This window comes from Homo sapiens, chromosome 19, assembly GCF_000001405.40.
Source record: "Homo sapiens chromosome 19, GRCh38.p14 Primary Assembly".
In the NCBI taxonomy this organism is placed as follows: Eukaryota; Metazoa; Chordata; class Mammalia; order Primates; family Hominidae; genus Homo; species Homo sapiens.
This window is the reverse complement of record NC_000019.10, coordinates 23,627,967-23,906,129: the sequence shown is the minus strand read 5'-3', so window position 1 is coordinate 23,906,129 and position 278,163 is coordinate 23,627,967. Positions and strand designations below refer to the sequence as shown.

The following is a 278,163-nucleotide window of genomic DNA, read 5'->3' as shown; positions in this document are numbered from 1 at the left end:
CAATGTCACCTGTGTGCTGGACCATATAAGGGCATTCAATATATTACCTGAGGGCTTTATCGCTGGGTCTGTCCCACAGACCCTGGCTGATGGATGAAATGAGTACTCAGACACAGGTATGCAGTGTAAGAGCAGCTAGGCGACTGCCTGGCTATATTGGACAGAGTGCAGCCCTGAGAAGCTGGGCTGCTTTCTTTTATTCAGTGCAGGCACAATGCCGAAAACCTGGAGCCAATACAACCTGCAGGTAATTAACATTTATTGTTCCCCTTTCAAGAAACATCACATGTGCAAATGATCAAAGGTCAGTTTCTGGTCAACATAAGTAAACAAGCCTCTTTAAGATAAAGTTCCCCCACACTCCCTTGTATTTACTCCTCACCCCCTGACTCAAGGTTATAGAACAGGTGCCTTCAGCTATTATCCCCTGGGGCTCTGCAGGACCTTCCAAACTTTCAGGAGGTTTGCATTCTTTCCCTATAGATTTTTCACCACTCTGACCGACACCCCCCCAAGCCCAACATTTCCCCTCTTTTTTTTTTGCATCAAGTTTTGATGATTGAAGCATACAGATGTGAGCAGTGACTGGCATAGTGGTTACAGCTTGTGTTCCAGCTTTGCATCTTAGAACCAGTAAATAATATAAAACAAACATGAGTATAATCAATATTATTCTTTTACAATCAAGGAGTGATATGTAATGGTACTTGCCACCTCAGTCCAATGTATGCCATTACTGAGGGACCCCCACTAGAGGTATGTCAATCCCTTCCAGCCAATCAGTCGCATTTTTAGAGGCTAGGAAGAGGGTCTCTGCCGAAGTAGCAGTGCGGAAGAAAGGTGGATCTAGAAGATGGGCCCAATAGAGTATAGCAGGTATGGGTTGCAGGCAAAGTGAGAGAATAAGAAGAATCAATACCCTGCAAGAGTTACAATGTACAACAGAAAGCATAGAAAGGAACACATTATCTGAGGGAATGGTTTCTTTTTCTGCAGCAGAATTCACTCAGCCTCCTGAGTTGTCTTCTTCAGCATCCCCCAGGTAATGTCTGGGGCCTGTGATGTCTGAGAAAGTGGCATTGTCTGGGGTTGCAGGTTCTGCAGGATAATTTCCTTCATTTTTGGTACGGGGTTGGGTCCTAGCCATGCTGTGGTAAGGTTTGGTGTGTCACGCTGGAATCCAAAGAGGCTGAGGGGTTGTGAACCCAAGCATATCCTCTTCCCAACATTAACAAATAATTTGGACCACACTATACATTACTATTTGCCGAGACCAGCTCAGTCATGGAGACCCTAACCCAGTGGCACTAGAGGAATTAAAGACACACGCACAGAAATATAGCATGTGGACTGGGAAATCAGGGGTCTCACAGACTTCAGAACTGACAGCCCCAAACAGAGATTTACCCACATATTTATTGGCAGCAAGCCAGTGATAAGCATTGTTTCTATAGATTATAGATTAACTAAAAATATTCCTTGTGAGAAATAAAGAGATGTGCTCTGGCTAGTTATCTGCAGCAGGAATCAGTCCTTAAGGCACAGATTGCTCATGCTATTGTTTGTGGTTCAGGAATGCCTTTAAATGGTTTTCCCACCCTAGGTGGGCCAAGTGTTCCTTGCCCTCGTTCCAGTAAACCCACAACTTTCAGCATGGGCATCATGGCCATCACGAGCATGTCACAGTGCTTCAAAGATTTTGTTTATGGCCAGTTTTGGGGCCAGTTTATGGCCAGATTTGGGGGCTTGTTCCCAACAACTATTTACATCTTTCCATAAAACTTGAGGCTTTATATTTTGAGAGGTTTTTGCAAAGTGCTTTTCTATGGCTGACTGAAATTTATTATCTAAATTTAAGAAATTTAGGGTAAATAAGGCTCGTGCTAATAGTGTTGTAGGGTTCCTACTCATATTCCCGTTTTTGGTTTTTTAAGCATACTCTTAAGGGTGGAATGGGTACATTCCACTGTTATCTGGGTTAAATAATTGATAAATTCAACAAATGGCTCCTGGGGCCCTTGTCATACATTTACAAAAGATCTCTGTTGGACTCTGCCTTTGGGAATTCGTTCCCAGGCCCTGTGAGTGCACAAAGACACATGTGCATAGGCTTGGAGGAAAAATTTAATTGTTGTTATACATTAACATAGGGACCCCTCCCCTGGAGCATAGTAGCTGTTATGTTTTGCCTGGCCCAACTGATTCTGGTTAACTTGTTGTTCACATAACTCATCATATTCTGCCCTCCAGAGGAGGTATTGACTGGCCTCTAAAGTTGTTTTAGCTAATATTGACCAGTCCCATGGGGTCATATGGTAGTTTTCTGCTATGGCCTCAAGTAATCCTCTCCTAAATGGGCTAGTGGCTCCATTTTCTCTAATGCTTTTTCTTTATAAGTCTTCAAAGTAATGGGTTCATGTACCTGACTGCCTTGTTGATCTTCCATCATTGGGCAGGCCAAGAGCTCCCCTTCTAATGCTGCTTACCTAACACAGGGTCCCATAACTGTAATGTATCCCTTGTCTTTTCCCCAATTTATTGGGAGAGGGGGCTCAGGAAAAATCTCTGCCTCCTCTGTGGCACCTTTACTGGTAACAACCAGGCTGAGGGAGGAGGAGGAGGAGGAAGATGAGGAGGCAGTAAGGTAGATGATGATTCTTCCTCCCTTCCCTTTTTAGGCTGTTCTGTATAGAGCAGGGCCAAAGCAGCCCTAACTAAGGCCCATAATATTAAAGAACATTAAAGATGTTACTGGGACTCGTTGCCCATGTGCATAATGTTTAAGATTCCTTCTCACTTGTTCCCAGAGTTCTAGGTCTAGTATGCCTTCTTCTGGGAACCATGGGCTATGGAAAACAACAGTTTGCATTAGGTCCCTTAATTGAGCCTTTGAAACTGAGGCTCCACTAGCTTTTAGCAGTTGTTTCAATTTTTTATATACTGTTGCTGTTGAGCTGATAATTGTTGTCACATGATAAAGCCCTAGCTTGAGTCTGGGCACAATGGTTCATGTCTGTGATCCCAGCACTTTGGGAGAATGAGGTGAGTGAATCACCTGAGGTCAGGAGTTCAAGATCAGCCAGACCAACATGGAGAAACCCCATCTCTACAAAAAAAATACAAAATTAGCCAGGCATGGTGGTGCATGTCTGCAATCCCAGCTACTCAGGAGGCTGAGGCAGGAGAATCACTTAAACCTGGGAGGTGGAGGTTGCCATGAGCCAAGATTGAGCCATTGCACTCCAGCCTGGGAAACAAAAGCAAAACTCCATCTCAAAATAATAATAATAATAATAATAAATAAAACCCTGGCTTGAAAAAATTCCTTTGAACTTGGAAATCCCCAGTGGACACAAATTACTTACTGTGCAGTCACTTCCCTTTCATTTTTGAGGGTTCCGTCATGATCCATTTTGTTGCTTCCCACATGGGGCACCACCTGCTGGTTCTGTCCCACACATCCTGGCTGACAGATGAAATAAGTACTCAGACATAGGTATGCAGTCTTAAAGCAGCTAGGGAACTGCCCAGCTCTTGTGGCCAGATTTCAGCACCGAGAAGCTGGAGCTGCTTGCTTTTATTCAGTGCAGGCACAATGTCAAATACCTGGAGCCAACACAACCTGTAGGTAATTAACATTTATAGTTCCCTTTTCACCACTCTGACTGATCCCCCACACTTTATGCAATACGCATGTGAGTCGCAATCTACTCTAAGACATTTGTGATGATATGGACCCATGATACTACATGTGACTCTAAGCCCAGGAATGAGAGTCAATATCTTTCCAACTGGCTGATCCATTTAGGAAAGTCCTCACCTGCCTATGAGCTACATTTAGAAGAGAGTCATCATTTGTAGCTTTAGAAATGAGCCATTCCTGGCTGGATGTTTGTATATCACAGTCACAATTCCAACTGCAGTCTGCATCTGCATATGAGATTTAGGACCTCACCAGTGGGCTCTGTCCATGTTGAGGTTACAATTATAACAGGCGGCAGGAAGTTCTTTTAAGAAACACAAACTTTGGCTGGGTGCAGTGTCTCACACCTGTAATCCCATCACTTTGGGAGGCAGAGGCGGGCAGATCACCTAAGGTGAGGAGTTCAAGACCAGCCTGGCCAACATGGTAAAACCCCTACAAAAATTAGCTCGGCTTCGTGGCATGCGCCTGTAGTCCCAGATACTCAGGAGGATAGGCAGGAGAATCATTTGAACTCAGGAGGTGGAGGTTGCAGTGAGCCAAGATCGTGCCACTGCACTCCAGCCTGAATAACAGAGTGAGACTCCCATCTCCAAAGAAAAAAAAGAAAATAAAAGAAACACAATATCATCTGTGTTTTTGTCCCTTGATGACACTCTCTGTGCCACCCAAGGGCTTTATACAGTATTTGAGGGCGTGGTAATTCTCTATGACCTTGGCAAAACGAAAAGACTAAGGATCGTGTTTGTTTTCCTAAGCCTAACTAGGAGAGAGTGCAACTCTTTTATTGCCTGGTTCAAGGTGTGAGAATCAACATAGCAATTGCAAGCTGGGGCAAGATATATGTCACAATTATGCTGCTGAGTAGGAAGTGAGCAGAAGAGTCACGTCATCTGGGGCTGGTCTAAAGGCATGTCACAATCTTTTCTGAGGGCAAGAACCAGAGAGTAGAGTCATATCACATCACCTAGGTGCTTGGCCAGGGATGCATTAGAATTTATTCCTGTAAGATGGCCACAGGCAGACTGGGTGCATTGGCTTATACCCAGACAAGAGGGAAGGCTCTTGCATTGGGAGATCAAGACAAGTGGTTCACATGACATCAGGAGTTTGAGGCCAGCCTGGCCAATGTGGTGACACCCCACCTCTACTAAAAATACAAAAATTAGCCCAGTGTGGCAATGCATACCTGTAATCCCAGCTACATGGGAGGCTAAGGCAGGAGAACAGCTTGAACCCAGGAGGCAGAGGTTGCAGTGAGCCAAGATCATATCACTGCACTCCAACCTGGGTGACAAGAGTGAGACTCTGTCTCAAAAAAAAAAAAAAAGGAAAGAGAGAAAGAAAAGATGTGCACAGGCCACAAGTCACATTACCTAGGTGCTGGGCCCAGTGATACACTACAATGCTGTCTTTGAGAAACACCCTGAGTGGTTATACACACACCTGGTGGCTGATCCCAGTGATATGTTACCATCTTCTCTTTGTGCATGGTGCATGTAGGTGAGGAGAGCCCTATTTCATAGGTGATGGATGCCAAAATATGTCACAAGGCCACCTGTTGGCAGGGCCCAGGCAGGAGCCTCTCATCCCATAATGTCAGACCCAGTAAAAGTAACAATATGCAAAATATGCAAGGTCCAGTCAAAAGATGTCTTACATCATCTAGGTGCTGGGTCCAGTGATACATCACAATTCCCTTGTGGCAGTGTAGAGGCTGAAGAAGAGTCACATCACTACCTAGGTGATGAATGAAAAGATGTTTCATAATACTCTTGTGGTCAGGGCTTATGTAGAAGTCTCACATCACCTGGGTGGCAGACCCAGCTATATGTCACAATGCAAAATGTTTGTAGGGCCTAGACAAGAGAAAAGAGTCCCATCACATAAGTTCTGGGCCCAGTGATACATCACAATCCCCTTTTGGTCAGACCAAGCAGTAGAGGAAGTCACATCACCTAAATGCTGCACCCAGCAACATGTCACAATAACCCCTCAGAGGACATACCAGACAGAAAAGTCAAATCACCTAGATAAAAGGCCCAGAAATATCTTATAATGCTATTGTTTTGTAGGGCTCAGGAAAAAAATGAGGTCAGCTAATGTAGCAGCTGGGCCCAGCTATATGGCACAATTACATCAGGCAAGGGCTTGGTTTGAGAGGAGAGTCATATCACATAGGTGCTTGGCCCAGTGATATGTCACATTTCCTACTGTGGACAGGTCCAGAAAGATAAGAAGAGACCTATCATTTAGGTGATTGGCTCAGAGATATGTCACAATGACCAATTGGGCAGGAACCAAGTGGAAGAATCACATCCCCTGTGTGCTGGGCCCAGCAATAAGTCACTCTCACTTCTCTTAGCGTGACCCAGGCCCAAAGATATATTACAATCTAACCTATGGACAAGGTGAAGGTAAGAGAGGAGAGTCACATAAAATAGTTGATGGACAGAAAACTCACATCATCTTCGTGTAGGGCCCAGGAACATGACACAATGTCTTACATGGGCAGGACTAAGAAAAATAAAATAATATCTTTCTGGTGCCTAGTTGAGTAACAGTGCCCAATCTTTCCTGCAGGAACAACAACAACAACAAAAATCAGCTACATGCTGTAAAATGTCTCAGTTCTTCCTGTGAGCAGAGACATGGTAACACAAGAGAGTCACATCATCTGTGGGATTGGTGCAAAGACATTTCGTTCTTTCTTTTTTTTTTTTTTTTTTTTTTGAGATGGAGCCTCACTCTGTTACCCAGGCTGGGGTGCAGTTGTGTGATCTTTACAAACTCTGCCTCCTGAATTCAAGTGATTCTCCTGCCTCGGCCCCCCGAGTAGCTGGGACTACAGATGCCCATCACCACACCCAGCTGCTTTTTGTAATTATTATTAATTTTTTTAGTAAAGACAGTGTTTCACCATATTAACCAGGCTGGTCTTGAATCCTGACCTTTTGATCCACCTGCCTCATCCTCCCAAAGTGCTGGGATTACAAGTTTGAGCCACAACGCCCAGCCACAGAGACATTTCAAAATGACCCTGTAGGCAAGGCCCAGACATAAAAGTTACATCACCTGAGTGTTGAATCCAGCAACATGTCACAATGGCCCAAATGGGCAAATCACAGGCAGAAGAGTCACAAATTGTCAGGGCAGGGACCAGCATTATGACACAATGTCACCTGAAGGCAAAACCTAAATGAATAAAAGAGTCACATAAGCTAGGAGCTGAGTGTAGCAATATGCTGCAATTTCTCTGTAAGCAGGGACCAGAAGAAGAAGAGAGTCACATCACCTGGATGCTGGGCTCAGTAATATGTCAATCATCTTTCCTGTAATAAAGACCCAGGCAGGAGAATTACATCATCTGGTTGCTGACAACAGCAATGTGCCACAACTTTCCATGTAGGCAGGGTGCAGGCAGAAGAGGAGAGTCACATCTGCTAGGTGAGGAATGCAGAGACATGCCACAATGTCCCCTGTAGGAAGGTCCCAAGTAGGAGACTCCCATCCCTTAGGAGTTGAGTTCAGCAATATGTCACAATACCCAAATGTGTAGAGCCTGAGAAAAAGAGGAGAGTCACATCACCTAGATGCTAGGCCAGTAATCTGTCACAATTTCTCTGTGAGCAGAGACCAGGCAGGAGAAGAGAGTAACGTCAGTATGGTGATGGACATTGAGTTATGTCACAAGGTCCCCTGCAGGCAGTCCCAGAAAAAAAAGTTACATCACCTGGGTGTTGAACCCAGCAATATGTAACAATGTCTAATGTGATATATTGAGCCCCAATACGGCACAACATGTAAGGCACATTTGGGAGAGTCATATAACATGGGTGCAGGATTCAGCCAAAATTGACAATACTTAAAATTTGTGGGGTCCCCAAAAAAAGAAGAGTCAAATCACCGAGGTGCTGGATCCAGTGATGAATCACAATCTTACCTTCAGACTGGGACCATGCAGCAAAATCAAATCACTCAGGGCTGAACATAGGCATATGTAATAATCACTCGTGCAGGAAAGTCCAGTAGTGAATTAACAATCCTGCACAGGTCTCAGTTCTAGGTATGAGAGTCACCACATTTTCTATGTTGGGTCTAAGTAAGGTAGTGATAACCTCACCAATGAACTGGATTGGAGCTTGAGACCCTTCATTCCTCCTGTAAACTGTGTTCACTCTAGCCCTAAGCCCAGGTAGAATTTTCATGGGTTCAGATAGAATTCTCACCTTCCAATGTACTGGGTTCATAAATCAGTCATCATTTCAACCCTGACTGGATGTTCACATATGAGAGTTCACAGTTTCTACTGTGGACTGTGTCTGTGTGAAATTCAGGGCCTCACCAGTGTGCTCTATCCAAGTGTGAGGGTGACAATCCCAACAGCTGGTGGGCTGTGCACATTGCACATAAGAACTACAATCTCCCTGTGTGCTGAACCCTGGGAAGACACTCTCTGTACCACAAGAGATTTATATAGTATGCAAGAAATTGGTAATTTCCTATGACTTTGTACAAAAGGGAGACTCAGGATTATAATCATTACCATAGGCCTAGCTACAAAAGACAGCATCTCTCCTGTTAGGTGGGTAGAGGTATGAAAGTCACCATTGCACCTGTGAGCTAGGCCAAACTATATTTTACAATCCCACCTGTGAATAGGCAGAGAGAAGGAGAGTCACATCACCTGGGTTTTTGGCCAGGAATACATCACAATCTTTACTGAGGGCAGGGATCAGACAGGAGTGTCACATAACTTTAATACTCAGCCAGGAATATGTTACAACCTTCTCCTGAAAGCAAAACACAGGCAGCAGAGTCACATCACCTGGGTGCTGAGCCCAGCAATAGCTAATAACGCTTTCTATAGTCAAGACCCATGCAAGAGAGACACATCACCTGGTAGCTGGGCCTAGTGATAATTCGTAATTTTTCTTGTGAGCAGAGTAAAGGCAATAACAGAAAGTCACAGCTCCTAGGTGATTGATGCAGAGATATGTCACAAGGCCCTCTGTTGAAAGGCCCAGGCAGAAGCCTCCCATTTTATAGGTGTTGGGCCTGGTAATATGTTATACTATGCAAAATACTCAGGGCTTAGGCAAAAAAAAAAAAAAAAAATGGAGTCATGTAACCTAAGTGCAGAATTTAGGAATATATCACAATGCACCCTGTGGGCAGTGACAAAGCAAGAAAAGACTCACATTACCTGGGTGGAAGGCCCAGCCATATGTCACCATGACACCTGTGGGCAACACCAAGCCTGGAAAAGCGAGTCACTTCTTTGAGGTGCAGAGTCCAGAGATATGTCACAGTCTCATCTGAGGGCTGAGCCAAGGCAGGAGAGTCAAATCACTAAAATGCTTACCAGGCACAATCACACCTGCAGGAAAGTCCAGGAATGAGATTAGATATTCCATACAGGTCCATGTTCTAGATATGAGAGTCAACACCTCCTGTATGATGGGTCTAAGTTCATGAGTAACAATCTCAATAGCTGACAGAATTTTTGCAAAAGAGCTACCATTTCTTCTGCAGACTGTGTTCTGTTAGTGCAGTCACAGCCTCATATGTGTGCTGAATTCTTGGTCTGAAGTTCACCAGCCCACCTGTGGCCCAGGCCATATAGGAGAGTCAATTCTCCAACTTTCACAGCCTCCATGTCTGAGATTCAGAACCTCAACAGTGGGATATGTTTATGTGGGAGAATGACAATCTTTACTGTCACTTGGGCATGCATTCAAGACACATTATCTCACCTGTGTGCTGTGAACTCCTATGACACTCACCATGTCACCTGAGGGCTTTATACAATATGCAAGAGTGGTGATCCTCTGTGACCTTCGTACAAGAAGGGAATCCAGAATCTTTTCTATGGTTCTAAGCCCAGAGTCAACATCTCTCTAATTGGCTGAGTCTAGATGAGAGAGTCCTCACCTTCCTATGAGGAGGGTTTAGAAATGAGTCACCATCTGGAGGAGCCAAGATGGCCAAATAGGAACAGCTCCAGTCTACAGCTCCCAGCCTGAGTGACGCAGAAGATGGGTGATTTCTGCATTTCCATCTGAGGTACCGGGTTCATCTCACTAGGGAGTGACAGACAGCGGGCGCAGGTCAGTGGGTGCACGCACCGTGCGCGAGCTGAAGCAGGGTGAGGCATTGCCTCACTCGGGAAGTGCAAGGGGTCAGGGAGTTCCCTTTCCTAATCAAACAAAGGGGTGACGGATGGCACCTGGAAAATCGGGTCACTCCCACCCAAATACTGTGCTTTTCCGACGGGCTTAAAAAACAGCACACCATGAGATTATATCCCGTGCCTGGCTCGGAGGGTCCTACCCCACGGAGTCTCGCTGATTGCTAGCACAGCAGTCTGAGATCAAACTGCAAGGCAGCAGCGAGGCTGGGGGAGGGGCACCCACCTTTGCCCAGGCTTGCTTAGGTAAACAAAGCAGCCGGGAAGCTCGAACTGGGTGAAGCCCACCACAGCTCAAGGAGGCCTGTGTGCCTCTGTAGGCTCCACCTCTGGGGGCAGGGCACAGACAAACAAAAAGACAGCAGTAACCTCTGCAGACTTAAATGTCCCTGTCTGACAGCTTTGAAGAGAGCAGGGGTTCTCCCAGTACGCAGCTGGAGATCTGAGAACGGGCAGACTGCCTCCTCAAGTGGGTCCCTGACCCCTGACGCCCGAGCAGCCTAACTGGGGGGCACCCTCCAGCAGGAGCACACTGACACCTCACACTGCAGGGTACTCCAACAGACCTGCAGCTGAGGGTCCTGTCTGTTAGAAGGAAAACTAACAAACAGAAAGGACATCCACACCAAAAACCCATCTGTACATCACCATCATCAAAGACCAAAAGTAGATAAAACCACAAAGATGGGGAAAAAACAGAACAGAAAAAATTGGAAACTCTAAAAATCAGAGTGCCTCTCCTCCTCCAAAGGAACGCAGCTCCTCACCAGCAACAGAACAAAGCTGGACGGAGAATGACTTTGACAAGCTGAGAGAAGAAGCCTTCAGACGATCAAATTACTCTGAGCTACGGGAGGATATTCAAACCAAAGGCAAAGAAGTTGAAAACTTTGAAAAAAATTCAGAAGAATGTATAACTCCAATAACCAACACAGAGAAGTGCTTAAAGGAGCTGATGGAGCTGAAAACCAAGGCTCGAGAACTACATGAAGAATGCAGAAGCCTCAGGAGCCGATGCGATCAACTGGAAGAAAGGGTATCAGCAATGGAAGATGAAATGAATGAAATGAAGCGAGAAGGAAAGTTTAGAGAAAAAAGAATAAAAAGAAATGAGCAAAGCCTCCAAGAAATATGGGACTATGTGAAAAGACCAAATCTACATCTGATTGGTGTACCTGAAAGTGATGGGGAGAATGGAACCAAGTTGGAAAACACTCTGCAGGATATTATCCAGGAGTATTTCCCCAATCTAGCAAGGCAGGCCAATGTTCAGATTCAGGAAATACAGAGAACACCACAAAGATATTCCTCGAGAAGAGCAACTCCAAGACACATAATTGTCAGATTCACCAAAGTTGAAATGAAGGAAAAAATGTTAAGGGCAGCCAGAGAGAAAGGTCAGGTTACCCTCAAAGGGAAGCCCATCAGACTAACAGCGGATCTCTCGGCAGAAACCCTACAAGCCAGAAGAGAGTGGGGACCAATATTCAACATTCTTAAAGAAAAGAATTTTCAACCCAGAATTTCATATCCAGCCAAACTAAGCTTCATAAGTGAAGGAGAAATAAAACACTTTACAGACAAGCAAATGCTGAGAGATTTTGTCACCACCAGGCCTGCCCTAAAAGAGCTCCTGAAGGAAGCGCTAAACATGGAAAGGAAAAACCGGTACCAGCCACTGCAAAATCATGCCAAAATATAAAGACCATCGAGACTAGGAAGAAACTGCAACAACTAACAAGCAAAATAACCAGCTAACATCATAATGACAGGATCAAATTCACACATAACACTATTAACTTTAAATGTAAATGGACTAAATGCTCCAATTAAAAGACACAGACTGGCAAATTGGATAAAGAGTCAAGACCCATCAGTGTGCTGTATTCAGGAAACCCATTTCACATGGAGAGACACACATAGGCTCAAAATAAAGGGATGGAGGAAGATCTACCAAGCAAATGGAAAACTAAAAAAGGCAGGGGTTGCAATCCTAGTCTCTGATAAAACAGACTTTAAACCAACAAAGATCAAAAGAGACAAAGAAGGCAATTACATAATGGTAAAGGGATCAGTTCAACAAGAAGAGCTAACTATCCTAAATATATATGCACCCAATACAGGAGCACCCAGATTCATAAAGCAAGTCCTGAGTGACCTACAAAGAGACTTAGACTCCCACACATTAAAAATGGGAGACTTTAACAGCCCACTGTCAACATCAGACAGATCAATGAGATAGAAAGTCAACAAGGATACCCAGGAATTGAACTCAGCTCTGCTCCAAACGGACCTAATAGACATCTACAGAACTCTCCACCCCAAATCAACAGAATATACATTTTTTTCAGCACCACACCACACCTATTCCAAAATTGACCACATACTTGGAAGTAAAGCTCTCCTCAGCAAATGTAAAAGAACAGAAATTATAACAAACTGTCTCTCAGACTACAGTGCAATCAAACTAGAACTCAGGATTAAGAATCTCACTCAAAACCGCTCAACTACATGGAAACTGAACAACCTGCTCCTGAATGACTACTGGGTACATAACGAAATAAAGGCAGAAATAAAGATGTTCTTTGAAACCAACGAGAACAAAGACACAACATACCAGAATCTCTGGGACACATTCAAAGCAGTGTGTAGAGGGAAATTTATAGCACTAAATGCCCACAAGAGAAAGCAGGAAAGATCAAAAATTGACACCCTAACATCACAATTAAAACAACTAGAAAAGCAAGAGCAAACACATTCAAAAGCTAGCAGAAGGCAAGAAATAACTAAAATCAGAGCAGAACTGAAGGAAATAGAGACACAAAAAACCCTTCATAAAATTAATGAATCCAGAAGTTGGTTTTTTGAAAGGATCAACAAAATTGATAGACCGCTAGCAAGACTAATAAAGAAAAAAAGAGAGAAGAATCAAATAGACACAATAAAAAATGATAAAGGGGATATCACCACTGATCCCACAGAAATACAAACTACCATCAGAGAATACTACAAACACCTCTACACAAATAAACTAGAAAATCTAGAAGAAATGGATAAATTCCTGGACACATACACTCTCCCAAGACTAAACCAGGAAGAAGTTGAATCTCTGAATAGACCAATAAGATGATCTGAAATTGTGGCAATAATCAATAGCTTACCAACCAAAAAGAGTCCAGGACCAGATGGATTCACAGCCGAATTCTACCAGAGGTACAAGGAGGAGCTGGTACCATTCCTTCTGAAACTATTCCAATCAATAGAAAAAGAGGGAATCCTCCCTAACTCATTTTATGAGGCCAGCATCATTCTGATACCAAAGCCAGGCAGAGACACAACCAAAAAAGAGAATTTTAGACCCATATCCTTCATGAACATTGATGCAAAAATCCTCAATAAAATACTGGCAAACTGAATCCAGCAGCATATCAAAAAGCTTATCCACCATGATCAAGTGGGCTTCATCCCTGGGATGCAAGGCTGGTTCACTATACGCAAATCAATAAATGTAATCCAGCATATAAACAGAACCAAAGACAAAAACCACATGATTATCTCAATAGATGCAGAAAAGACCTTTGACAAAATTCAACAACCCTTCATGCTAAAAACTCTCAATAAATTAGGTATTGATGGGACATATTTCAAAATAATAAGAGCTATCTAGAACAAACCCACAGCCAATATCATACTGAATGGGCAAAAACTGGAAGCATTCCCTTTGAAAATGGGCACAAGACAGGGATGCCCTCTCTCACCACTCCTATTCAACATAGTGTTGGAAGTTCTGGCCAGGGCAATTAGGCAGGAGAAGGAAATAAAGGGTATTCAATTAGGAAAAGAGGAAGTCAAATTGTCCCTCTTTGCAGATGACATGATTGTATATCTAGAAAACCCCATTGTCTCAGCCCAAAATCTCCTTAAGCTGATAAGCAACTTCAGCAAAGTCTCAGGATACAAAATCAATGTGCAAAAATCACAAGCATTCCTATACACCAACAACAGACAAACAGAGAGCCAAATCATAAGTGAACTCCCATTCACAATTGCTTCAAAGAGAATAAAATACCTAGGAATCCAACTTACAAGGGACGTGAAGGACCTCTTCAAGGAAAACTACAAACTGCTGCTCAAGGAAATAAAAGAGGATACAAAGAAATGGAAGAACATACCATGCTCATGGGTAGGAAGAATCAATATCGTGAAAATGGCCATACTGCCCAAGGTAATTTACAGATTCAATGCCATCCTCATCAAGCTATCAATGCCTTTCTTCACAGAATTGGAAAAAACTACTTTAAAGTTCATATGGAACCAAAAAAGAGCCCGCATCGCCAAGTCAATCCTGAGCCAAAAGAACAAAGCTGGAGGCATCACACTATACTACAAGGCTACAGTAACCAAAACAGCATGGTACTGGTACAAAAACAGAGATATAAATCAATGGAACAGAACAGAGCCCTCAGAAATAATGCCGCATATCTACAACTATCTGATCTTTGACAAACCTGAGAAAAACAAGCAATGGGGAAAGGATTCCCTATTTAATAAATGGTGCTGGGAAAACTGGCTAGCCATAGTAGAAAGCTGAAACTGGATCCCTTCCTTACACCTTATACAAAAATCAATTCAACATGGATTAAAAACTTAAACGTTAGACCTAAAACCATAAAAACCCTAGAAGAAAACCTAGGCGATACCATTCAGGACATAGGCATGGGCAAGGACTTCATGTCTAAAACACCAAAAGCAATGGCAACAAAAGCCAAAATTGACAAATGAGATCTAATTAAACTAAAGAGCTTCTGCACAGCAAAAGAAACTACCATCAGAGTGAACAGGCAACCTACAAAATGGGAGAAAATTTTCGCAACCTACTCATCTGACAAAGGGCTAATATCCAGAATCTACAATGAACTCAAACAAATTTACAAGAAAAAAACAACCCCATCAAAAAAAGTGGGCGAAGGACATGAACAGACACTTCTCAAAAGAAGACATTTATGCAGCCAAAAAACACATGAAAAAATGCTCACCATCACTGGCCATCAGAGAAATGCAAATCAAAACAACAGTGAGATACCATCTCACACCAGTTAGAATGGCAATCATTAAAAAGTCAGGAAACAACAGGTGCTGGAGAGGATGTGGAGAAATAGGAACACTTTTACACTGTTGGTGGGACTGTAAACTAGTTCAACCATTGTGGAAGTCAGTGTGGCGATTCCTCAGGGATCTAGAACTAGAAATACCATTTGACCCAGCCATCCCATTACTGGGTATATACCCAAAAGACTATAAATCTTGCTGCTATAAAGACACATGCACACGTATGTTTATTGCGGCATTATTCACAATAGCAAAGACTTGGAACCAACCCAAATGTCCAACAATGATAGACTGGATTAAGAAAATGTGGCACATATACACCATGGAATACTATGCAGCCATCAAAAATGATGAGTTCATGTCCTTTGTAGGGACATGGATGAAATTGGAAATCATCATTCTCAGTAAACTATCACAAGAACAAAAAACCAAACACCGCATATTATCACTCATAGGTGGGAATTGAAAAATGAGATCATATGGACACAGGAAGGGGAACATCACACTCTGGGGACTGTTGTGGGGTGGGGGGAGGGGGGGAGGGATAGCACTGGGAGATATACCTAATGCTAGATGATGAGTTAGTGGGTGCAGCACACCAGCATGGCACATGTATACGTATGTAACTAACCTGCACAATGTGCACATGTACCCTAAAACTTAAAGTATAATAAAAAAAAAATTTAAAAAAAAAGAATAACTTGGCACTTAAAAAAAAAAAAGAAAAGAAATGAGTCACCATCTCAACTGTGGCCAGATGTTCACATATGACAAAGTTCCAACTGTGGAGTGCATTCATGTGAGATTCAGGGCCCCACCAGTGGGCTCTGTCCATGTGTGATGGTGACAATTCTAAAGGTTGCTGGGCTGTGCATAGGACAAACACAATCTCATCTGTATGGTGAACTCTGTTATGACATTGTCTGTGACACACTGGGGCCTTATATATGTGAGAGAGTGGTAATTCTCTATGACATTTTTACAGAAGGAAAACCCAGGATTTTTTGTTTTCCTAAAAGTAGCTATGAGCAACGTTATCTCTCCTACTGGCTCTTCGAGGTTGAAAGTCATCATTACATCTGTGTGCTTGACCAAGTTATATGTCACAATTCCACCTGTGAGTAGAGAACAAGCACGAGGGTCACACCAACTGTGTGTTGGGCCAGGGTTATGTCACAATCTTTCCTGAGAGTATGCACCAGGCAGGAGAGTCACATCACAGGGTCTTCAACCAGAGATGTTACAATCCTCTCCTGAAAGCAGGGCACAGGAAGAAGAGTACGATCACCTGGGTGCTGGGCTCAGCTAAATATATCACAAGGCTCACTGTAGGCAAAGCCCAGAAAAGATAGACAAAACACCTGGTTGCTGGGCCCAGCAATATATCACCATCTTCTCTATGGGAAGAATGCAGGTAGAAGTAGAGGGTTTCATCTCCCAGCGATGGATAAAAAAAATATATTCCAAGGCCCTCTGTGGAAGGGGCTCAGGCAGAAGCCTTCCAACCCCTACGTGTTTGTTTCAGTGATATGTCACAATAACCAAAATATGCACCTCTCAGGCAAGTGAAGAGATTCACATCACCTAGGTGCTGGGTCCAGCGATTTGTCACAATCTTTTCTTTTGGCAGTGCTCAAGCAGAAAAGAAAAGTCACATCACCAAGATAATAAATAAAAACTTGTGTTAGAATATTTCTGTGTGAGAGCCCATGCAGGAAAGTCACATCACCATGTTGTTAGACCCACAGATATGTTGAAATACATGATGCATGCAGGTCTCATGAAGGACAGGAGAGTAACATCACTCAGGTGCTGGATGCACATAAATGTGCATCACAATTTCTTCTTTTTTTTTTATTTGTTCTGTTTTGTTTTTTTTGAGATGGAGTCTCGCTCTGTCGCCCAGGCTGGAGTGCAGTGGTGCAATATTGGCTCACTGCAAGCTCTGCCTCCCGAGTTCATGCCATTCTCCTGCCTCAGCCTCCTGAGTAGCTGGGATTACAGGTGCACGCCACCACACCTGGCTAATTTTTTGTATATTTAGTAGAGACAGGGTTTCACCGTGTTAGCCAGGATGGTCTCAATCTCCTGACCTCATGATCCGCCTGCCTTGGCCTCCGAAAGTGATGGGATTACAGGTGTGAGCCACTGCACCCAGCCCACAATTTCTTCTTAAGCACACTCCAAGCAGTAACAGAGAGTCACATCACCTAGGTTCTTGGTCCAGCAGTATTTCACAGTACCCCTGAGGGGAGGGCCTAGGCACAAAGTCACATTACCAAGGTGAGAAGCCTAGAGCTATGTCACAATGTCCCTTGTGGGTAGGGCTCCTAAATAAGAGGAGAGACATAGCCTAGGTGCTTGGCTTAGCTTTATGTTCCTATCACCCCAGTGAGAAGAAGCTAAAAATGAGGAAGAGTCACATCTCATAGGAGCTATGTCGTGTCATATCAGAATTCCCACTGAGGACAAACCCCAGAAGAAAAGAGTCACATCATCTAGGTGGGAGGCCTAAACATATACCACAGTGACTCCTGTGTGCAGGGACCAGGCAGAATAATTACATCACTGTTTTTCTTGCTTCAGCAGTAAGTCACTCTCTAATCTGTGGGCATGGCCCAGGCAGAAGAGAAATGTCACGTCACATAGGTAAAAAGGGCATTTACCTGAGCTTTGCTCATAGGAGAGATTGTAATGGGTCAAGAAATATGTCACAATGCTTCCTGTGGTCAGGGGTAGGCAGAGAACTCACATCATGTTAGTGGTGGGCTCAGCAGTATGTCTCAATGCCTTCTAAGGGCACAGCCCAAGCAAAAAAGGCAATATTACCCACTGAGCATGGTGGCTCATGCCTGTAATCCCAGGAATTTGGGAGGCTGAGGTGGGTGAATCACAATGTCCGGATTTCGAGACCAGCCTGGTCAACATGGTGAAACCCTGTATCCACTAAAAATACCAACAATTAGCTGGGTGTGGTGGTGCATGCCTGCAATCCCAGCTACTCCAGAGGCTAAGGCAGGAGAATCACTTGAACCCAGGAGGTGGAGGTTGCAGTGTGCCGAGATCATGTTATTGCACTTGAGCCTGGGTGACAGGGCGAGTGCGGGTCTGCCCCACAGACCCTTGCCGATGGATAAAATGAGTACTCAGACACAGATATGCATTGTAAGAGCAGCTAGGGGACTATCTGGCTCAAGTGGCCAGAGTTCAGTCATGAGAAGTTCAAGCTGCTTGCTTTTAGTCAGTGCAGGCACAATGCCAAAAGCCTGGAGCAAACACAATCCGGTAATTAACGTTTATTGTTCCCCTTTCAGGAAACATCACCAGTGTGGATGATCAAAGGTCAGTTCCTGGACAACTTCAAACAAGCCTGATCAAGATAACTTCCCCTTCACTCCCTTGCATATACTCCTCACCCTCTGCCTCAGGGTTAGAGAACAACTGCCTTTAGATATTGTACCCCAAAGCTATGCAGAGCCTTCCAACTTTTCAGAAGGCCTGTTCTTTTCCCTATAGTTTCTTGCATCACTGTGATCGATCTCCCACATTTCCCCCTTTTTTGCCTCAGGTTTTCTGATTGAAGAGTACAGAGATGTGCAGGCACAGGTTTGACAGGTGCAGCAGTTATAGCTTGTGTTCAGGCTTTGCATCCTAGAATTACTAAATAACATAAGACAAATATGAATATAATCAGTATTATTCTTTTCCAATCAAGGAGTGGAGGGTCCCCCAGGAGAGGGGGTCTATTAGGAGAGATGTTCTTGCACATCCTTCCATATGGCTGCTTGTTGGGTGTGTAGATTTATAGTGTTTAGGGATTCTAGAACTGTTGTTTTAAGTTGCTTTACGTCTGCTGTTACATTATCATGTAAGGTTCCACAGAGTTGTTGTTTCACCTCATCCCAACTTTGTATTGATCGATTCCATGGTAGAGAGGTGACACAAATATGCTTATGTTCCCAATATTATTGCTGTCAGAATGCCAGTACATCTTGTTATTTTCCTACATACTCCAAGGCAGCCTTGGGGGCTTGCCAATGTGCAACAATTTTTTGATCTATTCCCTGCTGTAGGAGAAATTCGTTAGACACATATCTGGCCAGGCTATCCACAAAGGTAGCTGTTTGTACTGATTCAGTAATAGATGCAACAGCAACACTAGCAGTGGCTAGGATGACTATGGCTGAGACTATAAAGGCTATTGGTGGTGCCCTGTGTGAGGAACAGAGCAATGGATCATGACAAAACCCTCAAAAATGAACAACAGTTATTCACTCAACAGCAACAGTATATAAAGATATTGAAACAGCTTCTTAAAGCTAGCAGAGCCTTGGTCTTGGAGCCCCAATTAAGGGACCTAATGCAAACTATTGTTTTCCATAACCCATGGTTCCCAGAAGATGGTACACTAGACCTAGAGCTCTGGGAACAAGTGAGAAGAAATCTTAAATGACATTCTTGTCATTTAATCTTAAATTGCACAAGGACAACAGGTCCCAGTAGCATCTTTAATGTTATGGGCCTTAGATAGGGCTGCTCTGGCCCCACTCTACACAGAAGAGCCTTAAAAGGGAAGGGAGGAAGAACCATCATCTACCTTAATATCTCCTCTTGCTCCCTCAGCCCCACTGTTACCAGGTAAAGGTGCCACAGATGAGACACAGATTTTCTCTGAGCCCCCTTCTCCAATAAATTGGGTAGAATGAAAGGGAAACACTAAAGTTATGGGGCCACGCCTTAGGCAAACAGCATTAGAAGGGGAGCTCTGGGCCTGCTTGGTGATGGGAGATCAATAAGGCAATTGGGTACATGAACTCATTGCTTTCAACACTTATGAAGAAATAAGAAAAAGTATTAGAGAAAATGGAGCCACTAGCCCATTTATGAGAGGATTAATTGAGGTAATATCAGACCCCTTTCTGGTAATGGCCACTGTTTTGATTTTTCCCCTACCCTGACATGGCTCTCTCAAAATCCTATGTGGCTAGAACAGTGGCCTTTAAAGGGAGAGAAATTACAAGGAGCCCATGAATTAGTTGAGGAACAATTTAAAAGCTGGCCATATAGAACCATCAAACAGCTATTGGAATTCACCTGTTTCCATCATTGACAAGAAGTCTAATAATTGGAGACTTTTTCATGACTTACTTGCTATCAATGTTAATTTGCAACCTATGGGGCCCATTCAACAGGGGCTCCCTTCCCCCATAGCAGTTCCTTGAGATTGGCCTATAGTTATTATTGACTTAAAAGACTCCTTTTCTACTATTCCCCTTGCAGAATAAGACAAAGAAAAATTTGCATTTACAATACCAGTTATAAATAATGAAAGGCCAGCTTGCTGAATCATTGGAAAGTACTTCCTCAAAGAATGCTGAACAGTCCTACCATGTGTCAGTATCATGTAAATCAGGATTTTCTCCCCAGTAGAAAAGAATTTCCTAATTGCAAGATCATGGATGACATCTTACTGGCAGCCCCAACGGAGCCAATACTTTTGAGTTTATATGCCTCTGTCAAAAGGAATACACAGTTTAGATGTTTAATCATAGTACCTGAGAAGGTACTGATGTCCTTCCCTTGGAAACATCTTGAATACATACTAACTTTCCGGTCAGTAAGACCTCAAAAGGTTGAATGAATACTAACAACTTACACACCTTAAATGATTATCAAACATTACTGGGTGATATTAACTGGCTTTGCCCCACCTCGGGCATAACTACTGATAAGTTACAGAACCTACTTTCTATCCTAAAGGGCAATGCAGACTTGGACTCACCCAGGTATTTGACCCCCCACTGCAAAAAGGAAAATTGAGGAAATAGAGCAAGCTATTACTCAGAGGCTACTAGATTGCATAGACCCATGATATTAAGTCCAATTATTTGTATTTCCTACTAAATATTCCCCAACAGGATTAATAAGACAGATGGCCCCAAGGCTGCACCTCCTAGAATGGGTTCTTTGCTCACATACCAGGACTAAAATACCATCTCCCTGTGTCTATCTAGTAGTAAAGTCAATCAATTGCAATCAATTGCAAGGTTATGACCTGGATTTCGTAAGAATACCCTTAAGTAAAAAGCAATTCAAAGCAGTCATCCCCCTACCTCTATACCTTCAGATAGAACTCTCTGATTATGTGGGCCATATAGAACATGTCCTTCTCAGCTGGGTGCGGTGGCTAACACCTGTAATCCCAGCACTTTGGGAGTCCGAGGCCGGTGGATCATGAGGTCAGAAGATCGAGACTATCCTGGCTAACACAGTGAAACCCCATTTCTGTTAAAAATACAAAAAACAGCCAGGTGTGGTAGCACACACCTATATTCCCAGCTACGCGGACAGCTGAGGCAGGAGAATTTGTTGAACCCTGGAGGCGGAGGTTGCAGTCAGCCAAGATGTGCCACTGCACTCCAGCCTGGGCTACAGAGCAAGACTCTGTCTCAAAAAGAAAAAGAAAAAGAAAGAGAACATGCACCTTTCCCACTGATAAACTACTTTGTTTATTTATTGCAAAACCTTGAAACAGCCTTCATTAAGTCCACTGTTGAGCTCACCCTGTGTGTCCTTTTTTTCCAACTTCAGCAATTGCTGGTTCAACAAACACATCCTATTTTTATTACAAAGATTCGGGCCCACAGCTCACTGTCCAGTCCACTAGTTCACACCTAAGATCAAGCAGACCTGTAGGTTATGATGTCACTGCTTGACCAAGCCACCCAATCACATCAATTTTTTCAGCAAAATTGGAGAAACTTAACAATTTTAACTTACCCAAAAACTAGCTATACAAATTATTTTACAAAGCCCAGATTGCCCTCTCACAGGCACATCCCCTCCTTCAACAGATGTTAACCCTAGAAGACTAGAACCTAATCAGATATGGAAAACAGATGTTATGCACGTCCCTGAATTTGAAAAACTAACATATGTACATGTATCCGTTGATACCAATTCCCATCTAATTGGCACTCCTGCTCTTCCCGGAGAGTCTGCCCGATATGTCGTTAAACCTCTTCTTTTAACTTTTGCATTCATGGGGTGGCCCAAAAAATTAAAACTGATAATGGTCCAGCTTACACCAGCTCACAATTTCAACAATTTTGTCACAAATGGAACATCCAACATTCCATGGGTGTCTTGTATATCTCCCAAGGAGAAGCCATAGTAGAACGTGCCCACTCCACCCTTAAAAATATGCTCAGAAAACAAAAAAGGTGGGATATGAGTAACAACCCTGCAATACTATTGGCACAAGCCTTATTTACCCTTAATTTCTTAAATTTAGATGATAAATTTCAATCAGCTATAATAAAGCACTTTGCAAAAATCATTCAAGATATAAAACCTTCAATTTTATGGAAAGATGTAAATAGTAATGTATGGTGTGGTCCAAATGATTTGTTAACAGGGGAAGATGATATGCTTGTGTTCACTTTCCCTCAGGTCCTCTTTGGATTCTAGTGTGATGCATCAAGTCATACTACGATGTGGCTGAAACCAAACCTGGTACCAAAAATAAAATAACCCTGCTGGACCCACAGCCCCAGATGATGTGGCTTCCTCAGACAATACAGGCCCTGGACATTATGCTGAAAAAGACAACTCAGGAGACTGAGCAAATTCTGCTCCAGACAAAAACACCATTCACTCCAGATAATCTTCCTTGCTATGCTGTCTGTTGTACATTGCAACTCTTGTAGGGTATTAGTTTTTCTTATTCTCTCACTCTGCCTGCAACCCATACCTGCTACACTCTATTAGGCCCACCTTCTAGATCCACCTTTCTTCCACCCTATTACCTGGGCAGACACCCCTTTCCCAGCTTTTAACAATGTGACTACCTGGCTAGAAGAGATTAACATACCCATGGTGGGGTTTCTCATTAACAGCCCTATATAACAATGTGCAAAAACATCTCTCCTGGATAGATCCCCATTCCTGCGGGTCACTCTTTGATTGGGAAAGAATATTACTGATTATACTCATGTTTATCTTATGTTATTTACTAATTCTAGCATGCAAAGCCAAAACACAAGCTGTAACAGCTGCGCCTGTCAAACCTGTTGCTGCACACATCTGTACTCTTCAATCAACAAAACCTGATGAAAAAAAAAAACAGAAAATGGGGAGATGTGAGAGGTCAGTCAGAGTGGTGGGAAAAACTGTAGAAGAAGGGAGCAGGCCTTCTGAAAGGTCAAAAGACTTTGAGTAGCTTTGGGAGAGAATAGCTGAAGACTGCTGTTCTCTAACCCTGAAGAATAGGGTGAGAAGTATGTTCAAAAGAGTGAGGAATAAGTTGTCTTGATCAGGCTTGTTTGTCTGAAGTTGTCCCTGAACTGACCTCTGAACATCCTCGCGTGTGACGTTCCCTGAAATGGAAACAATAATTGTTAATTATCTACAGACTGTGTTTGCTCAAGGCTTTTGGCATTGTGCCTGCACTGAACAAAAGCAAGCAGCTCAAGCTTCTTGGGGCTGCACTTTGGCCACTAGAGCCAGGCAGACCCCTAGTTGCTCTAACACTGTGTACCTGTGTCTGAGTACTCCTTTCATCCGTTGCTCAGCCAGGGTCCGTGGGACAGACCAGGCACTCCCTCTCTTTTCCTCCTCCTCTCCTCCTCTTCCTCCTCTTCTCCTCCTCCTACTCTCCTCCTCCTTCTCCTCTCCTCTCCTCTTCCTCCTTTTCCTTCCTTTTTTCTCCTCTTTTCCTCCTTCTACTTCTCCTTCTTTCCTCCTCCATATTCTCCTCTGCTCCTCCTCCTTCTCTTCTCCTCCTCCTTCTCTTCTCCTCTTTCTCTTCTCCTCCTTCTCTTCTCCTCCTCTTCCTCCTGTTCTATTACTCCTTTTCCTTCCCTCCTTTTCCTACTCCGCCTGTCCTCTTCCTCCTATTTCTCTTCTCTTCCTCTCTTACTCATCCTTCTCCTCTCCGCCTCCTCCTATCCTCTTCCTCCTCTTTTTCTCTTCCTCTCCTCCTTTTCTCATCCATCTTCTCTTATCCTCCTTCTCTCCTCCTCTTCCTCCTCCTACTTCTCTCTTCCTCCTCCTCTTCTCCTCCTACCCCTCCACTCCTCCTCCTCTCTTCCTCCTTCTGCTCTCCTCTTCCTCCTTTTCCTCCTTTTCTCCTTCTCCTTTCTTCCTCCTCTTCCTCCTTTTCTCCTTCTCCTTTCTTCCTCCTCTTCCTCCGCTCCTCCTCTCCACCTCCTTTCCCTTTTTCTCCTCTCCTCCACCTCCTTCTTTCTCTCTCCTCCTGTTCCCCCTCTTCCTCCTCCTTCTCCTCCCCTCCTCTTCCTCCTTCTCTTATCCTTTTTCTCCTCCTCTCCTTCACCTTTTCTTTCTCTCCTCCTAACCTTCTCTTCTCTTCCTCCTTTCCTTTTTCTCCTCCTCTCCTTCTCCTTTTCTCCTCCTCCTCACCTCTCCCCCTTTTCTTCTCTCTTCCTCTTTCTTTTTTCTTCCTTCTCCTCTTCACCTCCTCCTTCTCTTCATCCTACTTTTTCTTCTCTCCTCTTCCTCCCTTTCTTTCTTCCTTCATCCTCCTCCCCTTCTTCTCCTCTTCTCCTTCTTCTCGCTGCCTTTTTCTTTTTTCTCCTCTCCTCCATCTCCTTTTTCTTCTCTTCTTCTCTTCCCCTTCCCTCCTCCCCCTTCTCCTCCCCTCCTCTTCTTCCTCCTCCTATTCTTTTTTCCTCTCCTACTCCTCCTTCTCTCTTCCTCCTTTTCTCTTTTTTCTTCTCCTCTCTTCCTTCTTCTCTCCTTTTACTTCTCTTCTCCTACTCCTCCCTCACTCCTTCTCTTCTTATCTCCTCCTCTTTCTCCTCATTCTCCTCTCCTCTTTTTCTCCTCCTTCTATCCTCCTACTCCTTCTCCTCCTTTACTTTTCCTCTCCTCCTCTCCTTCCTTTCTTCTTTCTTCTCTCATCCACCTCCTCCTCCCCTCTTTCTCCTCCTCTCCCCCTACTCCTCCTTTCCTCCTCTCTTCCTCCTTTTTCTTCTTCTCCTTTCCTTCTCCTCTCCTCCTTCTCTTTTTTCTCTTCCTTCTTCTCCTCTCCTTTTCCAACTCTTTCTCCTTTTCTCCTACTCCTCCTTTTATTCCTCCTCCACCTCCTCTTCCTGCTCCTCATCTTCTCCATCTCTTACTTTTCTCTCTCCTCTGCTTCTGCTCCTCCTCCTTATTCTCTGCTTTTCTCCTTTTTCTCCTCTTCTCCTCCTCTACTCCTCCTGCTCCATTCCTCCTCTCATCCTCCTCCTCTCCTCTTACTTCTCCTCTCCTTCTTTTCCTCTTTCTTCTCCTATGTATTTTCTTCTCCCCCTTCTCCTTGTTTTCTCCTCTTCCTCCTTTTCCTTCTCCTTTCATCCTCTTTCTCCTCTCCTTCTCCTTCTTCTCTAATTCTCTTCCTTCTCTCCTTCTCCTCTTCCTTTCTCTTTTCTGCTCCTCCTTGTCCTCCTTCTCTACTCCTCCTCTTCCTTCTCTCCTTTTCCTTCTCCTCACCTCCTTTTCCTCCTCCTCTTTTCCTCCACCTTCTTTTTATCCTCTCCTCCACTCCTCTTCCTCCTCCTTTCCTGTCCTCCTTCTCCTCCTGTCCTCCTCCTCTCCTTTTTCTCCTCCTCTCCCCCTGTCCTTCTTCTCCTGTCTCCTTCCCTTTTCCTTCTCCTCCTCTCCCCCTTCTCTCCTCCTTTCCTCCTCCTCTCCTCCTCCTCTACTTCTTTTTTCCTCCTCCACCTCTCCTCCTCCTCTCCTTCTCTCCTCTGCTTCTTCTTCTTTCTCTTCTCCTGCTTGTCTACTCCTCCTTCTCCTCTTTTCCTCCTCCTCTGCTCCTCCTCCTCTTCTCCTTCTTCCCCCTCCTCTGCCTCCTCTTCTCCTCCTCCTTCTCCTCTATTCTTTCTTCTCTCCACCCCCTCCTCCTTTCTTTCTCCTTTTTCTCTTCCTTCTGCTATCCTCCTCCACCTTTTCCTCCTCTCTAAGTACTCCTTCTATCCTCCGCTTCTTCTTTCCCTCCTCCTTCTTCTCTTTCCCTCCTGTCCTCCTTATTCTCCTTTCTCCATTTTCTTTTCTCCTACTTTTCTTCTTCTCTCCTTCTCTTTGTTACCTACTCCTTTCCTTCTCCTCGCCCTCCTCCTTTCCCTTCTTCTCTTCCTCCTCTCCTTCTTCTCTTTTTCCTTTCCTCCTCTTCTCCAAGTCCTTCTCTCCTACGTCTTCTCTAGTCCTCCTCCTTCTTCTCCTCTCCTCCCCCTTCTCTTCCTCTTCTCCTGCTCTCCTTCTTCTCTTCCTCCTCCTTCTCCACCTATTTTCCTTCCCCTCCTTCTTCTTCCTCCTCGTTTTTTCTCCTCCCCCACCTCCTCTCCTCCTTTTTTCTTTCCACTCCCCTTCTCTTATCCACTTTCTCCTCCTTTTCCTCTCCTCCTTCTTGTTCTTTCCTCCTTCTTCTTCTAATTTTTTCTTTTTTCTTTTTCTCCTTTCTCTCTTCCTTCTCCTTTCCTTTTCTTCTTCTCCTCCTTCTATCCTTCTCCTTCTCCTTTTCTCCTCCTTTTCCCCACCTCCCTCTCCTTTTTCTCCTGGCCTCCTTCTCTTTCTCCTTCCTCTCCTCCTTTTTCTCTCCCCCTCCTTCTCCTCACCTTTTGCTTTTTTGTCCTCCTCCACCTCCTCTCCTCCTCCTCCTCCTATGCTCCTTCTTCTCTTCTCCTTCTTTTCCTCTCCTTCTCTTTTTACTCCTCTCCTCCTCCTCCATCTCCTCTCCTTCTCTCCTCCTTTTTCTCTCCTCCTACTATTCCTTCTTTATCTCTCCTCTTTTCCTCCTTTTTCTCTCCTCCTACTATTCCTTCTTTATCTCTCCTCCTCCTCTCCTCCTTCTCCTCTCCTCCACGTCCTAGTCCACCGCATCCTCCTCCCTGCTTTCTCTTTCTCTCCACCTCTTCCTCCTTTCCTCCTCTTTTTCCTTCTCCTCCTTCTCCTCTTCTAATCCTTCTTTTCCACCTCCTTTTTTTGTCTTCCTTCTTCTCCACTCCTACTCCTCCTTTTTATCCTCTACCTTCTCCTCCTTCATTTTTCCTCCTCTTCCTCCTTTTTCTTCTTCTCTCATCCCCTTCACCTTCTTCTTCTCTCCTCCTCCTTTCTCCATTCCTCCTCTCTTCTTCCTTCTCCTCCTCTCCTCTTCCTTCTCCTCCTCTCCTCTTTTTTCTCTTCTCTTCCTCCTCCTCCTTCTCCTCTGTCCCCTCTTCTCCTCCTTTTTTCTTTTTCCTCCTTTTCCTTCTATCCTCCTTTTTCTCCTCTCCTCCTCCTTTTGCTTTTCCTTTTCTGCCTCTACTCTTCCTCATTTTCTTTTCCTCCTTTTCCTCCTCTCTTCCTTCTTTTTCTCTTTGCTTTCTCTTACTCCTTTTCCTCTCCTCCTCTTCTCCTTTTTTCTTCTACTTTTCCTTACTCCTCCTCCTCCTTCTCTCCTCATTCATCTCTTCTCCTCCCCCTTTTCTCCTCTTATACTCTACTTTGCTTCCTCCTCCTTCTCCTCTCCTCCTCCTCTCCTGCTCTTTCTCGCCTCTCCTCCTCCTATTTTCTTCTCCTCTTCTCCTCGTCCTCCTTCTTCTCCTCACCTTTCTCCTTTTCCTCTCCTCCTCCTCCTTCTCTTTTTCTCCTGCTCTACTCCTTCTTCCAGGTTTTTTCTCCTCTTCTCTTCTAGTCCCATTGTTCCCTTCCGGTTTTTTCACCACTTTCTCTCTTCTATCTTCTTCGCATTTTTTCTTCTCTTCTTCTCTCACTTCCTCCTCCCTTTATCTCTCCTCCTTTCCCACCTCTCCTTCTCTTCTACTCTTCTCTTTTTCTCCTCCTTTTTCTCCACTCCTACATTCTTACTCCGCCTCTTACCTAGCCACTGGCAACAACAAGCAGCACCCAGCACACTTTGTGGCAGTCTCTGCAGCGCTGTGCTAGCAAGACCTGAAGTGCGTCAATATTAGCTTTTGGAAGCTAAGAATCCGGCCCAACCCAGGCGGCCGAGTTTATTTATATGTTTATTTATTTATTTATTTATTTATTTATTTATTTATTCTATGAGAAAGGGTCTTACTCTGTCACCCAGCCTGGAGTGCAGTGGCACAAGCTTATGACTAACTGTAGCCTCAAGAGATTCTCTCACCTCAGCCTCCCGAGTAGCTGGGAATACAGGCGTGGCCCACCACACCTGATTAACTATTTTTGTAGTGATTGGATCTCACCATGCTGCCCAGGCTGGTCTGAAACTTCCGCGCACATGTGTTCTGCCCTCCTTGGCCTCCCGGAATACTGGGATGAATTTATCTGTTATAACACTGCCGGGAATCGGATGGTGCAAGCCACATAGGCCAGAAACATTTCGATGCTGCTCTCCAACTTCTGCGCTGTCTCCCTGTATCCTTCCCCCTGTGAAAGGAGAAACTTTCCTTCTATGGTCTTTCCAGTCTCTCTCTGGCAGGGAAGCCTGGAAACTAGGGATCCTGCTTTCCTCTGCAGCCAGAAAGCATCGTGGGTGCCGGCCAGGAGTTGGCCTCCTGGGGTGTTCTCACCAGGGTGTTCTCACCAGGGTGCTTTCCGCACCCTGCTCTGCCGATTTGACCTTTCTGGGCAGAGGACACTGGCACTGAGGGGGCAGCAGGCAGCCCTACGCCCTTACCCTTTCCTGGCTGGCAGTTGTGGTGTGGCTGACTACCACCTAAGGCGCCCAGGAAAGAAGGGGGCCACGGCCTGGCCATGGGGCGCCTATCATTCCTCACCCTTCCATCAGTGGGGTGCGTGTTTCACAAGGACCGTCGGTGTGGAGAGCACTTCCTTGCAGAAGTGAGGGGCTCAGTGCCGGGTGCCGTCGTTAGTCCAGGAAAAAGGCAGGGGGCCTACTCCTGCTGGAACAATTTGTGGCTTGTTCTGGGGCTTCCCTTCCTGCTCCCACACCAGCCAGACACCTAGTGTAGCTTTCTCTAACCCCAGCACCAGCCTCTGCCTGGGCCCCCTCCCCTGCTGGGAAAAAGGCTTATGGAGTGCCTGTATAAACTGGCCATAAAAATATGGGACTATAAGTTGTGGAAAGCCACAGGAGGCCTCTGAGGAGGAAAGCCTCTTTATTACCATCATGTTCCCATGACAAGAGCGTGACCTGCTCTCTTATCTATAAACACTGTGCTCAAGGAGAAAGACACTCCTTTGAAGCATTGGAATGTGGCCATACTTGCTAGTTCCTAGTTAGGCCCACCCCCCACAGCTGCTCTCCGATAAGTTAAAGAATAAATCAGTAGTTAAGTTTATGCTGCTTCAGCACAAAGAAAATTTACCTAAACCGCCACTGCTATAGATTAGGTGTGTGACACACCACCTCCCTTTCACCATTTCACCCCTGAACATCTGCTTCTTAGATCTAAGTGATTGTACTCAATAAATAGTGTGGAGGCCAGAGATCAGCGCCTTTGCAGCCTCTGAATTGCACTGGCCCCCTGGCCCCCATCCTTTTGCACTCTTGTCTCTTCTCATTACTTCGTCACCACCGGACTTCAGGTACCCCACAGGTGGTGTTGAGGCTGGTCTCCAATACTCCCCCATTTCCCACTCGTGTCTCTTAGGAAACTGCGACCCTAATGTTTGCTAAGGAGCAGGGGAGGTCCTTCCCATAGCCGACGCTTTCCCTGGGAAGCAGCGCATTTTCTGGGCAGAGGCGCATCGAGCATGTGATTCACGAGCCCAGATCCAGGCCAGCGGTTCACACTCAATTACAAAACTCTACACAACTTCTGAGCTAGCAGCAGCACACGTTTGGGGAACATTGGAGGGATTGTCTTCTTCTTTTGTGGGTGGTGATGTTAGTGGTTGTGAAGAGAGAGAGAAGGGTGAATAAAAACTATAATGATTTGGTAGGTTGAAAAACCTGTCTGGGAATTTCATTAACAGAAAATTGAACCCTGGTTCTTGTTTAAGAGTTTAGATTTAAGCTTACCCCTTTCAAAGTCAATAAAAACAAAATTTGCCTGTTAGATGAGAATGCTGAAAATAGTGAGACGCTTCTGTCTGGTGGAAACAAAATGATTTCTGCAAAGGCAAAGTTGCCAGTGCATCCCCATATATTTGAGGGTTTTTTCCTTTTTTAGATATGTAATGGTCCCTGCACCTATGCACAATGATGCTGAAGTATATTTAATAGAAGTGGAAGGTGGGGGAAAGGGAATTGCAAAGAGAAGAATGTGATTTTGTTTTCATTTTTTCACACCCGTGAAAAGCATTCTCCAGATTTGATGCTTTTTCAAGTAGGCAGGTAGAGTTTCTAAGCCATATTTTAATCAGAGAGTCTGTTAGAGGCCAAAGGCTAGGCTAAAACCTTTTGGAAACACACAAAAAATGCTTAGTTCTGTGCTACCTTCAAGAGTCCACAGAACTTTTGCAGGAATGGATATGAATTCCTTCAAAAGGGTCTTGTGCTCCATTTCAGGTGTTTGAAGTTGCACTGTTTATCATTTTTAGAAATTCCGCTAAACTGGATGCATGTTAGCATATCTTGTTTTTAAAGGATTTGTTGGATGTGGGACAATTTTTGGAAATGCTACTGATGCTTATGGATATATGGAGTATCATTTCTGGGGTTTTCTAGGTACCACTTTATTTCTCATTAGAAATTCAGACTCTAAGCCCTGAGCATGGCAGACATGTGTTTGTTATGTGATGGTAAACATGCATGTCACTAAGCTGTTACAGGTGACACATTCATATGTAACTTGTTACACCATCCAAGTGACTGCTTGATGAAAGAGTTTTATTTTAAGTCTCTTCAGGCAGACTCCTGAGGTCTTATTTGCATCTGACACAGGCACAGCATGTAGAAGGAGAAAAAATACACCTTACCTTATTAGTCCTGCATTAGATCAATAGCTGTTTATTAAGTACCTGGTGTATGCCAGGCACTGCACAACATAGGTGTCCTGGTAATAAATGGCTGGTAATAAATGTAGTTGTCAGAAGAACACAGTGGCTCATGCCTGTAATCCCAGCACTTTAGGAGGCTGAGGTGGGTGAATAACCTGAGATCCTGAGTTTGAGACCAGCCTGACCAACATGGTGAAACTCCACCTCTGCTAAAAATACAAAATTAACAGGACGTGGTGTCATGTGTCTGTAATTCCAGCTATTTTGGAAGGTTGAGGCTGGACAATTGCTTGAAACCAGGAGGTGAAGTTTGCAGTGAGCTGAGATTGCACCATTGCACTAAATAAATAAATAAATAAATAAATGTAGTTGCCCTGCGTCAGGGGTCCTCAACACCAGAGCACAGACTGATACCAGTCTGTCCTGTTACAAACCAGGCTGTACAGCAGGAGGTGAATGGTGGGTTAGCAAAGCTTCATCAGTATTCATGGCCACTCCCCATCACTTGCATTACCGATCAGCAGCAGCATTAGATTATCATAGGAGTGCAACTGCTATTGTGAACTGTGCATGTGAGGGATGTAGGCTGTACACTATTTATGAGAATCTAATGCCTTAGGATCTGTCACTGCCTCTCATCACCCCCAGATGGGAACATTTAGTTGCAGGAAATCAATCCCAGTGCTCTCACTGATTCTACAATATGGTGAGTTATATAATTATTTCATTATCTATTACAATGTAATCATAAGAGAAACAAAGTGCACAGTAAGTGTAATGTGCTTGAATCATCCCAAATGAAAACTATCCCACCACATCTGTGGGAAGATTGTCTTCCACAAAACCAGACACTGGTGCCAAAAAGGTTGGGGACCACTGTCCCACATTGTGCAGAGCCTGCATATACTAGGTAGCCAAAAAAATTTTTGGTGGGGTTAATTAGATAGAGCTTTTAAAAGCTGTATTTGTCTTTGGATAGCTTGCTTTGTATTTTCTTTTTCCCTTTTCTCAGAGACAATGGGGTAGGATTATAGAAAATGTCTGATATTTCTGGTGGTTTAATTACTTTAAAATATTCCTTGTTTATTTTGGTGTACCTTTTTGGACTAAGTTATTTTCACCCTGTTTTTTGAAAGCACTCAGCAAAGATTTCACATTTCTACTCAGAGCAAAACTATTAGGGTTGGGTGGGCATATTGACTACTGTTATAGATGCTTTATGATCTACCCAGGGGCTGGCAATACATTAAGCTCAGGATCCACAGTTCCTATTGCTTAGCCCCATGGAACAGCTGCTTTATACAGTCAGCTTGATCTCAAAACAATGTAGTTTTAAATGTATACTGCTTATTTACCTCTGTATATGTGTGCTGTTATTTTTAATAAAGAAGACCATTATTTTTTTTCAAAATAAATTCAGTTGATTTGAAGGTATAAGGGAATTTAAAATGAAACTTTAGCTTTTGGTGGCATTGCCATTGATGAATATGATGACAGGCATCTTGTCAGTAGCTTTTCTACCTCATGGGATTGTTGTAAGCATAAAGCAAATGTTTCAGAAACTCAAAACCTACATATGGAATAAAGTGGTATATTTTGAGATCAGGAAGCTTTGTGGGTGTCTACTGTGGATTTCCTTTCCAGAATTTTGAAATTTTTAGTGTCTTGCTTTGGGAAAGGGTGCTACTGGCCTTTAGTGTACAGACACTAGAAATGCTGCTCCACATATTACAATGCATAGGACAGCCCCAAATGTCAGGAGAGCTGAAGTCAACAAAGCCTGCTTGAGAGGTGTAGTAGTGGTCATTATTGCATCCACAAGCACACTGGGTGCATTCCCTGTATTGCATGTGCTATATTTAGAAATCTGAAATTCCATAAAATAGGTAAGCTTTCATCTGCCTCTAAGGTGCCATGGTTGGCAAGGTCAAAGTTTTACAAGAAGCTTGGGATTGAGGAAAACATTAAGTGATGTTCAATGTATTTGAAAACTCCATAGTAAATAAGAGTTCTAGAACTCATCTTCTTTTACAACAATTGAGATGCATTGGCTCTGTAAAGCTGTTTTGGTAGGTGGCTCAGTTTTCCCAGTCACCTCCTCAGTTATTTAGGAAATTCGCTCTGATGCAGTCATCTGCCAGTCTTCCGCATGTTTCAAGTTATGTGGACTATATCTTTTAAAAAAGTTCTTTAAATTAGCTCTTACTTGCTTGACAGTTAGTGTTTTTGCATTCATAGTCTCCGTAATTTTAATTTCTCAAGTTCTTCCAAAATTCTTACTTAACTACCTGCCCTTTTCAAACAGCAGTTTTTCTGAGCCTGGTCTTCTGTCCTACATGTCCTCTTGAGAGGGTGGATGTCAGCCAGATGCTCTGGCTGAGGGAAATGGGGATAATACAGGGATGCAATAAAGGACAGAGTAATAATTTTATGTTCTGGGATCCCAGGCCTCAGACCAGAACTGTCTAGTAGAATGAAAGGAGTGATCTTTTAGCTAACCAGTGCTATTGGTCTGACCTTTGTCCTGCCCTCCCACTTTCCACCCTATTACACAAGCAGGAGATATGCAAGGGAGAAGGCAGGAAGATGAGGAGACTGAATTCCAGATAAGAAAGGGCTGCCTGCAGTAAGCAGACAGTTGCCCCCAAAGTGCTCTGGGCCCCCACTTACCTTAGAGACATTTGCAACACTTGAGAATAGTTGTTTTAAAAATCTTAAATCTGTGGACAGACTGTAAGCATTCCATTGGTGTCAGTTGCCAGTTACCCAATGCCTGTTCTCTGCAGCGACCTTTGCAGTCCCATACCTGGGAGTGAGTTTTGTTCTTGCAGAATGACCTGTGCATTCTTGTGCTTTTCTTACCTCTCCTCTAACCTATAAACTGGCAACTCTAACACTATATTTTCACTTACAACTTATCTGAAGCTGTACTCTTTGTCATCCTGATCATACTACAAATCCCTCATCCTGTAGGTACTTGTAATAATGAAAGTAATCTCCATCCCTTCTGGAAGATGATTGCAATGTACACAACCTACTAGGCCAGGAACATTACTGATGGCTGTCCTGATGCATGTCTCTCTCACCCCCATGTCCAATCAGTCACCAGGCTCTCCCCCAAAACCATGCTCCAGTCACTGACTTTGGCTGTTTAATCACTTCTGACCTAAGGCCATCATTGAGTCATAAACACCTCTTAAGTTAATTTTCTGCCACTAATTTCTCCCTGCTGCTGTTAATTTTCCACCCTGCTGTCAGAGTCATCATCCTCAAAAACTAAAGCTTCTCTAGTTGTTTGCCTGCCTAATAATATTTCTTGGCTCCCTGTTGTCTACAAAAAGAAAAATCCAAACTCCTTAACTTGTTTTACAAAGACCGTCATCTGCTTCCAAACCAAATTTCTTTTCTCTTTTTTTTTTTTTTTTTTTTGAGACGGAGTCTTTCTCTGTCACCCAGGCTGAAGTGCAATGGCACAATCTCGTCTCACTGCAACCTCCACCTTTTGGGTTTAAGCAATTCTCCTGCCTCAGCCTCTGGAGTAGCTGGGATTACAGACACATGCAACCACGCCCAGCTAATTTTTGTATTTTTAGTAGAGATGTGGTTTTGCCATGTTGGCCAGGAGGGTCTCGGACTCCTGACCTCATGATCTGCCCACATCAGCCTCCCGAAGTGCTGAGACAAGCCAAATTTCTAGTGTTGGCTCTTGTCTCTACCTTCCACATCAGTGCCACACTGAATAATTATTTACTCCCTGTGCTGTTGCATGGGTTGTTCTTTTTGTTGTGTGTCCATCCCCTTACCCCAGCAAAGAACATTTACTCCTCTGGTAAGACCCATCTCAGATACTACCTTTTCTAGGGAGAATTCAGTCTTTTGTTCCTAATAACTGTTACCCCCATCTGTCAAGTCTGTCTGCTGTAATTTATCTGTTAGGATGTTTCTCCCACCTCAAAAATATTTTTTCCATCTCCTTACCTAGCACAATTGCATGGTTGGTGCTCACTGACTACTGTATTTTGATTACTTTGCCATGTACACTGGTGGCCTGAATAAAGGAAGATGAATGTGGGAATAAAGACAAAGACAAAAAAGTTTATTTGGAAGAAGGGGTCAGGGGGCTCCTTGCTTCTAGTGAACAAGGGCCCTGAGTTCTAGAGCCCTTTATATTTATTGAGTAAAGGAGATAGGGAGAAGGGGCTGATTGTCAGTCAGCTGCTTGACTTAGTGTAGGCCTGCATGACAGCATTCTTTAAACAGTAGGCTCCAGATGTCCCAGTAGATAATCTCAAGGAGCACAGCACCAGGGAGTGGCTCCCCTTAGCATACCTTCCAGTGTCAGGTGCAGATGTGAGTTTGCCCACATTCTGCATTCATGATAAACAGTTTGCTCTTTGATCATATAGCTTCCAGTGGAATGCTGTGTTGGTCACAATCCTCAGGCTTCTGGATCCCAACATCTCTCCCTTTCTGTTTTTGCATTAATTGAATGAATGTAAGGCCAGGTTGGGCAGCTTTATTTTCTGATTGGCAATCCATCTGATTTTACAGGCTATGAGCAGGAAACAGAGACAGAACAACATTATTCCCAGAACTATATATGAGATGTTAATGTGGTACTTTAGATAGTTCCAAGGATTGAGGCTCTCCAGGCCTTGCTGGAATTCAGTCCAGGCTTCTAAAGAAGGCTGAAACTCTTGAGTTTGCTTATTTAAATCAAGAACTTTTTTTTGTAATTCACCAATGTCAAAGGTGATGTTGGATGTGAAAGCTCCCTGCAAATGGGCTTTTACAAGGTCCCATGGATACTCTTTGGTTATATTCTAAGTTGGTTACACAAATATGAGTGTGAATGACAGTGCAATTTCTGTTGCAACTGTAAGCTTTGTACTTGTTCCCCTAACCACAGAACCATGGATTTTAATATTACCACTTCAGTTTGTAACTCAGTGTTAATTTTACTCTGAAGTAGCCATGCTTAGTTGGCTGCATGCCTCCAGTCCTCTACATACTGAGCCATTTGAACAGAACTATGCAAAGCTACAGAGGACATTACAGCAGAAGTGATTAGTGTGACCAAAGAAACAATAGCAAAAATTATGATGCCTGAGGCTCTACAGGCATGATGAGTAAGTTTAGTTAGAAGAAGTTTCACAAAGTGCCAAACAGGGGTGGCATCACAAGGCTCAGACAGATTAATGAGAATCCATAGCCCAGGAATGTGACCCAAATATCAAAGTAGAGATATTACATGTTTGCAATGTGCTATGATTAATGCAGTGATATAACCAGCAAGATTTAAGGTCAATTGAGTATTGCTTACCTGGAGCTGGTCCGCCTTAGCTGCCAAAAAGACATAAGGATTAAAACCACAAACCATAAGTTGAGTGGTGATATTCTTTACAAATGTGACATTAAGACTGTGTTGAGTAGCAGTACTGGTATTAGAGAGTGTTCCTACCCGGATACTACCGTTTGTGAACAGCAGTGCTGCTTTCCATATTGTTTCTTGAATTGGACCTTTCCTCCCTAGATAATGCCACTGAGGAAGAGGTGTGCTAAAGCCTGCTCCATGCCAAGCAATCCAGGTGGCAGACTGGGATTGGATCCCGGTGTGGTATAAAGAAGGAGTATTCAAAGCTTGCCACCAATGGCAGTGAAGTTTGTGTCATGATTTCTGATTTTCCTCTTTTCCATCTAGTTGACCTTTAGTTCCCCAATCCACAATGTCTCCAGTTAACACAGATTCTTTTCTACCCAGTGGGCCAAGACACTGGGTCAATGGAGAGAGGTCAGAACTATTGAAGGGAATCCATTCCATATAGTCAGCACAGTTGGGGCAATTGGGCCGGGCATGGTTGGTTAGCACACCAGTTACATAAATAGAACCAAGAACTATTAAGTACATAACTTTTCCAAGGTGACTCAACCATGCTTGAGCTTCAGTTGTAAGACAGCTATGGTTGAGCGACATCTTTGTAGTGATACACAAGGGGAGTCCTTCCAGTGGGGTAGTATAATTGACGACATTGTTCTGAGAGTCTAACTGTTCTATGTCCGGGGGAGCCAGACATAGGGGTCCTGGAGCCCATGCTCCCTGATCACGATAGATCTCAGGAGGAGTGTCACTCCAAAGTACAGGTTGTACTGCTGGAGGATTGGGAACCTATGCCCAATATGTTTTTGACTCTGCAAGGGAAAACCTACCACACAGGGCATTATAGCTAACATGGCCAAGAACATGGAATCAGGGGTTTTTTCTGGCCTTGACGCTCCAGTAGTTTCTCAGCTTCCTGCATGGTTTTCTTGAGTGTCCCCCAGGTTATAGGGGTTGATGTCACCATGACTCCAGTTGGCCTTCTGTCCATTTTTGCACTCAGGCTCAGCTGGCTCATGGCCCATACCAGAGGGACCGGGCCCATGGTTGGCCACCATGGGTTCCTCCAGTCTTCCATTCCATGGTTGCACGCACCTTGAGGGCACCCACATGGTTTATCCATCTGCTGTAAAAACATAAGCATACCCTTGTCCCCACAGCAGTAAATCCACCATACCTTTCCATTGTCCTTCTTCCAGGGATTTCCATAATAATTTCAGATAAACTTTCCTAATTTCCTCTAACACTTGCCAATGTCTTTCTGCTGCAGTCTTACCATTCATACAAGGAGTCAAAAAATTTAAAGTAAATAAAGATAAACTTAGTTTTGTTTGAGGTGGTGGCTGGTGTCCAATCACCCTTTTTTTTTGTTTTCTCAACATGCGTTGTAACGTTTGATGTGCCTGGTCTATAATGTAAGGAATTCCTGTTTTATGGGTCATAGCCCAAAGCTGTAGGAAAGTTTGAAAAGCATGACTAGTATAAGCAGGTCTATTGTCAGTTTTTAATTGTTTAGAAATCTCCATATGAGCAAACGGCGACAGACAGTGTCACCATACATGACCGGATGTCTCACCCATTTGGCTTGTAGCATGTCTCTGATTAATAGAAGGCACAGAGAAGGCAAATCGAGGCTTATCCTTCTCATGTAATGGTATAGTAAAGAAAAAATCTTTAAGATCTATTACTACAAGAGGCCAGTTTTTAGGAATGGCTGCTGGGGATGGCAAGCCCTGCTGTAATGCACCCATTGGTTTAATTTGTGCACTAATAGCTCTCAAGTCATGCAGCAGTCGCCATCTTCTGGACTATTTTTAGGATAACAAACATCGGTGAATTCCGGGAACTGACTCCTCTAAATGTCCTGCATCCAATTATTCTTTCACCAACAGATGAAGTTGAGCTAGCTTCTCCTGTGTTAGGGGCCATTGATCCACCCACACAGGTTTGTCACTAAGCCATTCTAAAGGTAAGGCAGTGGGTGGTGGAAAAGTATCAATGACCCCAATAATAAATCCTGATGTCCCAATCCTTTTTTTTTTTTTTTTTTTGAGACGGAGTCTCGCTCTGTCGCCCAGGCTGGAGTGCAGTGGCGCAATCTCTGCTCACTGCAAGCTCTGCCTCCCGGGTTCACGCCATTCTCCTGCCTCAGCCTTCCGAGTAGCTGGGACTACAGGCGCCCGCCACCACGCCCGGCTAATTTTTTGTATTTTTAGTAGAGGTGGGGTTTCACTGTGTTAGCCAGGATGGTCTCGATCTCCTGACCTCATGATCCACCCGCCTCTGCCTCCCAAAGTGCTGGGATTACAGGCGTGAGCCACCGCACCCGGCCCCAGTCTTTTTTGTCTGTCTTTCCAGTTATTGATATTGGGTTAGGGTTTCCTTGTAGGAATTTTCCTAAACCTTTCCCACTCTGATATTCCATGTCCTTTGACATTTTAAATCCTAGGTTATTAAAGTTTTCATTTGTAAGTCTCATATCCAATGCTATAAGTAAGTCTCGACCCCATAAATTGATAGCTATATTTGCAACATAAGGCTGGAAAGTACATGATTGTCCATCCGGACCAAGACAAGGTAAAATCTCAGCACTCCGTTGAACACTTTGAGCTGCTCCTACTCCCACTAGGGATGTGGAGATTAGTCTGAGGGGCCAGGATGGGGGTCAATCCTTACTGGATATTACTGACACATCAGCTCCTGTGTCCATAAGCCCATACATTTTTTTTTAATTTGTACCAAACAGGTGGGTCTATTAGAGGCTAAGGGTTGGAATAGATAGATTTTGCATGTAGTTGTGCTCCCAAACCCTTTATTTCCTCATTTCTCCTTTCATGCAGAAGGGTGTAATTTGCAGGGGATAAGCAATAATTGTGCTATATATTCCCCTGGTTCAAAAACACAAAGATCTTTTGACATTAAAACTATTTGAATTTCTCCTTAACCAGAGTCAACTACTCTGGGGACTACAGTGATGCCTTGCAAGTTAAGGCAGCTTTTGCCTAAAATTAGTCCCATGTATTCTGCTGGCAAATGTCCCCAAATGCCAGTGGGAACTTTGGAAGGTTTGTCTTCTCCAACTAATGTAATTCTATCTCTGGTGGGGATATCTAATCCTGCACTTCCTGGTGTTCCTGGGGAGAGGGAATCAATCAATATTCCTCCTGGGACCCACCCCTGAAGTGGGGTTGTGGTCTGAACTGGGAATGCCCTCATGGCTTGAGGGGCCTGGGTCCAGGCCTCCTTCTCATTTCCTGACAGGGGGTGCTATTGTGATGAAATTTTGAGTGGCATCGGTGAGCCCAATGATTTCCTTTGTTACAGAGAGGACAGAGTCCTGGCATTATTTCCACTGGGCGGGGGGGGGCACCACATTGTAAGATCCTTTTTGTCCTGAGGTCTGGGGTGGCATTCCTTTTTAAAATGTCCAGTTTTTCCATAATTATAACATTCTCCCACTTTAGGGTTTGATCCTTGGCTCCTTTTAGATTTGTCAACTATTAAACTAGCCATTGCTTGAGCATGCTTGCAATCTGCATTTGCATTTCATAGGCTAGAGCTATGGTAAGCATTTCTGCAGCAGAGGCATGAGTGATCTGATGCTGCACTGCATCTTGCAGCCATGCGATAAATTGTGCATAAGGCTCCTGTGATCCCTGTGTGACATGTAGAAAAGACTGCACTGTAACTCCCTCTTCAGGAATTGTGCTCCAAACATGCTTGGTGGCTAAGGAAGACTGGTGGTAAGTGGCCTCTCTGATGGGAGTGTTAATTGTTGTACCAGATCTGAAAAGGGGCCACAGCTCATCAACATTTCCTCTGTAGTGTTTCCTTGAAGAGCGGTGCGATTCTGCCTAGCCTGGTCTGCACACATTTCTTGCCAATTTAAACTCCATGTCAGATATGCACTGGTGGATAAGCAAGTGCAAGCCAAAGGTTTTTCATCAAAAGGTGGAAGGCACATGGCTCTGAACACCGATTCTAACAGCCCTATAGTGAATGGGCTTTGCACTCCATTATTAACCACACCAGTTTTTAATTCTTTTAGTAATTTAAACTCTACAAGAGTGTGTTCATGTCAAAAATGTGGTGGATCATTCAGATCAAGCCTTATGGTAATAGGAAAAGCATAAGGTCCCAAAAGTTCCCTTGCCATAGCAGCAGCATGCAAAATTTGTTGTGTGGGGGTTTCTACTTCTGTTATTGGAGGGGGTGGCAGAGGCCAATTCTCCTCTCTTTTTTTCTGCTTAGCAAATGGCCAATTCTCCCCCTTTCTCCTGCTCATTATTTTCAATATGCACTGTTGGAGGAACAAATGAGTTTTTTAATTCTTGAGACTCAGAAACTGACTTCTGTTGCCTGGCAGAATAAAGAGACAGCAGCAGTAGGACCATGCGAACCAAACCCCAAGCAGAAAAAACAGAAGGGTCTACTTTGAGACTTTTTGATGAGCCCATTTCAATCCCTCTCCTACTGTGTCCCAATTTTCCACATCAAGAGGGCCTGCCTGTGGAAACAATGGGTTATGTGTAATAACCTCCTGCAGAAGTTTAGCTAATGTCTGTGAATTAACTTGAGATCCAGACTGTTTCAACACAACTTTAGGCAACTGCACATAATGTTTTTCTTCAACAGACAAATGCTGCCCCATGGTACCGTCATTCAGAAACTTCCCATTCCCAGTACTTTTTTAGAGCACTGACCTTATATCCACTGCCAGCATATTTGTCCTGGGGTCCCCATTCATCTTGTCTATTTCACTTCCTGTGCTCCAGCAGATCTTCCTCGTTCACTTCCTCGAAGTCCCTATTCATGACACCACTTTGCCACTGACCCTGGTGGACTGAACAAAGGAGGATAAATGCAGGAATAAAGACAAAGACAAAAGAGTATGTTTGGAAGAATAGGTCAGAGGGCTCCTTGCTTCTGGTGAAGAAGGGCCTGAGCTTCTAGAGCCCTTCACATTTATTGTGTAAAGGAGACAGGGAGAAGAGGGTGGTTGTCAGTCATCTGCTTGACTTAGTGCAGGCCTGCATGACAGCATTCTTTGAAAATTTAAAAATTAATTAATATTTAAAAATTTAAATCTTAATTTACTCTACAAATAACTCAGATTTTTGCCTCACTGTGACCTAAGCATATGCGTGCATTTAGTAGTCTAATTACAAATTAGTTATAAATATATTTTACCAGATAATTACCTTGTGAATATCCAAAATTAAAATCAGTATGTTCAGAACTAATTTGTGGTGATGAATATATATAAGCCAACTTTAGAATAAGCAATTCATAGCTACTTATTATGGAGAGTCCTGGATAGTGGTGACCATGTATGCTGTCTGTTGGGTGATGTATTCTTCCTTAAATATTTGTGTATTTGCACTGTTATAGTGTTGCTTCCTCAAGGCCTTTGTGTGTTACATTTTCTATGCTTTGGGGTATGGGTATGTGTTACATATGGCTGTCTTCTGGATATTTTAGACCATCTATTATGGTGAGATTAAGTGAATGAAAGTAGAATATATTTCCTGTGAAGCCCATGAGGAAATTAATGGAATGTTAATAAAGAAATACATGTTTGAAATTTGAGTTTACTTAAGAAGTAATTTGAGTTTACTTCAGAGAAATTAAAAATTGTATCAGGTAAGGCAGGCCATGCGTTGTGTCTTAAGGGTGTCTGTAATATGCCCATTCTTTGCATGCCCAAAGCCAGTGTCATCTTGCTCAGAATGTGAGATAGGGATCTATGCTGTCAAATTACTTTTTCGACAGGAAAATGGATGCTCTGCCTTGGAATGAGAGAGTGTGTGTGCATGTTCGGTCTTCTTGTGACAATAAGTGCTGAAAACAGGGTAGTCACACATCTTCTCAGTTTCTCATTGATTTTGCTCCTTTTCTTAAGCAGCCCCAGATGTAGATGTGGTGAACATGGTGGTCTGTGTGTTCTGAAGCTTGCTTTGTGCCTCTGTTATTCTGTTCTGCACTGGAGAGCAGATGGTGTGTGGTCATGTGTTTGTTTTGTATTATGATAAGAAAGAGATATAAACATCAGTGTATTGGGGAAGTGGAGTGGTTAACACTAGTCAAATTCTTATGTTTAGAGATTATTTCATTATTATCTTTACAGTAAATGGAATTTTGTAAGGGCTCATATGTCCAGCTTGTCTCTAGGAAGTTTTGTAGTAGCTAGGGGCTGTCTCTTGTGTTTCTTCAGAAAACTAAATAAACAGAAATCAAGTCCTATACACCAGAAACTATGACATGCTTATATTACAAATGAATCTGTCTAGAGTGCCTTTTTTTTTTTTTTTTTTTTGAGTTGGAATCTCACTCTTGTCTCCCAGACTGGAGTACAGTGGTGTGATCTTAGCTCACTGCAACACCCACCTCCTGAGTTCAAGCGATTCTCTTGCCTCAGCCTCCCCACTAGCTGGGATTATAGGTGCCTATCACGATGCCTGGCTAATTGTTGTATTTGTAGCAGAGATAGGGTTTCACCATGTTGGCCAGGCTGGTCTTGAACTCTTGACCTTAGGTGATCCACCCTCCTTAGCCTCCCAATGTGCTGAGATTACAGGTGGGTGCCACTGCTGTTGGCCTGTCTAGAATACTTTTAAATACTCTTCTAAGTTTAATCTAAAGCATTCAAATTGCAGACAAACTTTGGTGAAAAGCATTTCTTAGCCAAGTTTGCTTGTATTTGCATTAAATCAGATAAACCAGGGGTTAAGTGTTTCTATTTCTCTTCTACCTGCGCTAGACCTGTTAAGCCAAACACACTCATCATGATAGCAGTAGAAGCAGAAGTCTTAAGATCTAACAGTTATTGAGCACTAGCTACCAGGATCCTAATTATTTTTTACACATTATCTTTTTTATTCATTGGGAGGTGGAGGCTGCAGTGAACCAAGTTTGTGCCATTGCACTCCAGCCTGACAACAGAGCAAAACTCCATCTCAAAAAAACAAACAAAAAAAAAAAAAAGAAAGAAAGAAAGAAAAAGAGATGTAGATGTAATTATTATCCTGAAGATTAAGATGAGGGAATAGAGACCCAGAGAGGCAGCCAGCTATTAGAACTCAAACTGTTAAGTTTGTCCCCAGGACTGTTTTTTTTTTTATTCTTATACTTTAAGTTTTAGGGTACATGTGCACCTGGGATTCAAGGCTGGTTCAATATATGCAAATCAATAAATGCAATAAATGTAACCCAGCATATAAACAGAACCAAAGACAAAAACCACATGATTATCTCAATAGATGCAGAAAAGGCCTTTGAAAAATTCAACAACCCTTCATGCTAAAAACACTCAATAAATTAGGTATTGATGGGATGTATCTCAAAATAATAAGAGCTATCTATGACAAACCCACAGCCAATATCATACTGAATGGGCAAAAACTGGAAGCATTCCCTTTGAAAACTGGCACAAGACAGGGATGCCCTCTCTCACCACTCCTATTCAACATAGTGTTGGAAGTTCTGGCCAGGGCAATTAGGCAAGAGAAGGAAATAAAGGGTATTCAATTAGGAAAAGAGGAAGTCAAATTGTCCCTGTTTGTAGATGACATGATTGTATATCTAGAAAACCCCATTGTCTCAGCCCAAAATCTCCTTAAGCTGATAAGCAACTTCAGCAATGTCTCAGGATACAAAATCAATGTACAAAAATCACAAGCATTCCTATACACCAATAACAGACAAACAGAGAGCCAAATCACGAGTGAACTCCCATTCACAATTGCTTCAAAGAGAATAAAATACCTAGGAATCCAACTTACAAGGGACGTGAAGGACCTCTTCAAGGAGAACTACAAACCACTGCTCAATGAAATAAAAGAGGATACAAAGAAATGGAAGAACATTCCATGCTCATGGGTAGGAAGAATCAATATCATGAAAAAGGACTGTGCTTCTTACCCCTGCCAGACTACCTACCATAGAGACATGATCCGCTCACCAAACAAACACTAACTGAAAACCTCCTGTGTGCAGAGTTCTCCCTATTAGGCACATCAAGGGAAAAGATGGTCAAACCAAGGGAAGAATATAAGTGTGTCAACTCAGGGTTCTGGTTTCCAGAAATAAATTACAGCCTAGCTATTCAACAGCTCATTTTAGCTAATATTTGACCACAAAAGTTAGACCTTCCCTTCTGTGATGGTCAGGAATGGAGATTGGTGTTTTGTGGAGTGAGGGGCTTGCAGAGGTCATGTTAGTACGTGAACTGACTGACGGGGATTTGTTTGCCCTTAAAAAGGGGGAGTTCAACAAGACACTAAAGCAGAACGCTGGTAGACTGAGGCCCGGTGGAAAAGTACAGTAGAACCCTGAAAAAATACTGCCAAGGATGAAATTTTTAACATGTTCTCATTGGAAAGGATAGTATGTGGAAGGGAGGTGGTCTTTCACATGGGGGGAGATATGCTAGAAGTGAAAAATGGTGGGCATGGATTCTACAATTCTGTTGGTCCTCTGTGTGGTGGGTAGTGGGGGGGCTCTCTTATCTCTTGTGGACACCCACTTTAATCTCACTGAAAGTGCTGAACCCTGTTCAAGGACTCATATGAAACCTACTTTTGAAGAGATTTGAAACTGTAAACTCATAAGTGTTTGGGAAATTTAATTTTGCTTTGGGTAGGGCCAATGCCTTGAGGACAGGTCTATTGTTATTTTACATAACATAGAAAATCAAGGTTTTGCCTCAGAATTTGCACTGGGGTGATCCGAAGTGGTTCATAACATGTGATATGAGTGAAGTAAGGGCAACAGTTGAATTGACTTGATTACTAATCTAAAAATTTGTCCAAGATCAAATGTGATAGCCTCTGGAAGGTATTATTTCTTTGTTGTATTGCTTTTTTAAGCAGGAGGAGCAACATGTACTGGAGGACAGTGAGAGGAAGATCTTCTGTCTCCTTTGAGTGTGTTTGAGATGGGGTCACCAGTGTGTCTAGTTTCTTTTATAAGTGTGCCTGAGCAAGTTATGAAATTGGCAGGTCTTGCATTGTGGTAGACACTTAAGGGTCTGTTTTCTTCTATTTGTGGATAAGGACTATTTTGAAACTAGTAATAAATAGAGAATTGAAGTCATGCATGCTACCAGCTCAATTTTCACTGACTTATCTTCTGTATTTACTACTATTATTATTATTTTCATTGTTATTTTTCTTATGACATTGGGAGAGTTTCAGCAAAATAATAGTGGAAAGCAATATGGATTAGTAGACTAGCATTCTGGCTCCTTTCTTGTCTCATCTGTTGAAGATCACTATCAGCAAGCTTGCATTGGGAACCATTTCTTGACATCTACACCTGGTACCAGGCTCTAGAACTGCAAAGATGGATATAATATGATTCCAGTTCTAAAATTCACCAGTGCCTTACAATCAGCAAGAAGAAGTGGAGAACTGGGAAGTGAGAAGCTGCAGTGGAAAGAAAAGGTGATACTCTCACATGTGCAGCTTTTCCATGTGGAGTAGAAGAATGTGGGAAAGGAGAAATATACATTTAAACCAAAAAAAGCAGTTTAAGTACAGGATTTGAAGTAGAAAAATATGAGGCTTATTTGATGACAGGGTAGGACAAGTGGAGTGTGAGAAAAGAATATAGTTTGGGAGGGTCGTGTGGAGATGAGACAATAAGAGATGTTGGAAACATGAATGATTGCTTAGAATTATGATGGGGGCTCAGCTCTGTAGGGTGTTATGAGCCATCAAATGTTTTGCAGCAGGGCTGTAATATGAGCAGCTCTGTGTTTTCAGAGAGAACACTGGTAACCTTTCAAAAAGTTTAAGCTTGAAAAAAGACAATGTGTTCAGCAAAGTGCAATGCAAACTTGGAATCTGGTACCCTCTTTGATAGAATACATTTTCCCTTTTTTAAGAGACTTTTGAGCCCAGAATGTATGGGCTGCCTTCGTAAACATGGTTAAATCATAATGGAAAAGTTAGATATTTATTTTCCACAAATCAAATTCAATTAGACAATGTTTAATCTTCCCTAACAGGGTTTTACTAATTAGTATTTAAACTCTTTAAAGAGTAGGCATATTTACAAAGCAGGGACTCCTTTTCTTTCAAAAATATTGAACCTGGACACTGGGAGCTGAATGGAGATATGTGTAAAATAATTTTGGACAAACGATTACTGTAATGGGCATGCCAAAAGCTTATATGAATCAGTAAAAAGTTAAATAATTCAATAGCAAAATAAGCAGAAGACATGACTAAGCAATTCAATTTTTTTTTTTTGAGACGGAACTTTGTTATTGTTGCCCAGGCTGGAGTGCAATGGTGTGAGCTCAGCTGACCGCAACCTCCACCTTCCAGTTTCAAGTGATTCTCCTAACTAAGCATCCTGGGTTGCTGGGATTACAGGCATGTGCCACCACGCTGGCTAATTTTGTATTTTTAGTAGAGACGGGCTTTCTCCATGTTGCTCAGGCTGGTCTCGAACTCCTGACATCAGGTGATTCGCCCACCACAGCCTCCCAAACTGCTGGGATTACAGGTGTGAGGCATCGCACCCAGCCTGGGAAATATTTTTTTAAATAACATGTTCCATTAAACTATTCATAAATGGTAAGTGTAGGGAAACAAGAATTTTCTAACACTGTTACTGGAAGTATAATTTGATGTCATGTTTGTACGTAGCAGTTTTTGCACTTTGCATCAGTGGCCTTTAAAATGTGCTATATTTCTTAATATAGCAATTTTAACTAATAAATTAATTAGTTTTAACATAATGAAGCAGGGTCACTTGTCTGGGGTAAATACCTGAGATACATCATCTCATGTCAAGGAAATCGAGTAGATGGACACACAAGAAGTTGGTTTAGGATTGGAGGTTTAATAGGCAAAAGAAAGGAGAATAGCTCTCTCTCCTGAATCTCCTGAAAAAGAGTGGGGCACCCAAGTGGGACTTCCAGCCCTCAGTGAAGCACAGCGGATTTTACAGACTGGCTTCAGGAGGCAGTGTCTAATTTACATAGGGCTCAAAGATTGGTTGGATCAGGTGTGGACATTTACAGAGTGCATGAGAAACCTGGCTGCCCCACCCTAATCTTCTATTATGCAAACGGAGCATTTGCCAGCACTGTGTTGCCTGCTTCTTACTCTACATCTGGTTTACAAAGACAAGGGAAGATGGAGCTACCATTTTGAACATGCGCAGTCCACATGTAGCTCCTTTCCTATTGGCACAGCTGCTGGCATTTATTCATGCAAGCTTCCACCTTGGTTATCTATGTTTGCAGCTCGATTTTACAGGCTGCTCTTTGTCAAAAAAGAAATAATTTGTGTGTTGCTTTTTATTAGAAGGGAAACTTTACCAAGGACTTCCTTGCACTCACTATCTGCCTAAATAATTTCTAACTCCTGTATCTACAACAGTTAATGTCATGGGAAACATTTATAACATATTTGTATGTATGAATAAGCAAGACAGCAAACTCTAGTTGTTCTTTTCAATTTATCTATACAAATGTGTTGGGTACAAGTGTAATCTAGTTACATGCATAGATTGCATAGTGGTGAAGTCAGGGCTTTTAGGGTATCCATCACTCTAACAATGTACATTAAAACTATTAAGTAATTTCTCATCACCCACCCCCCACCCTACCTACCTTCTCACCCTTTCAGGTCAGGTGTGCTGGCTTTCAATGACCAACACAACAAAGAAAAAATAATTGTTTTCTGAGACTTAGAATTAAAAATCAACCTAAGAGAAAACATGATTCCTAAACCAGTAAAACATGTTTATATATATATATATTTGCTTATACTCAAGAAACTTATACAGAGTCTTTCCCATGCACAAACCCCAAAGTAAAGCCAAATGATTCTATGCAATAAACATCATGATAGTAACTTCAATTTAAAAAAAAGCTTTCTCCAGTGAATGTAAATTCTAAAATAAAATGAAGCAATTGTCTCTCCAGATGTGCAGAAATCAGTATAAAGACGCAGAAATACACAGGAAACACAGATAAGCAAGGTTTATTCCACTTTTAAAGAAATTCCATAATTCTTCAGTACTCTAAGAAAAAAAAATTATTGAAATGACTTTATAAGACTTTAAAAAAGGGCCAGGTGCAGTGGCTCACTCCTGCAATCCCAGCACTTTGGGAGGCCAAGGTGGGTGGATCATGAGGTCAGCAGTTCGAGACCAGCCTGACCAATATGGTGAAACCCTGTCTCTACTAAAAAATACAAAAAAAAAATTAGCTAGGTGTGGTGGTGGGCACCTGTAATCCCAACTACTTGGGAGGCTGAGGCAGGAGAATCTCTTCAAATTGGAAGGTGGAGGTTGCAGTGAGCCAAGATTGAACCACTGCACTCTAGCCTGGGCAATGAGAGCAAAACTCCATCTCAAAAAAAAAAAAAAAAAAAAAAGACTTTAAAAAGACTTCAAAATATAGATTTTAAAGAAGCTCAAAGATGTTGCGGGAAGTCAGGGACCCCAAATGGAGGGACCGGCTGGAGCCACGGTAGAGGAACATAAATTGTGAAGATTTCATGGATATTTACCACTTCCCAAATAATACTCTTATAATTTCTTATGCCTGTCTTACTTTAATCTCTTAATCATGTTATCTTCATAAGCTGAAGGTGTACGTCACCTCAGGACCCTGTGATAACTGTGTTAACTGTACAAATTGATTGTAAAACGTGTGTTTGAACAATATGAAATCAGTGCAGATATCGCTAAATTCTTTTCCTAGCAAGGAATATTGATATTAATACTCTAGGAAAAGAATTTCATTCCTGGGGGGAGGTCTATAAACGGCCATTCTGGGAATGTCTGTTCTATGCGATTGAGATAAGGACTGAGATAAGCCCTGGTCTCCTGCAGTACCCTCAGGCTTACTAGGATTGGGAAACTCCAGCCTGGTAAATTTTTGGTCAGACCAGTTCTCTGCTCTCAAACCTTGTTTTCTGTTAAGATGTTTAACAAGACAATACGTGCACCGCTGAACATAGACCCTTATCAGGAGTTTCTGATATTGCCCTTTGAAGCACGTGATCTTTGTGACCTACTCCCTGTTCTTACACCCCCTCCCCTTTTGAAATCCTTAATAAAAACCTGCTGGTTTTGTGGCTCAGGTGGGCATCATGGTCCTACCGATATGTGATGTCACCCCCAGCGGCCCAGCTGTAAAATTCCTACCTTTGTACTCTTTATTTCTCAGACCGGCCGACAATTATGGAAAATAGAAAGAACCTATGTTGAAATACTGGGGGCAAGTTCCCCCAATATCTGGCATGCCAACATGGTTTTATCCTAAGTGCATGTGGGAACCCGATTCCCTTTGGTAGGTGTGGAGAAATGTTTATTGGTCCAGACCACAGAAACACTTGTTCGGCTCCCTGATGATTGGTGAGTTGTCTGTGTATTGTCTGGGGTAAGTATGGGTCACACAGAGTCTAAACATTATGCTTATCTCTACTATATTAAACTCCTGTTAAAACAGGGAGGAGTTTGAGTGACCATGGAAAATATGGTCACCCTATTCAGGGTGGTGGAAGAACACTGTCCTTGCTTTCCTGAAAAGGGAACGTTAGATGTGGAACTATGGGATCGTGTTGGTGTAAGATTCCAGGAACTGGTCCCGACAGGAAATTATGTTCCTGTCACCGTTTGGGGTGATTTGGCCTTGTAAGTGCCATCCTAATGACATACCAATCCCATAACCCCCTGCAGTTACCACAATTTTCTGAATCTGGCAACCCTCTCTCTACCTCTTCCTCAGCTTTCCTCTTCTGTTCGGCCTTTGTTATCTGCTCAGCGTCTCCCTTCACCTACTCCTCCCCCACCTGATGATGTTGAGGATTCAATATCTAACTCTGGTGACTTTGGCTTAATGTCACCCCCAGATGATCTTATTTCTTTTCATGAAGAACCAATACTTGTGGCTCTCACGGCCCTGACACAGACAGCCCAGGACCATATCTATGCTAACTCTTCCCTCTCCAAACCTTTGCGGTCTTTGCCTCCGGAGCCACCTAATGGCTCTGGGACCAAACTACAATTCACCTGTACTTCTGCAGACCATCCCCCATCTACTGCAGCTCCTCACCCTCCTGTCATTTTGGTCCCTCATCCAGTCACTTTGCCATCCATTCAACCTGCTTCTCTGTACCCTTCTTCATGCATGGACGCCAATAATCACCAGTATGCTTCTGCCTCTTCTGCTCCCCCATGCCCCTTTCTCACACTCTCATACCAGTCTGACTTCCTCAACCTCAGTTTCCCTTATCTACACATGCTTTTCCTGTCATTTCTATGCTGACTCTGTCTCATGTTCCTGCTCTTGAAACTTCCACCCAACGCTTATTATGCCAAAACAAACAAACAAGTGGATTAGAGGTGTGGGCTTATCTGGTCGTGCTGGAACCTCCTGATGCTCGGATACAAGTGCATCAGTATGTGCCACTCAATCTTACGTTTTTAAAAGAATTCAAGGATGCTTGTACTCAGTATGGTCCTACTTCTCCATATGCTAAAATGGTATTACAGACTCTTTGTACTGAGGTCATTCTGCTTCCTTTAGACTGGGACATTTTGGCAAAAACTGTTCTAACTCCATCTCAGCATTTACAATTGCATACCTTGTGGTCAGAGAAGGCCCGTCTGCAGGCTCAGCTAAATCATGCTGATGGCATTCTAATTACTCAAGCTCAGTTCACAGGCTCTGATAATTAATCTGATACTACTGTTCAATCAAGTTTTGATGCTTTCACCATGGAACAAGTAACAAAGTTGTGTATGAGAGCTTGGGATAAATTACGTGCCCCAGGCCAAGCTCCTGTTTCTTTTACTACTGTTAAATAGAGTCACAATGAATTATATCCTGATTTTTTGGTTAAATTACAAGATGCTGTTCAAAAATCTGTCTCTGATGAGCACGCTCAAGGTATTCTCCTTCATATGTTGGCTTTTGAGAATGCGAACCATGAGTGTAAAATGGCCATTCGTTCCATCCAACGACAAAATTTACCTGATCACAAGGTGTTGCCTGCATATATTAAAGCTTGTGAAGGCATTAGATCAGAGACCCACAAAGCTATTCTGTGGGCATGGGCCACGAAGGATGGCAATCAAACTGGCTCAACTGATTCTTTTCTTGGAGCCTGCTATAATTGCAGTCAACTTGGTCATACTCAAAAAAATTGCATTGTTAAAAACTTAAAAGCAGCCAAGCTGGCTCAATAAACACAGCCAAATGCTGCTGCTACTGTTTGCCCACATTGCCATAAAGGTAAACACTGGGCAAGTACTTGCCATTCTAAGTCTGATATAGATGGAAATCCCTTGCCACAGAACCAGGGAAACAGAAAGCAGGGCCAGTCCCAGGCCCCAATATCAAATGGAACACCTCAGACTCAGACCAATGTGTTCCCACTTCAAGCAGTCCCAATGCAGCCCCCAGCACAAACAAATTTACCTACAGCCAACCCAGGTGGGTCCCAGCCTCTTCTGTCTCAGTACAATGCTTGTCCACCTTCACAGTAGGGGGGTGGAGCAGTAGATCTCTGTAGTACCATTCCTCTAAATTTACTACCTAATTCTTTGCCTGTAATTGTCCCCACGGGGGTCACTGGCCCTTTACCTCAAGGTTCAGTGGGCCTGGTGTTAGGTAGGGCATCCACCTCTGCTAAAGGAATCACTGTTCATACTAGTCTCATTAATTCTGATTCCTGTAATGAGATTAAACTTATGGTGTCTGCCAAGGTTCCTGTTTCCATTCCAGTCAGTGAGTCAGTTGCTCAATTACTTTTACTACCTAATATTGTTTTAAACAAAGGAGATAAGACACGGGGCCCTGGGATGGGCTCCAGCAGTGAAAAAGCCGCTTATTGGATTAATGTAATTTCTAAACAATGGTCCACCTGCACCAAACACATTCAAGGAAAAAAGTTTGATGGCCTAGTAGATACTGGGATTGATGTTTCTATTATTTCCTCTAATTTAAGGCCTTCCTCCTGGCTTAAACATCCCACTAACATGGGACTAGTAGGTGTTGGAAAAGCTGATGAAATTCCCCAGAGAACATTTATCTTGCCTTGCACTGGCCCTGATGGTCAAAAGGGTACAATTCAGCCTTATATCATGCCAATCCCCATTAATCTTTGGGGTAGAGATTTGCTGGCACAATGGGGGACTGAAATTAATATTCCACATAACTCTTATAGTGCTCCCACCCAACATATAATGAAAAACATGGGGTTTGTTCCCAGACTCGGTACCAGCCCAAAACATGAAGGAATTACTAAACCTCTTCAAGTTACTGTAAAAGAAGACAGGGATGGTTTACGTTATCCCTTTTAATGGCAGCCAATGCCATGCCTCCTAATCCTATGCCTTTATAATGGAAATTGGAAACACCTGTTTGATCAGTGGCTGCTCTCTAAAGAAAAACTGGAGGCTTTAACTCAATTGGTTTCTGAATAGTTACAACTTGGACATGTGGAATCTTCTTTCCCCCCTGGAATTCTCATGTGTTTCTAGTAAAAAAGAAATCAGGCAAGTGGCGGATGGTAACTGATTTAAGGGCCATTAATGTTGTAATTAAACCTATGGGAGCCATCCAACCTGTCATGCCTGCCCCTGCTTTAATACCTAAGAATTGGCCTCTCATAGTTATTGATCTTAAAGACTGTTTCTTTCATACTGCTTTACATAAATCGTATTGTGAAAAATTTGCCTTAACCATCTATCAATAATCAGGAGCCTGCAGTTCATTATCAATGGAAAGTACTTCCTCAGGGAATGCTGAATAGCCCTACCATCTGCCAGCTTTATATTGGACAGATGCTTTCACCAGTTGGAGCTCAATTTCCCCAGGCCTATATTCTTCATTATATTGATATTAATTGCTGACCCCACTGACAAAGAATTGACTGTTATCAATTTTTGAGCCGCTGAGTTACAGAAGCTGGATTACACATTGCTCAGGATAAAATTCAACAGACACCTCCTGTTCCATATTTAGGAATGGCAGTTGATAAAGAATGTATTCAACCTCAAAATGTTCAGATTAGGAGAGATTCTTTGAAAACCTTAAGTGATTTCCAAAAACTTTTGGGTAACTATTGGGAGCAAGCCCCCCAAAATCTGGCCATAAACTGGCCCCAAGACTGGCCATAAACAAAATCTCTGCAGCAATATAACATGTCCATAATGGCCCTAACGCCCAAGCTGAAAGGATGTGGGTTTATGGGAATGAGGGCAAGGAACACCTGGCCCACCCAGGCGGAAAATCGCTCAAAGGCATTCTTAAGCCGCAAACAAAAACATGAGTGATCTGTGTCTTAAGGGCATCTTCCTGCTGCAATTAATTTGGCCCATCCTTTCGTTTTCCTTAAGGGATACTTTTAGTTAGTTTAACATCTATAGAAACAATGTTAATGACTGGTTTGCTGTTAGTAAATACGTAGGTAAATCTCTGTCCAGGGCTGTCAGCTCTGAAGGCTGTGAGACCCCTGATTTCCCACTTCACAGCTCTATATTTGTGTGTGTGTGTGTGTGTGTCTTTAATTCCTCTAGCGCCGCTGGGTTAGGGTCTCCCCAACCGAGCTGGTCTCAGCAGGTAACATTAATTATTTAAGACCTACTTTAGGCATTCCAACATATGTGCTAACTTGTTTTCTATGCTGCATGAAGATTCCCATCTCCACAGTCCCAGAACTTTGACCCCTGAGGCTTCATTGGAACTGCAATTCATAGAAGAATCCAAACTGCCCAGTTGTCTAGGGTACAGCTGTCTCAGCCTTTTCAGCTTCTAGTTTTCGCTTCATTCCACTCCCCTACTGGGCTAATAGTTCAACATAATGATTTAGTAGAGTGGTGTTTTCTTCCTCATTCTAAAATAGCCACCCTAATTGGACAAGCTCGGTGTAGAATAGTTCAAATTTCCGGATTTGATCCAAATTTAATTGTGGTTCATTTAAATCGGCTCAAAGTTCAGGCCGCTTCTCAACATTCCATACTGTGGAAAATTCACTTGGCTGATTTTATCAGCGTTATTGACAATCATTTTCCAAAAAACAAATTGTTTGATTTTATAAAAATGACTTATTGGGTGGTCCTTCGACTGACCAAAGATCAGCCCATTCCTGAGGCCGTTACAGCGTTCACTGATGGCTCCAGTAACGGAAATGCTGGTTATGTGGGTCCTACAGACAAGCTTATTTCTACCCCTTATACAACTGCTCAAAAGGCAGAGTTAATTGCTGTAATTACTGCCTTACAGGGTTTCCCCAAACCTTTAAATATTGTCTCTGATTCTGCTTATGTTATGCATGCCACTAAAAATATAGAAACTGCTACTATTAAACATATTGATAATTCTGAATTGGCTTATCTTCAAGGTTACAACAGGTGGTTCACCAATGTAGACACCCTTTCTATATTTCACATATTAGATCTCATACCACTTTACCAGGACCCATGGCTGCTGGTAACCAAAAGGTAGACTTTTGGTCTCTTTTGCAACCCAAGAAGCTCAGAAGTTCCAATCTCACTCATGTCAATGCTGCTGGATTAAAAGATAAATTTGCTCTCACCTGGAAAGAGGCTAAGCTTACTGTCCACTGCTGCTCTCAGTGCCAAGTTTTTATACTTCCAAATCAGGAACCTGGTATTAATCCCAGAGGGCCTAACTCCTAAAGATTTATGGCAAATGGATGTGACTCACATTAGCTCCTTTGCAAGATTTTCATATGTACATGTTTCTGTAGACACCTTTTCAGGCTTTATTTGGGCTACTTGCCAAACAGGAGAAGGCAAGGCCCATGTTAAAAGAAGTATTCTTGCTTTGCAGTTATGGGGCTTCCATATCAGATAAAAACAGACAATGCCCCTGGATATGTAAGGCTTTTGATTTATTTATGCAACAATGGGGAATTTCCCATATTACCAGAATCCCTTACAATCCTCAGGGACAGGCTGTTGTGGAACGGGCCAATCACACCTTAAAAACTCAATTGTCCAAACAGTCTAAACAACAAAAGAATAATTTAACCACTCCCCATTCCCAATTACATTTAGCATTGTTTACTTCAAACTTTCTGAATGTTCCTAAAGACAATACTCTGACTGCAGCTGAAAGCCATTATACAGGCAAAAAAAATTCTCCCTAAATGAAGGCAAGCCAGTGTTATGGAAAAATTCCCAGACCAATACCTGGGAACCTGGAGCGATTATAACGTGGGGAAGAGGGTATGCTTGTGTTTCACCAGGAGATCATCAATCCCCTGTCTGGGTGCCCACTAGGAGACTTAAACTTCGTGTGAATACTGACAATGAACACCACAGAGAAAAGACGTCTGTGTCAGAGACCACCCTCATACCTGGTGAGATCTGTGCCACCTCCTTAGAAACTGGCACACAAATCAAAATGGGTCTGGTTCAATCCTCCCTAATGGCAATGGAGACCCCTCTAACTAATCCCACTTCTCCTAAACCAAAAAATCTCACCATTTCTATTAGCCTTAAAAATAACATCCCTCTGTTCTTCTCTTCCTCCTTCAGCACTGGATCTTGCTTACAATAGGTTTTATTTAATATTTCTCCTCCTTATACTTTCTGTCTCACCAATTTCCCCTCATACTGACTTACCTGCTACACATACTTATTCTTATTAGGCTTATGTGCCTTTTCCTCCACTTATTTGACCTCTCATCTGGATGGATGCTCCTGCAGAAATCTATACTAACAATAGTGTGTGGATGCCTGGAGCTAGAGATGACCATTGCCCCACTCAACCAGGAGAAGGCGGCACTGCATTTAATGTTACTAGGGGTTATAAATACCCTCCTCTGTGCCTCAGACATGCACCTGGTTGTATCCATCTACAAACTCAAGTCTGGGCTGCTTATCTTCCGGAGAGATTAACTACAAGAGAACCGGGACATTTGGTCTCTGGCCTCTCCCTTTCTCCTTTAAGACAAATGAAAAGGGGAGCAATAGGAGATACCCCATACTTTCAATATAAACCTGTAGGAAAACTATGTCCTAAAAATGTTGAGGGCCCATCTGAAACTTTAATTTGGGAAGATTGTGTTAACTGACATGCAGTAGTATTAAAAAAAATGACTCATATGGTTTAGTAATAGACTGGGCACCAAAGGGCTATTTAAAAAACAATTGCTCCGCTGGCAGGAGGGAATGCCTGGAGGCTACTTATTTTATTTCTTATTGGAAGGATGAGGATCATCATTCTACTTTGGATAGGAGGTTCAGCTCATTCTTTCCCTTGAAATGGGAAGATAAGGGCATTACCCACCTGAGGCCTCGTATGATATTCCCCATTCTGTGCCCAGAACACCCAGAACTTTGGAAATTGGCTATTGCCATGTCCGGGCTGTGAGTATGGAAAGCGGAAACTTTTCTGTCTGTTGTCACCACTGCTGCCCCTCGCATCCATGATTCTGAACCCCATGATAAATCCCCTTTAAACCCTTTTCCTCTTTTTGATGCCAATCTTCCTTTATGGGACCCTAATTGGCATTATAATTCTTCTCAATCCAGGTATGCCCCTCTACCTCTTTGGCATCCCTGGGCACCTCAGATTGCTTCATTATGGTGGAGAACATCGGGCATTGCCACTGCTGCTCCCCTCCCTCAGTATCAAGGTAGATTCAAGCATTCTGCTTTGTTTACCTCCAATCTGACTATTCCTATACAGAGTTGTGTTAAGCCTCCTTACATGCTGTTAGTGGGAAATATCAAAATTTGGACAAACTGCCCAATGTATTAATTGTCATTTATACACTTGTATTAACTCCCATTTTGACTCCAGGAAAAGTGAAATGTTGGTTCGAGCTCAAGAAGGAATCTGGATACTGGTAACTTTACCCAGACCTTGGGAATCTTCCCCCTCAGTATATTTAATTAATGAATGTTACAATGAATTCTCAAAAGAGCTAAGAGATTTGTTTTCACTTTAGTTGCTGTGATCATGGGTGTAATTACAGTCACTGCACTGGTCACCACTGCTGGAGTGGCATTACACCAATCTATTCAAATGGCTCATTTTGTCAATGATTGGCAAGCCAATTCCACCCAAATGTGGAATTCTCAACAAGGCATCAATCAAAAATTAGTTCACCAAATGAATGATTTAAGACAGTCTGTTATTTGGCTTGGGGATCAGCTAATGAGTCTCGATCATCACATGCAAATGCAGTACAATTGGAATACTTCTGATTTCTGTATCACACCATATTCCTACAACAAGACTGATCATTCATGGGAAATGGTCAAAGGACACCTTCTCAGTAGGGAAGATAATTTATCCTTGGACATAACTAAATTAAAGAAACAAATTTTTGAAGTCTCTCAAGCTGGTTTATACATTGTGCCTGGAGTTATACATTAGATCAGGTGGCAGAAAGTCTTTCTGGACTAAACCCCATGACTTGGATTAAGTCTACCAGGGGCTCCATTGTAGTAATGTTTGGTATTATGATTATCTGTTTAATCGGCTTGTTTTTAGTGTGCTGGACCAGTCAAAGAATCATGTGTAAAAATTGAGAGAATGAACAAGCCTTCATCGCCATGGCACGTTTATATAAAAAGAAAGGGAGAGATGTTGTGGGAAGTCAGGGACCCCAAACGGAGGGACCGGCTGGAGCCACGGCAGAGGAACATAAATTGTGAAGATTTCATGGATATTTATCACTTCCCAAATAATACTCTTATAATTTCTTATGCCTATCTTACTTTAATCTCTTAATCCTGTTATCTTCATAAGCTGAGGATGTACGTCACCTCAGAACCTTGTGATAATTGTGTTAACTGTACAAATTGATTGTAAAACATGCGTGTTTGAACAATACGAAATCAGTGCACCTTGAAAAAGAACAGAATAGCAGCGATTTTAGGGAACAAGGGAAGACAACCATAAGGTCTGACTGCCTGCGGGGTCAGGCAAAAAGAGCCACATTTTTCTTCTTGCAGAGAGCCTATAAATGGATGTGCAAGTAGGGAAGATGTCCCTAAATTCTTCTCTTAGCAAGGAATATTGACATTAATACTCTGGGAAAAGAATTGCATTCCTGGGGGGAGGTCTATAAATGGCCGCTCTGGGAATTTCTGTCCTATGTGTTTGAGATAAGTACTGAGATACGCCCTGGTCTCCTGCAGTACCCTCAGGCTTACTAGGATTGGGAAACTCCAGCCTGGTAAATTTTTGGTCAGACCAGTTATCTGCTCTCAAACCCTGTTTTCTGTTAAGATGTTTATCAAGACAATACGTGCACCACTGAACATAGGCTCTTATCAGGAGTTTCTGATATTGCCCTTTGAAGCACGTGATCTTTGTGACCTACTCCCTGTTCTTACACCCCCTCCCCTTTTGAAATCCTTAATAAAAACCTGCTGGTTTTGTGGCTCAGGTGGGCATCATGGTCCTACCGATATGTGATGTCACCCCCGGCAGCCCAGCTGTAAAATTCCTCTCTTTGTACTCTTTCTCTTTATTTCTCAGACTGGCTGACATTTATGGAAAACAGAAAGAACCTATGTTGAAATATTGGGGGTGGGTTTCCCCAATACAAAGAGATGCAAGAGAAATCTGAAAACCAATATAAAAATAAATAAATAAATTTAGAGTATGAGTAAGAAATGTGCCAAGGAGATAGACATCCTTAAAGAAAAAAAAAAAGAAACAAAAATTGTAGAACTTAAAGATTTAATGAAGGAAAAAGAAAATACATTCAAAAATTCAATAATAGACTGAAACAGGCATAAAAAGAATTTTCAGACCTTTAAACAGGTCTTTTAAAATAATTTACTGAGACAAAAATAAGGAGAGAAATGAAAAAGAATGAACAAAGATTTGGAGATATTTGCAACTACATAAAGTGACTAAACAAAAATTATCAGTTTCTGAGGAATAAAAAACATCAAAAAGTTTAGAAAACCTATTTAAGAAAATAATTGATGAAAACTTCCCAACTCTAGCAATAGAATTAGACATACATATACAGGAAGCTCAGCAATCACCACCAGAATACAATGCAAAACAGACCTCAATATGGCACATAATAATCATAGTATCTAAACTCAAAGTGAAAGAAGTAATTCTAAAATCAGCCAAAGAAAAGCATCTAGTCATTTATAAATAGAACCACATCAGACTAAAAGCAGACTTCTCAGCAGAAACTTTACTGGCCAGAAGAGAACAGGATGGTACTTTTAGAGTGTTGAAAGAAAAATGCCAGCCAAAAATTTTACATCAAGCTAGATTAACCTTCACAAGTGAAGAAGAAATAAAGTCTTATCCTGACAAATAAAGGCTGGGGAAACTAACTACCAATAGACTGGGCCTACAAAAGATGTTCCAGGGATTTCCAATATAAAAACAAAAGATTGATATTCACCATCATTAAAACATATAAAAGTATAAAACAGGCCTTATAAAACAAAGAGAGAAATAAATAAATCACAATAGGACATAATTTTATTAAACCACAAATATAAATAGATAAAAAGAAAAAATAAAACAAGGCAATAATTAACATTATGACAGTAACAAAGCCTTAATATTAATATAATCTTGAATATAAATCAATTAAAACCTTCATTGAAATGTATAGATTTATGAAATGAATAAGAAAAAATGATCCAACTGTGTGTTGCCTACAAGAATCTCACCTTACTTGTAAGATACATATAAACTAAAAGTAAAGGGGGTAGATATTAACACAAACAGAAACCAAAAACAGACAGCAGTATCTGTCTTATATCAAATAAAACAGACTTTAAAAAGAAATATTATTAAACCTATAGAAAGAGATGGACACATCTCTTTAGGTAACACAATATCTCTATAGGTAACACAATAATAGTGGAGAAATTCAGCATTCTACTCACAGCATTAGAGAGACCATTGAGATAGGAAAGCTGGCAAATCAACAAAGTACTCCCAAAAATCAAAATTATATCAACTACCTACTTAGACCATAGTAGAATAAAATTATGAATTGATATCAAGAGAAATTTCAGAAACTATAAATTTACAAACAATTAAAACAACATGATCCCAAACAGTCACTGTAAATGAAGTAATTAGGATGGCCAGCCAGAGGTGGTGGCTCACACCTGTAATCCCAGCACTTTGTGAGGCTGAGGCAGGTGGATCGCCTGAGGTCAGCAGTTTGAGACGGCCTGAGCAACATGCAAAAACCGCATTGCTACAAAAAAAATTTAAAAATAGCTAGGTGTGGTGCTGCGCACCTATGATACTAGCTACTCAGGAGGCTGAGATAAAAAGATCACTTGAGCATGGAAGGCAGAGGTTGCAGTGAGCCAAGATTGTTCCACTGCACTCCAGCCCAGGTGACAGAGTAAAACTCATCTCAAAAAGAAAATTAAGATGAAAATTAAAAATGTGTGGGGAAAAAAGATGGAAATAGAAACACAATATAATAAAACCTGTGAGATACATCAAATATAGTACTAAGAGGGCAGTTTATAGCCTAAATGTCTGCATCAAAAAAGTAGAAAGCTTACATGTTAAGGACCTGACATCATATTTCAAGGAACTAGAAAATTAGTAACAAACAAAATTCCAAGTTAGAAGAAGAAAAAAAAAACATAAATCAGAACAGAACCAAATGAAATAAAAACCAAAAACTATAAGAATGACCAATAGAATAAAAAGTTGCTTTTTCAAAAAGACAAAATTTATAAATTGCCAGCTAGATTAACCACAAACAGAATAGAAATCTAAATAAACAAAATCAGAAATGAAAGAATAGACATTACAATGGATACAACAGCAATACAAAAAATCACTAGCAATGATTATAAACAACTAGACACTCATAAACCTGAAAACCTACAAAGAATGAATAAATTCATGGAAACATACAACCTCCCAAGATAGAGCCAGGAAGAAACTGAGTACCTGAACAAACCAATAATGAGTAGCATGATTGAGTCAGTAATAAAAAAAAGTCTTGAAAAAGAAAAGCTCAGAACTAGATAAATGCACAGCCAAATTCTACCAAATGTATAAAAATTCTACCAAATCCTCCTGAAACTCTTCCAAAAAATTGAGGATAATAAAATTCTTCCTAAGTCACTCTCAGGTCAGTACCACCCTGCTACCAAAACTAGCCATGAACACAACAAAGAAAATTGTTATTATATTATTATTATATTATAAAAAAATGGACAAATTAGATTCAAACTAAAAAGTTTTTGCACAGCAAATAAAATAACAGGGTAAATAGGCAACCTAAAGAATAAAAGAACATATTTGCAAACTATGTGACAACATGAAACTTATATTTGGAATTTACAAATAACTCAAACTAAAAGCATAGTAAGAAATCCCATTGAAAAATGGACCAATAACATTACTAAGCACTTTTCAATAAAGACATACAAATAGCCAACATGAGTATGCTTAATCTCAGATAACTAAAAATAGAACTACAATTTGATTCAGAAATTTCACCATTGGGTATCTACCCAAAAAAATAGTTTATTATGTGAAAATGATACCTATACTTGCATGTTTATCACAGCATGCTCACAATAGCAAACCATACATACAAGAAAAGTTTAAAATTCAAAATATATAGAAAATTCAAAGCAAAGACAAGTATAATAACAATGATAAACCAACTGAAAAATAGTCAAAACACTGAAGAAATATTTTGCCAATGAATTATATACAAATGACCAATAGATATATTTAAAAAGTGCTAAATAGCCCCCACAAACAGGCAATTACAAACAAAAACAACGATGAGCTATCACTTCAAATCTGTTAAGATTCCTAATATCAAAAAGAAAAAATAGAGGCCAGGTGCGGTGGTTCACACCTGTAATTCCAGCACTTTGGGAGGCCAAGGCAGGCAGATCACCTGAGGTCAGGAGTTGGAGACCAGGCTGGACAACATGAAGAAACCCCATCTCTACTAAAAATACAAAATTAGCCAGGTGTGGTGGTGCATGCCTGTAATCCCAGCTACTCAGAAGGCTGCGGCGGGAGAATCGCTTGAACCCAGGAGGCAAAGATTGCGGTAAGCTGAGACCATGCCATTGCACTCCAGCCTCGGCAACAAGAGTGAAACTTCATCTCAAAAAAAAGAAAACAGAAGAAAAAAGAAAAGACAAGACAATATAGATAAATAACAAGTAACATGTCATTGATGTTCCTGAGATTTCTGAAACAAATCTTAATATCACCACTGCTCTCACACATTTCAGATATGATGGGAAAAGAAAACCTAACAAATGATCTAACATGCAGTTTCTCAAAAATAGTTAGAGATATTCTCATATTGCCCCAAAGCAATGGAAGAGCAGGTATATCATGCAGTACCTTATAAGCCATAAAGAGGACTTTAGCTCTCATGGTACCCTCAAAGGAAAATCACTAAATAGGAAGTAGAGTCCATAAAGAATTTAATGGTATGGGACAAAAGATGCTCCTATATAAGAACTAGGGAAAAAAACAAAATGGCTTTTTAGGAACCTTTCCATTGAAGCAGAGCATCCCATACCACATTTTAAGGTCTGGAATTCTTTTTGACCTTTGTACCTCTTGTCTGTGTTATCTGCTTCATTCATGCTTACGTGCCAGAGTATTTGACCACTGTCTCATGTCTCTTTACATACCAGGGTTCTTTTATTTGCTCAAGGCAGGAGATCAGATCAGGTACAGAGACACCACAGCCTGATTTGTTAGAAAAAAGTTAACATGATTTGTTGGGATTCTCCAGTTACCATCCTAGTACCATGTTTAGTACAGAGGAGAGAATATTATGAAAGATTTTAGAAATTTAATTCCAAAATACTGTTTTCTGACAGAACCTTTAGAATACTTAGAACATATTTTACATTTCTGGGTCCTTAGCTCTACTATCCAATACTATTGAATTTAAAATTGGTGCTGGATATTGGATTTTATTATTTGGGCAATAATATTTAATGCCACTGAATTTCTAGAATTATCATTAATCTAGAGTGAAGGATACAGATTACCTCAAAAAAAAGGGGATGGTTCCTGTTAAGATAAAACATCTTGAAGATTTTCTTTTCTATTTCAATAAACCGTCAAGTTTTCCTTAAAAGGGTTGATCTAAAAATAATTTATGTGGAGCAAAAACTCCCAAAATCATTCTACAAAGGGAGAAAATAGAAGCCTTAGGGTATATTAGGAAATCTGGTGAAAATTTATTCTGAGAGACCAGGTTTCTGTTGTTCTCTAACATTACATCTCTATACAAATTTCACTGAGCAGGATTCAGACATTCCCACTCCTCCTGAGAAAATTCTATGGCCACAGCCTTGAAAGTTAACATTTCCTAAAAAAAAAAAAAACACACATATTTAGCAAGTGGTCATGGGCAGAATTGTTAATTTTACTCTAGGTGTTTCAGAGTTAAGAGAGTTGGCTCTGTTTTACATAAGAGACTGGAATTATCCAATAAAATATTGCTTAACAGAGAAAGATTCTCTAATGCATTCCTTCATTCTGAACAAAGAGGATAAAATAAGATCCAAAAAACCAGTGTAATTACTATAGTTTTCTGAATAACACGGCATAGAACTTATGGCATAAACACAAGTATATACAGTTCTGAATGCCATATTTAGATTATACAGAGTAAGCTGTGTACAGTTCTCACATGGAGAAGTCACAGTAACTTAGGAGATACCTCTCAAATTTTAATGCATACATCAATAACCTGGAGATTTTGTTAAAATACGTATTCTAATTCAAGGGATGTGGGATGAGACCTGAGTTACTATATTGCAAACAAACTCACCAGTGATGTCAATCATTCTAGCTTAAGGAAAATACTTTGTAAAACATCTAGTAACTGATAGAACCTGGGTTTTATCCCAGTGTATATGACCAGTAAACAAAAATGACAGCCTTCATTTTCCAAAGCAAAGTATAAACAAAGAGAAACTATTCAGAAAAAGGGTGTAAGATAAATGGATGTGCAGTGGTCAAGAATAGGCCGTGGTAAACATCTGGTTCAGCCTGACTCAGTAAGTTTGGAGTACAAGTGCTCATCTCTGCTAATATGTAACCTGGTTGTATAAGCTCATACTTAGCTCTCAGCCGCTACTGAGTGTAAGGAGTACACAGACAGGTGAACAGGAGGAGGAGAGAGAGTAAGCTGCTCACCCTGTACACAGGGCTCATGCCCAGGCTTATGCCTAGAGAATAAAGCCATCTCAAAACTGCCCACAATTCCATGAGTGTTTTTCCAGTAACCCACAAATCACCCACCCACTCCTGTCAGACCTCCGATTGGGTTGGAACCTGACACTTGGCGTGACAGGGGAGCTTTCAGATTAAATGTGATTGTTTATGCACATTAGTCAGAAAGTTTCTCCAAAGTACCTGTTAATAATACAGGTTTTTGTTTTGTTTTTTGAGACGGAGTCTGGCTCTGTCGCCCAGGCTGGAGTGCAGTGGCGTGATCTTGGCTCACTGCAAGCTCCGCCCCTCAGGTTCACGCCATTCTCCTGCCTTAGCCTCCCGAGTAGCTGGGACTACAGGTGCCCACCACCACGCCCAGCTGATTTTTTGTAATTTTAGTAGAGACGGGGTTTCACCATGTTAGCCAGGATGGTCTCGATCTCCTGACCTCGTGATCTGCCTGCCTCGGCCTCCCAAATAATACAGTTTTTTAAAAGAAACATTATAGGGAAGAAATCCTTGAGAAAACACGTTAACCAAGTAAATAAAATTAATGAGACAGATTGGTATCAGGTGCTGATACATATTGGAGGATGCAACATGACTTCTGTGAGATTACTGGCCAAAAAAACATAAATCATAATCTGAATCTAATCATAAAAAACATGTTTTATGTAAAGTTCAAGGCACATACGATGTCCATGTTTTGTCTTTTTTTTTTTTTTTTTTTTTTTTGAGACGGAGTTTTGTTGTTTTCACCCAGGCTGGAGTGCAATGGTGCAATCTTGGCTCACCGCAACCTCTGCCTCCTGTGTTCAAGAGATTCTCCTGCCTCAGCCTCCCAAGTAGCTGGGATTACAGGCACGTGCCACAGTGTCCGGCTAATTTTTTTTTTGTATTTTAGTAGAGATGGGGTTTCACCGTGTTGGTCAGGCTGGTCTCAAACTCCTGACCTCAGGTGATCTGCCCACCTCAGCTTCCCAGAGTGCTGGGATTACAGGTGTCAGCCACCGTGCCCAGCGCATGTTTTGTAATTTCTAATAGTGTATCTAAATACTCTCTCTTTAAGCATTCTAGAAGGCACATTTCTTTGAATTCATTCCTTTACATATCTTTCTAAATTATTCCAGGCCATTAATTCCATCTTTTTTAAGTGTGCATTTAAAAATTGTGTTATTCATAGAGCTGATGGAGCATTCAGATAGAACCTAAATGGTGCAGTTTTCTCCCTCACTGATATCTGAGGACCCAGCACCATCCCCAATAAGAATGTTTTATATCTTCACCTGCTCAGGCTGATCTGTCAACAAAGGGAATACTTTCAATATTTCACGGTATAAATTCAAGGTACTATTTGTGATATGTAAGAAGCCTGGATGGAGAGAATAAAGATAAGGCTCTGAAACATAGGGGAGAATTATTTTAATGAGGTCATTTCACTGTCATGAGAAGAAAAAAGGTACTTCAAATAATCTTGTTAGGCAAAAGCATCAGAAGTAGAAATGAAAATGATTGCAACTGTAAATACATGACCTTCTAGAAGAAAATGTGGACACAGTTTTGACCTGGGACACATTCATTTGAGAATCAACCATTTTTTCTCTCTTCTCTGATTCCTTCTCAGGAGAGAGTATCTGAAAAAATCACCACCTTTATCTTCAGAATATGTCCTTAAAGGCATCAGGACAACCCTCTGAAGGAAGCAGACTGCTCCTGCAGGACCTGACAGACACCCCAAATACAGTGAGTGCCACCACTGCAGAAGTGGGAAAGGGAGACTCTCTTCTCCTGAACACAACGACCCCACTGGAGAAACTGAAAGTCTGTTTGTGGGAGAAGCTCCTTACTACCTGGAGGTGAGTCAAGTTAGAGAGCCAAGCTGAGTGAAATACAGGGGTTCAGGAGGCAACAGGGAGGCCCTGGGAGCTCGCTGAATCCCCAAGGAGCCCATTCCTGCCTGGCACCACAGGAATCCATGGGAGAGGGAGGAGGACAGAGAAGCAAGGGGTAAAACTCCAAGGGGAGAAGGATTTCCCTAGCTGAACTTCATAACAATTTGAATGGGGCAAGAAGCCTCCTGGCAAGAACTCAGGGAAGGCGTGACTCTGGCTTGAACACTTCACAGGTGGGGAAGAACTAAAGCCTTTTTATTTTACCACACTGAGAAACAGAAAGCCTGGGGTAATTTTCAAACCCAACTTGCCCTCCACATGGAAACAGATTTGGGGCTGTTGTGAGGGGTGCAGTGGGTGTGAGACCAGCCTTTTGGTTTCCACTGGAGCTGAGTGAGGCCTGTGACTGCCAGCTTTCCCCCACGTCCCTGACACCCTGAATGAATCAGCAGAGACAATCATAACGCGCCTCAATAAATTTAAGAAAATTGACATTATACCAAGAACTCTCTCAGATCACAGTGGAATAAAACTGGAAATCAACTCCCAAAGGAACCTTCAAAACCATGCAAATACATGGAAATTAAATAATCTGCTCCTTAATGAGCATTGCGTTAAAAACAAAATCAATATGGAAATTAAAAAATTCTTCAACTTAATGACAATAATGATACAACCTATCAAAACCTCTGGGATACAGCTAAGGTGGTACTAACAGGAAAGTTCATAGCCCTAAATGCCTACATCAAAAAGTTTGAAAGAGCACAGACAGACAAGGAACTAGAGAAACAAGAACAAATGAAACCCAAACCCAGCAGAAAAAAAAGGAAATAATCAAGATCAGAGCAGAACTAAATGAAATTGAAACAAACAAATAAACAAAAAATACAGAAGGTAAATGAAACAAAGAGCTGCTTCTCAGAAAAGATAAATAAAATTGATACATCATTAGCAAAATTGATCAAGAAGAGAGAAAATCCAAATAACCTCACTGAGAAATGAAACTAAAGAATATTATAACTGACACCACTGAAATACAAAAAATCATTCAAGGCTCCTAAGAACACCTTTACACACATACACATAAGCTAGAAAACATAGAAGAGATGGATAAATTCCTGGAAAATGTAGAAGAGATGGATAAATTCCTGGAAAAATACAACCCTACTAGCTTAAAACAGGAAGAATTAGATACCCTGAACAGATCAATAACAAGCAGTGAGATTAAAATGGTAATTTAAAACTTACCACCAACAAAAAAAAATCCAACAGATTCACAGCAAAATTCTACCAGAAATTCAAAGAAGTGGTACCAAACCTTTTGACACTAGATAAAGAACTCTCCCTAATTCATTCTATGAAGCCAGCATCACTCTAATACCAAAACCAGGAAAAGACACAACCAAAAAGAAAACTACAGACCCATATCCTTGATAAACATTAATGCTAAAATCCTTAACAAAATATTAGCTTACCAAATCCAACATGTCAAAAAGATAATCCATGATCAAGTGGGTTTCACACCACAGATGCAGGGATGGTTTAACACACACAGGTCAACAAATGATACACCACATAAACAGAATTGAAAACAAAAATCACATGATCATCTCAATAGATGCAGAAAAAACATTCAACAAAATCCAACATCGCTTTATAATTAAAACTCTCAGCAAAGTTGGCATAAAAAGGACACAGCTTAATGTAATAAAAGCTATCTATGGCAAACCCACAACCAACATAATAGTGAATGGGGAAAAGTTAAAAGCGTTCCCTCTGAAAATGGGAACAAGACAAGGGTGCCCACTCTCACCACTCCTCTTCAACATAGTCCTGGAAATCATAGCCAGAGCAATAAGACAAGAAATAAAGGCATCCAAATCAGTAAACAGGAAGTCAAACTGTCCCTGTTTGCTGATGACATGATTATTTACCTTGAAAACCCTAAGGACTCCTCCAGAAAGCTCCTAGAACTGACAAAATTCAGAAAAGTTTCTGGATACAAGATTAATGTACACAAATCAGTAGCTCTTCTATTCACCAACAGCAACCAAATGGAGAATTAAATCAAGAACTCATCCCCTTTTACAATAGCTGAAAAAAATAAAATACTTAGGAAATATACCTAATGAAGGAGCCAAAAGAAGGAAAACTACAAAACACCGCTGAAAGAAATCATAGACGACACAAACAAATGGAAACACATCCCATGCTCATGGATGGGTAGAATCAATATTGTGATAATGACCATACTGCCAAAAGCAATCAATAAATTCAACACAATCCCCATCAAAATACCACCAACATTCTTCACAGAGTTAGAAAAAACAATTCAAAAAATCATACGAAGCCCATATAGCCAAAGTAAGACTAAGAAAAAAGAACAAATCTGGAGGAAACACACTACCTGATTTCAAAGTATACTATAAGTCACCAAAACAGCATGGTCCTGGTATAAAAATAGGCACATACACCAATGGAACAGAGAACCCAGAAATAAACCCAAATACTTACAGCCAACTGATTTTCAACAAAGCAAACAAAAACATAAAGTGGGGAAAGGACACCCTTTTCAACAAACGGTACTGGGATAATAGGCTAGCCACATGTGGGAGAATAAAACTGGATCCTCATGTCCCATCTTATTAAAAAAAAATCAACACAAGATGGATTAAGGACTTAAACCTAAGACCTGAAACTATAAAAACTCTGGAAGCTAACATTGAAAAAACTCTTCTAGGCATTGGTTGGCCAAAATTTCATGACCAAAAACCTAAAAGCAAATGCAGTAAAAACAAAGATAAACAGCTGGGACCTAATTAAACTAAAAAGCTTTGGCATGGCAAAAGGAACAGTCAGCAGAATAGACAGATAACTCAGAGAGTGGGAGAAAATCTTTACAATCTATACATCTGACAAAGGACTAATATACAGAATCTGTAATGAACTCAAATCAGTAAGAAAAAAATCAAAAAATAGAAAAATCTCAAAAGATACACAAATGGCCAACAAACATATTAAAAAAAATGCTCAACATCACTAATGATCAGGGAAATGCAAATCAAACCACAATGCGATACCACTCTATTCCTGCAGGAATGGCCGTAATCAAAAGATCAAAAAACTGTAGATGTTGGCATGGATGCAGCAATCAAAGAACACTTCCACACTGCCGGTGGGAATGTCAACCAGTACAGTCACTATAGGAAACTGTGGAAATTCCTTAAAGAACTAAAAGCAGAATTATCATTTGATCCAGCAATCCCACTACTGGGTATCTACCCAGAGAAAAATAAGTCATTATTTGAAAGAGATACTTGCACATGCATATTTCTAGCAGCACAATTCACAATTGCAAAATTCTGGAACCAACCAAAATGCCCATCAATCAACGAGTGGATAAAGAAACTGTGGGGTGTGTGTGTGTGTGTGTCTGTGTGTGTGTGTGTTGGAATACTACTCAGCCATAACAAGTAATTAATTAAAAGCATTTGCAATAACCTGGATGAGACTGGAGACTATTATTCTACGTGAAGTAACTCAGGAATGGAAAACCAACCATCATATGTTCTCACTGATATGTGGGAGGTAAGCTATGAGAATGGAAAGGTATAAGAATAATACAATGGACTTTGGGGACATGGGGAGAAGAGTGGGAAGGGAGAGGAATAAAAGACAACATATATGATGCAGTGTATACTGCTTGGGTGATGGGTGCACCAAGATCTCACAAATCACCACTAAAGAACTTACTTATCTAACCAAATACCACCTATACCCCAATAACTTATGGAACAATAAAATTAAAAAAATATATATTCTTATAATTACAGACCAGTTCACATAATGAATACTTCATAAACTATTACACAGGCTGGGTGCAGTGGCTCACACCTGTAATCCCAGCACTCTGGGAGGCTGAGGTGGATGGATCACCTGAGGTCAGGAGTTTGAGACCAGCGTGACCAACCTGGTGAAACACTGTCTGTAGTGAAAATACAAAAATTAGCTGGGCATGGTGGCGGGCACATGTAATCCCAGCTACTTGGGAGGCTGAGGCAGAACTGCTTGAACCTGAGAGGCAGAGGCTACAGTGAGCCAAGATCTCACCATTGCACTCCAGCCTGGGAGACAGAGCAAGACTCTATCTCAAAAGAAAAAAACAAGAACAACAACAACAAAAAAAAAAACTATTAAACAAACAAAAAAAGAATATTACGGGACTAGCATGAGTACCAGTCAAATTAAAACAGAGAATTTGCATGGGGAGATTCTGAACCCTGAGCCAAAAGATTGCACGGTAATAAATTCAATACAAAGCAGAGAGCATAGATTTGCTTTCACCATTTTTGAGAATTTTTGTTTTCTAGTGAATTAGGCCCCTGATTAAAATGATTTATTTTGTTCTAATATTTTTTTCTGCTAAAAATAGTTTCAAATTTATACTCACACAAACAGACTTACTCCATAATTTATTTAGACCTAAAGTTTATCTTTAGACTAATAGATGTGAATATTTAACTCTATGTAAATCAATACTAACAGTCCATATGTGCTTGCAGGCAAAGGCCACATGTTCAAAGAAAAATATATTAAAATTTATAAAAATATTTATTAAGGACTCAGAAATGTATGGATTTTACATGTTTGTATATAATTTGTATTATGATGATAAAAATGACCCTGTAGTCAATAACAATTTAATTGTACATTAAAAATAACTTAAACTGTAGAATTGAATTGCTTGTAATACAAAGAATAAATGCTAGAGGTAATGGACATCTCATTTCCTCTAATGTGATTATCATATTTTGTATTCCTGTATTAAAATATGCCATATATGGCATAAACATATAAACATATATCCACAGAAATTAAGAAAAATACATTTAAATGTGAAAATAAGAATAAAAATATAACCTATAGGAACAATATTTTTTAACTTATTGGCCATTTAAAGTTACTGGCAATAAAGATTACTAGTGATGTCAGTCCATTATCTTACCAAATAATGTATTGTTACCTACACCCTTGTGTAAGATGGAATAGGTTAAAGTTAGTGGCACAATAACATTTCAATGGATTCATGATAGTATTTAACATGTTAAAAATGTGGAATTGAAAAGTTAATTTCACAAATAATTTATAATTTAAAAATATGCTGTATAGTATTCCATAAAAGTGCAATTAATAAAATAACATTACTAACCTAATTTTAACTAAAATTAAGAATATTTTTCTTTCATAATAATGTAGAAGAGTATTACTCTGAACACCTACCTCATGTATCACAAAATATTATAAGTTAACCACAAAGAGCCTCTCTACTTAAATTTTCATTATGCATCTTACATTTTAATGTCCTTACCTTTCCATAGAAAAGGTCATAAGTAATGCTTACCTAATAAACAAGAATCTCTCATATATTTTGTCCAGCAACAATTAGTCACATGCTTTCACATTTGAATAAACCAGGAATATGGAAGAGCATGAAGTAATTTAAGAGTTTAACTTCATTATTATTCACTTCGAAAAAAACCTGTATGTTCATAAAAAGTATAATTTGAATGTAATTATAACTCTCCAAAAAATATTCTACTTCTTTTAAAGTTATATACAAATAATGTTTATGCTATCTATAGTTTTGTATTATTTTTTATACGCAGCACTCTGATTTACAGTAGTGTCTAAACATTGAGTGGCCCTAGATATTTCTACTGTGGATTATTCTGATATTTACATAGACAATTTTGGATTAAATATCTTTCATCTTTACTGCACCTGCAAAAATATATTTTAGTATAAACTCTTTGGTGTTTTATAATTTGTAGTTTTTGAAAAAATGTTTTTCCAAATTTATTATATTTGCAGGGTTTTCTTCAATATAAACTCACTGATGTTGGACAAAATTTTAACAACTGCCTCAGGGTTTTCCTCTAGCACAAAATGTGTACAATAAGATTTCTGATACAAGTAAAGGTATTACAACCCTATTTATATTTGTAGTGCTTTTTTAAAGTAAATACTCTTCTGCACTTTAAAGACATATTTTCTAATAGATCTTTGGACAGTAATTACACTTTTATGCTTTTATTTCATATGAACTATCTGATTTTGAGTAAGATGTGAGCAGGTATTAATGGCTTTTTTACTTTATATTTGCACATTTGTTCTCAAGTATAAATGCTTATAAATGCTTTCCTGTGCAATAACGTGTGAGCATTAGTTAGAAGCTTGGCCACATTGTACACACTGATAGTTATCTCCAGTATGAATTACCTTACCTACAATCAAGTGTGACAATCATTTAAAGGCTTTGTCACATTCTTCACACTTCTAGGATTCTCAGCAGCATGATTTTCTTTATGTTTAGAAAAGCTTAAGTTGTTGTCAAAAGCATTGGCACATCTTTCAGGTTTGCAAAGTTTCTCTCCAGTATAAATAACCTTATGTCTGTAAAGAATTGAGGACTTTTTATAGGCTTTGACACATTATTCACACTTGTAATATTTCTCTTCAATATAAGTTATCTTATGTGCATTAAGTTGTAAGGATTAAAGGTTTGCCAAATTTTTCCCATTTGTAGGGTTGCTTTCAAGTATAAATTTTCTTATGTTTAGTTAGGGCTGAGGACCAGGAAAAGGCATTGGCACATTCTTCCCATTTGTAGGGTTTTAAACCAGTAAGAATTACCTTATGTTTAGTAAAGCTTGAAGACAGGTTAAAAGATTTGCCACATTCTTCACACTTGTAGGGTTTCTTTCCAGTATGAATTCTCTTATGGTTAGCAAAAATTGAAGACTGCCTAAAGGCTTTGCCACATTCTTCACACTTGTAGGGTTTTACTCCACTGTGAATTACCTTATGTTTAGTAAAGCTTGAAGACAGGTTAAAAGATTTGCCACGTTCCTCACATTTGTAGGGTTTCTCTCCAGTATGAATTCTCTTATGTGTAGTAAGGGTTGAGGACTGGCTGAAAGCTTTGCCACATTCTTCACATTTGTAGGGTTTCTCTCCAGTATGAATTATCTTATGTCGAGTAAGGATTGATGACTGGCTAAAAGCTTTTTCATATTCTTCACATTTGTAGGGTTTCTCTCCAGTGTGCATCCTCTTATGACCAGTTAGGGTAATGAACCATAGAAATGCTTTGCCACCTTCTTCACATTTGTAGGGTCTCTCCCAGTATGAATTACCTTATGTGTAGTAAGGTATGGGGACTGGCTAAAAGCATTGCCACATTCTTGACATTTGTAGGGTTTCTTTTCAGTATGAATTATCTTATATATAGTAAGGTTTGAGTTTTGGCTAAAAGGTTTGCCACATAGATTTGTTGGGTTTCTCTCCAGTGTGTATCCTCTTATGTCTAGTTAGGGTTGAGAATTGAATTAATGCTTTGCCACATTCTTCACATTTGTAGGGTTTCTGTCTAGTATGGACTCTCCTATGTTCAGTAAGGCCTGAGGACCAGATAAATGCTTTGCCACTTTCTTCACACTTGTAATGTTTCCCTCTAGTATGAATTCTCTTATGTTTCGTAAGGGTTGAGAACTGGGTAAACGCTTTGCCACATTCTTCACATTTGTAGAGTTTCTTTCTTCTGTGCATCCTCTTATATCTAGTTAGGGTTGAGGGCTGGCAAAATGCTTTGCCACATTCTTCACATCTGTAAAGTTTTTCTTCAGCACAAATTATTTTATGTGTAGTAAGGGTTGAGTGTTGCTTAAAAGCTTTGCCACATTCTTCACATTTGTAAGGTTTCTGTTCAGTATGAATTTTCTTATTATTAGTAAGGATTGAGGACCAATTAAAGGTTTTTCCACATTTTTTACATTTGTAGGACTTCTCTCTAGTATAAATGCTTTTATGTTGGGTTTTGTGTGAAAGCATGCAAAATGATTTGACACATTTTTGACATTTGAAAGGTTTTCTTCCAGTATATCTTATTTTTTGTTTGAATTTAAAAATTTATAAAGGACTTTCAAACATTTACCACATTGAAATACTTTGCTCTGAGTAGTTGTGAAACACTTGTTAAGTCCATTATAACCTTCTTTGTGCACCTGACACTCATCCACACTTTTACAGCCATTTCTCAACAGTAAATTATCATGTCCACATTTTTCATGTCTTCTCAGTATTACTTTTTAAAAGGAATCTTCCATGCCCTGCTCTGGCCAGAGGTCTTAAGCAAAATGAGGGCATATACCTAAAAAAATAAAAATAAAAATAATAAATTACTCCACCTACTAGACTCACATGGATATAGTTTTAAAATCTTACCTTTAAAATTATACCAAATACATAAACAAGAGGGCATTGCAAAATACCACAGGCTCTAATTCATTTATAGATATATAAATGTAACTAAAATATACAGACCCAAATACATCTGTAAAAAATTTATAAATAAGTGTGTGCAGTGTTCCAGGTGAGCACAAAGAAAAAAAGGAAGTGTTAAATTCACCCAACACAGCTTTTCCTGCTTTCCACTATAACGTAGTACCTTCAGAAGTAAATTCCTAACTCTTGGTTTCTGTTTTAAAAGAAAGCTAAAATACTGGCACATTCGTTGTTATTTCTGACTTTTAGGGACCTTTTCTGACACTTGTTTCAGTCTCTCATGACATAAAGTGCTGAAAGAAATGGTGGCATATTTTGAAATGAGAGTTTGAGTCAGCTGAGACCAAAAAAAAAAGTGGTAGAGCAGCAGACTGACAGCAGTACCACAGAAAAGGAACAGGTGTAGCAAGTGATTTCTGACTCCTACAAAATAACAAGAGTAAACTCTGTTAATTAAAAATTAAACACAAAATTTCAGACAGCACATATCCTAAGAATATGTGTGAGAAACTCCCATAATCACCAGCCAAAACAATTGTTTTCAGACTATGCCAGGACAGAACAACATTATAAAGATTTTGACAGGTAGCTTTTTTTAATGTCCAAATCACAATCAAAGATAAAATATACAAAATAGGGCAATATGATCCCAGCAAAAATATTATAAATTTTTCTGAAAGAAAGCATAAAAAAAATCAGAGGTATAAATTACTTTTAATAATTGGTAATAAATTGAATAGTTCTCATTGATTAAAATAGGAACAGAGACAACTATGGAAATTCAGAAAAATGAGGACAAGAACAAAAATATTTAAGATTTCAAAAAAACAAAAATTGTGGAGGTAAAAAAATTTAAAAAAAACTAATAGATCCTAAAAGAAAATATGATGTAAAAATAAAGAAGTACAACAAACTAGTATCACAGAAAGATATTTATAACAAACATGTATATAACCACAATTTCTAGTCAAAGACAAAAAGATTATCTTTGAAGCTGCAAGATAAAAGTGATGTGCCAGGCCAGGCATGGTGGCTCCTGCCTGTAATCCAGGCACTTTGGGAGGCAGAGGTGGACGGATCACCTGAGGTCAGGAGTTCAAGGCCAGCCTGGACAAGATGGTGAAACCCTGTCTCTACCAAAACGACAAAAATTAGCTGGGTGTGGTGGCACATGCCTGTAATACCAGCTACTCAGGAGGCTGAGGCTGGAGAACCACTTGAACCTGGGAAGTGGAGGTTGCAGTGAGTTGAAGTCATACCACTATGCTCCAGCCTGGCTGGGGGATAGAGAGACGTTTAGTCTCAAAAAAAGAACTATGTTATGGAGTCATGAAAAAGTTGTTAAAAAAAATACCTATTAAGTGAGAATTATACCATCAGTGAATCTATCCTGCCAAATAAAAAAAAAAAACCTTCCAAAGTAATGAAATTCTAAAAAAGTATATTGGAACTGCATATGCCCTACATATAAAAGGTGCTAACAACAGTTCCTTTTACTGAAAATAACATGATTCAAAAAGCTACACATAATTATATAAAAATACATTATTTTCTAGAAAAAATATGCAAATTCACTTTGTAGAATTTATTAGCATTATCCTAGTGACGCAGAAAACATTTTTAATTATTCTCTGAAATTTGAACAATAAAAGAATAGAAATCATTATAAACATCAGTTAATGAACATACAACATAAGATATAATTAGCAACATCAATGACAAATTTGAGGGAAGATGTAATAAAGAAGAATTTTTGTATGCAACCTGTTTTTCTACCAGATTAAAATGTATTGTTGTATCTTTTAGACATTATATGTAGTCCCCAAGGTACCACAAAAATATTTGTATAAATACACAAAAGAGGTTGGGCATGGTGGCTTATGCCTGTAATTCCAGCACTTTGGGAGGCCGAGGCGGGTGGATCACCTGAAGTCAGGAGTTCAAGACTAGCCTGACCAACATGGAGAAACCTCATATCTACTAAAAATACAAAATTAGCCAGGCATGGTGGCACCTGCCTGTAATCTCAGCTACTCAGGAGGTTGAGGCAGGTAAATTGCTTGAACCCAGGAGGCGGAGATTGCGGTGAGCCAAGATCAATGCCATTGCACTCCAGCATGGACAACAAGAGTAAAACTCAGTCTCAAACAAATAAATAAATAAATAAGCGAAAGCATATCAATGCAAACATCAAAAAGACACAAAGATGGAAAGAGAATAAGACACAAAGATGCAATAATCAAATAAAATGCATAATAAAATAACAGTAAGTCTAATAATTAAAAAAGACTGTAAGTGGCAGGATGGAAGTAGACATTCCATGCAAACATTAATCAAATAAGAGCAGAAAGAGTCAAAATAATATCACACAAGCTACATCTTAAGTCAGAAAGTATAATATTTTATAAAATGTGCTTGAAATTGAAACTCCAAAGAAACAAAGAAGGACATCAAAAAATAATAGATTCATTCACAGGGAATCTATGACAAATTTGTGTGTGTGTGTGTGTGTGTGTGTGTGTGTGTCTCACATTAGGGTTCCAAGTATATAAAGCAAATATTGACAGAATGGAAGAAACACACAGAAAGCAATATAATTAGAACAATATATTTTAATACCACACTTTTTGTAATAAAACTAAAACAAGAAAGAATGTTAATAAAAGAACAGACTACTTAAAGGCAGTATAAAACAATTATTCCAAACAGAGTTATGGAGAACACTCCTCAACAACATCAGAATACACACCCTTCTCAATAGCTCATACAACATTTCCCTTGAAAGACCACATCTTAGGACAAAAAGGAAGTCTTATCAAATTTTTTAAAAGTAAATTTCTATGAACTACATTCTATGACCAAAATGGAATGAGAATATACAACGATAAAAGCAAAAAAAAAAAACTGAAAAATTTACAAATATATAGAAACTAAACAACACACTCTTGAGTGTGCTCTTACACAAAGGTTGAAATACTTAATATTGCAGAGTCCATCCTGCTCAATGCAATCTACAGATTTAATGCAATATTTTTCAAATTTCTCATTGCATTTTTGAAGAAATAGAAACACCAACCTCAAAAGTATACAGAGACTCAAAAGAAAAACAAACTACCCAACAATATTAAAAAAAAAAAAAGAAAGAAAGAATGCTGCAGGCATTAAAGTGCCTGATTCAAAACACATTACAAAGCTACCAAATTAAACAATTTGATATGAGTATAAAGGTGAAAAAGTAGACTAATAAAATAGAATGCAGCACATATATAAACTTTCACATATATGGTCATATAAGTAGTCATTTATAGACTCATAATTATTGCAGCATTTTTTTTTTTTTTTTTTTTAGAAACTGATGTTTATTTTCCATCAACCATTTTTCCATGCTGCTTAAGAGCCTATGCAAGAACAGCTTAAGACCAGTCAGTGGTTGCTCCTACCCATTCAGTGGCCTGAGCAGTGGGAGCTGCAGACCAGTCTTCCGTGGCAGGCTGAGCGCTCCAGTCTTCAGTAGGGAATTGCTGAATAGGCACAGAGGGCACCTGTACACCTTCAGACCAGTCTGCAACCTCAGGCTGAGTAGCAGTGAACTCAGGAGAGGGAGCAGTCCATTCACCCTGAAATTCCTCCTTGGTCACTGCCTTCTCAGCAGCAGCCTGCTCTTCTTTTTCAATCTCTTCAGGATCTCTGTAGAAGTACAGATCAGGCATGACCTCCCATGGGTGTTCACGGGAAATGGTGCCACGCATGCGCAGAACTTCCCGAGCCAGCATCCACCACATCAAACCCACTGAGTGAGCTCCCTTGTTGTTGCATGGGATGGCAATGTCCACATAGCGCAGAGGAGAATCTGTGTTACACAGCGCAATGGTAGGTAGGTTAACATAAGATGCCTCCGTGAGAGGCTGGTGGTCAGCCCTGGGGTCAGTAACCACAAGAAGCCGTGGCTCCCAGAAGGCTGCCTGGATCTGGTTAGTGAAGGTTCCAGGAGTGAAGCGGCCAGCAATTGGAGTGGCTCCAGTGGCAGCAGCAAACTTCAGCACAGCCCTCTGGCCAGTATTCCTGGAGGATATAACACTGACATCAGCAGGGTTTTCAATGGCAACAATAGCACGAGCTGCCAGCAGAAGCTTCTCCCAGGTCCTCTTGAGATTTATGATATAGATGCCATCACTTTTCCTTTTATAGATGTAGTGTTCCATCTGGAAGTCAAGATTGGTGCCACCTAAGTGGGTTCCTGCTGCAAGGAACTTAAGGACATCCTCCTCCTTCATTTGCAGGACATCAAGGGCTCCGGACATTGTGAAAGTTTCCCTTTAAGTTACGACGGGAATCCAGAACAACGCCGTATGGACCCCTCTGCAGGTAGCGCGGAAAAGCTGCAGCATTGTTACTGTAAGCAAATAGGTAAAAGCAATGCAAATATCTTTCAATAAATCATTCAGTAGATATAATTTGAAATATAAAAATTCTTCCCAGGCACGGTGGTTCACACCTGTAATCCCAGCACTTTGGGAGGCCAAGGCAGGCAGATCACAAGGTAAGGAGTTCGAGATCAACCAGACCAACAATGGTGAACCCTGTCCTTACTGAAAAAAAAAATACAAAAATTAGCCAAACGTGTTGGCACGTGCCTGTAATCCCAGCTACTCGGGAGGCTGAGGCAAAAGAATTGCTTGAACCCAGGAGGCAGAGGTTGCAGTGAGCCAAGATCGCCCCACTGCACTCCAGCCTAGGTGACAGGGCAAGACTGTCTCAAAAAATATATATATATATTCTGGAATATACTCAGTATTCAAAAGCAGGAAATATTCTACCAACTATAAATATAAATCTTGATGGCATTATGCAAAATGAAATGAGCCAATCACAAAAAGACACAGATTTTATGACATACATGAAGTAGTTATACTGTTAAAAACAAAAAACAGAGTGGTGTTTGCAAAACGCTATAAAACAGAAAAAATTGTGGCCAGGCATGGTGGCCCATACCTGTAATCCCAGCACTTTGAAAGGCTGAGGCAGATAGATTACCTAAGGTCAGGAGTTTGAAACCACGCTGGCCAACATGGTGAAACTGCATCTTTACTAAAAATGCAAAAATTAGCCAGGCATGGTGATGGGCACCTGTAATTCCAGCTATTCAGGAGGCTGAGGCGTGAGAATTGCTTGAACCCGGGAGGTGGAAGTTGCAGTGAGGTGAATCATGCCACAGCACTCCAGCCTGAGTAGCAGAGTAAGACTCCAGCTCAAAAAAAAAAAGAAAAAAGAAAAAAAGAAAAAATTAAAAATTAGTACTTGTTGTTTAATATGTGTTAAGATTTAGCTTTGCAAGATAAAAACATTCTAGCAATATGTTGCATGACAATGTCAAGATAATTGATATGACTAAATATTTAAAAATATTTTGTGGTAAATTTTGTTTTTTTTTGACAAGAAATAAACAATAATAACTAAAAGAGATACAGAGTTATGATAGTTTTAAATTATATTCAAATCCAAAAGTGTTTCTCCCACACAGAAATCATATAGATTTACAAATAAATAGGTTGTTGAAATTATAAAAATTTTATGGGCTGAGCATGGTGGCTCACACCTGTAATCTCAGTACATTGGGAAGCTGAGGCGGGCAGATCACCTGAGGTTGGGAGTTCAAGACCAGCCTGACCAACATGGAGAAACCCTGTCTCTACTAAAAATACAAAAATATTAGCCAGGCATGTTGGCACATGCCTGTAATCTCAGCTACATAGGAGGCTGAGGCACTAGAATCATTTCAACCCAGGAGGCAGAAGTTGCAGTGAGCTGAGATCGCGCCATTACACTCCAGCCTGGGCAAGAAGAGCAAGAGTCCATCTCAAAAAAAAAGAGTATTTTATGATGACTCATCTACGCAGAATTAGAAAACCATTCACAACAAACCTACACAACAAATATACAAGTTAGAAAAAAAATACAAGGATAACATTTATTTTTGTATACAGGAAAACAAACACAGAGATAATTCTATTGGAAAAAGACGTATAGCTCATTCATATTTGACTTTCTTCCACACTGCCTTAAATTATAAGATGTTAAAAATTAGCATGCATAATTATAATAAATACTAAAAAATCAAAACACAATTAATGAATGTGTGGTGGCATACCCTAAAATATATAACACAAAAATCTATAATTGCAAAACAAAGTTAAAACATGGAATGTAAAACTTATTAGATACCTTGGGAGGCCAAGGCAGGCAGATCATGAGGTCAGGAGATCAAGCCCATCCTGGCTAACATGGTGAAACCCAGTCTCTACAAAAATATAAAAAAATAGCTGGGCGTGGTGGCGGGCACCTGTACTCCCAGCTACTCAGGATGCTGAGGCAAGAGAATGGCATGAACCCAGGAGACAGAGTTTGCCATGAGCTGAGATTGTGCCACTGCACTCCAGCCTGGGAAACAGAGCGAGACTCCATCTCAAAAAAAACAAAAACAAAAACAAAAACAAAACAAAACAAACAACTTATTAGATAACCATCAACTAGATTTAGGAAATCTTAGAAGAAGAAAATGAAGAAAAAAAATACAGAGGTTATTTGAAGATAAAAAAGGGTGAAAACTTCCCAAATTTTGATGTAATAAAAAAAAATTTCTAACCAATAATACTTGATTTAAATTTACTTCCCTTTAAAAAGAAGATGAAAATAAAGAATTTCCAAAATAAAAGGTGAAGATGTTCATCACCACTAGCACAGTTCTACAAAAAAAGGTACATGGTGACCAGGCACCATGGCTCATGCCTGTAATCTTAGTTTTAGGAGGTCAAGGCTGTCAGAACACTAGAGACTAAGAGTTTAAGAGCATTCTGAGACTCTGCAAAAAAAAAAAAAAAAAAAGAAATGCTATAATGAGTCAATTTTGCTTAAAAATAAAATAATAATGAACACCATCATAAAACTGAAGTAGAGGATGTAGAGAAAACTAGTCCTTAGCCCCTCTTCTCCCAAAGAGCAAGGATGTGAAAAACAAGTTTTCCTCCTCTCCCAGCTTCCCTGTCTCTTTAGTAATTTTTCCTTAGTGAAACTCAAGGTTACTTCACAACAACTCCAGTTTCTCTGTTCTGGGCAACATGACAAGGTCACAAGACGAGCTTGAGTAAGACGTATACCAGCTGCAAGGCCTGCTTTAGTTTGTTAACTTCCTGTTTTCCTCCCAATGCAGCTGCAAGGTCAGCTTTAGTTTGTTAACTTCCTGTTTTCCTCCCAATGCAGCTGCAAGGTCAGCATAACCTGTCACTGTTTAATTAACTGCCTTTGTTCTGCTTCTGTGAGCCTGCTTGCTTGCACCAGGAGCCTTGTGCCACTAGATGGCCACCATGCACATATAAAAGACAAGCCCTGTACTTGTCCAGGGCTCAGCTTTTTGTGTGTGAATCCACTGAGCCAGTGTGCACCTTAATAAAATCCTCTAGTTTCACCCACTGGCCTCTCCTGCCTCCTGTTTTCTGCAACACTTTGGTGAGCCAGCCAGGAGATGGAGATGACAGGTTTGCTGTCTACTTTGCCTTTAGGTGTGAGACCCCAAGCCAGGAGAGACCCATGACCTCAGGTGCCATCAGGAGAACTTAAACCTGAAGAAGGGATCAGCTATCCCACAACCCAGTGCCCCTCCCAGACAGCACAACAGAATCTAAGGGGCTACAGGATGATTCCAGGAACAGTGCACTACAGGACCACGGTAAGGTTTTGGGGCCCAAGGCAGGAACCGTCCCATAAGGATGGAAGGGGAGCCTGATCACCTTCCAAGGTGTAACTAGTAGACTGACACAGGATGCAAGAATGGTTTGCAAACTCAGGGAAACTTACACCCCAAGTGACTAGGGCATAAGAGTGGCTCGCGAAGTCAGTTAGGAGAGAAAACTGGGAGTAGGACGGTGTGTGACTGTGTGTGAAAGAGATGGTTTTGGGAGGAACCAATGCAGACAGTGACATGTGGGGGCTACAGCTCTCTTAGTATAGACTGTGCGCTCTGAGAGAATTGTGGGACCAACCGGGACTAGTGGCAATCCACATACGGCTTATGGAGGTGCCCCACAATTTAGTAATTGTGAGGGGATTAACAAACTCCAAAGCTAAGCAGTGTCTGAAAACTCCTGCAAGGGGGATGGTTTAATTGGTCTGAATCAAAAGGAAGAATGAATGTGTTGTGCTGTATTGGGGAGGAAATGGGAGGGAAGTCACCAAAACCCACCCGATTAGCATGTATGTTAAGGAACTTTAAGAAAGGTTATTCGGGGACTATGGAATTAAGTTGACCCCCAGAGGCTGAGAACTCTCTGTGAAATACAATGGCCCTCTTTTGATGTTAGATGGCCAGCTGAAGGAAATGTAGATAAGGAAACAATTGGCTATGTATTTAAGGTGGTAACTGGGGTCAGAGGACAGTCAGGGCACCTAGACCAGTTCCCTTGTATTGACTCATGGTTAAATATAGTACAGACTCCACCTGCATGGTTGCAGACTTGCCTGGCAGCTTTTTGCTCAAGCTGAGCCTAAGCCACCAAAAAAAAATCAGCTTTGCTGGAAGCTACAGAGACAAAGGGAAAGCCACAGGAAAGACAGGAGAAACCAGTTTTGGAGGAACCACCGGAGGAGATAGAAACCCCTCCTCCCTATGCACCAATCTACCCACCTTTACCAAGGCTGGCCACTGAGCAGCCCAACTCAGATGGTATCATGCCCCAGGCTACACCCTAAAGGGGCAAATCTGAGCCCCTGTCCCAGGAGGTGAAGAAGGAAGTCAAGATGATCAAGCAGGCCACCTTCAATTTACCCACACCAGAGCTTTGCAGATGCCCCTCCAGAAAACACAGGGACCTATTTATTATGATGAACAGGGCCAGGTCCAAGGGGGGCAACAGACTTTTATTTACCAGCCTTTTTCTACCACTAATCTCCTAAACTGGAAACATCATACCCCCTCCTACACGGAGAACCCCCAGGACCTCATAGATCTAATGCAGTCTATCTTCCTAATGCACAATCCAACCTGGCCAGATTGCAGGAATCTCCTCCTAACGCTGTTTAACACGAAGGAGTGTCAAAGGATAGCCCAGGCAGCTCTCTGCTGGCTAGAAGCCAGTGTGCCTGAAGGCACCCTTAATGTCCAGGCATATGCTCAGGGCCAATTCCCAGAAACAGATCCCAACTGGGACCCAAATGACGCAACCCAGCTTCAGCGCCTGCAAAGGTACTAAGAAGCACAGCTGCAATGATTGAGGGAAGGTGGAAAAAAGGCAATCAATATAAGGAAGGTCTCTGAAGTACTCCAGCGAATTGATGGGAGCCCTAGCCAGTTTTATGAGAGACTCTGTGAGGCATTTTAGTTTTACACTCCATTTGACCCTGAGGCTGCTGAAAATCAGTGCATGGTGAATGCAGCATTTGTAAGGCAAGCCCAGGGTGACATCAGAGAGAAGCTGCAAAAGCTAGAGGGTTTTGCAGGCATGAATGCCACCCAGCTTATAGAAGTGGCCACCGAGGTGTACATTAACTGTGACCAAGAGGCAAAAAAGGAAACAGAGCAGAGGCTTAGGAAAAAGGCCAACCTGTTAGCGGCAGCCCTCACAAAAAGGAAAATTAACATTGTAAAGGGACGCGAATGTTCACATGGGTGTGGGCATGGAAGAGGCCAAGTTGAACAGCGAGCCAAGAGATGGCTGAGGCTAAGGGGAGGTCAATGTGTGCAGTGCAAAAAGAAGGGACACTAGAAAAATGAATGTCCAGAGGACAATGAAGAGAATGGCAAAGGCTATGAAACAAAGAGGCCCCCAGCCAAGGGCTGCCACACCCTGAGGGAGCCAGATGCCGACCTGATCGGGCTGGCAGAGAATTAAGAATATGAGGACTAGGACCAACCGGGTTCCTTCTCCCTAGGCCCCCAGGAGCCCATGGTCACATTAGAAGTGGGGGAGGCAGGGAAGAAGTCCCTCCTCTGGGAGGCAGACCAGGAAAAGGCATTTAAACAAATCAAAGAAGCCTTAACTAGGGCTCCAGCCTTAGGACTGCCAGGTCTAACTAAGCCTTTCTTTCTATAGGCCCATGAGTGAAAGGGAATGGCTATAGGAGTCCTAACTCAGGTCACGGGATCATGGCATCGCCTGGTGGCATACTTATCCAGGCAGTTGGACTCCATGGCGCTGGGATGGCCCCCATGCTTCAAAGCATTAGCTGCCACAGCCCTACTGGCATGGGAAGCTGACAAACTAACTCTAGGACAGCAACTAACCACCTGAGTATCGCACTGAGTTATAACATTAATCGATCAGAGAGGGCACCATTGGTTATCAAATCCAATAATGAGTTGGTATCAAGGGCTTCTATGTAAAAATCCTCACGTAACTCTAGAGACTGTGAACACTCTAAACCCAGCTATTTTGCTCCCAATTCAATCAGAACCAGGAGGCCCTCTTCATTGCTGTATAGACACAGTTGATGAGGTATTCTCAAGCTGGAGAGATCTTACAGACCAACCCCTCAGGGACCCAGATATCGAGTACTTTACAGATAGAAGCAGTTTTGTACTGGAAGGAGTCCAATGGGCCGGGTATGCAGTAGTAACATTGCACTTGGTGGTGGAAGCTCAGTCTCTGCCCACAGAAACTTCAGCCCAAAAAGCAGAGCTGATAGCTCTAACAAGAGCCCTTTTGCTAGCAAAGGACAAAAAGATCAATATTTATACTGATTCCAAATATGCTTTTGCCACATTGCTATATATAAGGAGGAGTTTTAACTGCCAGGGGCAAAGAAATAAATACAAAGAAGAAATTATACAGCTCTTAGATGCTGTATGAGCCCCAGAGAAGGTAGCTGTTATGCACTATAAAGGACACCAGAAGTCAGGGACACAGGAGGCCAAGGGAAATGGAAAAGCAGACAGAGAAGCAAGACAGACAGCATTGACTGCTCCACACTCTAGAAAAGAAGCCCTGACCATGCCTCTCCTCCCGCAATCTCCCCTCCAGGAGACCCGGAGTTACTCTCTAAGTGACAGGGCCTGGTTTGCCCAAGAATCTGGAGAACATATTGAAGGAGGATGGTGGAAATTATCTAATGTGAGACTAGCCATCCCTGAAATGGTGGCCTCCAAATTTGTGAGGCAATTCCACCAAGGAACTCACATGGGAAAAACGGCACTAGAGACGCTATTAGGACACCACTTCTATGTGCCACGGCTCACTGCCATCACATGAGCCATTTGTGAACAATGCCTAACTTGTGCCCAGAACAACCTAATACAGGGGCCCACCAGGACCCTGGGAATGCAGGAAATAGGGGCCACACCTTGTGAAAATCTGCTTATGGGTTGCCCCAAGCAGGGGGATATTGAAACATGTTAGTACTTGTCTGCACCTTTTCAGGATGGGTCAAGGCTTTCCCCATCAGGACTGAGAAAGCACGAGAAGTAACTAAAGTACTGTTAAGAGACATTATCCCTGGATTTCGACTGCCCCTGACTCTAGCGTCAGACAATGGACCAGCATTCATAGCCAAGATAGTTCAAGAACTAACACAGTTATTGAAAATAAAGTGGAAGTTACACATAGCCTACTGGCCACAGAGCTCAGAAAAAGTGGAACACATGAACCAGACACTCAAACAGCTACTAAAAAAATTTTGCCAAGAAACTCATCTAAGGTGGGATCAGGTCCTGCCCATGGTCCTCCTCCAAGTGAGGTACACCCCCACCAAACAAACTGGGTATTCACCTATGAGATCTTGTTCGGCCAATTTAAAGGTGATCTCTGTGAACTAGAGGAATTAGCCTTAAGGAGAGAGATGCAGGCTTTAAGAATAGCCATGCAAAAAATTCATGGCTGGGTATGGGAAAGAATGCCCATAAGCCTCACAGACCCAATTTATCCCTTTAGACCCGGGGACTCTGTTTAGTTTAAAAAATGGAATCCAACAACACTGGGACCCATATGGGATGGGCCCCATATTGTAATCTTGTCTACTCACTGCTGCTAAAGTTGCAGGAATCGTGCCTTGGATTCACCACAGTTGGCTGAAACTGGTAGCCCAAGACAAGTGGACCAGCCAGAAGGACCCAGGCCATCCAACCCAGCTGATCCTATGATGGGACCGAGGTGCCAATGAAGACTACAACAGCCCTGCTCTGGTCACTTCAGAAGCTGACCAGTCTACACACGGTGGAAGCTTGAGGAAACAACAGCCCTGTTCTAGTCACCCCAGAAGCTGACTCGTCTATGTACGGCCAAAGCTCGAGGCATCATCAGGAAAGTAAAAGTGGTTAGAAATCTTACGTCTGGAAACTTTCCTTGTAATATTAATTGTTTTACTATTGTCCTGTTGCTTTGCTCAACCTCCTCCTCTAGGAAAGGACCTCTTCTCTCCATGCTAGGTATAAACATGTTATTCATTACTTTTGCTATTCCCTTTAACCACGTTAAAGGGAGAATCCTTAGAAGGATGCCCCCACTGCACTGACAATACGTAGACAGGAAGCACCATGACTAGAACCCTGTTCTACCACTTATTATAGGTATGCAGGGACCCATTGAGGAACTTGTACACACAACCAGATAACCTACTCAATCTGCAACCCAGGAAGTGGCCAGCCTTATATATGTTATGACCCAAAGTCCTTACCTAGAACCTAGTTGGAGGTTCATGTCAGGTCAAAAGAAATAAAAGGGGAATAACCATAAAGAATTAAAGATAATGAATGGCCACCTGAAAGAATAATGCAATACTATGGCCCAGCCACATGGGCAGATGGATCATGGAGATACCGCACCCCTATTTACATGCTAAATCACATCATATGGTTGCAGGCAGTACTGGAGATCATTACGAATGATACTGCAAGAGCCTTAAATTTGCTGGCTCGGAAATCTACAGAAATGAGAAATGCCGTTTATCAAAATAGACTGGCTTTAGACTACCTCCTAGCCCAAGAGGGAGGAGTATGTAGAAAGTTCAGCCTAACTAATTGCTGTCTAAAAATCGATGACAACGGAAAGGTCGTCAAACAAAAAGCTGCAAGAATCCAAAAATTAGCCCATATTCCAGTCAAGACTTAGAAAGGATGGTCTCCAGATTCCCTCTTCAGGGGTTAGTTCTCATCCCTTGCAGAATTTAAAACCTTAGTAAGAATAGTTCTAGCCATATTAGGAGTCTGCCTCATACTCCCTTGTCTCTTACCCCTCCTTGTCAAAAACATCTAAATGGCCACAGAGGCTCTTGTAACCAGGCAAACTACTACACAACTAATGACCCTAACTAAATATCAGCCTTTGCCAAATGAAGAAAACTTGCCTTTTCATGAAAAATTAAGTCATAGTGATGCTATTAAACGTCATTTATAAAAAGCGTCAAAGGGGGAAATGAAGTAGAGGATGTAAAGAAAACTAGTCCTTATCCCCTCTCCTCCCATAGAGCAATGATGGGAAAAACAATTTTTCCTCCTCTCCTAGCTTCCTCCTCCCCTTAGTAATCCTTCCTTAGTGAAACTCAAGGTTACTTCACAACAACTCCAGTTTCTCTGTTCTGGATAACATGACAAGGTTACAAGACGAGCTTGAGTAAGACATGTACCAGCTGCAAGGCCTGCTTTAGTTTGATAAATTCATGTTTCCCTTCCAGTGAAGCTGCAAGGTCAGCATAACCTGTCACTGTTTGATTAACTGCCTCTGTTCTGCTTCTGTGAGCCTGCTTACTTGCACCACGAGCTTTGCGCCACTAGATGGCCCATGCATGTATAAAAGACAAGCCCTGTCTTAGTCCAAGGCTCAGCTTTTTGGATGCGAATCCATTGTGCCAGGGTGCACCTTAATAAAATCCTCCAGTTTCACCTACTGGGTGTCTCCTGCCTCCTATTTTCTCTAACAAAACCACATATAAAATAAAAGTCTATATTAAATGTAAATATACAAATATAGAAGTCTTTACTATCATAATAATGATGCATAAAACCCTTAAAGCTCCTCTGTAAAATATTTAAAACAGAATACAATCTGCATAAATATGTTAATAAATACACAAAATAATTTATATTTATTTATTTTATTTTGAGATGGAGTATCGCACTTGTTGCCCAGGCTGGAGTGCAATGGCACAATCTTGGCTCACTGCAACCTCTCCCTCCCGGGTTCAGGCAATTCTCCTGCCTCAGCCTCCCGAGTAGCTGGGATTACAGGCATGCACCACCATGCCTGGCTAATTTTGTATTATTTAGTAGAGACAGGGTTTCTCCATGTTGGTCAGGCTGGTTTCAAACTCCTGACCTCAGGTTATCCGCCCACCTCGGCCTCCCAAAGTGTTGGGATTACAGGCGTGAGCCACTGCACCCAGTCTAAAAATTTTTAATGTTAATAACAAACTGAAAAACATAGAGGTATAATTTTATATTCAATTGAAGTTGTCATTAAAGTATATTGTTTGAATTTTAAGATATTTAATGTAAACTCCATTTTTTAAAATAATATGGTTTGGCTGTGTCCCAACCCAAGTCTCATCTTTAATTCCCACATGTTGTGGGAGGGATGTGGTGGAAGGTAATTGAATCATGGGGGCAGGTCTCTTCTGTACTAGTCTCATGATAGTGAATAAGTCTCATGAAATCTGATGGCTTTATAAGGCAGAGTTTTTCTGCACAAGCTCTCTGTCTGCCACCATGTGAGACATGCCTTTCACCTTCCACCATGATTGTGAGGTCTCTTCAATCACATGAAACTGTAAGTCCAATAAACTTCTTTCTTCTGTAATTTGCCCAGGGTAAGGTACGTTTTTATCAGCAGCATGAAAACACATGAATAGACAACATGATTATAAAGATAATAATTAAAGAAACTGTGCAAAACAAAATTAGAAAAATAATTGAAGCACATCACTACACAATTAAAATAAAATTTAAGGCAATAAAACAGTGAATAAGAAAAAACGTACCACTCAGGAACACATAAAACAGTTACAATAAAACCAGTAACTTCATTTTTAAGAAGCAGTTTTAAATATAAATTAAATTACTTAATAAAAAGAAATGTAATCTCAGGACTTTGGGAGGTTAAGGCGGGCTGATCACTGGATCTCAGAAGATTGAGAACAGCCTTGACAGTGTGGCAAAACTCTGTCTCAACCAAAAATACACAAAAAACTGGCTAGGCGTGATGCTACACACTTGTAACCCAGCTACCTAAGAGGCTGAAATGAGAGAATCTTCTGAGTTTGTAAGTTGAGGCTGCAGTGAGCCATGATCACAACACTGCAAACTAGCCTGGTTGACAGAGTGAGACCCTATCTCAAAAATAAATGAATAAACAAGTAAATAAATGAAATTATAAAAAGAAAAAATAAAATGCTTTACTAGCTTAAGAAAAAAGCAAACAGTATGTTGCCTACAAGGGAATCATTTCAGCACTAAGTCAAATAGGCTGAAAACCACAGAGCGAAAAAAAAAACAACTACATTTTATGAAAATAGTAACTACAATTGTGTATTAGATATGTTTTAAGTCAAGTGCTAACATGAGACAAACACTGATATTACATACTCATAAAATAGGTTGATTTACCACAAATCTATAATGATTATATCCATCTACCTATCTGTATGTATATGTATATATAACATAAGGTCTCCAAAATATATAAAGCAAATATTGACAAAAGTAAAGCAAGAAATACATAGAATATAATTGTAGACATCAATACCCCATTTTTAATAATAAATAGAAAATTCAGATTAAAAAATCAACAAGAAAACAAAGCCTAGACGACATTGCAGACCGTATTAATCATTTTGCATATAGAGGAATACCTGAGTGGATAATTTATAAAGAAATAAAGATTATATGGCTCACAATCCAGCAGACTGTACAAAAAGTGTGTGCCAGCATCTGCTTCTGGTGAGTGTCTCAGCAAGCTTACAATCATGGTTGAAGGCGAAGAGTAACTGTACATGTCACATAATAACAGACAGAGCAAGTATGAGGTGAAGGAGCCAGGTTCTTCTAATAAACCTGCTTACATTTGAATTAATGGAGTGTAAACATTTTGATTACCAGCTATTTATGAAGACTTTGCTCCCATGACCCAAACACCTCCCACCAGGTCTCACATCCAACATTAAGGATTACACTGCAGAATAAGGTTTGGAGAACATGAACATCAAAACCATGTTACAGACCAACTAGGTTTAACACATGAGTACAAAACTTTCCAGTCAAAAGCAAGAGAATATACAATATTCTTATTTGCATCTGGTGTATTCTGTTAGGACACATACTAAGTTTTATTAAATTTAAGAATGCCAGCTGGGTGGTGTAGCTCACGCCTATAATCCCAACACTTAGAGATCAAGGTAGGAGGATCACTTGGAGTTAAAAGTTTGAGGCCAGCCTGGGCAACATAGTGAGACTCTATCCCTACAAATAATCAAAGAATTATTCAGACATGGTACTTTATGTTTGTAGTCCCAACTACATGAGACACTGAGGAGGAAAGATCACTTGAACCTGGTAGGTTGAGGCTGCAGTGAGGCAAAATCATGGCAGTACACTCCAGCCTGGTTGACAGAGTAAGATCCTGTCTCCAAACAAAAACAACAAACACAACAACAACAACAAATATATTTAAGAAGACCAAAATTATACACTGTGTTTTCTGACCAAAACTGAATTAAGCTATAAATTAAAACTAAAAAAAATCCAAAAATATAAGAAAATAAAACACACTCTTCAACATATGTTTGCTCAGGAATCAAAAAATAATAGTTTTTCAAAGATGTCAATACAACTTACAGTGGTAGACAAATTCAATATAATCTTCATAAAAATCCCAACAGCAGTTTTTTAAAGAAATATTGTTTAAAATGTTAAAATTTTATTATGACCTCTAGCCAAACACCCATGAAAAAGAACAAAGGTGCATTATAATTTCTGATTTTGAAACATATTAAAAGCAGCAATAACAAACACAATGTGGTACTGACAAAAAGACAGATAAACAGATGAAAGAACAGAGAGCCCAGAAATAACCCTTCTGAATATGGCCAAATAATCTCCCACAAAATTGACATGAGCACACAATAGAAAAAAGATAATTTTAAAACTGAATATCCATACTGAATTATCCATACTGAATATCAATACTGATAAAATTAAGTTCGATTATTTCCTGAAACTATAAGTGAAAAATCTTTTAATTAGACATAGAAGATAACTTCTTTTTTTTTTTTTTATTTTGAAATGGAGTCTTGCTCTGTTGCCCAGGCTGGAATGCAGTGGCATGGTCTCAGCTTGCTGCAACCTCCGCCTTCCAGGTTCAACCAATTCTCCTGCCTCATCTTCCCAAGAAGCTGGGATTACAGGCGCCTGCCACAATGCCTGGCCAATTTTTATATTTTTAGTAGAGATGGGGTTTCATCATGTTGGACTGGCTGGCACGGTGGCTCACGCCTGTAATCCCAGCATGTTGGGAGGCCGAGGTGAGCAGATCACAAGGTCAGGAGTTCCAGACCAGATTGACTAACATGGTGAAACCCCATCTCTACTAAAAATACAAAAATTAGCCGGGTGTGGTGGCACGTGCCTGTAATCCCAGCTACTCAGGAGGCTGAGGCAGGAGAATCGCTTGAACCTGGGAGGCAGAGGTTGCAGTGAGCTGAGATCATGCCACTGCACTCCAGCCTGGGCAACAGAGTGAGACTCTGTCTCAAAAAAAAAAGAAACCCGTGTTGATTGTCAGTAGAAAACAAGCAGGCATCCATTATTTTATGTTATAAATGTACTTCTTATAATTAAAAATAAAATTATTATCAAATACAGCAATTCCATTTATTAATCTATATCTAAAATATGCAATATAGGACCTTCAAGACATATTTGATACAATGGAATATTATTCAGCCTTAAAAAAAATCTTAAAAATCTTGACACATTTAAAGATACACTTTGAAAATATTATGTCAACTGAAATCAGCCAGTAGTAAAATCATAGATATTATGATTTCACTTACGTAAGATATATAAAATAGTCACACTCATAAAAACAGAAAGTGGAAGGGTGTTTGTTAAGGGATGGAGAGAGCATAAAATGAGTAAATGTTATTTAATGGATATTGAGTCTTAGTTTTACAAGATATAAAATTTCTAGAAGTCTTTTGCATAACAATGTGAATATAGTTAACATACCTGAAATACACAACTTTTTTTTTTTTTTTTTGAGACAGGGTCTCAATCTGTCACCCAAGCTTGAGTGCGTGGCACAATTATGGCTCACTGCAGCCTCACAGTCCCAGGCTCAAGTAACCCTGCCCCTCATTCTCTCAAGTAGCTGAGACCACAGGTACACACAACCCTGCCTGGCTATTTCTTAGAAAAAAAATGTTTGTAGAGAGGGTGTCTCCACATTTTGCCCAGGCTGGTCTCAATCTTTTGGGCTCAAGCAATCCTTCTGTCCTGGCCTCTCAAAATCCTGGTTTTACAGATGTGAGCCACCACTATGCCTGGCTGTGACATGTATATTTAAATAGATTTAAGAAACTAAATTACATGTTACATGTTTTTACAGTTACTTTTTAAAAAACTGAAAAAAATACCAAATTATAAATCTTTTTAAAAATTACCTCCAAATCACAAAGTGTTTGTCTCACACAAAGGAAATACATATTCATCATTAAACACATGACGAAAATGAGACTATTTCCAAGGCTACTCACTTAGACAAGATAAAACCAACATTGAAAATGAGCTAAGAGGTCGGGCCCAGTGGCTAATGCCTGCAATCCCAGCACTTTGAGATGCTGAGGTGGGCAGATCACCTGAGGTCAGGAATCCGAGACCAGCCTAACCAACATGGAGAAACCCCGTCTCTAATAAAGAAAAATACAAAATTTGCCAGGCCTGGTGGCACATGCCTGTAATCCCAGCTACTTGGGAGGCTGAGGCAGGAGAATTGCTTGAACCCTGGAGGCAGAGGTTGCAGTGAGCCGAGATACTGCATTACACTCCAGCCTCAGCAACAAGAGCAAAACCCCGTCTCAAAAACATAAACAAAAAAAAAAAAAGAGAAAAAGAGAATGAGCTAAGAAAGAATATATACAAGATAAGCTACAACAAAAATTGGGGTCACATTTGCAGATATAAACACACACATATCTGATTGTGATAGACATATGGCCCATTTATCTTTTAATTAAACCCCACATTAACTTAAAGTATACAAACAGAATTGCCAATTATCTAAAATTATAATACATAAGTAAAACCAAAAACACAATAAACTGATATTAAGAAATTTATAGTAAAAAACCACAATATAGAACTACAAGACAATAATAAATGTTTACTCATAAAATCTAGTTGGCAACATCAATGTACATTAACAAATAATTTGTCTAGATAACTGCAATGTTTGACTGTAACTGTGCATTCCCGGAAGGCAGGCATTTTAAATTACTGATATCTATTGTATGGCAATAAAATTTCAGAGAAAAGGAAATACAATCATAAACAGGAGATGCTAATGAGAAACCTTTAATGGATAAGCTTTTAAAAGAAACTACTGACAATTTTTTGTTTTAAATGTTTGCTATTTTTGAACAAAATAAAACTAATCCAAATATAGAAGCAAATAATACCTTACATTGCTAAATTATACATATATTTAGCAGAATATGGTTAGAGCCTCATATATAAAACAAATATTTGGGAAATAAACTATGTTATTATTTAGATATAGGCTGACAAAAGTGGTTGAAAATTTTATAATTCCTTTTTGCCTGCCTGCATACTAATTACCTAATTTAATTCAGGCACAACACGTAAATTCTAGTATATTGCCCTAAATGTCTGAATCTAAAATTGCAGACAAATTTAAAGTAGAAAATAAAGTAAAAATTTATATGGAGAGTGACATTAACAAGATAAAAAAAAAAAAGGCATCCTATTTGCTTATCCCCTGACAGCAAGAAAATTTGTCAGTCATTCCTGATGAAAATGCCTTTTTAAGAGAATCACGCATCATGGTTTACACCAGTAATGACAGCTACATGATACATTAAAGAATTGCTTACAGTCAAAATACTAAAACTTGCCTGGGTTATGTAACAAGACCCCATCTCAAAAATAAGTGCCTTTGGCCAGGCACATTGGCTTACACCTGTAATCCCAACAATTTGGGAGTCTGAGGTGGGTGGATCACCTGAGGTCAAAAGTTCAAGACCAGCCTAGCCAACCTGGTGAAACCCAATCTCTACTAAAAACACAAAATTTAGCTGGGTGGTGGCGGGCACCTGTAATCCCAGCTACTCGGGAGGCTGAGGCAGGAGAATCACTTGAACCTGGGAGCCGGAGGTTGCAGTGAGTCAAGATCGTGCCACTGCATTCGCCACTGCACTCCAGTCTGTGTGACAGAGCAAGACTCCGTCTCAAAAAAAAAAAAAAAAAAGTGCCTTTAAGAGAGTTCTGAGATCCAGGAAGGGAGTTGTGAAACTCTGCTAAAGCCCAATATTGAAGATAATTCTGTTTAGAAGGCAGGCCCTCATTCAGGTGGCAAACTACAGGACTACTGTTGTTGGCTACAGACAAGAAAACGTTCCACCTAACTTGGTTCCAGTGAGAATTCTGAACTTACTCTGTAACCATCCCAAACTCTTCCCAGTCACAGTCTGGGGGAGGTCCTGCTCTTCCAGAGGCCTAGAGGAAGACACCCATTTATAGCTATGCTGAGAGGCCTGCAGACCTTGGCCTTTACTGTGGTCCCTGAGGCAGTTCCATGACTCATTTCCAGCTCCCTGAGCCACAGTTCATGGCCGGTTCTGCCTATGTAGAAACCCAAAGTGACCTGGGAAAATTCTCTCTTGTACTCAGTGAAAGCCACTCTCATCACATCCTGATATAAAGAACACCATATGCAGACCCGACTGCAGAAACCTGCCCCTGGGTCTGCAATACACAGCAAAGTCCTGAAAGATATTCACTCTGTCCAAAAATTAAATGAAAATGAAAACTACAACTATCCAAGCCCTTTTCCCTTTTTTTTTTTTTTTTTTTTTTTTTTGGAGAGGGAGTCTCGCTCTGTCACCCAGGCTGGAGTGCAGTGGCACGATCTCGGTTCACTGCAAGCTCTGCCTCCCAGGTTCACGCCATTCTCCTGCCTCAGCCTCCCGAGTAGCTGGGACTACAGGCGCCTGCCACCACGCCCGGCTAATTTTTTTGTATTTTTAGTAGAGACGGGGTTTCACCGAGTTAGCCAGGATGGTCTTGATCTCCTGACCTCGTGATCCACCCGCCTCGGCCTCCCACAGTGCTGGGATTACAGGCATGAGCCACCGCACCCAGCCTATCCAAGCCCCTTTTAACAAGACAACTAAAGGTGAACCCTTGTGCAAACCCAGCAGCCTTAAGACCAAGCTACAACCCTTCTTCACCACAAACCCAGAGGGCATTCTATCACATTGGGGGGGCCAAACAAAAATTTATTTTTGCTCTCTGAAACCAGTTTATAAAATCTTGAAGAGGTGTTTGCTCCTTTAAATTTACAGACCCCATTGCAAAACAATTGTTTCTTATTGTCAATGCTTCTATTTTAACATAGCACTGAAAGTATGTGGATGAAGAAATAGTCAAAAGAAAAATTTAAAGTCATTGAAATTGAAGACCAAAAGTAAAACATTGCTGTTGGTAGACCATGTAATCTTATATATAAAAAAAAAACATAAACAGTACATTAAAACTTGTTTAAACTAAAAATATAAAATTAACATACAAGTATAAGTTATGGTTCCATACACTTAAAACAAACGGTCTGATAAAAGAGAGAAAAAAAATCTTATTTACAATAGCAATGAAATAATTAATTTTAGAACAAATTTAAACAAGGAGCTTGTAAATCTTTTAAGTGAAAGATATATCAATGAAAAAAATTAGAGGACACAAATAAATTTAAAAATATTTTATTTCTACTGAAAGAATAAGTATTGTGAAACTGCCATATTATCCAAAGTGATCTCTAGATTCAATAAACTCCCTGTCAAAATTCCAGTGTTTTTTTTTCACAGTAATGAAAAACACAACCCTAAAACATAGATGAAACTACAATAAACTTTGAATAGCCAAAGCAATCTTAAGAAAAAAGAACAAAGCAGAAGGACATCATACTTTATAATTTCAAACTATATTTCAAAACTATGGTAATGAAAACAGGATGAAATGTGCAGAAAAAATGAACAAGAAAACCAGTGAAACAGAAACCGTCACTCTCGTGCATTTCAGACGTGATGTAAAAAGAGAACTTAAAAAATAGTTTAACATAGAGTATCTCAAAATTATGGAGATATCTCTCTGTCCACAAAAACAAGAAAAAAGTCAGATTGTGCACTCTTTTTGTATGTCATGAATAGTACTTTAGCTGTCACTGTAAATTTGAAGGAAGAACACTGAAGGGAAATTAGAATTCTTAGAAATTTTATAAACATAAGACATAAGATGCCCCTACGTGAGAGTATAATTTTTAAAAATTTCAGGCTTTCCAGAAACTATTTCCTTTTGAACACAGCTTCCCAAATCACTTTAAAGACTTGCTTTCTTCTTGATTTGGGCCTCTCATCCATGTTGTCTGTTGTATTCACTCTAACCTACCTGGGGGTTCATCCACCATCTCATGTCACTTCATATTCCAGGGCTCTTTTTCTCGCTCCAGATAGGTGATCAGGTCTGGCTTAGAGACAGTAATACCTGTTTTATTAAAAATAACTAACATGAATCTTGCTCATATTCTCCAATTACCAACTTAGTAATGTGTTCAGTAAAGAGGATATAATAGAATATTCTAATAAATTTATCCCAATATACTAATTTATAACAGAAATGTTTAACTATTTAGAAAATACTTTTATTGGTCAGGCGCAGTGGCTCACGCCTGTAATCTCAGCAATTTGGGAGGCTGGGATCACGAGGTCGGGAGTTTGAGACCAGCCTGCCCAAGATGGTGAAACCCTGTCTCTACTAAAAATACAAAAATTAGCTGGGCATGGTGGCGGGTGCCTGTAATCCCAGCTACTTAGTAGGCTGAGGCAGAATCGCTTGAACCTGGGAGGCGGAAGTTGCAGTGAGCCGAGATCATGCCACTGTACTCTAGCCTGGGTGACAGAGCAAGACTCCATCTCCAAAAAAAAAAAAAATTAATTTTGTAGGTTCTTAATTTCACTGCCTGGTACTACTGAATCAAAAACTGGTGATGATAATTAGATTTTAAGGTGTGAGTAACAATATTTTATGCAACTAAACTTCTGAAATTACCAATAATCTAAAGTGAAGGACACAGATCCGCTCAGGAATGTGGAAAGTTCAGGTCAAGATGAAATATCTTGAAGAAATTCTTTTCTAAACAGACAAATCCCCAGGATTTTCTTGAAAACAGAAATTTGAAAGCATAAATTACCAGAAAACATTCTACAAAAGAGAAATGAAACCTTTAGTTTATATAAGGAATTTTGTATTAAAGTTATCCTCACCCAGGAAGGCCAGGTTTTCATAACATTCCTCTATAAATTCTGCTGTGCAGTGTCCAGGCACTGCTACTCCTCCAGAGAGAATTCTATGGCCACATACCTAAACGTCAAGAGTCCCTGGAAAAGACACACAAACACACATATGTACAAAGTGGCCATTGGCAGAATTTTCCATTTGACTCAAGGCAAAATGAGAGAGTAAAAAAAACTGGTTCTGACTTATAAGAGTGACTGAAATTATCCAATAAAATAATTGTCAACACACAAACCTTTTCTAATGTATTCTCTAACTCTGAGAAAAGAGAGTGGCATAATATCCACAACATCAGTGTATATATGATACTTGTCTGGATGATAAAGTATAAAATTGAGGGCATAGACACTAACATGCACATTTTTGAGTACTATATTTACATAATACAGAATGAGTTATATATGTTTTTCAGATGAAAAAGACATAGTTCTTTACATTTTTCAGACAAAATAGACATGTTGACTTAGAAGGTACCACTCAAATTTTAATGTGTACAATAAACTGGACATCATGTTAATGCAGATTATTTTTTCAGGAGATCTGAAATAAAGTCTGAGTTACTGAATCTCTACCAAGTTTACCAGTAATGCCAATGTTTTGGCCCCAAAATATCATTTTGTCAAACATCCAGTAAGTGGAAGAGCCTGTGTCTTTTTCAGTTTTTCTGGCCTGTAAACAAAGATGAGAGCTTTCATTTACCAAAGAAAGATAAATACAAAGAAAACCTCAAAAACAGGGCAGCTGCCAGATTAAATGTGATGGTGTATGGACATCAGCTGCATAAAGATACTTAATGATGAAGAGGAAAAAAAACCTCTATAGTGCAAAAATCTGTAAGAGAGTTTATTAAGCAAGTGAGTTATTAACATCAAATGCACTCGAACAAGTTTTCATAGTGTGCTGATGCACCCAGAAGGACACAGCATCACTACTGAGATATGGCCCCCCACTAAAGTAAATTACAGTCTCAATTTAACCATAAGAAAACATCGGTTATATGGAAAGTCCAAGATAGAGATATTTTCCATGTTCTACAATTTTTAATAGTGACTTTAAGTAGTCTCTCTTTAGCACCCAAATAAGCAGGTATCTCCTGGTAATTTTTTTTTTTTTTTTTTTTTTTTGAGACTCAGTCTCGCTCTGTCACCCAGGTTGGAGTGCAATGGTGCGATCTTGGCTCACTGCAACCTCTGCCTTCAAGGTTCAAGTGATTTTCCTGCCTCAGCTTCCCTAGTAGCTGGGACTACTAGCACGTGCCACCATGCCTGGCTAATTTTTTGTATTTTTTGTAGGGATGGGGTTTCACCGTGGTAGCCAGGATGGTCTCAATCTCCTGTCTTCATGATCCATCCACCTCAGTCTCCCAAAGTTTTGGGATTACAGGCATAAGCCACATCACCCAGCCACTTTTCTCAGAACTTTTTGGGTAATAAATGCCATTCTGTTTAAATGAGCATTTTCTTAATGGTGTAATGCCATTAAGAACACAGAAGGAACCTCAACATTACATGTTCTCCATCTTTACTAAGAATCCCAGGTTTTCCCCATAGAAATCTAGAGTATCATTGCTGGATGCTGTGGCTCATGCCTATAATCCCAGCACTTTGGGAGGCTGAGGCGGGTGGATCATGTGGTCAGGAGTTTGAGACCAGCCTGACCAACATGGTAAAACCCCGTCTCTACTAAAAATACAAAAATTAGCTGAGTGTGATGATGCATGCTTGTAATCCCAGCTACTCAGGAAGCTGAGGCAGGAGAATTGCTTGAACCCGGGATGTGGAGGCTGCAGTGAGCCGAGATCATGCCACTTCACTCCAGCGGGGACGACAGAGTGAGGTTCCGTCTCAAAAAAAAAAAAAAAGAAAGAAAGAAGGATAGATAGATAGATAGATAGATAGATAGATAGACAGACAGATAGATAATCCACACCTATCCATGTTCAACAGCCAAAGACAACATTTTTAATATTGCAGATCACGAATTCATGGTGAGAATTCTGCACGGCATATAAGAAGTCGTGATGTAGAGAAGTCTGTGATATATAGAAACGAAATATTTTTCAGAGACCCTTGACTATCACAAGCATTTATAAAAGTAGTTAAGAAAAACTCATTAGGGAGAAAAAACACAAGTTTAGAAGTAAAGATTTGCACATACTAAGCACATGGCAATCCAGGAGGCACAGCGGACACAGCTCTTGATGTCAGAAATGTTTAGCTGAAAAAAAGTCATTTTTTCTCTTTCTCCTCCTCCTCTAGAATTATTTCTCAGATGACATTTTCTGGACTAATTATACCTGCATCTTGAGAATATGCCTTAAAAACTTTGAGCACCACATGTTCATCTCTTACCACCACACCTAAAGGCAGAAAGCCCAAGACAGAAAAACTCTACCCATTTCTGTCCTTTATAACAGAAATGATTTAGGAACTATAAGTTTCTCTGCAGCTGGGCAAGGTGGCTCATGCCTGTAATCCTGCACTTTGGGAGGCTGAGGTGGGTGGATCACTTGAGGTAGGGAGTTCGAGACCAGCCTGACCAACATGAAGAAACCCCATCTCTACTAAAAATAGAAAATTAGCAGGGCGTGGTGGCACATGCCTGTAATCCCAGCTACTCAGGAGGCTGGGGGAGGAGAATCGCTTGAACGCGGGAGGTGGAGGTTGCAGTGAGCCGAGATTGCACCATTGCACTCCAGCCTGGGCAACAAGAGTGAAACTCCATCTTAAAAAAAAAGAAAAAAAGTGTGTGTGTGTGTGTGTGTGTGTGTGTGTGTGTGTGTGTGTGCTTTTTATTTTTTTGGTCCTCAGGTTCTCTCCTCTGCTACAGACACTAGCAATTTCTGCTACAGTAATAGAAATATTGGCCACACTGTCCTGTCCTTAACAAACCCAAACAGAACAGGTTCCTGGACCCCTCTTTAGTGCAAAGGCGGCACTTAACTCTCATAAATGTATCTTGAACTCGTCATACTTGATTCTGGCAAATTAGAGTCACATGAGACACTTAATTAAAACAAATAGATGCTTTCACCCAGAACATTAAGCAAACTGTGAAAAGGGCACAAGAGAGTTCTGCAAATTGGCCATGTGATTCTAATTAGAAGTCTGGGCTTATAACCACTTACCTAAGCATTGCTACTCAAGCTTTAATGAGCTTATAAATCACTTCGTAAATTTGGCCCCACTCTATGTAATACGATTCTGTGGGTTTGGAAAGGGTCCATAAATGGGTGTTTTAAAGAAGTCCCCTGTCAGTGCTGATGTCGCTCTCTCTGGGCTCATTATTAGCACTGTTTAGAAAAATGAGGCACAGGCCGGACGCGGTGGCTCACGCCTGTAATCACAGCACTTTGGGAGGCCGAGACAGGTGGATCACGAGGTCAGGAGATCGAGACCATCCTGGCTAACACGGTGAAACCCCATCTCTACTAAAAATACAAAAATTAGCCGGGTGTGGTGGCGGTTGCCTGTAGTCCCAGCTACTCAGGAGGCTGAGGCAGGAGAATGCCGTGAACCCAGGAGGCGGAGCTTGCAGTGAGCCGAAATGGCGCCACCGCACTCCAGCCTGGGCGACAGAGCAAGACTCGTCTCCAAAAAGAAAAAAAAGAAAAAGAAAAATGAGGCACAGGACAGAGTCCCTTATATTCAGCAGTCTTGTCACAACACAAATACTTTTGATACAAATGAAGACAACCATTCTTTATCTTAAAGTATCATATTATTTCCTGGCTCTTTAAAGTTTACAGAGAAAACAGAAAGCAGCAATTTCTGAGTAAGTCTGCATTTAGAAAACAACATGTACACATGTACTAATGCAATGTTTATTAAGCAGGTACTGTGTTCTCAATAAGACGTTACAGAGCACTGTGATGACCCATTATTTAATTCTGATAAAACCCTGTGAGTTTATACTGTGTTCAATAATTCCAAGGATTTAGAATAAGAACCCAGCATTTTTATTTCTTCTTCTGTTTATCTGTCACTGATTTTTTTTTTTTTTTTTTTTTTTTTTTTTTTGAGACGGAGTCTCGCTCTGTTGCCCAGGCTGGAGTGCAGTGGCGCGATCTCGGCTCACTGCAAGCTCCGCCTCCCGGGTTCACGCCATTCTCCTGCCTCAGCCTCCCGAGTAGCTGGGACTACAGGCGCCCGCCACCACGCCCGGCTAATTTTTTTGTATTTTTAGTAGAGACGGGGTTTCACCGTGTTAGCCAGGATGGTCTCGATCTCCTGACCTCGTGATCCGCCCGCCTCGGCCTCCCAAAGTGCTGGGATTACAGGCGTGAGCCACCGCGCCCGGCTGTCACTGATTTTTTTTAAAAAATGTATAGAATATAAATATAGACAGATGAGAGGGATACAGATAGAGTTTCATATAATTTAGATGAATTTTTGTTGTGTTTATATTTACTATTTTGTGATTTGTGAATCAACAACTATATCTGCAGGGAGAGAAAACAAGTTGCTAAATGTAATGTCTCTGCAAACAATGGTTTTAAAAAAAATTTTTTTAATTAAGACCCTATAAATCATATTTTATATTTTCCATTTATCTGCTTTTGGGTTTCAGAAAATCATGAGCACCAACCCTAAAAAAGCAACAGGATGCATCACCCAAAACTCTGATCTCTTCTAGTTAGTTCTGTGAGACAAGACTCCAGAGTATGGCCACACCTAAATAAGGTCTTCAAAAAGGGTGAATCTGATCAGGGTTGGGACAGGGTGTAGAGCTAATGTAAAATTCTGTTTTTTGTGCCACTGGGGAGTATTTTCAGTTCTGTTTCATTTTTTAAGTGTACCAAAAAAAAAAAAAATTAAATCTCAGAGTTTGTATAATTTTTAATCTTTTTAAACCCCACTCCCCTCTCAAGGTTATATCACATACTAATAAGCAATTTAACAAATCTCTTAAGGTTTTCTAAAATAGTTTTTTAGAAGATAAATAAGTGTTCTTAGCAAGCTAAAAAATGCAAATAATAACTCTTGTTTATAAATATATGTTCAGGTGTAGACATCAGAAGTCTTAACAATATAAAGAAAATGGTGCAAATATATCCCATATTTTTGCACATGTCTATTTATTGTACCCACCATATGATGCATAATTAAATCATTTATCCAGTTGATAGTCAAGACTAAAAGTTCTTGCATGGTAGGGACCATGACTGCTTCATCTATTTTTCTAATGACTATATGAAATGGAATCAATTTATCTGTTTGAGTCTCCAGACCTCCTCCTTGTTTTTCACTCAAGTACCAGGGAACCAGAGAAACTCTCATCTGGGTACCAACCAAAGACATCTCTTGTATGATGGGAGGAACACACACCAGATGATTCATTTCTTTTACAGTAAGACAGAAGCAAAATTAACCACTCTTGTCAGCCTGACACAATTGTTCTGGAGATTCTCAAATGTCTCAGATGCCTGGGTGATTGTGAGAGCATTTCCAGTGACCCTGGGCTGATGGACCAATAATAAGCCAGCAGGAGAGACTCAGGCTGATTCTAAAAAGAAAATGAAACTATCCTGGTGGAGCTCCAGAACCTGGATCTCCTGTCCTGATTAGCTAGCTTTTGGACAATAACACTCTAGTATCACATTTTCCAGGTAGCTATAGTTGTGCTCAGGGCTCTGGCTACTTTGTGGCCTTGATCTCTCACTCCTAAGATGCTTGTTTACACTTAGAGATTCTGCCATCAGATTCTATTTAAACCTGTAGCCTCTCACAGAAAGGTAGCAATGTGAAAAGGTCAAAGAGTCACACTCTCAAAGGAGGGATCTGAAGTGTCTATGTGGACATCTCACAATGCAGAAAATGCCTCCTGTTGGTTTTCTGTACATTCTCAATCTAAAGTCTGGCCCTGTCTTGTAAATTCCAGGCAGAGACCAGACCTTATGTGCAGATTCTAGATAAAATCAACATCACTTTGCATTTTTGGCTGTTACAGCGAGTACAATCAAAGGAGAAATCTACTCACAGAGACTGCTCTAGAAAATTCTAAATAATATTTTACCTAAAAAAAAGCTGACACAACATGAATATAAGTACACAGTTTATTGGGGCCAAGCTTAAGCATTGTAACTTGAGAAGAAATATTCAAGATGCCTGGAATCTATACTGATTAGCAGCAATTACAAGTGGATTTGTGAAGGGAAAAAAAGAAGAGAGATAGAGAGTGGGGTGATACAAACTAGTTTGTGAGAAATTCTTATTTGTTTAAATAAATAACTTATTATTGGTTTAACTTATACCTACTTTTGGCAATAGTGAACAGCTTCAAGAGATCAATATATAGTTGAAAGTAGGGAGAAAGACATAATTGTGCTCTTATTTTAATGTCTGAGTTTTATAAGTAAAAAGACTGGCAGACAGCCACAGTGGCTCACGCCTGTAATCCCAACATTTTGGGAGGCCGACGCAAGTGGATCACGAAGTCAAGAGATCGAGACCATACTGGCCAACATGGTGAAGCCCATGTCTGCTGAAAAAAGTAATACAAAATTAGCCAGGTGTGATGGCACATGCCTGTAATCCAAGCTACTCGGGAGGCTGAGGCAGGAGAATAGCTTGACCTGGGAGGAAGAGGTTGCAGTGAGCCGAGATCACGCCACTGCACTCCAGCCTGGTGACAGAGCAAGACTCCATCCCCCCCAACCCTCCCCTAAAAAAAAAAAGACTTGCATTTCTCAAATGAAACTTTTGTTTTGTTTTGTTTTTTAATTTCTAGACCTAGATTTAGAATTTGGAGCTGCAGATTTAGGTCCTGGATGGGTGGAGTAGCAGCAGGTGTTACCTGCAATTGTGAGCATTTTAGCAAGAGGAGAAAAAGAGAAGTGGAGATTCTCATGTCTCCATGTCTACTCAATGCACACTTGTTACACTGATTGGGTTTCTGGGCTCCATGGTCTCTGAATCAGTTTCAGGTCTGAAGATACAAGAGTCATTGAAAGAAGTAAAATGGTTAATATCTGCCCTATTAAGTTTGTAGAAATCTAGGCCAGGTGAGGTGCCTCACACCTGTAATCCCAGCACTTTGGGGGCTAAGGTGGGTGGATCACCTGAGGTCAGGAGTTCAAGACCAGCCTGACCAATATGGAAAAACCCTGTCTCTACTGAAAATACAAAATTAGCCAGGCTTGGTGGTGCATGCCTGTAATCCCAGCTACTCGGGACACTGAGGCAGGAGAATCACTTAAACCCAGGAGGTGGAGGCTGCAGTGAGCTGAGATTGTGCCACTGTACTCCAGCCTGGGCAACAAGAGTGAAATTCCATCTAAGAAAAAAAAAAAAAGTTTGTAGAAATCTGCTCTAGCCCCTCTAGAAGTGACTGTGGAGGACTATAGATACCAAATAGGCAGAGACACAATTCTGCCTGCATATTTAGGTGACAGTATGCACTTTACAGCATAACTGTGAGTTGGCTAGAAGCCTGAGAGGGAAAGTCCCCTCTAGAGTAAAGCTTGGTTGGCACCTTATTTGTTTATATTATGTCCGGTAATTCTAGGAAATATAATTTTAAAAAAATTCTCTTCAGCCCCAGAGAAACCACAATAATAGAAAAGAAAGAGGTTGGGCATGCTGGCTTACACCAGTAATCCCAGCTTTGGGAGGCCAAGGCGGGTCGATCATGAAATCAGGAGATAGAGACCATCCTGGCTAACACGGTGAAACCCCATCTCTACTAAAATAAAAAAAAATAAAATAAAATAAAAAAGACGGGCATAGTGGCATGTGCCTGTAATCCCAGCTACTTGGGAGGCTGAGGCAGGAGAATCACTTGAACCTGACAGGCAGAGGTTGCAAAGAGCTGAGATCACACCACTGCACTCCAGCCTGGGAAATACAGCGAGACTCTGTCTCAAAAAAAAAAAAAAAAAAAGAAAAAGAAAACTCTTTCATTACACAATTAAATCTGAATGTCAAATGTATTACAGTCAGTCTGCTTAAGAGATCGAAAAGACATAAAGATGGTTACCATAAATAGTTCACAAGTAGAAGAATTCACAGCACCATGTCATACATAGTTCATCCTAAATTCACCTGGACATTGGGGAGGTCATCCATATATGCTAATTGGTTATATTCAATGACAAAATAACCTTTTCACATCTTCCTGACAAGATAGTTCTGCAACTTGAAGCCAGCTGCCTGCTGAAGGCAGACTTTCACTCTTCTACAAAAGTGGTTGAATAGGGTGCTATCTTTTTGGCTACTTGCATTTTAAAGCAGTACCTCTCTCCTCCCTGAGGACGGGGTTACAGTACTCCGGCTTCCCCTCTTCTGGTGGCCAGTGTCCTCTTTTGTTTCCTACCATCTGCCACTGCGGTATGGACCACAGCACAGGGCTCACAGCTGGCAGCTCACATCATAGGTGAACGCCAATTGCCATAGCAGCACTTTAGTGTCACATCAAAGAGTGAAGCCTGAGCTGCAGGAAGAGAGCCTCCCTGGGTAGAACTGCACCTTCACAATAACGGAAATGAGAGCATTATTTAAGCCACAGTTTCTATTTATAATGGTGACATGGAAAATATACTGCTAGATTTCCAGCATGCATCCAGATAGAGATAGCTCCAAGAGTTCTCACTGTGACAGCCACGTCTTTCACAGACATTATGGGATACTAATAGGGCTTCTAAAACAGATACACAAAGCATTCTACAGAAAAACAGCTCTCACTCTGAGAAAGATTATATTGAGAGAAAAAAAAGAAGTTAAAAGCATCTTAAGAAAAAACTGAAATTAGATATAAGATTGATCAAGTCAGCCAGAAAATATTCCTGCAAAAACAATTTCTCTCTAAATACCCAAAGTGCATAGCTACTCTCAGCATGAGAAACATGAGTATTATGAAGAAAAGAGGTATATTATCAGCAGAATCATAAAATATTTTTTCTATCTCTGCTGCTCTCTAATTTTCTAGCCTTTGAATGCAGAATCTATATTCAAATATATCTGACAACTTCCACCAGCACTTTGATAAAAAATTAAAATCTGACTGTGTTAATATAGTGGAATATACATGAACCTGCAAGGTAGCTAACTGGAGAGCTACTACAGTTTTTGGGTGGCCACATCATCTGTCTTTATTTGTCCTACAATAGCAGCATTCCAATTTGTGAAATGAAAGACATTGAAATTATGCTTACTTATAATTATCTCTATTGGTTAAATTAATAAGCATAGCAGACTAATATCTACTGTAACAATGTGGTAGTAAAATTTCTTTGGATATTAGATATAAATATGTAAGTAGGAATAATTTTAACATACTAGTCATAATGTATGTAGGATTTTTTAAAAAATTTCTGTAACTGTATTTCAATTGAAAAACTTTACATTTCAAAAGTATGAATCACAATAATAAAAGAATTAAGGAATTCATTCAAAGTAGACATTGTGGCTTTATATTCATACTATTGTAGAAAATACTATTAAATGTATATGAATGCAGGTTGTCTAACAACACCACACATAACTATGCTAATTGTACTGAAGTAATAAATAGAAACCAAGGTATGACAATATACTCCACTGTTCAGTTTATAAACTGTACTATTTTTGCTTTTGTAGTGTAAGTACTTCAGCCTGTAAATAATCATGTTGGATAAACAGGTTTCTGTCAATCAAATTACCAATATCTTTTAGTCCTTATAATTCTGTTTTGCTAAATTTAATCCTATTTTTATGCTAAACTTTTGTGTGCTCTTGGAATGAGTTTTACTGTGAACAAATCTGTGTCAACTTTAAAAGACTAAAAATAATAAGAATAACCTTTTGCCAAAGCAGAAACAAAGCAATTAATCTCAGGTCCCAGATAAAGACAATCGTGAGTAAAAAAAAAATAAATACATAACAAAGATTTATTTAGCTGTTAATGATTTACATATATTTCAAAAAAAGGAGATAAAAATCTACACATAATCTAAGTGTTTTAAGAAAAGAGATTTTAGTAAGATATTTTCTCTTATTTTTATGTGGACTAATTAAGCCTCTTATTTCTAATTTATATTTTCTTTTACAACAGCTAGGTCTCTAAACATGTTCTTGAACTCATGGACATCTACATTTTGCACATTGTGCACACAGGAAAGAATGTTTACGGAAGAAAAAGCAGAAAAGAGAAAGGTGTTATATAAAATTCATGGGTTCATATGAATAAAGCAAGTTCTTAGAGACCTATGAAGAGATTTAGATTCTGACACAACAATAGTGGGAGACTACAACATCCCACAGGCACTAATAGACAGATAACTGAAGAAGAAAATTAACAAAACATTAGAACCTAAACTCAACACTTGACCAAATAGTCCTAATAGACATCTACAGAACTCTTCAGCTTGACAAAAATATAATTCAACAAAAAGAAAACAACTTGAAACCATACAATTACATAAAAATTAAACAACCGGCACTTGAATAACTTCTTGATAAATAATGAAATTAAGGCAAAAACCAAGAAGTTCTTTTAAACAAATAAGAACAAAAAAACAGGCCAGGGCTGGGCATGGTGGCTCATGCCTGTAATCCCAGCACTTTGGGAGGCCGAGGCAGGCAGATCATGAGGTCAGGAGTTTGAGACCAGCCTGGCCAAGATGGTGAAACCCCATCTCTACTAAAAATACAAAAATTAGCCCATCATGGTGGCACATGCCTATAATCCTAGCTACTTGGGAGGCTGAGGCCAGAGAGTCGCTTGAACCTGGAAGGCAGTGGTTGCAGTGAGTTGAGATCGTGCCATTGCACTTGGCCTGGGCAGCAAGAGCGAAAATCCATCTCAAAATAAATAAATAAATAAATATAAATAAAAATAAAAAACCAACACATCAGAATATCTGCAATACTGCTAAAGTAGTGTTAAAAGGGAAATTTATAGCATTTAATGCTAAAAAAGTTTGAAAGATCTTCATTTGACAACCTGACATCATAAATAAAAGAATGAAAGAAGCAAGAGCAAATCAATCCCTAAGCTAGCAGCAGACAAGAAATAACCAAAATCAGTATCAAGAAATCCAGGAATTAAGTCTATGAAAAAAAAAATAAGATAAATAAACCACTAGCTAGATTAATGAAGGAAGAAGGGATGATCCAAATAAACACAATTAGAAATAACAGGAGACATTACTATTGACCCCACAAAAATATATTTAAGTCTACTATTAATACCTCTGTGCACACAAACAAGAAAATCTAAAAAAAATGAAAATATTATTGAACAAATACATCCTTCCAAGAATGAACAAAAAAGAAATCAAAGCCCTAAATAGATGAGTAAGAAGCTCAAAAATTGAATTAGTAATAAAGAGCCAACCAACCAAATAAAGCCAAGGACCAGACAGATTCACAGCTGTGTACAAAAAAGTGCTGGTATTATTTCTACTGAAACTATTTTAAGAAATTAAGAAAAAGTAACTTTTCTCCAACTTATTATATAAGAACAGCATTATTCTGATACTGAAACCTGGCTGAGATTAAAAAAAAAAAAATCAGGCCAATATCTTTCAACATTCATGCAAAAATCCTCAACAAAATACTGACAAACCAAATTTAGCAGCATATCAAAAAAGCTAACCCACGATGATCAAGTAGAATTTATTTTGGGAATGCAAGGTTGGTTCAACATACACAAATCAAATCAATAAATGTGATTCATCACATAAACAGAACTAAAGACAGAAACCACAAGATTACCTCAATAGATGCTGAAAAGGCTTTTGATAAAATATAACATCTTTTATGTTAAAAACTCAAAAACCTAGGCATTAAAAGTACATACTTTACAATAATAAGTTATTTATGACAAACTCTCAGCCAACATACTGAATGGACAAAACCTGGAAGCAGATGGGTGCAGTGGCTCATGCCTGTAATTCCAGCACTTTGGGAGGCCAAGGCAGGCGGATCACCCGAGGTCAGGAGTTTGAGATCAACCTGGCTGACATGGCAAAATCCCATCTCTACTAAAAATGCAAAAATTAGCCAGGGGTGCCTGTAATCCCAATTACTTTACAGGCTGTGGAAAGAGAATTGCATAAACCAGAAGGCAGAGTCTGCAGTGAGCCAAGATTGTGCCACTGCAATCCAGCCTGGGAGACAAAGGGAGACTCTATCTCAAAAATAAAGGAAAAAAACAAGCTTGAAGCATTCATCCTCAAAAATTGGCACAAGGCAAAGATGCCTTCTCTCAACACTTCTATTCAACATAAAATAGGAAGTCCTGGTCAGAGCAATCAGGCAAAAGACAACAAAAAAAGGAACTTAAACAGAGAGGAAGTCAAGCTATCCCTTTTTGCAGACAACATAACTCTATGTCTGGAAAACTGTATAGTCTTGGTGGAAAAACTCTTTAAACTTACAGACAACTTCAGTATCATTAAGGATACAAAATAAATGTACAAAAATTAGTATCATCCCTGTAAATCAGCAACATCCATGCCAAATACAAATTATAAACACAATACCATTAACAATTGCTGCAAAAAGAACAAAATATCTAGGAATACAGCTAATCAGGAAGGTGAAAGATCTCTATGATAAGAATTACAAAACAACGCTTAAAGAAGTAAGAAATGGCACAAACAAATGGAAAACAACTTTACACTCATAAGTAGAAAATATCAATATCCTAAAAATGGTCATACTAACCCCAATATTTACAGATTTAATGCTATTCTAATCAGATGACCAAAATATCTTTAACTAAAAAAAAAAAAAAAACTATTGTAAAATTCATATAAAACCAAAAGAGTCCGAATAGCCAAGGTAATCATAAGCAAAAACAACAAAGCTGAAGGCATTAGATTACCTAACTTCAAATTATACTACAGAGCTACAGTAAACAAAGCAACATGGAACTGGTACAGAAACAAACTCATAGACCAATGCAACAGAATAGGGAGCCCAGAAATAATGCCACATACCTACTACCATCTGATCTTCAACAAAGATGACAATAGAAATGTGGAAAGAATTCCCTATTTAATAAATGGTGGTGGAATAACTAGCTAGCAGTATGTAGAAGACTGAAACTTTATTACACCATATACAAAAATCAACTCAACATTAATTAAAGGCTGAAATATTTATTTGAAAATTATAAAAGACCCTGGAAGATAATTTAGGAAATACCATTCTAGACATAGAAACTGGCAGAGATTTCATGATGAAGATACCAAAAGCCATTGCAACAAAAGCAAAAATTGACAAATTGGACCTAATTAAACTAAAGAGCTTCTTCACAGCAAAGGAAACTATCAACACAGTAAACAGACAACCACAGAATAATAGGAAATATTTGCAAACTATGCTTCTGACAAAGGTGTAATATCCAGAATCTATAACAAACTTAAACAAGTTTACAAGAAAAAAAAGACCTCACTAACAAGTAGACAAAAAACATGAAAAAGATGCTTTTCAAAAGAAGACAAACGTGGCTAACAAGCATGTAATAAAATGCTCATCAATAATCATTAGAGAAATGCAAAGAAAAACCACAAGATGCCATCTCACATCAGTGAGAAGGGCTATTAAAAAGTTAAAAAATAGATGCTGTCAGGGTTGCAGAGAAAAGGGAATACTTATACACTGCTGTTAAAGAGTGTACATTAATTCAACCATTGTAAAAAGCAGTGTGGTAATTCCTCACAGAACTAAAAACAGAATTACCATTTCACCAAGCAACCTCATAATTGGGTATATACCCAAAGAAATACAAATTATTCTATCATAAAGATGCATGCACAAGCGTGTTCACTGCAGCACTAGTCACAATAACAAAGACATGGAATCAACTTGAATGCCTATCAATGGTAGACTGAATAAAGAAAATACGGTATGATCAGGCACAATGGCTCATGCCTGTAATCCCAGCACTTTGAGAGGCCAAGGCAGGTGGATTGCCTGAGCTCAGGAGTTTAAGACCACCCTGAGCAATATGGAAAAATCCCATCTCTAAAAAAATACGAAAAGAAAAATTAGCTAGGTTTAGTGGTGCATGCCTGTAGTCCCAGCTACTTGGAAGTCTGAGGTACAAGAGGATTGCTTGGCCTGGCGGGATGGCTCACACCTGTAACCCCAGCACTTTGGGAGGCCGAGGCAGGCAGATCACCACGTCAGGAATTCAAGACCATCCTGGCCAACATGGTGAAATCCTGTCCCTACTAAAAATACAAAAATTAGCTGGGCATGATGGTGGTGGGCACCTGTAATAGCAGCTATTCAGGAAGCTGAGACAGAAGAATCACCTGAGCTCCGGAGGAGGAAGTTGCACTGAACCAAAATCACGCCATTGCACTCCAGTCTGGGCAACAAAAGTGAGACTGTCTCAAAAGAAAAAAAAAAAGAAGATTGCTTGAGCCTGGAAGGTTGAGGCTGCAGTGAGCCAAGATCATGCCACTGCACTTCAGCCTAGGCAACAGACTGAGACCCTGTCTCCAAACAAAATACATAACATAATATAAAATACAAAGAAAATAAAATACAAATACAATACAATAAAATACAAATAAAACAAGAGCAAAACTCAGTCTCAAAAAAAAAAAAAGATATAACCCCAAAAAAGTGAAATAAATGTATTGAACCAAGAAAAAAGGTGGGAAAAGATGAAGCACAAAGGTGAGAAACAGCTGTGATCAATAAAATTCTCATCCTTTGTGTTCTCCAGGAAGACTTTAAGGGAAAAAAAAAAAAAAAAAAAAGAAAGCCACCTCTTTCCATTATGACTGAAATGGTGCTGTTTTCTTACCTATCACACAGCCAGAAAAACGCTTTGTACTTTTTCTTTTTACTCACTGAAAAACAAGCTGACTTTGTCTTCAGTAGTCAACATAAAATACTTCTTAATCAAGCTTAGGTTTATTCTCTTCCCACAGGATATGAACTTTGAGCTTACCCTCAGTCTGAGCCACCATACAACCCCATTTTATGTCCCTCCTAAGAACATACTGACGTCCGGGTAAAACATTCTCTAATCTAAAATCTGATTTTATTACACTCAATTTAAACATTCCCCTCCAACCTCCTTTCTAATCTTGTTTGCTTTTCTCTGGAAGGCAAAGCCCTTTTCTGCCTAATCTTTGCAATCTTTAAAACTCTTGGCCTGGCGCGGTGGCTCACACCTGTAATTCCAGCACTTTGGGAGGCCGAGGCGGGCAGATCACGAGGTCAGGAGTCTGAGACTAGCCTGATCAACATGGTGAAAGCCCGTCTCTACTAAAAATACAAAAATTAGCCGGGCTTGGTGGTGCGCGCCTGTAATTCCAGCTACTCAGGAGGCTGCCTGGGTGACAGAGCTAGACTCTGTCACAAAAAAAAAAACAAAAACAAAAACAAAAAAACTTAGTTGCTACTTTCTCCTGTTGCAATACTCCTTCGAAATTCAATTTTTTATATACATCTGTTTTATTTTTAAAAGTCTAGAAACTGCCTCAAAACAATAACAACTCCATCTTCAGTAAGACCCTCCCAATCTCCTTTATATTAACCTTATCTGCATCTGCCTGTGGATCCCCAGCATTCCAAGGCTCTGTAGTTTCTCTCAGTATAGAGGCTTCTTCCATGTCTTGGATAATCAGGTTGGGAAATTTGCAGGGGAGGTTCCCCAAAAGGAACTGGGCCTTAATAACCTCCTTTTGCAGGCTCAATATTAGCCTCAGCTTGGAGTCACTGGGCTTAAGCTTTAATTTCCATGTCAGAGTTATTAACTTGGTTTGTGAAACTAAGTGTTAGAAAAATTCAGCAATATTACTCAAACACAGTGTTCACATAAGGGAAGAAACTTTTAAGGTGCTTACATTTTATATCTCAGTAAGAAAAGCAAAATCATTTATTCCTTTCAGACAATTATTTTATTATTTGTATGAAAAATCATGTAGTAAACAATCAGTCGGCAGGGCGCAGTGGCTCATGCCTGTAATCCCAGCATTTTGGAAGGCCAAGGTGGGTGGATCACCTGAGGCCAGGAGCTCGAGACCAGCCTGACAAACATGGTGAAACCCAAAAATTAGCCAGGTGTGGTGGCAGGCACCTATAATCTCAGCTACTCAGGAGACTGAGGCAGGATAATTGCTTGAACCCAGAAGGTGGAGGTTGCAGTGAGCCAAGATCATGCCACTGCACTCCAGTCTCAGAGATAGAGCAAGTCTCCCTTCATCTCAATAAGAAAAAAAAAAAAGAAAAGATTAAAATAATATAAAAATGTACACTCAAGGACAAATAGTTGATAAAGTGAATTAGGGAGGGGAAATTGGCATTTGGGAATATCAGACGAAACTGGAAATTTAGTATTTTGCTGTAAGCCAGAGTTAGGCTGGAGGAATATGGGATGAGGGGTGGACTTGAGGTCCTGCTTGGCACACATGTGAAAAATTCAGGGAAAAATCCGTCACCATTGGAGTGTGAAAATAATTAAGTGGCAGGCAATTAGACTGAGGTGGCTCTAGTCCCCGGATTTGTACTTCTAAAAAATAATCTAAACTCAAGAGCATTTTTTGGTAAATTACTACATTGCCGGAAACAAGCTTCAGGCTTAACCAACTATAAACTGCCAATTAAACTCTGATTACATAACCAAGATATTTCCACCCTGATGTGTAAAAATTAAGAAACTAGGGCTGGCGCAGTGACTCATGCCTGTAATCCCAGCACTTACGGGGCCGAGATGGGTGGATCACCTGAGGTCAGGAGTTCGAGAAGCCCCTTCCACAGACCATAAATTAAAACCATAGCTGGGTGCTCTACAATTTTTGAATCACCCTTTGATTAAATTATTTAATACTTTCATTGTGACACCCATACATTTTTAATAACCCTGAGTCAGGATTCTGCCCTGATGATTCTCCCGTGGTCCCTGCACAATCTGGGAGAGATGTGGCGCTACTGGTGCAGAGCTGCCCAGAGAGGGCTCCAGGACATGGCACAGCCAATGCACTGGGAAGACAGGACGCCCGGGGGCCCGGCTGTCAGCCTAGCTGCCATCTTATGGCTGCAGGGGACGGATGCCAACCTGGGCAAGGAGAACTCAGGGTGCAGATTGTGGAGCTGACTGCGGGGAGGCCTGAGTCCCACCACAGCTGCTTCCCACCAGTTCCAACCAGCCCTTGCCCCTCTCCAGATGTCGGAACTGGCAATCTCACCATTTCTAGGCTTTCAGCGGGTCCTGGCGTCTTTGCTGTGGATCTCCAGTACCTGCAGGTCACAGGGCCACACAGGCTGGGACTCTAAGTCAGAGGACACAGAGCAGTGAAGACGACACCTGGAGCTCCATCTGCAGCTAGAGACACAGTCCCCCCAACTACAACCTGGAAGTCGCTCTGTCTGCTCCAGTTGTGTGTGTGATTGGACAGTTTCCAGTCCAATGTCGCTGACTGGATATCGTTCAAGACCCCACCTTCTCAAGGCCCTGAGTGACAGAAGATGTGATCAGCCTAACACAAGAGAGACAGCCTAAGTTGCAGCCTTTTCAGGGAGGACTTCCTCCCTGAACTGAGCCAGGCCCACCCCAGAACATGGGAAAATTCTCTTTTTTCTTTCTTTTTCAATGTATTCAAAATGTGAACCAAAATATTTTATGTATATTAACAATACATAAAATTATTGTTCAAGAGAAAATCAGGCCGGGTCCAGCGGCTCACGTCTGTAATCCCACCACTTTGGGAAGCCTAGGCGGGTGGATCACGAGGTCAGAAGTGCCAAGCCAGCCTGACAAAGGTGGTGAAACACCGTCTGTACTAAAAATACAAAAAGTAGCCGGGCACAGTGGCGGGCGCCTGTAATCCCAGCTACTCAGGAGACTGAGACAGAGAATTGCTTCAACCCGGGAGGTAGAGGTTGCAGTGGGCCCAGATCATGCCACTGCACTCCAGCCTGGGCAACAGAGCAATACTTCATCTCAAAAAATAAATAAATATATACATACAAAAAAGAAGCTGGGGGGCAGGCGCAGTGGCTCATGCCTGTAATACCAGCACTTTCCAAGCCTGAGGCCAGCAGATCACCTGAGGTCAGGAGTTCTAGACCAGCCTGGACAACATAGTGAAACCCTATCTGTACTAAAAATACAAAAAATAGTTTGGCTTCCTGGTACATGCCTGTAGTCCCAGCTACTCAGGAGACTGAGACTGCAGTTAGCCGAGAGTGTGCCACTGCAGTCCAGCCTGGGTGACAGAGCGAGACTCTGTCTCCAAAAAAAAAAAAAAGTAACACAATATCATCTGTGATTTTGTTCCTTGATGACACTGTCTGTGCCACCCGAGAGCTTTATACAATATGTGAGAGAGTGGTAATTCTCTAGGACCTTGGCAAAAAGAGGAGACTAAGGATTGTGCTTGTTTTCCTAAGCCTAGCTAGGAGAGAGAGTAACTCTTTTATTGCCTGGTTCAAGGTGTGAGAATCATCATAGCAACTACAAGCTGGGGCAAGATATATGTCACAATTACATCAGTGAGTAGAGAGTAAGCAGAAGAGTCACATCACCTGGGGCTTGTCTAAAGATGTTACAATCTTTTTTGAAGGAAAGAACCAGACAGGAGAGTCATATCACATCACCTAGGTACCTGGTCAGGGATGCATTAAAATCTATTTCTATAAGATGGCTGCTGGTGGCAGGCAGACTGGATGCAGTGGCTCATGCCAGTTATCTCAGCCCTTTGGGAGACCAAGGCAAGTGGATCAACTGAGGTCAGGAGTTCGAGACCACACTGGCCAGCATGGTGAAGCCCCACCTCTACTAAAAATACAAAAATAAGCCCAGTGTGGTGATGCATGCCTGTAATCCCAGCTACTTGGGAGGCTAAGGCAGGAGAACCACTAGAACCCAAGAGGCGGAGGTTGCAGTAAGCCAAGATCACATCACTGCACTCCAACCTGGCTGTCAAAAAAAAAAAAAGAAAGAAAGAAAAAAAAGAAAAGATGAGCACAGGCCACAAGTCACATCTTCTGGGTGCTGGGCCCAGTGATATGTTACAAAGCTCTCAGTGAGCAACACCCTGAGAGGTGAGACACACACCTGGTGGCTGATCCCAGTGATATGTTACAATCTTTTCTTTGTGCATGAAGCATGTAGGCGAGGACAGTCATATTTCATAGGATATGGATCCAAAACATGTCACAAGGCCACCTGTGGGCAGGGCCCAGGGAGGAGCTTCCCATCCCGTAATGTCAGACCCAATAATATGTAACAATATGCAAAATATGCAAGGTCCAGTCAAAATACGAGTTACATCATCTAGGTGCTGGGTCCAGTGATACATCACAATTCCCTTATGGCAGGGTAGAGGCTGACGAAGAGTCACATCACTACCTAGGTGATGAATGAAAAGGTATTTCATAATACTCTTGTGGTCAGGGCTTACGTAGAAGACACATCATCTGGGTGGCAGACCCAGCTATATGTCACAATGCAAAATGTTTGTAGGGCCCAGACAAGAGAAAAGAGTCCCATCACATAGGTGCTGGGCCAAGTGATACATCACAATCCCTTTTTGGTCAGAGTCCAAGCAGTAGAGGAAGTCACATCACCTAAATGCTGCATCCAGCAACATGTCACAATGCCCTGAGAGGACAACCCAGGAAGAAAAGTCACATCACCTTGGTAAAATGCTCAGAAAGATGTTATAATGCTATCTTTTCATAGGGCTCAGGAAGAAAATGAGAGTCAGATACATAGGAGCTGGGCCCAGCTATATGGCACAATCACTACAGTAGGCAAGGCCTTGGCATGACAGGAAGGTCACATCACATAGGTGCTGGGCCCAGAGATATGTCACATTTCCTACTGTGGACAGGTACAGAAAGATAAGGAGAGACCTATCATTTAGGCGACTGGCCAAGAGATATGTCAAAATGACCACTTGGGCAGGAGTCAAGCAGGAATATCACAACCCTGTGGGCTGTGCCCAGTAATAAATCACTGTCGCTTCTGTTAGCATGACCCAGGCCCAAAGATATATTGCAATCTAACCTACGGACAAAACGAAGATAAAAGAGGAGAGTCACATAAAATAGTTGATGGGCAGAAAACTCATATCATCTATGGGCAGGGCGCAGCAATATGTCACAACGTATTATGTAGGCAGGTCCAAGAAAAAAAAGTAATATCGCTTTGGTACTTAGTTCATTAATATTTCACCATCTTTCCTGCAGGAAAAAGTAAGAAATAAAAGAAAAAAATCAACCATATGCTGTGAAAGGTCACGATTCTTCCTGTGAGCAGAGACCAGGTAACACAAGAGAGTCACATCACCTTTGGGATTGGTGCAAAGACATTCATTCATTCTTTTTTTTGTTTTGTTTTTGTTTTTTGAGATGGAATCTCACTCTATCACCCAGGCTGGAGTGCAGTGGCACGATTTTGGCTCACTGCAACCTCCACCTCCCGAATTCAACCAATTCTCCTGCCTCAGCCTCTTGAGTAGCTGGGACTACAGGCACCAGTCACCATGGCTGGCTGCTTTTCGTATTTTTCTTTTTTTAGTAGAGACAGGGTTTCACAATATTAAGCAGGCTGGTCTTGTACTCCTGACCTTGTGATCCACTTCCCTCAGCCTCCCAAAGTACTGGGATTACAGGCATGAGTCACCACACCCAGCCACAAAGACATTTCAAAATGCCGCCTATAGGCAAGGCCCAGGCATAAAAATTACATCCCCTGAGTGTCACACCCAGTAATATGTCACAATGGCCCAAGTGTGCAAATCACAGGCAGAAGAGTCACAAATTGTCAATGCAGGGCCCAGCGATGTCACAATGTCATCTGAAGGCAAAACCTAAAAGAAGAGAAGAGTCACATAAGCTAGGTGCTGGGTGTAGCAATATGCTACAATTTCTCTGTAAGCAGGGACCAGGCAGAAGATGAGACCCACATCACCTGGATGCTGGGCCCAGTAATATGTCAACCATCTTTCCTGTCTTTATTAAGACCCAGGCAGGAGAAACACATCATCTGGTTGCTGACCACAGCAATATGCCACAGCTTTCCATGTAGGCAGGGTGCAAGCAGAAGATGAGAGTCACATCTCCTAGGTGAGGAATGCAGAGACATGTCACAATGTCCCCTATAGGAAGGGCACAGGTAGGAGACTCTCATCCCTTAGGTGTTGAGTTCAGCAATATGTCACAATACCCAAATATGCGGAGCCTGAAAAAAAGAGGAGAGTCACATCACCTAGATGCTAGGCCAGTAATCTGTCACAATTTCTCTGTGAGCAGAGACCAGGCAGGAGAAGAGAGTAACATCAGTATGGTGATGGACATTGAGTTATGTCACAAGGTCCCCTGCACGCAGTCCCAGAAAAAAAAAGTTACATCACCTGGGTGTTTAACCCAGCAATATGTAACAATGTCTAATGTGATATATTGAGCCCCAATATGGCACAACATGTAAGGCACATTTGGGAGAGTCACATAACATGGGTGCAGGATTCACCCAAAATTGACAATACTTAAAATTTGTTGGGTCCCCAAAAAAAGAAGAGTCAAATCACCGAGGTGCTGGATCCAGTGATAAATCACAATCTTATCTTCAGACTGGGACCAGGCAGCAAAATCATATCACTCAGGTGCTGAACATAGGCATATGTGATAATCACTCCCGCAGGAAGGTCCAGTAATAAATTAACAATCCCGCACAGGTCCCAGTTCTAGGTAAGAGAATCACCACATTTTCTATGTTGGGTCTAAGTACAGTACTGACAATTTCACCAATGAACTGGATTGGCACATGAGAGCCTTCATTCCTCCTGTAAACTGTGTTTACTCTGGCCCTAAGCCCAGGTAAATTTTTCATGGGTCCAGATAGAATTTTCACCCGCTAAAGTACTGGATTTAGAAATAAATCATCATTCCAACTCTGGCTGGATGTTCACATATGACAGTCACAATTTTAACTGTGGATTGTATTATGGTGACAATTCTAACAATTGGTGGGGTGTGCACATGAGAACCACAATCTCACCTGTGTGCTGAACCCTGGAATGACACTCACTGTACCACAAGAGATGTGTATAGTATACAAGAAAGTGGTAATTTCCTATGACTTTGTACAAAAAAGGAGACCGAGGATCTTAATCATTACCCTAGGCCTAGCTATAAAAGACAGCACCTCTCCTATTAGATGGTTTGAGGTATGAGAGTCACCATTGCACCTGTGAGCTAGACCAAAATATATTTTACAATCCTACCTGTGAACAGGCAGAAAGGAGGAGAGTAACATCACCTGGGTTTTTGGCCAAGAATACATCACAATCTTTCCTGAGGGCAGGGACCAGACAGGAGTGTCACATCACTTTAATACTCAGCCAGGAATATGTTACAACCTTCTCCTGAAAGCAAGACAGGCAGCAATGACATCACCTAGGTGCTGAGCCCAGCAATAGGTAACAATGCTTTCTATGGTAAAAGGCCATGCAAGAAAGACACATTGTCTGGTACCTGGGCCTAGTGATAATTTTTCTGTGGGCAGAGTGTAGGCAAAAATGGAGAGTCACATCTCCTAGGTGACTGATGCAGAGATATGTCACAAGGCCCTGTAGAAAGGGCCCAAGCAGAAGCCTCCCTTTTTATAGGTGTTGGGGCTAGTAATATGTCCTAACTTGCAAAATATTCAGGGCTTAGGGAAAAAAAGCAAATTCACATAACCTGAGTGCAGATCTTAGCAATATGTCACAATGCAACTTGTGCACAGCACCAAGGCAAGAAAAAAAGATTCCCATCACCTAAGTGGAAAGCCCAGCCATATGTCACAATGCCACCTGAGGGCAACACCAAGGCTGGAAAAAGAGTCACTTCTTTTGAGGTGCAGAGTCAAGAGATATGTCACAATCTCATCTGTGGGCTGGGCTAAGGCAGAAAAGTCAAATCACTAAAACGCTTAGCAGACACATTCAATCACATCTGAAAGAAAGTCCAGGAATGAGATTAGAAATTCCATACGTGTCCACGTTCTAGATATGGGAGTCAATACCTCCTGTATATTGGGTCTAAGTACATGAGTAACAATCTCAATAGCTGACAGAATTTTTGCAAGAGAGCCAAAATTTCTTCTGCAGACCGTCAGTGCAGTCACAGCCTCATATGTGTGCTGAAATTTGGTCTCAGAGTCACCAGTCCACCTGTTGACCAGGCCCATATATGAGACTCAATTCTGCAACTATCAACAGACTCCATATTTGAGATTCAGAACCTCAACAGTGGGATATGTTTGTGTGGGAGAATGACAGTCTTTACTGTTGTCTGAGTGTGCATGCAAGAGACAGTATCCACCTGTGTGCTGTGTACTCCTACGACATTATCTGTGTCACCTGAGGGCTTCATACAATAGGCAACAGTGGTGATCCTCTGTGACCTTCATACAAGAAGGAAATCCAGAACCTTTTCTGTGGTTCTAAGCCCAGAGTCAACATCTCTCTAATTGGCTGAGTCCAGATAATAGAGTCCTCACCTTCCTATGAGCTAGGTTTAGAAATGAGTCACCATCTCAACTGCGGCCAGATGTTCACATATGACAGTCAAAGTTCCAACTGTGGAGTGCATTCATGTGAGATTCAGGACCTCACCCAGTGGGCTCTGCCCATGTGTGAGGGTGACAATTCTAAAGGTTGGTGGGCTGTGCATAGGACAAATGCAATCTCATCTGCATGGTGGACCCTGTTATGACATTCTCTATAACACACTAGGGCTTTACAGATGTGAGAGAGTGGTAATTCTCTATGACATTTGTACAGAAAGAAGAGCCAGGATATTCTTTGTTTTCCTAAGCGTAGCTGTGAGCAACATTATCTCTCCTACTGGCTTCTTTGAGGTATGAGAGTCATCATTACATCTGTGTGCTTTGTCAAGTTATATGTCACAATTCCACCTGTGGGTAGAGAACAAACACAAGAGTCACATCAACTGTGTGCTGGGCCAGGGTTATGTCACAATCTTCCCCGAGAGCATGCACCAGGCAGAAGAGTCACATCACAGGGTTCTCAACCAGAGATGTTACAATCCTCTCCTGAAAGCAGGACACAGGAAAAAGAGTAAGATCACCTGCATGCTGGGCTCAGATATATGTCACAAGACTCACTGTGGGCAAAGTCCAGAAGGACAGACAGAACAGCTGGTTGCTTGACCCAGCAATATGTCACAATCTTCTCTATGGGCAGAATGCAGGCAGAAGTATAGGGTTTCATCTCCCAGGTGATGGATTAAAAAAATACATCCCAAGGCTCTCTGTGGGAAGGGCTCAGGCAGAAACTTTCCAACCCCTAGGTGTTTGCTTCAGTGATATGTCACAATAACCAAAATATGCAGGTTTCAGGCAAGTGAGTAAAGTCATATCACCTAGGTGCTTGGTCCAGAAATCTGTCACAATCTTTTTTTTTTTTTTTTTGGCAGTGCTCAAGCAGAATAGAAAAGTCACATCACCAAGATAATGAATGAAAAGATGTATTAGAGTATTTCTGTGGGAGGGCCCATGCAGGAAAGTTGCATCACCATGTTGTTGGACCCAGAGATATGTTGAAATAAATGATTCCAGCCAGGTGTGGTGGCACCTGCCTATAAGCTCAGCACTGTGGGAGGCTAAGACAGTCAAATCACCTGAGGTCAGGAGTTTGAGAACAGCCTGACCAACATGGAGAAGCCCCGTCTCTATCAAAAATACAAAATTAGGTGGGAGTGGTGGTGCATGCCTGTAATTCCAGCTACTCAGAAGGCTGAGCCAAGAGAATTGCTTGAACCTGAGAGGTGGAGGTTGTGGTGAGCTGACATGGTGCCATTGCACTCCAACCTAGGCAACAAGAGCAAAACTCCATCTCAAAACAATTAATTAATTAATTAAAAGAAATACATGATGCATGCAGATCTCAGGCAGGAGAGGAGAGTAACACCATGTAGGTGATGGACGCACCTAAATGCACATCACAATTTCCCCTTAAGCACACCCCAAGCAGTAGCAGAGAGTCACATCACCTAGGTTCTTGGTCCAGCAGTATTTCACAATACCCCTGAGGGGATGGCCTAGGCAAACAAGTCACATTACCTAGGTGAGAAGCCTAGAGACATGTCACAATGTCTCTTGTGGGTAGGGCTCATAGACAAGAGGAGAGACATAGCCTAGGTGCTGGGCTCAGCTTTATATTCCAATCAACCCAGTTGGAAGAAGTCAAGAATGAAGAGGAGTCACATCACACAGGAGCTATGTCACGTGGCATATCACAATTCCCACTGTGGACAAACCCCAGAAGAAAAGAGTCACATTATCTAGGTGGGAGGCCCAAACATATATCACAGTGACTCCTGTGTGCAGGGACCAGGCAAAATAATTACATCACTGTTTTGCTTGCCCCAGCAATAAGTCACTCTCTATTCTGTGGGCATGGCCCCGGCAGAAGAGGAATGTCACATCACGTAGGTATAAAGGGCATTTACCTGAGCTTGGTCTATAGGAGAGATTGTAATGGGTGAAGAAATATGTCACAATGCTCCCTGTAGTCAGGATTCAGGCAGAGGACTCACATCATCTTAGTGCTAGGCCCAGCAGTATGTCTCAATGCCTTCTAAGGGCAGAGCCAAAACAAAAGAAGTTACATCACCTTAGTGTTAGGGACAGTCATATGTCATAATCTCTTTTCTAAGCAGAACCTTAAAAAAACAAAAATGTCACATCAGCTAGGTGCTGGACCCAATAGTATGTCCCAATACCCCCTGTGATTAGGGAACAGGCAGGAAAAGTAAATCACATTTCCAGGGTGATTGGTGAAGACATACAGTACAATCCCCTCTGTAGACAGGTCCAGGATGAAGCGTTACATCACCTGGGTGTTGGACTCAGCAATGTTACAATGGCCTATATGTTTAGGGCAAAAGCAAAAGATTCTCATAACACAGACCCAGCAATATGTCACAATACACCTGTGGGTAGCACCAAGGCAGAAGAGGAGACTCAAACCACCTGGGTGCAACACCCTGTGATATGTCACAATGACCCTTGTGGGCTGTATCAAGGCAGAATAGAATCACATTACCAAGGGTCTGGGTCCAGTGATACAGCACTGTGAACTGGGCCCAGGAAAAAGAGACAAATAACTCAGATGCTGGGCCAAGGTGTATGTCACAAGACATTTGTAGAAAGGTCTTGTGATGACATTAACAATTACACACATGTCCTGAGTCAAGGGATGAGAATCAACACCTCCTGTATGTTGGGTCTAAGTACAGGGGTTACAGTCTCAATGGTGGACTGGATTTGTGCATGAGAGCCTCAATTTCCTTTGCAAATTATGTGCCTTAGGCTGGGCATGGTGGCTTACACCTGTAATCCCACCACCTTGGGAGGCCGAGGTGGGCAGATCACTTGAGGTCAGGAGTTCGAGACCAGCCTGACCAACATGGTGAAACCCCATCTCTACTAAAAATACAAAAAATTAGCCTGTGTGGTGGTGGGCATCTGTAATCCCAGCTACTCGGAAGGCTGAGGCAGGAGAATCACTTGAACCCAGGAGGCAGAAGTTGCAGTGAGCCAAGATCACACCACTGCACTCTAGTCTGGGTAAGAAGAGCGAAACTCCATCTCAAAATAAATAAATAAATTATTCTCCTTAGTGAGGTTACAGTCACAAAGGTGTGTTGAATTTTGGTTACAGAGTCACTAACCCGAGGCCACGCATGGCGGTCACACCTGTAATCCCAACACTTTGGGAGGCCGAGGTGGGCAGATCATGAGGTCAGGAGTTCGAGACCAGTCTGGCCAACATGGTGAAACCCTGTCTCTAGTAAAAATGCAAAAATTAGCCAGGCATTGTGGCATGCACCGGTAGTCCCAGCTACTCTGAAGGCTGAGGTGAAAGAATCGCTTGAACCTGGTAGGTGGAGGTTGCAGTGAGCCGAGATCATGCCACTGCACTCCAGCCTGGGTGACAGAGCGAGACTGTCTCAAAGAAAAAAGTCACTAACCCAACTGTGGACAAAATCCACAAATGAGAGTCAATTTTCCAATTCAACTATCTCCAAAAGTGAGGTTCAGAACCTCAAAAGTAGGCTGTATTTAAGTGGATGACAATCTTTGCTATTGACTGGGTGTGAATATAAGTTTCACAATCTCACCTGTGTGCTTGGCCCTGTAAGGGCACTCTCTTGAGGACTGTATATGGTGTGCATGAGAGTTGCAACCTGCTCTGAGAACGTTGTGCTGCTCTGGACCCATGATCTTATAGAGTTACCATCTCAAATGTGGCCACATGTTCACAAATGATAGTCAGTTTTGTTTTTTGTTTTGTTTTGTTTTGTTTGAGACGGAGTCTCACTGTTGCCCAGGCTGGAGTGCAGTGGCACGATCTCAGCTCACTGCAGACTCCATCCCCCAGGTTCATGCCATTCTCCTGCCTCAGCCTCCCAAGTGGCTGGGACTACAGGCGCCCACCACCTCGCCTGGCTAATTTTTTGTATTTTTAGTACAGATGGGGTTTCACCACGTTAGCCAGGATGGTCTCGATCTCCTGACCTTGTGATCCGCCCACCTCAGCCTCCCAAAGTGCTGGGATTACAGGTGTGAGCCACCGCGCCCGGCCGATAGTCACAGTTTTAACTGTGGCCTGCATCTGTGCATGAGAATTATGGCCTCATCGGTGGGCTTTTCCATGTGTGAGGATGACAATTCTAAAAATTGGCAGGGTGTGTTTACATGAAACATGATCTGTCTGCTGGGTCCTATGATGACATGCTCTGTACCATCCGAGTGCTTTATACAATATACGAGAGAGTGGTAATTCTCTATAACCTTCATACAGAGAGGAGACCTGGGATTTTACTCCTTTTTGTAAGCCTAGCTGTGAGAGACAGTATCTCTTCTATTGACCGGTAAGAGGTATTAGTTATCATCAGACCTGTGAGCTGGGCTGAGATGTAGGTTACCAACGAACTTCTTGGCAGAAATCACGCAGGAGAGCGACGTCACCTGGATGCTGGGCCACTGATATGTAATTTCTTTTCCCTGAGGACTGTGACAAGGCAGGAGAGTCACATCATCTGGGTTCTCAACCAGTGACGTGTTACAATTTTCTCCTGAAAGTTATGCACATTCAGAAGAGACACATCACTTGGTGGCTGGGGCCTGAAGTATGTCACAATCTTTCCTGTGGGCAGGGTGCAGATAGAAAAGGCATCACATCTTTTATGTAATGGATACAGATATGTGTCACAAGAAACCCTGTGGACAGGACGAGGCCAAAGTCTCCCATTCTTCTAGGTGTTTGGACATGTGAAATGTCCCAATACCCAAAATACGTGGTTGCTAGACAGAAGAGTCGCATCACCTAAGTTCTGGTTTCAGTAATAAGTCACAATCTTTCCTTCTGACAGGGTTCAGGGAGGAGTCATATCACTTAGGTGATTAGCAAAAATAAATGTCCTAATAACCCCATGCTTATGATCCATGTGAGAGAGCTGAATCACCCATGTGTTAACCCCAGCAACATATCAAAATATACAATTTATGGAGTGTCCAGGCAGGAGAAGACAGTATCTTCACCTAGGTGTTAGGCCCAGTGATACATCACAATACCTTCTCTGACAGAGTCCAAGCAATGGAGAAGAGTCTTATTACCTAGGAGCTCAGTCAAAAAATGTGTCATGGCCGGGCGCAGTGGCTCACGCCTGTAATCCCAGCACTTTGGGAGGCTGAGGCGGGTGGATCATGAGGTCAGGAGATCGAGACCATCCTGGCTAACACAGTGAAACCCCGCCTCTACTAAAAATACAAAAAATTAGCCGGGTGTGGTGGCGGGCGCCTGTAGTCCCAGCTACTTGGGAGGCTGAGGCAGGAGAATGGCATGAGCCCAGGAGGCGGAGCTTGCAGTGAGCAGAGATTGCGCCACTGCACTCCAGCCTGGGCGACAGAGCGAGACTCCGTCTCAAAAAAAAAAAAAAAAAAAAAAAGTGTCACAAAAATCACTGAGCAGAAGGCCCAGGCAGGAGAGTCAGTCAAATTACCTAAATGAGGGGCTCAGAAATATGTTGCAATGACCTCTGTGGGTAGGACTCAGGAAAAACAGGAGAGTAACCTAGGGGCTGAGTAAAGCTATATGACACAGTCGCCCAAATTGATCGGCCCAGGCAAATGAAGAGTCTTATCACATAAGTGCTAGGCCAAGTGATGTGTCACAATCCTCATTATGGACAGTTCCCAAGAAGAAGAGTCACATCATCCAGGTGATGGGTCTAGAGATGTCACAGTAAGCGGTGTGGGCTGGGATCATGCAGAAGAATCGCATCACTTGTGTGTTGAGCCTAGCGGTAAGTCACTCTCTTTTCTGTGGGCATGGACCAGGCAGGAGAGGAAAGTCATAACATCTAGGTGTTAGGCCCAGAGATAGGTCACGATCTCTACTATTGGCAAAGCCCTGGTTAAAAAACAGAGTCACCAGGCACAGTGGCTCACACCTGTAATCCCAGTACTCTGGGGGGCCGAAGTGGGCAGATAACCTGAGGTCAGGAATTCGAGACCAGTCTGACCAACATGAAGAAACCCTGTCTCTACTAAAAATACAAAAAATTAGCTGGGCGTGGTGGTGCAGGCCTGTAATCCCAGCTACTTGGGAGGCTGAGGCAGTAGAATCGCTTGAACCTGGGAGGCAGAGGTTGCGGTTAGCCGAGATTGCGCCATTGCATTCCAGCCTGGGAAACAAGAGTGAAACTCCATCAAAAACAAAACAAAAAACCCACAAAGGAAAGTCACATCAAACAGTTGATTGGCCAAGAGATCTATCACAATTCCCCCAGTAGGCAGGGTTTAGGCAAGAGACAAATTACATTGGTTCTGGTCACTGCAATATGTCACAATGTCTTTTAAGGGCAGGACCAGGCAAAATAACTTTGCTGATGGGCCTAGTGATATGTCAGTTTTTTGGGGGATAGAATCTACGAAGAAGAGACAAGTCACATCAGCTTGGTGCTGAAACCAGCAATATGTATTATTATCCCCTAGTGAACAAGGACCAGGCAGGTGAAAAGATTCACATCACCTGGGTGATTGGCACAAAGACATGTCACAATATCACTGGAAGGCAGTGGCCTGGCAGGAGAGTTACATCACCTGGGTATTGAAACCAGCTATACTTCACAATAGCCTAAGTAGACAGGGCACAGGTGGTAGAGTTCCATCACCTGGGTGCTGAGCCCAAGGATATGTCACAATGTTCTTGTGGGCAAGGCTCAGGCAGGAGAGAAACATTTTCTAATTGCTGGGTCCAGTGATGTCACAATCTTCTCTGTGGGAAGAATGCAGGCAGAAGAGGAAAGTCACATCTACATCTTTCTAGGTAATAAAACCAGAAGACAGGCCACAAAGCATCCTGTGGGCAGGGCCCAGGCAGGAGTCTCTCATCCCCTAGGTGTCAGGCCAAGAGATTTGTCACAATACTCATAATATTCCATGCCCTGGCAATAAAGGTGAGTTACATCACCTAAGTGCCAAGTCCAGGGATATGTCGCAATTTCTGTTTCATCAAGGCCCAGGCATAAGTGGAGAGTCATACCACCTGGGTGATGAATGAAAAGATACATCATCATACCCCTGTAGGCAAAGCCCATGCAGGAGAGTTACATCACCTAGGTGTTGGCCTCAACGATGTGTCAAAATACATAATGTATGCAGGGTTTAGGCAGGAGAAAAGAATAACGTCACCTAGGATCCTGGCCAAGCAATATATCAAACTTTCTTTTTGGTTGTATTTCAGGCAGTAGAGGAGAGTCACATCACCTGGGTTCCCAGTCCAGCAATATGTCACAATGCCCCTTGTGAAAATAACTGAAGGATAAGAGGAGAGTAACATAACCTAGGGGCTAGGCCAAGCTATGTGTCACAATCACACCTGTAAGCAGGGCCCAGGCATGAGAGGAGAGTCACATCAAGTAAGTACTGGGCCATGCGATATATCACAATCCCCATATGGCAGGTCCCAGGAAGATATCACCTAGGTGCTGGGCCCAGAAACTTGTGACAATGTCTCTTATAGGCAAACACAGGGTAGGAGAGGGGAGGGGATAACATCAAACATCTGATGAGCCAAGTGATATGTTACAATGCCCCCTGTGGGCAGGGTCCAGGCTGAAGACACACATCACCTCGGCATTGGGCCCATGAATGTTACAGTGCTTTCTGAGGGCAGGCCCAAGGCAAAAGAGTAATATCATTATGCTGCTGGGCCCAGCAGTTTGTTACAATCTCTGCAGCAGGTGGAGCCTAAAAGAGTCATACCAGCTAGGTATGGGGCCTAGCAATATGTCACAAGATGTTTTGTGAGAAGAAACCAGGCAGTAAAAGGGAGTCACATCACCTGGGTGATGAGCACAGAGATATGTCACAATGGCTCCTGCAGGCAGAACCCAAACAAGAGAGTTACACTACCTGAGTTTTAGACCCAGCAGTATGTCACACTGTCACAATGACCCATGTGAGCAAAGCAGAGGCAGGAGAGTAACATAAACTAGGGGGGAGGGCAGCAATATTTCACAATGTTCACTGTGGATGGCACCAAAGCAGGAGAGAAAACTCCCATCCCCTGGGTGCAAGGCACAGTGATATGTCCAAATGCCCCATGTGGAAAGCACAGAGGCAAGACAATGGGGTCACATCACCTAGTTTCTGGTCCAGCGATATGTCACGATTCATCTGTGGGTTAAATCCAGACAGGAGAGTAAAATCACTCAGGTTCTACACAGAAGCATCTGTCACAGTCACACGTGCAGGAAGGTCCAAGATGAGATTAACAATCCTGTGCATATCCTGCTTCTGTGTGCAGCAGCAAGGCATGAGAGGAGACTCACATTACCTGGGTGTAAGGCTCTGAGATATACTACAATGTCTTTTTCAAGTAGCACCAAGGCAGAACAGAGTTACATCACTTAGGCGCTGGGTCCAGCAGTGTGGCACAATCCTATTTGTAGGCTGGGCCAATTCTGAAGAATTACATTACTAAGGTGCTGGGCAGAAGTGTGTGCCAAAATCACACCTGCAGGAAAGACCAGGGATGACATTAACAATCCTGTATATACCCCAGTTCTTGGTATGAAAGTCAACACCTCCTGTATGTTGGATCTAAGCACACAAGTCACAATTTTTAGAATGAATTGAATCACTGAATGACAGACTCAATCCCTCTTACTGGCTGTGTCACCTTAGTGGAATCACAGACTAATAGGTGTGTTCAATCTTGGTCTGAAAGTCACCAACTTACCTTTGGACTGAATTCACTTATGAGAGTAAATTTTCCAACTTGTGACTGTCTCTGCATATGAGATTCAGAACCTCCAGTGGACTGTGTTCATGTGAAAAGATGAAAATCTTTACTGTTGGCTGGGTGTGCATGAGTGTGAAAACCTAAACTCTACACTGAGCCTAGTTAGAACACTCTCTGTACCACCTGAGGAATTTATAAGGTACACGTGAGAGTCGCAATCTTTTGTGGCTGGGAGACTTTTCTGCTGCTATGGACCCGTGATCGTACCTGTGGCTCTATGCCCAGATATGAGAGTTAACACCTCTGTAATGGCTGGGTCCAGATATGAGAGTTGCCATCTACCTATAAGCTAGGCTTATTAATAAGTCACCACCTCAGCTGTTGCCTGATGTTCACTTACAACAGTCACAATTTCAACTCTGCACTGCATCCACCTGTAAGATTTAAGACCACACCAGTAGGCTCTGTCCATGGATGAAGGTGATAATCTTAACAACTGGCAAAGTGTGCATACACAAAAACAATCTCATGTTTTCTGCAACCTGTTAGGACACTCTCTGTACCACCCGGGGCTTCATACAATATGTGAGAGTGTAATTCTCTCTGACCTTCCTACAAAGGGGAGAGCCAGAATCTTACTCATTTTCCCAAGCCCACATATGAAAGATAGTTTGTCTCTTATTGGCTGATTTTTGATATGAGAGTAAACATCACACCTATGATCTGAACAAAGGTATATGTCACAATCTCCCCTGTGGATAGGGAGTGAGCAGGAGAGTTACATCATCTGGGTAACAGGCCAGGGATATGTCACAATCTTCTCTGAGAGCAGACACCAGGCAGAAGAGTTAAAACCTGGGTGCTCAGTCAGGGATAAGTTCAATTTCCTCCTGAAATCAGGGCACAGACAGTAGAGTCATATCACATGGGTGCTGAGACCAGTGATATGTCACAATGCTCCCTGTAAGCAAAGCTCAGGCAGAAGAAACATGTCATCTGATTTCTGGGCCAGAAGGTATGTCACAATCTCTCATATGAGGGAAGCCTTGTGTAAAAGGAGAGTCACATCAAATAGTTGATGCTCTTAAAGATGTCACAATGCTCTGTTGTCAGGGTCCATACAGGAGACTCATGTTACCTTGTTGAGCCCAGTAATATGTCACAATGGCTTCTGAGGTCCAGGCCCAGGCAAAACAGTAATGTCACATTGGTGTAGAGCTCCATAATATGTCTCAATCTCCCTTGCCAGCAGAACTCATGATGGAAGAAGAATCACATTTGTTTGGTACGGAGCCAAGTGATATGTCACAACTCCCACTGTGAGCAGGGAACAGGCAGGAGAAGAGAGTCACATCACTTTGATGATGAGTGGAAATATATGTCACAATGCTCCTTGTTGGCAGTAGAGTTATACCAGAGAGTCGGACCCAGCAATATGTCATAATTGCTTATGTGGTCAGGGGACAGTCAGGAGAGTCACATAACCTGGGTGTGGGGCCCAGAGATACGTGACAATGCATTCTGTGGGCAGTGCCAAGGCAAAGGAGGAGACTCACATCACCTAAGTGCAAGGCCCAGCGATATGTCACAATGTCCCCTGTGAGCAGCACCAACACAGAAAAATAGAGTCACATCCTTTCAGTTCAGGGTTCAGCAATATGTCACTATTCCATCTGTGGGCTGGTCTTAGGCAAGAGTCAGATCACTCAGGTGCTGAAAATGTTACAATTAAACCTGCAGGAAGGTGCAGGGATGAAATTAACAATCCCACACATGTTCTGGTTTTAGGAATAGGAAGTTAACCCTTCCTATATATTGTGTCTAAGAACAGGAGTTACAATTTCAACGATGAACTAAATTTGTACCTGACAGCCTATACTCCTCCTGTGGACTTTGTCTAATTAGTGAAGTCACAGACTCACAGGTGTGCTGAATCTTGCTCTAAGTGTCATCAACTCACCTGCAAACTGAATCCACATATGAGAGTCAATTTTTCCACCTCTGACTACCTCTATGTGTGAGAGTCAGAACTTCAAGAGTAGGCTATGTTTATGTGAGAAAATGATGATGTATGCTATTTGATGTGTGTTCATACAACAGTAAAAATCTCCAGGCCGGCTGTGGTGGCTCACGCCTGTAATCTCAGCACTTTGGGAGACTGAGGCGGGCAGATCATGAGGTCAGGAGATCGAGACCATCCTGGTGAACATGGTGAAACTCCATCTCTACTAAAAATACAAAAGTTATCTGGGCATGGTGGTGCGTGCCTGTAATCCCAGCTACTCAGGACGCTGAGGCAGGAGAATCACTTGAACCCAGGAGGTGGAGGTTGCAGTGAGCTGAGATCACGCCACTGCACTCCAGCCTGGGTGACAGTGAGACTCTGTCTTAAAAAAAAAAAATTTGATATATATATATATATATATCAAATTAGCCAGGCGTGGTGGCAGGCACCTGTAGTACCAGCTACTGGAGTGGCTGAGGCAGAACAATGGCGTGCACCTGGGAGGTGGAGCTTGCAGTGAGCTGAGATCGTGCCACTGCACTCCAGCCTGGGCAACAGAGAGATACTCCATCCAAAATAAAAATATATATATATATATACACACACATACACACAGGAGGAGACGGAGTCTCAGACTGCCACCTGGGCTGGGGTGCAGTGGCACGATCTCAACTCAATGCAACCCGGCTAGTACACTCTCTGTACTACTCAATGGCTTTATCCAGTATAAATGAGAGTCACAATTTACTCTAAAATCATGTTTGTAAGCACCCATGACCATACTTCTGGCCCTAAGCCCAGGTATTGGGGTAAACATCTCTCCAGTTGGTTGGGTTTGGATAGTAGTCCTCATCTGCTATGTTCTGAGTTTAGAAATGTGTCACCATCTCAACTGTGGCTGGAGGCTCATATATGACAGTCACAATTCCAACTGTGGACAGTGTTTGCATTTGAGATTCAAGACCTCAGCAATGGGCTCTTTCCATGTGTGAAGGTGATAATCCTAATGGTTGGCGAGGTGTGCATATTAGAAACAAGCTCACTTTTGTGCTGTGCCCTGGGATAACACTCTTTGTAACACTCAAGGGCATTATATGATATGTGGGAGGGTGGCAATTCTTTATGACCTTCATAAAAAGAGAGACCAAGGATGTGACTCATCTAAGGCAAGCTATGAGAGACACTATTTCTTCTAATAGCTGACTTGAGTTATGAGAGTAATCATCGCACTTATAAGCTGACTATAGTATATGTCACCATTTAACCTGTAGGTAGGGAGTTAGGAGGAGAGTCACATCACCTGGGATTTCAGCCAAGGATATCTTCCCTGAGGGAAGGAACCAAGCAGCAGTGTCACATCACCTAGGTGCTCAGCCAGGGATATGTTACAATTCTCTCCTGAAAGCACAGCACAGGCAACAGAGTCACAGCACTGTCACAATGCTCCCTGGGGGCAAGACAGAGGCAGAAGAGCCAAATCACCTTGTGTCTGGTTCCAGGGATATGTCACAATCTTTCCTGTGCAGGGCAGGGTGCAGGCAAGAAATGTCACATCTTTTACTTCATGGATGCAGATATATGTCACAATGTCCCTGTGGGCAGAGCCCAGGCAGGAGCACGCAATCCCATAGGTGGTAGGTCTAGTAATATTTTACAGTACTCAAAATATGTGAGGCACAGGAAAAACAGGTGAATCATATCACCTAGGTGCTGGGCCTAGTGATATGCCACAATCCTCCCTTCCGGCAGGGCCCAGGCAGAAAAACAGAATTACATCACCTAGGTGATGAATGAAAAGATATAACACCTCTGTGGGCAGGGCCCATACAGGAGATTTACATCACCAAGGTATTAGAACCAGCCACATGTCAATAACACAATGTACAACAGAAACCAGGCAGGAGAGGAGAGTCACATCACCTAGGTTCTGGACCCAGAAATATATTACAGTCCCTTCTTGGGAAAAGCCCAGGAAGTAGAGAAAAGTCACATCACCTGGACATTACTCACAGTGATATGTCCAATGCCCTCTGTGAAAAGCACTAGGACAAAAGAATAGATTCACATCACCTAAATGCTGGGTTGAGCAATATGGCACAACCCCGTCTGTACACTGGGCCCAGGCAGGAGAGTCAAATCACTCAGTTGCTGGGCAGAATTGTATGTCACAATCACATCTGGATGAAGGTGGAGGTATGAGATTAACAATTTCACACATTTTTTTAGTTCTAGGTATGAGACATAATACCCTCTGTATGTTGGGTATAAGTACATGAATGAGTCTCAATGACGGTCTGGATTTGTGTATGAAAACCTCAATCCCTCCTGCAAATTGTGTCATTTATTGAAGTCAACAACTCACACATGTGCTGAATCTTGGTCTCAGAGACACTGACCTCTCTATGGACTGAATTAACATGACATTCAATTTTCCAACTTTTGACTGCAGCTGGGTATGAGATTCAGAACCTCAACATTGAGCTGTGTTTATGTGGAAGGATGACAGTCTTTACTGTTGGCAGGCTATGCATATGAGTGTCACAACCTCCCCTGTGTGCTGAGTTCTGTTAGGACATTCTCTGTACCTCTTGACAACTTTACACAGTATGTGAGAGAGTGTTAATTCTTTATGACCTTCATACAAAGAGGAGGCCCAGGATATTACTCATTTTCCTGACCCTGGCTATGAGAGAAACTACATCTGCTACTGGTTGTTTAGAGGTATGAGAGTCATTATTGCACCTGTAAGTTTGGATAAGATATGCATCACAATCCCACCAGTGAATAGGTATTGACCAGTAGACTCACATCACCGCATTTTGGGGCAGTGATATGTCACAATCTTCTCTGAGGGCAGGGATAAGGCAGAAGTGCCACACCCACACATGGGTGCTTGATTAGGGTTATGTTAAAATCTCCCCCTGAAAGCAGAATACAGTCAGCAGAGTCACATCACCTAGATGCTAGGCCCAGTGATATGTTACAATGATCTGTGGGCAAGGACCAGGCAGGAAAAACAGATCACCTGATTGCTGAGACCGGTGATTCGTCACAATCTTCCCAGTGGTCAGGGTGCAGGCAGAAAAGGGGGGTTAAATCTCCTAGATAATGAATGCAAAGATATTTCACAAGGCCACTTATGTGCTGGGCTCAGGCAGAAGCCTCCATTTCATGGGTGTTGAACTCAATGATACGTCACTATACCCAAAATATGCCAGAAACAAGAAAAATAAAAGGGTCACATCACCTAGGTGATGGAAAGGAGACATGTCATAATACTTCCATGGGCAGTTCCCATGTCATAAAGTTATATCACCTAAGTGCTGAATCCAGGCATATGTCACAACACACAATGCATGCAGGGCTTAGGCAGAAGAGGAGAGTCATAACACGTAGGTGGTGAGTCCAGCAACACATCACAATCCCTGCTTGGGCAAAGCCCAATCCATAGAGAACTATGAGTCACATCACCTATGTACTGGGCTCAACAATATGTCACACTACCTTTATGGGGAGGGCCCATGCAAGAGAGTCACATCATCTAAATTATGGGCCCAAAAATATGTCAAAATGCTATGAGTATGGCTCAGGAAAATGAAAGAATCACATGACCTAGGGTTTAGGCCCAACTATATGTAACAAACACCCCAGTTCGCAGAGCACATGCATGAGCAAAGAGTCACATCACCTAGGTGCTGGGCCCAGTGATATGTAATAATACTTTTTTTGCAGTTCCCAGGCAGAAGAGGAGTGTCACATCACCTAGGTGATTAATATAAAGATATTTCATAATACTTCTGTGGGCGGGGCCCTTGCAGGAGAGTTGCATTACCTAGGTGTTAGACCCAGTGATATGTCTCAACACACAATGTGTGCAGGTCCCAGACTGGAGAGGAGAGTCACCTCATCTAGGTTCTTGACCCAGTGATATGCCACAATCCCTTTTTGGGCAGAGACCAAAGAGTAGAGTCACATCACCTAGATTTTGGGCCCAGCAATATGTCACAATATCCCAAGAAGAGGGTCCAAACAAAAGAGACACATCGGCCGGGCATCGTGGCTCACGCCTGTAATCCCAGCACTTTGGGAGGTCAAGGCAGGTGGATCACTTGAGGTCAGGAATTTGAGACCAGCCTGGCCAACATGGTGAAACCTCATCTCTACTAAAAATACAAAAAGTAGCTGACTGTGGCGGTGCATGCCTATAATCCCAGCTACTCATGAGGCTGAGGCAGTTGAATCACTTGAACCCAGGAGGTGGAGGTTGCAGTGAGCCAAGATTTTGCCACTGCACTCCAGCCTGGGTGACAGAGCCAGACTCCATCTCGAAAAAAGAGAGTCACATCACCTAATTAAGTGTCTCAGAGTTAAGACACAGTGCCCCTCATGGGTAGGGCCCAGGAAGAAGTGTGAAGTCACATATAACCTTTGAGCTAGGCCCAGCAATGTGTCAAAATCACTCCAGTGGGTAGGGCCCAGGCCTAAGAAAAGAGTCATATCACGTAGGTGCTTGGCCAAGCAATACGTCACAATCCCCACTGTGGACAGGTCCCAGGGAGAAGAGAGTCACACAGTCTCAGCGATGGACCCAGATATATGTTACAGTGACTTCTGGGAGTCAGCAGAAGAATCAAATCACCTGTATGCTAAACTCAGGAATAAGTCATTCTCTCTTCTGTGGGCAAGGCCCGGCTGAAGAGGAGAGTTACATCACCTTGGTGCTGGGCCCAAATATATGTCACAATCTCTTTTTGGGCAACGTTCAGGTAAGAGAGAAGAGTCACATAAAATAGTTAAAGGGGGCCAAGCACAATGGCTCACACCTGTAATCCCATCACTTTAAGAGGTTGAGGCGGGCGGATTGGCTGAGGTCAGGAGTTTGAGAACAGCCTGGCCAACATGGTGAAACCCTGTCTCTACTAAATATAGAAAAATTAGATGGGCCTGGTGGTGTGTACCTGTAATCCCAGCTACTAGGGAGGCTGAGGCAGGAGAATCGCTTGAACCTGCGAGGTGAAGGTTGTAGTGAGCCAAGATTGTACCACTGCACTCCAGCCTGGGCAAAAGAACGAGACTCTTTCTCAAAAAAAAAGAAAAAAAAAAAAAAAAAGCTTAAATATCTGTCCTTTTCAGACAATAAACATGTCATTTAAATATTTCCATGAGAGATAATTTAATAAACAACCATATGTGAACATTTCTAGAAAGTGTCAAGTTCCATGTCATAAAATTTTGCATTAAACTTGGATATCTAGACAACAGAATACAGAACAGAGATATCCACCATTACAAATTCTAGACTTTGAAAAAAAGAGGAGCTGATGGTTTGAGAAATATATACAATGCACCAATTAATCTATCATATTTGCTTGTGGAAATGTATTCACTTTGTATAGCCATAATGGAAAAAAGATTTTTCCTATTTCTCTTCTCTGGTAGCATTCTCAAAGCAAACCCCTGGGGTTCTATTTAAAATTACACAACCAGAAAAAAACATAAATTTAACAAATAAAACATATCACTAGATTTTTCTGAAATATACCTTTCATAGTCGTTGACTTTTTAAACATCTTTTAAGCTCTTCTGATGAAATGTAATTTACAGTTATTAAAAAACTGAAATTGGGCCGGGCGTGGTGGCTCACGCTTGTAATCCCAGCACTTTGGGAAGCTGAGGTGGGCAGATCATAAGGTCAGGAGTTCCAGACCAGCCTGGCCAACACAGTGAAACCCCGTCTCTACTAAAAATAGAAAAATTAGCTGGGCATGCTGGTGGGCGCCTGTAATCCCAGCTACTCAGGAGGCTGAGGCAGGAGAACAGCTTGAACCCGGGAGGCGGAGGTTGTGGTGAGCCAAGATTGTACCACTGCACTCCAGCCTGGGCGACAGAGCTAGACTCTGTCTCAAAAAAAAAAAAAAAAAAAAAAACTGAAATTGAAATAAGTGAAAAAATCTTTCCAAGGTGACAAACTCAGGAAGTGGCAGTGCTGATTGGGACACAAACATGTCTGACTCCACTGTCAAGTCAGACCATAATATCACTCAAAATATTCTGTCATCCCCATCCTGCCTATTAAATTACTCAGTGACCACCTTCCCAGGAGACACTTTGTACCCCACTGTGAGTCTCAGGTACATTTTGCTTGCAGGTTCTTGCATTGCCTTACTGGGATGGGATCTTCTTGTCCTTTGGAAAAAATTTTATTTCAAGAATCCAGAGAACAAAAATCATTTCTGCCTTTTCTCATCAATGCGAACATTTGATTGTCTCATCACCAATGTGTCTACTAAAAATAAAAATCAGGTTGAGAGGCCAGGCGTGGTGGCTCACACCTGTAATCCCTGCACTTTGAGAGCCCCAGGCAGATGGACCACCTGAGGTCATGAGTTAGAGACCAGCCTGGCAAACATAATGAAACCCCGTATGTACTAAAAATACAAAAAATTAGGCCGGGCACCGTGGTTCACGCCTGTAACCCCAAATCTTTGGGAGGGCGAGGCAGGTGGATAATCTGAGGTCAGGAGTTCGAGAACAGCCTGGGCAACATGGCGAAACCCCGTCTCTACTAAAAATACAATTAGCTGGGCGTGGTGGCACGCACCTGTCTACTCAGGAGGCTGAGGCAGGAGAATGGTTTGAAACCGGGAGGCAGAGGTTTCAGTGAGCCGAGATCATGCCACCGCACTCCAGCCTGGATGACAGAGCAAGACTCTGTCTCCCAAAAACACAAAACAAACAAGCAAACAAACAAAAATTCAAAAAATTAGCCGGCCTTGATAGCAGGCGCTTGTAATCCCAGCTACTCAGGACGCTGAGGTAGGAGAATTGGTTGAACCCAGGAGGTGAAGATTGTAGTGAGCCAAGATAACGACACTGCACTCCAGCCTGGGTAACAAGAGCGAAACTCCGTCTCAAAAAAAAAAAAAAAAACATTTGGCCCGGCACGGTGGCTCAGGCCTGTAATCCCAGCACTTTGGGAGGCCGAGGCGGGCGGATCACGAGGTCAGGAGATCAAGACCATCCTGGCTAACACGGTGAAACCCTGTCTCTACTAAATATACAAAAAATTAGCCGGGCAAGGTGGTGGGCGCCTGTAGTCCCAGCTACTCGGAAGGCTGAGGCAGGAGAATGGCGTGAACCCGGGAGGCGGAGCTTGCAGTGAGCCGGGGAGATCGCGCCACTGCCCTCCAGCCTGGGTGACAGAGCAAGACTCTGTCTCAAAAAAAAAAAAAAAAAATTAGCTTGAGAAAAAACTTCTTAACTGTTTACACACTTGTTCATTTTTATCTCATTGGGGGAAGACCTCTCAATATATTTCAGAGTCAAGAGGTAAAATTTTTTTAAAATAATTTTTTAAAGGGTACACTCTGAGGCTGGGCACAGTGGCTCATGCCTATAATCCCAGCTACTCGGGAGGCTGCGGTGGGAGAATCACTCGAACCTGGGAAGTGGAGGTTGTAGTGAGCCGAGACTGCACCACTGCACTCTAGCCTGGGAAAGAGAGTGAGACTCCATCTCAAAAAAAAAAAAAAAAAAAAAAAAAAAGGAAATGAAATATCCGCACCAGCAACATTAATACAAAAAGTTCTATTAAACAATGACACCCACTCAAATGTCACCTCTTCTATAAAGCCCTCCTTGATATTCCCACTGCTATGTTAGTGGCAGAATTGATCACTATTACCTTACAGCTCAATACCTTATGTCTTTTTATGTACAAGTATTATTCTCCAGAATAAATTAATTTTTTACACACCTATCCATGCTAATGAACTATAAACTCCTACACGGCAGGTATGTTGAACCCTGTTCATCTGTGTAATCCAAATTTCTGATACATAATAGGTGTCATACACACATAAAATCAAAACGCTATCAGGGAATTATTGGAAAAGCTAACAAATTATTTTTTTAACTTTTAAGTTCAAGGGTACATTGCAAATTTTTTACATAGGTAAATTTGTGTCATGGGGGTTTGTTGTGCAGATTACTTCATCGCCCAGGTATTAAGCCTACTACCCATAAGTTATTTTTCCTGATCCTCTCCCTCCTCCAATAGGCTCTAGTATGTGTTGTTCCCCTCTACGGGTCTATGTGTTCCCATTATTTAACTCCCACTTATAATGAGAACATGTGGTATTTAGTTTTCTATTCCTGTGTTAGTTTGCTAAGAATAATGGCTTACAGTTCCATCCACATTCCTGCAATGGACATAATCTCATTTTTTTTTTATAGATGCACAGTACTCCATGTTTTATATGTACATTTTCTTTATCCAGTCTATCACTGATAGGCATTTAGGTTGATTCCATGTCTTTGCTATCGTGAAGTGTGCTGCGGTGCACATACGCATGCATGTGCCTTTATAATAGAATAATTCATATTGCTTTGGGTAAATACCCAATAATGGATTGCTGGGTCAAATGGTATTCCTGTCTTGAGGTCTTCAGGGAGTTCCCACCATGTCTTCCATAATGGTTGAACTAATTTACACTCCCACCAACAGTGTAGAAGCATTCCTTTGTGAAAAAATAATTTTAATTTTCTAAGAGGTTAGCTTTTTAGACAAATAGTATACAAGGAAATTTTCCACAGGCCTAGGCCATCCAGTTGCTCTTCTGAGAGGCTACACTCTTACTCCTCAGACTGTCCTCTAAGAGACGACTCAGGGGATGATACTCATTAGACACTCCAAGATATATGGCCACTGTGGGTATGTTGAGTTACCCCAGACAGTTCTGAAACTCATTACCAAGAATAGACTAAAGGGCTGCTGTAAAGGCCCTGTAATTTCTCCAAAGCAAAACTTCAACCCAAAGACGTACTAGTAGGGTGTGTGTGCCTAGGGAAGATAAAAGAAGGAGAGGCGCAGACTTTTTTTTTTTTTTAAAGTGGAGTTCCAGAGGATTATTTTCTACTTTTTTTCTCACATAAAATGTTTACAGACTTGGGAGGCTGAGGCAGATAAATCATCTGAGGTCAGGAGTTCAAGACCAGCCTGGCCAACAAGACAAAACCCACTCTCTACTCAAAATATAAAAATTAGCAGGGCACAGTGGTGGCAGCCTATAATCCCAGCTACTTGGGAGGCTGAGGCAGGAGAATCACTTGAACCTGGGAGGCAGAGGCTTCAGTGAGCTGAGATCATGCCATTGCACTCCAGCATGGGCAACAAGAATGAAACTCTGTCTCCAATAAAAAAGTGTTTACAAACAGAAAACAAATCTTTAAAAACCTGCCATCCACTGCAGTGTAAAAACATGATTAACAATTAAAACACTGTGTCTGAAATGCACAATAAAGGACAAATAGTTGATAGTGTTGTAAATTGGAGAGAGGAAGTTGTTTGTCCTCATTTCCTACATTTGAGAATGTAGGAAAGAAAGTGGAAATTTATAATTTTACTGCAAGCCTTAGTTAAGCTAGGGGAAGAGGGTAGTGGATTAGAAGAAGTCCTGCTTGCCATACATTAGGAAGTCACAGAGGAAAACCAGTCCTCCTCCTGTGGAGTGTTAAAGTAATTAAAAAGCAGGAAATTAGACTGAAGTGGCCCTAGTGCCCTGTGTTCATAAGTAAAAAATGTAAAACCTAACTCGAGTTTATATCTTATAGATTACTATTTTAGGCGGAAACAAAATTCAATCATAATTGAATTTTATTAACCAATCATAAACCTGCAATTAACCTCTGATTACATAACCAGGAAATTTCCACCTGTATCATACAAATAAGGTGACTACATAACTAACCAATTCTTGCATTTGGTTTGCCTTCTCACACGCCCTTTATAAAACCCTTTGCTTTATGTCTCTCAGGTGGGCCACATACTATGGCTGGGGTGCTTTCCATTTCACCAATCACGGCTCAAATAACCTCTTTAAGGTTTTAACCCTGACTCCCTTTAATTTTTAAGAGAAGAGGCTTGGCGCAGTGCCTCATGCTCCTCCTAATCTTAGCACTTTGGGGGGCCAAGGCTGGCGGATCACTTGAGGCCAGGAGTTCCAGACCACCTTCCGCCATGGCGAAACCACTTCTCTACTAGAAATACAAAAATTAGCCAGGCGGGGTGGCGCAGGTCTGTAATCCCAGCTTCTCGGGAGGCGGAGGCACGAGAATCACCAGAGCCTGAGAGGCGGAGGTTGCCGTGAACACGCACTGCACTTCAGCCTGGGCGACAGAGCAAGACTCCGTCTCAAACAAAATGTTTAACAAAAGACACTGGGAGCCCCATAGGCTGCAGTTCTTCCCACGCAAACACCGGGTCGGGATTCTGCTCTTATGACCCGCCTGGCATCCCTGAACAACCTGGGAAATACTCGAGGCTGCGTGAAGAGCTTGCTCAGGGGGCTCCAGACATGGCCCCGCACGGACGGGGCTGGACGCTGGGGTCCCGGCTGTGGGCCCAGCCGCCATCTTGCGGCCAGAGGGGCCTGGGACGGAGCTGCGCCAGCGGGGACTCAGGTCGGCGACCTGGGAGCGGACTGTGGAGAGGCCGGTTCTGCTGGTTTCACAGCCTGGTCTCCCTTCTCGGGTTGCCCAACCCCGCACACTCACCCTTTCCCAGGTTCCAGGATGTCCTGGCTGTGCGTCTCCCTGCAGATCATAGGTCAACAGAGGCTGTAACAGAGTCACCAGGGGCTACCGAGGTGGAGGACGCGGAACAGAAGAGACCGATCCCAAACTCTGGCGGGAGCAAGAGGTAAAGACCCCGCGGAATGTCGGAAGCCACGCCCTCCTCTCCGGCTGCGCCCCTGATTGGGCGGTTCCCGCGCCAGCGCCACTGATTGGATAAAGCAACAGCATTCTCTCCATACCACCACCCGCCCCGCTCGGCAGTAGGGCATTTTACGGACAGTAAAGGTAAGGTAACATGCACAGGGAATTACAGCTAATTAAGAAGTAAGCTGAGACATGAAATGCACTTGCTCTTTTCCTTACCTGGGTCTTGTATAATGCATCTTATTTGCTACTTAAGGGTAAGAAAGAACATTTGGACTTTTTTTTTTTTTTTTGAGACCGAGTTTCCGCCTCATTGCCCTGGCTCAAGTGCAGTGGTGCGATCTTGGCTCACTGCAACCTCCTCCTCCCAGGTTCAAATGATTTTCTTGCCTCAGCCTCCCGAGTAGCTGGGATTACAGGCGCATGCCACCACGCCCTGGTACTTTTTGTATTTTTAGTAGAGATGAGGTTTCACCATGTTGGCCAGGCTGCTCTCGAACTCCAGATCCCAGGTGTTCCGCCCGCCTCAGCCTCCCAAAGTGCTGGGATTACGGGCATGAGCCACCGCGCCCTGCCCATTTGGACATTTTTTAATCATTTTCATAATGCGGGAAAGACCTTCATCCCATCCCTGAGCGCCTCTCTCACCATGCCGTACCACACTGCTGACCACATCGTGGGATGGCCATTAGAAATAAGGCGGGGGTGGGAGGCAGCCCAGGCTGAGAATGGTTTAGAAAGAATTATGTTACCGGGCCGGGCACGGTGGCTCACGCCTGTAATCCCGGCACTTTGGGAGGCTGAGGTGGGCTGATCACGAGGTCAGGAGTTCGAGACCAGCCTGACCAACATGGTGAAACCCCGTCTCTACTAAAAATACAAAAATTAACCGGGCGTGGTGGCGCACGCCTATAATCCCAGCTACTCAGGAGGCTGAGGCAGGAGAACTGCTTGCACCCGGGAGGCAGAGGTTGCAGTGAGCCCAAATTATGCCACTGCACTCCAGCCTGGGCGATAGAGCAAGACTCCATCTCAAAAAAAAAAAAAAAGAAAGAAAGAAAGAAAGAATTACGTTACCCAAATTTGTTCATCTTAGAAAGGCTCCTCAGTCATTCCATGTGAAGTGGCTATTCCAGGGTAATTGTGCCGTGACTACGCTGCATTTCAGTTTGACTTCTCTTTTTTAAAATCACTGGATTACTCTCACTAACGGGGATATTTAATTTTCTAATTGAACATGGCCAACTGTCCTTTGTGGATGTCCTGATTTGATTTGCTAGTTTAGACCCTGGAGGTAGGGGTGAGGAAATATTGGGTCACATTAGAATACCTTATCTCACTTAGAAGATATATAGGAATTTCTTAATAATATCTAACAGTTTTCTCAATACGCATTATATTTAACAGTGATAGTTTACAGGGCAAGAAGGGGACACAGAGGACACAACCTTAGAATTTTAATTTGGTCATAAGTGTTTCTGTTTTGTTTTGTTTTTGGAGACAAGGTCTCACTCTGGTGCTCTGGCTGGAATGCAGTGGCACAACCATAGCTCATAATTTGGTTGTAACAGTTCTTTAAAAAATATTGTTGGCTGGGTTTGATGGCTAACACCTGTAATCCAAACACTTTGGAAAGCCATGGTGGAATGATTGCTTAAGCCCAGGGGTTCAAGACCAGTCTGGGCAATGTAGTGAGACTCAGTCTCTACAAAAATTTAGAAAATTGGCCTTGTGTGGAGTTGCCTGCCTATAGTCTCACCTACTCAAGAGGCTGAGGTAGAAGGATCACTGGAGGTTGAGGCTGCAGTGACCCATCATTCAGCCACTACACTTCAGCCTGGATGACAGAGTGAGACCTCTATGTGTACACACACACACACATATATATATACACACACACAAACATATATATATATACACATATATACCCTATATATATGTGTATATATATATACACACATATATTTATACACCCTATATATATAATCAAAATAATATGTATGTTTGCCAGGCATGGTAGCTTACACCTGTAATCCCTGCATTTTGGGAGGCCGAGGTGGGCAGATCACCTGAGGTCAGGAGTTCGAGACCAGCCTGCCCAAAATGGTAAAACCCCAACTCTGCTAAACATACAAAAATTAGCCCAGTGTGGTGGCACGCATCTGTAATCCCAATTATTCAGGAGGCTGAGGCAGGAGGATTGCTTGAACCTGGGAGGCAGAGGTTGCAGTGAGCCGAGACTGCACCATTGCACTCCAGCCTGGGCAACACAGCAAGACTCTGTCTTAAAAAAAAAAAAATATATATATATATATATATATGTTGAAAGAAATTTAAGCACAGAAGAAAAGTGAAAGACTATGGTGGGGAATGTGATAAAAGGTGAGTGTGGCTGCTACAGCTCGGTGAGATTTGGTTTCCATCTTAAGGAACTGCCCTCCCACACTGAAACCACAACCCAGCACATGCCAATTCTCACACTATTTATACTTTGCACAAAGACAGCAGAAGGAGGTCAACATCATCGTTCATGACATGGAAGTCTATTCCCCACTGAGACATTTTAAAAATGTTATTGTCTTAAGCCCTCTTCCTTCTAATAAAGCCTATACAAATACACCCATACAAGCCTGAAACTACTCAAAATTAAAAATCAGGCTTTTGAAATCCCATAAATAAGAAAACACAAAAACAGCCACTTTGAGGAGAGAGTGGAATGGAGGGGGTTAGGGGGCTCGCTTCACCTCCTGGCCCCATGTGGAGATAGGGATGGAGTCAAGGGAGACCCTGGGAAGTCATTTGTTCTGACTGGGTTTTCCCCCAGCTCCACACTTTGTTAACCATTTCCTGGGAAGAGCTTAGGAACCTCCTGTGCTCTAGTGAGTTAGGGCCTCCCCTCACAGGGTATTGGCAAGGAGAAATTCTGAGACTCTGTGACTGAGAAGCTAGCACAGTGCTTGACAAGTACCTATGGGAACTGTCGTCCTCTGTAACTATCATGTAGCCTTGGAGTGTTGAGATGGCCTGGCCTGGCCTGAGGCTTGGCAAAGCTGTTTGAGGGTCAGCTGCTTTAGGCTCCCACTTTCTCCTCAATCAAAGTGGCTGCTTTTGTGTCTGTTTATTTATGGTTTTAAAAACCTGATATATAGGCCGGGCGCGGTGGCTCACACCTGTAACCCCAGCACTTTGGGAGGCTGAGGCGGGCCAATCACGAGGTCAGGAGTTCAAGACCAGCCTGGCCAACATAGTGAAACCCCGTCTCTACTAAAAATGCAAAAATTAGCCGGGCATGGTGGCACGCACCTGTAGTCCCAGCTCCTCGGGAGGCTGAGGCAAGAGAATCACTTGAACCCAGGAGGCAGAGGTTGTTGTGATCTGAGATTGTGCCACTGCACTCCATCCTGGGCAACAGAGCGAGACTCCGTCTCAAAAAAAAAAAAAAAAAAACCTGATATATAAATAGAAAGTGCAGCTGGAGGTGCCGAGGCTCAGTGTCTAGGGCTGTGCTTCATGGGCTTCCTTGCTGGCATGTGGCCAGGTGAACTCTGGGTGTAAGGTGGCTCCTACCCTGGATCTACAATCCCCACCACCTCTCCCAGGCCTGAGTAACCAACACAACGCAGTGCTAAAGAGCGCGTGAGTGACGGGCATCAAGCCCATCCAGGAAGATTTGAATGCCATCTGGGCTGGGGGCTGTCGGGGTAGGGACTATGGCTGCCAGAAACCAGGACGGTCATAAAAGATGAAATATTAAAATAATTGTTATTATATATATTTTTATTTTTGAATAGCTATCTAGTATATTATTTGAAATGCATGTGACCTTACACAGAAGGTTAAAGGCAAATACCCTGTTGGGTGGGCCTGGCTTAGCTCAGGGAGGGAGCCCTGTCTGAAAACGCTGCAACTTACGTTGTTAGTCTTCATTCAGCAGAGCATCTGATCACATCTTCTGTCACTCAGGACCTGAGGGGTGGGGTTTTAATCATTATCCAGTCAGGGACGCTGGGCTGGGAACTGTCCAATCAGGCATGCAGCTGGAGCAGACAGGGCGGCTTCCGGGATTGGCGGGGCCTTTGTCTCTCCCTTCAGCCCGAGCTCCGGGTCTCGTCTTCACTGCTCTGTGTCCTCTTCTTCTAGAGGCCCAGCCTCTATGGCCCTCTGACCTGCAGGTATTGGCGATCCATAGCTAAGACGCCAGGTCCCCCGGAAACCTAGAAATGGTGAGAATGTCGGGTCCGACATCCCGAGAGAGGGGAAGGGGCTGTGGCGGGACTCAGACCTCGCCGCAGTCAGCTCCACAATTTGCGCCCTGAGTTCTCCTCGCCCAGGCGGCCTCAGTCCACTTGGACCATAAGATGGCGGCTGCGCTGACAGCCAGCCCCCCGGGCGTCCTTTCTCCTCCCTGCTCAGTGACTGTGTCCTGGCCTGCAGCTCTCTCTGGGTGGCTCTGCATCCGCAGCGCCGGGTCTCTCCCAGATTGTGCAGGGACCACGGGAGGGTCGTCAGGGGCGAATCCTGACGGGTGCCGGGTTCATGAATGGGAAGAGCTTTGGTCCGTGGCGTTCCTAGTCTCTCTTTCCTTTCATTAAAAATGTATGAGAGTCAAAAGGCCTGGCGCGGTGGCTCGCGCGTGTAATTCCAGCACTTTGGGAGGCCGAGACAGCCTCCCGAGTAGGTGTAATTACAGACATTTGCCACCACGCCCGGCTAAATTGTTTTCTTTTCATATGGCCATTAGAAAAATAGATGAAGCAGTCATGGTCCCTACAATCCAGGAGCTTTTAGTCTAGCAACTGGATAAATGGTTAAATTAAGCATCATATAATTGGTACAATAAATAGATGTGTGCAGAAAATTTGGGCTCTATTTGTGCCACTTTATATAATTGTGACTTGCGATGTCATCACCTGAAGGGATATTTATAGACAGAAGAATTATTTCTATTTCCATTTCTTTTACCTTGTTAATACATATTTATCTTTTAATAAAATTACCCTAGAAAACCTTTATAAATGTGTTCAAATTGCTTATTAGTATATGTCATATAATTGATAGGGCAGGGTCTAAGAAAGATTAAAATTATACAAACTCTGAGATTTAAGGATTTTTTTTTTAAGGTAAGTTTAGGAAAAACAGAACTGGAAATACCCCAGTGGCATAGAGAACAGAATTCTATATAGAGTCCACTCCCTGCCCCAGTTCTGCTCAGGTTCACCTTTTTGGAGGCCTTATTTAGGTCTGGCCCTACCCTTAAGTCTTGCCTCATAGAACTGATTTTTGGAGATCGGAGTTTTGGCTGGTGAATTCTGCTGCTAGGGCTGGTGCTTACAATTCCTGAAACACAAAAGCAGATAAATTAAAAAAATAAAGTATATATTTTATGGTTATAATTTTTTATTAAAACTAGTGCTTGCATTCTATCTAGCAACTTGTTTTCTATTCTTACAGATCTAGTAGTTGCTCTACAAGTCACAAACAAGTAAACAGACACAATATAAATTTCTCTAAAATACATTAAATTCTTTCCGCATTCCTCTCTGTCTATATTTAGCTTTTATTGTGTATACTTTTTAAAAAAAATCAATGACAGAGAAACAGAAGAAATAAAAATGCCGGGCTTTTCATCTAAATCCTGGGAATTATTAAACAGTACCAGCTCCCAGGGTGTTATAAAAATTAAATTACATAATGTGTTATCCCAGGCACAGTGCCCTGTAACATAATTTTTTTTCTTTTTCTTTTTGTTGTATCTCAGCACTTTTAGCTTGTATAACTTTTATAAGCCAGGTGAGGTGGCTCACACCTGTAATCCCAGCATTTTGGGAGGCTCAGGTAAGTGGATCACGAGGTGAGGAGTTTGAGACCAGCCTGGCAAAGAGACCAGCCTGGCCAACATGGTGAAAGCCCATCTCTACTAAAAATACAAACATTAGCCAGGCATGGTGGCGGACATCTGTAATCCCAGCTACTCTGGAGGCTGAGGTCGGAGAATTGCGTGAACCCACGAGACAGAGGTTGCAGTGACCCGAGATCACGCCATGGCACTCCAGCTTGGGTGACAGAGCGAGACTCCAACTCAAAAAAAAAATAAATTTTTGTATAATTTTTATTATCATTTATTTCTAAGTATAGTCTTTTATAATATATTTTTTTTCTATTTTACTTTAAGTTTCGGGATACAAGTGCAGAACGTGTAGGTTTGTGACATATGTGTACATGTGTCATGGTGGTTTGCTGCACCTATCAACCCATCACCTAGGTTTTAAACCTGGCATGCATTAGCTATTTATCCTAATGCTCTTTCTCTCCTTGTCCCTCCACCCCCCGACTGGCCCTGGTGTGTATGGTTTGTCTCCTTGTGTTTATGTGTGCTCATTGTTCAACTCTTACTAATGAGTGACAACATGCAGTGTTTGGTTTTCTCTTCCTGTGTTAGTTTTCTGAGGATAATAGCTTTCAGCTGCATCCATGGTCCCTGCAAAATACATGATCTCATTCTTTTTTATGGCTGCATAGTATTCCATGGTTGTGTATGTACCACATTTTCTTTATCCATTCTATCATTGATGGGTATTTAGGTTGGTTCCATATCTTTGCTATTGTAAATAGTGATTCAATAACATATGTGTCTTTTTTTGGGGGGGGACAGAGTGTCGCTCTGTCGCCCAGGCTGGAGTGCAGTGGCATCATCTCAGCTCACTGCAAGCTCCGCCTCCTGGGTTCACGCCATTCTCCTGCCTCAGCCTCCCGAGTAGTTGGGACTACAGGTGCCCACCACTATGCCCGGCTAATTTTTTGTATTTTTAGTAGAGACGGGGTTTCACCAGGTTAGCCAGGATGGTCTCGATCTCCTGACCTCATGATCCACCCGCCTCAGCCTCCCAAAGTGCTGGGATTACAGGTTGAGCCACTGCGCCCAGCCACATATGTGTCTTTATAGTAGAATTATTTATATTCTTGTGAGTATATACTCAGAAATGGTATCACTGGGTCAAATGGTATTTCTGTTCCTAGATCCTTGAGGAATCACCACACTGTCTTCCACAATGGTTGAACTAATTTACATTCCCACCAACAGTGTAAAAGCATTCATATTTCTCCTCAGCCTCACCAGCATGTATTGTTTCTTGAATTTTTGATAATCGCCATTCTGACTGGCGATTTATTTAGGTCTGGTGTTATAGATCTAATGCCGCTTTCTTTTCTCATGGTTGGAGAACAAATTAGAGAATGTTCCTGTGTAAAAAAAAATTATTTTATTGGATAATTTCAGTCATTTCTGTAAGTCAGAACCAGTTCTCTTCACTTTCTTATTTTACCTTGAATCAAATTATAAATTCTTTCCATGGCCACTTTCTAAATGTGTATGTGTGTGTGTGTGTGTGTGTGTGTGTGTGTGTGTGTGTGTTTTTCAGGAACCATTGAAATTTAGGGATGTGGCCATAGAATTCTCTCTGGAGGAGTGGCAATGCCTGGACACTATACAGCAGAATTTATATAGGAATGTGATGTTAGAGAACTACAGAAACCTGGTCTTCTTGGGTGAGGATAACTTCAATATACAATTCCTATTATACCCTAAAGGTTTCATTTTTCTTTTTTGTATAATGTTTTTAGGTAATTTATGCTTTGCATAAGTGAGTTTCAGATCCCTGTTTTTATAAAAATCTTAGGGATTCATCTCTGTAGAAAAGAATTTCTTCAAGATATTTCATCTTGACCTGAACTTTCTGCATTCCTGAGCTAATCTGTATTCTTCACTCTAGATTAGAGTGGTAATTCCAGAAGTTTAGTGGCATAAAATATTATTGCTCACACTTTAAAATCTAATTGCCAACACCAGTTTTTGATTTGTTGTACTGGACAGTGAAATTAAGAACTAACAAATTTAAAATATTTTCTAAATATTTAGAAATTTCTTTTATAAATCAGTATTTTGGGATTGATTTACAAGAATATTCTATTTCACCCTCTTTACTGACTACATTGCCATGTTGGTGATTAGACAATATAAGCAAGATTTATGTTATTTACTTTCAATAAAACAGGTATTGTTGTCTCTAAGCCAGACCTGATCACCTGTCTGGAACAAGAAAAAGAGCCTTGGACTAGAAAGAGACATAGGATGGTGGCCGAACCCCCAGGTAGGTGAGAGTGAAAGTGAATACAACAGATAACATAGATGAGCGGTTCAAAGGTCAAAGAAAAAGCTAGTGCTTATAATGTGATTTGGGAAGCTGTATTCCAAAGGAAATAGTTTCTGGAAAGCCAGAGTTTTTCTTTTCTTTTCTTTTTCTTTTGAGAGATGGAGTCTCGCTCTGTCACCCAAGCTGGAGTGCAGTGGAACAGTCTGGGCTCACTGCAACCTCCATCTCCAGGTTCAAGCGATTCTCCTGTCTCACCTTCCCAAGTAACTGGGACTACAGGTGTGTGCCACCACGCCCAGCTAATTTTTGTATTTTTTTAGTAGAGACGGTTTCACTATGTGTTGGCCAGGCTGGTCTCGAACTCCTAACCTCAGGTGATCTGCCCGCCTTGGCCTCTGAAAGTGCTGCGATTACAGGCATGAGCCACGCCACCCTGCCGAGTTTTTCTATTTTGCTCTCACATAAGGGAGTCTTCTGTCTTACGCTTTTAAGTTCTCTCAGGACTCTGCTTTCCCTTCAGTGATCTGCCTTCTAGTTTAGAGTGAGAGCCAAAGTCTCCTTAATGGCATGTAAGAGACTGCACAATCTGACTGCTTTTCCATTGTTTTGGGGGACACACAAATATCTGCATAATTTTGAGAAACTCTGTTAAGTTCTTTTTTTGCATCATCTCTGAAATGTGTGAGAGTAGTAGGTTTTTGTTCATTTTTCTGCATATTCCGTCCTGTTTGTATTACTATAGTCTTCAAATATAGTTTGAAATTATAAAGTATGATGTCGTTCAGCTTTGTTTTTTTTTTCTCAAGATTGCTTTCACTATTCAAAGTTTATTGTAGTTTCATATATAAATTTTAGACTTGTATTTTTCATTACTGTAAAACGCCACTGGAATTTTGATAGGGAGTTTATTGAATCTATAGATCATTTTGAATAACATGGCACTTTTTTTTTTTTTTTTTGAGACAAAGTCTCGCTCTTTCTCCAGGCTGAAGTGCAGTGGCACAATCTCGGCTCACTGCAACCTCTCCCTTCCAGGTTCAAGCTATTATCCTGCCTCAGTCCCTCCGAGTAGCTGGAACTACAGGTGCTCACCACCAGGCCCAGCTAATTTTTGTATTTTTAGTAGAGACAGAGTTTCACCATGTTGGCCAGGATGGTCTCCATCTCTTGACCTCATGATCTGCCTGCCTCAGCCTCCCAAAGTGCTGGGATTACAGGTGTGAGCCACCGTGCCTGGCCAACATGGCACTTTAACAGTATTTATTCTTTCAATCTATAGACATGAAATATTTTTAAATTTATTTGTGTCTTTTCTAATTTCTCTCATTGATATATCTTTCATTGTAAAGATTTTCTACCTCTTTGATTAAATTTCTTCTCAGAAATTTATTTTAATGCTATTGTAAATAAGATTTTTTTTTGAGACAGAGTCTTGCTCTGTTGCCCAGGCTGGAGTGCACTGGTGCGATCTCAGCTCACTGCAACCTCTGCCTCCCGGGTTCAAGCAATTATCCTGCCTCAGCCTCCCAAGTAGCTGGGACTATAGGCACATGCCACCATGCCTGGCTAATTTTTGTATTTTTAGTATAGATGGGGTTTCAGTATGTTGGCCAGGCTGGTCTTGAACTTTTGACCTCAGATGATCCACCTGCCTCAGCCTCCCAAAGTGCTGGGATTACAGGCATGAGCCACCATGCCTGGCTGTAAATAAGATTTTTTAAATATTTTATCCGATAGCTTAAGTGTATGGAACCATAACTTGTACGTTAATTTAATATTTTGCTAATTTACTGAGTGTATTTATTAGTTTAGACAGGATTTAATGTACTCTATATATATACACATATACTATCATATGATCTGCAACCAGCAACTTTTTACTTACTTGTCTTCAATTTCAATGGCTCTTTTTCATTTTTTTGACTAATTCTTTTGCCACGTACTAACAGTTCTTTGTTAAAAGAGAAGCATTGACGATAGGCAAAATATAGTTTTGTATTAGTGTCTTTAAACTTGAAAAAGCAAAAGCCTCTTCAAGTTTTTATAACCTGTTTTCAGAAGGTAAAGGTCTTTTGTTGGGCCCCCAGGGTAATGAGATGCCCTCTGGGTTTGTAGTGGAGAGGGCATGTAGCTTGGTCATAAGGCTGCTGGGTCTGCACTAGGGTCCACCTTTAGTTGGCTTGTTACAAGGGGCTTGGGTAGTTGTAATTAACACTTTATTTTTTAGACAGACTGAATTTCTCTCAAGACTTTGACCTGTAGGGCAGTCACTAGGGCAGGTTTCTGCAGTCAGGTCTGTGTATATGGTTGAGTCTTATTTAAGAATGTGGATGAGTATGGCATTCACTGTGTATCAGAGAGGATTTTTCCAGGTCACTCAGTGGGCTTTAACATAGGCAGAACTGGCTGTGAACTGTGGCTTGGATGTGAAACTGAGTCATTGAACTGCTTTAAGGACCACAGTAAAGGCCAAGGTCTGCAGGCCTGCTGCATGGCTATAAGTGGGTGTCTTTCTCAAGGCCTCTGAAAGGGTATGTGACCTCTTACAGACTGTGGCTGGGAAAAGTCTGAGATGATTACAGAGTAACTTCAGAATGATCAGTAAGACCAAGTTGGGTAGTCCATTTCCTGGTCTATACTGAAAAATAGGAGTTCTGTAGTTTGCCACCTGCCTTCTGAAAAATAGCACTCCTCAGAATTGGGCATTAGCAGTTTCACAACTCCCTCCCTGGATCTCAAAGCTCTCCTAAAGGCACTTAATTTGGAGATTGGGTCTTGCTACATAACCCAGGCTGGTTTTGAAATCCTGGCCTGAAGCAATTTTCCAACCTCAGGCCGGGCGCAGTGGCTCACGCCTGTAATCCCAGCACTCTGGGAGGCCAAGGTGGGCGGATCACGAGGTCAGGAGATCGAGACCATCCTGGCTAATATGGTGGAACCCCGTCTCTACTAAAAATACAAAAAAAATTAGCCAGGCATGGTGGCAGGCGCCTGTAGTCCCAGCTATTCAGGAGACTGAGGCAAGAGAATGGTATAAACCCGGGAGGCAGAGGTTGCAGTGAGCCGAGATTGTGCCACTGCACTCCAGCCTGGGTGACAGAGCAAGACTCCATCTCAAAAAAATAAATAAATAAATAAAATTGTCTCTAGTTTCTTTTAAATGCTTATTGATTAAAAGTTTCTCATTAGAATCTTCTGTTTATGATTACACTCCATTTCCTTTGAAATTTTACTGCCATGGAGCACATGCCAGTTATTCAAAATACTTGCCTTCTGTGAACACAGTCACATATTACGGTTATCTAGAGAATAGAATTTTTTTTGTTTTCTTTTTTTTTTTTTTTTGAGACGGAGTCTCACTCTGTCGCCAGACTAAAGTACAATGGCGCAATCTCGGCTCACTGCAACCTCCGCCTCCAGAGTTCAAGCAATTCTGCTGCCTCAGCCTCCCGAGTAGCTGGGATTACAGCCATGTGCCAAAACGCCCAGCTAATTTTGTATTTTTAGTAGAGACGGGGTTTCACCATGTTGGTCAGGCTGGCCTTGAACTCCCAACTTCAGGTGATCCGCCTGCCTCAGCCACCCAAAGTGCTGGGATTACATGTGTGAGCTACCGCACCCAGCCTATTTAGATAAATTCTTAATGGTACATCGTTTTGCAAACCAGATCTTTTTTTTTTTTTTTTTTTTGAGATGGAGTTTTGCTCTTATTGCACAGGCTGGAGTGCAATGGCGCAGTCTTGGCTCACTGCAACCTCCACCTCCCAGGTTCAAGCAATTCTCCTGCCTCAGCCTCCCGAGTAGCAGAGATTACAGGCATGTGCCACCATGCCTGGTTAATTTTGTACTTCTTTTATTAGTAGAGATAGGGTTTCTCCATTTTGGTCAGGCTGGTCTCGAACCTTCAACCTCAGATGATCCACCTACCTCAGCCTCCCAAAGTGCTGGGATTACAGGTGTGAGCCACTGCGCCTGGGTGTTTTTTTTTTTTTTTAGAGATGCGGTCTCACTTTGCTGCCCAGGCTGAAGTGCAGTGGAGTGATTTCAGCTCCCATGTTCAAGGGAACCTACCACTTCAGCCTCCCGAGTAGCTGGGACTACAGGCACATGCCACCAGGCCTGGCTAATTTTAGTACTTTTAGTAGAGATGGGGTTTCCCCATGTTGGCCAGGCTGGTCTCGTACTTCTGACCTCAGGTGATTTGTCCACCTCAGTCTCCCTAAGTGCTGGGATTACAGGTGTGAGCCACCGTGCCTGGCCTACTAGTGTGTTTTTTTTAGTGTAGGTTTCTTAATATTAGTTTCTTGTGCTTTTTAGTTTTACATATGTATTATAATTTTAGACAATTTGCAATTCTGTTTGTACACTTTAAGTCAATGTGGGGTTTACTTAAGAGGTACATCAGCCATATGTCTATCACAATGAGAGTATATATGTTTGTGTGTTTATCTGTAAATATAACCACAGCTTTGGTTATGACTTATCTTGTATATATTCTTTCTTAGTTGTTTTTTGGTTTTTTTTTTTTTTTTTTTTGAGTTGGAGTCTCACTCTGTCGCCCAGGCTGGAGTGCAATGGCGCAATCTTGGCTAACTGCAACCTCTGCCTCCCGGGTTCAAGCAGTTCTCCAGCCTCAGCCACCGAGTAGCTGGGATTACAGGCTCATGTCACCACACCCAGATATTTTTTGTATTTTTAGTAGAGATGGGGTTTCACAATGTTGACCAGGCTGGTCTAGAACTTCCGACCTCAGGTGATCCGCTCACCTCGGCCTCCCAAAGTGCTGAGATTACAGGCGTGAGCCACGGTGCCCGGCCCTTTTTTTTTTTTCTTAGTTGATTTTCAGTGATTGTTTTATCTTGTCTAATTGAGTAGTCATGGAAATAGTTTTATTTTCACCATGTGTTTAATGATGAATATGTATTTGCTCTGTGTGAGACAAACACTTTTGTGATTTGAAGGTAATTTATGAAAAGATTTATGATTCTGAATTTTTTCAGATTTTTTTTGAGAAAAATTAATTGTAAAAACACATAACATAAAATGTATTGTCTTAAATCTATTGAAGTGTACATTCCAGGTTGTGGCTTACATGTGTAATCCCAGAATTTGAGGATCTTAAGGCAGGAGGATTGCTTGATCCCAAAAGTTTGAGACCAGCCTGGGCAACATATGGAGATTCCCACTCTACAAATTTTTTTTTTTTTTTTTTAACCCAGGCATGGTTGTGTGCACCTGTGGTCCCAGCTCTTTGAAAGATTGAGGGAGGAGGATTACTTGAGTCTGGGAATTTGAGGCTACACTTAGCCATAATTGTGCCACTGCACTCCACCTTACGTGATAGAATGAGACCCTGTCTCAGAAAAAAGCTGTACTTTTCAGACATGTTAAGTGTATTCACATTGTTATACAAAAGACTTTTAAAAATTTTACATCTAATAAAACTAAAACTCAATATCCATTAAGTAACAGCTGAACATTTTACCCTCTCTCCAGCCCTTGACAAATATCCTTCTACTTTCTGTTTTTATGAGCGTGACTACTTAAGATATCTCCTATAAATGGGATCATATAGTAGCCATCATTTTGTTAATGGCTTATTTCAGGTGACATAATAATTCTCGAAGTTTGTCTTAAAGTGTGACAAGATTTTTTTTAAGGCTGAATAATATTCCATTGTATTTATATGTTACATTTTTTGATGTATTTGTAAGTCAAGAAAGGGTTGCTTCAGTCTTTTGGCTTTTGTGAATACTGGTACAGTAAACATCAATATTCAAATATGCCTTCTAGCTCCTGCATTGCAGAGTTTGCATATAGATTTACAAATTGAATTATTGTATTTAATGATTCCATTTTTAATTATTTGGGTAACATAACATTTTAAAACAGTGGCTGCATCCTTGTTTTACACCAACAAATAACGGATTTTCAGTTCATCATCAACAGATTTAATGTTTTAAAAAAATTGATAGTGGCCATTCTAATTGGTTTGAGTTTTTTTCACGTGATTTTTATGCATTTCTCTACAAATGTAATTTCCTGTGTCTTTTCAAATGCTTTTTCCAATTTTTGTATTTTTTTGATTAAAATTTATTTCAATTATTAGTCCATTTAAGACTTGTTTATGTATTCTCAATATTAACTGCCATGGACCTTGCTGGACTGAACAAAGGAGGATGAACGTGGGAATAAAGACAAAGACAAAAGAGTGTATTTGGAAGAAGGGGTCAGGGGGCTCCTTGCTTCTAGTGAATAAGGGCCGTGAACTTCTATACCCCTTTGTATTTATTGAGTAAAGGAGATAGGGAGAAGGGGGTGGTTGTCTGTCAGCTGCTTTACTTAGTGCAGGCTTGCACAACTGCATTCTTTGAACAGTAGTCTCCAGATGTTCCAGTAGATAACCTCAAGGAGCATGGCACCAGGGAGTGACTGCCCTCAGCAAACCTTCTGGTGGCAGGCACAGATGTGAGTTTGCCCACATCCTGCATTCATGATAAACAGTTTGCTGTTTGATCATATAGCCTTCAGTGGAATGCTGAGTTGGTCATGACCCTCGGGCCTTTAGCTCCCTGCAATTAACTCTTATCACATATAATTTGCAAATATTTTTACTTATTTTCTACAAGGCATTGTCACTCTAATGTTTTTTTGATGTGTGGAAATTTTGTAGTGTAGTTACTTTTTTCTTTGATGCTCATGCATTTAATATCATATCAAAAAAAATGGTGCCAAGAACAACGTCATGTCATTTCTCTTTTTTTCTAAGAGATTTATTAGTTATTTTTATATGTTTAAGTATTTTATTTAAAATATTTTTTGTATATGATTCAAAGAATCCAGCTTTATCAGTGTTGGTGTCCAGTTTTCAACATGATTTTTTGAAGAGATTGTCTTTTCTCTATTGTGTGCTCATGGCAAAGTTGTAAAAGATTATTTAATCATATACTGAGGAGTTTATTTCTGGGCTCTCTATTCTGTTTTTTAATCTGTTTATCTGTCTTTGTGTCAGTACCACCTTGTTTTTGTAGCTATTAATATTTTTTAAAATCCAGAAGTATAACACCTCTTTGTTCTTTTTCATGAATGTTTGGCTATAGTTTATAATCAAATTTTAAAATTTTAAACAATATTCTTGTAAAACTTGTGCTTTGGGGATTTTTTTTTTTTTTTTTTTTTTGAGACGGAGTCTTGCTCTCTCGCCCAGGCTGGACTGCAGTGGCACGATCTCGGCTCAGTGCAAGCTCCGCCTCCCAGGTTCATGCCATTCTCCTGCCTCAGCCTCCCGAGTAGCTGGGACTACAGGTGCCCGCCACCACGCCCGGCTAATTTTTTTGTATTTTTAGTAGAGACGGGGTTTCCCTGTGTTAGCCAGGATGGTCTTGATCTCCTGACCTCGTGATACGCCCGCCTCGGCCTCCCAAAGTGCTGGGATTACAGGCTTGAGCCACCGCGCCCGGCCACTTTGGGGATTTTTATAGAAATTATATTGAATATATTCATCACTGTAAGTTATACAGACATCTTTGAAAAATTAAATTTTTTGACCCTTGAGTAAAACTATGTTGAAGAGTATGTGTTATTTTCATGTATATTTGGATGTGCCAGTTTTACTTGTGTTCTCAATTTCCAGTTTCATTCAGTCTTAGTCAGAAAACATTTAGTGTACAATTTTTATTTTCTTACATTTATTTGTTGTTGTTGTTGTTTTGAGACAGGATCTCTTTCTGTTACCCAGGCTGGAGTGCAGTGACTGCAGCTTCAACCTTCAGGGCTCAAGTGCTCCTTTCACCTCAGCCTCCTGACTAGCTGGAACTACAGAGATGCACTACCATGCCTGGCTAATTTTTTGATTATTTGTAGGGATGGAGTCTTACTGTGTTGCCTAGGCTGGTCTCAAACTTCTGGCCCCAAGAGATCCTCCCATCTTGGTCTCCCAAAGTGTTGAAATTATAGGCATGAGCCACAGCACCCACCTGGTATTCCTAAATTTAATAAGACTTGTTGTGTATCCTAACAGAATACACCAGGTGCAAATAAGAATATTGTGTGTTTTCTTGCTTTTAACTGGAAAGTAGTTTACATGTCTGTTAAGCCTAGTTTATCTATGGTACAACCTGAATGTTCACGTTCCCCAAACATCATGCTGCAACGCAGTCCTCAATGTTGGATGCAGAACCTGGTGGGAGGTGTTCTAGTCATGGGGGCAAATTTCTCATGAATAGCTTGGCATCACCCTCTTGGTAATCAAAAACTTTACCCTCTGTTAATTTAAATGAGAGCTGGCTCATTAAAATTACCTGGCTTCTTTATTTCACACTTGCTCTGTCCCTTACCATGTGATATGTTCACATAGTACTCACATAATTACTCTTTGTGTTTCACCATGATTGTAAGCTTTGTGAGACCCTCACCAGAAGTCGATGCTGGCATGCACTTCTTGTACAGTCTGCCAAACTGTGTACCAAATAAACTTTCTCCTTTTTCTTTTTTTTTTTTTGTTTTTGAGACATAGTCTCACTCTGTCACCTAGGCTGGACTGCAGTGGCACAATCTTGGCTCACTGCAACCTCCGTCTCCCAGATTCAAGTGATTCTCCTGCCTCAGCCTCCCGAGTAGCTGGGATTACAGGCATGCACCACCATGCCTGGCTAATTTTGTATTTTAAGTAGAGACAGGGTTTCACCATGTTGGCCAGGCTGGTCTCAAACTCCTGACCTCAGTTGATTTGCCTGCCTTGGCCTCCCAAAGTGCTGTGATTACAGGCATGAGCCACCGCACCCTGCCAACCTTTTTTCTTTATAAATTATCCACTCTCAGGTGTGCTGCTGTATGCAAAACAATTGAAGTTGGCAATTTACTTTTAAAGGCATTATGTTATATTGGGGAGCAGAAAGATCTATGTTGGGTAAATGTAACAGGCTTTTATTTTCTTTCTATGTGGCTCTTTGCATTCTGCTCACCTGGGTCATTGCACACACTTAACTAATTTATAAATTTTCCACAAATGTATTTTGGTCAATATGTTTTTGTTACATTTATATTTCTATTAAGAAATTAGGGCCTTTGGGCCGAGCACGGTGGCTCATGCCTGTAATCCCAGCATTTTGGGAGGCTGAGGTGGGCAGATCACGAGGTCAGGAATTTGAGACCAGCCTGGCCAATATGGTGAAACCCCGTTTCTACTAAAAATACAAATATTAGCTGGGCATGGTGGCACATGCCTGTAATCCTAGCTACTCAGGAGCCTGAGGCAGGAGAGTTGCTTGAACCTGGGAGGTAGCAGTTGCAGTGAGCTGAGATCACACTACCGCAGTCCAGCCCAAGTGACAGATTGAAACTCCGTCTCAGGAAAAAAAAAAAAAAAAAATTAGGGCCTTTGGTATTTTGCTATACCATCTTGCTTATGTAATTTGTATAATTGTATAGGTTGGATTTGTAAAGTATATTTAGAGTCTTATCAAGTGGAGTCATTTGTTATTTTTATTTCTTTCAGTTATTTGTTCTCATTTTGCCCAAGACTTTTCACCAGAGCAGAACATAAAAGATTCTTTCCAAAAAGTGACACCAAGAAGATATGGAAAATGTGAACATGAGAATTTACAGTTAAGTAAAAGTGTGGATGAGTGCAAAGTGCAAAAAGGAGGTTATAATGGACTTAACCAATGTTTGCCAACTACCCAGAGCAAAATATTTCAATGTGATAAATATATGAAAATCTTTCATAAATTTTCAAATTTAAATGGACATAAGGTAAGACACACCAGAAAAAAACCTTTTAAATATAAAGAATTTGGCAAATCATTTTGCATATTTTCAAACCTAACTCAACATAAAATAATTTGTACTAGAGTAAATTTCTACAAATGTGAAGACTGTGGAAAAGCCTTTAATGGATCCTCAATCTTTACTAAACATAAAAGAATTCATATTGGAGAGAAATCGTACATATGTGAAGAATGTGGCAAAGCCTGTAACCAGTTCACAAACCTTACTACACATAAGATAATTTATACTAGAGACAAACTCTACAAACGTGAAGAATGTAGCAAAGCCTTTAACCTGTCGTCACACATTACAACACATACAATAATTCATACTGGAGAGAATCCCTACAAACGTGAAGAATGTGACAAAGCCTTTAATCAGTCCTTAACCCTTACTACACATAAGATAATTCATACCAGAGAGAAACTCAATGAATATAAGGAATGTGGCAAAGCTTTCAACCAGTCCTCACACCTTACCAGACATAAGATAATTCATACTGGAGAGAAACCCTACAAATGTGAAGAATGTGGCAAAGCCTTTAACCAGTCCTCACACCTTACCAGACATAAGATAATTCATACTGGAGAGAAGCCCTACAGATGTGAAGAATGTGGCAAAGCCTTTAGGCAGTCCTCACACCTTACTACACATAAGATAATTCATACTGGAGAGAAACCCTACAAATGTGAAGAATGTGGCAAAGCTTTTAACAAGTCCTCACACCTTACTAGACATAAGAGCATTCATACTGGAGAAAAACCCTACCAGTGTGAAAAATGTGGCAAAGCTTCTAACCAATCCTCAAACCTTACTGAACATAAGAATATTCATACTGAAGAGAAACCATACAAATGTGAAGAATGTGGGAAAGCCTTTAACCAGTTCTCAAACCTTACTACACATAAAAGAATTCATACTGGAGAGAAACCCTACAAATGTGAAGAATGTGGCAAAGCTTTTAACCAGTCCTCAATCCTTACTACACATAAGAGAATTCATACTGGAGAGAAATCCTACAAATGTGAAGAATGTGGCAAAGCTTTCTATCGATCCTCAAAACTTACTGAACATAAGAAAATTCATACTGGAGAGAAACCCTACACATGTGAAGAATGTGGCAAAGCCTTTAACCATTCCTCACATCTTGCTACACATAAGGTAATTCATACTGGAGAGAAACCCTACCAATGTGAAGAATGTGGTAAAGCCTTTAACCAGTCCTCACACCTTACTAGACATAAGAGAATTCATACTGGAGAGAAACCCTACCAATGTGAAAAATGTGGCAAAGCTTTTAACCAGTCCTCAAACCTTACTGGACATAAGAAAATTCATACTGGTGAGAAACTCTACAAACCTAAAAGATGTAACAGTGATTTTGAAAACACTTCAAAGTTTTCTAAACATAAAAGAAATTATGCTGGTGAGAAATCTTAGAAATGTGAAGAATGTAACAAAACCTTTAAAAGTTGTCACACTTGATTGTGCATAAGATAATTCATACTAAAAAAAAACCTACAAGTGTGAAGAATGTGGCAAAACTTTTAACCAATGCTCACACCTTATTGCACAGGAAAGCATTTGTACTAGAAAAAAATTTCAAATATACAGAATGTGAAAAAGCCATTAATATCTGTTCACATCTTACTCAACATCAGAGATTTCATACTTAATAAAAGCATTATACATGCAATTACTGTCAAAAATCTTTCAGAAAATATAAGCCTCTAAAGTGAAGAGTATTCATTTTGAAGACACACATTATGAACATAAGGAGGGTTGTGGTACCTTTACTTGTATCACAGATCTCATTGTACACATTTTGTGCTAGAGGAAAACCATGGAGCAGTTGCTTAAACTTTGTGCAACATAAGGAAATTTATATTGGAGAAAAACCCTGCAAATGTAATAAATTTGGGAAAACATTTTTTCAAAAACGACAGCTTAGAAAACACTAGAGGGTTCATACTAAAATCTATTTTTGCAGATGCAGTAAATATGAAAAAATATTTAATCCAAAATTCTATGTAAATATCAGATAATTCACAGTAGAAATAGTTAAGGCACTGACACTTCAGGCATTACACTAAATCAGATTGCTGAGTATAGAAAAGAATCTAAAACTAAAGTTGGTAAATGAATTATTTGTATATAACATTATAAGAAGTAGAAAATTTTTGCAGAGTTGTAACTACATTCAAACTATCCTTTGAAAAAAATTAGGTTTTATGAAAAGTGAATAATGTCATTTAACTCAAGTTATGCTCTTCATTCCTATTGTATTCACATGTGAAAGCATGTGACTTAATTGTTGCTGCATCAAAGATGAGAGATTCTTTGTTATTAGGTGTGCATTATTTACGACCTTTTTTAGTGAAAGAGTTAAGGACATTAAAATGTAAGATGCAAGATGAAAATGTAAGTGGAGAGGCTCTTTCTGGTTAATTTATAATATTGACTGATGCATGAGGTAGGAGTTCAGATAAATATCCTGTGTTATATTGAGAAAAAAAATTTTCTGGTATATCATTTTACTAATTGTACTTTTTTTTTTTTTGAGACAGAGTTTTGCTCTTGTTGCCCAGGCTGGAGTGCAATGGTGTGATCTTGGCTCACCAAAACCTCCACCTCCCAGGTTCAAGGGATTCTCCTGCCTCAGCCTCCCGAGTAGCTGGGATTACAGGCATGTGCCACCATGCCCGGCTAATTTTGTATTTTTAATAGAGATGGGGTTTCTCTATGTTGGTCAGGCTGGTCTCAAACTCCCGACCTCGGGTGATCCACCCACCTCGGCCTCCCAAAGTGCTGGGATTACAGGCGCGAGTCACCATGCCTGGCCAATTGTACTTTTATGTAATAAAATGTAGTACATTTTAAAATTTTTAGATAATGTGTGAACTTATTAATCAGGCTTTTTAAAAAACATGTTAAGACCATCGTGCATTCAATGAAGCATTATTATGCCATTAAATTTAACTTATCCCATCTTACTCAAGGGTATAGGTAAATGATGGTAACTATACACTATTTAATAAGATAATGGACTAACATTTCTAGTAATCTGTTTTGCCAGTGGCTTTAAATTGCAAATAAGTCAGAGAATATTATTCCTGTAGGTTGAATTATTACTCATTTTTTCTTATTTAAACTTATTTTTCTTAATTTTTGTGGGTACATAGTATGTGTAAATATGGCATATATGGCATATTTTGATACAGGTATATAATATGTAATAATTACATATGGGTAAATGAAATATTCATTACCTGCAGCATTTATTGTTTGTATTTGTTTGTATTATAAACTAATTCTGCACTTTTCGGTTTTTTTTTGAGACGAGTCTCACTATGTCACCCAGGCTGTGCACGCCTGGGTGCATTGGCGTGGTCTCAGCTCACTGCAACCTCCGCCTACTGGGTTCAAGTGATTCTTCCGCCTCAGCCTCCTGAGTAGTTGGGACTACAGGCGCATGCCACCACACTCAGCTAATTTTTGTATTTTTAGTAGAAACAGTTTCACTACGTTGGCCAGGTTTGTCTTGAACTCCTGACCCCATGATTAGCCCCCTCGGCCTCCCAAAGTGCTGGGATTACAGGTGGGAGCCACCACACCCAGCCACTTTTAGTTGTTTTCAAATGTACATTAAATTGTTGTTGGCTACAGGGTCTCTTTTATGGTCATAAGAAAACAATATAAACAAAATGCATACATTTCTGAGACCTGAATTAACATTAAAAAATTGTTATATATTTTTCTTCAAACATGTTGCCTCTCTGCCTGCAAGCACATACAGACTATTAGTTTTGATTTACACAGAGTTAAATATATACATATATTACTTTAAAGATAAAGCTTGGGTTTAAAAAAATTATGGAGTAAATAAATGCCTTCTTTGCGAGTATGAGTTTCTACCTAGTTTCAGAAGAGCAATATTGAAACAAATCAAATTATTTTAATTAGATGATGACTGCAAAACTAAAAAAACTTAAAAATGCTGAAAACAAATCCATACTCTCTGCTTTGTATTGAATTGATTACTGTAAAATTGTATGGCTTATAATTCAGAATCTCCCTATGCAAATTTTTGTTTTTACTTGCCTGATTCTTAGGCTAGACCCATAATTTTCTTGTGTCTTACATTTTTTTCTCTTATTTTATATAAGATGCTATGTGAGCTGGTCAGAGATTATAAAAATAATTTTTATAAAATTAGTGCAAAAAATTTAGATTTAATTTCAAAATTAGTGTATTGTTATATTTTATGTTGTTAGAATATTTTATTTTGTTCTTTTAATTGGAGAACGCTGTATAAGCCTACTTTTTTTAGTTTTTGTTCCTTTCAGTTTTTATAATGAAAATAAGTAAATATTGATTGAGCCCATTTATTTAGGTGAGTACTAGGGGGGCTTCCTAAATCATGAGGATGTTTTTATATATAAATATAGCAAACAAACATGACAGTGCTTTCTGTGTCACAGATGCTTTATAATAAGCCATAAATATTCCTGTTGGAGTTAGTTTGTAACTTCAAGACAGAGATGGAACATATCAATTGTGAGAAATAACATTGATTTTTTATGTGGAGAGGACATTTATTTTCAGGCTGCAAAGCTCAGTTTTGCTGAATTAAAAAATTGTGCTTCTTTTATTTCCTAATTGTCTTAGTTTTGTTTGTCTTATTATGTGTATTTCAGCTGTGTATGCATCACAGCCCTCCTTTTTGCTGTGCTGTGGCTACAGTTTTCTCACTGTTCTCTTCACACCATGTCATTTCACATGGTATATTGTAGGTTTTGATGAGAAATCGGTATTTTTAATGCACTGCAAGATTGGTTTTAACTGGAGATTTTGCATATCAATATAATTTTCTGATCAGTTAAATTAAAACAAAAAGCATACAGTGTCCACAGATGAAAGGATTAAATCATTTAGCGTTGTTTTTCTCTGTTTGTTAAAGAATAATCTTATTAAATTCTTACACAAAGTGTGGCAAATATAAAATTTGCTTGAAAATATATCTTAGAAATTAAACTTTTAATTTAATTTTCTACAGTATACTTATGCCACAATGTACGTTTCCATGCAAAATCTTCTATTTGTAAGTGTGAACATTAAACATTGCAAAATAGTAAAATGACCTCTGTGATTTTGAAACCTGGAGTAATATTTCTTTTCCATATTCATATTACAATTTGAAGAAATTTTCTCAGTTTTATATGTTTTTTTAGTGGGTGAAGTTCAGTCTACAGTTTTTACATTTAGTCACCTAACTCTAGCCAACTTCTTGGTCATATTCTCTGGAAAACATTCGAAGATCATGGCAGCTTTTAGATAAAAACATTTTCTATTATTTTGCGTGCAAACTTGTTTACTGTGTTCACAGAGTGGCCAGTCATGAGACCATAAGAAACAGCTGCCCTTTTAGTGTCTTTCATACCGTCTGTAATATATAAATTGTGCATTTATTCTGTGAAGCATGACATTTTGAAGTATATACACATTGTCAAATGCTTCATTCTAGGTAATTAATGCTTTACCTAACATAGTTAACATTTTTGTGGTAAGAGCACATGACAATGTTTTAGCATTTTTCAGAAATACAAATACATTGTTATGAACTATAGGCACCATGCAGTACAAAAGCTTTTTTGAACTTATTTCTCCTATTCAACTGTAATTATGTATTTGACTGACATCTTTCTAAACCCCTCTTTTTTCCAAATATGTTGGCATCTGGTGGTCACCATTTTATTCTCCACTTCAGTTAGATTAATTTTTCTAGAATCATGTAAGTGAAATAATTTGGTTAATCTATGTAATTGAAAATAATAAATTTTTTTATTTTAAAGATGAATAGTATTCCATTGTGTATATATACCACGTTGTCTTTATGTACTCATTAGATGTTGAAGTGTTAATTCTGTATTTTGGCAATTGTGAAGAATGTTACAAATATTTCTTCATTCTGCAAATATTTCTTGCAGATTATTTCTGCAAATATTTCTTCATTCTGATTTAATTATTTTGAGATATGTATCCATTATTGAAATTGCTATATTATATGATAGTTTGATTTTAAATTTTTATTTTTTTAATTTTTTTTTTATTTTTATTTTTTTGAAACAGAGTCTTGCTCTGTTGCCCAGGCTGGAGTGCAGTGGCACGATCTCGGCTCACTGCAACCTCCGCCTCCCGGGTTCATGCCATTCTCCTGCCTCAGCCTCCTGAGCAGCTGGGACTACAGGAACCCACCACCACACTCAACTAATTTTTTGTATTTTTAGTAGAGACAAGGTTTCACTGTGTTAGCCAGGATGGTCTCGAACTCCTGACCTCGTGATCCACCAGCCTCGGCCTCCCAAAGTCCTGGGATTACAGGCGTGAGCCACCGCACCTGGCCTGATTTTAAATTTTTAAAGAAATCTTTATTTTGTTTTTCATAATGGCTGCCCTCATTTACATTCAAACCAACAGTGTGCAAGCATTCTATTTTCTTCACACCTTTACTAATACTCATTTTCTTTTTCTTTTTAATCAGAGTCATTCTAACAGGAGTGAGTTGATATCTCATCTTTTTTTATTTTTTTGCTTTCCTTTCCCTGATAATAATTGATATTGAGCATTTTTAAATATATCTTTTGACTATGTATGTCTATTCTTGAAAATAAGCCTTTTGCTCATTTTTAATAGTACTTTTTGTATTGTAATTTGAGATTCTTATATATTTTTGATATTAACACGTTGTCACATGTATGATTTGCACATTTTTTCCATTTTTTAGTTGTCTGATCCTGTTGATTGTCTCAGATTCTTTGCAGCAATTTTTTTATTTGAAGTAATCTGATTAATCTATTTTTCTTTTGGTTCCCTGGGATTTTGAAGTTATATCAAAAAAGTCACTGCCCAAACTAATGTTATGGGTCTTTCACTCTGTTTTTTTTTGTAGTGGTTTCAGAGTGTCAGACCTTACATTGTAATATCTAATTTATTTTGAGTTAATTTTTATATATGGTATCAGATGAGGGTCTCATTTTATTGCTCTGCATGTGGCTAGAAAGTTTTCTCAGTGGACGCGTTGGCTCACATCTGTAATCCCAACACTGGGAGGCTGAGGCAGGCAAATCACCTGAGGTTGGAAGTTTGAGACCAGCCTGATCAACATGGAGAAATCCCATCTCTACTAATAATACAAAAATTAGTCGGGCATGGTGGTGCATGCCTGTAATCCCAGCTACTCGGGAGGCTGAGGCAAGCTTGAACAATGTGGAGGCAGAGGTTGCAGTGAACTGAGAGCGTGCCATGGACTCCAGCCTGGGCAACAAGAGCAAAACTCCCTCTCAAGAAAAAAAAAAAAAAGGAAAGGAAAAAAGAAAGTTTTCTCAATACCATTTATTGAAGATACTGTCCTTTCTCTAAGAAAATGTCACCTATATCTAATATCAATTAGCTGTAAATACATGGATATATTTCCACACTCCTCAGCTACATTGCCCTATGTATCCAGTTTTATTGAAGTACCACACTGTTTTGGTTACTATAGTTTTTCAGTATGTTGCAAAGTCAGGTAGGGTGATACTTTCAGCCTTTTTTACTTTTTTATTCCTTTGGCTATTCTGGGTCTTTTGTGGTACCATATGAATTTTACATATATTTTACAAAATTTATATTAAGTATTTCACTGGCTACTGAGACCAGCTCGGTTGGGGAGACCCTAACCCAGCGGCGCTAGAGGAATTAAAGACACACACACACAAATACAGAGGTGTGAAGTGAGGAATCGGGTCTCCCAGCCTTCAGAGCTGAGAGCCCTGAACAGAGATTTACCCACATATTTATTAACAGCAAACCAGTCATTAGCATTGTTTCTATAGATATTAAATTAACCAAAAGTATCTCTTATGGGAAACGAAGGGATAGGACGAATTAATTGAATAGGTTGGGCTAGTTAACTGCAGCAGGAACACTCCCTTAAGACAGATGGCTCAGGCTTCTGTTTGTGTCTTAAGAATGCCTTTAAGCGGTTTTCTACCCTGGGCAGGCCAGGTGTTCCTTGCCCTCATTCCCATAAACCCACAACCTTCCAGCTTGGGCGTTACAGCCATTATGGACACGTTACATTGCTGCAGAGATTTTATTTATGGCCAGTTTTGGGGCCAGTTTATGGCTAGACTTTGGGGGGCTTGCTCCCAACAACTGGCATTTTGATAGAGGTTGCATTATATCTGTAGATCATTTTGTGTAATACAGCTGTTTAAAAATATTAATGCTGGCCGGGCACGGTGGCTCACGCCTGTCATCTGAGCACTTTGGGAGGCTGAGGGGGGCAGATCACGAGGTCAGGTGTTTGAGACCAGCCTGGCCAATATGGTGAAACCCCATCGCTACTAAAAATACAAAAGTTAGCCAGGCGTGGTGGTGCACACTTGTAATCCCAGCTATTCAGGAGGCTGATGCAGGAGAATCTCTTGAACCCAGGAGGCAGAGGTTGCAGTGAGCCGAGATCATGCCATTGCACTCCAGCCTGGGTGACAGAGCGCTACACCGTCTCAAATACATCTATATATAGATACACACACACATACACACACGTATATACACACACATATATATACATGTATATATATATGCCAATTCATGAATGAGTAATGTATTTTTATTTGTGTATTACTTAGTTTTTTACTTAAATGTTTTTTAGATTGTAAGGTGTTGAAACTTTTTGGCTAAATTTATTTCAAAGTATAGTTAACTACAGCTATTGTAGATGGAATTTCTTTTTTCATTTCAATTTGAGATAATTGTTAGTGTATAAAACTGCTATTGACTTTTGTACATTGATTTTTTTATTCTGCAAGTTTAACAAATTTATTAGTTCTAGTAGTTCTTAGTAAATTCTTAGGCTTTTCTATACCTAAAATTATGTCATCTGCAAACAGGAATAATTTCACTTTTTCTTTTCCATCTGGATGCCTTTATGGTATTTGGCTGTGTCTCCACCCAAATCTCATCTTGAATTGTAGCTCCCATACTCCCCACAGGTCATAGAAAAGACCCAGTGGAAGGTAATTGAATCATGGCAGTGGGTTTTCCCATGCTATTCTCATGATAGTGAATAAGCCTCATGAGATCTGATGGTCTTATAAAGGGCAATTTACTTGCACATGCTCTCCATTATCACCATGTAAGACATGACTTTTCTCCTCCTTCACCTTCCATAATGATTGTGAGGCCATCCCCAGCCATGTTGAATTGTGAGTTCTTTAAACCTCTTTCCTTTATAAATTTTCCAGTTTGGCGTATGTTTTTATTAGCTGCAAGAGAACAGAATAATACACTTTGATTTATTCTCTAATTTGTTTGTCTTGGACATTTAGTACTATGTTTAGTAAGACTGGAGAAAGTGGGCATTTTTGTATTATTCTAGCTCTTAGAGTAAAAGCTTACAACATTACCTCATATAGTATGTTATTAGCTGTGAATTTTTTTAAGTTATATGTGGCATTTATTGGCTTGCAGTGCATTTTTTTATACTTATGCTTTTCAGAGATTTATTGTGAGGGACTGTGACTTTTCTAGAACTTTTATCCAGCATCAATTTAAACGTTACAGTTGTAAAACCACAATTAATACCACAGAAATACAAACATCCTCAGATACGTCTATGAACACCTCTACGCTTGCAAACTAGAAACTTCAGAGAAAATAAATAAACTACTGGATTCACATGACCCAAGATTTAACCAGAAAGAAACAAAAATCTTGAACAAAACAGAAATGTCTAAAATGTATAATAAAATTGAATTAGTAATAAAAAACTTATCAACCGAAATAGCCCTAAATCAGATGAATTCTCAGCTGAGTTTTACAACATATATTGCAAAAAGATGAGCTGGTACTAATCCTACTGAATGTATTCAAAAAAATCAAGGTGTGATTCCTCCCTAACTTATATAAAACCATTGTCAGCCAGGCCTGGTGGCCCGCTTGTAATTCCAGCACTTTGGGAGGCTGAGGCGGGCAGATCACCTGAGGTCGGGAGTTTGAGACCAGCCTGACCAACATGAAGAAACCCCATCTCTACTGAAAATACAAAATTAGCCGGGCGTGGGGGCACATGCTTGTAATCCCAGCTACTCGGGAGGCTGAGGCAGGAGAATCGCTTGAACCTGGGAGGCAGAGGTTGCAGTGAGCTGAATTCGCACCATTGCACTCCAGCCTGGGCAACAAGAGTGAAACTCTGTCTCAAAAACAAACAAACAAAAACAAAAAAAAAAACACCATTGTCATCTTGTTACCACGATTTAGTGAAGACAGAACAACAACAAAAAAACTATAGGTCAATATTCCTGATGAACATTAAAACAAAAATCCTCCACAAAATACTAGCAAACTGAGGGGCAGGGCACGGTGGCTCACCCCTATAATTCCAGCACTTTGGGAGGCCGAGGCGGGCGGATCACGAGGCCGGGAGATCCAGACCATCATGGCTAACACAGTGAAACCCCGTCTCTACTAAAAAAATACAAAAAAATTAGTTGGGCGTGGTGGGGGGCACTGTTAGTCCCAGCTACTCAGGAGGCTGAGGCAGGAGAATGGCGTGAACCCAGGAGGCGGAGCTTGCAGTGAGCCGAGATCACACCACTGCACTCCAGCCTGGGCGACAGAGGGAGACTCCATCTCAAAAAAAAAAAAAAAAAAAAACTAGCAAGCTGAGTTCATAAGCAAATCAAAAAGTTATTTTGCCACTATCATGTGAGCTTTATTTTATGAATGCAAAAATGTTCATATACAAGTCAATAAGTGTGATTCACCTTGTAAAAATATATAAGCAAAAAATCATAATTATCACAAGTGCAGAAAAAGCATTCAAGAAAATCCAGTATTCATAAAAATATTATCAACAAGGCTGAGTGCAGTGGCTCACGCCTGTAATCCCAACGCTTTGGGAGGCCGAGGCGGGTGGATCATGAGGTCAAGAGATCGAGACCATCCTGGCCAACATGGTGAAACGCCTTCTCTACAAAAAATACCAAAATTAGCTGGGCGTGGTGGTGGATGCCTGCAGTCTCAGCTACTTGGGAGGCTGAGGCAGGAGACTCGCTTGAACCTGGGAGGTTGAAGTTGCAGTGAGCCACTGCACTCCAGCCTGGTGACTGCGAGACCCCGTCTCAAAAAAAAAAAAAAAAAGACCGGGCATGGTGGCTCACACGCCTGTAATCCCAGCACTTTGGGAGGCCGAGGTGGGCTGATCACAAGGTCAGGAGTTCGAGACCAGCCTGGCCAATAAGGTGAAACCCTGTCTCTACTAAAAATACAAAAATTAGCCAGGCATGGTGGTGGGCACCTGTAGTCCCAGCTACTAGGGAGGCTGAGGCAGGAGAATCACTTGAACCTGGGAGGCGGAGGTTGCAGTGAGCCGAGATCACGCCACTGCACTCCAGCCTGGGCGACAGAGTAAGACTCCATCTCAAAAAAAAAAAAAAATCAATAAACTAGGCATAGAAGAAACATACCTCCAAATAATAAGAGTCATCTATGACAAATCTTCAGCCAAAATCATACTGAATGGGCAAAATCTGGATGCATTCTCCATAAGAATAAAAATAAGAAAAAAATATGCACCCTAAATACTCCTATTCAACATAGTTCTAAAAGTCCTAGCCAGAGCAATTCAACAAGATCAAGAAATAAAAGTCATCCAAATAGGAAAAAAAAGGAAGTCAAATTATCTTCACAGGTGAAATAATTCTCTACCTGGAAAACTTTATAGATTTCACTAAAACACCCCTAAGACTAAAAAATGACTTCAGCAAAGTCTGACCATACAAAACCAACATACACATATGAGTAGCATTTCTGTACACCAATAACATTCAAGCTGAGGACAAAATCAAGAACACAGTTCTGTTTACAATAGCCACAAACAAATAATATACCTAAGAATACATTAAATCAAGTAGATAAAATATCTCTACAAAGAAAATTACAAAACAGTGCTGAAGAAAATTAAACACAAATAAATAAAAAAGCATTTTATGCTAATGGATTGGAAGAATCAATATAATTAAATGTCCATGCTGTTTGAAGCAACCTACAGATTAAGTGCTGTTTCTATCAAACTATCAATGCCATTTTTCATAGAATTCAGATAAAATCTTCTAAAATTCATATAAGAAATTAAAAAGCCAAAAACCCAAGGCAATGTGAAAGTGAATCAACTTGGATGCCTCATATTACCTGACTTTAAACTATACTATAAGCTACAGTAGCCAATATAACATGGTTCTGGTACAAAAGTATACATAATGACCAATTGAACAGAAGAGAGAGCCCTGAAACAAAGCTACACTTCTACAAGCAACTTATTTTTGACAAAGTCAACAGAAATTAACAAAGAGAAAATAACTCCCAGTGCAATAAATGGCACTGGGAAAATTGGTTAGTCTTACGCAGAAGAAGAAAACTAGACCCCTACCTCTCACTATATATAAAAAACCAAATAGCTCAAGATAGATTAAAGACTTAACAGTGAAACTTCAAGCTATAAAAATCCTAGAGCACTTAGAAAGTACTCTTCTAGACACTGGCCTCCAGAAAGCATTTATAACTAACACCTTAGAAGTGAATACAACAAAAATAAAAATTAGCACCTAATTCAACTGCAGAGCTGCACTGTAAAAGAAACTATTGACAAAGTAAAAAAAACAACCTACAGTATAAAATGTTTGCAAACTGCATGCAACAAAGCGTTAATATATAGAATCTATCAGGAATTTAATAAGAAAAACGCAAATGATATGAATAGACACTTCTCAAAGGAAGACATAAAAGCAGCCAATAAACATGCAAAAAATTGTTCAACATCCCAAATCAATAGAGATACAAATCAAAATGGCAATGTGATACCATCTCACGCCAGTTAGAATGGCTCTTATTAAAAAGTAAAAAGTGGCTGGGCATGGTGGCTCACACCTGTAATCCCAGCACTTTGGAAGGCTGAGGTGGGCAGATCACGAGGTCAAAAGACCGAGACCAGTCTGGCTAACACAGTGAAACCCTGTCTCTGCTAAAAGTACAGAAAATTAGCCGGGCGTGGTGGCACATGCCTGTAGTCCCAGCTACTCGGGAGGCTGAGGCAGGAGAATCGCTTGAACCCGGGAGGTGGAGGTTGCAGTGAGCCGAGATCAGGCCATTGCCCTCCAGCCTGGGCAACAGAGCAATACTCTGTCTCAAAAAGAAAAAAAAAAAAAGTCAAAAAGTGGGCCATGTGCAGTGGCTCGCACCTGTAATCCCAGCACTTTGGGAGTCCAAGGCAGGCGGATCACTTGAGATCAGGAGTTTGAGACCAGCTTGGCCAACATGGCAAAACCCTGTCTCTACTAAAAATACAAAAATTAGACAGGCATGATGGCAGGTGCCTGTAATCCCAGCTACTTGGGAGGCTGCGGCAGGAGAATCACTTGTACCCGGGAGGCAGAGGTTGCAGTAAGCCAAGATCATGCCACTTCACTCCAGCCTGGGCAACAGAGCAAGACTCCATCTCAGGAAAGAAAAAAAAAAAAAAAACCAACAGAAAAATTACTCATTACTCATTAGGTAATACTGTAAACTACTTGGACAATGGGATTATTAAGTGTCCAAACCTCAACAACATGCAGTATACCTATGCTACAAATCTGTACATGTACACCTGAATCTATAATAAAAATAATAAAATGCCTTGTGGTATAATGACATGTTACATTTTTCCAATTCTTGGTTCATAGTTAGCATTGGGTTGAAAGACACAGAATTATTTTCCCTTTGGGCATAAGAGTGAATGTTTCTATGCCAGGTCTCCCCACATCCTATAAGCTAACATCTCTGAAAGCTTTTAGCCCGAAAAATGTTTTATTCTTAACTGTGTGGTTAAAATAAATGACTCCACATCTTTATTTTTAATTAATTAACTGTACACTAGACTATCGAGTTAATTTGTTACTGTACTGTTTTTAGAAAAAAATGTGGTTTTAAAACCGCATTTCTGAGGCTGGGTGTGGTGGCTCATGCCTATAATCCCAGCACTTTGGGAGGCCGAGGTGGGTGGATCACTTGTGGTCAGGAGTTCAAGAGCAGCCTGGCCAACATGGTGAAACCCCAGCTCTACTAAAAATACAAAATTAGCCAGGTGTGGTGGTGCACACTTCTCAGGAGGCTGAGGCAGAAGAATTGCTTGAACCTGGGAGGTGGAGGTTGCAGTGAACCAAGATCGTGCCACTGCACTCCAGCCTGGGTGACAGAGTAAGACTCTGTCTCAAAAAAAAAAGAAAAAAAAGAAACCGCATTTCTTTTTTAGAATAAACTATTTTTGAAAATGAGTGGGTGTGCAGATCAGGTTAAATTCCTGACTTATGAAAAGAAAATATTTTTATAAAGAAAAAAGGCATCAAAGTCTAATGTCCATAGCCCAAGAATGATGAGAGTGTTGGTTACTTAAGATCACACTGCCACAACCATTTCATCACAACTATTCTGGTGGAAAAAAAATAATTGATCAGAATTTATTTTTAGAATACTTTTCTAATTCTATTGCAGTCTTAAATTTTTATTTGTGTTTATTGTTTGTCATATACTAGTCTGTACTTCTACAAAAGATGCCGTGAATTTCAAATTAATATGCTCAGAAATATATTCTCTCTAGACGGGCACTGGTGTGTTTGCAATCAAGATGTATTATTTCTGCCCTTCCTTATGCTGCTTTGTTTCTATAAAATAAAAAGGCAGAAAGTAAACCAGAGTCAACCATCACATTTCTAGTTTCTTTTTTTTTTTGAGACGAAGTCTCACTCTTGTCCCACAGGTTGGAGTGCAATGGCGCATTCTCGACTCACTGCAACCTCTGCTTCCCGGGTTCAAGCCTCAGGGAAGCTTCCGAGTAGCTTTTAAACACATGTGTTCTGCCTCAGCCTTCCGAGTAGCTGGGATTACAGGTGCCTGCCACCACACCCGGCTAATTTTTGTATCTTTAGTAGAGACGGGGTTTCACCACATTGGCCAGGCTGGTCTCGAACTCCTGACCTCAGGTGATCCACCCACCTCAGCCTCCCAAAGTGCTGGGATTACAGGTATGAGCCACCACGCCCAGCCCACATTTCTAGTTTCTACAGCCACAGCATTTAAATTCTCTTGTTATGTCAACTAGAAATAATGACAGTATTTAGAGACTGAGAAAAAGAAATTGACATATTTTAATTTTTTATACTTAATAAAAATGTATACTTTCTGGGCTGGGCATGGTGGCTTACTTTTGTACTCCCAGCAATTTGGGAGGCCAAGGTGGTTGAATCACCTGAGGTCAAGAGTTTGAGACCATGGGAGGCTGAGGCAGGAGAACCACTTGAACCCAGGAGGCAGAGTTTGTAGTAAGCCGAGATTGTGCCATTGCACTCCTGCCTGGGCGACACAGTGAGACTCCATCTCCTAAATAAATAAATAAATCATAGTTTCTGAATCATATAAGTTAAACAACTTGAACATCCAGATACCTAAAAGTTTTCTCTAGATGATTGTATTAATATTATAATACCTTATGATAGTGAGCTTATGATTGCTCCACTGGGTTTGCTGAAAAGCAATTTTTTTATCTTCTAAGTATAAATAGAGAATAGGCTTTCTATAATTCTAAGTATACAGAACTTTTAAGATTAGCACTGTTTAGATTTGAATGAATTTTATACGTTTGTAGTCACAGACATTTTAATATTTTTTATAATAGAAGTGAAAAATCAATAGAAATAAGTTGTTAACATGTGTTTAAAAGAAACTTTACATGTGTTCATTAAATAACACTTAAAACCACATTGTGTCTGATTAGTAACTCTATTTCATTTTAGTCACTGAGAAGACTTAATATCCTTAAATTATTCAATCAGAAAAGTATTCTTATGTTAGTGTTTCTGAAATTTTCGGAAACTGTAGACCATGCAATGAATGATGATGTTCCTGCAGACCACAAATTTTCTGTATCATAATAGGCTCATCCTAGCTTCTAATATAAAATCTAATATATTTCAAAAGTAAAATTAGTGGCAATTTTAAGTCGTGAGAAGTATATCACTGTTAGAACCCATTTACCAAAGTATTTGGTTTAGGCTTAGTAATAGGTGGTTTAAACAAAACATCAAGTTCTACATACTATCTAACGGTAAAAAAGAGTGATTTTTAAATTCTTCTTTGTTTTTACTAAATTAGAAATTTCAAAGCCAAAATGTTATGTCAGGAATGGAAACAAGCATTGGGTAAAAGAGTGTTGAGTATAATGGTTAAAGTTGAAACTCGGTATCAGGTGGTTCCTAATTGCATTCCAGTTCTGCCACTTATGGACTGTTTTGACTTCTCTGTGCTTGACTCTTCAGCTGTGGAGTGAGGATAATACTGCATAACTCCTAGGGTTTTGGTAAAATTAAAGCAATTGATACAAATAAAGGTGGCCAAACAATGCCCAGCACATAGTAAGTATACAGGAAATTTATTAACTCTTATTTTTTTATTCTGTTAGATCATGATCAATGTTAAGCCTGAAAACAAACTGGCCATATCAGTGGTTTGTAACCCATGTTCATCCTCATCAGTCTGAGGCTTGAATGTTTTTAATATTATCCTTGGCAAATTCCCATATATTCACATACAGCATGGATATGAATATTATGGAAAGATTTCTCATTGAGTACTTCTCTTTAGCACTCCAGTAACTCTAGATAAGTAAGCACTTAAATACGGAGAGTTTGTCAGTTATAAAATTAGAAAAGGAGGCAAATTATTTCCTCATCTACTTGTTTAATAAATTTCTTATTACCAAGTAATTATTTATGTTCATTTGATAAATTTAAATGTAGTTTAAAAGTACATATTTAATGGCCGGATGCGGTGGCTCACGCCTGTAATCCCAGCATTTTGGGAGGCCGAAGCGGGTGGATCACAAGGTCGGGAGATCGAGACCATCCTAGCTAACATGGTGAAACCCCGCCTCTACTAAAAATACAAAAAATTAGCCGGGTGTGGTGGCGGGCACCTGTAGTCCCAGCTACTAGGGAGGCTGAGGCAGGAGAATGGCGTGAACCCGGGAGGCAGAGCTTGCAGTGAGCCGAGATTGCGCCACTGCACTCCAGCCTGGGTGACAGAGCAAGACTCCATCTCAAAAAAAAAAAAAAAAAAAATTTAAATAATGTTTTCCTTTAACAAGTGAAAGAAATCATTAAATATTTAGAGACAATTTAGAGACTCCAAACAGTTGCTTTAGAGTCTGTCTTTTAAAGTACTATATTATTTTGAACATGAAAAACCAGCTGGGCACAGTGGCTCACGCCTGTAATCCTAGCACTTTGGGAGGCCGAGGGGGGCAGATCACCTGAGGTCGGGAGTTCAAGACCAGCCTGACCAACATGGAGAAAACCCATCTCTACTAAAAATACAAAATTAGCCGGGCATGGTGGCACATTCCTGTAATCCCAGCTACTTGGGAGGCTGAGGCAGGACAATCGTTTGAACCTGGGAGGCAGAGGTTGCAGTGAGCCAAGATCGTGCCATTGCACTTCAGCCTGGGCAACAAGAGCAAAACTCCATCTCAAAAAAAGAAAAAAATAATCAAAATATTTTATCCTGAGTGTGGGGTTCAGACTATTCATGATATTAAAAGTTTACTTACCTACATCACTAAATGTGCAAGCTATCTGAAATAAAAAATACGTGTATATATTTTCTGGAAATTTAAGATAAGACACTTTATTATCTAGCCCAATTTTTTAAAGTTTCTTTTTTTTAGTAAAAATGGATTAATAGTTTGTTTTTGTTTTTTGTTTTTGTTTTTTTTTTTTTTTGAGATGGAGTCTCACTCTGTCGCCAAGCTGGAGTGCAATGGCGCAATCTTGGCTCACAGCAACCTCTGCCTCTCAGGTTCAAGCGATTCTCCTGCCTCAGCCTCCCGAGTAGTTGGGATTACAGGCATGCGCCACCACACCCAGCTAATTTTGTATTTTTAGTAGAGATGGGGTTTCACCATGTTAGTCAGGCTGGTCTTGAACTCCCAACCTCAGGTGATCCACCCGCCTCAGCCTTCCAAAGTGCTAGGGTTACAGGCATGAGCCACGGCACCCAGCCTAATAGTATTTTTTATTGGCAAATCAGAGTTCTATGCATTTATAGGGTAAATGTGATGTTTGAATATATGTATATAATATGGAGTGATTGCGAGGCATGGTGGCTCACGCCTGTAATCCCAGCTCTCAGGGAGGCAGAAGCAGGAGGATAGCTTGAGCCCAGGAGTTCGAGACCTGCCTGGGAAATATAGCGAGACCCTGTTCTCCACAAAAAGGAATAGATAGATAGATAGATAGATAGATAGATAGATAGATAGATAAATAGATGGAGTGATTAAGTTAAATAACATATCTATCAACTTGCTTACATATCATTTTTTGTGGTGAGACATTTGAAATTTACTCTTAGTTATTTTGAAATATACAATGCATTATTGTTTACTATGATCATGCTGCTGTGCAACAGATCTCAAAACCTATTTACCCTGTCTATTAGAAACTTTGTACTTTTTGATCCACAACTTTTTATTTCCTTTTCACTACCCATAGCCTCTGGTAACCATTAATCCACTTTCTACTCTTTTGAGTTAAATTTTGTTCTATATATAAATGAGATCATGCAGTATTTGTCTTTATTTGTCTAAATGTTGGAATTTACCCTTTTTAAAAGCTGAATAGCATTCCATTGTGAATCTATGCTACATTTTAAAAAGTTAATTTAAATATATTCATCTACTCTTTGAAAAACTCGTGTGTTATGGGAAGATATTTCTTTGTTAAAACATGTATTAGGCCAGGCGCAGTGGCTCACACCTGTAAATCCAGCACTTTGGGAGGCCAAGGCAGGCAGATCACCTGAGGTCAGGAGTTCGAGACCAGCCTGGCCAACATGGTAAAGCTCTGTCTTTACTAAAAATACAAAATTAGCCGGGCATGGTGGTGGGCACCTGTAATCCCAGCTACTCAGGAGGATGAGGCAGTAGAATCGGTTGACTCCAGAGGCGGAGGTTGCAGTGTGCTGAGATTGTGCCATTGCACTCCATTTGCCTGGGCAAAAAGAGTGAAACTCCATCTCAAAAAAGGAAGTCTTAATTTAATTCAGCATGTACATATTTTATTAATAACTAATCTTTACTGAGCACTAACTATAACACTATATGTGAATGAATTTAATTCTCACAGTAACTTAATAACATAGGTATTATTATTCTCATTTTACAGAGGAAGAAATAGAGGCACAGAGAGAAATTACTTGCTCACAATAGCAGAGTTAATATTAAAATACAGGCAATGTTGCCTCCAGAGATAACATTCTTGAGTACAACAATAAAAATCCTTCAAAAAAAAAATATTTTTAACACTCATTTTTACTAAAGATTAACAAAAAATTGAATATTGAATATGTTTTCACTTTTATATGTGTGTGAATGTATAAAATGGTACATAAAAAATTTAAGCCGAAAAAAGATAAGTTAGTTAATATTTGTAATAAGTACAATTATAAAGTAGCTAATTATGATTTGCAGGTGATATCTTTGTTTACTTAGATAACAACAGCAACAAAAAGACTATTTTAAAATTTTATTCTATCCGGGCATGGTGTTTTATGCCTGTAATCCCAGAACTTTGGGAGGCTGAGGTGGGGAGATCAACTGAGGTCGCAAGTTCAAGACCAGCCTAGCCAACATAGTGAAACCCTGTCTCTACTGAAAATACAAAAATTAGGTGGGCATGGTAATGGGTGCCTGTAATCTCAGCTACTTAAGAGGCTGAGGGAGTAGAATCGCTTTAACCCAGGAGATGGAGGTTGCAGTGAGCCAAGATCATGCCACTGCACTCCAGCCTGGGTGACAGAGCAAGACAGTCTCAGAAAAAACAAAACAAAACAAAACAAAAACCGAAAGGTTTATTCAAGTGTGTTAATCATTCCAGAAAGTCCCACTCTTTAGGTAGAGAAATTTTAGTTAACATGGGGTCAGCATCTTTATAATAAGCCCTGGAACAAACTCTTTGTCTTTCCCTGGTGGAAGCTAATGTTAATCCAAAAGTATGGGCACTTCAAGGAAAAATATGCCAAACTATAACTACTAGGCCAGTCCAGACCCATCTTAAGGATCCCACCTTTTTTCCTAACCAGCAACAATATCCGCTAAAGCCAGAGGCTAGGAAAGGACTAGAAGCCATTATTAATCTGAAAATGCAGGGCCTCCTCAAACCCTGTAACAGCCCCTGCACCACTCCAATATTAGGAGTGCAAAAAGCCAATGGAAAATGGAGACAATCATAAAATTAACAGGTTATTTTTCTCAGTTTTTCTTCCATAAGAAATAGCAATGTAAGAGACATCAGAAGGTGTGGGGAAAAGAAGGAGAGATCAGATTGTTACTGTGTCTGTGTAGAAAGAAGTAGACATAGGCTAAGACTCCATTTTGTTCTGTAACTAAGAAAAATTCTTCTGCCTTGATATGCTGTTAATCTGTAACCCTACCCCCAACCCTGTGCTCCCTGAAACATGTGCTGTGTCAACTCAGGGTTAAATGGATTAAGGGCTGTGCAGGTTGTGTTTCGTTAAACAAATGCTTGAAGGCAGCATGCTTGTTAAGAGTCATCACCACTCCCTAATCTCAACCACTCCCTAAGTACCCAGAGACACAAAACACTGCGGAAGGCTGCAGGGACTTCTGCCTAGGAAAGCCAGGTATTGTCCAAGGTTTCTCCCCATGTGACAGTCTGAAATATGGCCTCGTGGGAAGGGAAAGACCTGACCGTCCCCCAGCCCGACACCCGTAAAGGGTCTGTGCTGAGGAGGATTAGTAAAAGAGGAAGGAACGCCTCTTTGCAGTTGAGATAAGAGGAAGGCTTCTGTCTCCTGCTCGTTCCTGGGCAATGGAATGTCTCGGTGTAAAGCCGATTGTATATTCCATCTACTGAGATAGGGGAAAACCGCCTTAGGGCTGGAGGTGGGACATGCTGGCAGCAATACTGCTCTTTAAGGCATTGAGATGTTTATGTATATGCACATCACAAGCACAGCACTTTTTTCTTTACCTTGTTTATGATGCAGAGACATTTGTTCACGTGTTTACCTTCTGACCTTCTCTCCACTATTACCCTATTATCCTGCCACATGCCCCTCTCTGGGAAATGCCCAATAATGATCAATAAATGCTAAGGGAACTCAGAGGCCAGTGCCGGCGTGGATCCTCTGTATGCTGAACGCTGGTCCCCTGGGCCCCCTTTTTTTTCTCTATACTTTGTCTCTGTGTCTCTTTCTTTTCCAAGTAACACCCACAGGTGTGGAGGGGCAACCCACCCCTTCAGAGGGAACAGATAAAATAGTGGAAAGAAACAAGTTAGCTAATCAGGCAGCCTAGTCAGTTACAATGAAGCCTCCAGGCATCAACACACTTGAAACCCCTCTAATCTATGAAGGCTCCATAAAAGAAATTAAGCTTTAGTAGTCCTGAAAAGATAAAATGGACCATCTCTCAAGGGTACACTTTCCAGCCCTCAGGATGGCCACAGTCAGAGAATGGCAAATTCCACTTGCCAGCCTCCAGCCAATGGAAAAGTCTTTAAAATCCATCAAACATTTTACTTGGGAAAGAATAAAATTTGTCAGTGTCCTCAGAGATTGTTTTCAGGAAATACCTTTTTTTTTTTTTTTTTGAGATGAAGTCTCACTCTGTCGCCCAGGCTGGAGTGCAGTGGCACTATCTCGGCTCACTGCAACCTCCGCCTCCCAGGTTCAAGCGATTCTCCTGCCTCAGCCTCCCAAGTAGCTGGGACTACAGGCGCCCGCCACCACACCTGGCTAGTTTTTTGGTTTTTGTTGTTTTTGTTTTTGTTTTGTATTTTTAGTAGAGACGGGGTTTTGCCATGTTGGCGAGGCTGGGCTCGAATGCCTGACCTCGTGATCAGCCTGCCTTGGCCTCCCAAAGTGCTGGGATTACAGGCAAGACCCACTGCTCCCGGCCAGGAAAGAGTCTATTAAAAACAGTCAAACAGGTTAATGCTTGCAAAGTCTGTCTTAAAGATAATCTCAACAGGCCACTTCTTTCTTCTCAAATCCAAAGGATGGGAAGCTAACCAGGAAAAGACTGACAGATAGACTTTACCCACATGCCAAAGACAGAGGGCATGCAATACCTCCTGGAATTAATACTTTCACAAATTGGGTAGAAGCATTTCCATGCCATACAGAAAAGACCTCTGCGGTAATAAAAGTGTTAATTAATGAAATTACTACCGACTTTTGTCTACCTAAGTACCTCCAAAGTGACAATGGCACCTCATTTAAGGCAGCCATCACACAGTGGGTCTCAAAAGCACTAGGAATATAGTATTATCTCCATTGTGCTTAAAGATCCCAGTACTCAGGAAAGGTAGAGAAGACAAATAATATTGTTAAAAGACATCTTGTCTTTAAAGGCTGAATAGTATTCCATTGTGAATCTATGCTACATTTTAAAAAGTTAATTTAAATACATTCATCTATTCTTTGAAAAACTTGTATATTATGGGAAGATATTTCTATGTTAAAACATGTATTAGGCCGGATGGGCCTAATACCTATCTGACTGTGGCCATCCTGAGGGCTGGAAAGCATAACCTTGAGAGATAGCCCAGTCTCAGGCAGGGCGCAGTGGCTCACGCCTATAATCCCAACACATTGGGATGCCAAGGCAGGCAGATCGCCTGAGGTCGGGAGTTCGAGACCAGCCTGACCAACATGGAGAAACCCTGTCTCTACTAAAAATACAAAATTAGCCAGGTGTGGTGGCACATTCCTGCAATCCCAGCTACTCGGGAGGCTGAGGCAAGAGAATCGCTTGAACCCAGGAGGCAGAGGGAGGTTGCAGTGAGCCGAGATCATGCCATGGCACTCCAGCCTGGGCAACAAGAGTGAAACTCTGTCTCAAAAAAAAAAAAAAAAAAAACTGTCCCCAAAAAACTCACCTTTCTTGGGTTACTTTTCTTTCCATGGCTTTACTGCAAGTAAGAAATACCCCTTCAAAGTTAGGTCTGAGCCCTTTCAAGATGCTGTATGAATGGCCTTTTCTTACAATGGTTTCTATTAGACCAGGAAACCTCTGAATTGGTTAAGCATGTAACCTCTCTTGCTCACTTTCAGCAGGAATTAACACATTTAGCAGAGTCTCAACCCCAGAAAATAAGAACACCTTCATTTAGCCCAGATTTGATATTGGTGAAAGCTCTCCCCTCTCTCTCTCTCCCTCCCTAAGCGCAAACTGGGAAGGACCTTTCACTGTTCTTCTTTGAACCCTGTTTGCAATGAAAGTTACAGGAATTGACTCTTGGATACATCATACTCAGTTAAACCTGGAAAGCTGAGGGAGCAACCCTGAACAGCCTAGAGGAAAGTCCCAGATATTAATGTGAAGAAATATAAAAATTATAAAAGATGAGTACATAAGTGAGGCCTACTCCTTCTACTCAGTCCCATTCTTACCTTACCAAATACTTTCAGTCATTCCTACCTTTCCTCTCAAGATTTGCCATCAACTATTATAACTTCTTTTTGGTGCATATTTGCAGGGAAATTTTGATTATTTATGGGATTACATTTGTAACTTCATAGACCCCAAAAGGGAAATTCTATAAATTGGTGAATAAAATTTTAGATAGAAATTATCTACTACACCACCCTTGTGCGAATTGTCTTTTTTTTGTTTTTGTTTTTGTTTTTGTTTTTTGAGATGGAGTTTCCCTCTTGTTGCTCAGGCTGGAGTGCAATGGCACGATCTCAGCTCACTGCAAACTCTGCCTCCCAGGTTCAAGCAATTCTCTTGCTTTTGCCTCCCGCGTAGCTGGGATTACAGGCATGCGCCACCATGCCTAGCTAATTTTGTATTTTTAGTAGAGACGAGGTTTCTCCATGTTGGTCAGACTGGTCTCGAACTCCTGACCTCAGGTGATTTGCCTGCCTCGGCCTCCCAAAGTGCTGGGATTACAGGCGTGAACCACTGCCCTGGGCAGGGAATTGTTATACTCACTTTACTTTTTGCAGTGGGATTATATACTGTAGCACCCCCCAGAGTGGAGTATCAAACAAAGAATCTCAATTGCTGTAGTATATTGCTTAATTATTATCTTTATAGCAGGGATGATAGTCTATAATCACTGAGTCTGCTAAGACTTCATATTGGGTTTGGTAATATGTCACACCCTAGCTATGCAAAAAAGATTACATAGACAAACAGCTTGTATATAAGAAAGGATCTTGTATGGTAAATTTTTGTTCTAAAGAGAATAACTGGTTGTTTAAAAAGAGGGATGTTAGGCCGGGCACAGTGGCTCACGCATGTAATCCTAGCACTTTGGGAGGCTGAGGCGGGTGGATCTCCTGAGGTCAGGAGTTCGAGACCAGCCTGACCAACGTGGTGAAAGCCATCTTTACTAAAAAATACAATAATTAGCCAGGCATGGTGGCGGGCACCTGTAATCCCAGCTACTTGAGAGGCTGAGGCAGGAGAATTGCTTGAACCTGGGAGGTGGAGGTTGCACTGAGCCGAGATTGTGCCATTGCACTCCAGCCTGGGTGACAGAGCAAGACTACATTTCAAAAAAAAAAAAAAAAAAAGCACGCAATGGCCAGGCATGGTGTCTCACGCCTGTAATGCTAGTATTTTGGGAGGCCAAAGTGGGTAGGTGGATAACCTGAGGTCAGGAGTTTGAAGCTAGCCTGGCCAACATGGTGAAACCCTGTCTCTACTGAAAATACAAAAATTAGCCAGGCATAGTGGCACGTGCCTATAGTTCCAGCTACATGGGAGACTGAGGGAAGAGAATCGCTTGAACCTGGGAGACGAAGGCTTGAACCCCAGAGTTGAGATTATGCCACTGCACTACACCCTGGGTGACAGAGAGAACCTCCACCTCTCCAGTTCAAGCGATTATCCTGCCTCAGCCTCCCAAGTAGCTGGGACTACAGGCGCCCACCACGATGACCTAATTTTTTTTTGTATTTTTAATAGAGATGGGGTTTCGCCATGTTGGCCAGGCTGGTCTCGAACACCTGACCTCGTGATCTGCCCACCGCAGCCTCCCAAAGTGTTGGGATTACAGGTGTGAGCCACTGCGCCTGGCCTAGTCTTTATTTTAAAACTTACAACCATCACATAATCACATACACAGAGTAAGAAAGATTAGCTCATTTTCCTGAAAAGCAGTGTTTCATCTTTTATTTTATTACATCTGTTCCACATTGCTGTGATATTGCTGTCGAAGTCCACTCTCACCAGAAGATCACCTGTATGAATGTGAATAGACTGACACTGGAGAGTTCCAGTATCGGGGAACCTGCCCCGATAGTCACGTAGGTTCGTTTCAATTTTCCCTAAGCGACAGCCGGCTTGAGAAATAAAGGGACAGAGTACAAAAGAGAGAAATTTTAAAGCTGGGCATCCGGGGGAGACATCACAGGTCGGTAGGTTCCGTGATGCCCCACAAGCCGCAAAACCAGCAAGTTTCTATTAGGGACTTTCAAAAGGGGAGGGAGTGTGCGAATAGGTGTGGGTCACAGACATCAAGTACTTCCGAAGGTAATAGAATATCACAAGGCAAATGGAGACAGGGAGAGATCACAGGACCACAGGACCGAGGCGAAATTAAAATTGCTAATGAAGTTTTGGGCACCATTGTCATTGATAACATCTTATCAGGAGACAGGGTTTTGAGAGCAACCGGTCTGACCAAAATTTATTAGGCAGGAATTTCCTCTTCCTAATAAGCCTGGGAGTGCTATGGGAGACTGGGGTCTATTTCACCCCTACAGCCTCGACCATAGAAGACGGCCACGCCAAGGGGGCCAGTTCAGAGACCCACCCCCAGGCGTGTATTCCCTTTCCCAGGGATGTTCCTTGCTGAGAAAAAGAATTCAGCGATGTTTCTCCCATTTGCTTTTGAAAGAAGAGAACTACGGCTCTGTTCCACCCGGCTCCTACGGCTCTGTTCCGCCCGGCTCACTGGGGCTGTCAGAGTTTAAAGTTATGTCTCTTGTTTCCTAAACATTGCTGTTATCTTGTTCTTTTTTCAAGGTGTGTGCCCAGATTTCATATTGTTCAAACACACATACTCTACAGTTTGTTCAGTTAATGCAATTATCACAGGGTCCTGAGGCGACATACATCCGCCTTGGTTTAGGAGATGACAGGATTAAGAGATTAAAGTAAAGACAGGCATAGGAAATCACAAGGGTATTGATTGGGGAAGTGATAAGTGTCCATGAAATCTTCACAATTTATGTTTAGAGATTGCAGTAAAGACAGGCATAAGAAATTATAAAAGTATTAATTTGGGGAACTAATAAATGTCCATGAAATCTTCACAATCCACGTTCTTCTTCCATGGCTTCAGCTGGTCCCTCCGTTTGGGGTCCCTGACTTCCTGCAACATTCCAGCTCAGCACACTCACTTGAACTGTCACTTTGCTTTTCAGGCAGTTAGAATGCCTTTGAAGAGTGAAAATAAAGTGACTGCTGAATAAGCACAGAATTTTACATGAAAAAATGTTTGTCAATTGTTTAAAATTGCATTGCATGGACTACAACTTTTAAAATGTAAAATGCATAACGTAAATACTACACAACAAAATAGAATAGAAATGGTGGATTTAGCCACAAAGAACAGCCAAAGCTCTATTATAGCAATATGGAAAAATATATAGCTACTGTCAGAACAGGAGAACTTGAAGTATTTGAGAAATGTTCTCTAAGAATCTAAAATTATTTTAGATTTAGTTTCTATAAAAATGTTTCTTAAGCATTTTTAATTTTCAGAGAATTTTAAATGTATGTGTTGTTTAGTTTTGCTGAAGAATTTAAATATAATACAATAAAATAATACATATAAAAATCAACTTTTCTGTTAAAAAGCAGCTTAATTTTGGGACCAAAAAGTTAAATTTTACAATATTTTATGCTGACCAATTGGATCAGAAGCCTCTTTCTTACAACTAGGAGAGATGACACAAAGACAGCTTTTATGATGAATGGGAGAGAAAATTATTACCAGGGGCTAGATAATCATTGTTTCACTAATCAGTGTTGATTTTCATTACTGTTTTTTCTCAAATTATGTTAAATACGAAGTAATGGCCTTGTTCCAAGTAATTTTAAAAAATCTTATTTGTTCAGTCAGCCAAAATATTAACCAATAGGAGGCATAGAAATGAAGTTATTTGAGAGTTGTAATTTATATTTTAATATTAAAATACTTCTAGAAATAACAAAGGAAGGAAAGAAAAGATATACAAACAAATGAAAGAGTAGGAAGTGATTACTCACAATAGCTAAGTTATGGAATCAACCTAAGTGTCCATCAACAGATGAATGGATAAAGACAATGTGGTATATTTACACAATGGAATGCTATTCAGCCCTTAAAAAGAAGGAAGTCTTATTTGCAACATTGATGAACCTGGAGGACACTGTGCTAAGTAAAATAAGCCAGCACAGAATAAAAATATATCACATAATCTCATTTCTGTGTAGAATATTAAAAAATCAAATTCATAGAAACAGTGAGTAGAATGATAATTGCCTGTGGTTAGGGGTGGAGGAGATGTTGGTCAAAAGTAGTGGGTCTTCCCTACATCTCTAACTTTAACAAATAAGTTATTCTTCTCTCAGTTTTGATTCCCAGGTAATATGAGTAAACATATTTGAATCTGACTCGAATATGTTTTATGAAATTTGGTTGACATTTAAGTGTGTCTGACTTACCTGGAATATTGAAATTTTCCATGAATCCAAATTGAGTACTATATATAAACAATTTTTTACTAAAAGACTGTGAGGCAGAGTAAGATTCATAAAATTTTATTATAATATTAAAAAAGTGTATTAACCATGTTTCCAGTAATCCCTCTGAACACAGAATTCTCAGTTCCTAGTAGTCACTCTGAGTCACTCAGGGAAAATTGGTATATCTCTAAAGAGGCAGAAGCAGGTGCTGAGTGGATGTGCACCATGCTGCACATGTATGCTTTCCACATGCACTTATTAGGGTCTTAATTTAATTGGGCTGTTATTTGCATGGCTGGATACTTACTAAATCTAGTCATATTATTTTTTTTGGCTGATAATGGCATCTGGGCATCTGTTACCCTTTTTTTTTTTTTTGAGATGGAGTCTCACACTGTCACCTGGGCTGGAGTGAGTGCAGTGGCATGATCACGGCTCACTGCAAACTCCTCTTTCCGGATTCAAGTGATTCTCCTGCCTCAGCCTCCCGAGTAGCTGGGATTACAGATGCTGCCACACGCCCAGTTAATTTTTTGTGGTTTTAGTAGAGACAGGGTTTCACCATGTTGGCCAGAATGGTCTCGAACTCCTGATCTCGTGATTCACCCGCCTCAGCCAACCAAAGTGCTGGGATTACAGGCATGAGCCACCGCTCGACCCTACCCATTGATTTTATACAATTATTTGGCTGAAAAATAAGTCTTTTGTTAATTTACTCTAAATCAAGAGACTAGATTTGCAATCTGCAGTCTTTCAATGTTAAAGCAAGTCAGAGGGCTGGATGCGGTCTCAAATCAGGAGTTTGAGACCACCCTGGCCAATATGGTGAAACCCCATCTCTACTAAAAATACAAAAATTAGCCGGGCATGGTGGTGTGTGCCTGTAATCCCAGCTATTCGGGAGGCTGAGGCAAGAAAATTGCTTGAACCCAGGAGGCAGAGGTTGCAGCGCCACTCCACTCCAGCCTCAGGAACACAGCAAGACTCCATGTCAAAAAAAAAAAAAAAGCAAACAGGGAAGAGCAATGTGTGTATATAGTATGCATTTTCCTACCTATAAAAATTATCCTTGTATTGCCTTGAATACTTTAGTAAGCCACTTACTAAAATCAAATCCTTTAGCCAGGATTTTAAATTTCAAAAGATCAAAAACATACTGACTGAGAAAAACAAAAATCTTGTTTTTGCTTCTGGTTAGTAATATGGCCATTTCAAAAAGCATAGTAATTATGCCAAGCCTTTGAAAAAAATGTGTTTTAGATTATTTATTCCACTTCAAATCTTTTCTCTATTACTTCTCTCATGTTAATTTAAAAGAAACCATCTACATAACTCTTCATGCATTCAAGAAACATTCATATTAAGGTGCTTAAAGTTCAATATTATATTACAGTATTGTAGAATGCTCCACAATTAGCAGAAGTACATTTTTAATAAATTCATGATGTTTTCAAGGTTTTTTGTTTGTTTGTTTGTTTGTTTTGAGATGGAGTCACTCTGTCACCCAGGATGGAGTGCAGTGATGTGATCTTGGCCCACTGTAACCTCTGCCTCCCAGGTTCAAGCAATTCTCCTGCCTCAGCCTCTGGAGTAGCTGGGATTACAGGTGCCTGCCACTGTGCCTGGCTAATTTTTGTAGTTTTAGTAGAGACAGGGTTTCACCATCGTGGCCAGGCTGGTTTTGAACTCCTGACCTCTTGATCCACCTGCCTCAGCCTCCCAAAATGCTGGGATTACAGCCATGAGCCACTGCGCCTGGTCATTTTCAAGGTTTTTAAATTGTGAAAACAAATAATTAGGTATGCTTTTTCATAATAAGGCCAATTCTAGCAGGGTACCCACTCATCTCCACAGTATTTCTGTAATGAATAGTGTAAAACTGGGCCACTAGAATGCTGATTTAACCAGAATGAGTTCAGCCTTGCTGGTAGACTGTTGGTATTCCAGAGGCTGATCATTCACTAAGCCTTACTAAATGCTGCCTAAAAATGCCAGTGAGCACTTTTAACCAGGTTGCCTTTTTTCTCTCATTGATGTGGTCATGTTGTGGTCTCTTCTATTTATCATAAGCTATTCCAGATTAGAGGTGATTATTTCTCACACAAATGAGACCTCCTTTTTTTCCTCTTCCATGGGATCCTCCTGTTCTCCCTACTTGAAGCAACATGTAGGAGGCAGATACAATGACAATATACAAATATATTTCCTTCCATGTGGCCACTATGAGCAGATTACAACATGGCCCAGCTGGAAGTCACTTACTTCCAGGTCAAGGAGTGTTTTTCTATGATGTGTCTCTTTCTATTAAAAGTACCTCTGGCCGGTCACAGTGGCTCATGCCTGTAATCCCAGCACTTTGGGAGGCCGAGGCGGGCAGATCACCTGAGGTCAGGAGTTTGAGACCAGCCTGACCAGCATGGAGAAACCCTGCCTCTACTAAAAATACAAAATTAGTTGGGTGTGGGTGGCACCTGCCTGTAATCCCAGCTACTAGGGAGGCTGAGGCAGGAGAATCGCTTGAATCTGGGAGACAGAGGTTGCGGTGAGCCGAGATCACACCATTGTACTCCAGCCTGGGCAACAAGAGCAAAACTCCGTCTCTAAATAAATAAATAAAGTAAAATAAAAAAAATAAAATATATAAAAGCACCTCTGATTTAGTTTACCCAATAGTAACCTAATTTCATGGGTGATTTCCCACCACAGTCACACATTTTTTTGCAAGAAAATGAAAGATTACAGGTGTACAACAAACTGATAATCTTGAGGATAATCTTAGAATTTTTTGTTCCCACCTGAATGGACATTTTTTTTTTTTTTTGAGATGGAGTCTCACTCTGTCACCCAGGCTGGAGTGCATGCAGTGGGACCATGTTGGCTCACTGCAATCTCCATCTCCTGGGTTCAAGCAATTCTCCTGCCTCAGCCTCCTGAGTAACTGGGATTACAGGCGCCCACTACCACACCCGGCTAATTGGTTTTTTTAAAAATATTTTTAGTAGAGACGGGGTTTCACCATGTTGGCCAGGCTGGTCTCAAACTCTTGACCTCAGGTGATCCACCCACTTCCACCTCCCAAAGTGCTGGGATTATAGGCGTGAGCCACCGCGCCCGGCCCTGAATAGACTTTTAAAAGTCTTTCAGTTGCTTTTATTATCTCAGTAAACAAAGATATCATCTGCAAATGATAGTTAACTACTTTCCAGTTATATTTATTGCAAATATTAACTATTGTTTTCTGGCTTATTTTTTTATGTACCATTTTATATACTAATACACACATAGAACAATAAAAATGCATCCAATTATTTAATTTTTGTAAAATGTTTATTAAAAATGAGTGTTAAAAATAATTATGTCTTTTCTGCTTGAAGAGAGTTTTTATTGTTGTACTGAAGAGGGTTATCTCTGGATACCAAGCTGCCTGTGGTTTTTTTTTTTTTTTTTTTTTTGACGGAGTCTTGCTCTGTCACCAGGCTAGAGTGCAGTGGCATGATCTCGGCTCACTGCAACCTTCACCTCCTGGGTTCCAGCAACTCTCCTGTCTCAGCCTCCTGAGTAACTGGGACTACAGGTGCCTGCCATCATGCCCAGCTAATTTTTGTATTTTTAGTAGTGATGGGAGTTCACCATGTTGGTCAGGCTGGTCTCGAACTCCTGTCCTCGTGATTCGCCCACCTTGGCCTCTCAAAGTGCTGGATTACAGGCATGAGCCACAGCTCCCGGCCGCTGTTTGTGTTTTAATACTGGCTTTGCTAGTGTGACCAAGTCCTTTCTCTCAGTGGCTCTGTTTCTTCCTCTGTAAAATGAGAATAATAATAAGACCTATGTTATTAAGTTACTGTGAAAATTGAATTCAGTAACACATGCATAGTGTTACAATTAGTGCTCTGTATAAATTAGCTACTTTTAATAAGATATTTATAGGCTGAAAATTACACTAACATGCTTTAACATAGAAATATTATTTCATAACATGAGTTTTTCCACCAACAGATAAATATATATTAAATTAATTCTTCTAAAAATGTAGTATAAACAATGGAACACTATTCAGCCTTAAAAGTGGGTAAATCTCATCATTTGAATCAATAGAGATAAATTTAGAAGGCATTATGCTACATAAAATAAGCCAGACACAAATAGGTTAAGTACTGCATAATTTATTTATATTTTTGTTTGTTTGTTTTTTTGTTTTGTTTTGGAGACAGAGTCTTGCTCTGTCGCCCAGGCTGGAGTGCAGTGGTGTGATCTCGGCTCACTGCAACCTCCGCCTCCCGGGTTCAAGCAATTCTCCTGCCTCAGCCTCCTGAGTAGCTGAGATTACAGACGCCCGCCACCACGCCCAGCTAATTTTTTTGTATTTTTAGTAGAGACGGGGTTTCACCATGTTGGTCAGGCTGGTCTACAAACCCCTGACCTCCTGATCCACCCGCCTTGGCCTCCCAAAGTGCTGGGATTATAGGCATGAGCCACCATGCCCGGCCTATTTATATACTAAACCTAAGAAAGTTTAACTCAAAAAAGCAAAAAGTGGAATAATAGTTATCAGAGGTTGAGGGTGGTGGGAAAGAAATAGAGAACTGTGGCCGGGCGCAGCGGCTCATGCCTGTAACCCCAGCACTTTGGGAGGCTGAGGTGGGCAGATCACCTTAGGTCGGGAGTTCGAGACCAGCCTGACCAACATGGAGAAACCCCATCACTACTAAAAATACAAAATTCGCCGGGTGTGGTGGTGCATGCCTGTAATCCCAGCTACTTGGGAGGCTGAGGCAGGAGAATTGCTTGAACCCGGGAGGCAGAGGTTGCAGTGAGTCGAAATTGTACCATTGCACTCCAGCCTGTGCAACAAGAGCAAAACTCCATCTCAAAAAAAAAAAAAAAAGAAAGAAAGAAAGAAATACAGATTGTTTATCAAAGGGTACAAAGTTTCACATAGACAGGGTAAATAGGTTTTGACATACATTGAACAGCAGGGTGACTATAGTAAACAATCATGTGTTGTAAATTTCAAAATAACTAAATTTCAAATGTCTCACCACAAAAAATGATAGGTAAGCAAGTTGTTAGATATTTTATTTAACTTGACTTAATCATTTTATATTGTATACATAAAATAAAACATCACATTTTACACTATCAATGTATACGACTATAATTTGCCAATCAAAAATACTATTAATACATTATTTTTAAAAATTGAGAAGTAAATTTTAAGAAATTAGGCCAGAGATGCTGGGCATGGTGGCTCACGCCTGTAATCCCAGCACTTTGGGAGGCCGAGGTGGGAGGATCACCTGAGGCTGGGAGTTCGAGACCAGCCTGACCAACATGGAGAAACCCTGTCTCTACTAAAAATACAAAATTAGCCGGGTGTGGTGGTGCATGCCTGTAATCCCAGCTACTCGAGAAGCTGAGGCAGGAGAATAGCTTGAAGCTGGGAGGTAGAGGTTGCAGTGAGATTGAGCCATTGCACCCCAGCCTGGGCAACAAGAGCAAAACTGTGTCTCAAAAAAAAAAAAAAAAGAAAAAGAAAAGAGAAAAAAAAAGAAATTAGGCCAGAGAAAACAGTGTTTTTCAATCTTAAAATTTCAGAAAACGTAAGTATTTTTGTTCTTTGAAATGGCTTACTGAATGAGTGATGTAGATGAGAAAACTTCTAGTATTATGAATAGTCTGAACCCAGTAGTCAGGAATAAATTATCTTTATTTTTATTTATTTATTTATTTATTTTTTTGAAACAGAGTCTTGCTCATTGCCCAGGCTGGAGTGCAATGGCGCGATCTCGGCTCACCGCAACCTTTGCCTCCCGGGTTCAAGCGATTCTCCTGCCTTAGACTCCTGAGTAGCTAGGATTACAGGCATGTGCCACCACGCCCGGCTAATGTTTTGTATTTTTAGTAGAGATGGGGTTTCACCACACTGGCCAGGCTAGTCTTGAACTCCTGACCTCAGGTGATTTGCCCACCTTGGCCTCCCAAAGTGCTGGGATTATAGGCGTGAACCACTGCACCTGGCCCATTATCTTTATTTTTAATGTTCAAAATAATATAATACTTTAAAAGACACACTCTAAAGCAATTGTTTAGAGTAAAATTCTCTCTAAATAAATGATTTCTTTTATTTGTTAGGAAATAAAGGTATTTAAATATATTTTTACACTACATTTCAATTTTTCAAATAAACATAGGTACTTGGCAATTAGAAATTTATTAAATAAGTAAGGAAACAATTTGCCTACTTTCATTTTAAAACTAGCAAATGCTCAATATTTAAGTGCTTATGTTTATTTATTTATTTAACTTATTTTATTTTTTGAGACAGAGTCTCCCTCTGTCACCAGGCTGGAGTGCAGTGGTGCGATCTCTACTCACTGCAACCTCCGCCTCTCAGATTCAAGCAATTCCCCTGCCTCAGCCTCCCAAGTAGCTGGGACTATAGGTGCGTGCCACCACGCCTGGCTAAGTTTTTGTATTTTTAGTAGAGATGGGGTTTCACCATGTTGGCCAGGATGGTCTCCATCTCTTGACCTCGTGATCTGCGCTCCTCTGCCTCCCAAAGTGCTGGGATTACAGGCGTGAGCCACCATGCCCGGCCTTAACTGCTTATTTGTCTAGTGTTACTGGAGTGCTAAAGAGCAATACTCAATGAGAAATCTTTTTATAATATTTATATCCGTGATATATGTAAATATATGGGAATTTTCCAAGGGTAGCATTAAAAGCACTCAACTACTGGCCGGGTGCAGTGGCTCATGCCTGTTATCCCAGCACTTTGGGAGGCCAAGGAGGGCAGATCAACTGAGGTCGGGAGTTTGAGACCAGCCTGACCAGCATGGAGAAACCCCATCTCTACTAAAACTACAAAATTAGCCGTGCGTGGTGGCGTGCACCTGTAATCCCAGCTACTCAGGAGGCTGAGGCAGGAGAATCGCTTGAACCCGAGAGGCGGAGGTTGCGGTAAGCCAAGATAGTGCCATTGCACGCCAGCCTGATGACACAGCGAGACTCTGTCTCAAAAATAAAATAAAATAAATCTAACTACCATTATAGCCCAAGACTGGCTGATTAGTATAAACATGGGTGGCTGGGCGTGGTGGCTCATGCCTGTGATCCCAGCACTTTGGGAGGCTGAGGTGGATGGATCACAAGGTCTGGAGTTCAAGACCAGCCTGGCCAAGATGGTGAAACCCCTTCTATACTAAAACTGCGAAAATTAGCCAGTCGTGTTGGCAGGTGCCTGTAGTCCCAGCTACTTGGGAGGCTGAGGCAGGAGAATTGCTTAAACCCAGGAAGCGGAGGTTGCAGTGAGCTGAGATCATGCCACTGCACTCCAGCCTGGGCAACAGAGTGAGACTCTGTCTCAAAAAAAAAAAAAGAATAAACATGGGTTGCAAATCACTGATGTGGCCACCTGTTTTTCAGGCTTAACATTTATTATGATGTAACAATTAACAAATAAAAGTGAATAAATTTTCTGTACACTTGCTATGTGGTTGGTGTACCTATGGCATCATTATCAGCATTAGTTGCCTTAATTTTACAAAACCCTAGAATTTAGGCACTATTATCCTCACTGTGCAACTGAAGAGTCAAGCACAGAGAGGTCATGAAAATGTATTCAGGTCATACAGCCCACAAGTGGCAGACAAAATGCAATCAGGAACCACCTGATACCAAGTTTCAGTCTTAACCATTGTGCCCAGCACCGTCATATCCAATTCTTGCTTTCATTCCTGACCTAACATTTCGGCTTTGAATTTTATAATATAGTAGAAATAAATAGAAACTTAAAAACCACTTTTTTTTTAACCCTTAGATAGTATGTAGAACTTGATTTTTGGTTTAAAGTACTCATTACTAAGCCTAACACAAATACTTTGGTAAATGGATTCCAACAACAATATTTCTCTAGTGATTTAAAAGAGCTGCTAATTTTGCTTATAAAATATACTGAATTTTTACATTAAAAGCTAAAATGAGCTTATAATTATATAGACAATTTGTTGTCTACATCAACATCATTATTGATTGAATGGTCTACAGTGTCTGAAAGTTTCAGAAACAATAATATAATAATACTTTTTTCTATTGAAAATTTTAAAATATTGTTTTCTTAGTGACTAAAATGAAATAGATTGGCATTACTAATCAGTCACTTACCAGTGACCAAGGAGATACCTACAGTTAGGTGACTATCAGTAAAAACTGTAGACTGAACTTCACTCACAGAAAAAATTATATAAAATAAGAGTGAGAAATTTCTTCATATTGTTATAGCAATATGTGAAAGAAATATTATTCTAAATTTCATATCCACAGAGCTCATTTTATTATTGTGCAACATTTAACATTCACACGTAAAAACAGAAGACTCTGCATAAAGATGTAAGTTGGGTCGGGCGCAGTGGCTCACGCCTGTAATCTCAGCACTTTGGGAGACCGAGGTGGGTGGATCATGAGGTCAGGAGTTTGAGACCAGCCTGGCCAACATACTGAAACCCTGTCTTTACTAAAAATACAAGAAATTAGCCAGGCGTGGTGCCAGGCACCTGTAATCCCAGCTACTTGGGAAGCTGAGGCAGGAGAATCGCTTGAACCCGGGAGGCAGAGGTTGCAGTCAGTGGAGATCACACCTTTGCACTCCAGCCCGGGCAACAGTGCAAGACTCTGTCTCAAAAAAAAAAAAGAAAGAAAGAAAAAAAGAAAGTTGTGCTGTAAGTATATCACAGCAAAATTAAATTTAAAATTATGTATCATTGACCGGGCAGGGTGGCTCATGCCTGTAATCCCAGCACTTTGGGAGGCTGAGGTGGGTGGATCACGAGGTCAGGAATTTGAGACCAGCCTGGCCAACATAATGAAACCCCGTCTCCACTAAAAATACAAAAATTAGCCGGGCATGGTGGTGCACGCATGTTGTCCCAGCTACTTTGAAGGCTGAGGCAGAAGAATTGCTTGAACCGGGAAGCGGAGGTTGTGGTGAGCCAACGTCACATCACTGCACTCCAGCCTGGGCAACAGGGTGAGACTCCCTCTCCAAAATAAAATAAAATAAAATAAAAATTTAAAACAATTATGTATCATTAACCCTCTCAAAAGTCTAATTTCAAAGATATAGTATCTCACAAATTTTATATTTGCCAGAATTTGTGTATGAATGTAGGCTGGGTGCAGTGGCTTATGCTTGTAATCCCGGCACTTTGGGAGGCCGACATGGGTGAATCACGAGGTTAGGAGTTCAAGACCAGCCTGGCCAACATGGTGAAACCCTGTCTCTACTAAAAATACAAAAATTAGCTGGGCGTGGTGGCACGCGCCTGTAGTCCCAGCTACTCAGGAGGCTGAGGCAGGAGAACCGCTTCAACCTGGGAGGCAGAGGTTGCAGTGAGCTGAGATTTCACCCCTGCACTCCAGCCTGGGTGACAGAGTCAGACTGTCTCAAAAAAAAAAAAAAGAATTGAATAAGAGTTTTCTTTGACAAACAAAGAAAAACAATGCTAACTGATGTAATTTTCTCACCTGTGGACAGTATATGCCTCTTATTTTAATTAACTAATCTGAAAGTTACATTGCTAAATAAATTTTCTAGTTAAAATCAATTTTCTGTGCAATAAAAAGTACCAACTTTTAAATTAGAACCTACAAAGTACCATGTAAAATGTCATGGCATAAAGACAACAGTGAGAAAACTGTCACCAATACACAATAAATAAAGAAGGGCTGTGATGCATACATTCTTGGAATCCCCATAATAAGACAAACAAAACTGAGAATAATTAGGAAAGGAAAAAGGCAGAATTGATCTTTAAATTCAGCAAGAGTCAGCTTTGCAGCCTGGAAAACATGTCCTCTCCACATGAAGAATAAATGTTATTTCTTCACCATTGCTATTTTCCATCCCTGACTTGAAGTTACAAACTAACTCCAGCAGGAATATTTATGGTGTATTATAAAGCATCTGTGACACAGCAAGCCCTGTCATGTTTGTTTGCTGCATTTATGTATAGAAACATCCTCATGACTTATGAAGTCTCCCTAGTACTGACCTGAACAAATTGGCCCAATCAATCAATAAATTTACTTATGTCATTTATAAAAAGTGAAAGGAACAATAACTAAAGAAATGTAGGCTCATGTAGGGTTCTCCAATTAATAAATGAAAATGGAATGTTCTAACTAAATAAAATATAAATTAATGTATTAGTCCATTTTTATGCTGCTGCTGATAAAGACATACCCAAGACTGGGCAATTTACAAAAGAAGGAGGTTTATTGGACTTACAGTTCCACATGGCTTGGGAAGCCTCACAATCATGATGGAAGGCAAGGAGGAGCAAATCACTTCTTACATGGATGGCAGCAGACAGAGAGCTTGTGAAAAGAAACTTTCGTTTTTAAAACCATCAGATCTCATGAAACCCATTCACTGTCATGAGAACAGCACAGAAAAGATGCTGTTCAATCATCTACAATTCAATGATTCAATCCTCTCCCACTGGGTCCCTTCCACAAGAGGGAGGAATTATGTGAGCTACAAGATGAGATATGCATGTGGACATAGAGCCAAACTATATCATTCTGCCCCTGGTCTCTCCCAAATCTCATACATTCACATTTCAAAACCCGTCATGCCTTCCAAATAGTCCCCCAAAGTTGTTTTTTTTTTTTTTTTTTTTTTTTGAGAGGGAGTCTAGCACTGTCGCCCAGGCTGGAGTGCAGTGGCGTGATCTCTGCTCACTGCAAGCTCTGCCTCCCAGGTTCATGCCATTCTCCTGGCTCAGCCTCCTGAGTAGCTGGGACTACAGGCACCTGCCACCATGCCTGGCTAATTTTTTTGTATTTTAAGTAGAGACGGGGTTTCACCATGTTAGCCAGGATGGTCTCAATCTCCTGACCTCGTGATCCGCCCACCCGCCTTGGCTTCCCAGAGTGCTGGGATTACAGGCGTGAGCCACCATGCCCGGCCTGTCCCCTGAAGTTTTAATTCATTTCAGTATAAACTCAAAAGTCCACAGTTTAAATTCTCATGTGAGACCAGAGAAGTCCCTTCCACCTATGAGCCAGTAAAATCAAAGCAAGTTCGTTACTTCCTAGATACAATGGGAGTAAAGGCATTGGGTAAATGTAGCCACTCCAAATGGGAGAAATTGGTCAAAATAAAGGGACTGAAGGCCCCATGCAAGTCCGAAATCCAGTGGGGTGGTCAAATACTTAAAGTTCCAAAATGATCTCCTTTGACTTCATGTCCCACATCCAGATTATGCTGATGCAAAAGATGGTTTCCCATTGTCTTGGGCAGCTACACCCTTGTGGCTTTGCAGAGTACGGGCTTCTCTTTGCTGCTTTCATGGGCTGGCGTTGAGTGACTGTGGCTTTTCTGGGTGCACAGTGCAAGCTGTCGGTGGATCTACCATTCTGGGATCTGAAAGATGGTGGCCCTCTTCTCACAGCTCCATTAGATGGTGCTTCAGTAGGGACTCTGTGTGGAGGCTCTGACCCCACATTTTCCTTCCACACTGCCCTAGCAGAGGTTCTCCATGAGGGGCCTGCCCCTGCAGCAGTCTTTCATCTGGGCATTCAGGGGTTTCCATACATCTTCAGAAATCTACGTAGAGGTTCCTAAACCTCTGTTCTTGACTTCTGTGCACCTGCAGGCTCAACACCACATGGAATCTGCTGAGGCTTGGGGATTCCACCCTCTAAAGGCACAGCTCGAGCTGTACATTGGCCCGTTTCAGCCATGGCTGGAGCAGCTGGAACACAGGGCACCAAGTTCCTAGGCTGGAAACAGCACAGGAACCCTGGGGCCAGCCCATAAAACCATTTTTTGCTCCTGGACCTCCAGGCATCTGATGGGAAGGGCTGCCATGAAGGTCTGTGACATGGCCTGGAGACATTTTCCCCATGGTCTTGGGGATTTACATTAGGCTCCTTGCTACTTATGCAAATTTCTGCAGCCAGCTTGTATTTCTCCCCAGAAAATGGGTTTTTCTTTTCTATTGCATAGTCAGGCTGCAAATTTTCCAAACTTTTATGCTCTGCTTCCCTTGTAAAACTGAATGCCTTTAACAGCACCCAAGTCACCCCTTGAATGCTTTTCTGCTTAGAAATTTCTTCTGCCAGATACTCTAAATCATCTTTCTGAAGTTCAAAGTTTCACAAATCTCTAGGGCAGGGGCAAAATACCACCAGCCTCTTTGCTAAAACATAACAAGAGTCACCTTTACTCCAGTTCCCAACAAGTTCCTCATCCCCATCTGAGGCCACCTCAGCCTGGACCTTATTGTCCATATCACTATCAGCATTTTGGGCAAAGCCATTCAACAAGTCTCTAGGAAGTTACAAACTTTATCACACTTTCCTCTCTTCTTCTGAGCCATCCAAACTGTTTCAACCTCTGCCTGTTACCCAGTTCCAAAGCTTCTTCCACATTTTTGGGTATCCTTTTAGCAGTGCCCCACTCTACTGGTACCAATTTACTGTATTAGTTCATTGTCATGCTGCTGATAAAGGCATACCTGAAACTGGCAATAAAAAGAGTTTTAAGTGGACTTACAGTTCCACATGGCTGGGGAGACCTCAGAATCATGGTGGAAGGTGAAAGGCACTTCTTACGTGGTGGCAGCAAGAGAAAAATGAGGAAGAAGCAAACGCAGAAACCCCTGATAAACCCATCAGATATGGTGAGGTTTAATCACTACCACAAGAATAGCACAGGAAAGACTGGTCCCCATTATTTAATTACCTCTCACTGGGTCCCTCTCACAACATGTGGGAATTCTGGAAGATACAATTCAAGTTGTGATTTTGATGGGGACACAGCCAAACCATATCACTGATATTTATTCTGAATTAACAGATCCCTTCCCAACAAGGGGTGGGGCATTCAAAGTCTGAAGAGCAGCTTAAAGGATAGGTAAAACATGGTGGGTCAAAACAGAGTTAGCATTCCAGAAGGAATGTAATATTCTTACCTGCCACATCAAGGGTTACCCAAGGCTCCTCCATAGATATAGTTAGTTGTCCAACAGGAGCTGTGGCTGAAGGTCTCAGTCCCATCGCTCTTGGGCTTGCCTGGCTATTTCAGCCATCATGGGTTTGGGTGCTGATGGCTCCCTTCAGAATGCTGGGTAATCCCTTTTCCAATGGCCAGTTTTCTTACAATGTGCACACTGATTTATGCCCAAAGCATGGTGACTCAGATGCCCAGCTTTGGGCTTCCCACCTTTCAGCTTCCCTTGTTCAGGCCAAGAGCCAGGAGGCAATCCCATGTTTGATGTGAGCTTAAGGCTGCAGCCAAGAGCCGTGCTTGTGGGAGGTCCTTCTTGCACTTTCTGCTTCCTCTGCTTTGTCCCTGTTATTAAAAACTAAAAATTCTATATCCACAGCTGTTCCTTAGAAGTTTGGGGACTCACAGCTGCTTTTAATAGGTTTCTATGGATATCAGGGGCAGACTGGGTTATAAAATGTACTCCCAGAATGGTTCATCTTTCCCTTGAGGCAGGATCAATGTTAGTATATATCCCGATTTCTTCAACTAAACGCCCTTGAACAAAGTTGGATTCTCATCTTTGCCCTCAGAAACTTCCTTAACCTTTTTATAGTCAACAGACTTTTTCTTTTTCTTTTCTTTTTTTTTTTTTTTTGAGACAGAGTCTCGCTCTGTTGCCCAGGCTGGAGTGCAGTGGCACGATCTTGGCTCACTGCAAGCTCCACTTCCCGGGTTCACGCCATTCTCCTGCCTTGGCCTCCCAAGTAGCTGGGACTACAGGTGCCCACAACTACGCCCAGCTAATTTTTTGTATTTTTAGTAGAGACGGGGTGTCACCATCTTAGCCAGACTGGTCTCGATCTCCTGACCTTGTGATCTGCCTGCCTCGGCCTCCCACAACAGGCTTTTTCATACATTTCTTCATCCCTTTCAAAAAATAAGTGACCATATTCTCTCTCCACCCCAAGTCCTCACTGCCTCTTTGATAGTTCCACTGTGGATCTTGATCTTGAACTGCTGAACCTCCTGCCTGATATATATTATGGTTCAGGTTTCAAGACAATACCTCATCTGCATGCGCCCTAGCTGTCACCAAAATGCATTCTCTTTTACTGTACAACACAGAGACAACAAAATGTGCAGATCCTGTCCAGTTAAACTATAGGTCAGAGTTAATTTCTCAAACTCATCTAGGAATTTTCCTGGATCTTCAGAGAAATGACCAAACTTCTCTTTACATAGAGCCAAATCAGACATAGAAAAGGGGACATGTCCTCTCACAGTGCCTTCTTCCCCATTTGCCACCTCTGTAAGTGGACAGATTTCCCTTTGGAGGTTGATAGGCAGCTCCACTAGAGTAGTACTCGTTGGGCTCAGTTCCTCAGGGAGTGGTGGGTGTAGAGAGGGACTAGTCCGGTAAGGAAGAGGAGATGAAGGATTATCAACAGAACTTTCAGGTGGGCTAGAGGAAGAAAGGACCGACACATCTGAACCTTTAGAGGTGACAGAAGGGTCTGCTCCACTCAAAACTGCACGCTGAACCAGGGGCGGGGGCGGGGGCGGGGGGGGGGCTTGCATTAAAGGATCATCTTGCATGTCTAGCTCTTTTTCTTCTTTTTCTCTCATCAAACATGTTTCACATTATCCAACTAACATAAGTGAGCCAAGCCATGAATCTTATTTTATTTTATTTTATGTTTTTTTTTTTTGAGACGGAGTCTCGCTGTCACCCAGGCTGGAATGCAATGGTGCGATCTGGGCTCACTGCAAGCTCCGCCTCCCGGGTTTACGCCATTCTCCTGCCTCAGCCTCCCGAGTAGCTGGGACTACAGGCGCCCGCCACCACGCCCAGCTAATTTTTTGTATTTTTAGTAGAGGTGGGGTTTCACCGTGTTAGCTAGGATGGTCTCGATCTCCTGACTTCGTGATCCGCCTGCCTTGGCCTCCCAAAGTGCTGGGATTACAGGCGTGAGCCACTGCGCCTGGCCAAGCCATGAATCTTAAACCACAAATGGACTTTGACAAAAATGTCGAATAAGGCAAAGGAAATGAAGAAGATTTAGATGGGAATGACCAGAGCAAGCAGGTTCTGGGCAATAGCGACAGTGTGGATTAAACAAGCAGAGCCAGTTTGCCTGAATCCAAGAAAGGAAAGAATTGTATTTTTAGTGTGCAAAGTGAAACAAAACAGCAAGGAGAAAAGTTCCCTGATTTCCATCCTAGTGCTTCTCGATCACGCCTAGTCACTATAGCAGCAACAAAGCAAAACCACATCTATGTAATTTTATTGCTCATAGCTGTTAAATACTAAATCTCAATTAGCCATTTTGGAGACGGAGCCTTCAATGCTTTTTGTTCCCAATGTTTCACAAGCAAACGGACGGAAATCAGGAGGCACACAGAAAAAGAATAAGTTAACATCCCTAAGATCAGTTAAAGTTTCCTGAAAATGACAGTGAAGACCGGGCTCGGTGGCTCACACCTGTAATCCCAGCACTTTGGGAGGCCGAGGCCGGCGGATCATCTGAAACCAGGAGTTTGAGACCAGCCTGGCCAACATGGTGAAACCCCACCTCTACTAAAAATACAAAAATCAGCCGGGCATGGTGGCAAGCGCCTGTAGTCTCAGCTACTTGAGAGGCTGAGGCAGTAGAACTGCTTGAATCTGGAAGTGGAGGTTGCAGTGAGCCGAGATCGCGCCACTGCACTCCAGACTGGGCAGCAGAGTGAGACACATCTAAAAAATAAAATAAAATAAAATCATGACAATGAAACAGAGACAGCACCCAAGAAATTGATTCATGCAGCAAGGAGAAGGCAGATTAATACAAAGAGCATAGCCTGCAGTGCCAAGCCCGTTTTCAGCTGAGAGGGACTTTACCAAGAGGTCCCTAAACCTTAGAAGGGACTCTAACTCTCCTAAATCAGGCGTCTGACGTCGGGGTCAGTCAAGCATTCTTTCCTTTTATTAAGAGGGGCCTCTAACCCAATCCTATTCTTTAACCGGGTACCCCACCACTTACCCAAAGTCATCCAATCAGTGCTGCAGCCTATTTCCTTTGGGTTGGAGGGTTTCTTTAGTATCGTCCCTTCCGTGGTTCACCAGAAAGATGTTACAGGACCTCAACACTTAGGCAAAGGTAGCCATTGGGTCAGGGTTTCTGCACTATAGTCCCTTCTGTGGTCACCAGAAACATGTTACAGGAAAGGGGTCCCGATCCAGACCCCAACAGAGGGTTCTTGGATCTCACGCAAGAAAGAATTTAGGGCAAGTCCGCAGTGCAAAGCAAAAGCAAGTTTATTAAGAAAGTAAAGTGGTGAAAGGACAGCTAGTCCATAGACAAAACAGGACGTTCCTGAAAGTAAGAGAAGAATGCATCCCCCTAGGTACAATGCTTGTATATGTGGGGAGATGTGTTCTGCTACAAGGGTTTGTAATACATAATTAATTTTCTTACTATATTTTGTGAGAATCGATATTATTATCTTTAAAGCAAAATTAGGAATGCCTTTGTTCTCCAGATGTCAGGATATCTGGACACACCCAAGTCTGAGTCTGTTTGGTAAACATTATTAATTTGTTCCCTTAACCATAAACATTTAGAGGCTAGGAATGCCTAATTTTCTGGGCATACAGCCCAGCAAGCCTAAGCCTCTTTTTTTTTTTTTTTTTTTTTTTTGAGACGGAGTCTGGCTCTGTCGCCCAGGCTGGCGTGCAGTGGCGCAATCTCGGCTCACTGCAAGCTCCGCCTCCCGGGTCACGCCATTCCCCTGCCTCAGCCTCCCGAGTAGCTGGGACTACAGACGCCCGACACCATGCCCGGCTATTTTTTGGTATTTTTAGTAGAGACGGGGTTTCACCGTGTTAGCCAGGATGGTCTTGATCTCCAGACCTCGTGATCCGCCCGCCTCAGCCTCTTAAAGTGCTGGGATTACAGGCCTGAGCCACCGCGCCCGACGTCTCAGCCTCATTTTTGTAGCCCTCACTCAAAATGGAGTTGCTCTGTTTCGAACGCCTCTGACATAACCACTGCAGGAACATACCAAGAAAAAACAAAAGATTTCACAGACCCTTTGAAAAAAGCAGCTTGTTACTGCAAACTCTGTGACACAGCTGAAGAACTGTGAGTTCCCCAAAGTGTAAGAGAAAGAAAGTCTACCTTTGAACACACATCCCCACAGGGGGACCTGAAAAATCCAGATCAAAGGAAATGTATTTAACCTTACCTAGAGCTGAAATGAATTTAGGGAGCTGAGTGAAATATAAAAGAAGCAGCCAGGGAAAGAGCCCATAGGCATTCCCAGTCCCCAGCTCATGACCAAAAGAGTCATACCTGACTTTATCTCACAAGGGTCTTTGTGAAAGGCAGCCAGCAGAATTAGGGAGGGGCCAAAAAAATTAAAAAAGCTTTTAGTGAACTGTGCAATAATTTTGACCAAGCATAAATTTTACTGCGCAGAGTCTGCAGAAGTGAATAGGAAGTGCAGATATAAGCACAGAAGCTGTGCAGCTAAGTGTGTGGGCAGGTGGGGAGGGGTGAAGCCTGAAAGCCTTTCTGACTTTCTCAGGGATAGGCATGTAGCCTGGGGCAAGATCTCAACTCTGCACGCTGGCTGCCTTGATATAAACTCCATGCTTTTGGCAGGACAGGGTGGGAATGGAATGAGACAGGCCTTGCTGGCTGCATGGGAGCTGGGTGAGGCCTGCCACTGCCAGCTTTTTCTCGCTTTTCTTGGTGCTCTGTATGAAGCAGCAAAGGCAGCCATAACCTCCCTTAAAACATAACTCCATTGGCTTGAGAACCACCTCTCCTCCAACAGTGGCTGCAGCAAGCCACACCCCCTGAGAGTCTGAGCTCAGACCGGTCTAATCCTGCCTCTGCCTGATGATTTTTCTCTACTCAACCTGGTAGCCGAAGGCAAAATAAATTAACTTTTGGAAGATCTATGGTCCCACCCATCACCTGAGAATCCTGAACGGGTATCCTGGTTAACTAGGGCAAGTCTATACCCCCTTTCTACTACCACAGCTGGTGTTCTCCTGAAAGCACCACCTTTTGGCTGGAGGCCAACTGACACAAGCCATAACAGCGACTCGTAACAGAACAGCCCTGCTCCAAAGAAAAAAAAAAAGAAAAACTAATTCCACCACCTGTAACATCCTGGCTAACCAGAGGTCCTGAGTCTGTCCACATGACAAATTCACTGCTTGCATAACAAGCAATTGAGAAAACCAATGCACTAAATAAAACTACAACCAAGGTCTCTCACACAGTCAACTTCACTTCCCTGCCACCTCCACTGAAGCAGGTGCTGGTATTCATGGCTGAGAGACCTGAAGACAGATTACATCACAGGACACTTTGTAGACATTCCTCAATATCAGCCTGGAGCTGTAGAGCTCCACTGGTTTACTAGTCCCAGAAGAACAATAACAATCACTGTAGTCTGACTTGCAGAAAGCCCATCCCTAGGAAAAGTGAGAAAGCACCACATCAAGAAATCACTACATGGGACAGAAGAATCTGAACAGGAGCCTTTGAGTCCAAGATCTTTCCACTGAAATAGTCTAGCCAAATGAGAAGAAACCAGAGAAGTAATTCCAATATGACAAAACAAGGTTCTATAACAACCCCAGAATATTGCACTAGCTCTTCTATAATCATTCTAAACCAAGAAGAACTGTCTGAGTTGCCAGAAAATAAATTGAGAAAGTTGATTATTAAGCTACTAGAGAAACCAGAGGAACAAGAAAACCAGCTTAAAGAAATTTAAAAAATTAATACAAGATATGAATTTAAAAATTTCCAAAGGAATAAATACTATAAATTAAAAAACAATCACCACTTCTGGAAATGAAAGACACACTTACAGAAATACAAAATAAACTGGAAAGTTTAAACAATAGACTACAACAAGTTGAAGAAAGAACTTCAGAGCTTGAAGAAAAGTCTTTCAGATTAAATCAGTCTGGCAAAGACAAAGAAGAAAGAATCAACAAAATGAACAAAGCCTCTAAGAAAATTGGGATTATGTTAAATGACCAAACCTAGGAGTAATTGGTGGTCCTGAAAAAAACAAAAAGATAAATTTACATGTTTGGAAATTTTATTTGAGTGAATAATTGAGAAAAAATTCTCAGGTCTTGCTAATGATCTAGACATCCAAACACAAGAAGCTCAAAAAACACTTGGAAAATTTATCACAAAAAGATCATCACCTATTCATGTAGTCATTAGGTTATCTAAATTCATGATGAAGAAAAGAATCATAAGAGCTGTGAGGAAAAGCATTAGGTACCCTATAAACAAAACTTACCAGATTAACACAGTTTACTCAGCAGAAACCCTACAAGAAAGAAGGGACTGGAGTCCTGTCTTTAGCCTCCGTAAACAACACAATTTTTAGCCAAGAATGTTGTATCCAGTGAGGGTAAGCTTCATAAATGAAGGAGAGATAAAGTCATTTTCAGAAAAACAAGTGTTGAGAGGATTTACCAGTACCAAGCCAGCAATAGAAGAAATGCTAAAAGAACTTCTAAATCTTGAAACAAAACCTCAAAATACACCAAAATAGTACCTCCTTAATGCATAAGTCTCACAAGGCCTATAAAACAATAACAAAAAAACTCAAAGATATGCAGGCAACAGCTAACCTGATGAATACAGCAGTACCTCACATCTCAAAACTAACATTAAATGTCAATAACCTAAATGCTCTACTTAAAAGATGCAGAATGGCAGAATAAATAAAAATTTATGGCTAGGCACGGTGGCTCACGCCTGTAATCCCAGCATTTTGGGAGGCCGAGGTGGGTGGTTCACCTGAGATCAGGAGTCCGAAACCAGCCTGGCTACCACGGTGAAACCCCATCTCTACTAAAATAGAAAAATTAGCCAGGTATGGTGGCGTGCGCCTGTAATCCCAGCTACTCAGGGGGCTGAGGCAGGAGAATTGCTTGAACCTGAGAGGCAAAGGTTGCAGTGAGCCAAGATCGTGCCACTGCACTCCAGCCTGGGCAACAAGAGTGACACTCCATCTCAAAAGAAGAAAAAAAATTACCAACCAAGTATCTGCTGTCTTTAAGAGACTTGCCTAACAAATAAAAACTCAAATAAACTTAAGGCAAAGAAATGGAAAAAGATATTCTATGCAAATGGAAACAAAAAGTAAGGAGGAGTAGCTATTCTCATAGCAGACAAAACAGACTTTAAAGCAACAATGGTAAAAAACAAAACAAAACAAAAAAACAAAGAATAACATTATATAATAGTAAAAGAACTAGTCCAAACAGGAAGACATCACAATTCTAAATCCATATGCACCTAACACTGGAGCTCCCAAATTTATAAAACAATTTCTGCTAGGCATAAGAAAGGAGATAGAGAGCAACAAAATAATAATGGGGTACTTTAATACCCCACTGACAATACTAGAAAGGTCATCTAGACAGAAAGTCAACTAAGATACAGTGAATTTAAACTATACTCTAGAATAAATTGACTTAACAGATATTTACAAAACATTCTACTCAACAACTGAAGAATATACATTCTATTTATTAGCACATAAAACATTATCCAAAATAGACCATATAATTAGGCTACAAAACAAGTCTCACCAAATTTAAGAAAATCAAAATTATGTCAAGTATTCTCTCAGGCCACATTGGAATAAAATTGGAAATCAACTCCAAAATAAATCCTCAAAACCATGCAAATGCATGGAAATTACATAACCTGCTCTTGAATAATTGTTGTGTCAGCAATGAAGTCAAGATGGAAATTTAAATTTTTTTATAACTAAACAATAGTAGTGGCACAACCTATCAAAACCTCTGGAATACAGCGGAAGTGGTGCTAAGAGGAAAGTTCATAGCATTAAATGCCTACATCAAAAAGTCTGAAAGGGCACAAATTGAAAATCTAACCTCACACCTCAGGGAACTAGAGAAACAAGAACAAACCAAACCCCAACCCAGCAAAAAACAAAAACAAACAAACAAACAAAAAAACAAACAATAATCAGAGAAGAATTAACATAATTGAAATTTTAAATAGCACAAAAGACAAATGAAACAAAAATTTGTTTTTTAAAAGATAACCAAAATTAATAGACCATTAGTGAGATTAACCAAGAAAAGAAGAAAGAACATCTAAATAAGCTCAATTAGAAACAAAATGTGAGATATTACAACCAGTACCACAGAAATACAAAAGATAATTCATGGCTACTATGAATACTTTTACATGCACAAACTAGGAAACCTAGAGGAGCTGGATAAATTCCTGGAAATGTACAACCCTCTTTGATTAAACCAGAAAGAAGTAGAAACTCTGCATAGACCAATAACAAGTAGTGAGATTGAAACAGTAATAAAAAATTTCCAAAAAAAAAAAAAAAAGTCCAGGACCAGATGGATTCACAGCTGAATTCTATGAGGCATTTAAGGAAGAATTGGTACCAACCTAAATAAAACTATTTCAAAAATAGAGAAAGAGGATATCTTTCCTAAATCATTCCATGAAGCCAGTATCACCCTAATACCAAAACCAGGAAAGAACATAGCACAAAACTACACACTAATATTCCTGATGAACATAGATGCAAAAATTCTTAACAAAATACTAGCTAACCAAATACAACAGCATATCAAATAATAATACACCATGATCAGGTGCATTTTATACCAGGGATGTAGGGGTGGTTTAACATACGTAAGTCAACAAATGTGATACCTCACATAAGCAGAATTAAAAACAAAAACCATATGATCATCTCAACAGATGCAGAATAACATTTGTTTTTCCTTCAGATGAAATCTCTGTCACCTGCACTGCAGTGCAGTGACATGATCTTGGCTCACTGAAACTTCTGCCTCCCGGGTTCAAGAGATTCTCATGCCTCGGCCTCCCAAGTAGCTAAAATTAAAAGTACAGGTGTGCGCCACTACACTCAGCTAATTTTTTGTATTTTGGTAAAGAAAGAGTTTCACCATGTTGCCCAGGCTAGTCTTGAACTCCTGAGCTCGGGCAACCCACCAGTCTTGGCCTCCCAAGCTGCCAGGATTACACACATAAGCCACCACACTCAGACGAGAAAAACATATTTAAAATCCAGCATCTTTTTATGATTGAAACTCTCAGCAAAATCGGCACGGGGGTACATACCTTAAGGTAATAAAAGCCATCTGTGACAAATCCATGGCCAACATTATACTGAATGAGGAAAAATTAAAACTTTCTTCCTGACAACTGGAACAAGACAAGAATGGTCACTTACATCACTTCTATTCAACATAGTGCTGGAAATCCTAGCTGGAGCAATTAGACAATAAAAATAAATAAATAAATTGCATTCAAATCTGTAAAGAGGAAGTCAAGCTGTCACTGTTTTCTGAATTCATGATTTTATACCTAGAAAACCCTAGAGATTTATTAAAAAGCTTCTAGATCTAATGAATACATTCAGTAAACTTTCAGAATACAAAATCAATGTATACAAATCGGCACCACTGCTATACACCAACAGCTACCAAGCTGAAAATCGAATCAAGAACTCAACTCGTTGCAAAAACCTGCAAAAAAATAAAATAATTAGAAATATACCTAACCAAGGAGGTGAAATACATCTACAAAGAAAATTACAAAACACTGCTTAAAGAAACCATAGATATCACAAACAAATGGAAACATATCCCATGCTCATGGATAGGTAGTGTCAATATTGTAAAAATGACCATACTGACGAAAGCATTCTACAAGTCAGTTTTTGTCAAAATGCCACCATCGTTCTTCACAGAATTAGGAAAAGAAATCCTAAAATTCATATAGAGCCTAAAAAAAGCCCACATAGCCAAAGCAAGACTAAGCAAAAAGTAAAAAATCAGAGGCATCACATTACCTAACTTCAAACTATACTACCAGGCTATAGTTACCAAAACAACATGCTACTGGTATGAAAGTAGACACACAGACAAATAGAACAGAATAGTGAACTCAGAAATAAAGCCAAATACTTGCAGCCAACTGATCTTTGAGAAAGTAAATAAATATGTAAGGTAGGAAAAGGACACCCTATTCAACAAATGCTGCTGGGATAATTGGCAAACCACATGTGGAAGAATAAAACTGAATCTTCATCTCTTATCTTATACAAAAATTAACTCAATATGGAGAAAATATTTACATCTAAAACTTGAAACTGTAAACATTGTAGAAGCTAACATCAGAAAAACTGTTCTAGACATTGGCTTAGGCAAATAGTGCATGACCAAGAACCCAAAAGCAAATAAAACAAAAACAAAGAAAAATAAATGGGACTTAATTAAACCAGAAACCTTCTTGACCACAATAGAAATAATCAGCAAAGTAAACTTACAAGCCGCCAAGTGGGAGAAAATCTTCACAGTCTATTCATCCAACAAAAGACAAATATTCTGAATCTACAAGGAACTCAAAAGAATCAGAAAAAAAAAATCCCATGAAACAGTAAGCTAAAAACATGAATAAACAATTCTCAAAAGGAGATATACAAATGGCCAAAAAACATATAAAAACATGCTAAACATCACTAGCTATCAGGGAAATGCAAATCAAAACCACAATGTGATACCACCTTACTCCTACAATGAAGGGGTGGGTTGCCCCTCCACACCTGTGGGTGTTTCTTGTTAGGTGGAACGAGAGACTTGGAAAAGAAAAAGACACAGAGACAAAGTATAGAGAAAGAAATAAGGGGACCCAGGGAACCAGCGTTCAGCATATGGAGGATCCCGCCAGCTTCTGAGTTCCCTTAGTATTTATTGATCATTCGTGGGTGTTTCTCTGAGAGGGGGATGTGTCAGGGTCACAAGACAATAGTGGGGAGAGGGTCAGCAGACAAACACGTGAACAAAGGTCTTTGCATTCATAGACAAGGTAAAGAATCAAGTGCTGTGCTTTTAGATATGCATACACATAAACATCTCAATGCTTTACAAAGCAGTATTGCTGCCCGCCTGTCCCACCTCCAGCCCTAAGGCAGTTTTTCCCCATCTCAGTAGATGGAACGTGCAATCGGGTTTTATACCAAGACATTCCATTGCCCAGGGACGGGCAGGAGACAGATGCCTTCCTCGGGCTGGGGGACGGTCAGGTCTTTCCCTTCCCAGGAGGCCAAATTTCAGACTGTCACATGGGGAGAAACCTTGGACAATACCTGGCTTTCCTAGGCAGAGGTCCCTGCGGCCTTCCGCAGTTTTTGTGTCCCTGGGTACTTGAGATTAGGGAGTGGTGATGACTCTTAAGGAGCATGCTGCCTTCAAGCATCTGTTTAACAAAACACATCTTGCACAACGCTTAATCCATTTAACCCTGAGTTTGACACAGCACATGTTTCAGAGAGCACGGGGTTGGGAGTAAGGTCATAGATTAACAGAATCTCAAGGCAGAAGAATTTTTCTTAGTACAGAACAAAATGGAGTCTCCTATGTCTACTTCTTTCTACACAGACACAGTAACAATCTGATCTCTCTTGCTTTTCCCCACACTACAAGAATGGTCTTAATTAAAAAATTTAAAAATACTAGCTGTTGACAGAAATGTGGTGAAACAAAAGCACTTTTACACTGCTGGTGGGAATGTAAACTAGTACAACCACTAGAGAAAAACAGTATGAAGATTTTTTAAAGAACTAAAGGTAGGGCTGGGAGGGGTGGCTCACGCCTGTAATCCCAGCATTTTGGGAGGCGGAGGCAGGTGGATCAGGAGGTCAGGAGTTCAAGACCAGCCTGGCCAAGATGGTGAAACCCCGTCTCTACTAAACATACAGAAAAAATTAGCCGGGCGTGGTGGCAGGCGCCTGTAATCCCAGCTACTTGGGAGGCTGAGGCAGGAGAATCCCTTGAACCCGGGTGGCAGAGGTTGCAGTGAGCCAAGATCGTGCCACTGCACCCCAGCTGGGTGACAGAGTGAGAATCTGTCTCAAAAAAAAAAAAAAACCCAAAAAACTAAAGATAGAACTATCATTTGATCCAGCAGTCCCACTGCTGGGTATCTACACACACAAAAAGAAATCATTATATTAAAAAGACACATGCACACACGTTTGCAGCAGCATAATTTGCAATTGTAAAAATACAGAACCAGCCTAAATTCGTATCAACCAATGAGTGGATAAAGAAATGTGATATATATGTGTGCATATATATATATATATATATATATATATATATATATATTTCACATTATATATATACACGCATATATATCACTATATATATATACACACACACACACACACACACACACACACACAAACGCACACAAACAATGAAATACTACTCAGTCAAGAAAGGAACAAAATATTGGCATTTGAAGCAACCTGGATGGAGTTGGAGACAATTATTCTAAGTGAAGTAACTCAGAAATGAAAAACCAAATAGTGGGAGCTAAGCTCTTATGCAAAGGCATAAGAATTATACACAGAACTCTGGGGACTCAGGTGGAAGGGCAGGAGGTGGGTGAGAGATGAAAGACTACACATTGGATACAGTGTACACTACTCAGGAGATGGGTGCACCCAAATCTCAGAAATTACGACTAAACAACTTATCCATGTAACCAAACATAACCTGTACCCCCAAAACTATTAAAATAATAATAATAAACCAAAAAAAACCCCATAACATTAAGTTCATGTGCTTTGGCCTTTTTTAAAGAAAGGTTCTCACTCTATTACTTAGGATGGGGTGCAATAGCCTCATCATGGATCACTGCAGCCTCAACTTTCTGGACTCAGGCAGTCCTCCTACCTCAGCCTCCTGAATAGCTGGTATTACAGGTGCAGGCAACCATGCCCAGCTAATTCTTGTATTTTTTGTAGACATGGGATTTTGCCATGTTGCCCCAGCTGGACTTGAATTCTTGGGCTTAAACAGCCTTCCTGTCTTGGTCTCCCAAAGTGCTGGAATTACAAGCATGAGACACCATGCCTGATCAGAATCTTATTTTTATGTAATATAAAAAAGCTAAATATATTTAGATTTGTTATTTTAAAAAAATTTAAAAAATATTTATTTAAAATATAAAATAAATTTTGTCTACAAATACTGAAACAGTTCAAAATTGCTTCCTAGGAATTTCACTAAAAGGTTGTTAAGAGTTAATGAGGCCAGGCACTGTGGCTCATGTCTGTAATCCCAGCACTTTGGGAGGCTGAGGCGGGAGGATTATGAGATCAGGAGATTGAGACCATCCTGGCTAACACGGTGAAACCCCATCTCTACTAACAATACAAAAATTAGCCAGGCATAGTGGCATGCGCCTGTAGTCCCAGCTACTCTGGAGGCTGAGCCAGGAGAATTGCTTGAACTTAGGAGGCAGAGGTTGCAGTGAGCTGAGATCCCGCCATTGCACTCCAGCCTGGGTGACAGAGCTAGACTCCATCTTAAAAAAAAAGAGTTAATGTGATTTATATATAATTAAATCAATTAGATGTACGAAAAACAATTCTGCATAGAGTGTAGAAACGAAAGCAAAAAATGCTTTTGATGAAGGAAGTTAGAAACATTTAGTGTAGTTTGAAATTACTTAATGGTTGTGTCAAATTGAAAAAATAAAATAGTAGATAAAAATAAAATATAAAAAGTTTAAATGATTATGAGAGATTATAACATATTTATGGAAATCTAGATTGGCCAAAAATGACAAATTTGATGAATTTACTTGTAAGGTTTTATTAAAATTAGCTTTACCATTGATAATACACTAATTAAAAAGTATAACAATTTTCTCTTGAACACAAATTTTATGTATTATTAGACCCCTAACTTTTTTTTTCTTTTTTATTGAGACAGCATCTCACTCTTTCACCCAGGCTGGAGTGCAATGGCATGATCTCGGCTCACTGCAACCTTCACCTCCCAGGTTCAAGCAATTCTCCTGCCTCAGCCTCCCAAGTAGCTGGGATTACAGCGGCTTGCCACCACGCCTAGCTAATTTTTTGTATTTTTAGTAGAGACAGGGTTTCACCAAGTTGGCCAGGCTGGTCTCAAACTCCTGACCTCAGGTGATCCACCTGCCTTGGCCTCCCTAAGTGCTGGGATTACAGGTGTGAGCCACTGGGCACGGCCTAGACCCCTAACTTTTGGATGCTACAGAGGGTCTATGCAACATCCAAAAGAGTAAAAAACGTAATTATTTGATATGTTAAATTACATGAAAAGCATTGTTGAATTAAAGATAATGTTTGATCTTCTTCAACTTCTATTTTAATATATATTAACATTTATTTCATAATATTATGAAATTTCTAAAAATCTTATATATCTGAGTATAAGCTATTAGTCATAATTATGGTTATGATAAGTTATTGCAGGTCACAGACATAATAAGTTTGTTTCATTTGTTTCTTTATAATTATTTGAAGTCATTTCTACAGTTAATGGTTTAATTCTGATGTAGTTTCTACAAACTTCAAAAACATGCAAAATCCTAGAGTACTGTGTCTGTAAGGAGATTCATGAAAAGATGAAAATAGCCCAGACAAGTTGAGTACAGGTTTCTGATAATTTTAAAATTATATTGTTTGGACTGGGTAAGGATTGTGAGAATTCTAAAGAACACACTGATTCATAAAACTGCTAATTCAGGAAAAACAAAAATAGTTGAACATCAGGAAAATACTCTGCCACTTTTTTTTTTTTTTTTTGAGACAGAGTCATGCTCTGTCACCAGGCTGGAGTCTCAGTGGCGTGATCTCAGCTCACTGCAACCTCCGCCTCTCCAGTTCAAGCGATTTTCCTGCCTCAGCCTCCCGAGTAGCTGGGACTGCAGGCATGTGCCACCACACCCAACTAATTTTTGTATTTTTAATAGAGTCGGGGTTTTGCCATGTTGGCCAGGATGGTCTTGATCTCTTGACCTCGTGATCTGCCCTCCTTGGCTTCCCAATGTGCTGGGATTATAGGCATCAGCCACTGCGCCTGGCCTCTGACACATTTTTGTGTTAAATAAACCAGTACTAAAATTTTTTAGATATGCCATTTGAATAAACTTTGTGATTCAAGTCAGATTACCTATGATTACCCCTCAGTTATCAGTGTTATACACCTAAATTGAAGAAACAAACCTGATATTTAAGCAGACATAAATTCAGTAATAAATGTGAACTCATGGAGAACCTAGACAGCCAACAGCCACTTGCTCATTCCTGAGTTTGGAAGGGCCCTTCTGAATTGTGAGATGATGTACCCAAGGTTAAAGGTCCTGAAGTGTTCCCGAAGGACATGTTGACTCTCATACTTGGGCCAGGAATATGTCACAATATTTTCTGAGGGCAGGGACCAGACAGGAGTGTCACATCACCTAAATAGGAATATGTTACAACCTTCTCCTGACAGCAGGACACAGGCAGCAGAGTCACATCACCTGGGTGCTGAGCCCAGCAATAGGTAACAATGCTTTCTGTGGCTCAAGGCCCAGGCAGGAGAGACACATCACCTGCTACCTAGGCTTAATGATAAGTCACAATTTTTCCTGTGGGCAGAGTGCAGGGAAAAATGGACAGTTGCATCTCTTAGGTGATTGATGCAGAGATATGTCACAAGGCCCTCTGTAAAAAAGGCTCAGGCAAGGGCCTCCCATTTTATATATGTTGGGCCTAGTAATATGTTCTATTGTGCAAAATATTCTGGGCCTGGGTAAAAGAAGAGAGCCACATAACCTGAATGCAGAACTTAGCAATATGTCATGATGCACCCTGTGGGTAGCGCCAATGCAAGAAAAAAGACTCACATTACCTTTATTCTTGACTTAAAGTCTTATGTCTTGTAAGAGAATATTGAATAATGCAAAAATACATGTAGACATGTCTGCGTGTGATTGGTGCTTATACTCACACAGTTCACCACACCACAGGAGAAAACAGATAACCACAGGCTGACCGTTAGGGCCAAGGCCAAATAGCAAAATAAGTTTGCCTTTAATCTATTTTCTCCATATCTAAACATTGGAGGTTAAGACTGTGGACAGATCTGAAGATACAGAGTTTTCTTGTTTTGTGGCTTCATCATTCTTTGTTCACTGTCTGATGTTTGGAATTAAGGTGAGCAACAGGTGGGCAGCAGTAGTTAATAAAATAACCAGAGGTAACCACAGGTCGACCTGTGGTTATTTTATTCTATCTGTCCTCTGTTCTTTCTATGGTCACTAACTGTTTTTTCCTTGGAATTGAAGAGAGATGTTGGTAGAGAGAGGCTGTCCCCTCACCTCTGGCAAAAAAGGGATGTTCAGGCTCTTCTTCACCCCCCTGACATCAGAGCTGCATTTTAATGTGGCAGCTATTGGCCACGTGTGGCTACTGGGTGCCTGGAATGTGGCTGGTCTGAATTGCAATGTGTTAGGTAAAATAGAGTTATTTTCAAAGATTTAGTTCCATATATGTGTGTGTGTGTGTGTGTGTGTGTGTGTGTGTGTATACACATATATACATATATATGTGTATTTCATCAATAATTTCATATTGCTCTCATACTAAAATGATAGTACTTTGGATATATTGGGTTAGATTGTTACAATCAATTCCACTTGTTTTTTTCTTTTTAAAGTTTGACTACTAGAAAATTTAAAATTCACATGTGGCTCACATTTTATTTGAGGATTGCCTCTTTTTAAAATTCTCAGGCTGCCTACTCAAAGGACCAGAAGCCAGGAAGGTCATAAAGTCTGAAATTCTAAAATAATTATTATTATATTATTTTTCTTTGTGAGTAGCCATATATCATTTATAAATGTATATGACCTTATACACAAGGTTAAATACAAATACCCTATGGGATGGGCCTGGCTCAGCTAAAAGAGGAAGCCCCGGCTGAAAAGGCTGCAGCGCAGGCTATCAGTCTTCACTCAGCCCAGTGTCTGATCACATCTTCTGTCACTCAGGGCCTGAAGGGTCAGGACCTTAAACGTTGTCCAATCAGGCACGCTGGGCTGGGAACCGTCCAATCAGGCACGCAGCTGGAGCAGACAAGATGGCTTCCGGGATTTGGCGGCGCCTTTGTCTCTCGCTGCAGCCGGAGCTCCAGGTCTCGCTTTCATTGCTCTGTGTCCTCTGCTCCTAGAGGTCCAGCCTCTGTGGGCCTGTGACCTGCAGAAATTGAGAGATCCACAGCTAAGACTCCAGGACCCCCTGGAAGCCTAGAAATGGTGAGAGTTACGGGTGCGACATCCCGAGAGGGGGAAGGGGCTGGTTGGAACCCGTGGGAAATGGCTATGGCGGGACTCAGGCCTCCCCGCAGTCAGCTCCACAATCTGCACCCCGAGTTCTCCTTCCCCAGCTCGGCTCAGTCCCCTGCAGCCATAAGATGGCGGCGCGCTGACAGCCAGCCCCGGGGCATCCCGTCTCTTCTCTGCCTAGTGACTGTGCCCTGGCCTGTAGCCCTCTCTGGGCAGCTCTGTACCCGCAGCGCCGCATTTCTCTCAGATTGTGCAGGGACCACAGGAGGGCCGTCACCGGAGAATCCTGACTCAGGGTGCGGGTTCATTAATGGGAAGAGTTTTGGTCCGTGGGGTTCCCAGTTCCTGTTTTCTCCTATTAAAATTTTATGGGAGGGCCGGGCGCGGTGGCTCAGGTCAGTAATACCAGCACTTTGGGAGACCGAGGTGGGTGGATCACCTGAGGTCAGGAGTTCAAGACCAGCCTGACCAACATGGTGAAACCCCGTTTCTACTAAAAATACAAAATTAGCCGGGCGTGGTGGCACATGCCTGTAATCCCAGATACTCAGAAGGCTGAGGCAGGAGAACCGCTTGAACCCGGGAGGTGGCGGTTGCAGTGAGCCGAGATGACGCCATTGCACTCCAGCCTGGTTAACAAGACCGAAACTCCGTCTTAAAAAATATATAAATAAATAAGTTAAATAAATAAATAAATTATGGGGATCACCACAAAAATATTGGAGAATTTAATCAAAGAGTGATTCAAAAATTGTGGAGCATTCAGCTGTGGTTTGGAGCTTGTGACTTTATGAGAGCAGCTTGAAGGAAAGACTTTTAAAGGTACATGATGAAGAAAACCAAATTAAATAATTGGTTAGGTACAGTTCATAGTTACTTGACTTGTACAATTAAGGTGGACATTTCCTGGTTATGTAATCAGAGGTTAATTGGCAGTTTATGATTGGTTAAGCCTAAATTTTTGTTTCCCTCAATTCAGTAATTTGCAAAAAAATGCATTTGAGTTAGAGTTTTTAAAAAATAGGAACCCAGGGACTAGAGTAACCTCCGTCTAATTGCCTGCTACTTAGTTATTTTCACACTCCACAGGAGACTGATTTTCCCCTGCATTTTTCACAGTTCTCTCAAGCTGGGTCTCAAGCCTACCCCTCATCCCATTCCTCCAGACTAACTATGACTTGCAGTAAAATACTAAATTTCCAGTTTCTTCTCACATTCTCAAATGCCAGCTTCCCCTTTCTAATTCACATTATCAACTATTTGTCTTTTATTGTACACTTTAGATACTGTATTTTAACTAAGCATTTTTTGACATTGAATGGCACTTAAAAAAATCGTTTTCTGTTTGAAAATATTTTTTATGAGAAGAAAAAGAAGAACAATTCCCTGATACTGTATTGTAAAAAATCTTTTCGCCTCATTTTTAAAAATCTTCTCTAGGCACAGAGATAGTATCAGAATATTTTTGGGTCAAGGTTTCCCTTTGGAAACTTTATGGGTGATGTGGCCTCAGCCACCTTCAGTTTTTTCTGGTCCTGGGCTTCAGTAGTTTCTGTGAATAAACCAATATATCTACCATGGCTATGTCTGCTCGAGTGTCTAGTGAATATAATCTACTGGGTTATTTTCTTTCATAAAACAACCTGAGGTATGGAGTGTAGCCTCTCAATGGAAACAGATGAATGCCCTTGGACTGATAGGACTCTCCCCTGCGCTCTTCCTTTGAAAAACTAACCCTTGCGTGCACGGTGGTGCACACCTGTAATCCCAGCACTTTGGGAGTCTGAGGCGGTGGATCACCTGAGGTCAGGAGTTCGCGACCAGCCTGACTAACATGGTGAAACCCCATCTCTACTAAATACAAAAAAATTAGCTGGGCGTGGTGGTGGCTGCCTGTAATCCGAGCTATTTTGGAGGCTGAGAGCCGAGATCGCACCATTGGATTCCAGCCTGGGCACCAAGAGTGAAACTCCATCTCAAAAAAAGAAAAACTAAGCCTTTGAGACATGAAGATTGCCTTTACTCAACCCAGCTTCCATTTCTTGGAGACATATTGCTGGTCAGCCAATCAGATGCTGGTATTGAGGGAAAAACACAGAGATAATTTCTGTCCCCTGAATTGTCTAAGATTTGTGAAAGAAAAAATAGCATTTCAAAAGACAAAAAAAAGTGACCTCAGTGAAATGATGCAAAAACTTGCAAAGTAAAATGCACTTGGGGCAGTCACTGAGGCATAGTGCAGTGAGAGGGTGGTCATTGAGCACTTAAGTGAGCAGGATGGGGTGGGAGAATCTCTCAAGTGATTGGTGACCTGACTTGACACATGAATTAGACACACCTGTTTTCTTTTTTTTTTGAGATGGGGTTTCACTCTTGTTGCCCAGGCTGGAGTTCAATGGTGCCATCTCGGCTCATGGCAACCTCCGCCTCCCAGGTTCAAGCGATTCTCCTGCCTCAGCCTCCTGAGTAGCAGGGATTACAGGCATGCACCACCATGCCCAGCTAATTTTGTATTTTTAGTAGAAACGGGGTTTTCCCGTGTTGGCCAGGCTTGTCTCAAACTCCCGACCTCAGGTGATCCGCCCCTCTTGGCCTCCCAAAGTGCTGGAATTACAGGCATGAGCCACTGCCCTGGGCCAACACATCTGTTTTCTAATCAGCATTGCCACTCCCTAGTTTGTCACCTTGAAAAGATTAGTGCACTTATTTTGACTTTAGTTTTTTTTTTTTTTTTTTTTTGAGACGGAGTCTCGATTTGTTGCCCAGGCTGGAGTGCAGTGACATGATCTGGGGTCACTGCAAGCTCTGCCTCCCGGGTTCAAGCCATTCTCCTGCCTCAGCCTCCCGAGTAGCTGGGATTACAGGTGCCCGCCACCACGCCCAGCTAATTTTTTTGTATTTTTAGTAGAGACGGGGTTTCACCGTGTTAGCCAGGATGGTCTTGATCTCCTGACCTCGTGATCCGCCCTCCTCAGCCTCCCAAAGTGCTGGGATTACAGGCGTGAGCCACCACGCCCAGTCAGTGACTTTAGTTTTTTTAAATGTAAATTGCATTTTATTAGTAGCATTTGAAAGGGAAGAAAATATGTGCAAAGAGCATGTAAGAGTTGGGTTTCAGAAAAAAAAAATTTAATTATATATTCTATTTGTTAAAAGTTTTTATTTACCTTTTTCTTTCCCAGAGTGAGTTTAGAAAATTTGTCAGTTGTGTTTATGGCTGGGTAATTTCAAACAGAATTCCAAGGTTTAGCTGTTAGAATCCTACTAAGGAAAAGAATAAGGGCCAGGTGGGGTGGCTCACACCTATTATCCCAGCATTTTGAAAGACTGAGGTGGGCAGATCACGAGGTCACGAGTTCAGGACCAGTCTGGTCAATATGGTGAAACCTCATCTCTACTAAAAATACAAAAATCAGCCGGGCATGGTGGCACGTGCCTGTAGTCCCAGCTACTTGGGAGGCTGAGGCAGGAGAATCGCTTGAACCCAGGAGGTGGAGGTTGCAGTGAGCCGAGATCGCACCACTGCACTGCAGCCTGGGAGTCAGAGCGAGACAATCTCTCTTCCTTTTTGGCTGTAAAAATTAAATACCTTTCCACAAGAAAATGTAGTAGATAATTGGTGAGTTACATAGATTCATGAAAACATAGTTCCTCTTTTTGCACCATAAATTTGTGGCAGTGAATATCTGTTCTATATCCTATGATCTTGATTTCTGAATTTAATGCTAAGTGTTATGAGATGAAATTTGGTACCTCCTAGAAGTGTTCTCATATGACTAATTGTTTACTAGATAACTTTCTTTTTTTTTTTGAGACTGAGTCTCGCTCTGTTACCCAGGCTGGAGTGCAGTGCCATGATCTCAGCTCACTGCAACCTTCCGCCTCCCAGATTCAAGTGATTCTTCTGCCTCAGCCACCCGAGTAGCTGGGATTACAGATGCGCACCACCACGCCTGGCTAATTTTTGTATTTGTAGTAGAGATGGGGTTTCACCATGTTGGCCAGGCTAGGCTCGAACTCCTGACTTCAGGTGACCTGCTGGCCTTGGCCTCCCAAAGTGCTGGGATTACAGGTGTGAGCCACCGTGCCCGGCCTACTACATAACTTTTAAAATAAATAATAAAATAATACTTTAATTGTTTGAAAGGTGTAGATACTTTTGGTTTTCTTACAGAGGTATGAAATGGAAGCACCTTAAAATTTTCTTTTTATATACTAACACTGCGTTTCAGTAATTTTGCTGGATTTTTCAAACACATAGTTTCAGACACCAAGTGAATAACTCAGACATGAAAATTAAAGCTTGAGCCCATCTAAAGCTAATATTGAGCCTGCAAAAGGAGGTTATTAAAGGCCCAGTTAGTTCTTTCTGGGGAGCCTTTTCTGCAGATATGTCAGCCTGCTCACCCCAGCCATGGAAGAAGGCTTTATCCTGAGAGAAGCTTGAGAGCCCTGGGAAGCTGGGGATGCACAGGCAGGTGCAGTTAAGGTTAAAATGAAAAAGTGCTGTGAAGGTCTTACTGAAGATAAGTATTATTGTTTTGAGGCAGTTTCTAAATTTTGTAAAATTAAAGTTATAGATTTATGTAAAAAAAATTTTAATTCCAAAGGAGTATTGCAACAGGAGGAAGTACCAACTATTATTGCAAAGTTCAGGCAGACTTTTTTTCCACAGAGGGGAGAAAACAAGATTAGAAAGAAAATAGCAGAAGAATGGTGAATAGAGAGTGAAAAAGTCAGGTTTTAGATCAGAAAATGTTTTACCCTGAAGTTAGCATATTCTTAGGGTGAACATAAAATGGGGTTGTATGTTGGCTCAGACTGAGTGTAGCTCAAAGTTTAGTTGCTGTGGGAAAAAGAAGTTTGATTAAGAAGTATTTTATTTTGACCACTGAAGACAAATTTAGCTGATTTTTTTAAGAAAAGGAAGAAAATATGCAGAGTCTATGTCTGGCTCTACAACAGGTGAGAAAAGAGAGAGCACCATCTAAGTCATAATAAGAGGGTATTTCTTTTGAAAAACTATTTTTGGAGAATACAAAGATGGAGAATTTTATTAATCATAGCTCTTTACCAGGATTATCTATGTGCTTCATTTTTCCCCACCTTTTTTCCTGGTCCTATGTATTTCTTCCATTTGACTTTTTCTGAGTTGTATCTTTTATAATAAACTGGTAAAGATAACTACAGTGTTTCACTGAGTTCTGTGAATAGCTCTGTTATATTACTGAACTTGAGGAAAGTTCTGGGAGTCCCCAGTTATTAAACAGTGGCTCAGAAGCATAGATCAGCCCATGAAGTTTGTGACTGGCATCTGCAGTAAAGACAGTGTTGTGGATTGTGCTCTGAATCAGGGTCTATGCTGACTCTGGGTGGTGTCAGAATTCAAACGTTAGACAATGAGTGTTGGAGGATTGCTTGGTGTTCAGTAAACTCTACAGATTTGGTGCCAGAAAAAAGATATCACAGAGGCCTGGCCTGGAATGGAACTCTGGGTGCCTGGAATGGGAGGCTCTGCTCTCCTGTACACAAGCTCGTTGTCCTGTGATTTCAGGTCTCCTCCAAGGGTGAGGGAGGACTGAAAACTTAAAGGACAAGAGCTGTGATAACAAACCCCACTTTCCCACAGCTACCACCACAAGATTTCCACCCACTCACAAACACACCCACTAGACATTGACGTGCCCACACCCCTCCCAGGACTAGGTACCACCCTCAGAAAATTCACAACAGCATTGTTTATCCTAGTGCTTCTTGCGAAAAACCCAAAAAATGACTATGTCTCCTGGAATATCCCCACCTGCAGACACTGAATCTGCAGCAGTAATCTGTTTTCTCCACCATCCTAGGGTTTTGACCAACTGTTCATAATCTCTTCTGCCTTCATGGGCACAAAAATAAATCAGTGTAGCCTCACCTAAGCCACTATCTGTAGTACAAACCAGTCCTTCCACTTACATTGCACTCTCCTCCACCCATGGATTTTTTACTTTTAACTTTTATTTTTGGTTCATAAGTACATCTGCAGGTTTGTTTTATAGGTAAAATTGTGTCATGAAGGTTTGGTGTGCAGATTATTTTGTCACTGAGGTACTAAGCATGGCACCAAACAAGTATTTTTTTCTGATTCTCTTTGTCCTTCTACTCTCCACCCTCAACTAAGTCTCAGTTTTTGTTGTTCCTCTCTTTGTGTCCATGTGTTCTTATTATTTAGCTCTTATTATTATTATTTTTTTAAATTTTTCTGAGACGGAGTTTTGCTCTTGTTGCCCAGGCTGGAGTGCAGTGGCACGATCTCAGCTAACTGCCACCTCCATCTCCCAGGTTCAGGCGAATCTCCTGTCTCAGCCTCCCAAGTAGCTAGGGTTACAGGCGCCCACCACACCTGGCTAATTTTTGTATTTTCAGTAGAGACAGGGTTTCACCATGTTGGCCAGGCTGGTCTCAAACTCCTGACCTCATGATTCACCCACCTCAGCCTCCCAAAGTGCTGGGATTACAGGCCTGAGCCACTGCCCCCAGCCAGTTCTTATTTATAAATAATAACATGCATTTGATTTTCTGTTTCTGCATTAGTTTTCTAAGGATAGTGGTCTCTAGCTCTGTACATGTTGCTGCAAAAGAAATGATCTTGGTCTCTTTTTATGGCCACACAGTGTTCCATGATGTTTATGTACCTATTTTATTTTTATTTTTTTGAGACGGAGTCTGGCTTTGTCCCCAGGCTAGAGTGCAGTTGTGCAGATGTCAGCTCGCTGCAACCTCCGCCTCCTAGGTTCAAGCGAGTCACCTGCCTCAGCCTCCCTAGTAGTTGGGATTACAGGAGCCTGCTACCACACCCAGCTAATTCTATTTTTAGTAGAGACAGGGTTTCACCATGTTGGCCAGATGGTCTCGATCTCTTGACCTCGTGATCTGCCCGCCTAGGCCTCCCAAAGTGCTGGGATTACAGGCGTGAGCCACCGCGTCTGGCCATATTTTGTTTTTATTAATGTTTTTTTTTGGGGGGGGGTACGGAGTCTCGCTCTTGTTGCCCAGGCTGGAGTGCAGTGGTGCAATCTCGGCTCACCACAACCTCTGCCTCCCTGATTCAAGTGATTCTTCTGCCTCAGCCTCCCAAGTAGCTGGGATTACAGGCACCTGCCACCACGCCTGGCTAAGTTTGTATTTTTAGTAGAGATAGGGTTTCACCATGTTGGCCAGACTGGTTTCAAACTCCTGATCTCAGGTGATCCACCTGCCTCTGCATCCCAAAGTGCTGGGATTACAGGCATGAGCAAGTAGGTTGTGGTGCCTGGCCACCTACTTTTTAATGAGGTTTTTTTTTTTTTCTTGTAAACTTATTTAAGTTCATTATGGATTCTGGATATTAGACCTTTGTCAAAAGCATAGTTTGCAAATATTTTCTTTTATTCTGTAGGTTGTCTTTACTCTGTTAATAGTTTTCTATGAAGAAACTCTTCAGTTAGATCCCATTTGTCAATTTGTTGCAATTGCTTTTGGTATCTTCATTATAAAATTTGCTGGTTCCTGTGTCTGGAATGATATTTCCTAGGTTATCTTCCAGAGTTTTTTATAATTCTAAGTTTTACATTTAAGTCTTTAATTTATCTTGTTAATTTTTGTATATGTTGTAAGGAAGGGATCCAGGGTTAGCCTTGTACATAGTGCTAAATAGTTATTACTGCACCATTTATTAAATAGGAAATTATTCCCATATTTCTCTTTGTCAGTTTTGTTGAAGATCGTATGGTTGTAAGTGTGTGGCATTATTTTTAATAAGATTATTTAAATATTTACATTTAATTTTTGTTCTCTTTTTTTTTTTTTTTTTGAGACGGAGTCTCGCTCTGTCGCCCAGGCTGGAGTGCAGTGGCACGATCTTGGCTCACTGCAAGCTCCGCCTCCCGAGTTCATGCCATTCTCCTGCCTCAGCCTCCCAAGTAGCTGGGACTACAGGTGCCTGCCACCACGCCCGGCTAATTTTTTGTATTTTTTAGTAGAGATGGGGTTTCACCGTGTTAGCCAGGATGGTCTCGATCTCCTGACTTCGTGATCCACCCGCCTCGGCCTTCCAAAGTGCTGGGATTACAGGCATGAGCCACCACGCCTGGCCAGAAATTTAAATGTTTACATTAAAAATTTAAATAACATTTAAAATTAAATAGGAAATTATTCCTGTATTTCTCTTTGTCAGCTTTGTTGAAGATCAGATGGTTTTAAGTGCGTGGCATTATTTTTTGGCTCTCTATTCTGTTGCATTTGTCTGAGTCTGTTTTTGTTCCAGTACCATGCTGCTTTGGTTACTGTAGCTTTGTAAGATAAAGTTGGGTAATGTAATGCCTCCAGCTTTGTTATTTTTGCTTAGAAAAGTGCCTTGGCTATTAGAGCTCTTTTTTGGTTCCATATGTATTTAATTTTTTTTTTTTTTAAGTTAAGAATATTTTTGAGGCCAGGTGTGGTGGCTCATACCTGTAATCCCAGCACTTTGGGAGGCCGAGGTGGGTGGAGCACTCGAGGTCAGGGGTTCGAGACCAGCCTGGCCAACATGGTGAAACCCTGTCTCTAATAAAAATACAAAAAATTAGCCTGGTGTGGTGGCATATGCCTGTAATCCGGCTACTTGGGTGGCTGAGGCAGCCTTGAACCCAGGATGTGGAGGTTGCAGTGATCCAAGACCTCACCACAGTACTCCAGCCTAGGCGACAAGAACCAAACTCCGTCAAAAAAAAAAAAAAAGAATATTTTTGATAGTTTCATAGAAATAACATATCTGTAAATTTCTTTTGGTGGTATGGCCATATTAATACCGAACTTTTCTATCAATGAGCACAAAATGATTTTCCATTTGTTTGCGTCATCTCTGACTTTTTTTCCCCCCAAGACAGTTTTACTCTTGTTGCCCAGGCTGGAGTGCAATGGCACGATCTTGGTTCACTGCAGCCTCCCGCCTCTGGGGTTCAAGTGATTCATCTGCCTCAGACTCGCGAGTAGCTGGGATTGCAGGCATGCACCACCACCCCGTGCTAATTTTGTATTTTTAGGCAGAGATGGGGTTTCTCTATGTTGGTCAGGCTAGTCTCAAACTCCCGACCTCAGGTGATCCACCCGCCTCGGCCTCCCAAAGTGCTGGGATTACAGGCGTGAGCCACTGTAGCCGGCCATCTCTGACTTCTTTAAGAAGTGTTTTGTAATTCTTGTCCTAGAGATCTTTCATCTCCCTAGTTAGCTGTATTTCTAGATATTCGTTTTTGTGGCAACTGCAAATGGGATTTTTTTTTTTTTTTTTTTTTTGAGACGGAGTCTCACTCTGTTGCCCAGGCTGGAGTGCAAGTGGTGTGATTTTGGCTCACTGCAATCTCCACCTCCTGGGTTCAAGCAATTCTCCTGCCTCAGCCTCCTGAGTAGCTGGGATTACAGGCATGCACCACCACACCTGGCTAATTTTTGTATTTTTAGTAGAGATGAGGTTTCCCCATGTTGGCCAGGCTTGTCTCCAACTCCCGACCTCAGGTGATCTGCCCCTCTTGGCCTCCCAAAGTGCTGGGATTACAGGCGTGAGCCACCGTGCCCAGCTAGGATTGTATTATTAATTTGGCCTTTGCTTTGGATATGGTTGATGTACAGAGATGCTACTAATTTTGTATGTTTATTTTGTATTCTGAAACTTTGCTGAAGTTGTTTGTCAGCTTACAGAACTTTTCTGCTGAGACTATAGGTTTTTTTTAGATGTAGAGTCATGTCATCTGCACCCGGGATAGTTTGAGTTCCTCTTTCTTTTTGGGTGCTTTTATTGTTTCGGCTTGCCTGATTGCTCAGCCAGGACTTCAAAATTCCATGTTTAATAGGAGTGGTGAGAGAAGGCACCCTTGTCTTGTGCCAGTTTTCTTTTTCTTTTTTTTCTTTTCTCTTTTTTTTTTTTTTCTGAGACAGTCTTGCACTGTTGCCCAGGCTGGGATGCAGTGGCGCAATCTCGGCTCACTGCAAGCTCCACCTCCCGGGTTAACGCCGCCATTCTCTTGCCTCAGCCTCCCAAGTAGCTGGGACTACAGGCGCCCGCCACCACGCGTGGCTAATTTTTTGTATTTTTAGTAGAGACGGAGTTTCACCATGTTAGCCAGGATGGTCTCCATCTCCTGACCTCGTGATCCACCCACCTCGGCCTCCCAAAGTGCTGGGATTACAGGCGTGAGCCACCGCGCCCGGCCGTCTTGTGCCAGTTTTCAAGAAAAAAAATGTTTGCAACTTGTATCTATTCAGTATGTTGGCTGTGAATTTGTCGTAGATAACTCTTTTGAAGTATGTACCTTCAATGCCTAGTTTGTTGAGGGTTATAACATGAAGGATGTTAAATTTTACTGAAAGCTTTTTCTGCATCTATTGAGTTAATTTTGTGGTTTTTGTCTGTAGTTCTGTTTAAGTGATAAATGACATTTATTGATTTGTATATATTGAACCAACCTTGTGTTCCAGGGATAAATCCTACTTGATAATGGTGGATTAACTTTTTGATGTGCTGCTGGATTTGGTTTTTCAGTATTTTGTTGATGATTTTTTGTTAATATTTATTAAAAATATTGGCCTGAAGTTTTTTGTTTGTGTGTTTGTTTTGTCTTTGCCAGGTTTTGGTATCAGAATGATGCTGTTCTTATATAATAACTTGGGGAGAAGTCCTTTCTCAATTATTTGGAATAGTTTTAGTAAAAATAATACCAACTTTTGTTTGTACATCTGGTAGAATTCAGCTGTAAGTCCGTCTGGTCCTGGGCTTTTTTTGGTTGGTAGGCTACTTATTATTAATTTGATTTTGGAGCTTTTTATTGGTTTATTCAGGGGTTCAATTTCTTTTTTGTTCAGTCTAGGGAGGAGGTATTTGTCCAGGAATTTATTCATTTCTTCTAGATTATTTAGTTACTGTGCATAGAAGTGCTCATTGTAGACTTTCATCCTTGTTTGTATTTTTGCCAAATCAGTGATAATGTCCATTTGTCATTACTAATTGTGTTTTTTTTTTTTTTGGATCTTCTCTTTTTTTCATTAATCTAGCTAGTGGTTTATTTATCTTACTGAGTTTTTTCAAAACATTTACTTCTAATTTTTTAGTCTTTTTTGTAGTTTTTTACATCATCTAAATATTCTTCAGTTCAGATATGATTTTAGTTATTTGTTGTTTTCTTCTACCTTAGGGGTTGATTTGCTCTCACTTCTCTCATTCTTTTATTTAGGATGTCAGGTTATTAAATTGAGATATTTCTACCTTTTGATGTGAGCATTTAATGCTATAAATTTCCCTCTTAATACTGCCTTAGTTTTGTTGCAGTGATTCTGGTATGTTGTGTCTTTGTTCTCATTTATTTTAAAGAACTTGATTTCTGCCTTAATTTTATTATTTACCCAAAAGTCATTCATATTGAGGTTAATTTGCATGTAGTTGTCTGGTTTCAAGTGGTTTTCTTTGTATTGAATTATATTTTTATCAAGCTGTGGTCTGAGTATGTTGTTGATACAATTTTGAAATTTTTGAATTTGCTCAGGATTGTTTTATTTCTGATTTTGTGGTCAGTTTTAGAGTATGTGCCCTGTGGTGGTGAAAACATTGTATATTATGTTGTTTTTAGATGGAGAGTTCTATAGATATTTTATTACTATTTGGTCAAGTGTTGAGTTTAGGTCCTAATATCTTTGTTAATTTTTCTGCCTCAGTGATTTGTTTACTAGTGTCTGTGGTGTATTGTAGCCTCCCACTATTTTTGTGTAAGAATCCAACTGTCTTCATAGGTCTCTAAGAAGTTGCTTTATTTATGTGGACCCATGGATTTTTTATAGCACCTTTTTCTCTTCTGCTTTTTTCCCCATAAACATTCTTTCAAGTGAATACTGTGTGCCCAATGCTACTCCTTAGATGCCTGAATCCAGTGTCTACTAAAATTAAGATGTCGAAGAGTTCAACATATCCAGAGACCTGGCTGTTGTAAGAGAAAATTTAAGTTAGAAATAAAAGGCTCTCTCTCTCTCTTTTTTTTTTTTTTGAGATGGAGTCTTGCTCTGTCACCCAGGCTGGAGTGCACTGGCATGATCTTGGCCCACTACAACCTCTGCCTCCCGGGTTCAAGTGATTCTCGTGCCTCAGCCTCCCAAGTAGCTGGGATTACAGGCATGTGCCACCATGCCCAGCTAATAATTTTTATATTTTTAGTAGAGACAGAGTTTCACCATGTTGGTCAGGCTGGTCTTGAACTCCTGACCTCAAGTGATCCACCCACCTTGGCCTCTCAAAGTGGTGGGATTACAGGTGTGAGCCACTGCACCCAACCAAAAGGCTCTGTTTTTATACCTGAAAATAATAAAGAATATTTTGCTTATCTCTCTCCTTTTTTTTTTTTGAGACGGAGTCTCGTTCTGTCGACCAGGCTCACTGCAACCTCCGTCTCCTGGGTTCAAGTGATTCTCCTGCCTCAGCCTCCCGAGTAGCTGGGATTACAGATGCCCGCCACCATGCCCGGCTAATTTTTGTGCTTTTAGTAGAGATGTGGTTTCCCCATGTTGGCCAGGCTGGTCTTGAACTCCTGACCTCAGGTGATCCGCCTGCCTCAGCCTCCCAAAGTGCTGGGATTACAGGCGTTGAGCCCCTGTGGCCTGCCCATCTCTCACTTCTTTAAGCATTTAGGTTATATGTAGATATTTTTCTCTGCTTTTTAAAAATAAATGTGTATCATATTAACAGGTAAATAAACTTTTTGGCATTCTTTGTGACTCAGGATTTTATTTTTATTTTTGTTTTATTTTATTTTATTTGTGAGATAGAGTTTTGCTCTTTTCGCCTAGGCTGGAGTGCAATGGCTTGATCTCGGCTCACTGCAACCTCTGCCTCCCGGGTTCAAACAATTCTTCTGCCTCAGCCTCCTGAGTAGGTGGAATTACAGGTGCCCACCACCATGCCCGGCTGATTTTTGTATTTTTAGTAGAGACAGTGTTTCACCATGTTGGTCAGGCTGGTTTCGAACTCCTGACCTCAGGTGATCCACCCACCTCAACCTCCCAAAGTGTTGGGATTACAGGCGTGAGCCACTGTTCCCGGCCAACAGTTTTCTTAATGTTCTATCATTGTGGAGTTTCTCTGGGGCCGGATAAAATTTTTTCTTCTATTATTATTATTTTTTAAATTATACTTTAAGTTCTGGGATACATGTGCAGAACGTGCAGGTTTGTTACACAGGTATACATGCACCATGGTGGCTTGCTCCACCTATCAACCTGTCATCTAATTTTAAGCCCCACATGCATTAGATATATGTCCTAATGCTCTCCCTCCCCTTGCCCCCAACCAGAAAATTTTTATTTTAATGATATTTCCCAAACACTGTCTGGAATTACCAGATATGATAGAAACATATAAGGTGCCAACCAGGATCTACTCTAGAGTGGGCTTACCCTCTCAGGCTTCCAGTCACTCCCAAATTTGCTGCCAAGTGCATGCTGTCGCCTAAATATGCAGGCAGAATTGTCTCTCCTATTTGGTATTGATAGTCCTCTACAGTCACTTCTGGAGGGGCTAGGCCAGATTTCTACGAACTTCACAGGGCAGCAATCAGCCATTTTACCTCTTTCAATTACTCTTGTATCTTCAGACCTGAAACTGATTTAGAGACCATGGGGCCCACAAACCCAATTAGAGTAACAGGTGTGCATTGAGTATACACATAGACATGAGAATCTCCACTTTCCACTTCCTCCTGTTACTGAAATGCTCACAAATGTGCAGGTAACACCTGCTGATACTCTTATCCATCCAGAACCTAAATCTGCAGCTCCAAATTCTGAATCTAGGTCTTGAAATTTTGGAAATTAAAAAACTTATATCTGGGAAATGCAGGTCCTTTTAGTTGTCAAACTTGAAGAGACATTAAAATGAGAGCACAATTATGTCTTTCTCCCCACTTTCAACTATATGTATTCATACCTTGAAACTGTTTGCTATTGCCACCAGTAGCTGTGAATTAAATTAATAATGCCACACTGGACACTCTAAGCCTTAATGATGTACATCCAGTCAATAATTAATGTTATTCCTGTAAGTAAGAGTTTCTGACAAACAAGTTTGTACCAGCCCAAAGAGAGAACAGCCTCTGTCCTCTTTTTACCTTTACAAATACACTTGTAACTGGTGGTAAGCAAAATATAAATTCCAAGCAACTTGAGTCTTTGCTTTCATGTTATAATCCTCAAGCTTGGTCCTCCCAAAACTGTCTATTTATATTTATGTTGCCTCAACTTTTCCCTTTTAGGTAGAAATATCATTTAGAATGAGCTAGAGCAGCCTCTGTGAGTGGACCTCTCCTTTGATTGTACTCCACTTTCTGTGACACACAGGAATGCAGAGCCAGGTTTATCTGACGTAGAATCTGCACATAAGGTCTAACCTCTGTCTGGGATTCACAAGTCAAGGTTAGGCTTTCGATTGAGAATGTACAGAAAACATACGGGGGACATTTTCTGCATTGTGAGATGTCAACATGGAAATATTAAAACCCCTTTTTGAGGGTGCGGGTTTTTGAACTTCTCAGATCTTGTGCAGTGACTTTCTACAGTTATGTGAGGGGCTCCAGGTGTAAATAGAATCTGATTACAGAATCTGTAAGTGTAAACAAGCATCTTCAGAGTAAGAGATTAAGACTTACAAGGTATCCAGTGCCATGACCAAACTATACCTACCCATAAAATGTGATACTGGAGTAGAGTATTCTTGTCCTTTTTTTTTTTTTTTTTTAAACCCAAGAGCTAACTAACTGGAGTAGAGTATTCTTGTCCTTTTTTTTTTTTTTTTTTAAACCCAAGAGCTAACTAATCAGGACATGCAATTCAAGTTGTGGAGCTCTACCAGGACAGTTCCATTCTTCATTTAGCCTGAGTCTCTCATCCCTAGCTTATCATTGGGCCACCAGCTCAGGGGCACTGAGAACCCTCTCACAATCACCTAGGCATCCTTGAGAAATTTGAAAATGTCCAGAACAGAATTGTGTAAGGCTGACATGAGTGGTTAATTCTGCTTCTGTCTCAGTGCAAGAGAAATAAGTCATCCTGTGTTTGTTCCTACCCCCATGCAAGAGATGTCTTTGGTTGGTACTCAGATGAGAGTTTCTCCAGTTTCCTGGTACTTAGGTGAAAAACAAGGAAGAGGTCTGGAGACTCAGATAAACTAATTGCTTCCATTTCATATGACCATTAGATAAATAGATAAAGCAGTCATGGTCCCTGTCATCCGGGAACTTTTAGTCTAGACTATAGCAACTAGATAAACCGCTGAATTGGGCATGATGTGGTTGCTACGATGTTCCTAGACAGGGGCAGTGAGGAAGATCCCAGGCCCCTTCAGTCTTCATCTAATTCCTCCTTTTGCACTGCTAGAGTTTTCTGACCCAACCCCATGGTGGCACAGGGGCAGTCAGTTCTCCAGGGGTAATGACTGGTACCTTTGCATTGACAGCAGGGACCTGGCAGGGGCTTAGTATATCCCTTTGCCCAATGCCCACTTTTCTTGCATTTGAAGCAAGAGTCTCTGCTGGCTTTATCTTTATGGCCCTTCAGATTTTCCTTAGATGCTCTTCGGGCATTCAGGACATCACCAATGATGGCTGCCATAATTTTGACTTGCCGTTTTTCTTCACTCTGTTTCCTTTTTCCTTCCTTCAGGTCACAATTGTTATACACCATAAACATTGTATCAAGAAGCTGGTTTTGGTTAGTCTGTGGCCCTATCTGTAGCTTGTGGAGCTTATGTCTAATGTCAGGGGCAGATTGGCTAATAAAATGCTTTGCCATTAGTATTTTCCCTTCAGGAAGAGGAAGGGACTAGATTAGTATATTTTTTTAAAGGCTTCCTCCAACCTGCCATAAAACATGGCTAGATTTTTCTTCTTGCTTTGTGTAACCTTCTGTACTTTATCATAATTTTCTGCCTTAGTTATTCCCTTTCTCATTCCTCCAAGGAGAGCCTCAAGAAATTTAGCCTGGTTGTTTCCTACAGTGGTGTTGTAGTTTCAATGAGGATCAGTAGTGGGAACTGTTTCTGGTCCTGAGTGTTTGCCCTGAGGGTTTCAGGTGAATAATCCATCCGCTTCCTGGTGGGTGGCGTCAAAAGATTTGTTCTTTTTCTGAAGGGATGCAACAGGTTGCTAGAATAAATTGAACATCTCTCCATGAGAGATCAAAGTTTGAAACCCATCAGCAAATTTCCCAAGATTCTCAGAATAGCTTCCTAGCTTCTCCTTACATTGTTGCGTATCAGTTATATAGAGAAGGGGACCTTCACTAGGACTGGCCTCTCAGCTCCTGCTACCCTAAGAGGTAGCAGGGCTGGAGAGAGAGTTCAATACAGTGTTCCCCCTTGAGTATGAGGGGAACTTGTAGGGTCCCCGGTGTTTGCTTCTGAGTTTTAGCCTCAGAAGCACTTGGCAAGGGGTCGCTTGGCAAGGATGGTCGCTACTCACCCTGAGAACCAGGTGGCCCTGTAAAAGGTTATCTATAATATCTACTTCTGCCTTAGAACTTTCCTTTGGGGGGTAGGTTCTGGGAGTTTCACAGATTGTTAGGTTTTGATATAGGGTCATGAAGGGCTGTACATAGGAGATTTCTGACCATTTGCCCTGCCTCTTGCAAAATAGGCCTGATTGCAGGATAGCGTCATAATTAATGCTACCATTGACTGCCCAGTGTTCTGAACTGAGCAGCTCATAATAGGGCCAGACAGTATTGCAGAAAAATATTATACATTTTCTTGTTAGATTGTCAGGGTCAAATTGATTCTAATGGTGGAAGATATAGCCAAGCAGGGAATCAGAATTGGAAATAGAGTTCCCCACAGTGGAATCAGGTGAAATAGATTAAGAGTTGCTCATAGTGGTCTAGAAAAAAGAAGAGGACTTTGCAAAGTAGAGGGCTCATTAGGTGACCCAAATTTTTCCTGGGGCATCTCCCTGGAAAACTTCTTGGCCCAGACTGGGGTCTCTGGGAACATCCCCTCTTTAGGCCCCAGACTTAGTCTGTCAGATGGCTCTGACCTTAGATAGGTGCCAGCACAACTTTAGAATGGTTCCCTCCACCACTGATGACCTACTATGAGGTGTTGTTTTTTTTTTTTAATTTTTTTTTGAGACAGAGTCTTGCTCTGTTGTCCAGGCTGGAGTGCAGTGGCATGATCTTGGCTCACTGCAACCTCTGCCTCCTGGATTCAAGCGATTCTCCTGCCTCAGCCTCCTGAGTAGCTGGCATTACAGGTGCGTGCCACAATGCAAGACTAATTTTTCTGTAGTTTTAGTTGGTCAGGCAGGTCTCGAACTCCTGACCTTATGATCTGTCCGCCTCAGCATCTCAAAGTGCTGGGATTACAGGCATGAGCCACCACGCCCGGACTACTATGAGCTTTTTTAAAGGTTTATCTATCCCATTTAAAGCAACCCTTTAACTCTCTCAACTTCAGCAATAATACATTTCCTTTCATAAGCTCCCCCCACCCCCCCACCACCGTGCACCTCAGAGACCACCTGCAACATGCTTGGACCCTCTGACTTATATAACCTTTTTGCATAGCTAGGTGGGTTTTCTGTTCATAGCTAGTTGAGTGGGGGAAGGGAAGAATTTAGCATAAGAAAAGAAAAGAAGGTTTAAGTCACCTGAAACATGTGATTCACCCTGGGCGAACTGCCCGCTGCCAACGGTGTCATATGTAGGGATAAGGGACTATAACCAGAAAGGATAGAAAATCTTTCCCCCTTCTGGGCAGGACAGGCAGCCCTGTTTGCTCATTGGCCTTCAGAGAACATCAGAGTGGCTCTGGCTAGTTCCACTCAATTACCAACATCTACTAGAAAATGGCTGCTGAAAGACTGAAAAAGGAGAAAAGGAAAAGGTCTTGAGAGGTGACAGCGTGCTGGCAGTCCTCACAGCTCTCGCTTGCTCTCGGCGCCTCCTCTGCCTGGGCTCCTACTTTGGCGGCACTTGAGGAGCCCTTCAGCCCACCGCTGCACTGTGGGAGCCCCTTTCTGGGCTGGCCAAGGCCGGAGCCGACTCCCTCAGCTTGTAGGGAGTTGTGGAGGGAGAGGCGCGAGCGGGAACCGGGGCTGCGTGCGGTGCTTGCGGGCCAGCTGGAGTTCCGGGTGGGCGTGGGCTTGGCGGGCCTCGCACTCGGAGCCCCCGGCCGGCCCTGCCCGCCCCGGGCAATGAGGGACTTAGCACCCGGGCCAGCGGCTGCGGAGGGTGTACTGGGTCCCCCAGCAGTGCCAGCCCACTGGCGCTGCGCTCGATTTCTCGCCGGGCCTTAGCTGCCTTCCCGCGGGGCAGGCCTCGGGACTGCAGTCTGCCATGCCTGAGTCTTCCCTCGCCTCCGTGGGTTCCTGTGCAGCCCTATCCTCCCTGACGGATGCCGCTCCCTGCTCCACGGCGCCCAGTCCCATCGACCGCCCAAGGGCTGAGGAGTGTGAGCGCATGGCGCAGGACTGGCAGGCAGCTCCACCTGCAGCCCCGGTGCGGGATCCACTGGGTGAAGCCAGCTGGGCTCCTGAGTCTGGTGGGTACGTGGAGAGTATGTCTAGCTCAGGGATTGTAAACACACCAATCAGCACCCTGTGTCTAGCTCAGGGTTTGTGAGTGCACCAATCGACACTCTGTATCTAGCTGCTTTGGTGGGGCCTTGGAGCACCCTGTGTCTAGCTCAGGGTTTGTGAGTGCACCAATCGACACTCTGTATCTAGCTGCTTTGGTGGGGCCTTGGAGCACCCTGTGTCTATCTCAGGGATTGTAAATACACCAATCGGCACTCTGTATCTAGCTCAAGGTTTGTAAACACCAATCAGCACCCTGTGTCTAGCTCCTCAGGGTTTGTGAGTGCACCAGTTGACACTGTATCTAGCTGCTCTGGTGGGGCCTTGGAGAACCTTTATGTCTAGCTCAGGGATTGTAAACACACCAATCAGCACCCTGTGTCTAGCTCAGGGTTTATGAGTGCACCAGTCGACACTCTGTGTCTAGCTGCTCTGGTGGGGCCTTGGAGAACCTTTATGTCTAGCTCAGGGATTGTAAATACACCAGTCGGCACTCTGTATCTAGCTCAAGGTTTGTAAACACACCAATCAGCACCCTGTGTCTAGCTCAGGGTTTGTGAGTGCACCAGTTGACACTGTATCTAGCTGCTCTGGTGGGGCCTTGGAGAACCTTTATGTCTAGCTCAGGGATTGTAAACACACCAGTCGGCACTCTGTATCTAGCTCAAGGTTTGTAAACACTCCAATCAGCACCGTGTGTTTAGCTCAAGGTTTGTGAGTGCACCAATTGACACTCTGTATCTAGCTGCTCTGGTGGGGCCTTGGAGAACATTTATGTCTAGCTCAGGGTTTGTGAGTGCACCAATCGACACTCTATCTAGCTACTCTGGTGGGGCCTTGGAGAACCTTTGTGTCGATACTCTGTATGTAACTAATCTGCTGGGGACGTGGAGAACCTTTGTGTCTAGCTCAGGGATTGTAAAGGCACCAATCAGCGCCCTGTCAAAGCAGACCACTCGGCTCTACCAATCAGCAGGATGTGGGTGGGGCCAGGTAAGACAATAAAAGCAGGCTGCCGGAGCCAGCAGTGGCAACCCGCTGGGGTCCCCTTCCACAGTGTGGAAGCTTTGTTCTTTAGCTCTTTGCAATAAATCTTGCTACTGCTCACTCTTTGGGTCCACACTGCTTTTATGAGCTGTAACACTCACCATGAAGATCTGCAGCTTCACTCCTGAAGCCAGTGACACCACGAGCCCACCGGGAGGAACAAACAACTCCAGATGCACTGCCTTAAGAGCTGTAACACTCACCGCGAAGGTCTGCAGCTTCACTCCTGAGCCAGCGAGACCACGAACCCACCAGAAGGAAGAAACTCCGAACACATCTGAACATCAGAAGGAACAAACTCCAGACGCGCCACCTTAAGAGCTGTAACACTCACCACGAGGGTCCGCGGCTTCATTGTTGAAGTCAGTGAGACCAAGAACCCACCAATTCCGGACACAGTCTCAGAAAAAGGACAAAAACAATAGGACTCAGAAAAACAAACAGACGAAAGGTCTCAGGTCCCTCACCCAAACTGTGAGGTGGTAGTCAGGCACTTGCACGTGGAAACCTTTCAGTTTCATCAAAAAGTGGCCCTGGGTTGGGGGGAGGGGAGGAGAGAGAGAGAAAGAGAGAGAAAGAGAAAAAGAGAGAAAGACTTCCCTGTATGTAAAAGGAGAAAGGAAAAAATTAAATCCAATACTTTGGGCCTACCTCCTCTCCTGCCTGGCTCACCAAAATAAGTTACCAGTAGAGGGTCTTGACTGCAAGTTGTCCAGATTCTTGGCCTTTTGAACAAAGAATTGGATGAAACAGCAAAGCAAGAAAAGAATGAAGCAACAAAGGAACAAAACGGGTTTATTGAAAATGAAATTACACTCTGCAGTGTGAAAGTGGGCCCGAACAATGGCTTAAGGTCCCAGACAACAGAATTTTCTTGGGTTCAGATATCCCCTAGAGGTTTCCCATTGGCCACTTGGTGCTCACCTCATGTAAATGAAGTGGTGGCCCACAATTGCTCTGATTAGTTGCAGGAAGAAACCAATCAGATGCTGAAGCAAAGTTAAAAAGGTCACAATCCTCTGCAAATATCCAATTGATTGCAAAAGCAACCAATTAGAGGCTAAGGTGAAGTTACAAAGTGTCACTTTTATTCAAATAGAGACTCAGCCCACAATCAGTCTGAATGGTTGTGGACAGCCAATTTCCTATCTGCCTCACAGAAAAGGTGGGGATTTGCAAAGGCAGTAGCCTCTGGTCTTTTTGTTACTTAGGCATGGAAAGTTAGTTTTCCTTTCCATTTAGGTCTAGGAATTCGGTGTGAAATGGTCTTAGGTTCCCTGCCTCCAGACCCTATTCTCTTGCCTCATTAGTACATGTGTACCTCATGGTTTCCACATGCAGACTTATTTAGATGTTGCTGCCTTCTGTTTATTCTGTAAACTTTAAAGAGCCAGCAAAGAATATGAAAATTGGTAGTCTTCATTTGAGAAGTATTTGTGTTGTAACAAGAGTGCTGAGTGTAAGGGACTCCATGCTGTGCCTGCTTTCTCTAATGCTAATCATGAGCCCCAGAAAAGCAATTGATAGGGAACATTAATGGGTTTAAAATACCCATTAATGGCTGGCTGCCATGGCTCATGCCTTTAATCCCAGCACTTTGGGAGGCCAAGTTGGGCGAATCACTAGAGGTCTGGAGTTTGAGACCAGCCTGACCGACATGGTGAAACCCTGCCTCTACTTAAAATACACAAAAAATTAGCTGCTTGTGGTGGCAGGCGCCTGTGTTATCCCAGCTACTCAAGGCTGAGGCAGGAGAATCGCTTGAACCCAGGGGGCGGAGGTTGCAGTGAGTCGAGATCACGCCACTGCACTCCAGCCTGCGCTACAGAGCGACACTCCATCACACACACACACAAAAACCCAAAGAACAAAAAAACCACTCATGAACCCTAAGTCTGCAGAATTACATCACAGAGAGTGGAGCCACAGTTTCCAAGTATTTTTTAAGCCCATTAAAGCTTTAAAGGCAATGCCCAGCTAAGTGGTTTTCAGCCCAGGTTTGATTTTTTTTTTTGAGGTGGGGTCTTGCTCTGTGCCCAGGCTGGAGTGCAGTGGTGCGATTTCAGCTCACTGCAACCTCCACCTCCTGGGTTTAAGCGATTCTCCTGCCTCAGCCTCCTGAGTAGCTGGGATTATAAGCAAGTGCCACCTCGGCTGGCTAATTTTTGTATTTTTAGTAGAGATGGGGTTTCACCATGTTGGCCAGGCTGGTCAGGAACTCCTGACCTCAAGTGATCCCCCCGTCTTGGCCTCCCAAAGTGCTGAGATAACAGGTGTGAGCCACCATGCCCAGCCCAGGTTTCTAATTAAGATTACATGGCCAGTTTGCAGAAATATCTACTTGTGCCCTATCCACAGGTCTGTTTATTCTTCTGGGCGGAGGTATCATGTTTTGTTTTTTGTTTTTGAGACGGAGTCTCACTCCGTTGCTCAGGCTGGAGTACAGTGGTGCGACCTGAGGTTACTGCAACATTCGCCTGCCAGGTTTAAACGATTCTCCTGCCTCTGCCTTCCAAGTAGCTGAGATTACAGGCACGTACCATTATGCCTGGCTAATTTGTGTATTTTTAGTAGAGATGGGGTTTTGCCATGTTGGCCAGGTTGTTCTCAAATTCCTGGCCTCGAGTGATCTGCCCACTTTGGCCTCCCAAAGTGCTGCGATTACAGGTGTGAGCCACTGTTCCCGCCCATGTTGTTTTAATTAAGTGCCTCTTGTGACTCTAACATGAGGCCAAAATCAAGTATGAGGGGTTCAAGATATATTCATGAGAGTTCTACCTTTGCTCTAAAGAATGGTCAAAGGGCTGGTTCTGTTTGGTTTGGTAGTGACAGGAAAGTGTGGTCCGTATTTTCATTGCTGTAGCAGAAATTGCTGATGTCCATGGCAGGGGAGGACACCTGAGGACAGAAGAAAAGGAACTTTTACTTTTATCTCCGTGGAGCAGCTCATGGTTCCTGAATCGCTTCTGGTATGAAGGACAGAAATGGGTGGACTTTTTCTGTGAGTCTTGGTCCTTCTGCCTGTGAGTGTGGTGGTACCAGGTAAACATGTGGTGCTGATACCTTTAAAGGCATATTCTCCAGATGCAGGTGTAATTTGTCCAGAGAATCGCATGTGAAAAGAATTTTCAGAGAAAGGAAAAAATGGCTTTTTTTCAGTTAAACATGTCTCAGATCAAGAGCTGTGTCCGCTCTGCCTCCTGGAATGCCATGCGTTTAGTACTTGCAAACTTTGACTTCTCTACTTGGGTTTTTTCTCCCTAATGAATTTGTTTTAACTACTTATAAAAACTCTTATGATAGTCAAGAGTCTCTGAAAAATACTTCTTTTCCATATACCAGAGGCTTCTCTACATCATGACTTCTTATATGCCATGCAGAATTCTCACGATTATTTTATAATCTGCAATATTAAAAATGTTACCTGTGGCTATTGAACATGCAAAGGTGTAGATAACTCAACATTTCTATTGGGAAAACCTGCGGTCCTTAGTAAAAATGGAGAACATCTAATGTTGAGGCTCCATCTGTGTTCTCAATTAGCTATTATTTAAACAAGATAGCATTTATTACACAGAAGCTTGTGAAGCACTCAAAAAGCTACGTGTTTGTGTTTATGCCCTTAATTATGTATTTTTTTGAGATGGAGTCTCACTCTTGTTGCCCACGCTGGAGTGCAATGGTACGATCTCAGCTCACTGCAATCTCCACTCACCACAGCCTCCACCTCCCAGGTTCAAGCCATTCTCGTGATTCTCCTGCCTCAGCCTCCTGAGTAGCTGGGATTACATGCATGCGCCACCACGCCTGGCTAATTTTGTATTTTTAGTAGAGATTGGGTTTCTCCATGTTGGTCAGGTGGGTCTTGGAACTCCCGACCTCAGGTAATCTGCCCGCCTCGGCCTCCCAAAGTGCTGGGATTAAAGGCATGAGCCACTGTGCCTGACCTATTATATATGTTATTATTTAGAAAATTATTATATATACACTGGTGTTGTGGCTCTTGTGCCACTCTGTTTTCTCAGGGTTAGAGAACACATTAGGAAATATTTCTGTGTAAAAAATATGATTTTATTGGATAATTTCAGTCACTCCTATAAATCAGAACCTGTTCTCTTTAGTCTCTCATTTTACCTTGAGTCAAATTATAATCTCTGTTGGCTACCTGGTGAATATGTTTGTGTGTATGTGTTTTTCAGGGACTGTTGACATTTAGGGATGTGGCCATAGAATTCTCTCTGGAAGAATGGCAATGCCTGGACACTGCACAGCGGAATTTATATAAAAATGTGATTTTAGAGAACTACAGAAACCTGGTCTTCCTGGGTAAGGATAACTTAAACACACAGTTTCTTTTTTTTTTTGTTTTTCTTTTGAGACGGAGTCTGGCTCTGTCACCAGGCTAGAGTGCAGTGGTGCGATCTTGGCTCACTGCAACCTCCGCCTCCTGGGTTCAAGCAATTCTCGTGCCTCAGCCTTCCAAGTAGCTGGGACTACAGGCGTGAGCCACCATGCCTAGCTAATTTTTTTTTGTATTTTTGGTAGAGACAGGGTTTCACCATGTTGTCCAGGCTGGTCTCGAACTCGTGACCTCAGATGAGCCATTCGCCTCGGCCTCCCAAAGTGCTGGGATTACTGGTGTGAGCCACCATGCCTGTCCCAACAGACAGTTTCTAATATACCGTAAAGGTTTCATTTCTCTTCTTTGTAGAATATATTTTGGTAATGTATGCTTTGCATAAATGAGTTTCAGATCCCTGTTTTTGAGAAAATCTTAAGGATTTGTCTGTATAGAGAAGAATTTCTTTAGTATGTTTCATCTTGATCTGAACTTAACACATTCCTGAGCTGATCTGTGTCCTTCACTCTAGTGGTAATTTCAGAAGTTTAGTGGCATAAAATATTGTTGCCCACACCTTAAAATCTAATTGCCAACACCAAGTTTTGATTCAGTAGTACTGGGTAGTGAAATTAAGAACCTACAAATTTAGAATATTTTCTAAGTATTTAAAAATTTCTGTTATAAGTCAGTATTTTGGGATTAATTTACTAGACTATTCCATTACATTCTCTTTACTGAGCACATTACTAGGTTGGTAATTGGAGAATATGAGCAAAATTAATGTTATTTATTTTTTAATAAAACAGGTATTGCTGTCTCTAAGCAAGACCTGATCACCTGTCTGGAGCAAGAAAAAGAGCCTTTGACTGTGAAGAGACATGAGATGGTGAATGAACCCCCAGGTAAGTGAGAATGAAAGTGAATACAACAGGTGACACTGATGAGAGGTCCAAAGGTCAAAGAGAAAGCCAGTCCTTAAAATGTGATTTGGGAAGCCGTGTTTTAAAGGAAATAATTTCTGGAAAGCCTGAGTATTTTATGCTCTCACATTTGAGCATTTTCTGTCTTATGCTTTTAAATTCTCTAAGGTTTCTGTTTACATTTTTGGTAATTTTCCTTTAAGTTTTCGGTGAGAACCAGTGTCCGCTTCATGGCATACAAGAGACTGTGCAATCTGAATCCTTACTCATTTTTTTTGGAGGCACAGAAATACCTACATAATTTTGAGAAACTGTTAAATGATTTTTTAAGTTCTTTTTTTCCATCTTGTCTGAAACGTATGAGAAGTGGTTTCTTTTCTATTGTTTTCTTTCCTTCTTTTTTTTTGAGACAGAGTCTTGCTCTGTAGCCCAGGCTGGGGTGCAGTGCTACAGTCTGGACTCACTGTAACTTTTGCCTCTTGGGTTTAAGTAGTTCTCCTGTCTCAGCCTCCCAAATAGCTGGGATTACAAGCACGTGCCACCACACCCGGCTAATTTTGTGTTTTTAGTAGAGATGGGGTTTCACCATGTTGGCCAGGCTGGTCTCAAACTCCTGCCCTCAGGTCATTTGCTTACCTTGGCTTCTCAAAGTGCTGGGATTACAGGTGTGAGCCACTATTCCCCGCCCTTTTTTTTTTTCATTTTTCTACACATTTTACTTGTTTGTATTTCTATAGTCTTCTAATGTAGTCTTGAAATTATAAAGGGCTGGGCATCGGCTCAAGGGCCAGGCACGGTGGCTCACGCCTGTAATCCCAGCACTTTGGGAGGCTGAGGTGGGCGGATCAGGAGGTCAGATAAAAACTAGAAAGAAGCTTTCTGAGAAACTGCTTTGTGATGTGTGCATTCATCTCACAGAGATAAATCTTTCTTTTGATTCAGCAGTTTGGAAACCTGGCTAACATGGTGAAACCCGGTGTCTACTAAAAATACAAAAAATTAGCCAGGTGTGGTGGCACACATCTGTAATCCCAGCTACTCAGGAGGCTGAGGCAGGAGAATCGCTTGAACCCGGGAGGTGGAGGTTACAGTGAGCCAAGTTTGTGCCACTGCACTCCAGCCTGGCTATAGAGTGGGACTCCGTCTCAAAAAAAAAAAAAAAAGAAAATTACAAAGTATGATATTCTTCTACTTTGTTCTTTTTTCTCAAGCTTGCTTCGGCTATTTAAAGTGTATCATAGTTTCATTTAAATTTTAGAATTATATTTTTTATTACTGTGAAAAACAAATGCCACTGGAATTTTGATAGGGAGTCTTGAATCTATAGATCATTTTGGATAACATGGCACAGTATTTATTCTTTCAGTTCATAGACATAAAATATTTTCAAGTTTATTTATGTCTTTTCTAATATCTTTCACTGATATCTCTCACTGTAAAGATTTTGTACCTCCTTGGTTAAATTTGTTCTCAGAAATTTATTATTTTAATGCTATTGTAAATAAGTTTTTTTCTCTATTTTATCAGAGAGTTTAAGTTTATGGAACCCTAACTTGTATGTTAGTTTTATATTTTTCTGATTTACTGAGTGTATTTACAAGTTTTAATGTACTGTTTATGTTTATATATATGATCATATGAGCTACAGCCAGCAACTTTTTACTTATGTGTCTTCAATTTCAATTGCTCTTTTTCATTTTTCGACTAATTCTTCTGCCAATACTTTCAGTGTTATGTTAAACTAGCAGCATTGACAATGGGCACAATATAGTTTTGCATTGGCATCTGTGTACAGAAGGAGAAAACACCTCAAGTTTTTATAAACTGGTTTCAGAAGGTAAAGATCTTTTGTTGGACGCTCAGGGTGATGGGATGCCCTCTGGGTTTGTAGTGGAGAGGGGGTTGTAGCTTTGTCACAAGGCTGCTGGGTCTGCACTAGGGTCTGCCTTTAGTTGGCTTGTCCTAAAAAACTTGGGTAGTTTAAATTCCCATTTTGGACAGACTGAATTTTGGCAGAGGATTTTGCTCTGTAGGGCAGACACTAGGGCAGGTTTTTGCAGTAGGGTCTGCATATGGTGGGCCTTATATCAAAATATGAATGACTATGGCTTTCAGCGAGTACCAGAAAGGATCTTTCCAGGTCACTGTGTGGGTTTCTGTATAGGCAGAACTGACCATAAACTGTGGCTCAGCGAGCTGGAACTGAGTCATTGAACTGCTTCAAGGACCACAGTAAAGACTAAGGTCCTTTACCTTAGGCCAGTCCACATGGCTGTAAATGGGTACCTTCCTCTGGGCCTCTGGAAAAGCAGAATCTCTCCCAGACTTTGGCTGTGAGGAGTTTGGGATGGTTACATAGTAAGTTCAGAATTCTTAGTGGGACCAAGTTGGGTGGGCCATTTCCTAGTCTGTAGTTAAGAACAGGGATCCTGTAGTTTGCACCTGAATGAGGGCCTGCCTTCTGAAAAGAAGACTTTTAAATCTTGGGCTTTATCAGAGTTCCACAACTCCCTCTCTCTCTGGATCTCAAAGCTCTCAAAGGCACTTATTTTGAGATGGAGTCTTGCTACATACATAATTCAGGCTGATTTTGAAATCCTAACCTGAAGCAATTCTCTAAACTTAATATATCATGTATCTTTCATTACAGGTGTGAGCCATGATGCCTGGCAATCTCATAAAGGCATTTTTGTCAGGGATGGCTGACAAATTGTCTTGCTGTGCAGGAGATAACAAAATAGGGCACCTTTTATTCTCCCATCTTACCAATTTCACTCCTGCTATACATTTTTATTCTCCATTTTCTGTTTCAATTTTGTCTGTAATTTTAGATTTAGAAATTTAGAACAATATGCTAGAATTTACATGTAATGTCTAAAGTAAATTAGATAATTTGTAGGCACTCCATATTTACTAAAACTGTTACTTATAAATTTAGGCTTGATGTAGGAAAAAATAATTCTATGATTTGCACCCATTTTGTCCAGCCTGTATCTAAATAATATAATTTATTCGCAGATATTTGTTTTATATATCAGGCGCTCTAACCATATTCTGCAATATATATATTTTTATATATTTAACATTTTATATATATAGATCTCGATCTCTATCTCTAGATCTATATCTATCTATAGATCTCTAGAGATCTATATCTATAGATCGGTATCTATAGATCTATATCTATCTATAGATATCTATAGATCTATATCTATAGATATCTATAGATCTATTTCTATATCTATATAGATATATCTATATATCTATAGAGATATAGATCTATATCTCTATAGATATCTATAGATATATATATAGCAATGTAAGGCTATTTTTTTGCTTCTAAAGTTGGATTACAGCAGTTTTGTTTTGTGTAACAATAGCATATATTTAAGACGTAAAATTTCTGTCTTTTTTTTGAGACAGAGTCTCGCCCTGTCGTCCAGCCTGAAGTTCAGTGGTACAATCTCTGCTTACTGCAACCTCCACCTCCCAGGTTCAAGTGATTCTCCTGTCTCAGCCTCCTGAGTAGCTGGGACTATAGGCACATGCCACCATGCCTGACTAATTTTTGTACTTTTAGTAGAGATGGGGTTTCACCATGTTGGCCAAGCTGGTCTTGAACTCCTGACCTCGTGATCCATCTTCCTTGGCCTCCCAAAGTTCTGGTACAGGTGTGAGCCACAGAGCCTGGCCCAAAATTGTCTTTGTTTTTTGTTTTTTTTTTTTTTAATTTTGAGATGGAGTTTTGCTCCTGTTTCCCAGGCTGGAGTGCAATGGTGCAATCTTGACTCACTCCAACCTCTGCCTACTGGGTTAAAGCAATTCTCCTGTCTCCACCTCCTGAGTATCTAGGATTACAGGTGTGCGCCACCACACCTGGCTAATTTTTTTGCATTTTTAGTAGAGACAGGGTTTCACCGTGTTGCCGAGTCTGGTCTCAAACCCCTGAACTTGTGATCTGCCAGCCTCACCTCCTAATGTGCTGGGATTACAGACGTGAGCCACTGCATCTGGCCTAGACACATCATTTTTAATGGTACATCAGTGTTGCCTGCAAGATTTTATGAGTAAACGTTTCTCTTACTATGGTTTTGCCATTCCATATTAATGTGTTTTTTCAGTTTGACATCTGTTTATTGTTTTTTTGTTTTACCATTTTAGACAATTTGCAATTGTTTGTACACTTTGTGGGATTTAATTAAGAAATAAATCAGCCACATATCTATCCCAATCAGATTACATATGTGTGTTTATCTATGAATATGACCCCAATTTTGGTTATGGCTTATCTTGTATGTATTCTTTCTTAGCTGATTTTCAATGATTGTTTTATCTTGTCTAAGTGATTAGTCATGGAGATAGTCTTTTTTGTTCTTTTGAGATGGAGTTTTACTCTTGTTGCCCAGGCTGGAGTGCAGTGGTGTGATCTCCGCCCACTGCAACCTCTGCCTCCCAGGTTGAAGTGATTCTCCTGCTTCAGCCTCCCAAGCAGCTGGGATTACAGGCATGCGCCACCACGCCCAGCTAATTTTTTGTATTTTTAGTAGAGACGAGGTTTCTCCATGTGGTCAGGCTGGTCTCCAACTCCCGACCTCAGGTGATCCACCTGCCTTGGCCTCCCAAAGTACTGGGATTACAAGGGGTGAGCCACCACACCCGGTGAGATAGTCTTATTTTCACCATGTGTTTAATAATAAATATATATTTCTTTTGTGTGAGAGAAACACTTTTGTGATTTGAAGGTAATTCATGTAAAGATTTATAATTCTGTATTTTTTCCATTTTTTCTTTTAAAAAATTTAATTGTAAAACCACATAAATTTTACCATCTAAAATCTATTGAAGTGTGTATTTCAGGGCCAGGCATGGTAGTGGCTCACATCTTTGATCCCAGGATTTTGGGAGGCCAAGGCAGGAGAATTGCTTGAGCCCAAAAGTATGAGACTAGCCTGGGAAACGTATGGAGATTCTCTGTCTACAAAAAATTTTTAAAAATAGCCAGGCATGGTGGTGTGCACCTGTGGTCCCAGCTTTTTGGGAGATTGATGGTGCAGGATTACTTTAGCCTGGCAGTTTGAGGCTACAGTGAGCCATAATTGTGCCACTTTACTCAAACTTGAATGACAGAGTGAGAACCTGTCTCAAAAAAACTGTACATTTCAGCCATGTTTAGTATATTTGTATTGTTATGCAAAAGACTTCTATAAATTTTTCATCTTGTGAAACTAAAACTCAATACCCATTAACAACTGCCCATTTTATCCTCTCTCCAGCCGTTGACAAACACCCTTGCACTTTCTATGAGTGTGACTAATTAAGATATCTCACATAAGTGGAATCATATAGTATCCATTTTGTTACTGGCTTACTTCAGGTGATATAATATTCTCAAAGTTTATCTTAAAATGTTGACTAGATTTATTTAAGGCTGAATAATCCATTGTGTGTGTGTGTGTGTGTGTGTGTGTGTGTGTGTGTGTATACCTTTTTTGTTTTTTTGAGATGGAGTCCCATTTTGTCACCCAGGCTGGAGTGCAGTGGCACTATCTCAGCTCACTGCAACCTCTGCATCCTGGGTTCAAGTTATTCTCCTGCCTCAGCCTCCTGTGTAGCTGGGACTACAGGCACATGCCACCACACCCAGCTAATTTTTGTGTTTTTAGTAGAGAAGGGGTTTCACCATGTTGGCCAGGCTGGTCCCAAACTCCTGACCTCAGGTAATCTGCCCACCTCAGCCTCCCAAAGTGCTAGGATTATAGGCATGAGCCACTGCTAATGCATTTTTTATAGAGATTATGTTGAATTTGTTCACCACTTTTGGTTGCATTGACATTTTTGAAAAATTAAGTGTTTTGGCCCTTGAGCCAAGAATATGTTGAACACTGTTTTATTTTCATATATTTTTCAATTTGCCAATTTTACTTTTCCTTTTAATTTTTTGTTTTATTCACTTTTGGTCAGAAAATGTTTATAATTTTGGTTTTCCTAAATTTATTTGTTGTTGCTGTTAGAAGATTTTACTGTGTCACTCAGGCTGGAGTGCAGTGGCTCCACTGCAGCCATAACCTCCCAGGCTCAAGTGATCCTTTTACCTCAGTCTCCCAAGTAGCTGGCACTACAGACGTGCCATGGCTGCTACCATGCCTGGCTATTTTTTTGATTATTTGTAGGAACAGGGTCTCGCTATGTTGCCCAGGCTGGTGTCAAATTTCTGGCCCAGCTGGGTCTTCCAAAGTGTTGAGATTATAGGCATGCACCCAGCCAGCATTCTTAAATTTAATAAGACTTGATTTGTGTCCTAACAGAATACACCAGGTGCAAAGAAAAATATTGTGTATTCTCTTGCTTTTGATTGAAAAGGTTTGTACAGGTCTGTTAAGCCTATTTGGTCTGTGATATGGCTTGGATGTCTATGTTCTCCAAACCTCATATTGCAATGTAATCATCATTGTTGATTTGGGTCCTGATAGAAGGTGAATATGGGACCTAGTGGGAGGTGCTTAGGTCATGAGGGAAAGTTCCTCATGAATGGCTTGGCACTATCTTCTTGTTAATCAGTAAGTTTACACTCTGTTAATTCAAGTAAGAGCTAGTTCATTTAAAAAAAAAGAAAACCTGGCTTCTTTACCTGACACTTGCTTTGTATCTTACCATGTGATGTGTCCAGTTAATCTGTGCATTGCACTGTGATTGTAAGCTTCCTGAGACCCTCACCAGAAGCAGATGCTGGCACATGCTTTTTGTACAGTCTGCCGAACTGTGAGCCAAATAAACCTTTTTTCTTTATAAATTATCTACTCTCAGGTATTCCTCTATATGTAAATAATTGAAGTTTGCAATTTACTTTTTTTTTTTTTTTGAGACAGAGTCTTGCTTTGTCACCCAGGCTGGAGTGTAATGGTGCGATCTTGGCCCACTGCAACCTTATCCTCCCAGGTTCAAGCAGTTCTCCTGCCTTAGTCTCCCAATTAGCTGGGACTACAGGCTCCCGCCACCATGCCTGGCTAATTTTTTTTCTATTTTTATTAGAGATGCGGGTTCACTATGTTGGCCAGGCTGGTCTTGAACTCCTGACCTCGTGATCCGCCCGCTTCAGCCTCCTAAAGTGCTGGGAGTACAGGTGTGAGTCACTGCACCTGGCTGTAATTTACTTCTGAAAACATTATGTTATATTGGGGAGTAGAAAAAGCTGTGTTGGGTAAATGTGACAGAATTTTTTTTTTTTTTCTATGTGGCTCTTTGCATTGTGCTCACCTGGGGCAACACATACACTTAATTATGGCCTGTGGTGCCATCTTGCTTATGTAGTTTGTGTAATTTTATAAGTTAGGTTTGGAAAGTATATTTATCTGAGTCTGTAAAGTAATGTGTTATTTTTATTTCTTTCAGTAATGTGTTCTCATTTTGCCCAAGAGTTTTGGCCAGAGCAGAACATAAAAGATTCTTTTGAAAAAGTGACACTGAGAAGATATGAAAAATGTGGAAATGATAATTTTCAGTTAAAAGGCTGTAAAAGTGTGGATGAATGTAAGTTGCACAAGGGAGGTTATAATGGACTTAACCAATGTTTACCAACTATGCAGAGCAAAATGTTTCAATGTGATAAATATGTGAAAGTCTTTAATAAATTTTCACATTCAGATAGACATAAGATAAAACATATGGAAAATAAACCTTTCAAATGTAAAGAATGTGGCAGATCATTTTGCATGCTTTCACACCTAACTCGACATGAAAGAAATTATACCAAGGTGAATTTCTGCAAATGTGAAGAATGTGAAAAAGCTGTTAACCAATCTTCAAAGCTTACTAAACATAAAAGAATTTATACTTGTGAGAAACTCTACAAATGTCAAGAATGTGACAGAACTTTTAACCAATTCTCAAACCTTACTGAATATAAAAAAGATTATGCTCGAGAGAAACCATACAAATGTGAAGAATGTGGCAAAGCCTTTAACCAGTCCTCACACCTTACTACACATAAGATAATTCATACAGGAGAGAAACCCTACAAATGTGAAGAATGTGGCAAAGCCTTTAACCAGTTCTCAAATCTTACTACACATAAAAAAATTCATACTGGAGAGCAACCCTACATATGTGAAGAATGTGGCAAGGCTTTTACCCAATCCTCAACCCTTACTACACATAAGAGAATTCATACTGGAGAAAAACCCTACAAATGTGAAGAATGTGGAAAAGCTTTTAACCGATCCTCAAAACTTACTGAACATAAAAACATTCATACTGGAGAGCAACCCTACAAATGTGAGGAATGCGGCAAAGCTTTTAACCGATCCTCAAATCTTACGGAACATAGGAAAATTCATACCGAAGAGAAACCCTACAAATGTAAAGAATGTGGCAAAGCTTTTAAACACTCCTCAGCCCTTACTACACATAAGAGAATTCACACTGGAGAGAAACCCTACAAATGTGAAGAATGTGGCAAAGCTTTTAACCGATCCTCAAAACTTACTGAACATAAGAAACTTCATACTGGAAAGAAACCCTACAAATGTGAAGAATGTGGCAAAGCTTTTATCCAATCCTCAAAACTTACTGAACATAAGAAAATTCATTCTGGAGAGATACCCTACAAGTGTGAAGAATGTGGCAAAGCTTTTAAACACTCCTCATCCCTTACTACACATAAAAGAATTCATACTGGGGAGAAACCCTACAAATGTGAAGAATGTGGCAAAGCTTTTAGCCGATCCTCAAAACTTACTGAACATAAGATAATTCATACTGGAGAGAAACCCTATAAATGTGAGAGATGTGACAAAGCTTTTAACCAATCTGCAAACCTTACTAAACATAAAAAAATACATACTGGAGAGAAACTACAGAACTGGAATGTGTGATAATGATTTTGACAACACCTCAAATTTTTCTAAATATAAAGGAAATCATACTGGTGAAAAATTCTAGAAATGTAAAGAATGTGTCAAAGACTTTAAATGGTTTTCACACTTCATTGTATGTAAGATAATTCATACTGGAGAAAACTACAAGTGTGAAGAATTTGGCAATACTGTTAATTAAGGCTCAAACCTTATTGCACAGGAAAGCGTTTATACTTAAGAAAAATTGTACAAATATAAAGAGTGTAAAATAGCCATTAATATCTGTTGACATCTTAATATCAGAATGTTGGTACTTAATAAAAGCATTATAAATGCAATTACTGTCTAAAGACTTTAAGAAAATATAAGCCTTTAAAGTGAAGAAGAGTATTCGTTTTGAAGACAAAGATTACAAACATAAAGAGGGTTGTAGTACATTTACTGGTATCATAAAGCTTATCATGTACATTTTGTACTAGAGAAAAACCCTGAAGCAGTTGCTCAAAGTTTTTTCAACATCAGTGAATCTGTATGGGAGAAAAACTCTGCAAATGTAATACATTTAGAAAAACACATTTTTTCAAAATCTATAGCTTTAGAAAACACCAGAGAGTTAGTACTAAAATATATTTCTGCAGGCTGGGCGCAGTGGCTCACACCTGTAATCCCAGCATATTGGGAGGCCGAGGTGGATGGATCACCTGAGGTCAGGTGTTCGAGACCAGCCTGGTCAACATAGCGAAACCCTGTCTCTACTAAAAATACAAAAATTAGCAAGGCATGGTGGTGAGTGCCTTTAATTCCAGCTACTCAGGAGGCTGAGGCAGGAGAATCGCTTGAACTGGAGGGGCAGAGGTTGCAGTGAGTCAAGATCGTGCCATTGCACTCTAGCCTGGGCAACAAGTGTGAAACTCCATCTCTCTCTCTCTCTCTCTCTCTCTCTCTCTCTCTCTCTCTCTCTCTCTCTCTCTCTCTATATATATATATATATATATATATATATATATATTTTTTTTTTTTTTTTTGTAGATGCAGTAAATATAAAACAATATTTATTCTAAAATTAAGTCTATGTAAATATCAGATAGCTCAGAAATATCTAAGGCACTGACACTTCAGACATTACAGTAAATCAGAATGCTGAGTATAAAAAATAATCCAGAACTAAAGTTGTTAGATAAATTGTGTATAACTTTAAAAGGTGTAGAAAATTTTTTGAAAAGTTATAATTACATTGAAAGTATACTTTTTTCCTTAAAAAATACAGATTATTTGCAACATGAATAATGTAATTCAACTCTCAAAATTCAAAACTCTTCTTGTTTTCTTCATTTCTATTGTATTCAACTTGTGACTAATTGTTGCATCAGAGATAGGAGAATTTTTTTTTATTAGTTGGGCATTATGATCTTTTTTATGGAAGGGTAAGGACATTAAAATGTAAGACACATAAAAATCTAAGTGGAGAGGCTCTTTTTGTTAATATAAGTGACACATGAGGTGGGTGTTCAGGGTAATATTCTGCATTATAGTGAGAAAAAAGCATTTTAAATTTTAGTTAAAATTAGTAAATTATTTTACTAATTGTACTTTTATGTAATAAAATGTACGTTCTTAAAATTTTAAGTTATGTGTGAACTTAATATTTTATTAAAATTTTATTTAACATTTATAAAACATTTAATAAAGTTAGTATGCCATTAACTTTAACCTATTTCACTTTACTCACTGGTGTAGGCAAAAGATGGTAACATACTATTTGGTAACATAATGGACAAACATTTCTAGTAATCCCTTTTGCCAGTGACTTTAAACTGCAAGGAGGTTAAAGAATGTTCTCATAGGTTAAATATTTATTTCTCATCTAAGTTTATACTTTTTAATTTTTGTGGATACATTGTATGTGTATATTTATGCCATATATAGCACATTTTGATACAGACATATAATATGTAATAATTACATCAGGAAAAATTAAGTATCCATCATCTCCAGCATTTATCCTTTGTATTATAAACCAATTCTACAGTTTTAGTTTTTTTTAATGTACAATTGTTATTGACTACAGGGCTATTTTTATGGTTATGCTAAAAATTATATAGAAGTATAAATAAAGTCCACACATTCTGAGTCCTAAATAAGCATTAAAAAAATTGTTATATGTATTTTTGAACATGTTGTTTCTCTGCCTGCAAACACATACAGACTTGTTAGTTTTGACTTAGTAAAGTTAAATATATACATACATTACTCTTAAGTTAAACCCTAGGTGTAAGAAAATTATGGAGTAAGTAAGCATGTTTGTGTGAGTATAAATTTGTTCCTATTTTCAGAAGAAAAGAGCAATATTGGAACAAAACATTTTAGTAAGGTAACTAATTTACTAGAAAACTATAAACCTCAAAAATGCGGAAAGCAAATCTATACTCTTTCTACTGAATTACTGTAAAATAGTATGGCTTATGGGTTCAAAATCTTATGCAAATTTTGTTTTTACTTGATTGGTACTCATGCCTAGCCCACATTTTTTTGTTGTTTCTTACAATTTTTTTTCTTTTATAGTTTATGAGGTTTTCATTATGTGAAGTGGTCAAAGATATAAACTATTTTTATAAAATTTAGTAGGGCACACAAAATAATTTTTAGATGTAGTTCCACAATTAGTGTATTGTTTTATTGAATTAAAACATTCTATTTTGTTCTTCTAATTGAAGAACCTTATATAAGCCTATTTAAGTTATTATTCCTTTCACTTTTTATAATTGACAGAAGTAAATTTATTTGTTGATTGAGCCAGTTCAGGTATTGGGGGAACCCGCCCCCAATATTTCAATGTAGGTTCTTTCTATTTTCCATAAGTGTCAGCCGGCTGAGAAATAGAGATAACACAGAGAAAGGAATTTTACAGCTGGGCTGCCAGGGGTGACATCACCTATCAGTAGGACCATGATGCCCGCCTGAGTCTCAGACCAGCAAGTTTTTATTAAGGGTTTCAAAAGGGGAGGGGGTGTAAGAACAGAGAGTAGGTACAAAGATCACATGCTTCAAAGAGCAAAAAGCAGAACCACTGATAAGGGTCTAACAAAGATCACGTTTCTGAGGGAACAGGGCAAAGGGCAAACGCAGAACCACTAATAAGGCTCCAACAAAGATCAAAGGGCAAAAGCAGAACCTCTGATAAGGGTCCAACAAAGATCACAGGGCAAAGGGCAAAAGCAGAACCACTGATAAGGGTGTATGTTCAGTAGTACATGTATTGTCTTGATAAACAACTGAAAACGGTTGGAGAGCAGAGAACCAGTCTGACCACAAATTTACCAGGGTTGAGTTTTCCCAACCCTAGTAAGCCTGAGGGTTCTGCAGGAGACCATGGCTTATCTCAGTCCTTATCTGAACTGTACAAGACAGACATTCCCAGAGCAGCCATTTATAGACCTCCCCCAGGAATGCATTCTTTTCCCAGAGTATTAATATTACTTGCTAGGAAAAGAATTTGGTGATATATTTCCTACTTGCACGTCCATTTATAGGCCCTCTGCAAAAAGAAAAATATGGCTCTTTGCCCGACCCCGCAGGCAGTCAGACCTTATGGTTGTCTTCCCTTGTTCCATAAAAGTCGCTATTCTGTTCTTTTTCAAGGTGCACTGATTTCATATTTTTCAAGCACACGTTTTACAATCAATCTGTACAGTTAATTATCACAGTGGTCCTGAGGTGATGTACATCCTCAGTTTATGAAGATAACAGGATTAAGAGATTAAAGACCGGCATAAGAAATTACAAAAGTATTATTTGAGAACTGATAAATGTCCATATTAAGATGAAATCTTAACAATTTATGTTCCTCTCCCACGGCTCCAGCCGGTCCCTCTGTTCAGGGTCCCTGACTTCCCATAACATTCAGGTAAGTACTAAGGAGGCTTCATAAGTCATGAGGATGTTTTAATATATAAATGTAGCAAAAAAACGTGACAGTGCTTGCCGAGTAACAGATGTTTTATAATCTGTAAATATTCCTGCTAGAGTTATTTTGTAACTTTAAGTCAGAGATGTAAAATATAAATGACAAAGAAAAAACATTGATTCTTTATGTGGATAGGATCTTTTTTTAGGCAGCAAACCTGAATCTTGCTGAATATAAAGCAAAATTCTGCTTGTTTTATTTTCCATTTATCTTCAGGTTTGTCTTACGTGTTTTCCAACTTTGCATGACATCACAGCACTTCTTTTTTTCTGTTTTATAGCTACAATTTTCTCACTTTTGTAATGCCATGTCATTTCACATGCTACTTTGTAGGTTTTGATGAGAAAGTTGGTATTTTTAATGCACTTGAAAAATTGTTTTTTGGTCAAGTGCGATGGCTCACACCTGTAATCCCAGCACGTTGGGAGGCCGAGGCGGGCAGATCATGAGGTCAGGAGTTTGAGACCAGCCTAGCCAATATGGTGAAACCCTGTCTCTACTAAAGATACAAAATAGCCAGGTGGGGTGGCATGCACCTGTAATCCCAGCTACTCCGGAGGCTGAGGCAGAAGAATTGCTTGAACCCAGGAGGCAGAGGTAGCAGTGAGCCGAGATTGCACCATTGCACTCCAGCCTAGGTGACAAGGCGAGACTGTCTCAAAAAAAGAAAGAAAAATTGATTTTAACTGGAGAGTTTGCTTATCAATGTAAGTTTTTTTGTTTTGTTTTTTTTTGAGACGGAGTCTTGCTCTATCACCAGGCTGGAGTGCAGTGGCACGATCTCGGCTCGCTGCAACCTCCACCTCCCTAGTTCAAGTAATTCTCCTGCCTCAGCCTCCCAAGTGGCTGGGACTATAGGCATGTACCACCACACCCAGCTAAGTTTTTTGTCTTTTTAGTAGAGGCGGGATTTCACCATGTTGGCCAGGATGGTCTCAATCTCTTGACCTCATGATTTGCCCACGTCAGCCTCCCAAAGTGCTGGGATTACAGGCGTGAGCCACTGTGCCCAGCCCGAACACCTGCCCTTTTAGTGTCTTTCATACCATTATCATCTGTAATAAATAAATGTGTATTTATTTTGTAAAACATTACATTTTGAAGTCTATGTACATTGTCAAATGCTCAATTTTAGGTAATGCTTCACATAGTTAACTCTTTGTGGTGAGAGCACATGATATTGTCTTAATTTTTTAAAAAAATGCAAATACATTATTATGAACTATAGTCACTATGCTGTAGAACATATTGTTTGAACTTATTTCTCCTGCCCAACTATAATTATGTATTGTTTGACAGATTTATTTTCAAGCTTCACTTTCTGAATACCTTGGCATCTGGTGGTCACTATGTTACTCTCTACTTCAATGAGATTAAGTTTTTTAGAATCCATCTTTAAGTGAAATTATAAAGTAATAATATCTATGCCTTACTTCAACTAATGTCCTCCAGATTAATCATGTAATTGAAAACTACATTTTCTTTTTTAAAGATGAATAGTATTTTGTTGTGTATATACACCACATTGTCTTTATATGCTAATTAGATGTTGAACCACTGATTTTATGTTTTGGCCATTGTGAAGAGTGTTGCGAACAACATAGAGTTGCAAATGTTTCTTCATTCCGATTTTGTTTTGGATATGTATCCAATATTGCACTTTCTGCATTTGATAGTTTGATTTTAAATTTTTTGAGATATCTCTATTTTGTTTTTCATAATGGCTGTCCCATTTATATTCACCCAACAGTGTGCAAGCATTCCCTTTTCTGCACAGCTTTACTAACACTTTTTAATAAGAGTCATACTAACAGGAGTGAGTTGATATCTCATAGTAATTTTTTTTGCTTTCCTTTTCTGATAATTGATATTGAGCATTTTTTATTTATAGCTTGGCAATATGTATGTCTTGAAAAATATTCAAACCTTTTGCTCATTTTTAAGTTTTTTTTTGGTGTAGTAATTTTAGTATACAACAAAACGCTTGTCTCATGTATGATTTGCCTATATTTTCTCTGATTCTTCAGTTGTCTAATCCTGTTAATTGTATGAGAATTGTGTGCAGCAACTTTTTAATTTGAAGTAATATGACTTATCTGTTTTTCCCTTATTTTCCTGGGGTTTTGAGATTACAACAAAAAAGTCACTGTCCAGATCAATGTTATAGGGCTTTCACCCTATATTTTTTTGTAGTAATTCCAGTTTCAACCTTACAGTTAAGTATCTAATTTATTTTGAGTTGATTTATATATATGATGTGATATGCAGATCTTGTTTTATTGCTCTTCATGTGGCTATATAGTTTTCTCAACACCATTTACTGAAGATACTGTCCTTTCCCTAAGAAACTGTCACCTATTTCTAAAATCATTTAGCTATAAATACATGAATATGTTTCTGCTCTTTTCTGCTTCATTTGTGTATGTGTTTATTTTTATTCAAGTACCATACCATTTTGATTACTATAGCTTTGTAGTATATTTCTAAGTCAGTTTGGGTGATAATTTCAGTCTTTTTTTTCTTGGTTGTTTTGGCTATTCAGGTATTTTGTGGTACCATATAAATTTTAGATATATATATATATAAAATTTTAGATATATATTTAAAATTTTCTATTTAGTGTGTCACTGGTACTTTGATAGTTTTTTGCAAATATGTGTAATTTTTTCATTTGTGTATTATTTAATTTCTTTAAGGTTCTTTATCCTATAATGTAACATGTTTCAACTTTTTAGTTAAATTTAATTCAAAGTCTAGTAACTACAGTTATTGTAGATGGGATTGGTTTTTAATTTCATTTTCAGATAGTTAATCATTAGTGTATAGAAATGCTACTAATTTTGTATGTTGATTTTATATTCTGCCAGTTTAATAAATTTGTTTATTCTAGTGGTTCTCAGTAAAGTCTTAGGCTTTTCTATACTTAAGATGTCATCTGCAAGCAGCAATAATTTAATTTTTTTCCAATATGGATGCCTTTGATTTTATTTTCTAATTTCTCTGCCATGAACATTTAGTACTCTGTTTAGTAAGACTGAAGAAAGTGTGCATCCTTGTGTTATTCTAGCTCTTAGAGTAAAAGCTCACAACATTTCTCCATCTACTATGTTGTTAGCTGTGCAATTTTTGTTATATGTGGCATTTATTGGCTTAAGGTGCATTTGCCCTATACCTAATTTATTCACATATTTATCATGAGGGAATATGACTTTTGTCCAACTTTTATTCTGCATGTATTTAAATGTTAAACATGTGAAAGCTAATCCCACATAAATATAAAACATCCTCAGAGACTACTATGGACATCTCTATGCATGGAAACTAAAAAATTTAGAGAAAATAAACTGGATACACACAATCTTCCAAAATTGAGCCATGAAGAAACAAAAATCTAGAACAGAGCAAAAATGTATAATGAAATTGAATTAGTAATAAAAAAACATAAATAGCCCTGAATCAGATAAATTCACAGCCAAATTTTACCACATATAAAAAAGATGGGCCGGGCATGGTGGCTCATGCCTGTAATCCCAGCACTTTGGGAGACCGAAGGGTGTGGATCACCTGAGGTCAGGAGTTCGAGACCAGCCTGGGCAACATGGTGAAACCCTGTCTTTATCAAAAATACAAAAATTAACTGGGCATGGTGGCGTGTGCCTGTAATCCCAGCTACTCGGGAGGCTGAGGTAGGAGAATCACTTTAACACAGGAGGTGGAGGTTGCAGTGAGCCAAGATCATGCATGCCACTGCACTCCAGCCTGGGCGACAAAGCGAGACTCTGCCTCAAACAAACAAAAAAAAATGAACTAGGCCGGGCACGGTGGCTCACGCTTGTTAATCTCAACACTCTGGGAGGCTGAGGTGGGCGGATCACAAGGGCAGGAGTTCAAGACCACCCTGGCCAATATGGTGAAACCCTGTCTCTACTAAAAATACAAAAATTAGTCAAGTGTGTTGGTAGTGGGTGCCTGTAGTCCCAGCTACCCAGGAGGCTGAGACAGGAGAATTGCTTGAGCCCGGTACGGATAGGTTGCAGTGAGCTGAGATCGCACCACTACACTCCAGCCTGGGCAACAGAGCAAGACTCCGTCAAAAAAAAAAAAAAAGGATGAACTGGTACTAATTCTACTGAATGTATATAAAAAATCAAAGTGGAATTTATTCCTAATTCATTATATGAAACAAGTATCATCCTAATACCAAAATCTAGTGAAGACACAAAAAAACTATAGGCAAATATTCTTCATGAACATTGAAACATCTTCCATGAAACACTAGCAAGCTGAGTTCACAAGCAAATCAAAAAGTTATTTTCCACAATCATGCGGGCTTTATGAATGCAAGAATGTTTTATGATATGCAGTCAATAAGTGAAATTCACCTTGTAAAATGATTAAAAGCAAAAATTATGTAATTATCAAAACATGCAGAAAAAGCATTCAAGAAAATTCAATATTCATAAAAATATTCTCAACAAACTAGACATTGAAGAAACACCTCAAAATAATGAGTCATCCATGACAAATCTTCATTTAACATCATACTTAACAGATGAAAGCTAGATGCATTCTCCATAAAAATAACAATATTCACTCAACACTCACACTCCTATTCAACATAGTTCTGGAAGTCCTAGCCAGTGCAATCAAACAAATAAATAAAAGGCATCTAAAGAGAAAAATAGGAAGTCAAATTATCTTCACAGAAGATATAATTCTCTACCTGGGAAACTTTAAATATTTAACCAAAAGACTCGTAAGCCTAAAAAATGACTTCAGCAATGTCTCATGATACAAAATCAACATACAAAAATGAGTAGCATTTTTTACACTAATAACATTCAAGCTGAGAACAAAATCAAGAACACAGTTTATGATAGCCACAAACAAAAAATATATATACATTGAATCAAGGATGTAAAATCTCTCTACAAGGAGTACAACAATACACTGCTGAAAGAAATCAGAAAACACAAGTAAATGGAAAAGCATTTTATGCTCATGGATTTGAAGAATCAATATAATTTAAATGTTTGTGCTGCCTAAAACCACCTACAAATTAAGTGCTATTTCTATCAAACCCTTAATGCCATTTTTATAGAATTAAAAAAAATCTTCTAAAATGTGTAGAAAAACAAGCCTAAATAGCCAAGGCAACGTTAACAAACCTGGATGCCTCACATTACCTGACTTCAAACTTTACCAGAAGCTACAGTAACCAATATGACATGGTTCTGGTACAAAAATATACATATGGACCAATGGAACAGAGAGAGAGCCCTGAAATAAAGCTACACTCGTACACAACGAACCTTTTTTTTTTTTTTTTTGAGGGAGTGCTGTGGAACAATCCCAGATCACTGCAACCTCTGACTCCTGAGTTCAAGCAATTCTCATGCCTCAGCCTCCCGAGTAGCTGTGATTACAGATATGCACCACCACGCCTGGCCAACTTTTGTATTTTCAGTAGAGGTGGGGTTTCACCATGTTGGCCAGGCTGGTCTCAAACACTTGAACTCAAGTGATCTGCTCACCTTGGTCCCTGAAGTGCTGGGATTACAGGCAGGAGCCACCACTCCTTCCCCCAACTTATTTTTGACAAAGTTAATAGAAATAAAAAGGAAATAACTACCTATCTAATAAATAGTATTGGGAAAACTGGTTAGTCATATGCAAAAGAAGAAAACTGAAACCCTACCTCTCATATATAAAACAAGATAGATTAATAACTGTGAGACTTTAATATATAAAAATTCTAGAAGACCAATTAGAAAGTACTCTTCTAGACACTGCCCTCTGGAAATAATTCATAACACCTTAAAAGTAAATTCAATGGAAAAAACTTGGAAATTCGCACCTAATTAAACTAAATAGCTGCATAGCAAAAGAAACTATTGACAAATTAGACAACCTGTAGTATAAAATAAAATATTTGCAAACTACATACAACAAAGTATTAATATATAGAATCTATCAGAAATTTTATAAAAAAAGACACATAATATGAAAAGCCATTACTCAAAGAAAGACATAAAAGCTGCCAATAAACATACAAAGAAAAATGCTCAACGTCCCTAGTCATCAGAGAAATGTAAGTCAAAATAACAATGTGATACTATCTCATGCTAGTTAGAATGACTTATTAAAAGCCAAAAAGTGACAAATATTCAAGTTGTGGAAAAAAAGGGCGTCTTTCTACACTGTTGATGGAAATGCAAATTAATTCAGCCTCTATGGAACACAGTTTGAAGATTTTTCAAAGAACTTAAAATAGAATTGCCATTTAGCCCATCAACCCAATTACTGAGTATATACCCAAAAGGGAAAATAATTTTAGAAAAAAGACTTGCACTGAAATGTTTACTGCAGCACTATTCACCATAGCAAAGATCTACAATTTAACCAGGTACTAATGAATTTTAGATTAATTTCCTTTTTCTTTTCTTTTTTTTTTAATTTATTATTATTATACTTTAAGTTTTAGGGTACATGTGCACAATGTGCAGGTTAGTTACATACGTATACATGTGCCATGCTGGTGTGCTGCACCCGCTAACCCATCATCTAGCATTAGGTATATCTCCCAATGCTATACCTCCCCCCTCCCCCCACCCCACAACAGTCCCCAGAGTGTGATGTTCCCCTTCCTGTGTCCATGTGTTCTCATTGTTCAATTCCCACCTATGAGTGAGAATATGTGGTGTCCTTTTTCTTTTCTTTTTCTTTTCTTTCTTTCTTTTTTTTTTGAGATGGAGTCTCCCTCTGTCACCAGGCTGGAGTGCAGTGGCGCGATCTCAGCTCACTGCAACCTCCACCTCCCATGTTCAAGCGATTCTCCTTCCTCAGCCTCCCAAGTATCTGGGACTACAGGCATGCACCACCACGCCCAGCTAATTTTTGTATTTTTAGTAGAGATGGGGTTTCACCATGTTGGCCAGGATGGTCTCGATCTCTTGACCTCGTGATCCGCCCACCTCGGTCTCCCAAAGTGTTGGGATTACAGGCGTGAGCTACCACGCCCGGCCTTTAGATTCATTTTCTTTTTTAATTTGCTTATAATGAGAAAATTAACATCCATATTGCTGCAAAGAACATTACTTCTGATGCATTCATGTTGCTGCAAAAAAACACTATTTCTTTTTCTGTGGCTGGATAGTATTGCATTGTGTATAAGTATGTTATATACCACATGTTCTCACTTATGAGTGGGTGCTAAACATTGGGTTAACATGGAAACATAGATGAAAACAATCAACGCAGAGTTCTAAAAATAAAAAAGGAAAGGAGAGAAACATTGAAAAACTACCTATCAAGTATGATGTACACTACTGGGGCAATGGAGTTATCAAGTGCCCAAACCTTAACATCATGTAGTATACCTGTGTTACACATCTTCACCTATATCTCTTGAATCTGAAATAAAAATAATAAAATATTTTGTGCTATAATGAAATGTTACATTTCTATAGATCTGGGTTAATAGTTGGAATTAGGAGTCAAAGAAGACACAAAATTATGTTCCCTTTGAGCATAGGAGTGAATGTTTTAATACTAGGTCTTCCCACATTCTGTAAGCTAGCATCTTTGAAAGCTCTCAGCCTATAGGCAAAGAAGTGTTTTATTTCCAAGTGTGCAGCTAAAATAAATGACTCTACATCTTTGTTTTTTACTTAGTAACTACACTAGACTATAAAGTTAACTTTTTACTCTTTTTTTTTTTGGAAAAAAATGCTGAATTGTTTAATCATACTTCTTTTAGAATAAACCATTTTTGAAAATGTGAGACTGAAAATTACGTTAAATTTCTGAATTAGGAAAATAAAGTATTTTTCTGAAGAAAAAAGCGGCCGGGTGCAGTGGCTTATGCCTGTAATTCTAGCACTTTGGAAGGCCGAGGCGGGCAGATCATGACGTCAAGAGATGGAGACCATCCTGGCCAACATGGTGAAACCCTGTCTCTACTAAAAAGATAAAAGTTAGCTGGGCGTGGTGGCCCACACCTGTAGTCCCAGCTACTCAGGAGGCTGAGGCAGGAGAATCGCTTGAACCCAGGAGGCAGAAGTTGCAGTGAGCTGAGATCATGCCAGTGCACTTCAGCCTGGGCAACAGAGTGAGACTCCGTCTCAAAAAAAAAAAAAAAAAAAAAAAATGGCCATAGCGCAAGGATGATGAAAGAGAGTGTTGGCTATTTAAGACCACACTGCTGCAACCATTCCATCACAACCATACTAGTGAATAAAGGAATAATTGATCACAAGGTATTTTTGGCAAACTTTCCTGATTCTATCGCAGTGTTAAATTTTTACTTGTATTTATTATTTGCCATATAGATGTCCGTACTTCTACAAAAGATGCCATAAATTTCAAATTAATATTGTCACCCATATATTCTCCCTAGAAAGACGCCAGTGTGTTTGCAATCAAGGTGTGTCCTTTCTGGCCTTTCTTGTGGTGCTTTGTTTCTCTAAAATAGGAAGGCAAGAAGTAAAGCAGAGTCAACCAGGAGATTTCCAGTTTCTACAGCCACAGCTTGTAAATTGTTACCTTATGTCAGCTAGAAATAATGACAGTGATCCACCCACCTCAGCCTTCCGAAGTGCTGGGATTACAGGCGTGAACCACCGCGCCCGGCCAACTTTGTGTTGTAAAAGAAAGAAGAGCACAGTAAGATTTTCTGTGACCTATTGAAGTCCATAAAATTTATCGAAGAATTTCACATACAACCTAAATTTTTTGGTAACATTTAGTTCCAATCACAATAAGTTATATCTGCAACTAACATCTGTAATCAATCCCTTTTCTCTCTTTTTAATAAATACTCCGTCTTCCTCCCGGGTTCAAGCAATTCTCCTGCCTCAGCCTCCTCGAGTAGCTGGGATTACAGGCATGTGCCACCACGCCCGGCTAATTTTGTATTTTTAGTAGAGACAGGATTTCTCCATGTTAGTAAGGCTGGTCTCAAACTCCCGACCTCAGGTGATCCCCCCGCCTCAGCCTCCCAAAGTGCTAGGATTACAGGCGTGAGCCACCGCGCCCGGCCAGAAGAAAGCCTTTTAATATACACACAGAAGGCCACATTGAGTGAATAGTTTTGATGCTATATATGCAAAATAAATATTTTATTTTTCTGATTTCACCAGTTCCAAAGGGAAATAATCAACATGCTTATGGTCAGAATTTTTTCAATCAAGCTGTGTTAATAAGAATGTTGACGTGTGGAAAATAAAATTTTACAATTCAAAAAAAAGTCTTTTATTCATAAAAATAGTGATTAATTTTTAAAACTGTATCCTAAAAAGGACTAAATATTTGTAATCTGAAGTGTTTCAAATGTACTCTACTAATTAGTTTAGTCTTATACCACATTAACCCGTAATTTTTTATTTTTTTATTTTTGAGATGGAGTCTCGCTCTGTCGCCCAGGCTGGAGTGCAGTGGTGCAATCTCGGCTCACTGCAAGCTCAGCCTCCCAGGTTCATGCCATTCTCCTGCCTCAGCCTCCCGAGTAACTAGGACTATAGGCGCCTACTGCCATGCCCGGCTATTTTTTTTTTTTCTTTTTTTTGTATTTTTAGTAGAGACGGGGTTTCACCATGTTAGCCAGGATGATCTCGATCTCCCGACCTCGTGATCCGTTCGCCTCGGCTTCCCAAAGTGCTGGGATTACAGGCGTGAGCCACCGCGCCCGGCCTTAACCTGTCAAATTTACAAAAATATTTTTATCTAAAATATTTTCAGGCTTATTGTACTTCCTTTGAAAACGTTGACATTTTAAAATTTAATTTAATTTAATTTTAGCTGGACCACGAATCAAAGTAATTCAGGTCTCTGAAGCAAAGCTGAAACTGCATGTGCTGAGAGTGACATTTTTTAAAAATTGTTTTTATTTCCAAAGGTTATTGGGGAACAGGTGGTGTTTGGTTACATAAGTAAGTTCTTTAGTGGTGATTTGTGAGAGTCTGGTGCACCCATCACCTGAGCAGTATACACTGGACCCTATTTGTAGTCTTTTATCCCTCACCCCCTTTCTACCCTTTCTCCCTGTATCCCCAAAGTCCATTATATTATTTTTATGTCTTTGCATCCTTACAACACAGCTTCCACTTATTAGTGAGAACATATGATGTTTGGTTTTCCATTCCTGAGTTACTTCACTTAGAATAATAGTCTCCAATCTCAACCAGGTCGCTGAGAATGCCATTCGTTCATTCCTTTTTAAGGCTTGGATAGTATTCCCATCCTATACGTATACCACAGTTTCTTAATCCACTCAATTGATGGGCATTTGGGCACGATTTTGCAATTGTGAATTGTACTGCTATAAACATGCATGTGCAGGTATCTTTTTCACATAATGACTTCTTTTTTTCTGGGTACCCAGTTATGGAATTGCTGGATCAAATGGTAGTTCTACTTTTAGTTATTTAAGGAATCTCCACCCTGATTTCCATAGTGGTTGTACTAGTTTACATTCCCACCCACAGTACAGAAGTGTTCTTTGTTCATTGAATCCATGCCAACATCTACTATTTTTTGATTTCTTGATTACGGCCATTCTTGCAGGAGTAAGTTGGTATCACATTGTGGTTTTGATTTGCATTTTCCTGATCATTAGTGATGTTGAGCATTTTTTCCATATGTTTGTTAGCCATTTATATGTCTTCTTTTTATAATTGTGTATTCATGTCCTTAGCCTACTTTTTGGAAGGATTGTTTCTTTTTTATTCTTGTTGCTTTTTTTGAGTTCTTTGTAGATTTTGGATATTAGTTCTTTGTCAGATGTGTAGATTGTAAAGATTTTTCCCACTCTGTGGGTTTTCTGTTTACTCTGCTGACTTTACTTTTGCCATGCAAAGGCTCTTTAGTTTAATTAAGTCCCAGCAATTTATCTTTGTTTTATTGCATTTGCTTTTGGGTTCTTGGTCATGAAGTCCTGCCTAAGCCAATGTCTAGAAGGGTTTTTTTCAATGTTCTAGTTTCAAGTCTTAGATTTAAGTCCTTAATCCATCTTGAGCTGATTTTTGTATAAGGTGAGAGGCGAGGTGAGGATCCAGTTTTATTTTCCTACATGTGACTAGCCAATTATCCCAGCACAATTTGTTGAAAAGGGTATCCTTTCCCCATATAATGTTTTTGTTTGTTTTGTTGATGATCAGTTGGCTGTAAGTATTTGGGTTTATCTCTGGGTTCTCTATTTTGTTCCATTGGTCTATGTGCCTATTTTTATACCAGTACCATGCTGTTTTGGTGACTATCGTCTTATAGTACAGTTTGAAATCAGGTAATGTGATGCCTCCAGATTTGTTCTTTTTAGTTAGTCTTGCTTTGGCTATATGAGCTGTTTTTCAGTTTAATATGAAGTTTAGAATTGTTTTTTCTAACTCTGAAGAATCATAGTGGTATTTGGATGGGAATTGCATTGAATTTGTAGATTGCTTTTGACAGTATGGTCATTTTCACAATATTGATTCTACCCATCCCTGAGCATGGGAGGTAATTCTATTTGTTTGTGTTGTCTATGATTTCTTTCAGCAGTGTTTTGTAGTTTTCTTTGTAGAAAGCTTTCACCTCCTTGGTTAGACATATTCCTAAGCATTTAATTTTTTTTGCAGCTATCGTAAAAGGGGTTGAGTTCCTGATCTGATTCTCAGCTTGGTCACTGTTGGTATACAGAAGAGCTACTAATTTGTGTACATTAATTTTGTGTCTGGAAACTTTGCTGAATTCTTTTATCAGTTCTAGAAGCTTTCTGGAGGAGTCTTTAGGGTTTTCTAAGTAAACAATTATATCATCAGCAAACAGTGACAGTTTGACCTTCCTCTTTACTGATTTGGATGCTCTTTATTTCTCTTGTTTGATTGCTCTGGCTAGGACTTCCAGTACTATGTTGAAGAGGAGTGGTGAGAGTGGGCATCCTTGTCTTGTTACAGTTCTCAGAGAAAATGGTTTCAACTCTTCCACATGCAGTATTATGTTGGCTGTGGGTTTGTCATAGATGGCTTTTATTACATTGAGGTATGTTCCTTGTATGCCTATTTTGCTGAGAGTTTTAATCATAAAGCAATGCTGGATTTTGTCAAATGTTTTTTCTGCATCTATTGAGATGATCATGTGTTTTTTGTTTTTAATTCTGTTTAGGTGGTATATCACATTTATTGACTTGCAATGTTAAACCAACCCTGCATCCCTGGTATGAAACCCACTTGATCATGCTTTGTTGATATGTTGTCAGATTCGGTTAGCTAGTATTTTGTTAAGGATTTTAGCATCTATTTTCATCAGGGATATTGGTCTGTAGTTTTTTGTTTGTTTGTTTTTGGTTATATCCTTTCCTGGTTTTGGCATTAAAATGATACTGGGTTCATAGAATGAAGGAAAACCCAAGGAAGGGTTTTCTCTCTCTCCATCTTGTGAAATAGTGTCAATAGGATTGGTACCAACTCTTCTTTGTATATCTGGTAGAATTCTGCTGTGAATCTGTCTGGTCCTGGACTTTTTTTTGTTTGTAATTTTTTAATTATCATTTCAATCTTGTTGCTTGTTATTGGTTTGTTCAGGATATCTAATTCTTCCTGATTTAAGCTAGGAGGGTTGTATCTTTCCAGGAATTTATCCATCTCTTACAGGTTTTCTAGTTTATGCACATAAAAGTGTTCATAGTAGCCTTGAATGATCTTTTGTATTTCTGGGGTGTCAGTTGTATCTTGTTTCATTCCTTGTTGAGCTTATTTGGCTTTTCTCTCTTATTTTTTTGGTTAATCTTGCTAATGGTCTATCAGTTTTCTTTATCTTTTCAAAGAACCAGCTTTTTGTTAAATTTATTTTTTGTGTTGTTTTCTTTGTTTCAACTTTATTTAATTCTGCTCTGATATTGGTTATTTCCTTTCTTCTGCTAGGTTTGGGTTTGGTTTGTTTTTGTTCCTTTATTTCCTTGAGATGCGACCTTAGATTGTCTGTGCTCTTTCAGACTTTGATGTAGGCATTTAGGGCTATAAGCATTCCTCTTTGCACCACCTTAGCTGTGTCCTGGAGGTTTTGATAGATTTTGTCCCCTTTTTCATTCAGTTAGAAGAATTTTATAATTTTCCTCTTAATTTCATTTTTGACCCAATAATCATTCAGGAGCAGGTTATTCAATTTCCATGTATTTGCGTGATTTTGGGGGTTCCTTTTGGAGTTGATTTCCAGTTTTATTCCGCTGTGGTCTGAGAGAGTGCTTGATAGAATTTTAATTTTCTTAAATTTATCGAGGCTCATTATGTGGCCTGTCATATGGTCTGTCTTGGTGAAAGTTCCATGCACTTTTGAATAGAATGTATATTCTGTGGTTGTTGGATGAAATGTTCTCTCTCTATATATATATCTATCTGTATATAGATAGATATATAGATATCTATCTGTATATAGATAGATATATAGATATCTATCTGTATATAGATAGATATATAGATATCTATCTGTATATAGATAGATATATAGATATCTATATATCTATATCTTTCATAAACGTACACAATTCTTTGACTGTTTCAAGAGTCAGGCTATACTTTCAGCTTGTCTTGTTTCTGTGAATATGGTGGCAGAAATCATGGATTTGAGGATCAACTGGGCTGGAGTCAAGCAGTCCCCTACCGTTTATTGGCTGAATGAGCTTAGGAAATCATTTGTTTAACCTTTAAGGCTCAATTGTCTCATCTGTAAAATGAGCAGGATATTATCCATCTCATTGTTAAAATCAAATTAAATAATTGAAATAAAGTGTGTAACACTATGCCTCGACACAGGTAGATATATCTATATATCTATATCTATATCTATATATCTATATATATATATAGAGAGAGAGAGAGAGAGAGATACATTTGTTCCCGTGTATAGTTTCAGTACATTGTTTCTTTGTATACTGTCTTGATGACTTTTTTTTTTCTTAGATGAAATCTGCTCTCTCACCCAGGCTAGAGTGCAATGGCATGATCTTGGCTCACTGCAACCTCCACCTCCCAAGTTCAAGTGATTCTCTCACCTCAGCCTCCCAAGTAGCTGGGATTACCGGTACCTGCTATCATGCCCAGCTAATTTTTTTACTTTTGTAGAGACAGGGTTTCATCATCTTGATCAGGCTGGTCTTGAACTCCTGACCTCAGCTGATCTGCCTGCCTTAGCCTCCCAAAGTGCTGGGATTACAGGCATGAGCCACCACACCCAGGTGACCTTTCTAGTGCTGTCAGTGGAGAATTAAAATCTCCCACTATTATTGTGTTGCTGTCTATCTCATTTCTTAGGTCTATTAGTAATTGTTTTATCAATTTGGGATCTCCACTGTTAGGTGCATATATGTATAGAATTGTGATATTTTCCTGCTGGACAAGGCTTTTTATCATTATATAATGTCCTTTGTCTTTTTTAACTGCTGTTGCCTTAAAGTTTGTTTTGTCTGATTTAAGAGTAGCTACTCCTGCTTGCTTTTGGTGTCCATTTGCATGAAATGTTTTTCCACCACTTTACCTTAAGTTTTTGCGAGTCCTTATGTGTTAGGTGAGTCTCTTGAAGGCAGCAGATGGTTGGTTGGGGAATGCTTATTCATTCTGCAATTCTGTGTCATTTAAGTAGAGCATTTAGTCTATTTACATTCAGTGTTAGTATTGAGATGTGAGGCACCATTCCATTCATCATGCTATTTGTTGTCTGTATACTTTGTTTGTTTTTGTTTTTTAAATTGTATTTTTGTTTTTTAGGTCCTGTGAGATTTACGCTTTAAAGAGGTTCTGTTTTGATATGTTTTCAGAATTTGTTTCAAGATTTAGCTCTCTTTTAGCTGTTTTGTAGTGGTGACTTGATAATGGCAAATTCAGCATTTGTTTGTCTGAAAATTATTATCTTTTCTTCATATGTGAAGCTTAATTTTGCTGGATACAAAATTCTTGGCTGATAATTGCTTTGTTCGAGAAGGCTGAAGATAGATCCTCAATCCCTTCTCGCTTGTAGAGTTTCTACTGAGAAATCTGCTGTTAATCTGATAGGTTTTGTTTTATAGGTTACCTGGTGCTTTTGTCTCACAGCTCTTAATATTCTTTCCTTCATCTTAACATTAGATAACCTGATGAAAATGTGCCTAAGCAACAATCTTTTTGAGATGAATTTCCCAGGTGTTCTTTGTGCTTCTTGCATTTGGATGTCTAGGTCTCTAGCAAGGCCAGGAAAGCTTTTCTCAATTATTCCCCTAAATATGTTTTCCAAACTTTTAGGTTTCTCTTCTTCTTCAGCAGCACTGATTATTCTTGTTTGGTCATTTAACATAATTCCAGACTTCTTGGAGACTTTGTTCATATTTTCTTATTCTTATTTATTTATTTATTTTTGTCTTTGTTGGATTGAGTTAATTCAAAGACCTTGTCTTAGAGCCCTGAATTTTTCTTCTACTTGTTCAATTCTATTGTGGAGACTTTTCAGAGCATTTCACATTTCTAAAATTGTGTCCAAAGTTTCCTGAATTTTTTATTGTTTTTTCTTTCAGCTATCAATTTCCTTGAATATTCCTCCCTTTACTTCTTGTATGATTTTTTTTGGATTTTCTTGCATTGGGCTTCACCTTTCTCTGACCTCTCCCTGATTAGCTTAATAATTAACCTCCTGAGTTATTCTTCAGGTAAATTAGGGATTTCTTCTTGGTTTGAATCCATTGCTGGTGAACTAGTGTGATTTTTTGGGGGGTGTTAAAGAGCCTTGTTTTGCCATATTACAAGGGTTTGTTTTCTGACTTCTCATTTTGGTAGGCTCTGTCAGAGGGAAAGTCCAGGGCTGAAGGCTGTTTTCAGTTCTTTTGTCCCACTGGGTGTTGTAGTACTCTTCCCCTTTTCCTATGGATGTGACTCCCTACGTGCCAAAATGCAGAGATTTTTGTCTCTCTTCTGGGTCTAGCCACCCAGCAAGTCTATGTGACTCTGCGCTGGTACTGGAGTTGTCTGCACAGAGTCCTGTGATGTGAACCATCTATAGGCTTCTCAGCTGTGGATACCAGCACCTGTTCTAGTGCAGGTGGCAGCGGGGTGCAATAGACTCTGTGAAGGTTTTCAGTTTTGGTGGTTTAATGCTCTAGTTTTGTGCTGGTTTGTCTCCTGCCAGGAGGTGGTGCTTTCCAGAAAAGCATCAGCTGTAGTAATATAGAGGGGGACCGGAAGTAGGCGGAGCCCTAGAACTCCCAAGATTATATGTCCTTTGACTTTTGCTACCAGGGTAGATAGAAAAGGACCATCAGGTGGGGGCGGGGATAGGTGTGCCTGAGTTCAGACTCCTCTTGGGCAGGTCTTGCTGTGGCTGCTGTGGGGTATGGGGGTGAGATTCCCAGGTCACTGGAGTTGTGTACCTAGGAGGATTATGGCTGCCTCTGCTGAGTCATGTATGTTGTTAGGGAAGTTGGGGAAGGCTGACAGTCACAGGCCCCAGCCAGCTCCCACACAAACCAAAGAGCTGGTCTCCCTCCTACCATGTACCCTGCAACAGCCCCGAGCCTTCTTCCAGGCAGAGGGTGTGATGGGCTTGAAAACTTGCCCCCAGCTAACCACCTCCCAAATGTGAAAGAAAGGGGCTTGGTTCTTCCCCCACCTGTGAAATCTGCACACCAGATTTGTGCCCTACCCACAGAGGGCTTCTCAGCTGTGGATACAGGAGAGAAGCTTCTTGCCCCATTCAAATTGTCACAAAGTTCAGCTAGAGATTTCCTTCTCCCTGTGGAGTTTTACCTCCTGCTCCTCTGGTCACCCTCCTGATGGATCCCTTTGGTGCCAGACAAAAATGGCCCACTAGGGGATTCAGTGAGCTCCCAGGCCTTTCTGCTGCTTCCTCTACCCCTATATTTCGCTTGGCTATCTAAATTGACTCAGTTCCATGTAAATTCAGAAACTTCTCCTATAAACAGACCTTTAGCTTCTCCAGTGGGGGTGTGTGTTCAGGAGAGGAGAATCTCCCTTTCCTACTTCTACAGTTTGGACACTCACAGTATTTGGAGAGTCTCCTGGATCCTGCAGGAGCAGTCCATTTTCTTCAGAGGGTCTGTGGGTCCTCTTGGGATTTCTGGCTTGTTCTTGCAGTAGATATGGAGCTAAAATTCACGATGCAAGCTTCAGCAAGCTGCTCTGTCTGGAGATGCAATCTAGTCCTGCCTCCTGTCCTCCATGATGATCCAACACAAAAGTACAGTATATTTTAAATTAAAAAGAGTAAACTGGGCCGGGCACAATGGCTCACTTTTGCAATCCCAGTACTTTGGGAGGCCAAGGCAAGCAGCCACTTGAGGTCAGGAGTTCAAAACCAGCCTGGCCAACATAGCAAAACACCATCTCTACTAAAAATACAAAAATTAGCCAGGCATGCACCCCTGTAGTCCCAGCTACTCAAGAGGGTGAGGCACAAGAATTGCTTGAGCCTGGGAGGCAGAGGTTGCAGTAAGCTGAGATCACACCACTGCACTCCAGTCTGGGCGATAGAGCAAGACACTGTCTCAAAAAAAAAAAAAAAAAAAGAAGGAAGCCATGAAGCCGTAGGTAACATGTAGTGAAGACTTCTCATGTGCCAGGCCCAGTGCTTACTTAACCTAAATGATCCCACTGGATCCTTACATCATGCCAACAGAGACGTATTATTACATGGATGTCTAGAAGTACAGTCGCCCCTTGGTATTCAAGGGGGATTGGTTTCAGGACCAACCCTACTCTCCTCCATGGATACCAAAATCCAAGGAGTCTCAAGTTTCTGATATAAAATAGTGTAGTGCTTGCACATAACCTATGTACATCCGACTATATACTTTAAATTATCTCTAAATTATTTATAATACCTAATATTAATTTATAATACCTAATATAATACCTATGCATTACTTCATTAGCATAAGTGCAACATAGTACTTGGTGAGGTTTTAAGTTTTGCTTTTGGGTACTTTGTGGGAATTTCTTCCCAAATATTTTCCAGACATGGTTGGCTGATTCCATGAAGGTGGAACCCATAGATAAAAAGGGTCTAAGTATTAGAGCCAGAGTAAACTGTATGTATTAGTATTATATATTTGAGGTTCAGACTCACAAATAATATTTCTGTTTATGATTTGAAAACTTCAAGGTTTTGTTTTTCATCTGTATATATACAGAACAGTGTATAGTGCTAAATTATTTGTTTCTTAAAATGCCAGCCACAGCTCTTGTGTGTCTGGATATATTTTGGACTTTTGTATGTTTAATATAACATAAAAAAGAAACTTTATTATGTTTTAGATAATCTAAGATTGGTATGCATAAACAAACTTTACAAATTACTGTAGCGTTTAGCAAACTATGTAATATTATGACTTTAGTATATTTACTTTTTGATGTCTGAGTCTTTTTTTTTTTTTTTTCTTGAGATGGAGCTTCGCTCTTGTTGCCTAGGCTGGAGTGCAATGGTGCAATATTGGCTCACTGCAACCTCCGCTTCCCCAGGTTCAAGTGATTCTCCTGCCTCAGCCACCCTAGTAGCTGGGATTACAGGCATGCACCACCATGCCCACTAATTTTTTGTATTTAGTAGACACTGGGTTTCACCAGGTTAGTCAGGCTGGTCTCAAACTCCTGACCTCAGGTGATCTACCTGCCTCAGCCTCCCAAAGTGCTGGGATTACAGGCATGAGCCACTGCTCCTGGCCTAAATTTTTTTTTTTTTAATAAAAGATAGGATTTTAAAAAAATGTCTCCACAAATTCAGGCTTATTTTATAAAATGGCAAAATAGTAAAGAAATGGTGATTAGTGTATATATATATATACACACACATATATGCTGCCACTCAATTAAAATACCAAATATTTAAATCAAAATTATTTAGACAGCAGATTAAAATAATTTTTTGATTTTCTGACTACTGTGATAGACATTCACAAACATTTCATAAATCATACCTATCAGTATTAGGTTTTACTTAGTAGTAATATATATATAAAAGAGCTGTTCAAGATGAATATTTTTCACCAATAATTTAGCATTTTGAAATATCCAGAAGTCTTGCTTTAATCAGATTAAGTCAGGGGATAGTTGAGTAATTATATTTTTTGTATGATGTGTTTAAAATTTTCTAGTTTAAATTGATATTGATTGATGATGGGTAAACAAATCAATTTTATAAATATCTCATAGGCCTATTAAATTGTTGAATTTTTTTTTTTTTTTTAGACGGAGTTTCCCTCTTGTTGCCCCGGCTGGAGTGCAATGGTGCGATCTTAGCTCACTGCAATCTCTGCCTCCCAGGTTCAAGCGATTCTCCTGCCTCAGCCTCCCAAGTAGCTGGGATTACAGGTGCCTACCACCACGCCGGGCTAATTTTTTTTGTATTTTTAGTAGAAACGGGGTTTTTCCATGTTGGCCAGGCTGGTCTGAACTCCTGACCTCAGGTGATCCACCTGCCACAGCCTCCCAAAGTGCTGAGATTACAGGCGTGAGCCACCACGCCTGCCTGAAGATGTTTTTAATTAAAAAATTCTGTCTTTCGGTATTGTTTACAGGGATTTTAGTCTAGTCTAATATGCTCCACCTGTTAATTAGTGTCACGTGCTAGATTCCAATTTATTTTCAGTGTGCCTGTATGACTTTTCTATCCATATTTTTTGAATAAAATTTCTATTACTTATTCGAATGTGTTATAATACAGCTGACACATTTAAAATGAAGCCACCAGTTAAAACAAGTTCTGGCTTAGAATAAAAAAGCTGTTACCAAGATAGAGTTATATATACAGATGGATGTGGCTCGACAAAATTTAGACAAAAAAAAATTGAATGGAACTAACATATGTTGCTATGACTTAGCCTCTAATGAGCCTATAAATAAATGCAGATTTCAGCACATTTATCCAGTTGCTTCCAGTACCTCTAAAGGTGGCATATCAATAATTCTTATGCTGCTGTCTAAGAAAACAGATTTTGCTGTTACCTAAACAATCAACTGGAAGGATTTTTTTTTTTTTTTCCTGAGACTGAATCTCGCTCTGTTGCCAGGCAGGAGTGCAGTGGCCCGATCTTGGCTCATTGCAACCTCCACTTCCCGGGTTCAAGTGATTCTCCTGCCTCAGCCTCCCGAATAGCTGGCACTACAGCCACCCACCATCATGCCCGGCTTTTTTTTTTTTTTTTTTTTTTGAGACAGAGTCTCGCTCTGTCGCTAGGCTGGAGTGCAGTGGCGCAATCTCGGCTCACTGAAACTTCCACCTCCTGGGTTCAAGTGGTTCTCCTGTCTTAACCTCCCGAGTAGCTCTGACTACAGACGCGCGCCACCGCGCCGGGCTAATTTTTATGTTTTTAATAGAGACGGGGTTTCACCATGTTGGCCAGGCTGGTCTTCAACTCCTGACCTTAGTTTACCCGCCCGCCTCCGCCTCCCAAACTGCGGGGATCAAAGGCGTGAGCCACCGCACCCGGCCTGGAAGGAATTTTTAAAACCTTACACCACATAAGGAAAAACTGAAATGTACTAATAAATGCAAACTACATCAGTGAAAAGTAGTAATCCAAAATGTCACTTTCAATATTTAAACATTTGGTTAAAAAAATTGATAAAATAAAGCTTTTCGTAAGCTTTCTGTAGCTTAACATGAGCTATAAAGTAGGCAAAAATCTTTAAAAATGAAAACAAACAAAAACTTACACCAAAAAAAGCTAACATCCACCAATGCATACATATGAATCTTTGTGTTTGGAGAGTCCAAAGCGAAACATTTGGTGAACTTGATGCAGTTAATTTTACTATATTGTCATACTGATAAATCATTCATATTTAATTTGAGTGAAACATGTTCACATCTTAAAAATACTGCTTTGTACTATGAATAATAAATGTAAAGTGTTTATCCTCAAGAGGACCCTTGTTCTCAACTCAACATATATGGCAATCCATTCCACTGTTTCCTCCAAACCATTGAGGCCTCATTAAAGCTCCAATATGGGGTGAGAGGGACTCAACAACAGAGAATGTGAAACAAGACGGATAAGGTAGGATGGTCGCTGTAAGGCTCAGGGATTGCCTGGGGGATTCCAACATCATAATGTCAACTATGAAGATTACTGGGTAAAAATAAACATAAGAAGCTGAAAACACCGTGACTTGAATTTGGTGGAAAGGAGTCTCTGGAATCATAAACAGTTGTACCAAAAGAATTGAGCCAGAGTGGCATGTATCTAAAGAATATTAAGGCAAATGTTTACAAGCACATTAGTATTTGTTCCTAATCTTATTAATGTAGCAATATCCTTTCTGTAATGTCAGCTTCTCCAAGCTACGATGCCATAGACAAACTA

The 278,163-nt window shown here is 40.8% G+C and overlaps 3 protein-coding genes, 1 long non-coding RNA gene and 3 pseudogenes across 18 annotated transcripts, besides 13 other annotated features; 5 read left to right on the top strand and 2 right to left on the bottom strand.

Annotated features, from left to right (window-relative positions):
- Positions 9,477-9,977: an enhancer, noted in NCBI's record as "H3K4me1 hESC enhancer chr19:24078955-24079455 (GRCh37/hg19 assembly coordinates)". NCBI's record gives its function as "activates a minimal SCP1, AML or CMV promoter by ChIP-STARR-seq in primed H9 embryonic stem cells {active_cell/tissue: H9 hESC(primed)}" and the evidence as "EXISTENCE:reporter gene assay evidence [ECO:0000049][PMID:30033119]".
- Positions 9,978-10,478: an enhancer, noted in NCBI's record as "H3K4me1 hESC enhancer chr19:24078454-24078954 (GRCh37/hg19 assembly coordinates)". NCBI's record gives its function as "activates a minimal SCP1, AML or CMV promoter by ChIP-STARR-seq in primed H9 embryonic stem cells {active_cell/tissue: H9 hESC(primed)}" and the evidence as "EXISTENCE:reporter gene assay evidence [ECO:0000049][PMID:30033119]".
- On the bottom strand, positions 34,942-147,634 carry RPSA2 (ribosomal protein SA 2). Of its 14 annotated transcripts, none has more exons than NR_170714.1 (6): positions 147,073-147,634; positions 98,191-98,304; positions 97,316-97,411; positions 72,609-74,533; positions 40,953-41,092; positions 34,942-37,372 (listed from the first exon to the last, which is right to left on the bottom strand). NR_170714.1 is itself a non-coding variant. In NM_001355287.3 (5 exons), exon 5 carries the CDS (start codon positions 78,966-78,968, stop codon positions 78,081-78,083), a length of 888 nt encoding a protein of 295 aa, NP_001342216.1. In that variant the 5' UTR covers positions 78,969-79,060; positions 97,316-97,411; positions 97,976-98,085; positions 98,191-98,304; positions 142,996-143,126; the 3' UTR covers positions 77,262-78,080. The 14 variants fall into 14 exon arrangements, 4 of the variants coding, with proteins under 4 accessions (NP_001342216.1, NP_001342212.1, NP_001374774.1 ...); NR_170712.1 differs by lacking the exon at positions 147,073-147,634 and adding an exon at positions 142,996-143,126 and having other exon boundaries at positions 34,942-37,375; positions 73,018-74,533; NR_170711.1 differs by lacking the exon at positions 147,073-147,634 and adding an exon at positions 142,996-143,126 and having other exon boundaries at positions 34,942-41,092.
- On the bottom strand, positions 73,786-74,535 carry ZNF726P1 (zinc finger protein 726 pseudogene 1; annotated as a pseudogene).
- Positions 82,066-88,533, top strand: LOC124904677 (uncharacterized). Its single transcript, XR_007067209.1, has 2 exons — positions 82,066-82,390; positions 86,685-88,533. It is a non-coding gene; the product is annotated as an uncharacterized LOC124904677 (long non-coding RNA).
- Positions 106,634-107,202, top strand: BNIP3P39 (BCL2 interacting protein 3 pseudogene 39; annotated as a pseudogene).
- Positions 136,574-137,075: an enhancer, noted in NCBI's record as "H3K4me1 hESC enhancer chr19:23951857-23952358 (GRCh37/hg19 assembly coordinates)". NCBI's record gives its function as "activates a minimal SCP1, AML or CMV promoter by ChIP-STARR-seq in primed H9 embryonic stem cells {active_cell/tissue: H9 hESC(primed)}" and the evidence as "EXISTENCE:reporter gene assay evidence [ECO:0000049][PMID:30033119]".
- Positions 142,416-142,865: an enhancer, noted in NCBI's record as "active region_14395". NCBI's record gives its function as "activates an Ori minimal core promoter by ATAC-STARR-seq in GM12878 lymphoblastoid cells {active_cell/tissue: GM12878}" and the evidence as "EXISTENCE:reporter gene assay evidence [ECO:0000049][PMID:35858748]".
- Positions 142,416-143,405: a biological region, named in NCBI's record as "NANOG-H3K27ac-H3K4me1 hESC enhancer GRCh37_chr19:23945527-23946168".
- Positions 142,764-143,405: an enhancer, noted in NCBI's record as "NANOG-H3K27ac-H3K4me1 hESC enhancer chr19:23945527-23946168 (GRCh37/hg19 assembly coordinates)". NCBI's record gives its function as "activates a minimal SCP1, AML or CMV promoter by ChIP-STARR-seq in primed H9 embryonic stem cells {active_cell/tissue: H9 hESC(primed)}" and the evidence as "EXISTENCE:reporter gene assay evidence [ECO:0000049][PMID:30033119]".
- Positions 143,406-144,046: an enhancer, noted in NCBI's record as "H3K4me1 hESC enhancer chr19:23944886-23945526 (GRCh37/hg19 assembly coordinates)". NCBI's record gives its function as "activates a minimal SCP1, AML or CMV promoter by ChIP-STARR-seq in naive H9 embryonic stem cells {active_cell/tissue: H9 hESC(naive)}" and the evidence as "EXISTENCE:reporter gene assay evidence [ECO:0000049][PMID:30033119]".
- Positions 147,041-147,559: an enhancer, noted in NCBI's record as "H3K27ac hESC enhancer chr19:23941373-23941891 (GRCh37/hg19 assembly coordinates)". NCBI's record gives its function as "activates a minimal SCP1, AML or CMV promoter by ChIP-STARR-seq in primed H9 embryonic stem cells {active_cell/tissue: H9 hESC(primed)}" and the evidence as "EXISTENCE:reporter gene assay evidence [ECO:0000049][PMID:30033119]".
- ZNF681 (zinc finger protein 681) lies at positions 147,239-166,935 on the top strand. Its single transcript, NM_138286.3, has 4 exons — positions 147,239-147,383; positions 150,579-150,705; positions 151,212-151,307; positions 160,807-166,935. The coding sequence occupies exons 1-4, from the start codon at positions 147,381-147,383 to the stop codon at positions 162,516-162,518; spliced, it is 1,938 nt and encodes a 645-aa protein (NP_612143.2). The 5' UTR covers positions 147,239-147,380; the 3' UTR covers positions 162,519-166,935.
- On the top strand, positions 166,215-166,528 carry VN1R94P (vomeronasal 1 receptor 94 pseudogene; annotated as a pseudogene).
- Positions 181,652-182,566: an enhancer, noted in NCBI's record as "NANOG-H3K27ac-H3K4me1 hESC enhancer chr19:23906366-23907280 (GRCh37/hg19 assembly coordinates)". NCBI's record gives its function as "activates a minimal SCP1, AML or CMV promoter by ChIP-STARR-seq in naive H9 embryonic stem cells {active_cell/tissue: H9 hESC(naive)}" and the evidence as "EXISTENCE:reporter gene assay evidence [ECO:0000049][PMID:30033119]".
- Positions 218,651-218,700: an enhancer, noted in NCBI's record as "active region_14394". NCBI's record gives its function as "activates an Ori minimal core promoter by ATAC-STARR-seq in GM12878 lymphoblastoid cells {active_cell/tissue: GM12878}" and the evidence as "EXISTENCE:reporter gene assay evidence [ECO:0000049][PMID:35858748]".
- On the top strand, positions 218,918-253,329 carry ZNF675 (zinc finger protein 675). Of its 2 annotated transcripts, NM_138330.3 has the most exons (4): positions 218,918-219,099; positions 242,972-243,098; positions 243,921-244,016; positions 251,424-253,329. In NM_138330.3, exons 1-4 carry the CDS (start codon positions 219,097-219,099, stop codon positions 252,902-252,904), a joined length of 1,707 nt encoding a protein of 568 aa, NP_612203.2. In that variant the 5' UTR covers positions 218,918-219,096; the 3' UTR covers positions 252,905-253,329. The 2 variants fall into 2 exon arrangements, with proteins under 2 accessions (NP_612203.2, XP_047294335.1); XM_047438379.1 differs by lacking the exons at positions 218,918-219,099; positions 242,972-243,098; positions 243,921-244,016 and adding an exon at positions 249,001-249,408.
- Positions 218,991-219,380: an enhancer, noted in NCBI's record as "active region_14393". NCBI's record gives its function as "activates an Ori minimal core promoter by ATAC-STARR-seq in GM12878 lymphoblastoid cells {active_cell/tissue: GM12878}" and the evidence as "EXISTENCE:reporter gene assay evidence [ECO:0000049][PMID:35858748]".
- Positions 219,512-220,482: an enhancer, noted in NCBI's record as "NANOG-H3K27ac hESC enhancer chr19:23868450-23869420 (GRCh37/hg19 assembly coordinates)". NCBI's record gives its function as "activates a minimal SCP1, AML or CMV promoter by ChIP-STARR-seq in naive H9 embryonic stem cells {active_cell/tissue: H9 hESC(naive)}" and the evidence as "EXISTENCE:reporter gene assay evidence [ECO:0000049][PMID:30033119]".
- Positions 239,525-240,265: an enhancer, noted in NCBI's record as "OCT4-NANOG-H3K4me1 hESC enhancer chr19:23848667-23849407 (GRCh37/hg19 assembly coordinates)". NCBI's record gives its function as "activates a minimal SCP1, AML or CMV promoter by ChIP-STARR-seq in naive H9 embryonic stem cells {active_cell/tissue: H9 hESC(naive)}" and the evidence as "EXISTENCE:reporter gene assay evidence [ECO:0000049][PMID:30033119]".
- Positions 253,330-278,163: the final 24,834 nt, after the last annotated feature.

Excerpts from the sequence above, each read along its gene's own strand:
- ZNF681 (NM_138286.3), top strand. Across the intron at positions 150,706-151,211 it reads CAGAAACCTGGTCTTCTTGG|GTATTGTTGTCTCTAAGCCA; the intron begins GTGAGGATAACT and ends TCAATAAAACAG. Across the intron at positions 151,308-160,806 it reads GATGGTGGCCGAACCCCCAG|TTATTTGTTCTCATTTTGCC; the intron begins GTAGGTGAGAGT and ends TATTTCTTTCAG.
- RPSA2 (NM_001355287.3), bottom strand. The coding sequence starts at position 78,968 with ATGTCCGGAGCCCTTGATGTCCTGCAAATGAAGGAGGAGGATGTCCTT.
- ZNF675 (NM_138330.3), top strand. Across the intron at positions 243,099-243,920 it reads CAGAAACCTGGTCTTCCTGG|GTATTGCTGTCTCTAAGCAA; the intron begins GTAAGGATAACT and ends TTAATAAAACAG. Across the intron at positions 244,017-251,423 it reads GATGGTGAATGAACCCCCAG|TAATGTGTTCTCATTTTGCC; the intron begins GTAAGTGAGAAT and ends TATTTCTTTCAG.